The sequence below is a fragment of the Eurosta solidaginis genome, chromosome 5, assembly GCF_040869045.1.
Source record: "Eurosta solidaginis isolate ZX-2024a chromosome 5, ASM4086904v1, whole genome shotgun sequence".
NCBI lineage: Eukaryota > Metazoa > Arthropoda > Insecta > Diptera > Tephritidae > Eurosta > Eurosta solidaginis.
The window spans coordinates 142420235-142708592 of record NC_090323.1 but is presented as its reverse complement, the minus strand read 5'-3'; the positions used below and the strand labels follow the sequence as shown (position 1 = coordinate 142708592).

At 38.3% G+C, this 288358-nt stretch overlaps 2 protein-coding genes and 2 pseudogenes across 4 annotated transcripts in view; 2 read left to right on the top strand and 2 right to left on the bottom strand.

Moving 5' to 3' along the window:
* Pc (Polycomb) overlaps window positions 1-4604 on the bottom strand; it is a 29248-nt gene extending 24644 nt beyond the window's left edge. Inside the window, exon 1 of the mRNA XM_067757143.1 lies at window positions 3901-4604. Coding sequence (XP_067613244.1) covers window positions 3901-3963 — 63 coding nt within the window. The 5' untranslated portion in view covers window positions 3964-4604. The remainder of the gene's footprint in view (window positions 1-3900) is intronic.
* A 64309-nt stretch (window positions 4605-68913) lies between these two features.
* On the top strand, window positions 68914-231420 carry Rab26 (RAS oncogene family member Rab26). Of its 3 annotated transcripts, XM_067788920.1 has the most exons (7): window positions 68914-71833; window positions 72010-72436; window positions 116542-116652; window positions 207476-207584; window positions 207648-207758; window positions 210246-210390; window positions 230752-231409. In XM_067788920.1, exons 2-7 carry the CDS (start codon window positions 72062-72064, stop codon window positions 230864-230866), a joined length of 966 nt encoding a protein of 321 aa, XP_067645021.1. In that variant the 5' UTR covers window positions 68914-71833; window positions 72010-72061; the 3' UTR covers window positions 230867-231409. The 3 variants fall into 3 exon arrangements, with proteins under 3 accessions (XP_067645021.1, XP_067645022.1, XP_067645019.1); XM_067788918.1 differs by lacking the exons at window positions 68914-71833; window positions 72010-72436; window positions 116542-116652 and adding exons at window positions 181729-182290; window positions 184599-184709 and having other exon boundaries at window positions 230752-231420; XM_067788921.1 differs by lacking the exon at window positions 116542-116652 and having other exon boundaries at window positions 68914-72436; window positions 230752-231412.
* Window positions 91124-92438, top strand: LOC137252912 (uncharacterized; annotated as a pseudogene).
* Window positions 93771-99016, bottom strand: LOC137252911 (histone acetyltransferase type B catalytic subunit-like; annotated as a pseudogene).
* Window positions 231421-288358: the final 56938 nt, after the last annotated feature.

The window sequence follows — 288358 nt, the reverse complement described above, 5'->3', positions numbered from 1 at the left end:
CCGCTTCATGAAATCGACTATCTCCGTAATCTTCCCAGTTAGTCCATTACAGTTGAACTGCAGAATTCTGAAGTGCATGAGGGGTGACGCCGCCACTCTAGGGGTAAGTGAGGGGTGACTACGCCTAGGTTGTGGAAGGCCAGGACGCAATTGCTGTTGTGGCCTTGGGACTGGGCGCCCTTGGGCAAGCATTGGGGTACCCGGATGATTTGGGTTTGCGACCTGGCAACATGGCGCGATGAAACCCGTCGAGGGGTTGCCGTCGCGAAGACCAGAACATCTAGGAAAGTGGCACCACCCAAGGCAGGAGCTGCATTGAGCGGATGTCGCAAACCTATATATTCTGTGCTGGCAGACGGTGCAAACGGAGGCAGGGACTAAGAGTCTGTTTCCCTGACCTGCACGATTGCTGCCAGAAAAGAGGGGAGGAGAAGAAGACGGGGGCAGGGGCTGATGCTCAGCATTGCTACCAGCTCTACTACGAAGGTAGTAGTTATGAGTGGTATCAGCTGTTTGAGTTGTTGGCGCCGTGGGGCGCAAGCAGCAGCGGGTACTTGTTGTGGCTTGCTGAGCAGCGAAGCTGCTGGAAGGTAGTGGGGATACGCTTAGGCGTAGACTACGGGACGCCCTTGGGCGTGAGCAGCAAGGAGCCACAAAAGATTTATAAAAGTTACGTGGACGTCGGGTTTTGGGATCAAGCCCAGAACAACCTGTCCGATGCAACCATCCCTTGCACGAGACACACTGAACAGAGTATGACCGTCCTAAAAAGATTCTTTTCTGGCAAATGCAGCAAAACCATTTCTCAGGACCGGGGTGAGGAGACGGACCCGGATTGGGTTCGATACCTTCCCGGAGTAAGAGAATATGTAGCAGTCCTGCTGCAAGGAGCTGCTGGGAGGATGACAATTTGTGGGAGGGACGAAACAAATTAAATGGGGTCACACTGAAATGACAGTCCTTGGTCGGGAAAAATCCCGAGTCGCTCCGGTACATAGAACCGACTGCCTTGGGAAGCGAAGTTCGTCGACCTCGTTGTTGATTATACTCTGCATCGCTGGATTGCACGGGAAATACCGTTGCTTGATAGGAAGGTCGTCAGTCATGATGATCTTGTGTTCGGCTACCGTCGTCATTCCGCTCATCGCCTCAAAATTTTGGGGTTCTCCTGCCAGAAATTCTCGTATGCGATTCGCCTCGCCTTCTATACCATTGTTTTCATTGCCGGGAATTTCGTTGTTAATTCGGTTACTGATGTCGTGTCTGTCGTCTCTCGTACTCGTTGGCGTTACACTCTGAATGGTCCGTGACGTTGCTCCAATGATGTCGTACCTGTAGTTACTCGTTCTCGGTCGTGTTATTCTCTGACTAGTCTCTGACGTGGCTCTCGGCGATGTGTGCTGAGCAAGGGGTCTGGTTAACACGAGGTGGCCTCCTCCACATGATATGGCTGCTCCTATGCTCCCTAGCGTGTCTAGGCCAAGTATAATGTCAATTGCCCCGGGCATCACATGCAGGAGTGTGTGAAGTGACGAGTCTCCGAGGCGTACCTCTGTCCTTACGGCGTCGAAAATCGTAGTGCTAACTCTGTTGGCCATTGTTATTTCGATGGCCACTCTTACCTTCTCTCCGCTTCCAGAACTCACCAACAACAACAAAACTCCTTGCAGCCCCTGTGTCGATAATTGCCTCCGACGATACTGTACCAATCTGAGCTGTGGTGTAAAGGCGACCGTGTTCCTGGTACCTGACTACTGCTGATTCGGCGCTGGGTTCCGTGGGCTCACCGCGCCTTGTCCTTGGTGACACCTTCCGTGGGTTACCCCTACATCGACGGCAGATCGATTACGTACACCTAAATTAGGGGCGATTCGCAATAAATTGCCTTTCGCAAGGTTAAATACAAATTTTTGTCCATTGTGACATCAAAGAAAGTTATTTTGCTAGCTCCAGAAGCAGCCAAGTAGGCCCAAACCCATCACCCAAACCCCATTGCTCCTGTCAGGGATCTTTGTAGAAAATTTGTTGTCCCAGCGATGACACGGTATTGTGCGGTCTAGCTTTAAGAATATATCAGTGGGTAGAAGAATTAGTATGGTTTCCAGAGCTTTGCACCTTTGTTTCTGTGCTCTTCTTGGCTTCGATATCGAGACCAGTTTTGGTATACTGCGTCTGCGGGTGAATAGCACCATCTCAGTTTTTTCACTGCTGATGCTGAATCCAGATTCCGTAGACCAAGTTTTTTGTTAGAGTCAGTGCATTTTGCAAGTTCGCTTAGCACCGGAAGATGTTTGCCAGTAGCCTTCAGGGCTATGTCATTAACATATGCAATGACCTGGCAGCCGGTAGAATGTAGCTTAGATAACAGGGTGTTCACCGTCAGGTTGCATACAGAGGAGAAAGAACACCCCCTTGTGGGGTGCCTTTGCTGGCATACCTTGTCGTTGAAGAGGTGCCCAATTATAATATAATAGTTCTCTTAGAAGGTGTTCAACGAATTCCACAAGAGGTTCTTCTTCTCCCAGTGAACACAGGGAGTTCTTGCTGTTTTGTAGCAGAGCTTCGCCCCATCCAATAGGTGCGACCGATCACAAATTTTCATCAATATCCTCTAACGGGACTCCAAGAAAACTTGCTGTTTCAACAGGGGTGGACCATAATGAGAGGGGTGTTAGGGGCGTTGGTTCCACAATACAATTGAAGGGACGGTTGGTGTTGTTGTTGTTGTTGCCGTTAAGGTTGCTCCCCGAAGGCTTTGGGGAGTGTTATCGATGTGATGGTCCTTTGCCGGATACAAATCCGGTACGCTCCGGTACCATAGCACCATTAAGGTGCTAGCCCGACCATCTCGGGAACGATTTATGTGGCCACATTAAACCTTCAGGCCATTCCCTCCCTCCCTACCCCCAAGTTCCATGAGGAACTTGGGGTCGCCAGAGCCTCGTCTGTTAGTGAAACAGGATTCGCCGCGGATAGGTGAGGTTGACAATTGGGTTTGGATAATCTATATATTGCGCTGGCAACCTGAAAGGTTGCGCTACACAGCCCCTTGAATCTGGTATTTTAATCGCCTCTCACGACAGGCATACCTACCACGGGTATATTCTGATCCCCTAACCCGCTGGGTGGATGGTTGGTATCATGTGGGTACGCATTGCAAGCAGGACACACATTTGGTATATCGGGGTTGATTCTGGATAGGTATGAGTTTAACCTGTTACAGTACCCAGATCAAAGTTGAGCTAGAGTGATGCGCGTTTCCCGCGCGTGAGTTCCTCCTCTCCTAGTTCTGGGTATTTTTCTTTAAGTACATGATTCACCGAACAATTCGCGGCATAGAGGATCGACGCCTGCCTGTGCATATTAATTTATGAATTTACCTCGTATACTTATACCATGTTTTTTCCGTTTTTAAATTTACAATTATGTATATGACTACAAGAAAAACCCGAAATATGAATATAATCCAGGGTTTAGCTGTCAAAATGGCTCCAGAACTCAATGCCATAGTTGACATCTAAACTGTAATTCTAATATTAATTAAACAGAATAACTTTAAGTGCTTTCAATGAATGTATACCTGTTGTATGTAGACGTATCTTTGTCCCTGACGGAACATAAACGATAATAATAACCAGTATAAATAAACATACGAAAATACATACGTACGAGTACTTAAATGCGTATTCCGTGGGGGGAGGGAAACATTAACAGATGACTTATCAGGACACAAAACCGAATAAAAATACAATAATGAAGAAGAGCCTGCTGTTACAGCAGATGTTTTTTGTACGAACGCCAATAAGAGAAATGCGTTCACCATTTGTTTTTTCAGGATGATAGATAACATGGACTTAAACATACGAGTTGTATTCGCTCATTGGCCAGATGTAAACTTACCTTTCTAATGCGTTTTTGTATAATGCGTTCGGCCGCGTAAACGCGGTCGTCTGAGCTTCCCATGTTGTTATCCAGTTTAACAATTTGTATTTGCTCACGCACAAAAATGACCAGTAAAAAAAGCGCGGGCCAAACGAAAATTTACAGGTACCTAAATTAAATCTCCTGTTTTGTTTTCAACAATATTTATGTATTCTTACTGCACGAATTTAAATGTTGGGTATTGCTTTTGTATTATCAAGGAATCAAATGTGTATGTCCCAATTAATTATTAAAAAACAACAAACAGCACTAGATACTGTACATAACTTTTGTATTGCAAACTTTATGTTGAAAGTATCTGATACAGATGCAGGATATATAATTAGCGCCAGCGCTGGAAACACTGATTAAATAAAAACTACAAAACGTCCTTCATATAATGTATCGGTTCTCTCTCTCTGACAAATGCGGGTTTGTCCCAAAAATGAATTTGTGCAAATCGTTACTCGTTAAAACACAGCGACAACGAAACATGAAAACTTAAAAGATGTTTTATGTATAAGAACTTTTCATATTACAATTAAATAACACACTATTTAAAATATTTGTGTTGATGTTCGAAATTAGCCACATAATCCATAATATGCTACAAGCAAATTCGTTAAATGTTTTTCCGACATATAAACAGCTACTTCACCGTGATAAATAAAAATACGATTGAATTAGAGATGTCAAAACAATTGACCACAATATCGATAGTTTCCATTCTCACAAACTATCGACGGAAATAAATTTAAAGCCCCGACACATAAGAAGTTCTTCATTTACATGTGTTTAACGCAATCTATTCAGTATGAGTAGATAGCACGTATTTTTATGGAGAACGGCAGATCGAGCGGCACTTGCGCCATTTAATATGAAAAAGCAGCCAAAATCCAACTTTTGTTACCAGCAAAGCATAAGAAGAACTTTCTATGCGGGGACGTTAAAGATTGAAACAGGGTTTTTTGTGCTCACAGAAGTGTTGCTGTGTTCCACAAAATTTGGATTTTATATCATGGCGAACATTTTTGAGTTCAGAGTTAGTGATTTTCATTAAAAATTTAATTTATTAAATGAGGTTACTCCTCAAAGTCTAAAAAGCATAGAAAACGTAGAGTTTTTCAAATTATTGTGAAAAGCTTTTTAAACTCAACAACAAAGTATATCGTTGTAGGATTTCTGAATTTCTATACCCAAGTTCATTATATTGGTGTAATACAAGAAGCTGTTAACAGCATTTTTAAATGAAAAAACAACAATGTTATTGCCAAAAAACGTATCGTATATTCAAGCTTTTTTTTTATTAAATACATATTTTGGCTGCTCTTTTGCTTATTTCCACTCACAGCACCGTTTTATTTGGGGGAGACTTTCACAGTGCCAGAAAGTAAGACGGATTCACATAGACGCTTTGGTTGTCTTCCATCGATCTGACACTTTGGCAGGCCCATAATATAGCAATGAGACTCTTTTACATTTTCTTCGCTTTGAAGCGATGAAATAGTTGTAAATCCTCCTTGAAAGTTTCTAAACTTTTTAAATCCCTTAACATTCAACAAACTTTGCGTAGCAAGATATATGAGCAGCCATAAATTTAACTCATCTATCGGGCGAAGCTTCGCAACAACGACATTCGAAAGAGAACGAAACTTTATCTTTGATTTGAAGCGACCAAAGCGTTTATATGAATTTGCCCTTATGCGTTTGTGTAAACAGCCATACAAGTGAAATTTTTCTTGAGGAAAACTTGTTACACGTGTGGCGCTTTATATTTTGTTAAGTTTCTCTTGAATTTTTTTACTCTAATTTAAATAAGTTTTTGTATCCGTACATTTTCGCATTGTTGGAGGCCACAAAATTTTATTATTGATATTTTTGCGGAAATATATGCAACTTTGTCATTTGTAAATACTACAAAAATTGAATAAATTATCAAATTAAACCCAGCTTAAAGTAGTCTTACGTACCAAAAATGCAGCTCTAGATCTGGTGTTTACATCAGGTGAGCGAGGCGGTATGTAATTTTGACGTTTATCGCTTAGTTGACATACTTGGTATGGTACACAATGCTCAGTACCAGGTTCTGTTTTACCAATAGCTGATTGCTCCTTCTTTATTATTTTCCAACGCCTTGGTACAACAAGATATCAGTTAATTTTAATCAATGCAAACTTTTTTTGACTTGACTTTCTTCTGCATGGTGAATTGGTTGTATTCGTTTCGCCATTACCTTTTATGGATTCGCCTTGTTCACTGGGAATCATTGTCTTCTCATCACATCAACTGTTCAATGCTTAATACATGGTTCGAAAAAAAACACAAAAAATACTATAAAAGTCATAATGAAAAAGCTTGGCGTACGTTGTCTCTAATTTCTTCTTTATTCTGTTATTCGGCTATCGGAAAATTTGTGCCTTAGAAAAAGTGCAGTTTCTTGCTTTAAGAGCCGTACGCAGCTTTAAAGAAAACAGAAAAACCCTATAAAATGACGGTAAAGAAAAATTCCGTTGGTCAAATTTTCCTTTGCAGCAAGAAATATATATGTAATTATGCATTGTCTCTAAAAGAAAAAGTGAAAAACTCACGAACGTAGCAGATAAAAAGACGATTAAAATCCAAGATCATAACCAACTCATGGTACATGTGACCATTATTTCTCGACAAAGAAGGAAAACAAAAACCTCATGCACAGAGTAACACATACAACCAAATTGGTTAAGATCCACTACATCGAGCAAATAAAATAACAAGAACAGTAAAAAGTTTCAGAGATTAAACAAAAATATTTGATGTGGATATATAAGTGGACATATTCTTCCTATCGAGCCGTTTTACGCAAAAAGGAATTTTTGACACTTGACCTCTTTTTGCACGCAACTCCTCATTTGCTTTCGACTAAAATTCAATACATGAACTCATGATGGAATAAGAGAAGGTGGCGCATTTCGCATGTCAACATTAGTTCAGCTGTTTTTTATGGTCAATTTTTACTTCATTTTCCTCTAGCTCTTGTTTTTTCTCTCTTTCTTTCATTCGCTGAAGCAGTCAAGTGTGCCGTAGTTGCGCACAACGAAACAATAGCCGTGTTTTTTAACACGCGTATAGTCGTTTACGCTTAAACTTGATATGGACTGCTAATCGACAAACTTTAAATACACCTCTGAAATTGCTGCGCATAAATTTTGTCCTACTAAATTTCAATACGCATTATACTCAGATGTAACTGAAATATGTGTCTTTGTTTCACCCTGTACCCTAATTCTATGTATTCTATCTGTGTCCACAATTCATCGCAACTGATTCAGCTATATGTTATACCCTATGGCCATCAGAGCGTTGCGTCTCCGCTTTTCGGTACACCCTGTTGCTGTAGCTAGTTGTTTAACCACAGCCGCTAGATGGGTCTCCTAAGCATTATCTAAGCGAAGATAGGCGTTTTTTAACAGGCGCAAACGAAACGTATACGCGCGTGTTAAAAAACACGGCTAATATTGAACTCGTGAGTGCACAATCTTCTGTGTGTGATTTGTGACATGAACTTAAAAAACATCGAAAATGATCGATATTTAAAGGCTTTCCAACAGTAAGGTTAAATGGCCGATTTCTCTACTCTTTACATGGTTCAACTATATAAAGGTTGGCTCATCTGTAAAGCAACAAAATATGTATGTTCAAATTGTCAAAATGTGTGTATTGGTGTTGGTGCGAATGGTATGGAATGGAAACATAAAACTTAGCAGTTTTTGTATGTGTAAGTAAAATGTTGCCAATGTGTTGGTTTCCTTTTGAGTTTGCCATCTCCTTTTGACAATCCCTTCGACCATGTAATGACATAAATAAAATCAGCTGATGAGATGAGCCAACCTGTACATAATTGAACCATGACTCTTTATTAGGACTGTGTTGCCATCTATCTGTTCAGAAGCATAAGGCTGTGTGTATATCACTCTTTCGCCAAAGTAGCTTACAACAACCGCGTTCAACGCAAAGATATAGGCACTTATTATGAGCATATTTCGATCTTCGTTGGCTGCCGAACATCAAAAATCGAATTTTAAATTCGTATTATGACGGCGCATTGCTGTCGAAATTTTCGTTGTGTATCTTATTTTGAATCGAATAGAAGTTCGTTGTCGACGCTGTATTGAATTATAAGAAAATTGTTTGAAATGTAAGTTTTTTGTGTTTATCTTCTTTTTTGCTATTTAATAGTAATTTCATACTATTTGTATTAATATTATATAGGTCCAAGGTCTTGAATACAAAACTAGAGCTTAAAAGACTGGTTTCAAAAGTGGAACAAAATCCGTTTATAACTAAAAGAACTTGAACAAAGGATCAGGTGGAAAAAAATTCCGAGAATGCTCTCGTTCCAGATGCTCAGTTGAGACAATCCCTAGCGCAAAATCTGAAAATTGTTGCCAATTTAAAAATGGTTGGAATAGACTTGGCTCTTATTCATTGTTGTAGCCATTCACCTTTACTGGATAGAAGTCCATGAACGCTTCTATGGTCAGTTTGAAGTTTAGTTTTTAACACATGTAACAACATGTTTAGAAAGTTACAATATTTAGAAAGCTACAACTACGCGGTGAAATTTATTTCAGCCCTTTTCTACTTCCGGATAGTTCGAGTAGTTAATTTATAATACAACATTTTGCTTTTATTTTATTTATATTTATTTTTGAAGGGTTGAATTTATCGAGTTATCGAACAATGACACTAGTCTTCATCGAGTGAATATCATAATACCGAATGAAAATTCGTTCGATCAGCCCTTTCGACCACAGTCGAACATCGAATTTGTCTAATAATAGGGGCCATAAAGGCCAATTAATGGTGACTTATCCATAACCAGGGGGCCAATTCACTATCTGTGAGTTTTAAAGTGTACACAAGAAATTGTGTAAGCTTTGAAAATCTGATTCTGTAAAGCAAAATTGTGAACCAAAAAAACTCATTGATAAAAACCAATTGGTTTTTGGTTTTTCGCCATATCCATAACCTAAAAATATTTGAGCTGGTGAATTTATTAACTTTTTGTATATTTTATTTATTGTTTTGGATACGTTTGGACTAAGAGACTTATTTTTTGTGGAATATGTTTGTAATTTTTGCGTTTTCCTCATTTTTATGAAAATGTCAGCTGTTTAAGGTTAGGGCACTATTAAGCGATCACAATGGAGATGTTGATGGATATGGGTATGGTTACGACTATGACGTTAGGGTTGAGGAAGTTTAACTGGCCCTATAGATCTGTGGCTTTCTATTAATGTATCCTAAGACCACGTTTACACATGCACTAATCTACAATAAACCCTCAATAGATAATCTAAGCGTTTACATATCGTCGGTACAATGCCAAAGTCACGAATGTGCCATTTTTGTTTTAACGAAATATTATATATGTAAAATTTCACAAAGCCAAAACAACAAATGTGCATTTTTTTGAAAAAAATTAAAAAATCATTTTTCAATTAACATTACTTAGTGATTTGCAAAAGTAAACCTTCCAATATGTTCCATACCAAGGAATTAGATTAATATATGTCAAATGTTCAAGTTTCGATTTTATCTCGTGCTTCCAATTAAAGATTACACACTAGAGGTGTTTTTTCGACAGAAAATAAATCGGCGTTTCTAAAATTTGGTCATAATTACCACTTATCGAATGAAATAATATATATGGAAATCAATTTTTTTAATTAACGATTAGGAGTTACATAAGTATGAAAATGAAGATAATCTTGTTATATGTAAAGTAGGTCTAACTCGGCCTCTGAAAAAATGTCAAAGTCCTTCAAGCCAAGTTACTGAAAAGCTGATAATTCTTTCACTTAACTATATCTGGCAGCCGACGTCGTGTGGAGGTAGCGTGCTCCGCCTACCACACCGAAGATCCTGGGTAACGTAATTTGTGCATAACACTAAAACTACTCAATATAACTTATTATTACAATTCGGAAGGGTTTTAAATGAAACTTATAGAAATTTGAGCTATTACTTAATTGGAACATTTTAACTTGTACTGGAAAGTTGAAAAGAACGCGTTTCCAATCACCCCTACTATTGAAGTCGACAATTAGTTTTTGTGATAATGCTGTCAGAATGCATGAAGATTCCGATCAACACAACTCTACGTATATTGGGAGATTGGAAAGAACAAGTTTCCAATCCTTCTCCGCTTCAATTTCTGTTTGGCCTTATATTCGATTTACATTATATTATTTTAATGATTCCGATCAATACAGCGAATATCGGCTAAAAATACCGAATTCCAGGTAAAAAAGTCGTTAAAAGACTCTATATTTCAGTCAATCCCTATTAAGGACAACTGGTTACCGATTTTCTATTCCCTTTCCCAGGGACCGGATGTATTGCACTTTGCTGCTTCTGGGATTACGTACTTTCTAGTGTTGGATATCATGCCAAAATTTAGAAATTTTTTTTTATCTTATTTAGAGGATTTTACAATGAATAACTTTTTTTTTTAAAGTTCAAGGTGACTGCTATTTATGTGATGAGGACGTTCATTGAAATATTTAATACCTTTGTAAAATATATTTATTGCTCTTGATATGATCATAAAATTGGTTTTAATGACTTTGGGTTTCAGCTTGTTGTTACAAAGCCATCTGTGTAAAAGTCTAGTTGAGGGGTCGACTGCTATACGCTACCAAAAATTGTTATGGAATCGCATTTACCGTGGAAGCAGTAAGGAAGGCGGTCGGCATGATGTGTTGGTGCACAGTGGCTAGTAATTGTCGGCTGGGGCGGGTCCTTGCCAACCTTACTGTTCCTGCGCCATAAACATACAAAAGTTCCTATCATGCCTATTCAAAATCAACTGTCAAAATCAAAAAAAAACCTGACAGAAGCGCAGAGACCGACTCAAAACGCTTATCAATACAAAATAAAACAACATCCGGCCGAACCGGATGTCACGGACAGACCGTTACAACATTCAAAAATTTAAATTAAAAAAAAAAATATCTAACGCAACAAAAAAATATTTACCGAACCGGAATTGACCGGTTACCACAAGTTCAAAATCAAAATAAAAAAAAAACGCTGAAAAATAAAAATACAAATAAAAAGAAAACAAAAAGGCCGATTATACATAGGGGCGCCGCGGGTGGGTGGTGTTGCGACGCCCGGTGCATTATTCCACCCTCAAAAACCATGGCCACCGTCGCACCTAAAATTCCGGTGGCCCCTTACCTGTATGCCTACATGCCTTCTAAGTCAATTCGAATGCCAGCATTCCCATTATAATTACAACTTTATTTATAATTCATCATAAAAAAACTGAAATATAATTAAGTATGTCTATGTGTTTTAATTTTCGCAAGCTTCCAGCTCATAAGGCAATACAATCTGTTTTTTTTATTTACTTTCGTGAAGTCTAAGTTAGAATTTTGGTTGTTTTACATAACTATTTTATAAATTCATAACGTATATAGGCTGGCACCTATTGGTATAATAGATTTATTATAATAATGTGTTTGGTATCTTTGTTTCTAAATACCCTCTTTAAATGCTATTCTGTTTTGCGTACATAAATTCTGTTATCTGTCTAATAGCAAGTTTTGGTTAAGTTAACTTACTATTGATGTGTTTATGTACATAGAGCAGCCTATTTAACTTATTGGGTAGGTAGGGATAGTAAGATTTTTGAATCTGCACATCCGTGCATTTCTTTACATATGAATTGATTTCCTTATCTCTGCCAACAAGGTACCCAACAAAAAAATCTAGTTCATGAACTACGGTACATGCATGTCTCTAGGTAGGTATGTTAGAAGTGAAGGAATCAAAATATATGCAGAAAAAAGAAATGGATATTCACTGGTAGGAGTGATTAACCATACCAAAAAAAAAATATATATATATATATATTTCTTTATTCGTTTGGGTGAAACGTGCTTGAATCAAGGTAATATTCATTTTCGTATTAAATTCAAGAATGCTTGCGCGAGCAGTTAGGGTATTTATACAATTTAAATGTATGCAATATGCATGTGTACTAAAACCTAGAAAATTATTGTACATATTAGATGTCATGAAATCAAATGATATACTAGACAAATGCTAAATACAATATTGGATAAGTTTTGATCTAGTGCTAAGTAGGGATAGTTGCATTAGTATAACAAATAAGTAACTAATCCATTTCCCTCAATTGTAAAACCGGATTTACTGATTTAAACAACAACGACTGTCAACCAATTTCGAAACCGTTTTGGAGAGCGATGTAGTCTAATTTAAGACAAGTTCCAGGTTATATATATAATTTTGTTCCATACAACAATGAGAATTTTGCTTTGGAAATGATAAAAATTGCGTATCATTTTTGCTGCAATTTTATTGCTTGCAGGTGTATGTACGACATCCTACATTATACAAGCCTTTACACATTAAAATCTAATCCACTGTTCAAAACAATTTAACTAACTTTTTAACGCGGTAAAATATGTCGGATACAAAATCAAAACATTTACATGTGAATTATCAAAACTTTGTACATAGTTTTGGCTGCTTTAGCTATATGACCATTTCATATAGGGTGGTGCGTATGCTTTGGTTATTCCTCATCGACCTGGTGCCGGTGGCGAACCTTCTTTTGTTTTGTTAAAAAAAACTTGTAGAGCTAATTATAAGTTCACTCGCGCGAAGGCAAAATATAAAGGAACGGACTCACCCAGTATGTGGTTCAGGTTGCGGTGGCTGGCGTTGGTGGTTGTTTCACTCTGGTCCGAGGTGATCGAGCTAACCTGGTGGCAATGAAATTCCGTGTAGACCTTTACTATCTGGATGACTGGGTGCTAATTCTGCCGTTCGTTGTATTACGCTTCAGCGTGCTGCTGGCCCTGGAGGCGGAATTGGTGTCGGACGTTTTTCCGGAGGTGGTATGGTACTTCGTACACGTAGAGAAAGGGGTTTATCTTCGGATTGCAATGGTTCTCGTCACCATTTAGCGCAGTGCCGTCCGAGTCGGAATCACTATAACTTTCCTCGCTAGGAGTGACTGTGAAACGCCGACTTACTGCATCACTTGACGTTTTGTATAGTTTATTACCCCCTGATTGTTCCTCTAGCAGTTGGGCTAAGGCACCGGCCTGCAATTCCTCGTTGCAGTCTTTTGGTTCTTCCCCAATGCCGCTTGAATACTTGCACAGCCGGCTAGGGTGTTTGGCGATCAGCTAAATATACGTGGGGATGTGCAGTTGAGGCAGCAATATTGCTGATAAGGCAGTTGGCGCCTTGCTGGTGAAGTTGTGTTCACGGATGTTATACGATCCGTTTTCCTCTTTTTCTTTTTCGGCCCGCCTCAAAATTTTGCTGCCGCCAACATCACAATTCTCCGGAAACTCATGGCTTTTTTTCACTAGTGATGGCCGGTCTGTTTTTTTCTTGTTTTTTCGATACTTTTTATCGCCACTTTCGCCCTATCCCCAGTCACTAGGTGTGTCTGCGCGAACATACTCCCAAGTGGACCGTAACCGTAGACCATAACAGCATACCGTAACAAACCTGCTTCGCTTTGAAGACCTGACGATGAAGCGAACAGGAAACCGGGTCATCTGAAGGATGCCACTGCTAGGGACCTCCGATGTCAATCAACGTGGGGCACGACTCACCCCTGAGATAAGAGTCTCAAAGTCTTACTACGAAGCTAGCCGGGCAACATAGGTCTATCAAAAAAAAGTTAAGTCAAGTTGGGAATAATTTCTGTTTCCTAGTTAAAGGGCTTTGCGGCAATTAGACATTTGTTATGGAGAACTCGTAAAAAACTCCGAAAGATGATTTCTAGTGGGTATCGCTCCCACAGGAATGCAAAATAAAAAAAAAGGTGTAGACATTTTGATCTGGAGAACTCGTCCAAACTCCGAAAGGCTAGTCCGACCTAAGCGTGGACTGCCAGGGTGTTCACGGTCCTCGGTGGGTACGCGCGTGAACATCCTATGAGGCCAGTGCTCGGGGAGAATACTGGGCGAGATGTCCCCGACCGCCAAAACTCCCAGACAAAAAAAAGGTCCAATTGGTAGAAAAAAAAAATCAAATTGTAATTTGGCAAAGAAACGTTCTTTCTGGTTCATTGCGGACGAATGTCCGAAGCGTGAAAGCGACCTATCAATTTCCCGTTTAGGTCTTCGAGATCATACAGTGCATTGCCTATTTTTCGAAGCACGCGACACTTCAGGTATTTTGGTAGGAATTTGGGGTTAATGCCCTGTTTGAAGTTACTTAAGGCAAAGTTTCTCCGAAAAACTTCCTGACCTTCCTTATAGTTGACTTGTCTAGAGCGCTTGTTATAGGTGGTTACTCCCCTATCCTTGGCCCGATCTAAATTTCTACGGATCTGCTCACGAATATTAGTCAACTTGTCAGCTCGGCTTACTACCGTAACCTGGTCTTCCCGAAGGCTGCCGAGTTTCCCTAAAATGTTGTACGTTGAGGCATGTTGGACCATATTTTGGCCATACAATGCAAAGTATGGAGAACACTGAATCGCCGTATGAAAATCACTTCTCAAAACTGATAAAATCTCGGGTATATGCTTATCCCAATCGGTATGGTCAGGTTTATCTTTCAGGAAAATCCTAATCTTCGAAACAATCTCTCTATTAGCGCGCTCGGATGCGTTCGCTTGAGGAGAATATAACCCCGTCCTCACGTGCGTCACCCCGTAATTTGCAAAAAATTGGTTCATTTCCTTCGAGATAAACTGTTTACCATTGTCACTTTGAATAAACTCAAGGACCCCTACAGCCGGAAAAATTCTGAAGCGAAGTAATTTATAACCTTTACCGTGGTGACTCTCTGCATGGGCTTTAGCCAAACGTATTTTGAAAAATGGTCTAGTACTATGAATAGATCTCGGATACGGCCCTAGGAAATCGCAATATAATCGCTGAAATGGCCTCTCGGATGCAAAGGTATTCTCTATAGGCGGTCTCGACTGCTGATTAGTGGGTTTTACAGCCCTGCAGGTGTCACAACGCTGGACGTAGTCCCTGACGTCCTTAACCTTCTGCGGCCAGAAGTACTTCTGCCTAACACGGTCTAAGGTTTTCTGCCACCCGCCATGGTAACTCCGGTCAGCGTCATGTGCTAATCTCACTGCTTCCTCAGTCAACCCTTTCGGCAGCCATAATCGCCACAGCGAGTCTTCTTCCCCTTCCACCCACTTACGAAATTTAACTCGTTTGAAAATTACCCCGTCCACCACTCGTAAATCCGGAAGCGATTCCTCGTTTTCGGTGACGGTCCGAATCAAGTCTAAATATTCGTTGCTGCTAAATACGGGAGAGACTAAATCTATTTCCCCGGGTGTTGTAGTGAAAGACAACTCATCGGCATCAAACCGCGACAGCGCATCTGGTACTACATTCAGGGTGCCCTTACGATGTTCCATTTTAAAGTCGTATCTTTGCAGTAAGAGCGACCACCGCGCCAACCTCCCGCTCAAGTCCTTTTGTGTTATTAACCACTTGAGACTGGAGTGGTCTGTGATAATACGAAACGGTAATCCCTCAACATAGGGTCGGAAACGCTTCACACTGATTATGGCGGCGAGACATTCCAGCTCGGTTACCGTGTAATTGCGTTGAGCATTATTCAGTTTTTTCGACACAAACGCGATCGGATGCTCAGCGCCCTCGTCATCGACCTGGAACAACACTCCGCCAACACCTATTTTGGAAGCGTCGCATTGTATTACGAATTCCTTTGAAAAGTCTGGTTGGGCCAAGACAGGGGCGGAACTCAAAACTACTTTTAGCTTTTCGAAGGCCTCTATAGCTTCAGAGGTAAGCTTGAACGGGCCTGCTGACTTACGGAGACAGTCGGTCAAGGGACCTGCCAAGTCAGCAAAATTGGTAATAAACGCCCTGTACCAATTTGCCATGCCCACAAACCTACGCACTTGCCGTGGGGATTTAGGGATCGGGAAGTTTTGCATTGCTTCTATTTTTCCCGGATCCACTTTCAGACACCCGCTGCCTATCAAGTACCCTAAGTAGCGTATTTCCTTCTGACAAAATTTACTTTTCTTCACGTTTATTGTCAGCCCTGCGTCTCTCAAACATTGGGCCACTTCCGCTAGCAATTCCAGGTGGTCTTCAAAATTAGTGCTACATACCATCAGATCGTCCAGGTAGACAAAGACGTTATCTCGCAGACGCGAAGGGATTGCCTTGTCCATCAGCCTACTCATAGTCTGCGGTCCGTTGCACAGACTAAATAGCATTACTTTGAAGTGGTACGGAGGCCTCCCCGGAACTGCGAATGCTGTTTTTTCCTTAGAGGACTCTGTCAATTTGATCTGGAAGAACGCGTCCTTCAGATCAATGCCACTAATAAAATGCGTATCTTTCAGTCTGCTCAATAAGCCGTTGATATGAGGCAGGGGGTACGAGTCTTTCTTAGTCACCGCTTTGACCTTCCTGGAATCTATGCACAGCCTAACTTTACCTGGTTTCCGGACCAGTACTACAGGACTACACCATGGGGAGTTTGATTCTTCTATAACTCCTAATTCGAGTAACCTGTCTAGTTCGCTAAAAGCTTCGGCTTGCCTCGGTGGCGAAAGAGGGAAATGTTTGCTTTTTATGGGAACGGCATCACCGGTGTCGATGTGATGCTCCACTAATTTAGTTTGCCCTAGGCCTAACTTTTCGTACGAAGGAAACGTCTCGATGACCTTTTGCAATTCTAATTTTCGTTCTGGTGACAATTCATGGAGGTTAAGTTCCTCTTCCTTTTCAAGTCTAATCTCTATGCACTCTACGCTTGGGAATATTTCGGGAGCTAACGCAAATGCTCTCCAAAAATCTACCCCGAAGTACGCTTCTTGGAGCAATGAGGGAACAAGGTAAAAACGAATAACCTTTGTGATATTTTTGAAGGTGACTGGTAGGGATACTGAGCCTAAAATTTTTTGCTTGTTGCCGCCCGCGGTATATACGAACGCGTGTAAGGGCTGATATTCGAAGCCGTTATCCTCTAGGAATTCTAATCCATTTTTCCCTAAGATGGAGACGTTGGCTCCCGAGTCCAACAGCCCTACAAGAAAGCTATCTCTAATTTTAGCCTTTACTAGAGGCCTTTCATCCTCTGTAAGCGTTAACGTGGTGGCTTGCAGCAGTCTACGCTCCTGTACTCTCCTGTGGTATCTCTTCCTACACTTCAAAATATTGTCCGACACCGGGTATTGTTCAAAAATGGAATGTCTTATTTGTTCGTACTTATGTTCCCTTTCTTCTAGGTTTGGTGGAAATTGCGTTTGGCAAGCGACATCCCTATGCTGGCGTTGCAGAATTCTGGTCGGTTCGCCCATCGCGGATGAGGACGTTTGACTCTCGGATTCAGAACTATTCGAATTGTCCGTACTGTCAGGGTAAGTTATCATCACATTTGAGGGTTCTTCTGCCAGGGTACTACTGCACCTCGGAAGCTCACCACCTCCATGCAGAGATTCACCCTCTGGTTCAGCGCACGGGACGACGCCTCGAGCACTGGCTGGTGTGGGAGCTATGAAGCCGAACGAGGTTCCCCCGCCTTCTCGCTCGGGTACTGGTTTCCCTGCCTGCGATGGTCCCTAGGGCATTTAGGAGTGAATACACCCTTATACCCACATTTAAAACAAAAAGGGTTTTTAATGGGTTCTTCGCAGTATATGTATGAGTGGCCCATTGCCTGGAAATTCCAGCATTGGATTCCCGAATAGTCTGGTCTCCTGTTGCGTCGATATTCCAGCGCCTCTATTTGTGGCTCCATTTCGCCGTCCTCGCCTTCCATCCTTATGTCCGGGGCTGTCACGCGTGCTTCGTTTACATGCCGTCCTGGGTAAGTGGCTCCCAACAGCTTGCTTTCTTTCAGCACTTGTTCACCTCTGCGTGCTACATCGCGTAGATCATGAAGGGTCCTTACATCTGCGTTAGAAAACATCAGCTTAAGGCTACTGTTGACGTTTCTTTTTATTATGTCAATCAGTAGAAGCTCCGACATGGGTTCTCTTAAGCGCGCGTTCAAGGAAATTATGTCCGTGTGGAACACGTCATAGCACTCGCTTGCTTTCTGCTTGCGCATGGAGATCTCCATCATGATCTCGTGGTCAGTTTTCAAAGTGCCAAACTCTCTTTTCAATGAGTAGCACAAAAAGGCATAAGTCGCGTTTGGGTTTTGTTTCGTGAAAAGCCAGTACCATTCTTCGGCTCGCCCGGAAAGAAACAGGTGGAAACTAGCCATTATTTGTTCGTCCGTGCATTGTGTGCGCTCACACAAGGTGTTCAGTTTAAAAAGGAAATCGGCTACGCTCCCAGTGCCGTCGAACGCGATTTTCCACTCCTGCGGTTTCACTACTATGCTGCTCGGTGCAGGGTACATTGGTGGTACTACTGTTTGGAGCGGGTTACGGTCCATCCTATTTGTGTTCCGGTTCTGATTCGCTGATTGCTGCGCAGATTCGAAAGCGGCGTTGAGCAGGTCCATATTGTTTCTGATTGACCCCATCTCTCTCCGCATTTCCTCCTGCGAAGCCTGGAACAGCTGGTGTAGCACGTCCACAACGAGCCTTCACGAGTGGCTTCGTCTTGCATTCCTAGGGTATTCGCCCGATCACTTGTAGCGTCTCCAACATTTCCCATATCCTGATTTGGTGGTAAAGCACCAGCTCCTTCGGGTGCATAGGTCAACACATTGGTCATTAGCCCCGAGATATCGTGCGTGTTCACGTGACTGGTGCTTCCCGGTCGGTCCAGTTTCTCGCGAGGGTCATTCAGGTCCGAGCCCATGTTTATTAACGCGGGATCTCCGTATTGTCCCCCTACTGGGGTGTGCATCACCAAGGGACGCCTGGCCTGAGAGAAGGCCCCTCTATTTTTATTACCCCGTTGCTGGTTTCTCCGGGAATTCCCCGCACTCCCGAACGGAGTGTTCCGGTCCGGTTGCCCGAAAGACTGGTCGCGCGACATATTCAAGAAAAAAGGTCAAATCGTGGTTTTAAAAAAAACTTTTGCCACGTAAGGCAGTTAGGGATTGTAGGGAGAAAAAAAAGTTAAAGTCCACCCCCTTCACCTAGCATACCTAACGATGATTGATAGAAAACAATTTTATATATATATCTACAGGTGCGCGAGGAAATACAAAAAAAAACTCGCAAATAATAATTACTAAGATTGATAGCCAAGTAAAAAAATCAAGCTGCAAGAAAAAATGATTAGTTATATAATCAATGGGAAGGCTGGCATCCCCTTCCCGAAGACACTCGGGCCACAGGCAAAAAAAAAATGACATGAATTCATTCATACTTGTCCCTAGTGCTCCCAACCGCAATGCGAGGGGTCTTAAGGCACCCCCTCCAAGACTGGTTGGGGCCACTAGGGTCACTCCAGGCACACACGGGTTGGTCTCAACACGCCCAGCCGCAACGCAGGGGCAGTCTCCAGGGGCTTGCCCCTGGGACTGGTTGGGGGCGTTGAGGCCTCCCGTCCATTCTTACTGGACACCCCTCCTGCCTCCGCCGCAATGGGTGGAGTGGTTTCGAAACCGCTCCCCCAGTCTGGTGGGACAGGAAGGAGTGCCACTTTGAATCCCAGCTCAACCCGTCACAATCCAGGTGGCACTAGGTGTTGCCAACTGAGTCGTGGGATGATTTGGGGTCCTTACAATTCACCCAATCACTCACACAAGACAACACAAATTCGACAGGTAAAAAGTTATAAAAATTAGACGTTACAAAAAAAAAACCAATTAGCGGGCAAAATTTACCAACGCCGACTACGGACAACATTCCGGCAACAAAAAAAACCCACTTACAAAAAAAAAAATAAAGTGCGTGCAGCACTGCCTCACCGGGTGAATACAAAAATCCGGATAACTTGACGTAAAGTCCCGTGGATCCCTCAGCTACTGGAGACGATGATCACTCCGGACACCTTGATCCGTCCAACCATCCCACCGCAACGCAGGTGGCTGCTCCTGCGGCTGCTCACCCCGGACTGGTGGGATGGTCAATTTCACAGGTTGACCAGGAGTGATCCTCGCACCCGGCGCCTCAGGAACCGCGTTGGGCGCCATCTGTTATGGCGCCCTCAGCAACTGTCAACGATGATCACTCCGGACAACTTGATCCATCCAACCATCCCACCGTAACGCAGGTGGCTGCAATATTGGATAAGTTTTGATCTAGTGCTAAGTAGGGATAGTTGCATTAGTATAACAAATAAGTCACTAATTCACAAGTGAAACCGAAACAATATTGCGATTTAGTTTTTCTGTAACTTACAAAATTTATGATCAAATTTTCCAAATGGCATTGAATGCCTATGCGTGTATATGTATCCTATCTTAAGTGAGTCTTACTGAATGCTATGTTATTTCAATTGTAGGCAGTAAAAGTTAATAAATCACTCACACAAGACAACACAAATTCGGCAGGTAAAAAGTTATAAAAATTAGACGTTACAAAAAAAAACCAATTAGCGGGCAAAATTTACCAACGCCGACTACGGACAACATTCCGGCAACAAAAAAAAACCCACTTACAAAAAAAAAATAAAGTGCGTGCAGCACTGCCTCACCGGGTGAATACAAAAATCCGGATAACTTGACGTAAAGTCCCGTGGATCCCTCAGCTACTGGAGACGATGATCACTCCGGACACCTTGATCCGTCCAACCATCCCACCGCAACGCAGGTGGCTGCTCCTGCGGCTGCTCACCCCGGACTGGTGGGATGGTCAATTTCACAGGTTGACCAGGAGTGATCCTCGCACCCGGCGCCTCAGGAACCGCGTTGGGCGCCATCTGTTATGGCGCCCTCAGCAACTGTCAACGATGATCACTCCGGACAACTTGATCCATCCAACCATCCCACCGTAACGCAGGTGGCTGCTCCTGCGGCTGCTCACCTCGGACTGGTGGGATGGTCAAATTCCCAAGTTGACCAGGAATGACCAACTCGACAGCGCCTCAGGCACCAAATCCCGTTGAGCGCCATCTGTTATGGAATCGCATTTACCGTGGAAGCAGTAAGGAAGGCGGTCGGCATGATGTGTTGGTGCACAGTGGCCAGTCATTGTCGGCTGGGGCGGGTCCTTGCCAACCTTACTGTTCCTGCGCCATAAACAGAAAAAAGTTCCTATCATGCCTATTCAGAATCAACTGTCAAAATCAAAAAAAAAACCTGACAGAAGCGCAGAGACCGACTCAAAACGCTTATCAATACAAAATAAAACAACATCCGGCCGAACCGGATGTCACGGATAGACCGTTACAACATTCAAAAATTTAAATTCAAAAAAAAATATCTAACGCAACAAAAAAATATTTACCGAACCGGAAATGACCGGTTACCACAAGTTCAAAATCAAAATAAAAAAAACGCTGAAAAATAAAAATACAAATAAAAGGAAAACAAAAAGGCCGAATGTACATAGGGGCGCCGCGGGTGGTGTTGCGACGCCCGGTGCATTATCCCACCCTTAAAAACCATGGCCACCGTCGCACCTAAAATTCCGGTGGCCCCTTACCTGTATGCCTACATGCCTTCTAAGTCAATTCGAATGCCAGCATTCCATTATAATTACAACTTTATTTATAATTCATCATAAAAAAACTGAAATATAATTAAGTATGTCTATGTGTTTTAATCTTCGCAAGCTTCCAGCTCATAAGGCAATACAATCTGTTTTTTTTATTTACTTTCGTGAAGTCTAAGTTAGAATTTTGGTTGGCTTACATAACTATTTTATAAATTCATAACGTATATAGGTTGGCACCTATCGGTATAATAGATTTATTATAATAATGTGTTTGGTATCTTTGTTTCTAAATACCCTCTTTAAATGCTATTCTGTTTTGCGTACATAAATTCTGTTATCTGTCTAATAGCAAGTTTTGGTTAAGTTAACTTACTATTTATGTGTTTATGTACATAGAGCAGCCTATTTAACTTATTGGGTAGGTAGGGATTAGTAAGATTTTTGAATCTGCACATCCGTGCATTTCTTTACATATGAATTGATTTCCTTATCTCTGCTAACAAGGTACCCAACAAAAAAAATCTAGTTCATGAACTACGGTACATGCATGTCTCTAGGTAGGTATGTTAGAAGCGAAGGAATCAAAATATATGCCGAAAAAAGAAATGGATATTCACTGGTAGGAGTGATTAACCATACCAAAAAAAAAATATATATATATATATTTCTTTATTCGTTTGGGTGAAACGTGCTTGAATCAAGGTAATATTAATTTTCGTATTAAATTCAAGAATGTTTGCGCGAGCAGTTAGGGTATTTATACAATTTAAATGTATGCATATATGCATGTGTACTAAAAACTAGAAAATTATTGTACATATAAGATGTCATGAAATCAAATGATATACTAGACAAATGCTAAATACAATATTGGATAAGTTTTGATCTAGTGCTAAGTAGGGATAGTTGCATTAGTATAACAAATAAGTCACTAATTCGCAAGTGAAACCGAAACAATATTGCGATTTAGTTTTTCTGTAACTTACAAAATTTATGATCAAATTTTCCAAATGGCATTGAATGCCTATGCGTGTATATGTATCCTATCTTAAATGAGTCTTACTGAATGCTATGTTATTTCAATTGTAGGCAGTAAAAGTTAATAAATACGTGTATAACATATAGGTATGTGTTCGTGTTAATTATAAAATACTTTATGATTGTCCAGAATCAAAAAAAAGAAGTTGCAGGGAAAATGTTTCAGCATTGGCATAATTGGTGCCTGCAAAGGGTTGCACGTACGTACATACAAATAAACCATAACAGCATACGTTTAAAAGCTGATCGCATTACAATATAATTTGGTTGGATTTATACATTGAAAATATATTACGATTTAGCGAAGTTTGTCGCCTTGACATGACAGTCTATTTTCTGGCAGATAATTCCAATGGTCTCTTTTAAATTGGCTTATACTAGTACAAAAGCATAGTAGTATATAGTTATGATAGGTACATCTGCAGGTAAAAAAAAGTAGCAAATTGGTTTGCAAGTTGCAGCAATTAATCTTCTATTTCCATTTCCCTCAATTTTAAAACCGGATTTACTGATTTAAACAACAACGACTGTCAACCAATTTCGAAACCGTTTTGGAGAGCGATGTAGTCTAATTTAAGACGAGATCCAGGTTATATATATAATTTTGTTCCATACAACAATGAGAATTTTGCTTTGGAAATGATAAAAATTGCGTATCATTTTTGCTGCAATTTTATTGCTTGCAGGTGTATGTACGACATCCTACATTATACAAGCCTTTACACATTAAAATCTAATCCACTGTTCAAAACAATTTAACTAACTTTTTAACGCGGTAAAATATGTCGGATACAAAATCAAAATATTTACATGTGAATTATCAAAATGTACATAGTTTTGGCTGCTTTAGCTATATGACCATTTCATATAGGGTGGTGCGTATGCTTTGGTTATTCCTCATCGACCTGGTGCCGGTGGTAGAGCTAATTATAAGTTCACTGGCGCGAAGGCAAAATATAAAGGAACGGACTCACCCAGTATGTGGTTCAGGTTGCGGTGGCCGGCGTTGGTGGTTGTTTCACTCTTGTCCGAGGTGACCGAGCTAAACTGGTGGCAATGAAATTCCGTGTAAACCTTTACTATCTGGATGACTGGGTGCTAATTCTGCCGTTCGTTGTATTACGCTTCAGCGTGCTGCTGGCCCTGGAGGCGGAATTGGTGTCGGACGTTTTTCCGGAGGTGGTATGGTACTTCGTACACGTAGAGAAAGGGGTTTATCTTCGGATTGCAATGGTTCTCGTCACCATTTAGCGCAGTGCCGTCCGAGTCGGAATCACTATAACTTTCCTCGCTAGGAATGACTGTGAAACGCCGACTTACTGCATCACTTGACGTTTTGTATAGTTTATTACCCCCTGATTGTTCCTCTAGCAGTTGGGCTAAGGCACCGGCCTGCAATTCCTCGTTGTAGTCTTTTGGTTCTTCCCCAATGCCGCTTGAATACTTGCACAGCCGGCTAGGGTGTTTGGCGATCAGCTAAATATACGTGGGGATGTGCAGTTGAGGCAGCAATAGTGCTGATAATGCAGTTGGCGCCTTGCTGGTGAAGTTGTGTTCACGGATGTTATACGATCCGTTTTTCTCTTTTTCTTTTTCGGCCCGCCTCAAAATTTTGCTGCCGCCAACATCACAATTCTCCGGAAACTCATGGCTTTTTTTTCACTAGTGATGGCCGGTCTGTTTTTTTCTTGTCTTTTTCGATACTTTTTATCGCCACTTTCGCCCCATCCCCAGTCACTAGGTGTGTCTGGCGCGAACACACTCCCAAGTGGACCGTAACCGTAGACCATAACAGCATACCGTAACAAAATATCGAGAGGTGTAAATCGACGCGCCTTGACATCAGTATTAATAATCCGAAGGCGGAAAATAAAAATTTTAACACGTTCAAAAGATATTAACGAAAAACCGAAAAATGACCAGCGGGTCCCTACTGGGGGTGGTATCCATAGTATTTTTGTGCAGAACACCTTTCTGCGTTGGCGGCCTTCGGCCACGCTTATCAAAAATTAATCTGGGTGGGTTCAACACCGACTTGGAGACCAAAACTATATCCGCGCAAAACGCATGTTCACAGTTTTTTTTTGTGGGTCCAACAACATTACAACAACCACATGAAAATCGAAAACTTCAACAGCAAATATCTCCGGACAGAGATAAAAATTTTTCTTTTCCGCCTTCGTATTATTGTTGTCCAGGCCAATACACGTCTTTTGAAACCTCTCTCGATATTTTTGGTAGCGTATTAGCAGTCGACCCCTCAACTAGACTTTTACCGCCATCTGTATAGTGAGTCCAAGCTTTTCTACATTTTTCTCGTAGGTAACATGATATCCGTTTCACTTACTTCGAGTAATGCAGCTATATCTTTTATATATGCATATGTTACATATGATCGGGGTCAATACCTATCCTTGTGGCAGTCCAATATCTACCATTACATCATTTGACACCATGAACCAATAAACAGATCCCGCATTAAAAAATTAGAGAGCAAAAAATCATAGTTAGCCGTGAAATAAATTTTCGCGGCGTGACGTCACGCTTTTGACAACATGTTTCATTACTGACCCAGTGTTCAGACTTTATTCCAATCGGATTATTTTGCTCCGCTCTTACCTACTACATTTTTTACCTCAAAGATTTATTTGGGTCAAATTGAAAACTAAATAGTATTACTACGTAATATCTTTTGGTTTAAGTTTTTATTGTATACGTATGAAAAGGTGATGGTTTACAAGTGACGATTGGATGAAATGACGTGAATTCATTGTTTGTGTCTTAAGACGTGTTTCTTCATATTTTACTAACAGTTTTTGTACTTTTTTCGAAAGGAATGAAAAAGGAAGGAGTAAAATGTAAGCAAACAAAAGTGTTCGGGCGTGATCTGTAAATCCTGCCAAAATTCAATATACAGCACTTCTTGAAGTTGTATATAAAAATGAAACACGTTGAGTGAGTGAAGTCAGCTAACCCTGTTTTGTGAAAACAGTCGACAATTGGGGGCACCAACCGAGGTCAAATCTTCCTCCAACTGTCTCTCCCAACTCAGTGCAGGGGTTCTCTTTCCTCTGTTTACAAACTGCCGGAGCGTATTCGTTCATCCGCATAACATGCCCTAGCCTTTGGGTTTTCAATCGCTGCACTATCGTCATGTCTACGTACAGCTCATATAACTCAGCATTATACCTCCTTGTTGTTGTTGTTGCGATCAGGTTGCTCCACGAAGGCTTTGGGGAGTGTTATCGATATGATGATCCTTTGCCAGATACAGATCCGGTACGCTCCGGTAACACAGCACCATTAAGGTGCTAGCCCGACCATCTCGGGAACGATTTATATGGCCACATTAAACCTTCAGGCCATCATCCCTCCCTCCCCACCACAAAGTTCCATGAGGAGCTTGGGTCGCCAGAGCCTCGTCTGTTAGTGAAACAGGATTCGCCGCGGATAAGTGAAGTTGACAATTGGGTTTTGGAGAAGCTGTATATTGCGCTGGCAACCTGAAGGGTTGCGCTACACAGCCCCTTGAATCTAGTATTTTAGTCGCCTCTTACGACAGGCATACATACCGCGGGTATGTTATGACCCCCTAACCCGCTGGGGGTATTATACCTTCTTCGACACTCGCCGTCGGCATCACGAATATAACTATATCCCTTCCGGAGAACTTTTCTCTCGAATACTCCTAGAGCCATTTCATCTTCTCTCAACACCTTCCATCATTCCGAGCCATACATCAGGACAGGTATGATGAGTGACTTGTAGAGCGAGAATTTTGTTCGTCGAGAGAGGAATTTACTTTTCAATTGCCTAAATAAGCTCTTGTTGGCAAGAGTTATTCTCCGTTTGATTTCTAGGCCGACATTGTTTTTGCTTTTAATGCTGCTTCACAAATGAACGAAATCCTTCACAGTCTCGAATTTATATCTGTCAACAATGACGTAGCTATAAAGGTCACGATGACAGCAAGTACTTCGTCTTGTCCAAATTTACGGCAAGACCAACATTCTTTTGCTTCTTTATATTCGCCTCCATGTTTGATCAGCCCGGCGGATATCCCGTCATTACTTGGCACCTTGTGATTTTTTAGCCGTGATATTGGATGCCGGGGAGTGTTTTTCATCATCGGCGATCAGGGTATCGGGTTCGTCTTCCCCCACATTCTGTAGGGCAGTTAACAGGTCGCCATTATCGTTCCCACAGGAATCTACCCCGATCGTGAAACCTCCTGTCATTAAAGGAGCATGAAATATGTATGGTTAACCGAAAATAATAATAATAATATTTTTTTGCGATAAATATCCGGGGAGATAGAATGTGCTGCGTTAATGGGAGCATTAATTGGTCATCCTACATGTTTAGGCCAACTCCATGTGCATCTGATAAGGTAGATAACCTTTTTGTTAAGAAACATTTTATGGCAAAAACACAATCGAAAGGTTTGCCAAGCCACCAAATCAATTTGATGTTAGTTGTTCGCCCGCTTTCAAAAAGGAAGAAAAATATACTCCGAAAATTTAGTTTTTACTCCGGCGTAGTCGTTTGCTCAGGTAACAGTTTTAAATAATCCGAACACTGGTAGCGAAACATGGGAGAAATGTAATAAATCGAAAAATTTCAAAAGCGCTACGTGATTAAACTTTTTTTTCAAATTCGATTACAAATACAACAATTCCGGATTGCGGGATCTTGGCTCATTGGATCATGATTTGACACCACCGAATCAATGCATAATCGAATGAGCCAAGATCCCGCATTCCGGAATTGTTGTATTTGTAATCGAATTTGAAAAAAAGTTTGATGACGTAACGCTTTTGAAGTTTTTCGATTTATTACATTTCTCTCATATTTCGCTAACAGTGTTCGGAGTATTTAAAACTGTTACCTGAGCAAACGACTACACCGGAGTAAAATAAACACCCTTATCGCGAGTTTTATTTTCACCCGAAAATATTCACAGTTTTTGTTCACCCTATCGCAGGGGGTGGCGAAACAATTTTTCATGTTCGAAAAAGATTTCACCTTATCGGCAACTCTTTGTTCGGGCGAAATGAACAGCGGGGAAACCAAAATTTGTTCACTTATATTTTACAGGCGAACGAGAGGAAAACAAAATGTAATTAATTTTTTGTTTTGAAATTTGATACTCTTCTAATTATATGTGCTTCTATTATTAGAAATAAATCAATAAATAATGCACAATCGGAAGCTGAGTGGAAAAAAGTGAAATTCCTGTATTGCTCTCTATTTTTCTATTTTTTCACAACGTATCAGTCGGCCAAGTTATCCATTGTGGACAAAGCAACGGTACCAAAATGTTGATCACCTCACTGAAACAAGATTACCTAAGACCCACTTCATGGTCCTTTCCAACGCTTTTTCCATATGCGAAAAAAACGAAGACATTTACCCAACTTTACAATTGATGGAACTCCAAATTTTTGCTTCAATGGTGGCAAGGAGTTGGTAGGAATAACTAGCAAATATTAGAATGCCAGCTTGTTTAGCCTGTAATATTGGCGAAAGCTAATTGAAAAAAATTAACTTGTTATTCAAAAGTGTTAAAAATAGTAATTTTTAGCTTACAGTGAATCATTTAGCTCCAAAGGGTTAGAACTGTCCCTTAATTGCCTCCGAATCGCTTTCACATATATATTTGCCTCGCGCTCAATCAATACCAACCTAAGTACAATACAAAACATTATTTTATTAATTCATTATTCATATTTTTGTTGTATTTTAAGGAAATATATGCTTGGTTACAAAATTTACACAATTGTAAGTAAATTATTTGTTCACTGCCAATTCGCAATAGAGCATCAGCTGTTTCGAAGTGAACTTTTGTTCGCCCGAAATTGCCGATAGGCGGAAAAAGTTCACCCGAACAAAAGAAGTGAAGGCGAACACTTTTGCGCGTGAACTTCGCGATAAGGGTGAACATTTTCGGAGTATATTTTTTCTTCCTTTTTGAAAGCGGGCGAACAACTAACATCAAATTTATTTGGTGGCTTGGCAAACCTTTCGATTGTGTTTTTGCCATAAAATATTTCTTAGTAAAAAAAGTTATCTGCCTTATCAGATGCACGTGTAGGATGCCCAATTAATGCTCCCATTAACACACCACATTCTATATCCTCGGATATTTATCGCGAAAAATATTACATGTTTCATGCTCTTTTAATGACAGAAGGTTTCAAGACCGGGGCAGATTCCTGTAGGAACGATAATGGCGACCTGTTAACTGACGTACAGAGTGTGAGGGGGAAGACAAACACGATACCCCGATCGTCGATGATGAAAAACACTCCCCGGCATCCAATATCACGGCTAAAAAATCACAAGGTGCCAAGTAATGACGGGATACCAGCCGGGCTGTTCAAACATGGAGGCGAAGATAAAGAAGCCAAAAAAAGTGGGTCTTGCAATAAACTTGGACAAGACGAAGTACTTGCTGTCATCGTGACCTTTGTAGTTACGTCATTGTTGACGGATATAAATTCGAGACTGTGAAGGATTTTGTTCATTTGGGAAGCAGCATTAAAAGCAAAAACAGTGTTTACCTAGAAATCAAACGGAGAATTACTTGCCAACTAGTGTTTTTTCAAGCAATTTAAAAGTAAAGTCCTCCCTCGACGAACAAAATTCTCGCTCTATAAGTCACTCATAATACCTGTCCTGATGTATGTCTCGGAATCATGGAAGGTGTCGAGAGAAGATGAAATGGCTCTTGGAGTATTCGAGAGAAAAGTTTTCCTGAAGGTTTATAGTTATATCCGTGATGTCGACGGCGAGTGTCGAAGGAGGTATAATGATGAGTTATATGAGCTTTACGCAGACATGACGATAGTGCAGCGATTGAAAGCCAAAGGCTTCGCTAGCTAAGGCATGCTATGCGGATGAACGAATACGCTCCGGCAGCTTGTAAACAGAGGAAAGAGTTGTGACAGACAGTTAGAGGAAGACTTTACATCGGTTTACCCCCAATTGGCGACTATTATCCCAAAACAGGGTTAGCTGACCTCACTGACTCAACGTACTTCAAGAAGTGCTGTATGTTAAATTTTGCCAGGATTTACAGATCACACCCGAACAAATTTTTGGCTTACATTTTACTTCTTCTTTTCTCATTCCGTGCGCAAAAAGTACAAAAACTGTGAGTAAAATGTGAACAAACATGTATGAAGACATAAACATAGAATTAACGTCATTTCATCCAATCGTCACTTGTAAGCTATCAGCTTTTCATACGTATACAATAAAAACTTCAACCAAAAGATATTAGGTAGTAATACTATTTAGTTTTCAACTCGACCCAAATAAAGCTTTGAGATACAAAAAATGTATTAGGAGGTAAGAACGAAGCAAAATACTCCGATTGGAATAAAGTCTGAACACTGCGTCAGTAATGAAACACGTTGTCAAAAGCGTGACGTCACGCCGAAAAAATTTATTTCACGGCTAACTATGATTTTTTGCTCTCTCATTTTTTAATGCGGGATCTGTTTATTGGTTCGTGGACTCAATGGCTGTTTTTTTGTTTTCGGTTACCCAAAAAGCTCTGAAACTACTGCAGCTCGTTTCCCTAGTTCCAGCTTTTCCAAAATATCCAATTCTTCTCCTAGTAGGTCACGAGCTGATATTTACAACTGTTTTGAGATGTTTTTTCGATATTTGGCAACGTGTTGATCGGTCTAAGGTCCTCTGCCATCATTACTTTCTTTATTGGTACTAATGCCGAGATTTTCCACGCGTCAGGCACTATTCCTCTATCAGGGATTTATTTATTATATCCACAAAGAAAAGCCGTATGTGTTAAACCAAATCTTTAATGACACCTTCTCGTCTTCATCCCAACCCAATAGTGTGTGAAAATCGTATAGTGAATATCGTCGCTGCTATTAAAAGTTTCAATTTCTCGATTTATGTAAAAAATTGATATTTCGTCAGAGATCAAGTTAGGTTACTTTAATAAAATGACACAGATATAATGATGACGTGATTATTCATTGCCTTCCGTTATAGTTCGAATCACTGAACTGTTAAATGAATAAACTCCAATATACCGAATTAAAAATGTTCCTTAGTCCCGTTTTACACCATACAATTCGTGGATTCAATTCTGTTCGCGTTCCCTTTTGTGTTTCATATTCGCGTTTACTTTTTATAGATATTTCTTGTAAGCAGTTGTGAAAAAAGGATGGCATGCAAGCAGAAAGAGGAAGATAGCAAGAAAAATTGAAACCACTTGACGGCACGGATCACAAATCACCCACCAGATTGCGCTTTCAAGAGTTCAAAATTGCTTCGTTCTGCGCGACTACGTCACAATTGACCCTTGAGCGAATGAAAAAAAGAGCGAGAAAAAAAAGCTAAAGGAAAATGCTTTAATTCATACATCATAAAACAACAGATGATCTAATGTTTACATGCGCATTGCGCAATCTTTTTGTGTGATTTGAGGGTGCGGATGCTGTTGTACTCTTCCGTATAGAGTAAAAGGGGACTTATTTGTAGCGATACTATGGCAGTGAAGCTTTACAATTCAACTTACAACGTGTTAAAATCAAACTGACTTAAAGCGGAGTCATTGCAATTGTCGCATCCCTGTAGTCGTATCCCTAAAGCTGCAGACATTGGTGATTTATCGGTAACCGTATCGGTAACCTTATAACAGTTGACTCGACCAACCTTATGGGAATCAATGCAATCGATTATTGGTGCCGCTAAGGTCGTAACCGTATCATAGCCAACCAATTGGTTTTTGGTTTACCATCGTAACGATAAACAGCTGATAACGTTAGGGATACGACTACAGCGATACGACATACGGCACCAATGACTTCCGCTTAATGTAACCCTATACGATACATTGTTATCCCCTTCAAAAAACGCGAGTACTCCATAAATAATGTAAGGAATACTCCTTTGAGAGTATAGGAGTGTTCCAAAACTTATCTGTATTCATACCAAAAATGTGCTCCAATTAACATTGCGATGTCCTAGGAGAGGAGTGATCCCACTCTCGCTTTGTTTGTGAGTAGTCCATAGAGTACATACGTGAGAGTAATTTCCAAAGTACTTTAACTGTGGTACTCCATGGAGCACCCACAGAGGATCAAGTGCCAAAGTACTAAAGAAGAATTGTATCGGAAAAAATTATCGGAGTGAATTTAATTTAAAATGAAAGTAAATGAAGAGGGGCAATACAACTTTTATATTTTATACTACGAATATTCTTATGTTATTTAGCATTTGCGTGAATAAAGAAACTAATATTTCTCTATACTATAGTACGTATACATAAAACCAGTGCGCGATTGCATTTTATCAGAGTTGTCATAGTAAAATTTTATTATCAGTTATTGGTATGAAATATTTTACTTTTGGCAACTCTGTTCGATCGTCATCGTGTCGTGATCAGCGTCGTTAAAAAACGAGCAATGATCGGCTGATGGTGGTCCACAAACGCATTGCAAAGGAATATTGTTAGAGTACTCCAACAGGAAGAAAATGGAACACGTAATCCAACAATTTTTGCAGGGTCGATTAATGGTGCCTTAACCAAAAAATCGTGAAAATTTCATAAAAACGAAGAAAGCGCAAAAAATTACAAACATATTCCACAAAAAATAAGTCTCCTAGTCATAACGTATCCAAAACAATGAATAAAAACTACAACAAGTTATTAAATTCACCAACTCAAATATTTTTAGGTTATGGATACGGCGAAAAACTAAAAACAAATTGATTGGCTACGATACGGTTATGACCTTAGCGTTACGATATGGCACCAATAATCGATTAAATTGATTCCCATAAGGTTGGTCGAATCAACTGTTATAAGGTTACCGATCACAAATCACACACAGAAGATTGCGCATTCACAAGTTCAAAATTGCTTCGTTCTGCGCATCTACGTCACACTTGACTGCTTGAGCGAATGAAAGAAAGAGAGAAAAAACAAGAGCTAAAGGAAATTTTACGTAAAAATTGCCCATAAAAACAGCTGATCTTTTGTTTACATGCGCAATGCGCAATCTTGTATGTGTGATTTGTGGTTACCGATAACGCACCAATGTCTGCAGCTTTAACATTTCTTAATGGCATAATTAAAGTTTCTTAAGGGCGAATTAATGGTGACTTATAACCATAAAGCCATAACCAGGTAAAACAGCTGATCGAACCTACCTTGAGGAAATTAATGTAAGCGAGTTAGCGTTATGGTATGGCACCATTAATCGATTACATTGATTTCCATAAGGTAGGTTCGATCAGCTGTTTTATCTGGCTATGGCTTTTTGGTTATAAGTCACCAATAATTCGCCCTTTAACCCTAACGCCATAGTCGTAACCATACCCATATCCATAACCATCTCCAATGTGATCGATTAATGGTGCCTTAACCTAATAATCGTGAAAATTTCATAAAAATGAAGAAGACGCAAAAAATTACAAACATATTCCACAAAAAATAAGTCTATTAGTCATAACGTATCCAAAACAATGAATAAAATCTACAAAATGTTATTAATTTCACCAACTCAAATATTTTTAGGTTATGGATATGGCGAAAGCAATTGGTTGGCTATGGTATGGTTATGTCGTTAGCGTTATGGTATGGCACCATTAATCGATTACATTGATTTCCATAAGGTTGGTTCGATCAGCTGTTTTATCTGGTTATGGTTTTATGGTTATAAGTCACCATTAATTGGCCTTTAATTTGCGCTGCTTTCATATAGTTTTTATTTGTTAAGAGCCGTCACTCGATACTTTGGCAAATTACCCGAAAATGTGTTTATTTTAATGAATGACGGCTTTTAGAATTAAAATCTCTTTGCTGATTTTATAGATTTTTCGCAAACATCCTTCCCGAATAGTTGTTTATTTACTTCTCGTGCCTGTATGTATCTCATATGTGCTCCATTGTGAATCAAACTAAGTGTGGTATCTTCTGCATAGACGTCAAAATTCCAAAGAGATTGGATCACTGATTTGTAATTAACTATCGCTGTCTCATTCTGAATCTCTTTCTATCACCCGCTGAAGATAGGCGGCCCTATGCGCTGCCATATTGAACACGCTGTCAAAACGCTAAAAAGTAGTCATACTGAACATCCTGTCAGGCAGTTGACAGATAAGATATCACACTTAATGGCCCATTACTGATACTTAGCATAGACTTGACTTGGCTTGAGAACTGTCACTTACAGTTCTGTTAAATGAACATTGCATGTTACTGATTACTCAAAACTTAGCAACACTTAACTTGACTTAGATGTCTGTTGAATTTTGATTTTCTATGTAAGTTCTAAGTGACGTTTACATTTTGAGATGCCATTTGTTTGTTTTCATTTCATTTTGACATTTTGTCATACAAATTGACATTTATTTAAAAATAAATTTCATCGCTGATTATGATGCCAGAGTGTATGCGCCAAGTGGAGTATAATCGTGGCTAAGTTGCCAAGTTTACTCCAAGTTAAGTCAAGTCTCTGCTAAGTATCAGGAAGAGGGGCTTCAGTTTCATTCACATTGATGTGCTCCTTAGCCATCATCCCGTCGCAAAGATCCTTAGCCAGATAAATAGTTTTGCATGTAAATGCAAAAACAAGGATTTAAGCCAGATAAGTCCAGAAAGACGTCTGTACCCGAATCGCAACATTCACTAACAATAAAACGTGCGTAGCCATTTATTGTCTCATCTGCTTACGTTGATGTTGCTATTATGCAGCGGTTACTTACTAGCGGCATAGTTATGTGTTGAAATTGCTTGTATTCCCAACGATGTGGTTAAGTGGAAGGATATAATTTGTGTTTTAGAAACGGTATGTTAAATTAATTTTGAACAAAGTTTTTATACTCAGCGTGCTTTGCACACAGAGTATATTTACTTTGATTGGATAACGGTTGGTTGTACAGGTATAAAGGAATCGAGATAGATATAGACTTCCATATATCAAAATATCATGATAACTTGAGTACATATTGAGATATCTTCACCAAATTTGGTACACGACCTTACCTGGACCAAGAATAGATTGGTATTGAAAATGAGCGAAATCGGATGATAACCACGCCCACTTTATATATATATAACATTTCGGAAACACAAAAAACCTGATTATTTAGTAAATAATACACCTAGAATGTTGAAATTTGACGTGTGGACTGATATTGAGACTCTTGATACAAATTTGAAAAAAAAAAAAATTTAAAATGGGCGTGGCACCGCCCACTTGTGATAAAATAAATTTTACAAATATTATTAATCATAAATCAAAAATCGTTTCACCTATCGTCACAAAATTCGGCAGAGAGGTTGCCTTTCCTATAATGAATGCTTTGAAGAAAAATTAACGAAATCGGTTAAGGACCACGCCCACTTTTATATAAAAGATTTTTAAAAGGGTCGTGGACGAATAAAACAAGCTATATCTTTACAAAAAAAGAGCTTTATATCAATGGTATTTCATTTCCCAAGTGGATTTGTAACAATAAATAGGAAAAACTTCAAATTTAAAAAAATGAGCCATAACTCGAAGAAAAATTAACGGATCTTAATAAAATTGGGTACACATATTTTCCTAATAGCAGAAAATATTTCTAGTAAAAATGGACGGGATCGCAACTTAGATATAAAACAAGTTTAAAAGGGTCGTAGGCTAGAATAATAAGCTATAACTAAGCAAAAAATAGTTTTGAATCAATGATATTTCACTTATCAAGTTTTATTTTAAGAGGAAATGGGGAAACATTTTTTTTTAAACGGGCGGTGCCCCGTGTTATGTAGAAAAGTAATTTATCTGAAATGAAATGTGCAATTGAAGCTCACGCTGAGTATATACTGTTCGGTTACACCCGAACTTAGACACCTTTCCCTGTTATTCTTCAATTTAGAAAGAATTAGTTTTAAAAGTTTTTGCACTTTTAGGTTGTGGGTCAATCAGAAAAACTATCTTCAGTGGGAAAATGTAAAAAAATTTTTTATAATGGGTAAAAATATCCGATTTGGCGAAAAGAGTAATTTTGACATTTAAGTTTTTTGAACTTTTTCGCTTTAATTCTCCTTTCGTGTGCATTCGTTGTACCCTTATAGCAAACCTTGCTTTACTTAAGTTTCTGCATATCAATTTATAAATTCTTAGACCTAGTCTTCATATAACGAGGTTATCTTCATTTTCGTACTCTAACTAATTTTTCCTTTGATAATCGGTAATTATGAACAAATTTTAGAGATGTTGATTCTTTTTTCATAGAAAAAATACCACCCCTAGAGTGTAATTTCTAATCGGAAGCACGAAAAAAATAGAAACGTGATAATTTGACAGATAATAATCTAGTTCATGGGATGGAACAGTGCATGTGTAAACGTGGCCTTACATTGGAAGTTTTAAAATTTTTAACTAGCCCCAAGGTTGGATCGGGAACACTTGTTCAACAGTTGGGTATACTAAAAATTGTAAAGGTCTACAAGTAGGATATGTAGCAGCACGCTCACCTGATAAAATGCTGGTTCTTGTTTGTTTTTTGTGGATGCTATTTGGCACTGTTGTACTTCTTAGGTCCAAGAAAAGTGTAGTAGCTGCTAACGAAAACTTAATTTAAATTTTTATTGTAAAATTACAAAGAAATATCCTTATTTACTTTCAAACAAGCACTTAATTACAAATCTCTTTAAAATCCATATGTTTTGGACAATTTTAATTAACAAATTGTGATACTTTATTACCAGGGACAATTGCTAAAACACGACCAAAACCGTCGGGGGAGGTACTAATAGACGCGTTTTTGCCTCGCTTCCAATAATTCTAATACCTGTTCGCCTTTGGACTATTGATAACAGGACAAAACCCGTCTTTTCATTTCCCTTTCCACGTTTTTGGACGGGTTATTACAGTCGACCTCGGTTTCAAACTGTTTTTCACGGAGAACTTTTGAACGGGTAGAAAAACTTCGCACCCGTGTTTGTATTCTTAATACTGGAATAACTACGCGTCCTCAGATTCCCCAATTCAAGACTTTTGTATAATTTTCTGTAGGACTCATATAGGTGGTCTACATTTTCATACCAAATTCGTTCAAACAAATTTACCATCACACCAACCCATAACTGATATTCCGCTCCTTTTTTTGTTTCCCTGCGTTGCTTTCCACGGCAGCAACCCCGGTAATTTTGACACTTCGTTCAGTGTCAAGCGCATGTTCCACTGAGTTCTACAATAGTTTGACATTGACCATAGCGGAATGATACAAGGTGGCAACATGGTGACATACCTACAAACATAAATAAAAATTCCATGTACTTTTTTTTTGAAAATTCGATGGACAAATGTCAAAATCGTACTGCGCCGGAAGTTGATGCATCAAATCAAATAAAAAAAGTTTATAATCAGCTGTTCCATGCTGCCACCTTGTATCGTTGCGCCATGAAATTGACCGAAGTGTCATTTATACTAGCTGCAGAACTTAACCGCACTGGAACAATATACTATAAAAGCGTGCAATTACTGGCATATGCTGATGACATTGATATCATCGGCCTAAACACCCGCGCTGTTAGTTCTGCTTACTCCAAGCTGGAAAAAGAAGCGGTAAAGATGGGTTTGATGGTGAATGAGGACAAAACGAAGTACCTGCTGTCATCGAGCAAAGAGTCAGCGCATATGCGTCTAAACGGTTATGGCCGTCCAAAAAGGCGCGCCCGTCGCTCCTTCGCTCCGCCAACCGGCGCCAATTGGTCACACCAAGGGAGTTTAAATCGTTTTCCACCTGGTCCTTCCAACGGAGTGGGGGCCGCCCTCTACCTCTGCTTCCATAGGCGGGTTCCGATAGAAACACTTTCTTGGCCGGTGCATCATCTTTCATTCGCATAACATGGCCTAGCCAGCGCAGCCGCTGCGTTTTAATACGCTGGACTATGTTGATGTCTGCGTATAGCTCTTACAGCTCATCCTTAAATTTTCTTCGGTACTCGCCATCGCCAACGCGTAGATGTCCATAAATCTTTCGAAGAACTTTTCTCTCGAACACCCCCAAAGCCGCTTCATCTGCTGTTGTCATGGTCCATGCTTCTGCCCCATATAGCAGGACGGGTAATAATAATAATAATAATAATAAGTGACTTGTAGAGTATGATTTTCGTTCGCCGAGAGAGGACTTTACTTTTCAATTGCCTACCTAGTCCAAAGTAGCATTTATTGGCAATATTGATTCTTCGCTGGATTTCAGTGCTGATGTTGTTGCTGAAGTCTTTTACTATTTCGAAATTATGTCTGCTAACAGTAGAGTGGTTTCCAAGGCGCGTATGCGCTGACTCTTTGCTCGATGACAGCAAGTACTTCGTTTTTTCCTCATTCACCATCAAACCCATCTTTACCGCTTCTTTTTCCAGTTTGGAGTAAGCAGAACTAACCGCGCTGGTGTTTAGGCCGATGATATCAATGTCATCAGCATATGCCAGTAATTGCACGCTTTTATAGAATATTTTTCCAGTGCGGTTAAATTCTGCAGCTGGTATAATTTTCTACAGCATCAAATTAAAGAAATCGCACACGTAATTTATCTGGTGGTGCTATGCGTTTTGCCTAAGCCATGTTGATGGGTGGCTAGGCGAAGATTCGCAGTGAAATGAGGGAGCCGGACGGTTTCTAATGTCTTCGCTACTCGCGAAGGGAGTCATATAGGTCGATATAGCTCGTCTTCGTAAGCTGGTTTCACAGGCTTTAGTAGTGGAATTATCCTTGCCATTTTCAGCTGTTAGGGAATGTCAAAGTACTTCAACGAAAATTTTAAAAATTGCGTCAGGTAGTTTGTTCTCTCAACGCCAAGCAATTTTAGCATTGGCAAAGCCAATCCGTCTGGTCCTAACGAGATAGCTATTTTAATGGCTTCTTCAACCTCTGTAGGGTGATGGTAATGGGTGACACGTCGTGTTTGTGAGGTTAGGTTAGGTTAGGTTGAACTGGCCGGTCCATGAGGACCTCACATAGACTGATTGAGTCCGTAGTGTTACCAGAAGTTTGTTTTAACGACCAAACTTAAAAACCCTATCAAAGCAAAAAAAAAAAAAACAGGACCTATGTTATAAAATAACTCCGTCCTCTTGGCAAATATTAGAAGCTTACTAGGACTTAAGCCACTTGCTGCTTCTAGATCTGACAGCTGTATCACTCCTAATAGCTGGAGTCTTAGCCTGGCAATGCAGGGCACGAGCACAGAACGTACTCGATCGTTTCCTCCTCCAACCCGCACTTCCTACATCTGCTATCACTGACCAAGCCTAATTTAAAGGCATGTGACGCCAGAAGGCAGTGTCCAGTCAGAATACCAGTCATGAGTCTACAGTCCTTTCTTTTTAATGATAGAAGCAACTTTGTTAGTCTAAGGTTGTAGGATCTACACATAATCTTCGACACTTTACAGCCCCGAGCTTGAATCCACGGTCGTGTTTGTGAAGGATACATTTCAAATTGACGGCAAAAAGAACTCACGCATTTTTTCGAGTCCGATGGATATTTGATAATTGTGTTTCGTCGAGTTTGTCAAGGGTTTGACGGTTGACTACAGTTTACCGACACTTACAGAGAGGTTGCAGTTCTTTAAATGCTTGAGGGTCTTTAGGGTCGAGTTGTCTCGCTAGGTCACGCTCTCTTGCTAGGTTTGCATCTTTGGTATGATTTCAGGTATTCGAAAGGCCGGGATAAAGCGTGCCGAAGCTGAAACGATGACTTTTTAGAACGCACGCTCGCCTTGCCGGTCATCAGTCGGAATGGGGAGAGCAGCAAAAGGTCGATTTGTGGGGGTTGTATATGCTTCTCAGTCAACTATTTTGAAACTATTAGAAGTTCACTTTTGAGAGGTGATAAAATTAGCTTAACGCTGCATTGAAAGGAGCATGGGCAGGTAGTCAGATGCTAAAAAAGCATTGGCTGTCATTCGACGCAGTTTATGAGTCCTGCTCTGAAGATGGTAATGTCTGGCGAGCTGTGACAGTTTCCTGCGATCCTAGTGGGGGCATCGCCATTTATCGTGCAGAACGTCGTATTGTATTTTTGCGGTAACTGCCTGCCTCTGGTGTCGACTTGCAAGCTGGAATGCCAGAGGTCGTAGTGTGATTTGAAATTGCCAAGGATAAGACGGGTTTCGCTACTAAGTAGCACGCTGATATTAGGGTGATAGGAACTTGGACAGCAGGCGGCAGGAGGAGTATAGAAGTTAAGGACTGAAGGTCCTTTTCGATTTAAAAAAGTATTAAAAGGGCCCAGACAATTAAAACTAGGGATTTAAACTTTTAGAATCTTTATTTCGCAAACACTTAGCACTAATCACCCAACAGCAACTGCCCCCTAATTCTAACTTAACTGCTATTTATACTTTATCCTACCTTCTGGTGTGCAGGCCTTAGAATGCAGTGCGAACGTGGCCTTACTTACCACGGTTGGTTAGTTCGTTGGGTTGCGAAATGCTTTGATTTTGCAACAGCTCAATATGTAAAAGTTGCTGACGGTGCAACTAACTGTGGGATTAATTTGACGACATCGACAGGTGATATGATCTATCTGTTGAAAGTGCTGACGATATGTCTGGGTGGCAAATACCAGAGACAATATTAACATGAGACATTGCAGGGACGAAAAATAGTGTGAAGCAAGCTTCACAAAACCTCTAGTAGGTCACATTCACCACTTAACACAGCAGAATTTGTTAAACTACCACTGTCTGTATTTATTATTTAACAATTATTTGTACACTTTTTATTCAGCTAATGTGTTCAGAATTCACATTTTTACACTCCAAAACTACAATCGGTGTATTTTGTGTGCTTAAATTATGTTAAAAATCGTGTTAAAATTTGTGGTGTGGTGGAAGCGATCTACTAGAATTTTGTGAAGCTCCGCTGCTTTGCACTGAAGTTCGCGCATGCAACATCTTTATCTTCAAAAATTTTTGCAAATACCGATGTGTGGAAAGTTGCTTACACGTGCGCTGCTATTTGCCTGCTGTGAGAATTTCTAAGTGGGCAGCGGCTGAATGTTTTAACTCTTCCCTCCTCAAAGATCTGCGTCCCGCAAATTTGGCGCTGGGATTGTCCTCTTGTTGCCAACCCCTAAAGCGTCTGTTTAGCAGTGATTTCTTCAGCTCAGGAATTTTAATACTTAATTTTAATTCCTCCAGATCACCAATATGGGGATCATGGCCAGAATGAATATTACCATTTCGAAGAACATCACTAGGTTTGTCTTCCTTCCAAGAAATCACAAGAGCTTAATGTTGCTTGCAGTCATTTCGTGAACAAAGTTGATGTCCACTGCTAGAGTCTTATTCCTGATGTTGGTTAGAATGGATGGTAGGAGTTGAACCACTGAGCTAGTTGTGCTCCAGTAAGATCGATTGTTAATTGTGATGGACTCATTGTTCATCTGTAATATAAAAGAGTCAAGATATGATTCAAGGTTTTACCTGACCCTATGTTTCCATTGAAATTGTTGATGTAAATTGTGTCTTCCTGGATGACTTCGATCGAGGACTCGACAAATGGCTTCTCCTCCTTTAATGGGTCGAGGTAAACAATCTTCTTCCGCTAATAAGTCTAACAACTTTTGTTCGCAAATTATAGTTGAGGTATGATGCAAGCAGCTGCCTTTGACGCCGTATGTCTGCTGTTTGTTCACCAGAATTGCTGGGTAATTCAGTTCAACTTTATTTCAATGTTGAGTAACAGATCGAGCGATCAGATGGTAATATCTTGATCCTATTACTTTCGGTATTAACAACACTTATATTAGAAGGAAGCCGTTGGTATAGATTGAGGGCTTGCTGTATTTGATGGCCTCGATTACATTGCTGTATGGGATGACCTCAATCTCGCTGATGAGTCGATTAACCTCTTCCTTACTTAAGAGGTTGGTGTTAACCACGTTAGCGTTGGACATTTGGCAAGCGTAGACAAGCTCGTGTATGTCGTCCTTGAGGATCATAATCTTGCCTTGGATTTATTGTAGAATTTGGCCCAAACTTGTGCGTCCTTGGGCGTCGTTTGTTGCAGAGACGACTGTGTTGATCACATGAAACAACTCGTGAGTTGTTTTAAATATTTCAGAATTTACCTGATATTGTTGCTTATTGTTGTTTATAAGGTTGCCTTCCCTTTGAAGGACCTGGTCCCAATCGGTTGCATCTGGCGAGCCGGCGAGACATTTCTATTTTTCTCAAATTTCGAAGGTGCGCCTTTATCTTTGATAGCTGGTAATTTAGGTGAATCGGTTTAATTTACTTTGATGATAGCGTGCTCTAGTCGGCCAATAATTTTGTCGCATTTTCTCAGATCTATGGTATGAATGAGTTTTAAATTTCCATCTATGATCCATTCGTCTCCCTCGCGTATCATTACAATAGGTGACTCGATGTTGAATAGATCGTAAGCTAGCGCAACAGCGCAGAGGTGGATGCTGTGGGTTTAAATTATGTTTTCGTTAACTTACTTCTAAATATTACCCCCAATAAATTCTTATACCTAAGCTAGAATGATTTTACCTCCAAACCGATTAAAAACCGTATTAATCAATGAAAACTGGGACAATCGATTTTAAGGTGCCCACTTGAGAAATTTTGCTCCATATGTTTTGCATGCTTTTAATGTAGGTAATGGCAATTGCTTTAATTAATAGTTTTACAATATTTCAGTCTTTGCTAAATTAAGTCTAAAAGCTAATGTCTTTTGATTCTATTTTGTTTTTTTTTTGGGAAAGGAATCATTGGATTTGTTAATTTCACTGGAGTCGTTTGGTTCATTGGGTTCTTAGGTTCATTGGGTTTATTGGATTCATTAGGTTCATTGGATTAGACCCAGGAAGGCCATGGTTAATGCAAATGCTGTAAGTTGGTTAGTGATTGGTACTCGTTAGTATTTTATTATTTGTAATATTGTTTTTTGTTAGTTTTTTAAGCTTTGTTGGGAACGCTTTCCTCTTTTTTTCTTTTTTCTTTTTTGTTTTTGTGTATGTCACGAGGGAGCATTATTTGTTTGGGATATGTTTTTCAAAAAATTTTCTTTGTATTGGAATATAGGCGTTTTTACTTGGCTGTTGGAAGGCTTGTATTGATCCCTTTTAGCCTTAAGCCTTGATGATTGCAAATGACCTACTTATGGCACGAGTGACTTCACATCAACTAAAGCGATAGAAACCTCATTGAGTTGAACCACTTGATAGGGCTTTTTACACATTTTCAACTGCAAGATAGAACTCGCATCCCGGACCACCGCAAGAGAATCTATGCACGAGTTTGCCTTTTGACCAATGTTATCTCAGACGTTCTTGACGTCAATTTTGTGGAATTTTTTACCACTTTCAGTTACAATAGTTGCATTTGTATTTTCTGCAACACGTTCTTGTTTATATTGTGACGAATATAGTATCACTAAGTGATACTAGCATCCCTAATCCGATACTAAGCAGCCACTCGTATGTACGTAAACAAATCAATCATCATTTACATATGTACATACAAGGCAACAGAGAGATACTCACCATCAGCCGAAGTAGTACTCACATGTACAAATGCATATGGCTACAAACTACAAATATACATGTAGATGGCTGGCAAACAAGCATGAAGTTCACGAAATTACTAGACCTTAGTAGAAATAGGTGAACGAGGAAACCGAGAGTATAAAAGCAACGCAAGCTGAGTAGTCAGTAACCAATTTTGATTTAAGCACGCTATTGATTGTGAAGTATAAGTGTTATTGTGAAGTACTTTCAAAGTAGTTTAATAAAGACCATTTTGCATTATAGAATATTGGAGTTATTTATTCAACAGTTTAGCGATTCGAACGTTAGCAGTAGGTTTCAATTAAGCGGAATTTCACTAAATTTGTTACAATATATTGGCATATATATTGTTAAATATGTTTGCCTTTTATTTGTTTATTGGCTATAAATAGGCCATCCTCGGATTCAAAGTTTCAGGGCTCTGTATGAAGTGTATTAAGCATAGAATTCCTTGTTTCTTGCTCATGCAATAACAAGGCTTTTATATTTTCGTGGGTTGTCTCCCTGCCAGCTGTGGGAATTTCTAAGTGGGTAGCGGCTGAACCTGTTAATTTAGATTTTAATTATTTCTATGTCAACATGACCTGATCGGATGGTTATGTCTTGAATTTCCTAGGTTTTGTCCCTGCGGCTGATGTTGGGTTTAAATAGACTGTAATGCACGGTGTGATGGGTGATAGAGGCAAGACTGGATGTTAGTTCTGTTTCTTGAATTGCGGCTATCTCTGCGATCTTTCCGGTTAACCCGTCACAAATTAGGTGCAGTCCAGCTGCAAGGGGCTGCTCTGAGGATGACAAATTGTGGGATGGACTCAACAAATTAAATGGGGTTACACTGAAATGACAGCCCTTGGTGGGGAAAAATAAAATCCGAGTCACTTCTGTACATAGAACCGGTTTCCGTGGGGGACAACCCACTTCTATTCGTATCTTTGCTTACAAACTAGCGCGGGTATTTTATTTTTCTACGATAATACTGTATTTAAACCAGGGTTGGGCAAAATTTATGCGAATAACGAATAAAAGATAAATAATTTTTATTCACAAAGATTTTATATTATATTAGTAGAAGGTGGAATAATTTACCATAAATTATTTTCTTAAAATAAAATTACTTACTTACTTAATTGGCGCTTAACCATCTAAACGGTTATGGTCGTCCAACAAGGGGCGCCAGTCGCTCCTTCGCTCCGCCAACCGGCGCCAATTGGTCACACCAAGGGAGTTTAAATCGTTTTCCACCTGGTCCTTCCAATGGAGTGGGGGCCGCCCTCTACCTCTGCTTCCATAGGCGGGTTCCGATAGAAACACTTTCTTGGCCGGAGCATCATCTTATCATCTTTCATTCGCATAACATGGCCTAGCCAGCGCAGCCGCTGCGTTTTAATTCGCTGGACTATGTTGATGTCTGCGTATAGCTCGTACAGCTCATCATTAAATCTTCTTCGGTACTCGCCATCGCCAACGCGTAGAGGTCCATAAATCTTTCGAAGAACTTTTCTCTCGAACACTCCCAAATCCGCTTCATCTGCTGTTGTCATGGTCCATGCTTCTGCCCCATATAGCAGGACGGGTAATAATAATAATAATAATAAGTGACTTGTAGAGTATGATTTTCGTTCGCCGAGAGAGGACTTTACTTTTCAATTGCCTACCTAGTCCAAAGTAGCATTTATTGGCAATATTGATTCTTCGCTGGATTTCAGTGCTGATGTTGTTGCTGAAGTCTTTTACTATTTCGAAATTATGTCTGCCAACAGTAGAGTGGTTTCCAAGGCGCGTATGCGCTGACTCTTTGCTCGATGACAGCAAGTACTTCGTTTTTTCCTCAGTCACCATCAAATCCATCTTTACCGCTTCTTTTTCCAGTTTGGAGTAAGCAGAACTAACAGCGCGGGTGTTTAGGCCGATGATATCAATGTCATCAGCATATGCCAGTAATTGACGCTTTTATAGTATATTGTTCCAGTGCGGTTAAGTTCTGCAGCTAGTATAATTTTCTCCAGCATCAAATTAAAGAAATCGCACGATAGGGGGTCACCCTGTCTGAAACCTCGTTTAGTTTCGAACGGCTCGGAGGGGTCCTTCCTAGTTCTGACTGAGCTGATGGTGTTGCTCAAGTCATTTTGCACAGCCGTATAAGTTTTGCGGGGAAACCAAATTCAGACATAGCGGTATATAGCCAGCTCCTTTTCGTGCTGTCGAAGGCGGCTTTAAGGTCGACGAAGGGGTGATGTGTGTCGATTCTCTTTTCACGGGGTTTTTCCAAGATTTGGCGCATTGTGAAAATCTGGTCGATGGTAGATTTACCAGGTCTGAAGCCGCACTGATAAGGTCCAATCAGCCGGTCCACGGTGGGCTTCAATCTTTCGCACAATACACTTGAAAGGACCTTATATGCGATATTAAGAAGGCTGATTCCACGGTAGTTGTGCATTTTGCAGTATCCCCCTTCTTGTGGACTGGGCAAAGAACATCTAGATTCCAACCGTCGGGCATGCTTTCGTCCGCCCATATTTTGCTAAGGAGCTGCTGCATGCGCCTTACCAACTCCTCGCCGCCGAACTTGAATAGCTTCGCAGGCAGTCCATCAGCGTCCACGGCCTTGTTGTTTTTCAATCTGGTTATTGCTATTCTAACTTCGTCATAATCGGGCTGAGGGACATATATTCCATCCATCATCATCGATTGCGGGATCGGGTTCTTCATCTCTGCGCGGTGAGTTGCTGTCTCCATTTAGGAGAGCAGAGAAGTATTCCCTCCATAATCACACACTCCTCTTGTCGCGCTCGCTTTTAACGTAGCCCTGTAGGCAGCGTCTTTTCTTTCGGTTGCAACGCGGCATTCTTCATCGTACCAGTTGTTTTTTCGTGGCCGCCGGTAACCAATTTTTTCCTCGGCGGCAGTACGAAGTGCTTTGGAGATATGCTCCCACTGCTCCTGTATTCCTTCAGGATAAGTTGTGCTCTCAGAGAGCAGGTGTGAGAGTCGAGTTGCGAAATCATTGGCAGTCTGTTGTGATTGAAGCTTTTCGACGTCTAGCTTTCTTTGTGTTTTTTGTTCCTTGGTTTTAGCCGCGTTGAGGTGGGTGCGTATTTTGGCTGCAACGAGATAATGGTCCGAGTCGATGTTAGGTCCTCGGATCGTGCGCACATCTAAAACACTGGAGGCATGCCGTCCGTCTATCACAACGTGATCGATCTGATTGCGAGTGTTTCGATCAGGAGACAGCCATGCAGCGTGATGTATCTTTTTATGCACGAACCTCGTGCTGGATATGACCATGTTTCGAGCACCGGCAAAGTCAATCAGCCTCAGTCCGTTAGGAGAAGTTTCATTGTGTAGGCTGAACTTTCCGACTGTAGGGCCAAAAAAACCTTCTTTGCCCACCCTGGCGTTAAAGTCGCCAAGTATGACTCTTATATCATGACGGGGGCAGCGCTCGTATGTGCGTTCTAATTGTTCATAAAAAGTGTCTTTCACCTCATCGTCTTTCTCCTCTGTCGGCGCATGGGCGCAGATGAATGATATATTAAAAAATTTTGCTTTTATTCGGATATAGGCGAAACGCTCGTCCACAGGCGTGAACGCCAACACTTGGCGACAAAGTCTCTCTCCCACCACGAATCCGACGCCGAAACTGCGCTTATTCGTATGGTCACTCCAATATATGTCACAATTTTTGATCTTCTTTCTTCCTTGCTTCGTCCAAAGCATTTCTTGGATGGCGGTGATGTCAGATTTTGCTTTGACGAAGACATCAACCAGCCGGGCATCTGCACCAGTCACATTCAGGGAGCGGACGTTCCAGGTGCATGCCCTCAATTCATTGTCCTTCAAACGTTTGCCATGGTCGTCATCAATAGAGAGTGTATTTATCCGAGGCGTGTTGTTATATTTCATTGGAGTATGGTTTTACGTGGCGGGTCCCAAGCCCAGCGCACAACCCGCTCAGCGGGGGTGAAAATATTACTTGGCACATTTAATAGCGAGCCGCTTGCTCCAAGACAGACGCCTGCTTGCAGCCGCACATAGAGGTGTACAGACGCTGCCGATGAGATCTCCCCCGGCTAGCCCTTAAACCGAGTATGTCAGAGTGGCCTAGCCAGGTTGTCGCCTTCTTACATTAGCTCACCGCTAAACATCCCAGAGGATACTTGGCCGCAAGCGACCGGCAGTAGTGAGCTGCTTGAACCGCATGCAAAATAATCGGTCTGGCCATTCCCAGGTGAATGGCGGTCAGAAGCTTTCCCCACTTTCGTGGACTTCTATTTACCTATAATAAAATTTAAGTTATTAAAAGAATGATCAAATTCAGAGTAAAGAGCGTGGTGGGGTTCATTTTGCAATATTTCCATAGTAGTTGCAAATAGAACAAATGTAATATTTAATATACAGCACCCCATAGAGTAAAAAAGTTATTGCAAATTAACGTAAAATTGATCCTTTGGAGCTTTTTGCGTTCGTCTCCCTTCAGGTCACAGGGTCAAACGGAAATTTCATAAATGGCCACTAAACAAAATTTTTAAGGCCCCTAAAGTCTATTGGCCCTATGGCCACTTGAGATGGAGTAATTTTTAAAATAAGTCCTGGCAGCTGATTGGGGTTCTTCCGTTTGGTTGTCAAACAAGTTCTGGGAATACGATGGACACACTCAGTTGGTGTGAGGTATTTACTCACCGGCCAGTTCAATCTAACCTTTCTCACGCATTAAGGACAGATGAAGATGCAATAATGTGACGGTGAGGTGACATAAGGTCAACGGACATTGGACCTTATTTAGAATGGACGTAGGGTTAATTGAAACTTTGCACACGTATCAAGGACCGATTACAATGCAATAAATTGGTAGTGAGGTGACATAAGCTCAAAGAAAATAAAGCTATTAGCCTTATGACCAATTCAAATGGACATAAAGTAAATCGGCCTTATGACCCCCTTGAAGTGGTCACAAGGTTAACGGACCTTATGTCCGTTGACTTTGGGTGACTCCACCATTAAATTATTGCATTGTCATCGGTCCTTAATACGTGTGCAAAGTTGCAATCAACTTTACGGTCATTCTAAATAAGGTCAATTGACCTTATGCCCGTTGACCTTACGTCACATCACCGTCCCCTTATTGCATCTCCATCGGTCCTTGATACGTGCGCAAGGTTAGGTTGACCTGGTTGGTGAGTAAATACCTCACATCGACTGAATGTGTCCATAGTGTTCCCAAAACTTGTTTGACAACCAAACGGAAGAACCCCAATCAGCTTCCAGGACTTATGTTAAAGGCTCCATTCTCTTGGAAACTACTAGAACCTATGTAGCTTAATTCCTGCCTCGAGATCTGGTAACTCTGCCGCCATAATAGCTGGAGCCTTTACCTGGCGAACGCAGTGCTCAAACGTTTCTTCCTGCAGCATGCACTTCCTGCACCTGCTGTTACTGACGAGGCCTAACTGATAACCAGTTGACGCCAGAAGGCAGTGAGCAGTTAGTATGCTCATCGTGAGCTTTAATTCTTCACTCTTCAGAGACCACTTTGTGAGTCTAATATCGGAGGCTTTGTACATGATTGTAGATATTTTCTAGCCCCACGCTTTTGTCCACGCCTTTCCTCCTTGATGGATCATATGTCAAACAAATAGGGGTTGGTGTCGAAATTCTGTATGTACAAAATTATAAAAACAAAATACTGCTTTTTAAAATTCTGCTTTTATAAAATTCTGCTTTCAAAATTCTGTATTACAAAATTCTGCATTAAAATATAATGTTAACAATGTTAAAGAGGTCATGTAATTATTTTGAAAAAGTGCGCCATGCACAGTAATTCTGCGTAAAACACCTTTCTGCATAGGTGTATACTTAAGCAACTTGTGGATTAATATACACATAAAAACCTACCATCTGCAAAAAACAAAATCGATTCATAATTAGAAGAGATCTTCACAACAAATATGTACAAGGAAATTACCGGTAACATTTTTAAAGGTTACAGTGACCTTGTTATCAAACCCCGAGTCAAGTTTAATATATAACAATTCAAAATAAGTAAAATTTATATCACACCAGATTCTTATCAGATACACAACTGTTAGGTAACAGATTTAGCAGATTCTTATCAGATACACAGCTGACAGATAACAGATTTTTTCGATCGCTCGTTTAAAATCCTGTCAAATAATCATATGACTGTATTAGCAAATCTTGTCAAGACCATGAAAGTATTAAGAAAAACTAAAAAGAATATTTTGATAGTTTTGGAAATTTACAGCCACCGATTGAACTGAATAAATTATCTGAAGTCACCAATACATTACAATTATGAGCAGAAAGAAAAATACAACACAGTAATATGTCATCAATTATGTTTAAAATTTTTATTTAATAAAAATAAATTATATAAAATATAAATTGTTTATTATTTTTTCTTAAATGTATTAAAGTAAAGTACTACTATAGGGGGCTAAGATACTTGGCTTGGATATCATAAGTGGTTTCAGGCTCTGGATCAGGGACTGATATCAGTCTTAGACCGGCCATAGTGACGAATGTCACGCGTGATTAGTTATAACGTCCTGCACGAGGTGCCCCTGCTTCTACTGATAATGGCGGATCTAGAGAGGACAACTCGATAAAACCCGCACCCCTTGAGTCATTGTGCCGAGCTCAGGGGAGGGAGAGTCAAGATCGGTACACAACGGTGACGAACTGGACTGTTTAAGGACTTTGATTTCACTTTACATTTTGACTTGATGACATTGGGATGGTAGGTGCGGTATTCTGCCACTTTAGTAGGTCGGGGTGAAACCCTACCAAAATGGCTGGTAGGCTAATGCTGCACCTGCCCACGTCCCGTTAATACCGTGGCGGGCCTCAAGGTACGTTCCGGCTCCGTCGCCGTTAAGTTGGTGGTGTAGGTGCGGTTGAAGATTTTCCCGCTTTGCGTCCGGTCTGGCTCTGAACGCATTACTCATAAGGTAATGTGTCAACCCTCGCGTGGCCTCCCTGCGTAGCATAGATAACCACGAGACCGTTGAAGGGCGACTACACAATCTGCTCCGGATAGCGGCCTTGAGGGAGACTTTTTAGAATGGACAAGACTAACACGAATCCGCCAAGTGTGGGGTGCGGAAGAAGAGCGGTTTTGATGGAAATCCGTCACATCAATCTTCAGTACTCTAAGACGGCTTCCACAAATTTGTTGCTCTGCCTTGAAAAAGGCGGAGTGGATACAGCCCTTGTCCAGGAGCCGTGGCTGAGTAGTAACTGCAGTAAGATTTCTGGATTAAGGACTGGAAAATTCAACACCTTGGTGCATGCGGAGGCAAGTAGGCCTAGATCCTGTGTGCTTGTTAAAAAAGAGATTAAAGCTTTTATTCTCTCTAATTTCAGCAATGCTGACGTAACCACGGTCTGCCTCGAGCGAGGAAGTAATGAAATGTGGGTGGTCTCAGCGTACATGCCCCACGGGGACGTAGTGGGACCACCACCTGCGATACTGGGTGAAATCACCGCTGAAGCAAGGCGGAGAGGTGTTGGCGTGATCATCGGTGCCGATGCAAATGCCCATCATAGCATTTGGGGAAGCTCGGATACCAACACTAGAGGTGAGTCTTTATTTACTTTTATTGTAGATGAGGGACTTTGTATATGTAATAGGGGGAATGACCCGACTTTTATTACTGCGTTAAGGGAGGAGGTCCTGGACCTCACCCTGGTTAGTAGAGAACTGGAAGGTCGGATATCTGGATGGAGGGTTCTCAACGAGCACTCCTTCTCTGATCACCGATATATTCAGTTCTCAGTGAACGAAGAACGTCCCGGTAAAATATCTTTTAGGAACCCTAAAAGTACTAACTGGGACTTGTATTGTAGGAAGCTGGGAGAGCTACTGCCTGCGGTGCCTATCATTAGTTCGGGCCTGTCCGAATCTGAGATAGACGTTCTGGTGGAAAACTTCACCTCGGCAAGCAATAGCGCCTTTCAGCTGTCCTGCCCATTGAAAACTTACAGGGGGAAGGGCAAGCCGCCCTGGTGGTCGGATTCTCTTGACGACCTAAGAGCGTCCAGTCGGCGGCTCTTCAACAGAGCCAGGAGGAGTAAATTACCCTCGGACTGGGAGCTCTATAAGGTGAGTCTGGGGATTTATAAATATGAAATAAGGATAGCCAAGCGAGATGCATGGCGAAGCTTCTGCGAAAACGTAGAAGGCTGCAATGAATCCGCGAGATTTAGAAAAATACTCTCTAGGAACCCCGCTCCTCTGGGGTATCTGAGAGATGATGGTGGGGACTGGTCGATGAGTAGTGAGGAGTCCCTAAGGCTTTTACTGGACAATCATTTTCCCGATGTCCGAGTTGCGCAGGGATCTTCGCCTGCATGGTCGGCGGTCGTTGGCCATGCAGAAGTGCCTGCCATTCCAATACGGGAAAGTCAGATAACCTGGGCTATAGGGTCGTTCAAGCCCTATAAGTCTCCGGGCCCGGATGGAATCATTCCTGCGCAGCTTCAAAGGTCTTTGGGGATTTCCTGCCGCTGGTTGGCCATCATATATACTAACTGCCTCAGGCTTAACTATATCCCGAAGTCTTGGCACACGGTTAGGGTTATTTTCATTCCGAAAGCCGGCAGAAGCTCTCATGTATCACCTAAGGATTTCAGGCCAATCAGTCTCTCGTCGTTTCTTCTTAAGACGTTTGAGCGGTTGATTGACCTGTACCTACGGGAAAGGATACCTCGGGGGTTACTGTCGGCTTCACAACATGCGTACTGCAAGGGCAGATCGACGGAAACGGCTCTCCATTCGATTGTAAAGCAAATAGAGGGGTCCCTAGAACACAAAGAGTATGCTCTGGGTGCCTTTCTAGACATCGAGGGAGCTTTTAACAATGTCTTACCGGGGTCAATCGAAAGAGCTCTGGTGGGTTTAGGAGTCGAGGCGGCTCTGGTTGAATTTATTAGCAAACTTCTATGCGGCAGAATTGTCGCAGCGGAGTGGGGAGGGGCCATAATTAAGAGGAAGGTGTGCAGGGGCACGCCACAGGGGGGTGTCCTATCTCCTCTCCTCTGGGTTGTGGTAGTCAACGAGCTTCTTGTGGAGCTGGAAGCCAATGGTTGTCGGGTGGTTGCCTATGCAGATGACCTCGCTATCCTAGTCAGAGGCAAATTTCTGGGCGCCCTGCGCGATGTTCTTCAGGGCTACCTGGATACTGTGGCTAGGTGGGCTGAATCATGTGGATTGGCGGTCAACCCGGGAAAAACGGAATTGGTCCTTTTCACAAGAAGATATAAGGTGCCCGATTTCAGAACTCCCTCGATTGCAGGGGTACCGTTGGTACTTTCTGATAGGGTTAAATATTTGGGGATTGTTTTGGACAAGAAACTGTCCTGGAGACCCAATGCGGAAGATCGGGCCAGGAAGGCCGCCATTGCCTTGTACTGCTGCAGAGGAGCTATCGGAAAGAGATGGGGACTCTCGCCAAGAATAGTACACTGGCTTTATGAGATGGTGGTCAAACCGATTCTGCTATATGGGGTGCTGGTCTGGTGGAAAGCACTGGACACGGCGAGCACCTCCAAAATGTTAGTGTCAGTGCAACGGACGGCGCTGATCGGTATCAGTGGCGCTCTCAGAACAACGCCTACCTTGGCACTGAACGTCATGCTGAACATATACCCAGTAGATATTGCGGGAAAGGCGGCCGCGGCAAGGTCGTTGGTCAGGCTTCGTGATATGGGATATAGACTTTCTGACCGCGGACACTCTAGCCTTCTTACCAGTTTCGACTTCATCCCGGACAGAACGGACTACTGTATGCCGATAACAGCTCCCTATACAACCTTCACCCCAGTTATTCCAGAGAGAGAGGATTGGGGAAGAGGAATTATCTGGGGCATGGGACCGGTTAACTTGTTCACGGATGGGTCAAAGCTGGATGGAAAGGTTGGTGGGGGGGTCTTTTGTCAAGAGCTAAATTTAAGCCGCAAGTTTAAGTTGGCTGATCACTGCAGTGTATTCCAAGCGGAAATTGCTGCGATTAAGGATGCGGTGGATGGAATGCTATCCAGTGCTACCACGGTTAGGGAATTTAACATCTACTCTGATAGCCAATCGGCTATCAAGGCCTTGAGCTCAACTACAGTGCGATCGAGGGTGGTCTGGGAGTGCCTGACCTCGCTTGCGATTGCATCGAATTATTTTACAATTAAGATTATCTGGGTCCCGGGCCATAGTGATATCCCGGGTAACTGTCAAGCGGATCTCTTAGCCCGCATCGGTACAACTGAACCGGATGAAGATGGCTGTAGGGACTTCGGGATCCCGCTGGCCACCTGTGGATTGCTCCTCCATAGCTGGGCCTCGAATCAGCTCAGCAAACGTTGGGCGGATACCACGTCTTGCAGGGTAGCAAGATCTTTCTGGCCGAAAGTGGATGGCAGGAGGTCTGCTGAAATAATTGGGTTCACTAAGGCTCACCTATCAATGGTCATTGGGGTTTTGACAGGGCACTGTCCCATGGGTATCCATGCGGTACGTCTCAATATACTGGAAACTCCATCCTGCTGCAGCTGTATGGAGGATGATGAGGTGGAATCACCAAATCACTTTATGCTTGATTGTCCAGCTTTTGCCAGAATTAGGCGAAAGTACTTCGGTCGCGACTCACTTGGATCTCCCGAGGATATATCCAAAGTTGAGATCGGTATCATTCGGAGCTTTATCGTTGCTACCCAACGATTCTCTAAGTAGCTGGATCTAGGTCACCGTTATTTTTGGTGTATGTGGTATCACAACGGACCTTCGTGTTGTCCAAGTGAGCTATCCTTATCAGGGAAGCTACCACCTAACCTATCCTATCCTATCCTAAAGTACTACTATAAGGTTCCGAAATGATCATAAGCATAAGTATCAATAGGATTTTCTCGTACAATTCGCTTATCATCCATATTGCTTAGAGCTACTTTATAAATATTTTGTGTATTAGCCGTATGTAATTTAGATCTAAATGTATACATTGATGCATTATACAATTTATTTTCCAACAGACATTTTCTAAAATCACTTAAACTCAATGTAGAAGTTACACACTTTTTTATTCCCTTAATTTTTTTAGTTTCATTTATATCGTTATCAATTTTAAATGAATACATTTTTGCTCTTAAACCTATAAACTCTTTTATTAACTTCCCATTACATTCATCCTTCATCATACCTAGAACCTTCTTATTCAACTGAGGAAAATTAAAAATATTTTCCTTTGGATATGAGGATGTATCGAAAAATTTTGAAATATCATCACGAATATCATTGTAAAAGTCATCAGTTTGAATATCATATATGAATGAATCAGTATCCATATAATTCAAAACAATATTATTTTTATATTTCTCTTTGATATAATCATAATGAAAACTATACATTTTAAATTTAGAAAGTTCTAATACGGTAATACCAATATGTATTGGTTTATTGTACAGAGTTGACACTTGTTTCAATTGAATCGCTATCAAATTATTAGAAAATTTGCTTAGACTATGAATATTTGGTTTTGCTATTAAGGCCCTAGCACCTAATTTGTTCCTACCTCTTCCTCCAATACTAGTATTTTCCCAATCTTGTACTAATTTAACATCTACTATTTATCTACATTTTCCATAGTTTTCCCATACACAGCATTATTCAATAATTTAAAGAAATTTTACTCAAACTTATTTGCTGCTAATGTTCTATGATAATTATTTAAATCAATATATTTTTTTAGCCAATCTGATTGATTAAATTGTAGAATTCTATGACTTTTGTTTAATACAAGTCCATGTTTAATACATTGTTGTAAATTTCTATAATGAATAATATATTTTATTTTGTTTCTCAAATCACCAATCAACTTTGAGTTTTTCATTAAGCCAACTTTTTTATTTTCAAAACAAAATGGTAAATCATTATGAATATTATGTTTACGGCAAAGCTCTGCTAAAGGTAAAAAGCTCTAAGCTTTTTTATACACCACTAAGCTTTTTCTTATGCGCCACCTAGCGGAAGTTAGCCAGAACACAAAGCGGAACCGGAAGTTTAACCAGAACACAAACCTAAAGCTCTAAGCTTAAGAACGTGTGCGCCTAAAAGTAGGTAACGAAATTGTTTTGTTGTATATATATGTGTGTCGGTGTGTATATACTTTTCCTTTCTCATTTTTCCTTTCTCCACTTGGGCTAGAACCCGCATTCACATACTACTAAAATCATTTACACAATTTGTATAAATTTAAGCGCCAAATACACGACACGAACATTTCCGCGAACATTCCGCAATCTTGTTCGCAGCTTTGGCCATACACCATACGAACTTTTGGCCAAACATTTGTTCTCTTTCAGACAGCGATGAATACGGACAACAATTGTGCTGCAGCAATATTGCTCGCTGTGGCAATTAATGTTCGCGTAAATGTTCGTGTCGTGTATTTGGCGCTTTACGCGCACATTTCATTAGGGGGACTCATGTAACCGTATAAATGCCTTATAAAGTGTGTAAACGTATAAATTTATCTAGTGCGTAAACGAACTGTCAAATTTTGTATGAAAAATCATTTAAACAATTTGTATAAAATTACGCGCACATTTCATTGTGTAAACGCGGCAAACTCAAAGGAATGCAAAACCTTGCAAACATTACAGCAGGCATTTTCATCAGAAATCTCCAACATCAGCAAGGCATTTACAAGAATATCTTAGTAAAGACGTTTTAGTTTTGATTTTTCACTTAATCTTGGCATTTTTTAATTTTCATTTCATTTCATTTATTTCAGTCAATGGTACAAAACCTTACAGACTAGACATACAAAATTTCTAAAGATAAAACTTAATAACACTTAAAAATAATTTGATTGCAAATTAGCCAAAAATATGCATATAGCAAAAATATGGATCTGGACTGAGCAAAATCTAGATTGAGAGTTATGAAAATTCGATTGAATTCTGCAAGCGACCTTGTAATGGGTGCGTACAATAAATAGTTAGATCTAAGCGTTTTAACGTGAAACGGAACTTGAGTACGTAGGACCCTTTGGGGCACATTAAAGACAATTTGCTCAAGAAGGTTAGGACAATTTATCATGCCAGAAATTATATCATAAACAAACATGAGAGAGTGTATTATGCGCCTCGACTTAAGCGATTTAAGGTTAATTAATAGGCAGCGGGCCTCATACGATGGGAATGGCTCAACAAAATGAAGAGGTTGAAGAGAAACCCGGGTAAATCGGCGTTGAATTGTTTCGATCCTGTCGGAGTGTAAAGCATAAATAGGGTTCCAGATTACTGAGGCATACTCTAACTTAGATCTTACAAGGCAATTATAAAGTGATTTTCTAGTGTATGGGTCACGCCTAACGACGCAAGAAGCCCAAGTTAGAATTTGCCTTAGGTACAATATGATTGATGTGATTGACAAAGGTGAACCCTGAGTCAAAAACCACACCTAAATCCCGATACTCATGTACATTAGATAGAGGGATGTTAGAAATAGTGTAAGTAGTGGCAATTGGATTAACAATTTTGGCAAAAGTCATTTGGAAGCATTTCTTTGTGTGGAGCGACAGTTTATTTCTCACACTCCAATCAGATAGCTTATTTATATCGCTTTGCAATGATAATGTATCTGGCAAGCAGGTTATTTCATAAAAAATTTTTAAATCATCCGCATATAGTAAGATTTTTGAAGTACTAAAACAAGTTTTAATATCATTAATAAAAAGTAGAAATAGCAATGGGCCAAGAATACTACCCTGAGGCACACCAGAAGTGGCCACGTAGGGGTACGATTTAGTATGACTAATTTCAACATATGAGACTCGATTAGACAGGTAAGAGTTTAACCAAGAAATAAGAGTTGAATGGAACCCAAACTCTTCTAACTTCAATAAGAGAATGCTATGTACAACGGTATCGAAAGCTTTCGAAAAGTCTGTATAAACAACATCGACTTGATGACGAGATTTAAAGGCTGAGATGTAATATTGGGAAAATTCAGCAAAGTTTGTAACTGGGGAGCGACCGCAGACAAACCCTTGCTGATGCCGATCAATTATTTCTTTTACAAAGAAATACAATTTATCTTTCACCACCTTTTCAAAAAGTTTAGAGCAGGTGGTGAGTTTAGAAATAGGCCTAAAGTTTCGTACATCATTTTTGTTACCAGATTTGAACATCGGAGAGACTGATGCAACTTTCCACCGATCAATAAAATCACCTTTGGCAAGGGAAAGATTAAAAATATGCTTTAAAGGCACACTGAGAGAGGAACTGCACTGTTTTAGTAAAAATGGGGAAAAACCATCCAAATCTGTTTTTGTTGAGGGCTGTAAAAAAGAAATGCTGTTCATAATATCAAGCTTAGATACCGCCAAAGTTCCAAGGTCAAGAGAACTTGGAGAACAACTGGTATTTGAGGCACTTCCACTGTCATGGACAAAATTTGGACTAAAAAGATCGGCAAATAAATTAGCGGTATCAGATAAACACTGAGAATGCTTATCATCGAAAGTCACACAGGTGGGAATGTTTGTGCAACCTTTTTTTGAACGTACGAAGTTCCAAAAAGGTTTCGGGTTGGATTTAAGTTCAACTTCATACCGAGCGATGTATTGATTGTATAGCTCTTTATCAAGAGCATTAAACTCTCTTGAAAGTCTACAATACTCATCTTTAAAATTACAGTTACCAGTAGATTTGTGCAGGTTAAAATATTTGTTTCGCTTATTTTTAAGCCTTTTTAGGTTTTTTGTATACCAGGGGAGTTTGTGTATACGGGCGGGGCGTACGGGTACAATGCTGCAAACTACTTCTAAAACGTTGATAAGAAAAATATCATAACATTCAGCGACTGATTTCGAATTGAAGAGACTTTCCCAGTTTACATTCAAAAGCCTATCATTCACGTCGTCAAAGTTAACTCCTCTAAAGTCATAAGCACGCGGTTCATTGAGAGAAACTGGACTAAAATTTAGCACTTCTAGAGTTATTGAGAGAGGAACATGGTGCATGTCCGAGCTACAGAGTGGAAATTCACACTCATCTAAATTGAAACTTAGGTTATCATCAACAAAGACAAGATCTAAAATATTATTCAGCCGGTTAGGCAGATAATTAATTTGGATAAGATTGACACTAAATAAGCTATCAAGAAAATTGATCTCATGAGAATAATTAATATTAGTAGGAGTGAGTATATTTTTGTCTAAGAAGTTAGACCAAATAATTTTATTAAGGTTAATGTCGCCAAGAATACAGAAATGGCTTTCTAAATTCCTTTCACAGATGTTAACAATATTATCTACATGTGAATTATATAAAGATTCATCACTATTAGGTGGAATATATGAAACACAGAAAAATACTTTACCAAAGTCGCCAAAAATGCAAACACTTAATTGATCCAGAAAGGAATCATTATTATAAAGTTGAATCATAGAAGAACGTTATCGCTATTAAAATACCACCACCTCTGAATAAGCCCGTCTTATCGGAATCACGATCCTTACGATAAGTCTCAAACAAAAGTGGATCAAAAAATTCACTATCAAAAAATTCATTATTAAGCCATGTTTCCACAAGTACGAAGACATCAAACTCACACCGTGACGTTGCTAGAAAAATGTCCTAACTTTTTGTACGCATGCCAGAAATATTTTGGAAAAATATATTTAATTTATTCACCGCACAGGATGAAGAATAGTTATTTATCTTTATAACATTATCTGAGTTAGTAGAACGACAGCTATTCTTTTTGTCGTAAACGAAATCTACTAACATTAATTCCCGCCGGCCACAGACTCTCATCTAAGAGTTTACTCAGATAATCCTCTGAGACACCTAACTTAAAATTAACACTACGCAAATTCTCAAGAGAGACATCTTTTTTGACAAGCAAAGAACAATTGAGATGATATCTAGGAATCTCAAATTTATTTACTACAAAATCAATAACATTATCAACAGTAACTGAAGGTTTAAATGCCGATAAATGCAGCCACTCCTTTTTATTTTTGATGAAAACAGAAAGTTCAGTTGACGTGGAATTACTTCCAGTTAAAATATGCTTAGCTTTGACATGTTTCTTTTTATCAGAGAATTTAAACACAATGAGAAGGCGTTATTTTGGCATCCACTGCTTACGATCCATTTGCATGTGTCACGTCTTGCACTTCACCACTATTCCCCAAATTCATGTTAACTTAACAGGGTGCAAGACGTAACAGAAAATTCTCTTAACGATTTCCTCTGTTCGTCTGTTACCAAAAAATCTCTGATCAGAGCAAATATATTGGAAATTTTAATTCTCTGATTTTTTGTAAATAAATTATGATGGTTGGAAGGTTGAAGTCTTCGGCACAGCCGAAGACAGTCCTGTCCTTACTTGTTTTTTTTTATATTCAAAGTGTGAATTTGAATCTGTGCCTATGATTCAGGGCAAAACAAAAACAAAAGTGCTACAAGTGTATAGGGGTTGAGCAGCTCCGATGTAAAGAAATATTTTGACAAGTATAAAATGCATTATTCAGTCAACAAATATAGTCAAAAAAGATTCAGAAAGCTGAATTAAAAATTATTATAAATTTTTGATATCCTAAAGTAAACACATTTGATTCAAATCTGATTCCAAAATGTGGTTGAAAAAATATATTCAGTGTTTGATCATCTAAAGTATTCATATTTGATTATTTCTTTTGTTCAATTGTATGGTAACTCATTATTTTGTCAGAAAGAATAATCAAATTATATTGATATGTAGGGAAATTGAAAATTTAATCACCTAAATGGTGAGTGGGTATAAACAAACCCATTTCCCACCCACTTCATTGATATCAATATATCCATGCATAAGCTAACAAATGTTTGTACATACACATGTTCAAATAAAAGACAAACTGTTTCAATCAACCACTTCCTACAAAAACTATTCTTACGCACAAGCATATGTACAAATCTATGTTCATATGTAAGCTAAGAAATATTTTTATATTCGCATGTTGACAAACAAAACAAAATTCACTTCAACCATCCAACCATACGCACAAGCACACATACATATGTACATATGTATGCTCATGTTTTGTATGTAAATCGCAAAATCCTGAAAACTAGCTTCCTCTTGATTTTTCATTCATAAATGCTTCTTCTTAAGTTGTCCGAATTGGTGATAGAATTCGGCAACATAGCATTTTGCAATTCGGCAACATGGCATTTGATAAAATCGTCAGAAGACAAATTTTTGCGATTTTATAAATTCCAACTTCGATGCATATTGGGGGTATTCATTATGACGAGCATAACTACTTTCATAACCCCGCACTTTTCCTTTGAAATAATACCAAACTATTTATAAGCCTGTATGAAAGTACTAATATGGTAGTAAAAAATGCAAATAAAGATGCACAGATATTGCCTAGTAAATGTCCACTAACATATTAGCAATATAATCTAAAAATTTCCATCCATTGTTCATATAAATTATTGCAAATAATTTTCTCATATCCTGAATCGCCGAGTTGTCACAGCTTATGGACATTTTTATTTGCTATTTGAAACCCCCTATCATATTCTGCCGAAAAATTGTTCGCGCAGTCACGCAGCCAAATTTGCAGCAACTGTGTTGCAGTTGCTACATGAGAGTGGTGTTTTACCCGTTTCTGGCCCGGATTCGCACTGTGACGTCATACTGTATATGCTGACTTGTTTATCACATGTCAGTACAAAGTAAGAATTTTATATTATTTTCACAGATAAAAATTAATATATGGGAGCGGCGAAATAAATTAAAGTAATTTTGCGAAGAAATATAACATTATTTCGCAAAAGAGCAATAAATTCGTTTATTTAAATTTTATAATAAATTCCCCTTTTAGCTGTGAGTTATTAAAGGTATAAACGGCAACACTTTTAACCACCGACGACACATAATTTGGCTCGTGCCTATTGTATTTCGTCGGCTAATTGCTACGAGCATTGATATTTACATATCCATGGCCGTATACGCGGATTGTCATAATTGATTTGGTCGCTTCATAACGCGGAAAGAGACAAGTTGTTTTATTAATAACTTAAGACACTGCCACAGCATCAAAGCGACCAAGCTTTTTATACATGTCTGCCTTTAATTGGAGTATTATTGAATATGTATATATGTATGTACATTTGTACTTTTTGCTTTGGTTTGTATTTTCATACATATATATTCAATGATACAATGCTCAACATCTGATCAACAGGCACATGTCTTTTGTGTATTGTTGGTTTTATTTACATATTTAAGGGTTGATTTGACGCAGGTCAAATGTATTTAAGTTTGACTTGGCTTATCAAACCGCCTTTGAAAATATTCAAGTACATAGGTACTTACATCATTGTACTGAATAACACATATAAAATGCTTTAGGAAATTTCTTTATAGATACCTCCCCTCCCACCCATAGTCCAAATAATAACTAAATATTTTTTTTATTTATTCAATTGTTATCAAATATTTTATTTATTTCAATTTTTCAGTTTATTAATAATTCATACTTCATGGTTAATATGCATACATTTTATGCAAATTAACGTTTTATAAATATGCAATGGATTTCGTGTGCACAGAAATTCCAAGTGTGCAAATGCCGTCGGCAAAACACTATTTGCATGCATATTTCAATTTGCATACATTTTCCTAACATTTTAATTTATTAACAAAAAGGGATGGGATAATTCATAAATGTATGATTAATTTACATACATTTCATGAAAGGGCATATTTTGGGTATATGAATAGGTTTTTGTTTGTAAAGAAATAAGCAAAATTTCTGCAATTTGCATCAACATAAAACAAGCAAATATATTGCTATTATTATATTAATTAAGTTCAAATTTATATTAAACCATAAAACAAGCAAATATATTGCTACAATTAATAAAATTTAAATTTAATTAATCCTACTAAATACCTATATTCCCACAAAGAAATCATATTAAGAGAAATCCAGAGAATTTATACACCAGCTGAAACTGTTGACAGAGAATTTTCTGCTGTTAACTGGTTAACATTGAAATTGGATTGTGTGTGGTGAAGTGCAAGACGTGTTCACATGCAAAAAAGTTGGAATCTAGCAAAAACGCCTTCTCATTGTGTTTAAATTCTCTGTTTTTATGTGATGTTGTTTGTTTTGAATACTCAGCAAAACGGCGACTACTATTATCAACAGCAGCAGAAGAATCGAAAAAAGCATCGCCTGCTTGATTGTGAGCTTCAGGAACAGCAGGGAAACAACAGCTTGAGCAGCAGCAGAAGAGCTTAACAAAGTAGCACTCGAAAGAGTATCAACGCCAACATTGTTCTCCTCAGTGGCAGAGCTAGCTTGACTAGCACTCAAAGGTGATGTGATTTGATTGTTTGTGTTATCAGCCGACTCAGTGGCCAACTCAGCACCATTTAATTTTATAGCAACACTTCTTTGAGAGCGTAGATTGTATGGAATGCTGGTAGACTTTTCAGGTGGATTGCACTGAGACGAGTTAGTTACAGCAGAGAATTTAAACACAATGAGAAGGCGTTATTTTGGCATCCACTGCTTACGATCCATTTGCATGTGTCACGTCTTGCACTTCACCACTATTCCCCAAATTCATGTTAACTTAACAGGGTGCAAGACGTAACAGAAAATTCTCTTAACGATTTCCTCTGTTCGTCTGTTACCAAAAAATCTCTGATCAGAGCAAATATATTGGAAATTTTAATTCTCTGATTTTTTGTAAATAAATTATGATGGTTGGAAGGTTGAAGTCTTCGGCACAGCCGAAGACAGTCCTGTCCTTACTTGTTTTTTTTTATATTCAAAGTGTGAATTTGAATCTGTGCCTATGATTCAGGGCAAAACAAAAACAAAAGTGCTACAAGTGTATAGGGGTTGAGCAGCTCCGATGTAAAGAAATATTTTGACAAGTATAAAATGCATTATTCAGTCAACAAATATAGTCAAAAAAGATTCAGAAAGCTGAATTAAAAATTATTATAAATTTTTGATATCCTAAAGTAAACACATTTGATTCAAATCTGATTCCAAAATGTGGTTGAAAAAATATATTCAGTGTTTGATCATCTAAAGTATTCATATTTGATTATTTCTTTTGTTCAATTGTATGGTAACTCATTATTTTGTCAGAAAGAATAATCAAATTATATTGATATGTAGGGAAATTGAAAATTTAATCACCTAAATGGTGAGTGGGTATAAACAAACCCATTTCCCACCCACTTCATTGATATCAATATATCCATGCATAAGCTAACAAATGTTTGTACATACACATGTTCAAATAAAAGACAAACTGTTTCAATCAACCACTTCCTACAAAAACTATTCTTACGCACAAGCATATGTACAAATCTATGTTCATATGTAAGCTAAGAAATATTTTTATATTCGCATGTTGACAAACAAAACAAAATTCACTTCAACCATCCAACCATACGCACAAGCACACATACATATGTACATATGTATGCTCATGTTTTGTATGTAAATCGCAAAATCCTGAAAACTAGCTTCCTCTTGATTTTTCATTCATAAATGCTTCTTCTTAAGTTGTCCGAATTGGTGATAGAATTCGGCAACATAGCATTTTGCAATTCGGCAACATGGCATTTGATAAAATCGTCAGAAGACAAATTTTTGCGATTTTATAAATTCCAACTTCGATGCATATTGGGGGTATTCATTATGACGAGCATAACTACTTTCATAACCCCGCACTTTTCCTTTGAAATAATACCAAACTATTTATAAGCCTGTATGAAAGTACTAATATGGTAGTAAAAAATGCAAATAAAGATGCACAGATATTGCCTAGTAAATGTCCACTAACATATTAGCAATATAATCTAAAAATTTCCATCCATTGTTCATATAAATTATTGCAAATAATTTTCTCATATCCTGAATCGCCGAGTTGTCACAGCTTATGGACATTTTTATTTGCTATTTGAAACCCCCTATCATATTCTGCCGAAAAATTGTTCGCGCAGTCACGCAGCCAAATTTGCAGCAACTGTGTTGCAGTTGCTACATGAGAGTGGTGTTTTACCCGTTTCTGGCCCGGATTCGCACTGTGACGTCATACTGTATATGCTGACTTGTTTATCACATGTCAGTACAAAGTAAGAATTTTATATTATTTTCACAGATAAAAATTAATATATGGGAGCGGCGAAATAAATTAAAGTAATTTTGCGAAGAAATATAACATTATTTCGCAAAAGAGCAATAAATTCGTTTATTTAAATTTTATAATAAATTCCCCTTTTAGCTGTGAGTTATTAAAGGTATAAACGGCAACACTTTTAACCACCGACGACACATAATTTGGCTCGTGCCTATTGTATTTCGTCGGCTAATTGCTACGAGCATTGATATTTACATATCCATGGCCGTATACGCGGATTGTCATAATTGATTTGGTCGCTTCATAACGCGGAAAGAGACAAGTTGTTTTATTAATAACTTAAGACACTGCCACAGCATCAAAGCGACCAAGCTTTTTATACATGTCTGCCTTTAATTGGAGTATTATTGAATATGTATATATGTATGTACATTTGTACTTTTTGCTTTGGTTTGTATTTTCATACATATATATTCAATGATACAATGCTCAACATCTGATCAACAGGCACATGTCTTTTGTGTATTGTTGGTTTTATTTACATATTTAAGGGTTGATTTGACGCAGGTCAAATGTATTTAAGTTTGACTTGGCTTATCAAACCGCCTTTGAAAATATTCAAGTACATAGGTACTTACATCATTGTACTGAATAACACATATAAAATGCTTTAGGAAATTTCTTTATAGATACCTCCCCTCCCACCCATAGTCCAAATAATAACTAAATATTTTTTTTATTTATTCAATTGTTATCAAATATTTTATTTATTTCAATTTTTCAGTTTATTAATAATTCATACTTCATGGTTAATATGCATACATTTTATGCAAATTAACGTTTTATAAATATGCAATGGATTTCGTGTGCACAGAAATTCCAAGTGTGCAAATGCCGTCGGCAAAACACTATTTGCATGCATATTTCAATTTGCATACATTTTCCTAACATTTTAATTTATTAACAAAAAGGGATGGGATAATTCATAAATGTATGATTAATTTACATACATTTCATGAAAGGGCATATTTTGGGTATATGAATAGGTTTTTGTTTGTAAAGAAATAAGCAAAATTTCTGCAATTTGCATCAACATAAAACAAGCAAATATATTGCTATTATTATATTAATTAAGTTCAAATTTATATTAAACCATAAAACAAGCAAATATATTGCTACAATTAATAAAATTTAAATTTAATTAATCCTACTAAATACCTATATTCCCACAAAGAAATCATATTAAGAGAAATCCAGAGAATTTATACACCAGCTGAAACTGTTGACAGAGAATTTTCTGCTGTTAACTGGTTAACATTGAAATTGGATTGTGTGTGGTGAAGTGCAAGACGTGTTCACATGCAAAAAAGTTGGAATCTAGCAAAAACGCCTTCTCATTGTGTTTAAATTCTCTGTTTTTATGTGATGTTGTTTGTTTTGAATACTCAGCAAAACGGCGACTACTATTATCAACAGCAGCAGAAGAATCGAAAAAAGCATCGCCTGCTTGATTGTGAGCTTCAGGAACAGCAGGGAAACAACAGCTTGAGCAGCAGCAGAAGAGCTTAACAAAGTAGCACTCGAAAGAGTATCAACGCCAACATTGTTCTCCTCAGTGGCAGAGCTAGCTTGACTAGCACTCAAAGGTGATGTGATTTGATTGTTTGTGTTATCAGCCGACTCAGTGGCCAACTCAGCACCATTTAATTTTATAGCAACACTTCTTTGAGAGCGTAGATTGTATGGAATGCTGGTAGACTTTTCAGGTGGATTGCACTGAGACGAGTTAGTTACAGTTTTGTTATTGTGCGAAAAATCGTCGAATTTACTCTTTAGAGAGTTAATTTCTTTAGTTAAGTTTGATATCATAGCAAAGAGATTCACTGAGATGTTTAAACAGTTATTGAAGATAAAAAAAATGTTTTTGCAATTAATAAATATTTCAGAAGAATCATCAAATTCAACTTTAACACAATGTTTATGAAATTTAGAGTCACATAATTTACAGGTAACACAGGTACCGACTTTAATGCGAGTAGAACAGTCCAAGCAAGTTATTGTTTGATGCGAAGACATAATGAAAATTGCTTAGAAAAGCGGAGCGAAAATTAATACGTGCGCGCACGACAGTTGACACAGTAATTTGTATAACAATCAAACAATTTTTGCAGGGATGCAGCTTAACGTTAAGCTAATCGTTTATCAAAAAATTTCCACCGTTTTTGTTGAAACACTTCGAAATATTATCGATAAAGAAATTATCAAGATAAATTGTATCTCGTTTTTAACCGAAACGCAAAGCTTTCGTTAACGTTAAAAACGTTAACAAAAACGTCATACTTTATGTTTGAATTGTGCTGGCAATGCTATAGCCATGGTGAAGCCGTAAGGTGGTAACAGCGAGCGGACATACACACACAAACTCCATGTAATTTGTTTGTGTAATCCATTGGTGGTAATGTCAAAAATACTCTGAGAAATGTTCGTACTGTCAAAATCCATGAGAAAAGTTGCAATTAGCTTGGCTAATGCTTTCACCTTTAATGACTCCGCCATCAATCAGCTTTGCCAGCATAGTTTCAAATTAATAATCAACATAAACGATTTGATTTCGTTTTGATAAGGCAGAAAACGAAACAAAATCATTTCGTTAATTTGACGTTCTTAACGTTAATAAACGAAACGAAATGACTTTGTTTCGTTTATTAACGTTAATTATCGTAACGAAATGATATCGGTTCGTTGGTTAAGCATGCCTGAATTTTTGTTTGGCAATAATACAGCTGATAAACAATCAAGTTTATTAAGAGTATTTCTAGGTGCGTTCATATAACAGCGTGTGTAAATGGATATAATTTTACACCTTATAAGTCTATATGCTTTCATGAGTTCCCCTAATGGTTTCTTTGCATTACCAAATCTTATGTCAAAGAGGATAAATATAATAAGAGCCACTAGTCTGCTACGAGTGGCGAGTAACTCGCTGGAAATAAAAAAATTGACATTTTTGAATTGTCTCGCATTTATCCATGCGGTGTATGCACCTTGTGCAGCTGCGATTTTTGGAAAGAGCATTAATTAGTTAAGTAAATACAGTCGGAAAAATAAACACAAATACCCTACGAAAATGTATAGAAGAATCAAATATCTCGCCCAAAAAAAAAAAACAGCGACTACCTCTTAAAAAACATCGAGTAACGTGTGGGGTCTCTTATCATAATTTATCCTCTTTGCTTATGCATTAAATTTTCCAATCAGCTTTTTTTCGTTCAAACATCAATGTTTTCAAGTTTCAGTAAGCAATAAATAATCTTCGAAAAAATTTAATTAAAATTTCCAATTTACATTGAATCTGAAAAATTGTATGCATTAATATTAGCTCCATGATTTATTGGAACATTAATGCAATAAAAAATTAGTGCATTTTTTTAGTTCTGCTGTGGTATTTTTATGGCTAGGGAATTATGGTATCGTGCGATTGATTTCCATAAGTTTGGTTGGATCAGCTGTTTTATATTGATATGTATATGTCAAGTTTGCTAGGCATTTAAATTCCGCGGCACAATGACATTTTTCATATAGATGCGTTTAACACAAGCTTAAGGGCCAACTAATGGTGACTTATAACCATAAAACGATAACCAGATAAAACGGCTGATCAAACCTACCTTATGGAAATCAATGTAATGGATTAATGGTGTCATAACCATACCATAGCCAACCAATTGGTTTTTGGTTTCTCGCCATATCCATAACCTAAAAATATTTGAGTTGGTGAATTTAATAACTTTTTGTAGATTTTATTCATTGTTTTGGATACGTTATTACTAAGAGACTTATTTTTTGTTGAATATGTTTGTAATTTTTTGCATTTTCTTTATTTTTATGAAATTTTCACGACTTTTAGGTTAAGGCACCATTAATCGATCATATTGGAGATGGTTATGGATATGGGTATGGTTACGACTATGGCGTTAGGGTTAAGGAAGTTTAATTGGCCCTTTATGCATTCCAATAACATCGCCACAGTCAACCAAGATGTTGCGTTTGTAAATATGAAGGAACTTCTGACTTGGCAATTAAAGTTTTTACGTCTTGCCCATTCACATACTAAATTTCGCGAAGTACTGTTATAAACATTCTCCCTATACAACAAAAATACTTGGTAACATATTTTGTGTCGTATTCGGTTGTTATATTGCAGTTTTTAATTGCGAAAAGTGTTAGAAAATTTACCAACCATTGGGAAAAATAAGTTCACTTGCAAAGCGTGCCAACACCCTTAGCTAAAGCAAATGTCAAATTCTTCTTCTTATGATTTGCTTGCAACAAAATTTGGGAGTTGGCTACTTTTCAGTATCAGATGGCGCAAGTGTCGCTTAATCTACCTTTCTCCATAAAAATACGTGCAATCTACTCATAATGCATAAGCTTGTGTTTAACTCAGATATATGAAAACTGCTTATGTGTTGTGGCTTTAATCATGCTACGACTTACGCACAAAAGCTCGTTTTTCATCGTCCTCAATGTTGCTGTCATTACGCATACATGCATATATACATATATACATATATTAACGTCACAACTGATAGCCAGTACTGTAGATAACTCTACTGCCGAATTCTCACAATGAAAATCCAGTACACATTCGAACAGCGACAAGTCCAATGCCACTGTGGCAGCGAAAAAGAATAATAAAAAGAACAAACGCAATGAAACAAAATTTATACATAAATGTGAAACTATTTGATATTAATTAGCAGGAATACCAAAACACCAAATTATTTTATGAATATTAACGTAAAACTGCCGCAAATAAAAACGAAAATGAACGATTGAAAAAATAAGCTCAAATCCTACAAAAACTATCTACTGTTGATAGTTTTTAGAGCTTATGCTGATACGATTTAAGTTATGGGTTGAAATAAATGTGGGACGTGAACTTGCAAAGGACATACACAACTCATACACTCATACAAAAATTTGTATTGTGTACGTGGGTTGGGGGAAAAAATTAAATCAAATAAAACAACAATTTGAATTGGAGCAGCTGCAATATACAAAATAAACGAAGATTATAGAGAAAACTCACTTTACTAAAGAATCTAAAATGCAGCAGAGGCGGTGTCGCAATTGTACACGGACAACGCAGAGACTGAAAGTAGCCAGTGAAATAGAAGAAGAAGCGTTATTTGTATAGAATAATCAGAATGGATTAGAGTTGCAAATATTTATTGAGTTACCTAGAAAATGTGGGGCAAATATTAAACACGCCAAGAGTGCACTGGTTAAATTGTCATTTCTACTACTACACCTTCAACTGTGATAACAATGAAAGCAAGGCAATTGTGAATGAAGAAAAAAGAGCCAAAGTGATGTGATTTGATTAGCGGAAGGGTGGGGCGTATGAGTAACTTAAATATAATGTAAACCAAAGAAAAAAACTTTATGTCAAAAATTAAAGTATATTAATAACCCAACAAAGAAATAACTAATACACCAACAAAGCTTTAATGTTTGATGATGAATAACTGTTGTTTATAAATTTGTTTCTGTATCTGTGGGCAAACGGAGTGTTGGCAAAATAGCGCGTTTACATGTTTTTGTGTGTATCAAAAAATGGGTCCAATGACCAAAGAAACATGCCCTGCATTTAAACAAAAGCATACCTATATATGTACACATATACATACATATACCATATGTGTGAATAGTTTGTAGAAATTATTAGAAAGAAACAATTAAATAATATGTTGTAGCTAAATTATAATTATTAGTTATAACAGTGCTTTAGATGTAAACAAAACACCAATTTATTAGAACATATACATATATATATATATATGTATAAATATATATGTTTTGAAAGTATAAAAACAAAAATCACTAAAATATAATACACTTTTAAACCTTTTTTTTGTAAAATCTACGAAACCCTCATGGAAATCGCTAAAATTAAAAAATATAATTTGATTCACATAAAAAAAAAAAACAGTTCCACAACAACAGAGAACAGATCCGTTTCACAAATTTTATACATACATATATGCTCGTATGTGTAAATTCCTGTTTACCAAGACGAATCAACTTTAATAAACCAACAGACTTTACATTTAGTAATGCAATTGCATATTTAAACAAGTATATTTAATTAAACTACGCATAACATTACAAATTTACTTTAAAATCAGCTGCAGCAAAAACAAATAATTTATAAAGAAAAACGAAATAATGTTAGAAATTTAAAAGAGTATTACTCGAAATCAACGCAAAATGGTCAAATTCCTTCAAAAGCAAAACAATTAAGTGCATATAATAATTTAAAACAAAAAAAAATTTTTGGTACTACTACATACTTTATCATTAATATATTGTAAAAAAGCATATAGCTCAAGCACAAAATACGCAAAATAAATTTAGGATTATAATTCCTTGAAAAATAACAGAATTTATATACCCACTTGCAAAGAGTTTTCACTAACAAAAAGCTATTAAAAATATTTAGGGAATTTAATAAGCATATATAGTATAAAAAAATAATAATTAAATAACTGGTTAATACAGAAGTGTTAAAAAAAATATTCGAGTAATTACATACATATATTAAGCATATACAACCTTGTTAATCCGTAGCACCGTACAACCCATTCTTATATACAAGTATGCACAAGTTGAAGTCAGCGTACCACTGAAGCAAATATAATAACTAAATTAGAAATAGTCCAAATTATAGAATATACATATAGAAGACATGGTAAATGTAAAGAATTATGAAAAAAATTAGTAGAATTACTGCATAATATAACAAAATTTATAGACAACTGTTTCGTACAAAATAAAAATAAAAATTAGAAATATTTATTAAATACCTTTATTATACAAAGAGCGTAAAGGAATTACATATACTATCAGCAGCTACTACACAAAAAAACTTAATCACACAAACGTAAATTTAGCATATGGCCGCTGTGGGAGCAGTAAGCGCCGATGGGTGCGTACGCGATGCTATTTAAAATATAAGCAAATATTGAAAAGCGATTTTCATAAACAACAAAAATCAATAAAAGTGAACAATCTTCATATTAGGTTATAAGCTTTAAAAATTACAAGTTAAAAAGAACGTAAATAAATCGTAAGAGAGTGATTTTATTAATCGCAAGATGCGCCTAAAAGGCCACTAATATTTATCGTGATTGGTAATTACTGTAACAGCTCTAAAAAAAATCAAGAACCAAGTAATTAATATTTGCTCAACCGACACACCAAACGCCTATGTCGAAAACAGCTGACTATTCGTATGTGTGTATGTGCGTATTATTTTCATGTCAAAGTCACCGACTATGCGGAGAAAGCACAAGCCAATACAACTTTTTAAAGCTTTAGCATATACACGTTCAAATTTAATAAGCTTTTTTTGTGTGTTATACAGCACCTTTGAAACTGTACATAAACCTGAAAACTTTGTTGTTGTTATAAACAAAATAAAAAAAAAACGCAACAATTAATCGTTGTAAATAAAATAGTCTCCCACCAACAGCCGTTAAAGCAAGTCAATAATTAGCTCAAATATACATATAAAAACGTAAATACATACTTATGTACATATATAAATCATAAACGTTTATAAACTTTATAATCAAAAATATACTTAACAAATTAACAATTGTGTAATGCATCTCAACCCCACCCACATATCTAACAAAACATAAACAATATCACGCTATTACTATTTTTCCCTATATTCTGCACGCTATAAAGACAACAAAAACTTGTAAACGGTGAATCGTGTCTCAACGTGCTTAAATTGAATATGTCCCACATACCCGATGACGCCAGCAGCATGAGTGACGACGTTTTTGAAGATCCCGAAACTACTCAACGTCGTTTTGAAGAAACCGTTCATTATCGCACCGATTTTAGTGGTGGTAGTATTGGGGGCGGTGTGGGTGGCAGCGGTCTAAATACTAGTGTCAGTGTAAGTTGTAATAATGCATACAGTACTGGTTATCCTGGTTATCGTCCACCTGTTAAAGCATTGCAAATATATGCACTTGAAGATGCAGTATTTCATGATGTTGGCGATGATGATAAGTATGAAGATGGTTGGCGTTCCTATCGTTATGATGAAGTTGGCATGTATAACCAACCTCAACAGCAGCCATTCGATGATACTATTAATCACAAGGTAATATTTATTTAAGAAATGCAAACCAATGAACCCAATGAGTCTTTTACTCTTGAGCTCAACTTGCGTGTAATTTGAACACTAAGATGTTTCTTCAACTTCTTATGTTTTTCCTAAATGAATACGATGACTTTCGCCTCTCAATGGGCGGCACTAGTCACCCGTGCGACTTTCCAACTCCATTCCATAAAAAAAAACCAACGGTCTGTACATTTGAATAGATCCTTATTTTTAGTGGAGGAAGCGTTCAAAGTCTCTCTCTCTCGACACTTTAGCCAGCATTAAAATTTCTACCTTCCAAGAACCATTCGGTTGGTTGGCTGAGCACTAGGATTTCCGTCAGCCGCATGGGGTTGGATGAACTGAGGTGAAACCCGTATAAGTATGTACCGGTTTACTCCCATCCTTTCTAACAACATTCCTTGACCAGTAAAGGACAACGAAACGTAATTTAAGTTGTGCGCTTCACTTACATACATATGTACAAATTTTCTATTCTGTTTTAACGCATACATATACATGCCTCTGCGCATTTACGGTGCTTCTTTATTGCTATGGTACTGACCAGGTAGTATGTGTGGCTTTGATTTAGATTCACTGTACCGTAAGGAAGCGCATTTGTTGAAGGAGCCTTGTTGTCAATCCTTGCCTTTCCTGGTTTCGGACTGTCATATGAAGTGGGACCATTAACTTCTTCTTGCTTTGAAGGATCTTTTTTATAAAAAAATGTAAGGCGCAATAACCTCCGAGGAGATTTTTGGCCGAGCCTCTCTTCCAGTTTGCGTCGTGCTCCTTTTTAATTTTTCCTACAAATTGGCGGGACGGGACCTACTTGTTTTATGCCGACTCCGAACGGCATTTGCATGGCGCACGAGTTTTCATTGAAAGAGTTTCATGGCCGATATAAATTCGGAGTGCTTGCCAAACACTGCCGATGGGCGACACGGCTTAGAAAAAAATTATTCTAATTGAAAAAACTTGTTTCTACAATTTCGATGTTGGTGTGCCCGGGGCGTGAATCCAGGATCTTCGGTGTGGTAGAAGGAGCACACTACTATCATACCACAGCGGCCGCCAGGATCTTTTTTGATTCATAAATATATATGTACGTACCATATATTTTTTATTGCATGGGCCGTTCTCTAGAATTTAACAATTTTTCTTATCTGAAATTTCAAAATTTATAGGTGCTCAAAATTTTTATTTTATTATGTTAGAGTTCGCCCAGTGGTTGAATCTAAGCAACTACAGACGGCACGATACCTTTACTTTTCTTTTCTTTCCCTTCCTTTCCTTTCACCTCCCTTTCCCTTATTTCCCCCTCCTCACCACTCTTCTCCTCTAGAGAATCAGCCGTATTATATACATAGTACCTGGGCGACCGGGCTTTGCTCGGCAACGTTTCGTTATGCTGGCAACGTTTCTTTTTTTCAATTTCGAATAGTTGGCAACCTTAAATGGCAACCATACTCAAAAATGTCCCTATTGTAATGCGGAGTAAAATACCTTTCCTTTGATACCCATATTGGCATATTTCATGCAATTTTTTTAAATTTCGAGTAGGTGTCAACCCTAAAAGGCAACCCTACTCAAAAATATCCCTATTGTAATGCGGAGTGAAATGCCTTTCGTTTGATACCCATAACTGCATATCTCATGCAATTTTTTTTAATTTCGAATAGGTGGCAACTCCAAATGGCAACCCTACTCAACAATACCCCTATTGTAATGCGGAGTGAAATACCTTTCGTTTGATACCCATATCGGCATATCCCATGCAATTTTTTTTAATTTCGAATAGGAACTTTGTGAAACATTCTGAGTGGCAACACCTAGGTAGAAAGTCTTAGAAGGTGATACGTTATCTCTGCCAAATTTCATTTAAATTGGTTGAGCCGAGATCGTTCGGCTATACAAAGCCAGGGCATATTGCGCATTATTTCAACTCCAACCCTAACAGTTCTAACAATGTGAGTGGTCGTAAACGCAGAGCAGAAGACGATGAACAAATCTCCAAGACCATTCAATCGTTAAACTAAATCGAGTCAGCCGCAAAGGGCAACAGCTGGCTCCCGCAATTGAATGCCCCATAATCTCTATCTCGCAGATTGGAAGAAGATCGAGCAATCTTACTGTTGGAGGACATGTGGATGGAAAGGAACGTTTACTGACTGTAGATACGGGTGCATCTCATTCCATCATTCGAGCGGATTTAGTCAACAAGAAGATAAGACCATTGCATGGAGCAATATTGCGTACAGCCACTGGAGAAGACAGCACGGTTCTAGGAGAAGTATCATGTGAAGTCGCAATTGGGAACGTCACGGTAGTACACAATTTTATAGTGGCAGAGATTGTTGATGAAATCATAATTGAAGCTGACTTCTTAATCGACCAGGGCATCAAGATCGACATGCAAAGCAAGACGATGCGATATAAAAACATGGATGTACCACTTAATTTCGGCTACGAGAGAGGCTACAGCAGTAAACGAGTGCTGGTGAAAGAGAGTCAGCAAATACCACCAAAATCCGCAGCAGTCATCTGGGCAAAGGTTGATGGAGATTGTGGGACAAACAAATTGTGGGTTGTCGAAACAGCAAACAAATCAGCACTGAATATACTTGTAGGGAAAACCCTGGCTATGAAAAAACAAGATGGACGTATTCCGGTAAGAGTACTCAATGAGTTCAAGTCACCACTCAAACTGACTAAAGGAGCTATTTTGGGAAGATGCCAAGAGGATGAAGTAGTTATTAACTGTGAACAGCTCCAGGAACACGTTTCAGCTAGTAATACTGATCTTTCAAATGACATCACGGCATGGACGCAGGGGCTAGAGGAAGAATATCAGTGTAAGGCAAAACAACTGCTCCTAAAGTACGCGAACATAATTGCCCAGGATTGTTCCAAACCAGGCCGCACCAACGTTGTGAAACATCAAATTGACACTGGAGATGCGAGGCCGATCCGTCAAGCTCCACGTAGTGTTCCACTGGCGAAGCGGGAAGTTGTGAGTCAAATCATGCAAGAAATGAGCGACAGCGGCGTCATGGAACCATCAGCTAGTCCATGGAGCTCACCGCTAGTACTTGTAAAAAAGAAGGATGGAAAAATGAGGTTTTGCGTGGACTACCGGAAGTTGAATGACGTAACGAAAAAGGATAGCTACCCATTGCCAAGAATTGACGACACTCTGGACTCGCTATCTGGTACAAAATGGTTTTCCACGCTGGTCTTGAAAAGCGGCTACTGGTAAGTTGAGGTGAAGGAGGAAGATAAAGAGAAAACAGCCTTCAGTGTCGGTGATGGTCTTTGGTAATTTACAGTGATGCCTTTTGGACTTTGTAATGCACCAGCTACTTTTGAGAGACTCATGGACCAGGTACTGAAAGGACTACATTGGAAAACATGCTTGGTGTACCTGAACGACATCATCGTATTGGGGAAGAACTAAGATAAAATTCTTAAGAATTTGGAGGAAGTTTTCCAGAGAATAGCTGGCGCTGGTCTGAAGTTAAGTCCCAAAAAGTGTACGCTGTTTAAAAAGGAAGTAAATTTTTGGGTCACAAGGTAACGACAGAGGGCATCTGCACTGCGAACGAAAAGATAGAGGCTGTAAAGGATTGGCCAAGACCACAGAACCTACATGAATTGAGAAGTTTCCTTGGGCTGTGCACATATTACCACCGATTTGTACCAAATTTTTGCAGCGTAGCCCATAGCCTCCATGAGCTTATAAGAAAAAATAAATCTTTTGAATGGAAGAAGGAACAAGAAGTGGCTTTCCAAACATTGAAGGGGCGGTTGTGCACTGCCCCAATGTTAGCATATCCGATTCCAGGAGCAACATTTATTCTAGACACAGATGCGAGTGGATATGCTATAGGAGGCGTTTTATCACAACTGGGCGATGGACAGGAGAAGGTAGTTGCATATTACAGCCGTTCAATTGGAAAACCAGAGAGGAACTACTGCGTTACGCGGAGAGAGCTCTTGGCATTGGTAGAGTGCATTAAACATTTTCACAAATACCTCTACGGCCAGCGATTCCGTGTCAGGACAGATCACGCAGCGTTAAAATGGGTTCTGCAGTTCCGTAATCTGGAAGGACAATTGGCACGGTGGATCGAGCGACTAAAAAGCTATGACTTTTCCATTGAGCATCGAAAAGTTAGTACCCATGGAAATGCTGATGCAATGTCACGAAAACCATGTAGTTTGGAATGCAAGCACTGTTCAAAGCCCGAGGCTAAAGAAGACATTATAGATGTCCGGCTAATGACTATAACGTGTACGGATGAATGGGACAAGGAACAACTAAGAAAGTGTCAGCTAGAAGATACAGATCTGTCACATGTTATGCAAAGGGTCGAACGAAACGAAAGACCAAGCAGAGAGGAGATTTCAGCAGAGAGTCCCATTGCGAAGTCATATTGGGTACAGCGGAAAAGTTTAGAATTGATATCCGGTTGTCTTCATCGAGTATGGGAGAGTGAGGATGGTCATTGCAAGAAGAAACTAATAGTTGTTCCCAGAAAGAGGATTCCTGATTATTTCAGTAAATGGCCAGAGGTATACCCAATCCCAAACCAAGAAGCAGAAACAGTAGCAGAAGTGGTTACAAACGAATGGGTTGCAAGGTATGGTGTACCAATGGAGATATATTCTGACCAAGGCAGGAATTTTGAATCAGCTATGTTCCAAGAAATGTGCAAGAAGGTGGGCATTCGAAAAACACGGACAAAACTGCATTGCATCCGCAGTCCGATGGTATGGTGGAACGTTTCAATAGAACATTGGAGGAGCATTTAAGGAAAGTAGTAGACAAGTACCATAAGGACTGGGATACACACGTATCATAATTCTTGATGGCCTACCGATCGGCAGTACATGAGAAAACGGGCCAAACTCCCGCAAAGGGAATTTTTGGCAATGACCTTCGACTGCCAGCTGATTTGAAGTATGGGATAGATGCCGATGCGTAGAGGAATATCAAGAAATCCACCGGTGTCTTGGAAGAAGAGCTGAGAGAGATACACGATTTGGTAAGGCAACGAGCAAAGATTATGAGTGACAAGATGAAAGCGAGGTACGATAAAGCAATTAATTCGGAAGGGCTTCAGGATGGAGATTTGGTGCTGCTATACAACCCACAACGAAAAAAAGGTTTGTCCACGAAATTGCAGTGTAACTGGGAACGGATCAACGATGTAGTGTACCGCATATAAACCATTGGCAAACCACGAACCAAAATGAAAGTGGTTCATTTGGAGAGGCTAGCAGCGTTTAGATCGAGAGATTTGTCTGATCGGGACGATCAGACTTAAGTGGAGGGCAGTGTTACAATATTAGCAACACTAAGGGGTACTGCCATCTCTAAGCCGATGCTAAACAGTGATATCATGCACATCCATAGATCAATCATTATGTATCTACATAAACGAATCAATAATTGCGTTTACACATATGTTACGTATACCAGCAGCGGAGAAGCAATGCACAAACACATGCATATATCTTATCTGAATTGCTCACAAGAGAGGGCAATAATTTGTGCAAGTATTACTCAAATGAGAAGTTATAAACGTAGTTGTGGCTGGCAATTTTGCAGCTGATAACTAACTAGTAAGTTCTGGAATGGAAAAGCCTAGAAGTATGCAATGAGAAATCAAAAAGTATAAAAGGCGCGACAGTAGAGGCGAGAGGACAGTTTCATTTGAGCTATCGATCAGTTTGGTTATTAAGCAAGCTATTCGTTGCAAAGTATAAGTGTTATTGTGAAGTACTTTAATAAAGGCCATTTTTCCATTTTTCCATTACACAATATTGCAGTTATTTATTCAACAGTTTAGCGATACGAACGTTGGCAGAAGATTGGAAATAAGGGGAATTGCAGTAAATTCGTTACAATATTAATGTAATTTATTTTTAATTATTTTATATTGGGCCAGGTCGTAAAGTTTAATTATTAAATTGTGGAGATTTTCGGCCGATTTTTTTGAAATAAAACAATCGTTTATTTTATCTTCTACGCGTTTCGACGCATATTCGCGTCTTCCTCAGGAAGGCTTTAATAAATATACGAAAAACAAGATATTTATATTAATCGAATTACATCATACATTGAAACAAATGACATTTTTTTTTCCATATTACACTTACTAAGTTGACAATTATTTAAATATCCCATCTGGGTATAATCAATGCCAAATTATATATATATATAAAACACCGCACATCTTCTGTTGTCCAGGCTCAAACATTTTGTGTGATCGCAGTAGCATATGCGCAATTTATGTTGTCAACGTCTTCTTGAAAATTCATTGCTTTGTTAAATTGTTGCTGTATCCGTAACCCTTCTAGCGTCATCCTTCTTTTTGTTCTTTTCTCCACATCCAATATTTTTGTGTTGTTAAAATCAGCTGTGTGGTTATTTTCTATCAGGTGTTGCGCTAATGCTGTAGTGTATTTGTTGTTTTTGGCATCCGATTTATGTTCGTTTACCCTTGTTTTAAGTGATCTTTTTGTTGTGCCAATGTAAACTTTATTGCAGCTTTCTCCTTGTTTGCCTTTACACTGTATTTCATACACTACGTTGTGTAGTTGTTCTTTATTAATTTTGTCCTTTGTTTTTGTGTATATGCTGCGAGTTGTGTGATGCGGTTTGTGTGCGTAGCTTAAATTGTTGCTTTTGATAATTGTACCTAAAGTGATGTTGTCCGTTAGTTGAGGTACATATGTGTATTTGTTGTTGTTATCTTCACTTTCTGTATTGATATTGCAGTTTCTCGTTTTGTTTTTCGCTGCAGTTATAAATGCTTCTATTACTGCATTAGGGTAGCCATTTTTTTGGAGAATGTTTTTTATATTCCTCTTGTTTTCCTCCATGAACTCCTGGTTGCTCAGGGAGTAGACTTTCTTAATAATGTTTTTATTTTGACTCCATGGGTGGTTCGACAAATAGTGGATCATTCTTGATGATGCTACGGCTTTCTTATACCAATTGGTCCTTATTTTGTTCTCTGTATTATGGACCTCTATATCTAGGAAGGCTAATTTGTTGTTCGTTTCTCTCTCCAGGGTGAATTTTATTTTGGTATGTTGTCCATTGAATATATTTAGTATCTCTTCCACGTCATTAATCTTAACTATAGCGAACATGTCATCTACATATTTTGTTATGTATTTAACATGTATGTCCTTAGATCTTAGCTCAGTGATGCTGTCGTCAATAATCGTGTCCAACACAATATCTGCTATGGTTGGTGATAAGGGATTGCCCATCGGCATACCATATGTTTGTTGGTAGAAGGTCCCATCTTGTACGAAATAATTATTTTCTCCCAAGCAAAACTCGAGAATTTTGAGAAATTGGGTTTTTGAGATTTTTGTGTGGTTTTGTAAACCTGTACATTGTTTTATGATTGTGCCAATCGCAAAGTGAATAGGTATGTTTGTGAATAGGGATACTACGTCCAATGATATTAGAGTTTCGTCATCTTCAATTGTTAGGTTTTTAATGTTTTCTTTTAGTCGTTGTGAATTCTTTATATTGTATTTGTCCGAAACGATGTTTTGTAGTATCTGACCTACGTATTTTGATAATATCGAGCATGGTACGTTCACCGAAGAAGAAATAGGCCGCAGAGGTATGTTTTCTTTATGAACTTTAGGTAATCCATATATTCTCGGAGCTGTAGCTGCTGGGCACGACAAGTAGTGTTTTTCTTTCAAATTGATGCTTTGCATTTTGTAGAGGTCGTTCACGATCTTGTTGTTTTTACGTAATAGAAATTGGGTAGGATCAGTTCTTATGGTTTTATACGTTAGCTTGTCATCCAAGAGGTCTTTCATTTTGTCTTCGTACTCTGATTTGTACATCATCACAGTCTTACTACCTTTATCCGCGTTCGTTAAGACTGTGATGATGTATTTATATGTTTTTTATATATATATAATTTTGCATTGATTATACCCAGATGTGATATTTTAATAATTGTCATTTTAGTAAGTGTAATATGGAAAAAAAAAATGTCATTTGCTTCAATGTATAATGTAATTCGATTAATATAAATATCTTGTTTTTCGTATATTTATTAAAGCCTTTCTGAGGAAGACGCGAATATGCGTCGAAACGCATAGAAGATAAAATAAACGATTGTTTTATTTCAAAAAAACTCGGCCGAAAAGCTCCACAATTTAATAATTAATGTAATTTAATTTTTATGTTTATTTATTTTGTTTTGTTTATGGTTTCAATAGTACCTTTTTTATGGTCCCTCAATAATTTTCGAGCGTGTTACCTTCACCGCATCTCTCGCGGTTGGAAAGGCCCTCTACCAATCTCTGTCGAGGATTGCTTTATATAGCTTGGTCGCCCTTACCGCGCGTAGCCTTTCCAGGCATCTTAGCTAATTCCTGATGTTTGCTATGATGTCATAGCCTCTGTTCATTTTTCGTAACTTTTGAGCATTTGCCCTACTAATGTCTCGGGAGTGTGAACGGTCTGGACCAGACACATGTACCTGCGTAAAGTGGGAATTTCATACCCACGTTTTTGGGCCGCAGCCCCACGTACATTTTAGTTTTAACACATTTTTAATTTTTGTTCTACCGTTTTCAATTCGTGTGTGTTCATCGGGTGCCGGATCAATCCAAACTCACCGTCTTTATCCAAAATGCCATTCACCAACCTTGTCGGTATGCCTTTTGTGCATACCAATACAATGGCGTGATGGAGTCGAATAACGGAAGATTCAGCCAATCAGAATTATCTCCGTCATTCGACTCCTTCACTAAGGGCATGGTTCAATTATGTACAGGTTGGCTCATCTCATCAGCTGATTTTATTTATGTCATTGCATGGTCGAAGGGATTGCCAACAGGAGATGGCAAACTCAACATGAAACCAACACATTGGCAACATTTTACTTACACATACAAAAGCTGCTAAGTTTTATGTTTCCATTCCATACCATTCGCACCAACACCAATACACAGATTTTGACAATTTGAACAGACATATTTTGTTGCTTTACAGATGAGCCAACCTGTATATAGTTGAACCATGACTAAGGGCATACATGCAGGGCTGCATGATAGTGTATTGTCTACTTATAATTGGGGAGTTGCCAGCTAGATTAACACGACGTAACGCTGACACTACACCTGTGTGTATGGCGTTTTGCTAGTATTCCATCAAAATCAAAAATTTACAAAATATAACAATTTTTAAATATAATATTTATTTTTTTTTACTCTTATTTTCATTTTGGGGTGGACCTACAAATATTTGCAAACAGATTTTGTCTATTGGAATTTATAAGAGTAAGCAGGGGAATGATTTACCAACTCAAAAACTAGTCGCAACCACGCTGTTTTAAATCTCAGAAACCTTAAATGTAAAAAAAAAAAAAATTCAATTCAATGTGATCGGGATAAACATAGATCTTCATATATCACAATGATCAGGGTGAAAAAATAAATTAATTTAGTCCGTTTTTAAACACTATAACATGATTAATTTTTGAGATATGTTGTTGAAATTTAGTGTGTGGGATACCTAGCACTCATCTCCCATTGTTAATTAATATGAGCTAAATCAAACAATTATCTACATATATACAGTTTACGAAAACATCAAAAACGTGATTATTCAGTTAAGTTGGTGCGTAGGCCGAAAACCGGTTCTATGTACCGGAGCTACTCGGGATCTTTTTTCCCGGCCAAAAGCTGTCATTATAGTGTAACCCCATTTAATTTGTTGCGTCCCTCCCACAAATTGTCATCCTCGGAGCAGCTCCTTGTAGCTGGACGTCTCCATACCCTCCTGCTCCGGGAAGGTATTGAACCTAACCCCGGTCCCAGGCTGTGGTTCTGCTGCTTATGTCGGAAAAAGATTTATCTCAGACGGTCATACTCTTGCCAGTGTGTCACGTGTAAAAGATGGTTGCATTGTTTGGGCTGTTCTGTTCTATAAAACCTTTCTGGCTCCCCGCTTTTCACGTCCAAGGACGACCCGCGGTTCACTCTCAAACGTACCTCCGCCACCTTCTAGCAGCGACGCTGCCCAGCAGGCCACATCAACTGCCCGCAGTTGCTTGCGTCAAATGGCGCCTCCACCTGATGCGGCCGCTGCAACTCATCACTACAATCTACGTAGCATGGACAGCAATGCCGAGCACCAGCTTATAGCCCCGTCCCTCCCCTCCTTTTCCGACACACGCATTCGCGAGAAAAGGAGTCATCAACTCCTAGCCCCCCACGCCTTGTGTTCCGTATGCCAGCTTAGAATATTTACGACCGCGACATCGGTCCAATGCAGTTCATGCCTTGGCCGATGTCACCTTCATAGGTGCTCTGGGCTTGGAAACGGCAACTGTCCGACCGGTACATTCATTGCACCTTGCTGCCAAAACACTAGTACCAACTCATCGACACCAGGACTCCAGCAGCAATCGGACATCACACTCGATAAAGCCTATATCCTTCAAGGCGCCTTGACCCATCTCTGACTCCCAGACTGACGACTGAGTGGCGATGCTCCCACCAGAATTGCAGGTAATTGCCACAGCTCGCCTGACATCTCAATCGTCAGCGCAGGGCTCATAAACTGCGTTGAATGGCAGCCGATGCTTACTTTAGCTTCTGACCACCTGCCCATACTTCTTTCAATACAGCGACCTGCCAATTTCATTACCTCTGAAAAGCGAACGTTTATTGATTTTAAAAAAGCCAAATGGGAAGACTTCACAACCTTCAAAAATCAATGTTTTGCTGCTCTCCCCATTTCGACTGATGTCCGGCAAGGCGAGCGATTCAGCTTCTGCACGCTTTATTCCGGTCAGTAGAATACCTGAAATCATACCGCATTTCCCGGCTGAAGCCGCAAAATTAGCAAGAGAACCCCATATTAGGAGTCTCAACTCGGAAATTATGCGGCTGGTAAATTAACACAAACGTACCAAATGGGAGCAGCATTTAAGGAACTGCAACCTCTCTGCGGGTGTTCGTAAATTTTGGTCAACAGTCAAGTCCTTGTCTAATCCAACTAAACACAACGATAAAGTATCTACATATATCCTTCGGCGACAAAACTTTATCTGATTCGAAGAAATGCGCGAGCGCCTTTTGCCGACAATTTATAATGCATTCTTCTGTAGATAAAGCCAGACTTTGTGCTAACCAGGGCCGTAGAGAGAAAATCCGGGCCCGGGACTAAACAATTTACGGGCCCCCTATAAAAAATCCACTAATACATTTGATTAACTTGAATTAATGACGTCTCATTCATGAATAATTATTGAGGGATTACAAGAAAAAATATTTTTGCCACATCAACTAAATGATTTTTGGACTAATGACGTCTCATTCATGAATCATTATTGAGGGATTACATAATAAAATATTTTTGCAACATCAACTAAATGATTTTTGGACTAAGAGCTGAAAATAAAATTGACACAGAATATTTACTATTTGTACTATTTTATTGTAACGTAGAAATAAAATTCTCTTTTAATAGCCATATATTGTTTCAAATAATCTTTTCTAGTTATTTGGTAACATTTTAATACATTTTTGATAAATTTAATGATGATTATAAATTTTAATTATTCAATATAGAAAGTTCGGATATCAAAGAGCGGCTTTACTTGCTTTTTTCGTTGCAAAATTTTTATAATAATATCAAAATTTAACTGTCTTGCCAAGACGGATTCAACACAAAGCGTGGCAAGTCCTGAAACTCGCTCTTTAAATGAACACTATCTATGAAAGTTTTTGATTCTTGAAAGGACGCTGAAGGAACGTTCTGCACTTGCTACAGTGACAGGTATAGTGCAAAAGATACGTAAAGCATTATATCGTATACAGGTTTTGAACATATGTAGATGGCATTTAGCAATTCCAATGGTGACAGACCTTTATCAAAATTTGAATGTGTTCAAAGTGTTTCAAGTGAATTATTTCGTATTTTAAGCTTTGTCCTACTTGTATTTTTCGACAAATTTTGCTGCGCTCGCCCGAACCGTAATTCCATCCATGTCTTCAAATTGCCACAAAAAGGGAAACGTCTCGCTCAAATTTCTCATAGCTGCAAATCGTTCAGTAATGCCAGTGATTGAATCAACGATCACCAGGAATGTATTGTTTTTAAAATCAGACTCTGAATCATCCGTAATCATCTCATTTAAATTATCTTCAGAACGTCTTTTGGGTTTAATCTTTCGAATGTCCGGAAACTTTGGCGAGATGTTCAATTGAATAGCAACTGTTTTGCATTCGTTTAAAATTGTTTTCCATTGGTTCCTGATCAACTTCAAAGAAGCTAATAAGGCATCTAGATGTCGGACCTCAACATCTATGGTGGCGTCTCTAGCTTGCAGGACCACGTTGCTTTCATTAATGGTAGTCAGTATTTTGAACCAAATTGAAGATAATCAGCATTCGAGTTGTTGTGGAGAATGCGACGTAGTGCTCCGTTGCAAGCTCCTTTCATATTGGCGCCGTTATCGTACCCTTGTGCACGACAATCTTCAATCAAGTATGGCAAATTAGATCAACGATTTTGTGACCAAAAGCCGTTCTTGAATTATAAAATTTGTTGCTTTCGAATTGAAATGGAGTTAGCGCAAAATGAACGTAGTCAACGTGACTAGCATCAGGCATAGCATCAACGATAATAGCAAACTACTTGACTTGTAAACGTTTATGCTGCTGTTGTGAAATCCTAACTTTCTCCAAATGATCTCTAAGTATCGGACCATATTGGCTTATGAGATCTTAGATGCCCAAAAATATTCTATCGTTTCGTTCACCAAGATATATACTTTCGCCTTTGAAAGCCAGGCCTCTTTCACCCAAAAATAAAATAGTGTCCAAAATTCTATATAAAATTTCTTTCCACTTTTGAGTTTCAGTGATTAGCTGTTCATTGATAAGTGTATCAATTGTAGCCTCCTTTTGAATTAGATTTTGTAAAGATCGCCATTGAATATAACATTTAATATAATCTTGAGTATTTTCGTGTGATGGCAGTTTATCGTATAGCTTCTTCCATACCTGGAATTTCGAATATCCGTAGAACAAATTTTAGGTCGATTTAAAGTATTGGTGCTTAACAGACGACATGGTAGCCAATAAAAAGCATTGCTACTGGCACTCCACACTAACCAGTCACGCTCCACTTTCTCTCCATTTGGCAAGATTCTGTTTAACAACGAGATAGGAAATGCCTCGTCAGGACAATCACGTGGAAAAATAACAGGACACTTTTGATGACCTCGACGAATTATTTCGTTGACTTCTTCAGATCGCAAAAACTCATTATTCACGGTACCGATGTCGTAGTCGTTTAAATAATCTGAACTTTGATACAGAGTTGGTGGTATTGTTGAAAGACCTTTTGAAGATGAGCCTTCATCAGTGTCACCACGAAAATTTTACGATTTCGGATTCATGTAAACATAAATTTTTGTTTGATGTTTTTATTGTCTCCTCAGGCCCAGACAAAAAATCATTATAAATATTCGTTGCATGGCGGAACGATACAAGGTGGCAGCATGGCGACATACCTACAAACATAAACAAAAGTTTGATGTACTTTGTTTTTGTAAATTCGATGGACAAATGTCAAAATCGTACTGCGTCGGAAGTTGATGTATCAATTCAAATAAAAAAATTTTATAATCAGCTGTCCCATGCTGCCGCCACCTTGTATCGTTGCGCCATGATTCGTTGCATTTGAAATTCGGCTTAAAATTTGCACGTGGAACAACTAAATACTCTCCTGAATTAAAAAAAAATGTCTTAGTACCTCTAAATCGCGGGCCCCCTGAGAAACACATTTTTGTTTGATGTTTTTATTGTCTGCTGAGGCCCAGGCAAAAAAACATTATAAATATTCGTTGCTTTGGAAATTCGGCTTAAAATTTGCACATGGGACAACTAAATACTCTCCTGAATTAAAAAAATGTCTTAATTCCTCTAAATGGTGGGCCCCTGAAAAACCCCGGCAAACCCGCTAATGAAGGCGAGTCATATCGACCGATATCACTCCGTTCGTCAGTAGCGAAGACATTGGAAACCGTTTTGCTCGCTCATTTCACGGCAAATCTTCGCCCAGCCACGCACCAACATGGTTTCCGCAAAATGCACAGCACCACCACCAAGCCTAATGCCATAAATACCCAGATTAATTATGAACTAAATCAGGAAAACCCCTATCAAGGTGCTCGTGGCACTTAACCTGTCATAAGCTTTTGACACAGTCAACCACGGCCCGCTACTCACAAGACATAGAAGGTTCATACCTTCTCCCTTGTCTAAAAAGATGGACCGGCTACTTCAGTTATTAGCCGAGAAATGCGAAAGTACTTTCTTAAAAAGTTGGACGATGTATTACCCAATGCAATGCAATGTTTTGTAGCGCAATCTGAGAAACCATCGGGTATATGTTAATGACAATGTAGAATGCTCGCTAGAGCCTAACACTCTTAACGATGCTTTTGTCGACCGTACTACCTTTTCATGTTCGCCCGGTCTTCACCGGAGTTACTCGTGTCCTGCTAATTATGTTGGTCAGATGTTTGAGTTTAGTACTGTTTCGGAATTAGATGATGCAAAATGTGTGTTTAAAATACGGTCTAATGCAGTTGGTGTAGACGGAATTCCCCTAAAATTTATTAAAATTATTCTTCCGACTATCCTACCATCGCTTACCAATATCATAAACCACTGCTTCACGATATCTTGCTTTCCTGATGTATGGAAGATTGCAAATGTGATTCCCCGTCTCAGAAAATCCATATACATGTTAATAGTCTTGGCTTGTTATCTCCGTTCCAGTCTGGTTTTAGAGCAAAGCACAGCTGTACCACGCCTATGATGAAAATACTTGACGACATCCGAATACCATTTGACAAGAGCCATATGACGCTGCTGTGCTTGCTAGACTTTTCTAAGGCGTTTGATTCCGTCAATCATGAACTATTGTGTTCAAAGCTAGTAAGATACTTTGGGTTTAGGAATCCGCTGTGCGGCTAATAAAAGTTATTTGGATGGTCGGACCCAGCGTGTAAAAATTGCCTCTGAAGTCTCTGAGCTGCGACCTCTTTTAGTTGGTGTTCTATATTGGGCCCACTTTTGTTTAGCATGTTTGTCAATGACGTGTTTAGTACGTGCAAGTCCGCTCAAATTCATGCGTATGCTGATGGCATGCAGCTTTACATGTCACGCCCTTTTGAGGAGACTAATAAATTATGTTCTGATTTCAACAAAGACCTATCATTTATCACATCTTGGACTTTGCAGAACGGCCTCCGTTTGAACTGCTATAAGTCCTATATGTGCTCCCTATATGTAACAGACGCGTGGACTCCTCAACCATTCCGCCGCTATTTTTAGGAGATGAGAGTGTACAATTTGTGCCAAAGGTTACTAATCTAGGTTTTATCATTAATTCTAGCCTAACATTTACCGATCATGTCAACTCTATCATAAGTAAAATTTATTATGTTTTACGTAACCTACGATTTTCTGCCTCATATACTCCGGTGGCTATTAGGAGAAAGCTCACTATACAACTTACACTACCGATCATTTGTTATCCTGAACTTATCTATAGCAAGATGGACTCCAAGTCTGCTCATAAAATTGAAGTGGTGTTCAATAATGTCACGAGATATGTATACGGATTGACAAGATACGAGCATATCTCTGCATGGAAATCTAGCCTCTTGGGCTGTGAAATCTTGGAGTATTTAAAGACAAGAAATTATATCTTTCTTTATCGTCTGATGGCGGAGAGAAAGCCTAATTACCTATATAAGAAATTGATTATTCCAATGTCTGGCCGACTAAATTACTTGATTGCTACCAACTTGTCTCTCCTACCGTCTGCAAAACTATTTTTTGTCAACGCTGTTAGAGTTTGAAATTCCATCCCAGCTTCTATTAAGAATGGTTTAAATAAAACCAACTTTAAGAAAACTTTATATTCATACTTTCACTGATTTACATATATATGTACAATGATGAGATTTGCTATCTATGTTTTCATTTATAAAATATTTATCATATAAGTTAGTTAAATTCTTTAAATACATATATATATATATAATATTTGTTATTCTGTTGCAAATGTTAAATGTTTACATTTTCTTTCAATGTTTTACCATTATTATTGTTATTTAGCTTTAAGCTTGCTCATGAGTAACTTATATATTTCTTGTATACTTAAATGTTGTGCTAAAAAAGATCATTTATCGATCTTACTGCACAAATACATAGTTTTTAAATAAATTGAAATTGAGAACTCCCTTCTCCACCAGAAGGACTTACAATTTATTTCCTATGCCGACGACTGCACGATTATGGCTACAGACCTGGCCCTTCAATTGATGAACTAGTTTCTAAAATAAACAGCTATCTCCCCGATCTTTCCAGTTTCTTCACCTCGCGCAACCTGGCATTATCACCGACAAAATCCACGTCCACTCTGTTTACGACGTGGAAGGAACCGATGTCGCAAATATTGCACGTTCACGTCGATGGTGTCACACGACTGACTGTCAGTCACCCAAAGATCTTAGGGGCAACGTTCGATAATACTCTAACCTTCAAGGCCCATGATACCGAAATTCTATCTAAAGTACAAGGTCGCAACAAAATCCTCAAGTCGCTTGCGTGCAGCACCTGGGGAAAATATAAGGAAACGTTGCTAACCACGTACAAAGCAATTGGCTGGCCGCTCATGAGCTACGCGTCACCAGTTTGGTCGCCTGGTCTTAAAAATACATACTGGAAAAGATATAGGCCTGTCAAAATGCTGCAATCAGAACTGTCACCGGATTTCTCCTTATGACCCCGAACACCACCTACATAGTGAGGCCAACGAGCTCAACATTAAAGAGCACAACGAAATGCTGAACAGGTAGGTATTGCTAAATTGTCACCAACGAGGACATCCTAGCAAACAATTTCTTGATCTAGCACCGGCTCCACGGGGGTTAATGGAGCATCTCCATAAGCAGACCCTAAGCCAAATCCACATAGAATCGGTAAACGCTTTTGCCAGGACGCGCCCGGTGAACCCAGGTATTAATATGTAATATCCTACCCTTGCAGAAGAAGAAAGCACACTACCAAGGGAGCCACGAGTCACCCTGGGCCAACTTCACTCTGGATACTATAACAGGTTAAACTCTTATTTGTTCAGAATCAACCCCGACATACGTAACGTATGTCCTGCATGCCATGTGTCCCCACATGACACCAACCATCTTTTCAATTGTAATGTGGAACCTACGCCTCTAACACCTATCTCCCTATGGTTCGCCCCAGTTGAAACAGCCAGTTTCCTCCAGTTAGAGGACTTTGATGACATTTTGTGAGTGGTCGTGTCCATTGAATGGGGCAAAGTACAACAACAACGTTTAAAAAAATTTGTTAATTCTCACCGGTCTAATTTTTTTATTTTTTATTTTTTCATATCAAACAATTAGGCTGCTCACATTCTTTTCTAATTTGGCCTGTTAATTTTACCAATTTTCAAAGCTTTGACAATTCATCCCAGTGTAAATTGGAAATCATAAATACCACTTTCAAACAAGTTTGCCAATCCTCGGGTCATGTTAGTTCCACTGGGAATTGTGAAAAAAAAACGTAAAACCTCACATAAACACAAAAATACACACTGAATTGTTGTGTAAAAAACGTATTGAAAATATAAATGAGCTTAAAAACTAAAAAGACAGCAGGAAAATATGTAAATAATTTCGAATTGTCAACAATAAACTAGTGACACATAAAGAGATGCATTATTTACACATTTTAAAATGTTTGCTTAACTGAATGCTCACATTTAATCTATTAACTAGATTTTCGAAATTAATATTAATATGTAGTCTGATTTTCTGTATACACATTTAAAATAAAAGCTGATCTGAAACACAAATGGGCAATTCATGGAATTTCAATTTATTAACCGCGAGCAAAAAACAAACCTTTCTTCTATTCTCTGACCATTCGCGACAGTCGTTCTCCCTGTCAGTTATTATTTGACAGGTAGGTATGGCAATAGGGCTGGCCACATTCAACACGGCGGATACAGACGACAGCTACAACAAAGCAAAACTTGACAACAATCGTAGCCATGCATTGACTACTTGGTTACAATGGCAACCACAGCTACAGTGGCAGCGCTGTTTCGAACAGCTGATGTATTTTAACATTTCATTGTCAAAACAAACGTCCCGCCAAGTTGATTGGAATTCTGCAAATAAATTAAAAAGTCAGCTACATGAATTAATGGAAATAAAATAACTCGTTCTGTATACTGTATAAATCTGATATATTTCTACGATCATTCTACAATCAACAAATTCATTATACTCTAAATAGCAAGCTGCGATTGAAATTCTGCAAATAAATTAAAAAGTCAGCTACATGAATGGAAATAAAATAACTCGTTCTGTATACTGTATAAATCTGATATATTTCTACGATCATTCTACAATCAACAAATTCATTATACTCTAAATAGCAAGCATCTACACATGGTTCTGGCCTCTGGTATTACCATTGGAAACTGGTGGAGCTCAACGTTCTTGTAATTGTAATTAAATTTATATATAGACACATCCACGAAACCAAATCCCAAAAAAAAAGTGAAGGGAGAATAAAATGAGCGAAGTTGTGGAAAATATCAGCAATTTTGTGGCTACTATTGCTAAGATATCCTACATCACTTATTTAGTAAATGAAATATTTATGATGTGCAAAAATAGACGATGGTGGGTTCGCCCTGTGACCTGATGCGGGAAGAAGAGGGATTTTTCAAGACATGCTTCCAACAGTTGCAGGAAAAAGATGAAGAGCATTTTTTTAAAGTAACGCGGATGAGCACAGAAAACTTTAATTTGTTATTGACGCTACTTAGGGAGAAATTGCGCCGCTTCTCGAACAGAAAACCAATATGTCCAGAAACGCGCCTGGCTATGACATTGATATATGTTTGTTAGTTGAGTCTTTGTAAAAGGCAATATATAATACTTTTATATATGTATATGTGGATAATTTTAACATATATTTTTAGGTTCTTAGCTCAACACTGTAATTATAATGTTCTAGCTTGGACTTTTAAGATGGGTGTGTCAACTGTAAAGGAAATTATATACAAAACATGCGATGCCATTTGGGATGAGCTACATATCGCATATTTATCACCTCCGAACCGAGCAGAACTTGCCATAATTGCCGAAAAATTCTTTATTAAAACAGGAATGCCGAATTGCTTAGGAGCTATTGATGGTAAACACATCAATATTGTACGCCCATCTAAGAGTGGGGCCTTGTATTTCAATTATAAAAAGACTCATAGCATCGTTCTTATGGCAGCATGTGATGCAAACTACCTCTTTACATATGTAGACATTGGTGCTTTGGGGAGTCAGAGTGATGGTGGAGTCTTTGCCCGAAGTTCCTTTGGAAACAAAATATTGAATGGAACATTAGAAATCCCTCACCCTACCAATTTGCCAGGAACAGCTATTAATTTTCCATATTACTTTGTTGGGGATAACGCATTTCCGCTTAAAACAAATTTAATGCGTCCTTTTCCGGGTATATATTTAAGTGATGATAAGGAGAAGTACAATATTGTATTGTCCAAGGCTAGAGTACATATTGAGAATAAATTCGGCATTCTGGAAAGTCGCTGGCGAATACTACTTACAACAATATCGGCTTGTCCAAAGAATGCAGACAAAATTGTTTAGCTATATTGGTTCTACATAACTTTTTAATGCTACAACATGATAGAAACTACTTCACGCTTGAATTGGTGGATCGAAATGAACATAACCGCGAAATTTCTGGACAATGGAGAGGCGAAATAAATCCATTGGAGTCGTTCCAACAGAGAGTTGTAAACCGTTCTTCCTCTCATGCTTTTTAAATACAACTTTCTAAAAAAAAAGTGCAGCAAAGGGAATTATAGGCAACAAGCTTTTCAAAATTATATCGTCCTTCTCTTGTCAGAAGTATAAATGAGTGTTTTTTCCATTTCACTGGTTTCATCAGTGAATGTTTTATCTTAAAATCCCGAAAGCTTATACTATAGGCAACTACATTTTTTTGGGCTTTAGTAAAGCGAATATAAAAAAAATTCTAGATTTTCTGAAAATAGCTAACTCCGAGATGGTCGGGCTAGCACCTTAATGGAGCTGTGTTACCGGAGCGTACCGGATCTGTATCCGGCAAAGGACCATCACATCGATAACACTCCCCAAAGCCTCCGGGGAGCAACCTTATCACTACAACAACAACAACAGGCCTGTTAAAGCACTGCCCTCAGAACCGCTACTGGTTGTCTTCTTATGTCCCCAGAACAACACCTACACAATGAGGCGAGAATAGCTCCCCCTAAGGGAGAGAAATGAAATGCTAGCCAATCAGTTCCTGTTGAATACCAAGACACCTGGGCATGTTGTTCTTGTTCTTGTAGCAGTGCTTCGCCAAATCAAATTGTCATCAATATCCTCTAACGGGAGTCCATAATGAGCGGGGACCATAATGAGAGGGGTATTAGAGGCAGTGGTTCCACAATACAGTTAAAGATGTGGTTGGTGTCATGTGGGAACATATTGCAAGCAGGACATATGTTTTGTATGTTTTGTATGTTTTGTAAGAGTTTAACCTGTTACAGTATCCAGATCGAAGTTGAGCTAGAGTGACTCGCGTTTCCCTAGGGAGTGTGCGTTCCTCTTTTTCGTTCTGGATAACCGTGTCAAAGGCTTTTGACAAGTTATGCACCACGACTACTATCTTTCTTTCCTGACCATAAATTCATAAAGCCAAGAAAGTGAGGTGTTCAAAATGATGGCAAGAGGGTGATACAAAAGTAAGCATTGGTCCCCGATGACGTAGTTTATAAGTCCTGCACTGACTCGTGTTTAGGGCGTCCCCATTCAGAGTGATAAAAGTCATATTATCTGCAAGTTCACTCACTTGCTGACGTCTACACAAAACATCCTGTCAAAGATATACCCAGAATAGGCATCGTTGTTGTTATAGCGAAAAAAATCAACCATCCTCTGTCTTTTGCGGGATATTAACCAACTAAGCCCAGGCAGTATCATGATATTCCTGTAACCGATTCAAATTGACCATCGTAACTTTTTCGTATCTATATTTTCATGTTCTCTGTATATAAAGCCACGCAGCAGATGGAGGAGGTAAAAGATTCGGAACTCTTATTGTACCATTAATAATTTAGGTTTTATTACATAAAAATTAATAATCAGATGTAAAATAACACTTAAAATCTATATCATTTACTGTAACACATACATAACACACGTAACTTTTCAACAATTTGTTTGTATGCGTTCTCTACTTTTTCATATTCCTCATGCAATTGCTCCATACGTTGACTTGGTGTAGGTAAACGCGCTCTCAACCATTCCTTATTCACTTTAGCTTTTTCCATTTTCTTAATATCATTTATATGTTTATAATAAATTGCGTTTAACCAACGCTTTACATCTAAACGATAAGCACGATAATCGTCCTTATCATAAATGTTTGTATAATATAGCCCAAGTATTTCATAAACCCGGCGACACTGACGTGAATTTAGCTGGAAAGAGATGAGCATCAGTTTAACAGGTGGTTTTTAATAGTTATTAGTTAAATTAGTTTACCTTGTACGTTTCGCGTGCCTCATGAACCATTTCTTTGTTAAATCCTTTTTTGATGACATCACTTCCAAAACTTTTTAGTCCCATACACAGACGAGCATCAATATAGTTGCGTAAACGCTGAAAATCACCCGATGGATCTTCCACTGCCATATCAATGACATTAATGATTGGTAAGTAACGTTTATAGACAGTTTCAATGAATTTTGTGCCAATGCCAAGTTTCTGGAATGGTGGTAGCCCTAATACTTGACTAATGCGCGGTCGTATGTGTTGAGGATATGCGCAGTACTCATATGCAGTGGTGTAGCCAGTGGTTGCAGACTGATAATCACCATTATCATTTTTATACTATTCATAGCTGTAGGAATATAAAAATTGATATAAGTTACTTATTGAAGTAGCACATTTAGTCAACATACCATACAAAGAAGCTCCATTGCGGATCATCAACATCAATATAGGATGCTGCATCAACGAACCATAATATAAATGTCTGCAAACGACTGAAGAATTTTAAGAATGCCGGCACCTTATAGTCACAATGATATAGTTCGAAGAAGTGCTCTTGTCCGTCTTCATCAGTAACACTCTGTTCGGTTATTTTTTCACCAAATGGTTGAAACTTATCTGCTTTATCTAGTGTTTTCAAAAACTCATCCATGTTAACAAAAAAACAGCCATCAGGTAATTTTTCCGCTATCGGTCGCACAACTACATCAGCCTTTATATCTCCGCCTGATAGTTCATCAACTCGACTGTCATATTCAATGCCAATATAAATATGTAGAGGACCAGCAGTGTATAAAATACGCACACATAAACCTTTATATCCGAATATGCTTTCAGATTCACCAAATATTTGATGTGCCATCATGGAATGAAATACAAGGCTGTCATCTTCCAAATCTTGTTTGCGGCGTACTTGAATATGCGAAACATATAACTTTCGTGCTGTTTATGTTAAATATTTTGTATAATGCGGATGACTTACTTAATTTAAATTCCACATCTTGGACTGCATCCAGTACGAGGTCCACATATTCGTGTATATCCGCCATCCCTGTTAAACAGCGCTCCCTCAAGGAATTTGTTCGTTTATCCCTGGAAGAAATGGTTGTGTAGGGCAACCCTTTCAGGTTGCCAGCGCAATATATAGCTTCTCCAAACCCAATTGTCAACCTTTTTATAACTAAACTTTTCAATTTGTTAAGCAAAAATAGAAACGCGCAACAAAATTTCAATTGACAAATCTGCTTACTTCGAAAATTTTAAATTCGTTTTCCCCAATTATTGTTCTCTCCAAGAGAAAATAATAGGGGGAATATTTCCGAGGGAATAAAAAATATGGGACCTCCTTTCGGTGGAAGCGATTGGAGTGCTGCCGAATTTCTAGCATTTGGCCAACATACAATAAAATATGGTGCTTAACATGATTTGAGAAATGAAATTTATTAATTTTAACAGTCTTGTAAAGTAAAAGTACATTTGTACCCCAGGTACTCATACTACAAACTTAAATTGAAAAAAGTTGTTCTACAACCATTTGGACAATATAAATAATTAATAATATAAAAAAACGTTCTTGAAATAAAGTTTTTGTCAACAGGTTTATGTATACCTGTGAATACAAAAGTAGGAGCAACAAATATACGCAAATGTTATGTTAAAAAACTTTGCGAATTTATCGGAAAACGTTTATGAAATCGGTTTACAAATTTTCGTTATACAATTTTAAAAATTTAAGAAAATAACATAGCTGATGAAATTGTTGCTGCAATTTTTGTATGCACAGATGTATGTACTTTAGGTAGTAATTTGTAAAAAATAGCAAAAAGTTTTGCACTACCATATTTATATTATTAAATTTTTTTTTAACTTTTTTTTGTGTATTAAAATTGATTTTGTTCAAAAAATTTGTTCTGCAAGTTAACGAAAATTCTCTTCTATCCATTTCCGCGATATAGCACAGTACCACCGAAAGTAAAACTACCTAGAAAGAAATCATTTTTTCCAGGCAAGTGCGGAAAATGCCAATTATATGTATAAAATCTGGGCTTTGAGGACTATAAAAATATAAAGAACAAGTAAGGAAGGTTAAGTTCGCGTGTAACCGAACATTACATACTCAGTTGAGAGCTATGGTGACAACATAAGGCAAAATAACCATGTAGGAAAATGAACCGAGGGAAACCCTGGATTGTGTTTGTATGACATGTCTATCAAATGAAAGGCACTAAAGAGTATTTTATGTTCTTCTTTTATGTATAGTTCTATAGGTGGACGCCATTTAGGGATATCGCCATAAAGGTGGATCAGGGTTGACTCTAGAATTTGTTTGCACGATATGGGTATCAAATGAAAGGTGTTAATGAGTATTTTAAAAGGGCGTGGGCCTTAGTTATATAGGTGGATGCCTTTTTGATATATCGCCATAAAGGTGGACCAGGGGTGACTCTAGAATGTGTTTGTACGATATTGGTATCAAATTAAAGGTATTAATGAGAGTTTTAAAAGGGAGTGGTGGTAGTTGTATATGTGAAGGCGTTTTCCATATATCGACCAAAATGTGGACCAGGGTGACCCAGAACATCATCTGTTTGATACCGCTAATTTATTTATATATGTAATTCCTGACAAGATTTTAATGGTTTTTTATTTCGCACTGCAGAACTTTTTCATTTTCTTCTACTTAATATGGTAGGTGTCACAACCATTTTACAAAGTTTTTTCTAAAGTTATATTTCGCGTCAATAAACCAATCCAATTACCATGTTTCATCCATTTTTTCGTATTTGGTATAGAATTATGGCATTTTTTTCATTTTTCGTAATTTTCGATATCGAAAAAGTGGGCGTGGTCATAGTCGGATTTCGTTCATTTTTTATACCAAGATACAGTGAGTTCAGATAATTACGTGAACTAAGTTCAGTAAAGATATGTCGATTTTTGCTCAAGTTATCGTGTTAAGGGCCATGCGGAAGGACAGACGGACGACTGTGTATAAAAACTGGGCGTGGCTTCAACTGAATTCGCCCATTTTCACAGAAAACAGTTAGCGTCATAAAATCTATGCCCCTACCAAATTTCAAAAGTATTGGTAAATTTTTGTTCGATTTATGGCATTAAAAGTATCCTAGACAAATTAAATGAAAAGAGGCGGAGCCACGCCCATTTTGAAATTCTCTTTTATTTTTGTATTTTGTTGCACCATATCATTACTGGAGTTGAATGTTGACATAATTTACTTATATACTGTAAAGATATTAAATTTTTTGTTAAAATTTTACTTTAAAAAAATTTTTTTTTTAAAGTGGGCGTAGTCCTTCTGCGATTTTGCTAATTTTTATTAAGCGTACATATAGTAATAGGAGTAACGTTCCTGCCAAATTTCATCATGATATCTCCAACGACTGCCAAATTAAGGCTTGTAAAACTTTTAAATTACCTTTTTTAAAAGTGGGCGGTGCCACGCCCATTGTCAAAAATTTTACTATTTTTCTATTCTGCGTCATAAGTTCAACCCACCTACCAAGTTTCATCGCTTTATCTGTCTTTGGTAAAGAATTATCGCACTTTTTCGGTTTTTCGAAAAATTCGATATCGAAAAAGTGGGCGTGGTTATAGTCCGATATCGTTCATTTTAAATAGCGATCTGAGATACCAAATTTCATCAAGATACCTCAAAATTTACTCAAGTTATCGTGTTAACGGACGGACATGGCTCAATCAAATTTTTTTTCGATCCTGATGATTTTGATATATGGAAGTCTATATATATCTCGATTCCTTTATACCTGTACAACCAACCGTTATCCAATCAAACTTAATATACTCTGTGAGCTCTGCTCAACTGAGTATAAAAAGGAATTGGCATGGAGGAAGGTTGAAGCCATGCCATTCTTGGATAATGTACAAGCATTAAAAATAAACTTTTGTAGCACAATCGGTAATGAAAGTGAAAGTACCAGTGTTATTACCCCATCTTCAAAGGACTCAACCCCACCACCTCGCAAAAACGATTCTCCACGGCCTAGTGCCGTTTTTTGAATTATGCGTAAAAACTGGTTTTCGTACGCCCTTAGACCACTAATAAGCCTTTAACTTAGTTGGATATATTTACATGTTAGTTAGGTGGTTTTCAATTTCATAGAATACCAGTGCCGACACTTTAGCCTCAATTTTGTTTGCAACGTTCTTCGGAATTCCAGACTCCTTTATTTTGCTGGCCAAGGTTTGAAAATGTAGAAATGTAGAGTCCAATTCTTTTTCGTGAGTACAAAACGCAGAACAAGTATTTTTAATGCTTTGAGAAGCAAGTTCCAGAAAATCGTTAAACTTTTGCTGAGTTTCCTGTAAAATAAATTTTTTACTTTCTTAATAAAGTTTACACCGTAAAATGCATAAGTACAATGAGCTCACTTTTCGTGTCCTTGCGCTAGGCCGTGGAGAATCGTTTTTGTGTGGTGGTGGCGTTGAGTCCTTTGATGATGGGGAAATGATACTGGTGCTTTCACTTTCAGCATCACTTTCATTACCGATTGTGCTACAAAAGTTTATTTTTAATGTATCAAATTAAATTGTATAGGTTTTTTCTTTAGTTACCTTCGGGACGCTTGTACATTATCCAGGAATGACATGGCTTCCATATAGCGCCATTTTCGTTTCGGACTTGGGGCGCCACTACCCGAAGCAAGCAGCTGGGACTTTTTAATTCGTTTGTAGGAGTCTCGCAAACCCTTCCACCGCTTTTTGCATTGTTCCTCTACATTTGAAATTGAAATTTACACCACATGAAGAAATAAATCTCAAATATGTATACTAACCTTCACTTTGCATAGCAGAGGAGACCTGCCTCCATGTCAATTCCTTTTTCTTTATGTTTTTATAGTCCTCCAAGCCCAGATTATATATAATGGGCATTTTCCGCACCTCTTCAATTCATTTTTCATCTCTATCCATATTTAATTTGTTGAAATTGTAGCAATCTATGTATGTAATTCAAGTTTATGAAGAAACAATTTTATCATATTTTTTCAGGTAATTGTTTGCTTTAGGGTACAACTGCTAAAACTCGTCCAAAAATATCGGGAGAGTTGTCAAAAGACGCACTTTGGACCCAGGATAACGAATCCGAAAGCGGAAATTAAAAATTATATGTCTGTGAAAAGATATTGCCAAAAAACCGAAAAATGGCTCCGTAGCGCTCCGAAACCGGGGGTGGGATCCATAGTATTTTTGCGCGGAACGCCTTTCTGCATTGGCGGCATTCGGCAGCGCTTATAAAAAATTGCCCTGGGTGGGTCCAACACCGGATTGGAGACCAAAACTATATCCGCGTAAAACACTTTTACCCACAGTTTTTCTTGTGGGTACCACAAAATCATCAAAATCACAACAACCACATGAAAATTTTCGGGTTTGTTTGCAAATTTCTCCGAAAAGAAATAAAATGTCTGATTTCCGCTTTCGGATTCGTGGTCCAGGGATCAAGACGCGTCTTTTGACACCACTCCCTATATTTTTGGACGAGTTTTAGTAGTTGTACCCTAAAGTAAACAATTACCTTTTTTCAGTCGAGGATTTTTCTTACCAATAATTTAAACTGTTTCTGTACCGCTTAATATAATGTCAAATAAGTTATTATTATTATAACACCGTGAGATTATAATTAATTTTATTTTATTACCAATTTTACCCAAGAAGAACTTTCAATAAACACGCGCGAAATTACTTGTCAGAAAAGTTAAGAAGAAGCATTAACACTTTGCCGCTTGTCAAAATAGAAATAGATTTAATCTGGCGACAGCGGCATTCGTGGTTGATTGGCGTGTTGCCATGTTGTCGTTAAAAAAACCATCGCCATAAGAACATGTGTAAAAATAATATGACAGATGTGGCGGCTACACCGCCGTCGTCAATGTGGCAAGCCCTAATGGAGGAATAGAAAGATTTTTCGCTTGTATGAATTTACAATGGTTCTCCCGATGATGAAATAAATATTCAGGTGTTCTCATCCCGTTGACGTTTTCACTTATTCTGACAAGTTCGGCATGCATAATTTAGAGGGTTGTCTATCATACATAACTGCTTTTGAATTCTACTACGATCGGAGTAGATTGTACTATACGTTTAGAAGTATAATACTAGCCGCTACCAGAATTTTTTAGACATAAACATAAACGTAACTTTGTATTCCCCAAAAGATTATAGACAAAATTTTGCAGAAAACTAAATTTTTTGAGCGAATTTCTACGAAAAATTTAGCAATAAAAATTTAGTACTTTTGTAGTACAAGTATATATTGGCAAATAGAGCTGCCGAAAAAGTGAGGTTATTTTGTTGACATCACCTTTATTATTTCATCATGGTTCTCCCTGTCGGCAATTATTTGACAGGTATTTATGACAATGGAGGAATAGAAAGATTTTTCACTGGAAGGTTTGTGTTTTGATCACGATTATTAATTTGAGGTGCCATGAATTGCCCATTTGTGTTTCAAATAAGATTTTCTTTTAAATGTGTATTCAGAAAACCAGACTACATATTAATATTCATTTCTAAAATCTAGTTAATATGTTAAATGTGAGCAGCCAGTTAAGCAAGCATTTTAAAATATGTAGATAATGCAATATATCAGTCGTTTACAAAAATGTTTGAAAAACATATGAACAAATAATTTAAGTAATCGAACAGCGATTGAACAGGTGATCGAGGTTGTTTACTATTGTGGATGTTTTTATCAAACATTCGCCACTTGTATGAATTCACAATGATAAGCTATCGTTCTCAAATTTCGAATTTAAAAATTTTGAAAACTTTTCTGAAAGCGTTAAGCTTTTTTCTTTGTTAAATACATTTTGGTCACAATCTTCAATTGGTTATGTGGTAAATTAATACATTTTTAATATTAAAAGGGACTCTGAGTACCCTAAACAATAAGCAGATTCCTTTTTTTTACCATTTAGGAAAGTCGGTTTTTATGGTATGAATAATCTGACTTTTCTGTCCCTGTCCTGCTGTCTAAGCAACGTTGTGGAAGGGCAGCAAGATTTGTTTCCCAGCGAGTTGAGGGACTTAGAATATTAAAATAAAGCACTCCTGTCCTATAAGCCGACATAGCAATTTGGAGATCAGCTTGTTGGTATAACGTTACCAACTGTCGAACACTCAAACCTTCTGGGTGTGACATTCGATCATAATCTCTGCTTCAACATACATGCATCATCAATTGCATTCAAAGTAATGATTCGCAACAAAAATCCCCACGTGGTTTGCTGACAGCACGTGGGAGAAGATAGATATATGCTGCGTATAAGGCTTACTCGTCACCAATATGTTCTTTCGACCTACACTACCCCTATGAAAAAAGGTGCAGGCCAACTTGTGTTGACGTCGAAAAGCGCATCTTATGTGGTAAACTAGAAAATGAGCAAATGAAGATATCCAACGTGGATGAAAAACTGCTTACCGCTTATAAATAGAAACGGTGTCATAAAATCTTAAAGTTCCGGAACCACACGGGACTCAGACCCTGGCCACCAACAGAAGAATTACCACCATTCGAATCATCACAACTATCGAAACCGCGTCTGCCTCCGATAGGGATCCCACCGCCATATAGGCGAAATACACACCAGCCATTACCGTATTTAGACGACATCGTGATAAAACGCGGAAATCAATTCAAAACAAAGTGGTATCAAAAACCAACATCATCAGGACGAATCATTAACTTCAATTCAAAACACCCGAAGTCTATGGTAAATAATACAGCGAAAGGCTGTATACGAAGAATGTTGGATATATCAGATAAAAGTTACCACAAAGAAACCAAAAAAGAAATGTTTACTTTATTGAAGAAAAATGATTGTCCCGAAAACCTTATAAAGACATTAATAAGAAATATAAATAACAGCAATCAACAAAACGAAACAAAAAAACCTACAAATTTCAAGTCTGTAACCTACGTTCCCAATCTTTCAGAGCGTTTAGCAAAGTCTGACTGCTACAATAAAAATACATATAAAATAGCTCATAAACCAAAAAATACATTAAAACATATTTTTAACAATACGAAAGCTAAAATACCTCACACGGAAAAGAGCAATGTGGTGTATAAAATACCATGTAATGGCAAGGAAGATGAATCATGTGATCGCGTCTACGTAGGGACGACGAAGTCAAAATTAAAAATAAGACTAGCACAGCATAAGTCAGACTTTAAACAAAATCCACAGTCAAATACTTATAAAACAGCTTTAATGGCCCACTGTGCGAGTAGCGGCCACTCTCCCAATTTAAACAATGCAACTATTCTCCAACAAGAGTCAAACTATAGCAAGCGCCTCACATTGGAAATGCTGCATATAATTAACACACCACCTAACATACGACTAAATTACAAAACAGATGTTGACGGCTCCGCCCCATATATTTAGACATTTACTAACTAACAAATCGACAGTAGAAAGCTCCGCGTCAAACAGAACGGACGTGTAAAACAAAATGTATGTTATTATTTTATTGTCAATAGTTTAAGTTGATATTGTAACGAATGTTAGCTGCACTGAGCGATGCTATCGTCTCGAAGCCGATGCTAAGCAGTGACGTGAATGCACATCAATAATTCAATCATTATGTATTTACATAAACGAAACAATAACTGCGTCTACATATATGTACAATGTACGTATATGAGCAGCGGAGAGTCAATGCACTAACACATGCATATATCTGAGGAGTTTGAGAGCTACTGGACTAGTAGATTCTGGAAGCGCCTAAAAGATGTATAAAATTGTGCAATTTTAGTTATAGCTGAGAAGTTTGAGAGCTCATGGACAATGCTAGTAGATTCTAGAAAAATGCGAACCAGGAAACCAAAGAGTATAAAAGGCGACAGATGTAGAGGCGCTGTAATTCAGTTTGATTTGAGTTGTCAAGCAGTTACGACTAAGACGATATCTAGCGAGCAATAGCAGTATTATTTTGAATAGTAGAGTTTCATTGAGCTATCAATCAGTGTGGTTATTAAGCAAGCTATTCGTTGCACAGTTTGAGTGTTATTGTGAAGTATTTTAATAAAGGCCATTTTTCCATTCTTCAATATTGGAGTTATTTATTCAACAGTTTAGCGATACGAACCTAGCAAGAGGGCAAATAAGAGGATTTGCAGTAAAATTCGTAACAATTGGTGTCAGAAGAGGAATTGTGAATAAATTCCGAAGACTTCGAATACAACTTGGACATGGCAAAGTGGAGTGAATTGAAGATCCAGCAGCTGAAGAAGGAGTTGTAGAACCGTGGATTGAATACAAGCGGCATTAAAATCGAACTTCAAGCACGACTACGAGAGGCAATGGAAGCAGAAGGAATTGATGTGGAAGAGTATGTCTTTCACCTTGATGGCGAGGAGACAACAAAAATTGAAGAGAAAAACGAAACATCGCAAACGGTTACCAGCACAGACTTGAACCAGAAACGATATAATATAGAGACATTGCATAGACGAAAAATCGTGCGAGGCAAGCTTCACAAAATTCTAGTAGGTCACATTCACCACTTACCACAGCAGAATTTGTTAAACTACCACTGTCTGTATTTGTTATTTAATAATTATTTGTACACTTTTTATTCAGTTAATGTGTTCAGAATTCACATTTTTACTCTCTAAAACTCCAATCAGTGTATTTCTGTGCTTAAATTATGTTAAAAATTGTGTTAAAGTTTTTGGTGTGGTGAAAGTGACCTACTAGAATTTTGTTACGCTCCGCTGCTTTCCACCGAAGTTTGCGCCTGCATCATTATATTAAAAAATTTTTGCTTGAACATGATATTGGCTGCAATATCTGCACAAACATCGACAGTAGCATCAATGTCGTCGCAATTGTCATCTCAACTAGAAGAACAGAAAACGTATATGTCATCTCATCTAGAAGAACAGTCATCACAGATGGAATTCCAAGAGACACGAATAACATCGAAGATGGAAGAACAGAAAGCACACATGGCGTCACAAATTGCAGAACAATTAAAAGAACAAGAGGCACGCATAACATTACAGCTCGAAGCACAAGAAGAGCGTATCTCAACAAAGCTGGAGGCACAGGAAACAAAATTCTCATCACAGCTGGAGGCTGTTAGTGAACGACAAAATAAAGTGGAGACCGAGATGGATGCTTTGAAAGATCGGATTCAGGAGTTACAATTGAACCGTCCAATCACTTCAACGTCTACTCTGAAGGTAAAATCCCCAACGTTTGATGGTTCTGTTCCATTCCAGGTATTTAAGCTCCAATTTGAGAAGACGTCGGCAGCGAACCACTGGAATGCTGAAGATAAAGTTGCAGCTCTGTTCGTGGCATTGAAAGGGCCAGCAGCCGAAATCCTTCAGACGATTCCCGAAGGAGAGCGGAACAACTATGAAGCATTGATGGCCGCTGTCGAGAGACGTTATGGAAGCGAGCATAGGAAACAGATATTCCAAATTGAGTTGCAAAACCGTCACCAAAGAGCTAATGAGACTTTGCAGGAGTTTGGCTCGGATGTTGAAAGATTGGCTCATTTCGCAAATGCGGATGCACCCGTGGAATACACCGGGAGGGTAAAAATCCAGAGTTTTATAAATGGCATACGGGACGTGGAAACGAAGCGAGCTACATACGCAAACCCAAAGCTGACATTTGCTGAAACGGTATCACATGCATTGACTCAGGAAACGGCTTCACTATTGAGTAAACCAGCATACAAAGCTCATCGTGTGGAAGTGGAAAGACCAGAGTGGGTAGACACAATTTTGGAAGCACTGAAGGGATCTCAACAGAAGAATGCCGGAGTTATTAAATGTTTCAAGTGCGGCAACTCAGGTCACATTGCACGTCATTGCGATCTTGGTCCTAATAGTTCCAACAATGTCGGTGGCCGTAAACGCAAAGCTGGCGGAAATGAGCAAGAGCGTGTCGAATGTAAAGAACGAAAACTTGCCCCGGCTATTGAATGTCCTGTGATATCTGTGTCGCAGATTGGAAGGAAATCAAGCAGTCTTACCGTCAGAGGGAATGTGGATGGTAAATAACGTGTACTGACTGTAGATACGGGCGCATCTCATTCCTTGATCCGATCTGACTTGGTCAACAGGAGAGTAAAACCGTTACCTGGAGCAAAGTTGCGTACGGTCACTGGCGAGTATAACCAAGTTCAGGGAGAAGTGATATGTGAAGTATTGATTGGGAAGGTCATGGTTCTACACAAATTTGTTGTGGCGGAGATTGTTGCTGAAGTTATATTGGGAGTGGACTTCTTGGTTGACCATGACATCAAGATCGATATGCATAGAAGGGTGATGCGTTATGAGAACCAAGATGTGCCACTTAACTTTAGTTTGGAAAAAGGGTTCAGCAGTAATCGGGTACTGGTGGAGAAGACTCGACGAATGCCACGAAATTCAAAGGTAAAGGTTGATGGAACAAATATGCCAAACAAATCAAAACCGAAGGTACCTGTGAGAGAAACACTGGCATTGAAAAGCCCTAACGGACGTACTAAAACGAAGAAAGAATGCAAGGGTGGTTTCAAGCCAAGGAACACTACTGTTGTGAAGCGTCGGAACGATACTGATTATGCAAAGAAAATCCGTCCAGCGCAAGCTCTGCGAAGTAGTTCTTCATTGGCCGAGCAACAGAGTGCGAGGGAAAGATCCAGGATAAGGAGTAGTAAGATGAAACACAGGTACGGCAAGGAAAATAATTCGGAAGGTTTCCGGGAGGGAGATTTGGTACTGTTATACAACCCTCACCGGAGGAAAGGTGTTCCATCCAAATTTCGGTGCAGTTGGGAAGGCCCGTACAAGGTTGTGAAGAAGATCAGTGATACCATCTACCGCATATAAAGCATTGAGAAACCACGGAGTAGAAGAGTGGTACATTTGGCGATGCTAGCAGCGTTTAGATCGAGAGATTTGTCTGATCGGGACGATCAGACTTAGGTGGAGGGCAGTGTAACGAATGTTAGCAGCACTGAGCGATGCTATCGTCTCTAAGCCGATGCTAAGCAGTGACGTGAATGCACATCAATAATTCAATCATTATGTATTTACATAAACGAAACAATAACTGCGTCTACATATATGTACCATGTACGTATACGAACAGCGGAGAGTCAATGCACTAACACATGCATATATATGAGAAGTTTGAGAGCTACTGGACTAGTAGATTCTGGAAGCGCCTAAAAGATGTATAAACTTGTGCAATTTTAGTTATAGCTGAGAAGTTTGAGAGCTCATGGACAATGCTAGTAGATTCTAGAAAAATGCGAACGAGGAAACCAAAGAGTATAAAAGGCGACAGATGTAGAGGCGCTGTAATTCAGTTTGATTTGAGTTGTCAAGCAGTTACGACTAAGACGATATCTAGCGAGCAATAGCAGTATTATTTTGAATAGTAGAGTTTCATTGAGCTATCAATCAGTGTGGTTATTAAGCAAGCTATTCGTTGCACAGTTTGAGTGTTATTGTGAAGTATTTTAATAAAGGCCATTTTTCCATTCTTCAATATTGGAGTTATTTATTCAACAGTTTAGCGATGCGAACCTAGCAAAAGGGCAAATAAGAGGATTTGCAGTAAAATTCGTAACAATATTATAAATAATGTTATATTTGTTATAGTTCCCTTGAAGATGATTACCGAAGGTTGTAATCGAAATATATCGGAACACAAAATTAAAACTTTGTTTTTTTTATTATAAAATCAATATTTGACCTCGAGCCGGCAAAAACCATCTCTGAGTCACACCAGCCACCTAAATACAACAACCTTTACCCAAGCAAGCACACCACAAAATCACGCAAAATTAAACAACAGGCAACACCACACACCACCACCACCTCTAACAATACGAGTAATACACATATATGCTACACATTATCAACAAAAACAACATCACTAAATACCAACAACAGTACACCAACAAACACTTACGACTAAGTATAAGCCGCAAGCAGCCAGGTTGATCCACGCCTACTGCGGCACTTGCCACCAATCATTACAACCCATTGAGCAAGGACGCAAAACGGCGGCACGACACAACACCATCATATCACATCACAGCACGACATCACATCACAGCATACAATATCACACCCCATTCCATCACATCTCATCGCTTCACATCACACCTTATCACATAAATCACAGTGCAAGTGTGTGCCACCACCAGCAAATGAGCAAGTGAGCGACTGGCTGAAGATCGCCATTTATTGTCTTTTCGTGAAGTTTTAAATTAGGAACTTATTAGATTAGAGGCACTCCCGAAATCTCGAAGTTCACGTTGCAGACCACGAGAGTATGCTAGAATACGCTATAACAAATTTGCACATTTGTTTAATAATTTTTTTCCAGTTTTTTTGGCAAAACTAAATTTTGAACACCATTGAACTTGTTACATTGATCACAATAATTTTTTAATATTGTTTTTACTTTTTTTATATTAATTTACGCGAGCTCTACGAATGTGTATACGCATGTTTTTTTATATACCGGAATTAAAGTCTCTTTACACTTAATTCTGTATAAGATTGTAGGAAATCCACTAGGATTGTTGTTCCTATTTGTTTCCTTTCTTTCTTACTTTCGGCCGCCCGCCGCTCCAGCCAGGGTAATATACATTTATAAATCCTGTTTATTCTCTTTGTTTTCTTTACACATTTATACATATTACATAACATATTTCTACGCATTAGTTGATTACTGCTAGGATACACTCACCACACTTTTTAATTAAACCAGGAGAGACAGGTAAAAGGGTGGTCTATTAAGAAGTTTAATGTTTTTGATTTCATTTCTTTATTCTAGTTTTACTTTATTCAAATTTTTATCAATCCCTCGTTTGAAATTGTAAATAACATAACTTTAAACATTTTTTTAAGTAAAACGGTTTTATTGAAAACAATACTTACATGAAATAATAATAATACTAAGAGCTAGAAAATAATTAGGTAGGTCCTAGGTGCTAGTAATCACACTCCTCATCAATCTAGGGCGTTGATCGGACAATTAAATAAAAGCGTTGGGCGCGTGAAATTTCTAAAAATGTGCGGCGTAGCATAACCTAAAAATGTGAGGCGTAGCATAAACTTATTAAGGTTCAGTTGGTCTTATATCTGACTATCAATAGAAATTTTACGCGTCCAACGCTTTTATTTAATTGTCCGATCAATGCCCTAGATTGATGAGGAGTGTGATTACTAGTACCTAGGACCTACCTAATTATTATTATTTCATATAAGTATTGTTTTCAATAAAACCGTTTAACTGAAAAATTTTTTTTTTATTATTTTATTTTCAAGTTTTAGTCTTTTAGTCTTTATTTAATTGTCTATTATTTCACATTCTATTTAGTTCATTTAGTGACTCTTTCCTGACAATTTGTTACAATCTAAGTCCTCAATACTTAATCCTTCCAAAGACTTTACTCGACTCAGCGCCACGTATGCTTGTCCCTCCTCGAACTCCAAAGTATTTTGATGTCACTTCTACCGGACTGTATGTAATATTTGTTCCAAATATGAGCCAAATAAGACATCATAGGTCGCTTTTTATTCATGCATGTATTATGTGTTCCAAATATGGACCAACTCGGACCACAAATACGATTTTTTTGAATATCTCGATCTTTGCGCCCCTAGCGGCGATTTTTTTCATAGGTCGCAAGCTGTCCTTGTTGAAGTTTCCACTGCTAGGAGGGGTGACACTGCAGGAACAACCTTGCACAAAATATTTGGGAATCATTCTAGAGAGTAAGTTGTCGTAGAAGCTTAATGTGGAAGAGAGAGTGGAGAAGACCTCGACGGCACTTTATGCATGTAAAACAATGCTGGGGTGTACGTGGAGTTTATTGTCCTTTTTCTCTCATATTGGGTTTTTACAGCGGTTGTAAAGCCTATCCTCTAATATGGAGTCCTCGTTTGGTGGACAGCCACACAAAAAGGACCTACCTCAAACAATTACAGGGGCTATGGAGGCTATCAATGCTTAGCATTACGGGAGCCCTGAAAACAACCCCGACGGCTGCACTGTATCACTGTATACCCTTCTGCATATTCCATCTGTAGACTTGGTGGCAAAGAACATAGCGTTAATAATTGCAACGAGGCTCAGTGCCTCGGGCAGCTTGAGTGCAGACCATATGGCTATAGTAGTATAGAGTCATCAATTGCAGGGCGAACAGAATACCTTATTCCGCATCTGCACTTCTAAGGGTATCTTAGAGCTCCAATAGAGATGGATGGTTGGCGCATGGGTGCCCAAATGGCGATAAACGTGCACACTGATGGTTCTAAAGTAGAGGAAGGAGTGCGGTTTGCTATATATTGTGCTGATACAGAACCTACAAGCTGCCCGATCACTGCGTTTTCCAGGCGGAAATAGTAGAAACACAGCAGTAGAAACACAGGAAGGTAATAGCTTAAATCGGACAGGGAGAGGCATACATATACATATGTATATTGGATCTCAGGACACATGGGAATAGATGGGAATGAAAAAGCGGATGATATGGCTAAAAAGGGTACATCCCTCTAAGCTTGCTCGGTAGATGTCCCAATTATATTGGACAGAGGTGCACATGATCGACCAGCGAGAAAGGAGTGGACCCAATCGCGGGCTAGACAATTTCGAAGATGATGTGCAGTTCTTACAACCTCAGGCTAAAAAAGTTACTCCTATCAAGAAAAGAGAGGAATATATACTCATGACGGGTATTCTGAACAGACACTGTGCCTTCTGGCATCACATGCCTTTAAATTAGGCTTGGTCAGTGACAGCAGATGTAGGAAGTGCGGGTTGGGGAGGAGAGAACCGCCCACGTTTTGCGTCATGCGCTGTGCTTTCCCGGCTAAGACTCCAGCAATTAGGAGGGATATGACCGTCAGATCTAGAAGCTGCAAGTGGCAAAGTTTGTAGAAAAATTAAAGTATTTGCCAAGAGGCCGGAGTTATATTTTGGTTTTTGATATAGTTTTTCATTTGGTCGTTAAACAAACTTCTGGTAACAGTACGGACTCATTCAGTCTATATGAGGTCCTAATGGACCGGCCAGTTTAACCTAACCTTACCAAATATATTTATCTACGGCCCTCTTTATTGTAAAAGTGGACATGGCCCTTTACCGATTTCGTTCATTCTTTCCAGACCCTTTACCTACGACAAGGTTAACCAGTTTGCAAGTTCTGATAACAACTTATACCAATTTTGATTTTTGACCAATAATATTTGAAAAATTTATGCAATTGCAATTTAGTTATTGTAGCCACTTTATTTACGGACAAAACACGTAATATGTGTTATCAAAAATCTAAAATACATCGTCGGACTTCGGTCATATTAAATAAATAAATAAGTTTCATCAAGTTATCGTGTCTAAAGCCAGACGGATGGAAATTAATTAATTTTTTCACACTGCTCATTTTTGTTTGTTTATTAGCTTATGTTGTTACAACCTAACGTTATGTCAACAAAGTTTATATAATCTGTGGGATTTGCTCAGTTGAGTATAAAAATTAAAGAGGCTCAACTACAAAGCATATTCTGACAGTCGTTTTCTGTCCTCCCAAATCGGACTGATGTCCGTCAAAGGGAACAAGCTTTTAGCAAAGTCATTGAATGAGTACCGGTGAGCTAATTTTCAAATCTAGGCCGCAACTTTGGCGAGGGATCATCAGGAACATAAAATGGGAGGAACATCCAAGAAAAACTAACCTCTCTGTCAATGTTATTAAGCTATGGTCAACCGTAAAATCCATATCAACACACAAAGCACAGTGACAAAATATATGAGATGCTAACAAAACAGTTCCTGTTGAATACCTAGATACCTGGGCATCCCAACAGACATCTGATTGATAAGTCAACACCGCCTAGGACTTAGGGAGTCATCTCCATAAGCATTTTGAGGAAATACGGCACCTGAGAACTCAGCCGTAGAAGCAAAAAAACACAAGCAGGTCCTTGGTGAACTCCACAAACAGGCGTCGGACCTTTATGCCAGGAATTTCCCGGTGAATCCAGTACTCAAAAAACAGTACCCAAAAGAAGAAGAGGAACGCATACTCCCCAGGGAAACGCGAGTCACTCTGGCTCAACTTCGTTCTGGATACTGTAACAGTTTAAACTCTTACATATCCAGAATCAACCCCGACATACAAAATGTATGCCCCGCTTGCAATGTATCCCACATGACACCAACCATCTCTTTAATTGTAATGTGGAACCAACGCCTCTAACACCCTTTCATTATGGTCCACCCCTGTTGAAACAGCAAGTTTCCTTTGACTCCCGTTAGAGGATATTGATGACAATTTGTGATCGGTCGCAGCTATTAGGTGGGGCGAAGCATTGCTACAACAACAGTAACAACAACAAAATATTGTAAAGAATTTAGGGAATTCCGCTTATTCCAAACCTTCTGCTAACGTTCAAATCGCTAAACTGTTGAATAAATAACTCCAATATTCAATAATGCAAAATGGTCTTTATTAGACTACTTTGAGAGTACTTCACAATAACACTTATACAACCAATAGCGTGCTTAAATCAAACTGGTTACTGATTACTCAGCTTGCACTGCTTTTATACTTTCCGTTGCTTCATTCGCATATTTCTACTAAAGTCTAGACGTTTCGCCTTCTAGAATCTCTTGCTTGGTTAACAGCAATATACATACTTGTATATTTATAGTTTATGAGTTTCTCATAGTCATATGAGTGTGTATGTGTGAGCACTACTTCGGCTGATGACCACGAGTGTGTGCACGTAATATCTCTTCGTTGCCTCGTATGTATGTGCGTAAATGATGATTGATTTGTTTACGAACACAAGAGTGGCAGCTTGATTTATTATAGTTGTGCCTTTATTTAATAACCGCTTAGTGATGTATCACTTAGTGATAATATTCGTCACAATATCCATCGCTTTCTGCTGGCGATACGTAATTTTCATAGAACGGCCACCGCGCTAAATTCCATTAACACTTAAATATGTACAGTGCGTTTTGAACCAAAAACCCCACCACAGGATAGAACTTATAGCGCTAGGCCTGTTACCAAAACTAAAATTAATTAAACAAGGGGTGCCGTAGGGTGGGTCCTATTCCCACTTTTATTTAATTTTTACATGTCGAAGCTCTTTTCCTCTCCCGAGAAGTTTTTCGCCTCAAATTACTTGGTCCTATCACCGACGAAATCTTCGGCGACCTTTTTTATGACGTGGACGTGGATAGTGTCGGCAAGATTCGATAATGACCTGCATTTTCGCGAGCTTGCAGTGACAGTTACATCAAATGCTTAGACCCGTAAGGAATTACAAAGAAACGCTCATAGCGCCAACCACAAATAGTCGCCAAAGTCGTATGCTGATAAATGCCCAGAGAGTCTAACACCTGATCTTGCAGTAGAGAAGAGCAAACTTACCAGCGAGATGTCTTTTCCCTGCACAACTTCAATTCGGATACTGGTAAAACTCTTTCTTACCAGAATCAGTCCCTATATACGCCATGTCCTTATGTCCGCCACATGACATTAACCATCTTTTCAACTGCAATGAAGAACTAACGCTTCTAACACCCATGTCTCTTTGACCTAGCCCTATTGAAATTTAAAATTTCTTTGGACTTCCGTTAGAGGATATCGATGACCATTTGTGAGTGATCGCTTATGAAGAAGATCAAAATATGCATTTCGATACGTTCCTCGACATTTTTGAACCTTTTGAGCAGTCGACCTAGAGTGACGGCATCTCCCCCGCTGCACTTCAGAATTCTGCAGTTAAACTGTAATGGATTAACTGGCAAGATCACGGAGATAGTCGATTTCATGAAGCGGCACAACATCCGCTTTGCTGCGATTCAAGAGACTAAACTCACAGCAAGATCTGCTCTGCAGATCTGTTCTGGGTATAATGTCCACAGAAAAGTTCGCGAGAGCGGAATTGGAGGCAGTCTCGCGTTTATCACACACCACTCAGTGCAATATCATATATTTTATCCCGAAATCGGCCGCAGGGACAATGTCCGCTTATCTGTCCGGTCAGGCGATGTAATCCAAGAAATCATCAACATCTCCATCCCTCCTGCTACCTGCTGCCCCAGTGGATACTGCCTGACATCAGCGCACTACTCACTGGCGATAATCGCATTATCTTAGGCGATTTAAATGCCCATCACGATCTATGGCATTCAAACTTGCAGCCAGACAGTAGGGGTGAGATGTTGGCGGATCAAATAGAAGAATCGACGTTCTTCACAATAAACGGAGACGCCCCCACACGTACGGTAGGAAGCTGTCACAGTTCGTCAGGTATATCAATCGTGAGCGCGAACTGGCAGCCGATGGTAACATTGGCATCCGACCACCTGCCAATACTTATTTCGCTCGAGCGTACCGCCGACTTCGTCACCCAAAAGCGTACTTTCATAAACTTTAAAAACGGAAAGTGGGATGAATACAAATCCTTTACAGACAGCCGCTTTACTGCCCTCCTTATCCCGACTGATGCTCGCCAAGGGGAACGTGCTTTCCGCAAGGTCATTGAATCCGCCTCGGCTCACTTTATTCCCGCCGGAAGAATTCCCGAAATTCGGCTTCATTTTCCGGCGGAGGCCGCAAAATTAGCGAGAGGACGTGACCATATAAGACAGCTCGAACCCGGCGACCCAAAATAAGGGATATATACCAACGCATCAGATTGCTTGTGGATGAACACAAGCGGGCGAAATGGGAGGAGCAGCTAAGTAGTTGTAACCTCCCTGCCGGTGTGGGTAAGCTTTGGTCCACCGTAAAGTCCGTATCGAATCCGTCCAAGCACAAATGCAACGACGGGTTTCAAATATTTAGCACATGCCTTCAACCTGTCCCTTTCCACCTTTGTCATTCCCGAAAAATGGACAATGGCCAAGGTAGTCCCGCTACTAAGCCTGGGAAACCAGCTAACATAGGAGAGTCATATCGTCCGATATCTCTCCTATCACCAGTAGCCAAGACGCTTGAAGCCATTTTGCTCCCCTACTTCAAAGCAAATTTGCAGCTAGACTGCCATCAGCATGGCTTTAGAAAACTCCATAGCACCACCATTGCGCTAAATGCCATTAGCACCCAGATAAATTGCGGCTTAGATCAAAACACCCACCATAGAACAGTACTCCTTGCGCTAGACCTATCAAAAGCTTTTGATACGGTCAACCATGGCACGCTACTGCAATACCTTGAAGGGTCTACCCTTCCCCCATGTCTTAAAATATGGACCGCAAATTATCTTGGTGGTCGGCATGCATCGGTGCAATAAGAAACGCAACATCAAAACCAAGAAGAATTAAACAAGGGGTGCCACAGGGTGGTGTCCTATCCCCACTTTTGTTTAACTTCTACATATCAAAGCTTCATTCGCCACCAGAAGGAGTTACTATCGTTTCCTACGCCGGTGACTGCACAATAATGGCCACAGGCACAGGCCCACAGATCGATGAGCTTTGCAACAAAATAAACGGCTACCTCCCTGAACTCTTCAGTTTTTTCACCTCGCGAAACCTGACATTATCACCGACTAAATCATCGACGACCTTATTTACAACATAGACGCCCCAAATGTAGACCATTATGAACATCCACGTCAATGGCACTACGCTACCGATTGTCTTACACCTAAAAATCCTGGGTGTGACGTTCGATCAGGATCTACATTTTGGTGAGGATGCAGCCGAAATTGTACGAAAATCCAGAGCCGTAATAAAATCTTCAAATTTCTTGCTGGCAATACTTGGGGAAAAGATAAAGAAACGCTCATTACCACTTACAAAGCAATTGGCCAGCCGATTGCATGCTACGCGTCTCCGATATGATCGCCAGGCCTAAAGAATACACACTGGAAGAAGCTACAGGCCTGCCAAAATACTGCCCTTAGAACCGCCACGGGTTGTCTTCTTATGTCCCAGAATACTATCTACATAATGAGGCGAGAATACTCCCCATCAGGGAGAGAAATGAAAGCTAGCCAAACAGCTCCTGTTGAATACCCAGAAACCTGGGCATCCCAACAGACATTTTATTGATGAGCCAACACCGCCCAGGGGCTTAAGGAGTAATCTCCGTAAGCATTATGAGGACATACGGCACCTGAGAACACAGCCATATGAAGCCAAAAAACAGAATCAGGTCCTCAGTAAACTCCACAAACAGGCGTCGGACCTCTATGTCAGGAATTGCCCGGTGAATCCTGTACTCAAAGAACGATACCTTAAACTTGCAGAAGAGGAACGCACACTCCCTAGGGAAACGCGAGTCACTCTAGCCCAACTTCGATCTGGATACTGTAACAGGCTAAAATCTTACCTATCCAGGGATTAAAAAGAAAAATTTCTTAAAAATTATGCAGATGAACCAAAGTTAGGGCAGAGTAACGTCTGACTGGTCTGTAGTATAATATAAAAACTACTAGATTTTACTCGGCGCGTTGCCTACCTTTTCTCTCCCGTTCTTCTACAAATTCCCCTCCTTCTGCATTTTCCCTACCCCATTCTTATACCTCTCTATCTTGCTCTACCGAAATTTCCCTCCTTGTCTACCTTTCCCTCTCATATTATTTTTCTTCTCTCTCTATCCTCAAATCAAACAAATCGCAACTTCAAATGTTTTGAAAAGATCGGGTTTTATTCCACTTTTCGGAACGGAAAATATCCCAATTTTCTAGACTTTTAGCGAAAATAAGAGTTTTAAAGAATCGCAATTTTGGCTCAGTGCATTATCAAAAACATCTGATTTGTGTTCATTCTAGCGACCTGCCCGACATATACTTACGCGTCCTGCTCAGCCAACTCCAAGTTATTCCGAACAGCTGGTTTGTATAGATTTTTTGTAAGAATATAGTCAAGATTTATAGAATAATATTAGAACAAAATCGACAGCTCCACTTTCCTATTTTGGCACCTGAATGCCTGCTTATGAATATTTCGATAACCTAACGTTTGTCTGTTGACTAGCAGAATAATATTTGCTTTACAACAATGGTCCTTTAAATTAAAACCTATATGCTTCTATATAACTATCCTACTCCATTCGAACTGCTATTACCTTAATTGTGCTTATTACCGGAATGTACCAGATCTATACCCGGAAAAGGACCAGCAACGCTGGCTAAAACATTCGGGGAGTAACTCTATCGTTAAAACAATAACGTCTGGGGGAATTGTATAAATTCTTTTATAGATTAAAATTGCCGGGCATAGCAAGAAAAGAATAGAGGTCAAGCAATCTGTAGAGAATAGTTGCTTGAATTTCGACAGAGTTTAATTCTCGACTTAAGTCGTAATAAATGAATAAATCACTATGCATAACATATTTGTTCTATATACTTCATAGACAATACTTCTTGGCGATTCTGGGGTAGGTAAAACTTCTTTCCTGGTTAAGTACAACACTGGCGAATTTCGCTTGGGATCCTTCTCAGCCACAGTTGGTATAGCATTAACGGTGAGTGACACAATTTTTCTTAATAGCATTTGAAATGTAAGACTTAAGCATTGCTGGTATGTATTTTATTTCGTCCTTAAAATGTGTTAGGCGTTATTAAATTACACTGATACCTACAGGTTTACGTTTAATGTCAGTGCATCTAGTCATGGTTTAACTTTGTATGGACAGGTGGATCTCGAAACAGTGAGGAAAGCACTGCGCTCTTCTCAACTACATAATGCAAGGTGGCAAACTCGTTTCAGTTCGTTGAGTCTCATTATCCCCGATAATTGGTGTTCTATCAGTTAATTCCGCAATACAAGCTGGTAACATCTGATAAGATGCCTCTTGAATTACTAGACCAAAATATGTAGTCATCGACAAATCGTCCCGTTTATTCGTGAACCCCGTAACTACACTTTTTGAGAAAATTGGTTTCTATCTTAAAAGACTCGTAAGGCATCGATAAAGTTAAGTTTCTCAAAACAAATTATTTACATGGGTATCAGCTCCTTCATTTACCATGTATATATATTCATTTTTTTGTATGCAATACGTAACTCAATTATTCTTCCCTTACCCTAAAATGTCTCAACTGTAGATACTTGGTTAACGAATAAATGGGGCGAAATTCCGTTGGCAGAAAAAGAAAGGAAAGGCTCCCACCGAAAAAAGTGGGCGTATCGATTATGTATCCATTGGTTTTCTTCAATAGTAGACTTATAAAAATACGCTAGCTTGAACCTTACTTGCGATTTTAAGAACACACACTGATTCCTCGATAATATGTATATGCGCTTAGGTTGATTGGGCTGTATGAGGCAGAGCATAAACGAATTCGAATATATGAGGCTGTGAGCATTGTTTACTATATACATATGTAGTTTGGCAGCTTAAATTGAGGTAATGTTGCGAATAGAGTAGAATACAGTAAAAGAAGGCAGTGGAATGAAGAACAGCAGGAATGCATTGCATCAATATACCTTCAATCTTTGTATCAATATTAAAGTTAAATTTAGAAAAATAAACTAATAAAAAAAATTTTAAGTTAAACGGTTCTATTGAAAACAATACTTACATGAAGTAATAATGATACTAAAAGCTAGAAAATAATTAGTTAGGTCCTAGGTACTAGTAATCACACTCCTCATCAATCTAGGGCGTTGATGGAGTGAAATTTCTAAAAATGTGAGGCGTAGCATAACCTTATTAAGGTTCAGTTGGTATTATATATGACTATCAATAGAAATTTGACGCGTCCAACGCTTTTATTTAATTGTCTAATCAAGGCCCTAGATTGATGAGGAGTGTGATGACTAGTACCTAGGACCTAACTAATTATTTTCTAGCTTTCAGTATTATTATTACTTCATGTTAGTATTGTTTTCAATAAAACCGTTTAACTTAACATTTTTTTTTATTATTTTATTTTCAGGTTTTTAGTCTTTTAGTCTTTATTTAATTGCCTATTATTTCTCATTCTATTTAGTTCATTTAGTAACTCATTATTACAAGGACTCTTTCCAGACAATTTGTTACAATCTATGTCCTCAATACATTATCCTTCCAAAGACTTCAATCGACTCTGCCCCAGGTATGCTTCTCTCTCCTCGAGTTCCAAAATATTTTGATGTCACTTTTACGGGACTGTATGTAACATTTGTTCCAAATATGAGCCAAATCGGACCACAAATACGAGTTTTTTTAATATCTCGATCCTTGCAGCACCTAGCGGAGCTTTTTTTCACAGGCCGTTTTCTATTCATGTATGTATTATGTGTTCCAAATATGGACCAAATCGGACCACAAATAACATTTTTTTGAATATCTTGACCCGTGCGCCACCTAGCGGAGATATTTTTTCATAGGAGGTCTCTTTCCATTCTTGTATGTATTATGTGTTCTAAATATGAGTCAAATCGGACCACAAATACGATTTTTTTTAATATCTCGATTCTTGCGCCCCCGCGGCGATTTTTTTTTTCAAAGATCACTTTCTATTCATCTATGTATTATATGTTCCAAATATGAACCAAATCGGACCACAAATACGATTTTTGTGAATATTTCCATCCATGAGCCACCTATCGGAGTTTTTTCTTATTATTGCATTGTCATCGGCTTCTGAACTATATTCTAAGTTTCAAGCTTGTAGCAGAGAATTTAAACACAATGAGAAGGCGTTATTTTGGCATCCACTGCTTACGATCCATTTGCATGTGTCACGTCTTGCACTTCACCACTATTCCCCAAATTCATGTTAACTTAACAGGGTGCAAGACGTAACAGAAAATTCTCTTAACGATTTCCTCTGTTCGTCTGTTACCAAAAAATCTCTGATCAGAGCAAATATATTGGAAATTTTAATTCTCTGATTTTTTGTAAATAAATTATGATGGTTGGAAGGTTGAAGTCTTCGGCACAGCCGAAGACAGTCCTGTCCTTACTTGTTTTTTTTTATATTCAAAGTGTGAATTTGAATCTGTGCCTATGATTCAGGGCAAAACAAAAACAAAAGTGCTACAAGTGTATAGGGGTTGAGCAGCTCCGATGTAAAGAAATATTTTGACAAGTATAAAATGCATTATTCAGTCAACAAATATAGTCAAAAAAGATTCAGAAAGCTGAATTAAAAATTATTATAAATTTTTGATATCCTAAAGTAAACACATTTGATTCAAATCTGATTCCAAAATGTGGTTGAAAAAATATATTCAGTGTTTGATCATCTAAAGTATTCATATTTGATTATTTCTTTTGTTCAATTGTATGGTAACTCATTATTTTGTCAGAAAGAATAATCAAATTATATTGATATGTAGGGAAATTGAAAATTTAATCACCTAAATGGTGAGTGGGTATAAACAAACCTAGATTGGTATATATGTACACACATATATTCCTAAACTAAAGATCAGCCTACACCCCCATTTCCCACCCACTTCATTGATATCAATATATCCATGCATAAGCTAACAAATGTTTGTACATACACATGTTCAAATAAAAGACAAACTGTTTCAATCAACCACTTCCTACAAAAACTATTCTTACGCACAAGCATATGTACAAATCTATGTTCATATGTAAGCTAAGAAATATTTTTATATTCGCATGTTGACAAACAAAACAAAATTCACTTCAACCATCCAACCATACGCACAAGCACACATACATATGTACATATGTATGCTCATGTTTTGTATGTAAATCGCAAAATCCTGAAAACTAGCTTCCTCTTGATTTTTCATTCATAAATGCTTCTTCTTAAGTTGTCCGAATTGGTGATAGAATTCGGCAACATAGCATTTTGCAATTCGGCAACATGGCATTTGATAAAATCGTCAGAAGACAAATTTTTGCGATTTTATAAATTCCAACTTCGATGCATATTGGGGGTATTCATTATGACGAGCATAACTACTTTCATAACCCCGCACTTTTCCTTTGAAATAATACCAAACTATTTATAAGCCTGTATGAAAGTACTAATATGGTAGTAAAAAATGCAAATAAAGATGCACAGATATTGCCTAGTAAATGTCCACTAACATATTAGCAATATAATCCAAAAATTTCCATCCATTGTTCATATAAATTATTGCAAATAATTTTCTCATATCCTGAATCGCCGAGTTGTCACAGCTTATGGACATTTTTATTTGCTATTTGAAACCCCCTATCATATTCTGCCGAAAAATTGTTCGCGCAGTCACGCAGCCAAATTTGCAGCAACTGTGTTGCAGTTGCTACATGAGAGTGGTGTTTTACCCGTTTCTGGCCCGGATTCGCACTGTGACGTCATACTGTATATGCTGACTTGTTTATCACATGTCAGTACAAAGTAAGAATTTTATATTATTTTCACAGATAAAAATTAATATATGGGAGCGGCGAAATAAATTAAAGTAATTTTGCGAAGAAATATAACATTATTTCGCAAAAGAGCAATAAATTCGTTTATTTAAATTTTATAATAAATTCCCCTTTTAGCTGTGAGTTATTAAAGGTATAAACGGCAACACTTTTAACCACCGACGACACATAATTTGGCTCGTGCCTATTGTATTTCGTCGGCTAATTGCTACGAGCATTGATATTTACATATCCATGGCCGTATACGCGGATTGCCATAATTGATTTGGTCGCTTCATAACGCGGAAAGAGACAAGTTGTTTTATTAATAACTTAAGACACTGCCACAGCATCAAAGCGACCAAGCTTTTTATACATGTCTGCCTTTAATTGGAGTATTATTGAATATGTATATATGTATGTACATTTGTACTTTTTGCTTTGGTTTGTATTTTCATACATATATATTCAATGATACAATGCTCAACATCTGATCAACAGGCACATGTCTTTTGTGTATTGTTGGTCTTATTTACATATTTAAGGGTTGATTTGACGCAGGTCAAATGTATTAAAGTTTGACTTGGCTTATCAAACCGCCTTTGAAAATATTCAAGTACATAGGTACTTACATCATTGTACTGAATAACACATATAAAATGCTTTAGGAAATTTCTTTATAGATACCTCCCCTCCCACCCATAGTCCAAATAATAACTAAATATTTTTTTTATTTATTCAATTGTTATCAAATATTTTATTTATTTCAATTTTTCAGTTTATTAATAATTCATACTTCATGGTTAATATGCATACATTTTATGCAAATTAACGTTTTATAAATATGCAATGGATTTCGTGTGCACAGAAATTCCAAGTGTGCAAATGCCGTCGGCAAAACACTATTTGCATGCATATTTCAATTTGCATACATTTTCCTAACATTTTAATTTATTAACAAAAAGGGATGGGATAATTCATAAATGTATGATTAATTTACATACATTTCATGAAAGGGCATATTTTGGGTATATGAATAGGTTTTTGTTTGTAAAGAAATAAGCAAAATTTCTGCAATTTGCATCAACATAAAACAAGCAAATATATTGCTATTATTATATTAATTAAGTTCAAATTTATATTAAACCATAAAACAAGCAAATATATTGCTACAATTAATAAAATTTAAATTTAATTAATCCTACTAAATACCTATATTCCCACAAAGAAATCATATTAAGAGAAATCTAGAGAATTTATACACCAGCTGAAACTGTTGACAGAGAATTTTCTGCTGTTAACTGGTTAACATTGTAATTGGATTGTGTGTGGTGAAGTGCAAGACGTGTTCACATGCAAAAAAGTTGGAATCTAGCAAAAACGCCTTCTCATTGTGTTTAAATTCTCTGCTTGTAGCTTATCGGGAAGTTACTTAAATTTCAATTACAAAATTCGTGCCGACCACCCTGTCAAGTCAAGCTAAATAAAACCAGAGAATTTAAACACAATGAGAAGGCGTTATTTTGGCATCCACTGCTTACGATCCATTTGCATGTGTCACGTCTTGCACTTCACCACTATTCCCCAAATTCATGTTAACTTAACAGGGTGCAAGACGTAACAGATAATTCTCTTAACGATTTCCTCTGTTCGTCTGTTACCAAAAAATCTCTGATCAGAGCAAATATATTGGAAATTTTAATTCTCTGATTTTTTGTAAATAAATTATGATGGTTGGAAGGTTGAAGTCTTCGGCACAGCCGAAGACAGTCCTGTCCTTACTTGTTTTTTTTTATATTCAAAGTGTGAATTTGAATCTGTGCCTATGATTCAGGGCAAAACAAAAACAAAAGTGCTACAAGTGTATAGGGGTTGAGCAGCTCCGATGTAAAGAAATATTTTGACAAGTATAAAATGCATTATTCAGTCAACAAATATAGTCAAAAAAGATTCAGAAAGCTGAATTAAAAATTATTATAAATTTTTGATATCCTAAAGTAAACACATTTGATTCAAATCTGATTCCAAAATGTGGTTGAAAAAATATATTCAGTGTTTGATCATCTAAAGTATTCATATTTGATTATTTCTTTTGTTCAATTGTATGGTAACTCATTATTTTGTCAGAAAGAATAATCAAATTATATTGATATGTAGGGAAATTGAAAATTTAATCACCTAAATGGTGAGTGGGTATAAACAAACCTAGATTGGTATATATGTACACACATATATTCCTAAACTAAAGATCAGCCTACACCCCCATTTCCCACCCACTTCATTGATATCAATATATCCATGCATAAGCTAACAAATGTTTGTACATACACATGTTCAAATAAAAGACAAACTGTTTCAATCAACCACTTCCTACAAAAACTATTCTTACGCACAAGCATATGTACAAATCTATGTTCATATGTAAGCTAAGAAATATTTTTATATTCGCATGTTGACAAACAAAACAAAATTCACTTCAACCATCCAACCATACGCACAAGCACACATACATATGTACATATGTATGCTCATGTTTTGTATGTAAATCGCAAAATCCTGAAAACTAGCTTCCTCTTGATTTTTCATTCATAAATGCTTCTTCTTAAGTTGTCCGAATTGGTGATAGAATTCGGCAACATAGCATTTTGCAATTCGGCAACATGGCATTTGATAAAATCGTCAGAAGACAAATTTTTGCGATTTTATAAATTCCAACTTCGATGCATATTGGGGGTATTCATTATGACGAGCATAACTACTTTCATAACCCCGCACTTTTCCTTTGAAATAATACCAAACTATTTATAAGCCTGTATGAAAGTACTAATATGGTAGTAAAAAATGCAAATAAAGATGCACAGATATTGCCTAGTAAATGTCCACTAACATATTAGCAATATAATCTAAAAATTTCCATCCATTGTTCATATAAATTATTGCAAATAATTTTCTCATATCCTGAATCGCCGAGTTGTCACAGCTTATGGACATTTTTATTTGCTATTTGAAACCCCCTATCATATTCTGCCGAAAAATTGTTCGCGCAGTCACGCAGCCAAATTTGCAGCAACTGTGTTGCAGTTGCTACATGAGAGTGGTGTTTTACCCGTTTCTGGCCCGGATTCGCACTGTGACGTCATACTGTATATGCTGACTTGTTTATCACATGTCAGTACAAAGTAAGAATTTTATATTATTTTCACAGATAAAAATTAATATATGGGAGCGGCGAAATAAATTAAAGTAATTTTGCGAAGAAATATAACATTATTTCGCAAAAGAGCAATAAATTCGTTTATTTAAATTTTATAATAAATTCCCCTTTTAGCTGTGAGTTATTAAAGGTATAAACGGCAACACTTTTAACCACCGACGACACATAATTTGGCTCGTGCCTATTGTATTTCGTCGGCTAATTGCTACGAGCATTGATATTTACATATCCATGGCCGTATACGCGGATTGCCATAATTGATTTGGTCGCTTCATAACGCGGAAAGAGACAAGTTGTTTTATTAATAACTTAAGACACTGCCACAGCATCAAAGCGACCAAGCTTTTTATACATGTCTGCCTTTAATTGGAGTATTATTGAATATGTATATATGTATGTACATTTGTACTTTTTGCTTTGGTTTGTATTTTCATACATATATATTCAATGATACAATGCTCAACATCTGATCAACAGGCACATGTCTTTTGTGTATTGTTGGTCTTATTTACATATTTAAGGGTTGATTTGACGCAGGTCAAATGTATTTAAGTTTGACTTGGCTTATCAAACCGCCTTTGAAAATATTCAAGTACATAGGTACTTACATCATTGTACTGAATAACACATATAAAATGCTTTAGGAAATTTCTTTATAGATACCTCCCCTCCCACCCATAGTCCAAATAATAACTAAATATTTTTTTTATTTATTCAATTGTTATCAAATATTTTATTTATTTCAATTTTTCAGTTTATTAATAATTCATACTTCATGGTTAATATGCATACATTTTATGCAAATTAACGTTTTATAAATATGCAATGGATTTCGTGTGCACAGAAATTCCAAGTGTGCAAATGCCGTCGGCAAAACACTATTTGCATGCATATTTCAATTTGCATACATTTTCCTAACATTTTAATTTATTAACAAAAAGGGATGGGATAATTCATAAATGTATGATTAATTTACATACATTTCATGAAAGGGCATATTTTGGGTATATGAATAGGTTTTTGTTTGTAAAGAAATAAGCAAAATTTCTGCAATTTGCATCAACATAAAACAAGCAAATATATTGCTATTATTATATTAATTAAGTTCAAATTTATATTAAACCATAAAACAAGCAAATATATTGCTACAATTAATAAAATTTAAATTTAATTAATCCTACTAAATACCTATATTCCCACAAAGAAATCATATTAAGAGAAATCCAGAGAATTTATACACCAGCTGAAACTGTTGACAGAGAATTTTCTGCTGTTAACTGGTTAACATTGAAATTGGATTGTGTGTGGTGAAGTGCAAGACGTGTTCACATGCAAAAAAGTTGGAATCTAGCAAAAACGCCTTCTCATTGTCAGAGAATTTAAACACAATGAGAAGGCGTTTTTGCTAGATTCCAACTTTTTTGCATGTGAACACGTCTTGCACTTCACCACACACAATCCAATTTCAATGTTAACCAGTTAACAGCAGAAAATTCTCTGTCAACAGTTTCAGCTGGTGTATAAATTCTCTGGATTTCTCTTAATATGATTTCTTTGTGGGAATATAGGTATTTAGTAGGATTAATTAAATTTAAATTTTATTAATTGTAGCAATATATTTGCTTGTTTTATGGTTTAATATAAATTTGAACTTAATTAATATAATAATAGCAATATATTTGCTTGTTTTATGTTGATGCAAATTGCAGAAATTTTGCTTATTTCTTTACAAACAAAAACCTATTCATATACCCAAAATATGCCCTTTCATGAAATGTATGTAAATTAATCATACATTTATGAATTATCCCATCCCTTTTTGTTAATAAATTAAAATGTTAGGAAAATGTATGCAAATTGAAATATGCATGCAAATAGTGTTTTGCCGACGGCATTTGCACACTTGGAATTTCTGTGCACACGAAATCCATTGCATATTTATAAAACGTTAATTTGCATAAAATGTATGCATATTAACCATGAAGTATGAATTATTAATAAACTGAAAAATTGAAATAAATAAAATATTTGATAACAATTGAATAAATAAAAAAAATATTTAGTTATTATTTGGACTATGGGTGGGAGGGGAGGTATCTATAAAGAAATTTCCTAAAGCATTTTATATGTGTTATTCAGTACAATGATGTAAGTACCTATGTACTTGAATATTTTCAAAGGCGGTTTGATAAGCCAAGTCAAACTTAAATACATTTGACCTGCGTCAAATCAACCCTTAAATATGTAAATAAGACCAACAATACACAAAAGACATGTGCCTGTTGATCAGATGTTGAGCATTGTATCATTGAATATATATGTATGAAAATACAAACCAAAGCAAAAAGTACAAATGTACATACATATATACATATTCAATAATACTCCAATTAAAGGCAGACATGTATAAAAAGCTTGGTCGCTTTGATGCTGTGGCAGTGTCTTAAGTTATTAATAAAACAACTTGTCTCTTTCCGCGTTATGAAGCGACCAAATCAATTATGGCAATCCGCGTATACGGCCATGGATATGTAAATATCAATGCTCGTAGCAATTAGCCGACGAAATACAATAGGCACGAGCCAAATTATGTGTCGTCGGTGGTTAAAAGTGTTGCCGTTTATACCTTTAATAACTCACAGCTAAAAGGGGAATTTATTATAAAATTTAAATAAACGAATTTATTGCTCTTTTGCGAAATAATGTTATATTTCTTCGCAAAATTACTTTAATTTATTTCGCCGCTCCCATATATTAATTTTTATCTGTGAAAATAATATAAAATTCTTACTTTGTACTGACATGTGATAAACAAGTCAGCATATACAGTATGACGTCACAGTGCGAATCCGGGCCAGAAACGGGTAAAACACCACTCTCATGTAGCAACTGCAACACAGTTGCTGCAAATTTGGCTGCGTGACTGCGCGAACAATTTTTCGGCAGAATATGATAGGGGGTTTCAAATAGCAAATAAAAATGTCCATAAGCTGTGACAACTCGGCGATTCAGGATATGAGAAAATTATTTGCAATAATTTATATGAACAATGGATGGAAATTTTTAGATTATATTGCTAATATGTTAGTGGACATTTACTAGGCAATATCTGTGCATCTTTATTTGCATTTTTTACTACCATATTAGTACTTTCATACAGGCTTATAAATAGTTTGGTATTATTTCAAAGGAAAAGTGCGGGGTTATGAAAGTAGTTATGCTCGTCATAATGAATACCCCCAATATGCATCGAAGTTGGAATTTATAAAATCGCAAAAATTTGTCTTCTGACGATTTTATCAAATGCCATGTTGCCGAATTGCAAAATGCTATGTTGCCGAATTCTATCACCAATTCGGACAACTTAAGAAGAAGCATTTATGAATGAAAAATCAAGAGGAAGCTAGTTTTCAGGATTTTGCGATTTACATACAAAACATGAGCATACATATGTACATATGTATGTGTGCTTGTGCGTATGGTTGGATGGTTGAAGTGAATTTTGTTTTGTTTGTCAACATGCGAATATAAAAATATTTCTTAGCTTACATATGAACATAGATTTGTACATATGCTTGTGCGTAAGAATAGTTTTTGTAGGAAGTGGTTGATTGAAACAGTTTGTCTTTTATTTGAACATGTGTATGTACAAACATTTGTTAGCTTATGCATGGATATATTGATATCAATGAAGTGGGTGGGAAATGGGGGTGTAGGCTGATCTTTAGTTTAGGAATATATGTGTGTACATATATACCAATCTAGGTTTGTTTATACCCACTCACCATTTAGGTGATTAAATTTTCAATTTCCCTACATATCAATATAATTTGATTATTCTTTCTGACAAAATAATGAGTTACCATACAATTGAACAAAAGAAATAATCAAATATGAATACTTTAGATGATCAAACACTGAATATATTTTTTCAACCACATTTTGGAATCAGATTTGAATCAAATGTGTTTACTTTAGGATATCAAAAATTTATAATAATTTTTAATTCAGCTTTCTGAATCTTTTTTGACTATATTTGTTGACTGAATAATGCATTTTATACTTGTCAAAATATTTCTTTACATCGGAGCTGCTCAACCCCTATACACTTGTAGCACTTTTGTTTTTGTTTTGCCCTGAATCATAGGCACAGATTCAAATTCACACTTTGAATATAAAAAAAAACAAGTAAGGACAGGACTGTCTTCGGCTGTGCCGAAGACTTCAACCTTCCAACCATCATAATTTATTTACAAAAAATCAGAGAATTAAAATTTCCAATATATTTGCTCTGATCAGAGATTTTTTGGTAACAGACGAACAGAGGAAATCGTTAAGAGAATTATCTGTTACGTCTTGCACCCTGTTAAGTTAACATGAATTTGGGGAATAGTGGTGAAGTGCAAGACGTGACACATGCAAATGGATCGTAAGCAGTGGATGCCAAAATAACGCCTTCTCATTGTGTTTAAATTCTCTGCTTATACGACTATGTGCGCGCGAGAGACTGTAAACTACAAACATTCACATCAATAATTCAATCTTTATGTGTTTACATAAACGAATAAATAATTGCGTCTACACATATGTACGTATACAAGCAGCGGAGCGGCAATGCACAAACACATGCATATATCTTATCTCAGTGGTCACAAGAGAGGGCAATAATTTGTGCACGTAGTTGTGGCTGGCGATTTTGTAGCCGAAACAACTAGTAACTTCTGGAAATCGAAGAGCCTAGAAGTATGCAGCGTAAACTATAAAAGCAGTGCAGGCGAGTAAGAAGTAATTCAGTTTGATTTGAATTGTCAAGCAGTTACGAGTAAGACGATATCTAGCGAGCAATAGCACTATTATTTTGAAAGTCAGTTTCCTTTAAGCTATCAGTTTGGTTATTAAGCTATTCGTTGCACAGTTTGAGTGTTATTGTGAAGTATTTTAATAAAGGCTATTTTTCCATTTTCAATATTGGAGTTATTTATTCAACAGTTTAGCGATACGATCCTAGCAAAAGGGCAAATAAGAGGATTTGCAGGAAATTCGTTACAATTGGTGTCAGAAGAGGAATTGTTGAATAAATTCCGAAGATTGGGAATACAACTTGGACATGGCAAAGTTCAGTGAATTGAAGATCCAGCAACTGAAAAAGGAGTTGGAGAACCGTGGATTAAATACAACCGGCAATAAGATCGAACTTCAAGCACGGCTACGAGAGGTAATGGAGTCGCAAAGAATTGATGTGGACGAGTATGTCTTTTATCCTGATGGGGACGAGACAACAACAAAAATTGAAGAGAAAAATGAAACATATCAGACAGTTACTAGCACAGACTTGAACATGATATTGGCTGCAATAGCTGCTCAAACATCGACAGTATCATCGATGTCGTCACATATATCATCCCAACTAGAAGCACAAGAAACACGTATGTCAGAAATGTCGACACAGATTACATCGAAGATTGAAGCACAAGAAACGCGTATGGTAGAAATGTCGACACAGATTACATCAAAGATGGAGACACAACTGAAAGAACAAGAGGCACGCATAACAGTACAGCTCGAAGCGCAAGAGGCGCGTATATCATCAAAACTCGAAGCACGTATGGACGAGAAAATAACGCAGTTTGAGGAAAAAATCGAAGCCGAGGTGGATGCTATGAGAGGTCGTATACAAGAGTTGCAATTAAACCGCCCAGCTGTTTCAGCAAGCAATCCAAAGGTAAAAACACCATCCTTTGACGGTTCTGTTCCTTTCCAGGTCTTTAAGCTACAGTTTGAGAAGACGTCGGCAGCTAACAACTGGAATGCTGAAGATAAAGTTGCAGCTCTGTTCGTGGCATTGAAAGGGCCAGCAGCCGAAATCCTACAGACGATTCCCGAAGGAGAGCGTGGTTATAGTCCGATATCGTTCATTTTAAATAGCGATCTGAGATGAGTGCTCAGGAACCTACATACCAAATTTCGTCAAGATACCTCAAAATTTACTCAAGTTATCGTGTTAACGGACGGACGGACGGACGGACATGGCTCAATCAAATTTTTTCTCGACACTGATGATTTTGATATATGGAAGTCTATATCTATCTCGATTCCTTTATACCTGTACAACCAACCGTTATCCAATCAAAGTTAATATACTCTGTGAACTCTGCTCAACTGAGTATAAAAACAAGTAAGGAAGGTTAAGTTCGGGTGTAACCGAACATTATATACTCAGTTGAGAGCTATGGTGACAACATAAGGGAAAATAACCATGTAAGAAAATGAACCGAGGGAAACCCTGGAATGTGTTTGTATGACATGCGTATCAAATGAAAGGCATTAAAGAGTATTTTATGAGGGAGTGGGCCATAGTTCTATAGGTGGACGCCATTTAGGGATATAGCCACAAAGGTTGATCAGGGTTGACTCTAGAATGCGTTTGTACGATATGGGTATCAAATTAAAGGTGTTAATGAGTATTTTAAAAGGGAATAATCCTTAGTTCCATATGTGGACGCCGTTTCGAGATATCGCCACAAAGGTGGAACAGGGGTGACCCTAGAATTTGTTTGTACAATATGGGCATCAAACGAATGGTGTTAATGAGTATTTTAAAAGGGAGTGGGCCTTAGTTCTATAGGTGGACGCCGTTTCGAAATATCGCCACAAAGGTGGGTATCAAATTAAAGGTATTAATGAGGGTTTTAAAAGGGAGTGGTGGTTGTTGTATAGGTGGTCGCCTTTTCGAGATATCGCCATAAAGGTGGACCAGGGGTGACTCTAGAATGCGTTTGTACGATATGGTTATCAAATGAAAGGTGTTAATGAGTATTTTAAAAGGGAGTAATCCTTAGTTCCATAGGTGGACGCCGTTTCGAGATATCGCCATAAAGGTGGACCAGGGGTGACCCTAGAATTTGTTTGTACAATATGGGTATCAAAAGAAAGGTGTTAATGAGTATTTTAAAAGGGAGTAATCCTTAGTTCCATAGGTGGACGCCGTTTCGAGATATCGCCATAAAGGTGCACCAGGGGTGACCCTAGAATTTGTTTGTACAATATGGGCATCAAACGAAAGGTGTTAATGAGTATTTTAAAAGGGAGTGGGCCTTAGTTCTATAGGTGGACGCCATTTCGAAATATCGCCACAAAGGTGGACCAGGGGTGACTCTAGAATGTGTTTGTACGATATGGGTATCAAATTAAAGGTATTAATGAGGGTTTTAAAAGAGAGTGGTGGTTGTTGTATAGGTGGTCGCATTTTCGAGATATCGACATAAAGGTGGACCAGGGGTGACCCTAGAATTTGTTTGTACAATATGGGTATCAAAAGAAAGGTGTTAATGAGTATTTTAAAAGGGAGTAATCCTTAGTTCCATAGGTGGACGCCGTTTCGAGATATCGCCATAAAGGTGGAGCTGGGGTGACCCTAGAATTTGTTTGTACAATATGGGTATCAAAAGAAAGGTGTTAATGAGTTTTTTAAAAGGGAGTAATCCTTAGTTCCATAGGTGGACGCCGTTTCGAGATATCGCCATAAAGGTGGGCCAGGGGTGACTATAGAATTCGTTTGTGCAATATGTGTATCAAACGAAAGGAGTTAATGCGTAAATTCTTAGTTTTTTATAAGCTACTCTGATGTATTAATTTCCATGGTGCAAATAAAACACGATTATTCCACCTTCAGCCCGACGTTTCGCCAAATTTCCTTGGCATTTTCAAGGGCATAACGCTATATATTTTTTTTTTTTTTTTCCAAAAAACAACAAGGTACATAAATTTTATTAATTTTACATGTATATAGTTGTATGACACTGAACATAAAAGTAACAACAATGAACAAAAATTTGTTTGTGAATTTTTATTTTAACTTACAATAAAATGTGGTGGTTGAAATTATATTTGTTTGTTCTACGTCACCAATGTTGATTTCGGTGGACTCCCCAATTCATCCTACACCTCCACCGGTATCTTTAGCTTCAACAATAACAGTTACCGATACTGGGGTTGTTGCTAGCGATACAAGTGTACCTGAAAAAAATAGTACGGGCTCGATAACCAACGCTATAACGGCCGCACCTTCCCAGCTCTCTGGTGCGCTATCCGCTACTCCTTTGCAGGTGACTGCCGTGCCACCTCGTAGGGCTGTATTTATGTCCCGATTACACGCCTCGCTTACCGAAAATGGCATTGCTCATTACGTTTGCTCTAAACTTGGTGTTGCACCCACTAGTAACATCAATGTGTATAAATTTAACTTTAAATATGAGAGAGACATCTCCTCATTTAAAATATCCCTTTCAGATGAATATTTCGATAAGGTACTTGATTCCTCTTTTTGGCCCAAGCATACTGTGGTTCACTTGTTCACGAGAAAGGCGAGGGCCGAACCTGTTTTATTACAGCCAAAAAACGGTATGACGAACACAGTAATAACAACACAAAGGCAATTGCTGATCTGTCCCGTCTTCTTATTAATTATCAAAATGTTCGTGGTTTACGATCAAAACTTGTTCCATTCTTCCTTAATTCTTTCAACTTTTCTGCACAAGTTGTAGCTTTTACGGAGACCTGGCTAAAGCCTGATAATTACAATTCTGAGGTTTTTTCAAATAAATATGCTGTTTATCGGCGTGATCGCATCTCTAGAGCGGGAGGTGTCCTTATTGCTGTTGAATCTAACCTATCGTCTGAGTTGATTTCGCTGGACAATATCTCTCATATCGAATTCATAGCAGTTAGGCTTTCATTCGGTAGCTATAGCGTAATTGTTTGCTGTTCGTATATACCACCTCGTTCGGATATGGATGTTTATGCTAGTAATAGCTCGGCCATCTGTGATTTGCATTCGCAGTTGGGAGATAACGATCGACTTGTTGTTGTTGGTGACTTTAACTTGCCAACAGTTAGTTGGGTTAATATAAGTGATTCAAACTTTTTAACTCCCACTGCTCAACATGAGTTTCTCAATTGCTTGTTAGACTCATCTCTTTTACAGATTAACAATGTTCCAAATAGTGGAAATAAAATGCTGGATTTAGTATTTGTGGATGGCTCGGTGGGTACTGCCCTTACGCAAATACCACCTTTATCCCTTCCAGAAGACCCTCTTCACCCTACGCTAGAGATATCACTTGATATCAGCCTACCCCTTAGGATTCAAGTACAGTCTCGTTCCCGATCTAGATGCTTCTACAAAGCGAATTTCATTATGCTCAATGATCTGTTGGCTTCCCATGATTGGTCGGATCTCTATGCTTGCACTGATGTCGATTCGGCTATCTCTATATTTTACAGTACGCTTGATAGCTTCTTTGATACCTGCATTCCTACTCGCTATACCCTATGTTCGAATAAGCCCCCTTGGTTTTCAAGGCAACTTATCAGACTTAATAACATCAAATCTAGGCTTTATAAGAGGTTCAAGAAATCTGGAGCATCTGCAGACCTCTCTAAATATCTAATAGCTCGTTCTATGTCAACACGGTTTTATTCGTCAAAGGTCTACCACTACAAATTTGCTTGTATTCACCTCTATAGTTATGGAAGGATTTTTAGCGAGCAAGCAAACGGATGTCATCTACACGGACTTCAGCAAAGCATTTGATACCGTCAACCACGAGTTGCTTATTCATAAGCTTGATTTACTGGGCTTTCCTTTTCACCTATTAATGTGGCTGAAAAGCTATCTTTCTAACCGGACCCAAAAAGTCCTGTTCAAGTGCAATCTGTCGGAATCGTTCGGAGTTTCCTCCGGCGTACCCCAGGGAAGTCATCTAGGCCCTTTGCTCTTTGCCCTTTTCATTAATGACTTGCCACAGACAATATTATATTCGCATACTATAATGTATGCGGATGATGTAAAACTTTGCTACACTTACTGTCCTACCGATTTGAGTTCCTTGGATCTTCTTCAGGCCGACTTGGACTCGTTCCAATGTTGGTGCACAACAAATTTACTAGCTTTAAATTGCTCTAAATGTAAGCATATGACATTTCACCGAGTGAAGCCAGCATTGAAATCTTATGTAATAGATGGTACGCCTTTGGAGCGTATATCTATTGCAAATGATCTAGGTGTCCTTTTTGATCCGAAATTGAATTTTAACATGCATATTTCATCTATAGCCAACAAAGCGTTGGGTTTACTTGGATTTGTTAAAAGATGGGCTAAAGAGTTCGATGATCCGTACCTCACTAAGGTTCTTTACACATCGCTGGTTCGTCCAATACTCGAGTATTGCTCATGCGTTTGGTCCCCTGTTTCTCAAAAGCATATAAAGCGTCTTGAGTCAGTTCAAAAGCAATATTTTATATTTGCATTGCGCGGCCTTAATTGGGACTCAAGTCTCCACCTTCCTCCATACAGAAGTAGACTTCTTCTTATTAACTTACCCACTCTGGAAAATCGGAGAATATTACTGGGGGTATTGTTCATCCATAAGCTCATTATTGGAGAAATTGATTCCGCGGACCTCCTCAGCCGCTTGTTTTTTGCGGTTCCCCCTAGAGTATCCAGACACTACGTTCCTTTCTATTTACCCCTTTGTCGACGAAACTTTGCTAAAAATAATCCTCTTCTTATCTGGTGCGCGCACTACAATGACTTGTATAGCTGCATCAGTCTTGAATGTACTTTTGCCACTATACGTAATGCAATACTTGCCTATCTAATTTAAGAGATACAAGCTAATTTAATTTGCCGGCATTTTATTCCTTCGATAAAAAACAGGAACTATCTCGCTTAAGGATGGAGGAACATTTATCAACATGTATCATTAAGAAGGAACAAGACAGTACTGTGTTGATTGGAATCTGGTGCATTCCAACAACGTAAAAAACATGCTTTTTCATGAGTCACTGACCGGAATCGTATGCATTCCGGCAGTATAATCTTATGGGTCAGGCATCGAGCTGATTGGAATCCGGTGCATTCCAACAACACAGGTCATGTTACTTTTTTATGCCTTGTGATGGCGTATCCTCATTACACTACTCTTAGCACTGCCGGATTCCCATGACATGCTGATTGGAATCTTGTTGCATTCCAACAGGGAGATTGGAATCCACTGCATTCCGAAATCATGCTGAGCGGAATCTGATGCATTCCGCCAGTATAAGATTTCGGCATAAGATCTTATTTCTGCTCATATTTCTTATTATTATTATATTCTGAAATTAAATAGTAATGTTCATTAATATTTCTTTGTTTGTAATATAACATTGTTGAAAGTTCGATATATCTTAAATTTTATCTTTTGAGTTGTATATTTATATATCTTTTATATTATGCAGTCGACCATAGTTTGTCGTCGACTTTAAATAATAAATAAATAAATAAATAATTTAAAACTGAACTAAACAAACAATCAACAATATAAAAAAAGGAAAGAGATCGATACCATCTTGTGTGGTACACTTGTCACACTAAACTTAAATTATAGACAAACTAAATATGCAGCGGCAATATTGTCACTGTCCTCTCTTTAATTTATGCTCTTTTCTCTTTTTTGCAGAATTCTTAGGCTCTCTAATGTAAATCTGGTTTTTGTTCTTATTTCTTTATCTATGATTTTCGCGTTATCAAAGTCGAACATATGATTATTGTCTATTGCATGCTGTGATAATGCTGTACTGGGCTTTTGTTTACGTATGTCGGCTTCATGCTCAGCTATTCGCGTGCCGAATTTCGTTTTGGTCGTGCCCAAATAGACTTTGTCGCAAAAATTGTTGTTGCTTTGGTTCCCTTTACATGGTATTTCATACACTATGTTGCTTTGTTGGTGTGTCTCTATTGGGCTTTTTGTTTTTGTAAAACAAGTAGCCAAAGTTCAATTTGATCTGTATGCTAGTGTTGTGTTAGGTGTATTTATAATGTCGTGTGCTAAGTTTTCTGTGAACCTAGGAATATATGTGACGCTAAAGTATTGCTTTGTCGGGTTATTATCTATATATCTATATTTGGTGTTTTTTGTGTTGTGTTTCTTATGCTCATTTGTTTTTGTTCAATTAAACTATTTATTAAGTAGTCGGGGTAGTTATTAGTTTGAAGTGTCTTTTTAATTTTCCTTACGTTGGCGTCATGATACTGTTGATGGCTAATTGATAATACTTTATGTATAAAGTTTTTTGCCGTATTTATTTTGTATTTTAAAGGCTGCGATGACAAAAAGTTTATGAGGCGCCCAGAAGCAGTTCGTTTTGAATACCAATCTAATGTTATGTTGTTGTTGACTCTATATACGCGTGTATCTAAAAACGGGATGGTATTGTTTTCTTCGTTTTCGATGGTAAATTTTATTCTCGTATGATATTTATTGAGTGTATCTAAAATAATATTCGCGTCTGCTCTTTTTATTATTGCAAAAATGTCATCCACATATTTCACTATGAATTTAATATTAATATTGCGTTGTTCTTTTAATTCCATGACGGAGTTGATGAGTACATCGTCCATTACTATATCGGCTATAGTTGGGGAAAGGGGGTTGCCCATGGGCATTCCATATGTTTGGGTGTATGTTTTGTTGTTGTATGTAAAATAATTATTGTCTTGGAGAGAGAAGTCCAGAATGTTGCGGAACTTACTTCTTGGTATGCTTGTACCTTTTTCAATTTCTCCCCATTTACGCATTATAATTTTCGAAGCTAAGTTGGTAGGTATGTTAGTGAATAGGGAGACGACATCAAACGACACTAACATTTCTTCATCACATATATTTGTATTGTTTAATCTCTCTTTAAATTCTAAAGAATTCTTTATGTTGTAATCAGTCGAAATTAAAGTTTTGAGAATATTTCCTACATGTTTGGACAAATTGTAACATGGAACATTGGTGGACGATACAATAGGCCGCAAAGGACAATCAAGCTTATGAATTTTCGGCAATCCATACAGACGTGGGGCGGTTGCTGCTGTACTGTTCAATTGATATTTTTCTCTTAAACTGATATATTTGTGTTTGTAGAGTTCGTTTACCATGTTGTTGTTTTTCCTCTGTAATGTGTTAGTAGGATCGGCTCTTATTACTTTGTAAGTGTTCTTATCACCTAGTAGTTTGTCCATTTTCAGTTTGTAATCCGATTTGTATAGAACGACGGTTTTGTTACCCTTGTCCGCGTCTGTCACGACTATGTCTTCTTTATATTTTCTTAAAAAAGCCTTAGTTTTTTGGTATGTTTCGAGTATGAACTTTTCCCCGGGATTATGTTTGATGTTGCGTTTAGACTGCATTATTCTACTGCACAATTTGTTCCTTGCTACCTCTTTTTCATTTTCTGATTCTAATGTCTCAAAAACTTGTTCCATCTCGGCTATCGTGTGTATGGCTGAAAAATTATCCTTGGTTGTTGGTACAGTGAATTTTTTGCCTAAAGACAACAACCACTTAACATCTTCAAGAAATTCTATTTCTGTAGTATTAACAAACCATTCGCTATTAATATTGATTCGCAACTTTTGTATTTGTTCCTGCTTGAGTCTCCCTATTTTGGAGGACAGTGTCTTCTCTTTCTGCTTGCTTATCTTTTTGCTAAGGATGTTTTGTTTTGCGATGACTGCATCGACCAAAAGGAAATTCGGCACGCGAATAGCTGAGCATGAAGCCGACATACGTAAACAAAAGCCCAGTACAGCATTATCACAGCATGCAATAGACAACAATCATATGTTCGACTTTGATAACGCGAAAATCATAGATAAAGAAATAAGAACAAAAACCAGATTTACATTAGAGAGCCTAAGAATTCTGCAAAAAAGAGAAAAGAGCATAAATTTAAGAGAGGACAGTGACAATATTGCCGCTGCATATTTAGTTTGTCTATAATTTAAGTTTAGTGTGACAAGTGTACCACACAAGATGGTATCGATCTCTTTCCTTTTTTTATATTGTTGATTGTTTGTTTAGTTCAGTTTTAAATGTTCTAATATAATTTTCAACCACCACATTTTATTGTAAGTTAAAATAAAAATTCACAAACAAATTTTTGTTCATTGTTGTTACTTTTATGTTCAGTGTCATACAACTATATACATGTAAAATTAATAAAATTTATGTACCTTGTTGTTTTTTGGAAAAAAATAAATATAGCGTTATGCCCTTGAAAATGCCAAGGAAATTTGGCGAAACGTCGGGCTGAAGGTGGAATAATCGTGTTTTATTTGCACCATGGAAATTAATAGATCAGAGTAGCTTATAAAAAACTAAGAATTTATCAACAAACTGATCGGAAAAACTATAGAGTTAATGAGTATTTTAAAAGGGAGCGGGCCTTAGTTCTATAGGTGGACGCCTTTTCGAGGTATCGCAATAAAGGTGGACCAGGGGTGACTCTAGACTTTGTTTGTACGATATGGGTATCAAATGAAAGGTGTTAATGAGTATTTTTAAAAGGGAGTGGGCCTTCGTTCTATAGGTGTTCGCCTTTTCGAGATATCGCCATAAAGGTGGACCAGGGGTGACTTTAGAATATGTTTGTACGATATGGGTATCAAATGAAAGGTGTTAATGAGTATTTTAGAAGAGCGTGGGGCTTAGTTCTATAGGTGGACGCCTTTTCGAGATATCGTCATAAAGGTGGACCTGGGGTGACTCTAGAATGAGTTTATACGATATGGGTATTAATGAGAGTTTTAAAAGGGAGTGGTGGTAGTTGCATATGTGAAGGCGTTTTCCAGATATCGACCAAAATGTGGGCCAGGGTGACGCAGAACGTCATCTGTTGGATACCCCTAATTTATTTATATATGTAATACCTGCCAAGATTATAAGGGTTTTTTATTTCGCCCTGCAGAACTTTTTCATTTTCTTCTACTTAATATGGTAGGTGTCACAACCATTTTATAAAGTTTTTTCTAAAGTTATATTTCGCGGCAATAAAACAATCCAATTACCTTACCATGTTTCATCCCTTTTTTCGTATTTGGTATAGAATTATGGCATTTTTTTCATTTTTCGTAATTTTCGATATCGAAAAATTGGGCGTGGTCATAGTCGGATTTCGTTCATTTTTCATACCAAGATAAAGTGAGTTCAAGTAAGCACGTGAACTAAGTTCATTAAAAATATGTCGATTTTTGCTCAAGTTATCGTGTTAACGGCCATGCCGAAGGACAGACGGATGACTGTGTATAAAAACTGGGCGTGGATCAACCGATTCCGCCCATTTTCACAGAAAACAGTTAACGTCGTAAAATCTATGCCCCTACCAAATTTCAAAAGGATTGGATAGTTTTTGTTCGACTTATGGCGTTAAAAGTATCCTAGACAAATTAAATGAAAAAGGGCGGAGCCACGCCCATTTTGAAATTTTCTTTTATTTTTGTATTTTGTTGCACCACATCATTACTGAAGTTGAATGTTGACATAATTTACTTATATACTGTAAAGATATTAAATTTTTTGTTAAAATTTTACTTTAAAAAAAAAAAATATAGTAATAGGAGTAACGTTCCTGCCAAATTTCATCATGATATCTTCAACGACTGCCAAATTACAGCTTGCAAAAGTTTTAAATTACCTTCTTTTAAAAGTGGGCGGTGCCACTCCCATTGTCCAAAAGTTTACTAATTTTCTATTCTGGGTCATAAGTTCAACTCATCTACCAAGTTTCGTCGCCTTATCTGTCTTTTGTAATGAATTATCGCACTTTTTCGGTTTTTCGAAATTTGCGATATCGAAAAAGTGGGCGTGGTTATAGTCCGATATCGTTCATTTTAAATAGCGAATTGAGATGAGTGCTCAGGAACATACATACCAAATTTCATCAAGATACCTCAAAATTTACTCAAGTTATCGTCTTAACGGACGGACGGACGGACATGGCTCAATCAAATTTTTTTTCGATCCTGATTATTTTGATATATGGAAGTCTATATCTATCTCGATTCCTTTATATATGTACAACCAACCGTTATCCAATGAAACTTAATATACTCTGTGAGCTCTGCTCAACTGAGTATAACAATGCGATGGAAACATTTATTACAACAGCTTACAACAAAAGCAAGTCCTTCCTGACCTTACACAAAAACAAAATCATCATAACGGAAGCAGACAAGGGAAACAAAAGAGTGGTAATGTACAAAAGAGAATATATGGAGAAAATGGACACGCTATTAGACGACAAAAAGACATACAAAAAAGTCAGAGCTGACCCAACAGATTCCCTACAAAAAATAATAAGATAGTGGATGATCTTTATAAACAAAAATACATCAACGCAAGCCGTTTAAATTATCATGATCGGCAGCCATTGCATCCAGGCTTTATGGACTGCAAAAATCCATTAACCCGATATGCCCCTACGTCCCATATCGTCGTCCGTAAATGTACCCTGCTACCAATAATCTAAATATATAGGAGAAAAATTTCAAAATGTAACGTCATAAGAATACAATATCAAGAATGTTTTCAGATTAAAAGAGCAAAAATATTAGTAAAATGAACGAAATTTTAAGAAATAACAATTATCCGAGCACCCTAATAAAAAGTCTAACTGAACAAGAAGTAATTGAAATAAACAGCCAACAAAGTAAAACAACACGAGAAGAGACAGAAACAAACCAATATTTCAGTGTAACATACATACCGAAACTCACAGAAAACTTTAGCAAATCACTCACCAACAACAAACTGAAAATATCACTAGCCTACAAATCAAACCAAACATTATCGACGATATTCACAAGAACAAAAAGCCCTATTGAAAAACTACAGCAAAACAATGTAGTCTACGAAATAACATGCAAAGGCAATGAAAACGAAGACTGCAACAAAATATATATCGGTCAGACGAAACGGACGTTACAAGTTCGGCTAACCGAACATATAGCTGATATAAAGAAAAAATAGCAAAGCACAGCATTATCACAGCACACAACAGAAAACGACCATACAACTGATTTAGCGAATATATGAATACGTGATAAAAACAAACAAGGAAGAACCAGACTAACATTGGAAAGCTTAAGAATTTTACAAAATAGTGTAACGAATTTCCTGCAAATCCTCTTATTTGCCCTTTTGCTAGGATCGTATCGCTAAACTGTTGAATAAATAACTCCAATATTGAAAATGGAAAAATGGCCTTTATTAAAATACTTCACAATAACACTCAAACTGTGCAACGAATAGCTTGCTTAATAACCACACTGATTGATAGCTCAATGAAACTCTACTATTCAAAATAACACTTCCATTGCTCGCCAGATAGCGTCTTAAATCAAACTGATTGTCGCGCCTCTACTGTTGCTGCCTTTTATACTGTCTGGTTTCCTCGTTGCATATTTCTAGGCTTTTCTATTCTAGAATTTACTAGTTAGTTATCAGCTATAAAATTACCAGCTATAACTACGTTTATAGTGTGAGTGAGTGTTACTTGCACAAATTATTGCCTTCTTTTTTGAGCATCTCAGATAAGATGTATGCATGTGTTTGTGCGTCTCTTCTCCGCTGCTCGTATGGACATAGGGGTAGACATAATGATTGATTTGTTGATGTGCATACGAGTCACTTCTTAGTATCGGCTTAGAAATAATGGTACCCCTTAGTGTTGCTAGTATTCGTCACACTGCGCGCCCTTCCTGATCTAAACGCCGCTAGCAAATGCACCACACTTCTACTTCGTGGTTTCCCAATGGTTTGTATGCGGTAGATGGTGTCACTGATATTCTTCACAACTTTGTACGGGCTTATTATTACTGTTCTCATCGTTTCATGCGTTTCATCTTACTACTCATCCTGGATCGTTCCCTCGCACTCTGTTCTTTGGCCAATGAAAAACTACTTCGCAGAGCTTGATCGTGACGGATTGACTTTGCATCATCAGTATCGTCTCGACGTTTCACAACAGTAGTGAGCGCTGGCTTGAAACCACCCTTGCATTCTTTCTGGAAAATTCTTTCAGTCGTTTTACTGCATCCATTAGGGTTTATCAATGCCAGTGTTTTTCTCGCAGGTACCTTTGGTTTTGATTTGTTTGGCCCATTCGTTCCATCAACCCTTGCCCGATCTGCTGCCTTTGACTTTTGTGGTTTTTGTCGAATCTATTTCACCAGCACTCGATTACTGCTGAACCCTTTTTTCAAACTGAAGTTAAGTGGCACATCCTGGTTCTCATAATGTATCATGAGATGCGCCCGCATCTACAGTCAGTACACGTTCTTTGCCATCGACATTCCCTCTGACGGTAAGACTGCTCGATTTTCTACCAATTTGCGACACAGATATCACAGGACATTCAATATCTGGATCTAGCTCTCGATCTCTAAATCTTACTCGCTCTTGCTCATCCCCTCCAGCTTTGTTATCAAGACCACCCATGCTGTTGAAACCACTAGGATCAAGATCGCAATGATGTTCAACGTGACCGGGCTTCCCGCATTTGAAGCATTTGATAACTCTTTCACTCCGCTTTTGTGATCCTTTCAGCGCCTCCAATATTGTGTTCACCCAGTCTGGCCTTTCTACCTCCACACAGCGTGCTTTGAACGCCGGCTTACACAGAAGCGATGCTGTTTCCTGGATCAGAGCATGTGATACCGTTTCTGTGAATGTAGGTTTTGGGTTTGCGTATGTCGCTCGCTTCGTTTCGATATCCCGTATTCCATTAATAAAGCTCTGGATTTTTACCCTTTCGGTATAATCCACGGGTGCGTCCGCATTCGCTAAATGTGCCAGCCTTTCAACATCCGACGCAAACTCTTGCAATGTTTCACCAGGCCTCTGGAAGCGGTTCAGTAACTCCATTTGTTATATCTGTCTCCTCTGATCGGTTCCGTATCGTCTCTCTAGAACGCCGATCAATGATTCATAACAGTTCCGTTCGCCCTCTGGAATGGTTTGTAATATCTCAGCTGCAGGCCCTTTCAATGCCATGAACAGTGCAGCAACTTTATCTTCAGCATTCCAGTTGTTCACTGCTGCGGTCTTCTCAAACTGTAGCTTAAAGACCTGGAAAGGAACAGATCCGTCAAAGGATGGTGTTTTTACCTTTGGATTGCTTGCTGAAACAGCTGGGCGATTTAATTGCAGCTCCTGTATACGACCTTTTAAAGCATCTACTTCTGCCTGAAATTGAGCCATTTTTGCATTCTACGCTTCCAGTTTTGATGATATCTGTTCCAAAATTTCTGCCGACATTTCAGGTATACGTGCCTCTTGCGCTTCCAATTGAGATACCATATATGTCTTTTGGTCTTCCAATTGAGATGACACTTGCGACGACATTTCTGAAATACGTGCCTCCTGTGATTCCAGTTGGGATGCTATATATGTCTTTTGTTCTTCCAGTTGAGTTTCCATCTTGGATGTTATACGTGTCTCCTGTGATTCTAGTTGTTTTTCCATCTTGGATGTTATTGTCGACGTTTGTGCAGATATTGCAGCTAATATTGTGTTCAAGACTGTGTTCGCCATTGTCTGCGGTGTTTCGTTTTTCTCTTCAAATTTTGTTGTTGTCTCGTCACCATCAAGATAAAAGACGTACTGTTCAACATTAATTCCTTCCGACTCCATAGCGTCTCGTAGCCGTGTTTGAAGTTCGATCTTATTGCCGGTTGTACTCAACCCACGGTTCTCCAACTCCTTTTTCAATTGCTGGATCCTTAATTCACTCAACTTTGCCATGTCCAAGTTGTATTCAAAATCTTCGGAATTTATTCAACAATTCCTCTTCTGACACCAATTGTAACGAATTTGATGCAATTCCTCTTATTTGCAACCTTCTAATAACGTTCGAATCACTAAACTGTTGAATAAATAACTCCACTATTCAATAATGCAAAATGGCCTTTATTAGACTACTTTCAAAACTTGCTCGCCAGATAGCGTCTTAAATCAAACTGATTGTCGGGCCTCTACTGTTGCTGCCTTTTATACTGTCTGGTTTCCTCGTTGCATATTTCTATGCTTTTTTATTCTAGAATTTACTAGTTAGTTATCAGCTATAAAATTACCAGCTATAACTACGTTTATAGCTTCTCATATGCGCGTGTATATGTGAGTGATACTTGCACAAATTATTGCCTTCTTTTGTGAGCATCTCAGATAAGATATATGCATGCGTTTGTGCGTCTCTTCTCCGCTGCTCGTATGGACATATGGGTAGACATAATGATTAATTTGTTGATGTGCATACGAGTCACTGCTTAGTATCGGCTTAGAGATGATAGTACCCCTTAGTGTTGCTAGTATTCGTCACAATATTAATACATAAGTATCGATAAAGTCTATTCGCTACCTTACACATTGCTCATACGCCATGTTGATATGCTCCCAATAGGAGTTTGGCGCGCTTGCCTGCGAGCTCAGTCATTTCAATAGCGGTTTTGCGTACACGGTTAAATTAATTATGAACGAGTATTGGTAAGTAAAAAGAAATTACTCTGGCTTACTGAGTTAGTAAACAAATCGAAACTTTTAAGTTTGTGTATTAAATTACACTACGGAACAAAAATTCAAAAAAAATCTGCGGTCACGATTTTGTTAATGGTTTTTATTAACACTAGTAGTAGGCTTACGAACTGTGTTTTTACTTCTTTTGGATTGGCTCTAGTTCTTGAGATAAACGAAACTTAAGAAATTAATGAAAAAAATTATATGACCCATCCAGTTGTATTAATTTCATTATTCCGCAATAAGTTTTGTTATATATTCACGTGTTTAATTATTTATTTTTCATTTATCTGCTTTTTGACCTTAACATTATCAGTTTGTGTCTTATTTCGAGTATTATAGTTCGTTTTGTCTTCAAAAATATGAGTTCGAAACGTAAACCTTGTGTTAATGAATCCAACTATTTTTGCTATATATGTATGTGGGAAATTTTGCATTAAAACGCAAAGAAAACCAAACACAGAGTTTGTGAAAAATACCTACAAATCACACTTTGGGAGAACCCTTGCACAAAAGAATAAATATTGGGTGCCCAATATCGTGTGTAAGTTTTGTGTAGAATCTTTGCGATACTGGAGCCAAGGAGGACCTAAAGGTCTTCAGTTTGGAGTTCCGATGATATGGATTGAGCCAACTAATCATTTACATGATTGCTACTTTTGTGCAGTTAATGTAAAAGGTATCAGCAGGTATAAAAAACGTACTTGGGTTTATCCTAATGTAAGATCGGCTAAGCTCCCTGTATTGCACAGTCACGATTTGCCAATTCCAGTATTTTTATCACCATCTACCGCAAATTGTGATGATGTCCAAATGTCAGAGACACTAGAAAATTCGATAAACAGCAGTGAAAGTGAGTTGGAAGGAAGTAGTTGTACGAAACAGGGATTTTCTACAGAAGAGCTCAATGACTTGGTTCGTGACTTGAATTTATCGAAAAAGTCGTCTGAACTTCTGGCTTCGAGGCTAAAAAAAAAATCTTGTCTAGAACCTGGTGTTGCTATTACAGCCTTTAGGAACACAGAGCAATACCTTCTGCCTTAATTCACCAAAGAAGACAATCTTGTATATTGTAACAATATTTCTGGACTCTTAAGTGCTATGTCCCTTCCCGAATATAACCCCGAACATTTGAGGCTTTTTACAGATAGCTCAAAAATAAGTCTGAAATGTGTACTGCTACACAATGGAAATACACTTGCTTCGGTTCCAATCGGTCATAGTACCAAACTAAAAGAAGAATACGAAAATGTAAAAATTGTTTTAGCTAAGATTTTGTATGCACAACATAAGTGGTCAGTCTGCGTAGACTTGAAGATGGTGAATTTTTAATTGGACCCCTGTTTTATATGTTTATGGGGCAGTCGTGCAAGAAGTGGACATTGGATTAGAAAGGACTGACCGGTGAGAGAAAATATGGAGGTAGGAACAGCAAATGTGGTTGATGACCAACTCATAAGCCGAGAAAAATTTGGGCTAATGAAACAGTTCATCACAGCCCTTGATAAGACAGGTGACTGTTTCGAATATGTGTGCAAAAAATTTATAGTCCTTAGTATGGAAAAATTAAAAGCGGGAGTCTTCGATGGTCCTCAAATTCGTGCCCTTACAAATAAATCGTACCCTTGGCAAATCATAAATCACCAGACTATGCAAAACTTTTTGCTGATATGCTTCTCAATTTTCACAAACTGGGAGCTAAAACGAGCATTAAATTACATTATTTATATAGTCATTTGGACAAATTTCCGGACAACCTAGGCGATAACAGTGAGGAACAAGGTGAACGGTTCCACCAGGACATAAAAATAATGGAAGAAATATACCAAGGTCGATGGGACGACCACATGATGGCAGACTACTGCTGGAACTTAATACGGGATTGTCCTAAGCAACATCATAGGAGGTCTTACAGAAAATCTTTTTTGTAATTTTTTTTAAATTAATTAATGAAAAGAATATATTTTTTTTATTTTGTAATATTTTTCTACAGGCGCACAATAGAAATATAATTTAAATCCATATTGGTATTTTTAATTAGGTTTTTTCGTGAAATATTTAAAAGTCATTATTTAAAAAACTAGAGCCAATTTGACAAAACTGATATTATTTTCGTAATCAGCGCCCCCAAATTACCTTTAATCGACTTAAAAATCTCCGACCGCAAAATTTTGTTCCGCAGTGTTATCGAACATCATAGGACGTGGCGAATTATGTACGTACCAAAATAACTACTACTTGCACTAAAAGTGTAGCAAAATGAAATTAAATACTATTGCATTATGGGGGCTTATTATCATGTAAATATTTTAAATAACATGCAGCTGGGGAAATATTATGACATAACTCACTCCCCTAGGTCTCAAGAGCATAAAATATTTAGATAATTTGTATACCTAGCGGGTACATGTACATATATAATGGGAAGCTGACATTGTTCATTTTGTATTCAATTTCATTTGCATGAGAATTATTGATTAAAAAAAGTTTGTCACCCGTTTAGATTGATCGACTTTTTTGAAAATTATTTGAAAGAATGGAATGTCATGAAAAAGAAAGAAGAAAATGAAGTTTTATCGGCAGTATTGTACAAATATCGCGCGTTTTATTGTAAACAGATGTAATCCAAAACCGGCCCAGTGGTCTGAAGTGGTGAATGTGTATGAAAAAATAAAACTTTGTTTGTGTTTTCCTATGACATTATAATTTTGAATTACGTCTGTTAACAATAAAACGGGCAATATGTATTTACAAAATATCTTTATTGAGAATCGCTTTATTGGGCACACTTGTCAATGAGGATGGAGTTTTGTTAACATTATTCAAAATGTGGGTATAAATGTAGTTAGTCGAAATCTTAAATGATTGCAATAATACATGTGACAATATATTACATTGCAATTGATTATAACATTTACATACAACAGCTAGCGAGCGACTACGCAGCAAAAACTGGCATAAGTGGTTGTAAGAAATAAGGAATACTGGTTTCACTCCTGGCATATAAACCTTAGATTAACGATAATATAGTACATCATGCGCCTTATACATAGTAAGGCTAAGTTCGGGTGTAACCGAACATTACATACTCAGTTGAGAGCTGTGGAGACAAAGTAAGGGAAAATCACCATGTTGTAAAAAGAACCTAGGGTAACCCTGGAATGTGTTTGTATGACATGTGTATCAAATGGAAGGTATTAAAGAGTATTTTAAGAGGAAGTGGGCCATAGTTCTATAGATGGACGCCATTTAGGGATATCGCCATAAAGGTGGTCCAGGCCTGACTCTAGAATTTGTTTGTACGATATGGGTATCAAATGAAATGTGTTAATGATAATTTTAAAAGGGAGTGGGCCTAAGTTCTATAGGTGGACACCTTTTCGAGATATCGCCATAAAGATGGACCAAGGGTGACTCTAGAATTAATTTTGTACGATATGGGTATCAAATGAAAGGTGGTAATGACTATTTTAAAAGGGAATGGGCCTTAGTTCTATAGATGGACGCCGTTTCGAGATATCGCCATAAAGATGGACCAGGGGTGACTCTAGAATTTGTTTGTACGATATGGGTATCAAACGAAAGGTGTTAATAAGTGTTTTAAAAGGGAGTGGGCCTTAGTTCTATAGGTGGACGCCTTTTCGGAATATCGTTATAAAAGTGGACCAGGGGTGACTCTAGAATGCGTTTGTACAATATGGGTATCAAGTGAAAGGTGTTAATGAGTATTTTAAAAGGGCGTGGTCTTAGTTCTATAGGTGGATACCTTTTCGAGATATCGCCATAAACGTGGACCAGGGGTGACTCTAGAATTTGTTTGTACGATATGGGTATCAAATTAAAGGTGTTAATGAGTATTTTAAAAGGGCGTAGGCCTAAGTTCTATAGGTGGATGCCTTTTCGAGATATCACCATAAACGTGGACCAGGGGTGACTCTAGAATTTGTTTGTACAATATGGGTATCAAATGAAAGGTGTTAATGAGTATCTTAAAAGGACGTGGGCCTTAGTTTTATAGGTGGACGACTTTTCGAAATATCGCCATAAAGGTGGACCAGGGGCGACTCTAGAATTTGTTTGTACGATATGGGTATCAAATGAAAGGTGTTAATGAGTATCTTAAAAGGACGTGGGCCTTAGTTCTATAGGTGGACGCCTTTTCGAAATATCGCCATAAAGGTGGACCAGGGGCGACTCTAGAATTTGTTTGTACGATATGGGTATCAAATGAAAGGTGTTAATAAGTATTTTAAAAAGGAGTGGGCCTTAGTTCTATAGGTGGACGCCTTTTCGGAATATCGTTATAAAAGTGGACCAGGGGTGACTCTAGAATGCGTTTGTACAATATGGGCATCAAATGAAAGGTGTTAATGAGTATTTTAAAAGGGCATGGGCCTTAGTTCTATAGGTGGACGCCTTTTCGAAATATCGCCATAAAGGTGGACCAGGGGCGACTCTAGAATTTGTTTGTACGCTATGGGTATCAAATGAAAGGTGTTAATGAGTATTTTAAAAGGGCGTGGACCTTAGTTCTATAGGTGGACGCCTTTTCGAAATATCGTTATAAACGTGGACCAGGGGTGACTCTAGAATTTGTTTGTACGATATGGGTATCAAATGAAAGGTGTTAATGAGTATCTTAAAAGGGCGTGGACCTTAGTTCTATAGGTGGACGCCTTTTCGAAATATCGCCATAAAGGTGGACCAGGGGTGACTCTAGAATTTGTTTGTACGATATGGGTATCAAATGAAAGGTGTTAATGAGTATTTTAAAAGGGCGTGGACCTTAGTTCTATAGGTGGACGCCTTTTCGAAATATCGCCATAAAGGTGGGCCAGGGGTGACTCTAGAATTTTTTCGTACGATATGGGTATCAAATGAAAGGTGTTAATGAGTGTTTTAAAAAGGAGTGGGCCTTAGTTCTATATGTGGACGCCTTTTCGAGATAACGCCATAAACGTGGACCAGGGGTGACTCTAGAATGCGTTTGTACGATATGGGTATCAAATTAAAGGTATTAATGAAGGTGTTAAAAGGGAGTGGCCCTTAGTTGTATATGTGAAGGCGTTTTCGAGATATCTACCAAAATGTGGACCAGTGTGATCCAGAACATCATCTGTCGGGTACCGCTAATTTATTTATATATGTAATACCACGTACAGTATTCCTTCCAAGATTCCAAGGGCTTTTGATTTCGCCCTGCAAAACTTTTTCATTTTATTCTACTTAATATAGTAGGTGTCACACCCATTTTACCAAGTTTTTTCTAAAGTTATATTTTGCGTCAATAGACCAATACAATTACCATGTTTCGTTCCTTTTTTCGTATTTGGTATATAATTATGGCATTTTTTTCATTTTTCATAATTTTCGATATCGAAAAAGTGGGCGTGGTCATAGTCGGATTTCGGCCATTTTTTACACCAATACAAAGTGAGTTCAGATAAGTACGTGAACTGAGTTTAGTAAAGATATATCGATTTTTGCTCAAGTTATCATGTTAAAGGCCGAGCGGAAGGACAGACGGTCGACTGTGTATAAAAAATGGGCGTGGCTTCAACCGATTTCGCCCTTTTTCACAGAAAACAGTTATCGTCCTAGGAGCTAAGCCTCTACCAAATTTCACAATGATTGGTTAATTTTTGTTCGACTTATGGCATTAAAAGCATCCTAGACAAATTAAATGAAAAAGGGCGGAGCCACGCCCATTTTGAAATTTTCTTTTATTTTTGTATTTTGTTGCACCATATCATTACTGGAGTTGAATTTTGGCATAATTTACTTATATGCTGTAAAGATATTAACTTTTCTTTTAAAATTTGAATTAAAAAAATTTTTTTTTTAAAAAGTGGGCGTGGTCGTTCTCCGATTTTGCTAATTTTTATTAAGCAGACATAAAGTAATAAGAGTAACGTTTCTGCCAAACTTCATCATGATATCTTCAACGACTGCCAAATTACAGCTTGCAAAACTTCTAAATTACCTTCATTTAAAAGTGGGCGGTGCCACGCCCATTGTCCAAAATTTTACTAGTTTTCTATTCTGCGTCATAAGCTCAACTCACCTACCAAGTTTCATCGCTTAATGCGTATTTGGTAATGAATTATCTCACTTTTTCGATTTTTCAAAATTTTCGATATCGAAAAAGTGGGCGTGGTTATTGTCCGATATCGTTCATTTTAAATAGCGATCTGAGATGAGTGCCCAGGAATCTACATACCAAATTTCATCAAGATACCTCAAAATTTACTCAAGTTATCGTGTTAACGGACAGACGGACGGACGAACGGACGGACGGACATGGCTCAATCGAATTTTTTTTCGATACTGATGATTTTGATATATGGAAGTCTATATCTATCTCGATTCCTTTATACCTGTACAACCAACCGTTATGCAATCAAAGTTAATATACTCTGTGAGTTCTGCTCAACTGAGTATAAAAACTAAATGTTGCCCGAACTTAAAGATACATGATAAGTAGAACCTAGCTCAAGTAGATAAATTTATGAAATATTTTTAAGGAAACTGGATTTTTTTATTTCAAAGACTATTTTCGATAAGTAAATATACTTTTTGTCCTTTCAAAGAACCCGTAATAAATAAATATAATTCTATATTTCTTCCTGTCTGGGCAGCTCTATTTCAACGTCTTTCATTAGGACTCCAATTGACATCTGGCAAATGAATTTTAGAAAACAACATTTCCCTAACTGATACATACTTTTTAGGCTGGCGGAGGGGTGATCCTGTTTCAAAAAACTCTCAAAAAGTATTTTTAGTGTTAATAGTTTCGTAACTTAAACGAATGAAATGAAAACGTATTTTGCGATGATAGATTACCAATTCTGTATTTAAATAAAGTTTTGAAATAGGTGTTTATAAAGATGTATGAAGTTATTGAAAGTCATATGGCGTCTTCCTAAAACAACAAACAGTATCTTAAGGCCTTATCTAAGTGTTATTTTTTTGGTCCATTAGTCGTATAACAGCACTCCTAATGGCTTATAATAATTCCTTATGTAAGCCCTATTTTATATAGGCTATAAGCCTTATACATAACCTTAAATTTCAGATAAACCTTATGACCGCTGACGTAAGTGCTGAAAAATAAGGAGTATTATAAGGAATACGCCAGGCATCTAATACCCTTTATATAATTAAGGCCTGATGCCATAAGCATTTTTACCATATGAAATAAGCGTTATATCTATAAGGTTACAACTTTTTGCCGGCTAGCTTAGCATCCAGTTATATTTTACATCTGCGTGTAAATTAGCTAAGAATCCTAGTCGCCAGTTTTGCCCTGCCTGATTGTGCAATAATGTTTTGCAGTATACACATGCATAAATACAAGGTACCATATGAGTGGCCGGCTTTACGCTGCCCGCCTCACCTAAGGTACTGTATCGAATTTTGCGAAATTCCGATAGTTATACACCTTCTGCTAACGTTCGAATCGCTGAACTGTCGAATAAATAAATCCAATATTCAGTACTGCAAAGTGGCCTTTATTTACAGTACTTTGGTAGTAGTACTTCACAATTGATTACTGATTCCTCAGATTGCGCTGCTTTTATACTCTCGGTTACCTCGTTCGCCCATTTTTCCTAAGGTCTAGACGTTTCACGTACATGCCTTCTAGAACAATTGTAACTCATACTTGGTTATTTAGCTATATGCGTGTGTATGTTAGTAACAACTTCCGCTCTTAGCTGATAGCTACATATGTATGTGTATGTGAGATAAAGCCCCGACACATAAGCAGTTTTTCATATAGATGAGTTTAACACAAGCTTATCCATTATAAGTATATTGCACGTATTTTTATGGAGAGCGGTAGAATAAACGACACTGGCGCCATCTGATATTGAAAAGTAGCCAACTCCCAAATTGTGTTGCAAGCAAGGCATAAGAAAACATTTGCTTTGGCTAAGGGTGTTGGCACACTTTGCAAGTGAAATTATTTTTCCCACTGGTTGTTAAATTTTCTACCATTTTTAGCAATTAAAAACTGCAATATAACAATCGAATAGTGATAGGAAAACTGAATGAGCCGAATAAGGTTAACTAGAAAATGTAGAGGGGAACAGAAGTAAGAGCGGAAGAAGATTAGACAGAGGATAGGCAGGCGTATAGATAGAGAAAGCCACAATAATGTCTGTCGGGTATGATCATAAGGCTGAGAGTATTTCATGTTTGTCTTAACGTTTCCTGGGATAGCCAGAGATATTTCAAACAAATTTTTGATTAGCCAAAGTTTTTTTTGCCATCAGTGAATGGGATGTTCCATTATCACGGGTGGGACATTTACAGTATGTTTTGTAACTGTCACGTGTGGGACAAAAAAAAACGCTATCCATTCGTAAAGTTAGAAATTATAAAAACTCTGAAAGTATATGGAAGTAGCTTGTTTTGTTCAAATACTTTTAGATAAACAAACATTTAAGAAATCCAATAGTATAAATGTAATTAATTTTTCTTAGATGATTTTATTGCTTTAATGTAAAATTAAGTGTCACGCTTGGGACATGTTCGAATGAAAAACGTTAAATGAACTTGTTAATTAATAAATAAAGTATTCCAAAGGTTCAAAAAATGGTTCAAGTCATGGGATCATTTCATGGGCTAAACAGATTTGAGTTACGGAAAATTTTAAGAATTTCCTTGACTCAGATTCAAGGGCCATGAAAAAACCTTCTTCATAGATCTTGTTTAGATTGGAATTTTTACTGGACGTAATTAGTTGATATCCCTTTCAGTAGAATAAGGTGTATTAGCAATGTCTACTCAGTTCTAACAACAGTTCACGTGCCCAACGCTTTTATTTAGTTTTACGATCAATGCCCTAGATTGATGAGGAGTGTAGTGACTAGTATCTATTTATTTTCTTCTAGATTTTCTAGATTTTAGTATTATTATTGCTTAATGTAATTATTCTTTTCAATAAAACCGTTTAACTTAAAATTTTTTTTTAATTATTTCATTTTCAAGTTTTTAATTTTTATTTAATTGTCCATTATTTCTCATTCTATTTAGTTCATTTTGTGCCTCATTATTACAAGGACTCTTTCTTGACAATTCGTTACAATCTAACTCCTCAACACACAATCCTTCCAAAGACTTTACTCGACTCAGCGCCACGCATGCTTGTTCCTCCACGAACTATTTTGATGTCACTTCTACCGGACTGTATGTAATTTTTGTTCCAAATATAAGCCAAATCGTACCACAAATACGAGGTTTTTGAATATGTCGATGCTCGCAGCGCCTGGTGGGAATTTGTTTCATAAAACAAGTTCTATTTCTTATGTGTTCGAAATATGAGCCAAATCGGACCAAAAATATGATTGTTTTGAATATCTGGATCCTTGCGCCGCTTAGCGGGAATTTTTTCATGAAGCGATTTTTATACTCAGTTGAGCAGAGCTCACAGAGTATATTAACTTTGATTGGATAACGGTTGGTTGTACAGGTATAAAGGAATCGAGATAGATATATACTTCCATATATCAAAATCATCAGTATCGAGTATCAGTATGTCCGTCCGTCCGTCCGTCCGTTAACACGATAACTTGATTAAATTTTGAGGTGTCTTGATGAAATTTGGTATGTAGGTTCCCGGGCACTCATCTCAGATCGCTATTTAAAATGAACGATATCGGACTATAACCACGCCCACTTTTTCGATATCGAGAATTTCGAAAAATCGAAAAAGTGCGATAATTCATTACCAAATACGGATAAAGCGATGAAACTTGGTATGCGAGTTGAACTTATGACGCAGAATAGAAAACTAGTAAAATTTTGGACAATGGGCGTGGCACCGCCAACTTTTAAAAGAAGGTAATTTAGAAGTTTTGCAAGCTGTAATTTGGCAGTCGTTGAAGATATCATGATGAAATTTGGCAGGAACGTTACCCTTATTAATATATGTGTGCTAAATAAAAAATTGCAGCATCGGATAACGAACACGCCCACTTTTTTAAAAAAAAATTTTAAAAGTAAAATTTTAACAAAAAATTTAATATATTTACAGTATATAAGTAAATTGTGTCAACATTCAACTCCAGTAATGATATGGTGGAACAAAATACAAAAATAAAAGAAATTTTCAAAATGGGCGTGGCTCCGCCCTTTTTCATTTAATTTGTATCTGATACTTTTAATGCCATAGGTCGAACAAAACATTCCCAATCCTTGTGAAATTTGGTAGAGGCTTAGATTCTAGGACGATAATTGTTTTCTGTGAAAAAGGGCGAAATCGGTTGAAGCCACGCACAGTTTTTATACACAGCCGACCGTCTGTCCTTCCGCTCGGCCGTTAACACGATAACTTGAGCAAAAATCGATATATCTTTACTAAACTCAGTTCACGTACTTATCTGAACTCACTTTATATTGGTGTAAGAAATGGCTGAAATCCGACTATGACCACGCCCACTTTTTCGATATCGAAAATTACTAAAAATGAAAAAATGCCATAATAATATACCAAACCGAAAAAAGGGATGAAACATGATAATTGGATTGGTCTATTGACGCAAAATATAACTTTAGAAAAAAACTTTGTAAAATGGGTGTGACACCTACCATATTAAGTAGAAGAAAATGAAAAAGTTTTGCAGGGCGAAATCAAAAGCCCTTGGAATCTTGGAAGGATAACTGTTCGTGGTATTACATATATAAATAAATTAGCGCTACCCGACAGATGATGTTCTGGGTCACCCTGGTCCACATTTTGTTCGATATCTCGAAAACGCCTTCACATATACAACTACCACCACTCCCTTTGAAAACCCTCATTAATACCTTTAATTTGATACCCAAATCGTGCAAACATATTATAGAGTCACCCCTGGTCCACCTGTATGGCGATATCTCGAAAAGGCGTCCACCTATAGAACTAAGGCCCACTCCCTTTTAAAATACTCACTATCACCTTTCGTTTGATACCCATATCGTACAAACAAATTCTGGAGTCACCCCTGGTCCACCTTTATGGCGATATCTCGAAAATGCGTCCACCCATAGAACTAAGGCACACTCCTTTTTAAAATACTCATCAACACCTTTCGTTTGATATCCATATTGTACAAACGCATTCTAGAGTCACCCCTGGTCCACGTTTATGGCGATATCTCGAAAGGCGTCCACTTATAGATTTAAGGCACACTCCCTTTTAAAATACTCATTAACACCTTTCATTTGATACCCATATTGTACAAAAAAAATTCTAGAGTCACCCCTGGTCCACCTTTATGGTGATATCTCGAAAAGGCGTCCACCTATAGAACTAAGGCCCACTCCCTTTTAAAATACTCATTAACACTTTTCATATGATACCCATATCGTACAAACAAATTCTAGAGTCACCCCTGGTCCACCTTTATGGCGATATCTCGAAAAAGCGTTCACCTATAGAACTAAGGTCCACTCCCTTTTGAAATACTCATTAACACCTTTCATTTGGTACCCATATCGTACAAACAAATTCTAGAGTCACCCCTGGTCCACCTTTATGGCGATATCTCGAAAAGGCGTCCACCCATAGAACTGAGGCCCACTCCTTTTAAAGTAATCATTAACACCTTTCGTTTGATACCCATATCGTACAAAAAAATTCGTAATGTTCGGTTACACCCGAACTTAGCCTTCCTTACTTGTTATTTCTGTAGGTAATATGTGTTCCCAATATGAGTGAAATTGGACAAAAAAAACGATGTTTTGAAATATAACGATTCATGCGCCACCTAACGGAGTTTTTTCTTCTTTTAAGTGTAAGCTTGTAGCTTATCGGGAAGTTTCTTAAATTTCAATTACAAAATTCTTAAGCAACGCTCGCTAAACAAAATCAAGCTAAATAAAACCGTTTAAAAAATAAAAAGGCTTTGTAGAAAAAACCGCGAAAAATAATCAATTCATTTACATTTGTAAGAATTTTCGTACATTCTTATGGTATGCTTGTACTTGAAAAGTTTCTGATTATTTCAGGCTTTAACTAGGCGAAGCCACGTAGCTACAGTTGCAGAAGCCAGCTTGAAAATGTTAACAAGTAATCAAAATTTAGCAGTTGAATGTCTGTACATTCAAGATATTTCAGAAAAAGATATGTATAAGATTGGGAATCAATTGGGAAGCTAAAATCAGTTTTAGAAAGTAAAAAAATTAAATAAAACTGAGTGCAACTTTCACTGTTGCATCAGCCGAGGTCTAACATAAATATCAGGTTAGATCTCTAGGGTCTTGGAACCTAAAACATGGACTTAGGTATTTTTCAAATGTATTTGTACAGTATGGATATCAAAAGAAAGCTACTGATGAGGGATTTATCAAATTTTTGAGATATCTCAACTTGTTTATGAGATGTAGGCCAAAATTTTGTTCAGGGACAAAAATAAATGCTTATCGTGATTTACATCCGAGGAGGTTTCGACCGAGATTCTTTTCCAATTTGTATCGTGCTCCTTTTAATTTTCCCTAAAAATTTGCGGAACGGGACCTACATGTCTGGGGCGGAACGAGATCTACATGTTTTGGAATGCGCTCGCTTCATTAATCATTATTTAATCATAAAAGCTTAAGAGAATATTTAAGAAATCATATCCGTTCAACACTTTTAGGTTATTGAAATCTAGGTGAAGAATATGCATAGCTCGAACGTTTCTCTACAATGATTCACCGTCATATATACATATACCGTAACCAAGGCACAGTTCTAGTAGATGCGCATTGTGTGTAAGAATTTTAGGAAGTTTTGCCAAAAATACGCCAGGATTAAGACTCCAAGTAGAACTGGTTAGTAGCAACAACATATTTCTTCCTTTTATAGTAAGCATATCAACAATTCTTGGTTGTGTCAGTAGGCTATATCTACGACAAAAATTTAAAAAGCAGGTAGCATAAACTATAATACTAGGGAAAAAGTTTATAGAGAGGATGTAGCTTAGGTAATAGATCACGTCTTTAATGGATATTGCTCCATGTATGGCTTCATTCACGGCAGAAAAAATAAAGCGGGCACTGGGAGTTTTTAATTTTAAAAGCCTCTTAAAAGCCAATGAGTGGAAATAAGATGAGAACTTTCCCAAGCATTGAGTTATTGGAGGCGCTATAAAAAATGCAATGTTGCAATGAAATATAATATGCTTCTCACCAGAAGGTTTCATCTGGTCTACTAAATCGTTCCCAAGATGGTCGGGCTAGTACCTTAATGGTGCTTGTTACCGGAACGTACCGAATATTCATCCGACAAAGGACCATCATCATCAATAACACTCCTTCGAGAATGACCTTATCGCTACAACAACAATAACAAAGACTGAAGCCTATAGTCAACAAACTGATTGAACCTTATTAGTTCGGCTTCTGACCTCGCCAGATCATGGAGAAGACACACTATAAGAGAATCGACACTCACCATCTTTTCGTCGCAGCTTTTTACAGCTTGAAAAGAAGTGACTTGTATGCTGCTATATCTAAATATTAGTTCCCTGCAAAGTTAATTATGCTCTGCCAAATGACGTTGAGTAAAATCGCCAGCTCCGTAAGGACTAGGAAGGACCTCTCAGAGCCATTCGAAACCAAACGAGACTTCAGACAAAGCGACTCCTTTTCGTGTGATTTGCTGTAGAAGATTATTCTAGCAGCAGAGCTAAACCGTTATGGTACAATCGATTATAAGGGCGTACAATTACTGGCGTAGTTCTGCTGATGATATAGATATTATTGGCCTGAACAAACGCTCTGTGAGTGCTGCCCCCTCGTGATTAGATATAGAAGCTAAAAAATTGGGCCTTCCGGTAAATGAGGACAAGACAAATACTTGCTGTCATCCAAGAAAGAATCGGCGATTTCGCGCCTTGTCAGCCACACCATAGCCACGACGGATATAAACTTGAGATAGTGAAGGATTTCGTCCATTTGAGAACTATCACTAACAGCAACTTAAATGTCAGCTTAGAAATCAAACGGAGAATAACTCTTGCCAACAAGTGCTACTTCGGATTGAAAAGCAATTGAAAGGTAAAGTCCTCTCTTGCTCTGATGTATAGCCCGAAATCATAGACGGTGTCGAGAGTGTTCGAAAGAAGAGTTCTCCGTGATGCCGACGGTGAGTATGGAAGGAGGTGTACTTAATGATGAGCTGTGTGAGCTTTACGCAGATATGACGATAGTGCAGCGAATAAAAACACAAAGGTTTCGCTGGTTAGGTCATGTTATGCAAATGTACGAAAACTCTGCGATCAGGAAAGTATTTCAGTCGACACCGCAGTTTGGAATCATTGGAAGGGGGAAGAAGACTTGACCTCCCTTGGTGCTCCCAAGTAGCGTCAGTTATCGCGAAACAGGGATAACTGGCGTGACTTGTTACGAAACGGGCAAAATTGTTTGGACGGTTAAGCGAAGACTAATGATGATGATGAAAAGTAGTGTATTTCAGCATTAAAATTGTTTAATGATTACCTCAATGCGACAAATTCTTGTTCCTTTGTTCGCTACAGTTTCACTTTCTTTTAAACTTTTCCCTCTATAACTTTAGTGTAGAAAGGTGCATTATAAGTACGTGTATACCTCTATGTGCATATGTGTGTAGTTACATAAACATTGTCGAAATATTATTCCTGCAACATGTTGCTTTACACAATTTGTTATTTTGCAACATGATGCTTTCACGCCAAACAGGACACTGACATTGACCCATTTTACATGTTGCCACCACAACAGCTCCATGGCGGTAAATACACGTATGTTATGTTCAGTTCTTTGCCCACATCCTGTCGATTCAGTAGGATAGTCATAAGCTCGGTACTTGCACAGCTATTGCAGCCTACGGAAATTAGTCATTGGCCATATTAAGCGGAAAGTGATTGAGAAAAAGTGTAAATAAAAAAATTGGGAGTTTATATGGCATGGAGTACTAACGTACTTATGAGTGCGCATATTCATGCATATGCATTGCTTCACCAAAAAGTTTATTTTTTTCTGAACGAGATTCTGTAAAGTTCCTGCAAAAATTTTGAGGAAAAATATTAAGATTTGAATGAGAAGTATCCATAAATTGGTTTATTTTTAATACAAAATTCAATAATAATAGTAATTTTTCACTAAAATTTTGTTACTTAGTGTTTTCAAAAAGAAAAACTTGTACCTTTCCTTAGAAAGTTATTGTTAGCTGTTATAAAAATCAAAATTGACACCAAAACATAAGTCATAAGCGTTTCGGGTCATAATTTAAAAAACTCCAAAAGTGAAGTTCTTTAAGTTTTTGTCAAAATAAGAATTATTTTAGTATGGAAGAAAATGCGAATCAACTGTAGAAAAAAAAAGAAAAAATACAACGATTACACCTTGTTACTTAAAATTTTATCTGTGTATTCTACAATTATATGGGCTATAATACTGTAAATTTTAAAACTTTGTGACAAATGTGCACCTTTACTGCCGTTCTAAAAAAGGATATGGGTATCTACATTCTTACTGAAACTGACATATTGAATTAAACTTGTTTGTAACTATCCAGAATACGCTGTGTTTATTTTGTTGAAAATAAGTATTTGGGCTAATTAAGATGTGATCTTTCTATTTACGCAAAAATGTTGGGATTCAGAGTTTTTCCAAAGATCGAAATGAAAAAAACCAATTGTTAATCGTAAGACATTTAATGAACGACTGTTAAAGATTCAATTTTACAGAGTTGATACATAATTTAGTTTGACGTCTGCTTGACATTTTGCTTGACATTTGCATTGCTACAATAAGGGTAACCATCAGTCTTATATTTCAACAAAAAAAATTCAAATCTGAATTAAATGATACATTATAAAAAGGATTTGAATTTGTTTTAGGAAACTCATAGGGTTGTTATCGTAGTGTTTCCAACTTGTTAACGGCGTTTTATGGAAAAGTTACCATTTCGTTATCAAAAATGTATCCCTTTGTTGTCGGAAAGCTATCGATTTCTTATCGGAGTGTTACCAGTTTTGTTATCGATTTGTTAACGACGACTCATCGGTTTGTTATGATACAGATAGCTATAAAACTTTAATATAAAATCAATAACAAATATGTAATCCTTCTATGACAGGCCGATAAGAAACCAATAAGACACCGATTACCAACTCATAAGTCGACGATAATTATTCGTTATCGATAATAAACCGATTATAAAACAAGAAGAGTTGTAAGCAATAAGAAGCCGATCCCGGTACTATTTGTTTCTAGTAAAGTTACCTATGTTGTGGGTTAACTTTAAGCCCTGGGGCAGCTCTAGTTAACTGAAAATTACTTCATAATTTTTGTTTTTTCAATTTCGCAACTTCTTCAATTATTTTTTGGAAACAGTTATTTTAAAAATTAATTCTATTATATTAAAAACAAGTTACGACTGTTTTTTCTTTATTTGTTGCAACTCATGGAAATATCAAAGCCTTTCCTAAATGTTTTGGTAAAATTTTTTATAAGTAATGCAATGAGGCACTCTAATGTAAGCGTAAGTTATGAATTGTTTGTCAGCTTTGTAGCTAAATACATGCATACACACATACTTTTGCAGCTTCTCCTATTGCCTGTAAATAGCAAAAATAATAATAGCACCCCCCAACAATTACCAGGATGCAATTGTTTTTACAACGCCATTGACATTGAATTGAAGTGTGATTTAAATGTTGTCTGCATTCCACAGTGTTCGGTTGGGTTTACTTATGCGCGCGCGTGTTGAAACTTCTTCTAAATTAACTTGCAAGTGCAAAGAGAAAGAAGTGTTAAATTATTGTGAAATATAAAATGAAAATATAATATCTTCAGTATTTAACTTGATGCTGCGAGTACTCCTACGCTTGCAGTATTTTATCAGGATAGTATTTGTAATTAGAGTCGGGCAACTACATATTGTTTCAGGTTTTATACAATAAATTCATGTTCGTATTTATAAAATATTGGATGAGTGGAAATTATGCGGTACAAATTTTTGCATAAATATTTTATAACTTTAACAGAGCTTGAATAATCTTGAATGTTTGTATACTTTAATATATACAATACACTTGAAAAGAGACTTAATGTTTATGATGTATTGGGAACGTTATTACACTTGGCTTTTTAAAAACGATTTTGGATGTGAGTTACGGAAAAAGTCGTAAAAAGCTCCCAAAGACTTGACAAATTTCTGCACTCTGGATTTTTAATTGGTTACTCTGATTTTTTTTTGGATTTGTATATTTTATTTTTTTTTTCGATAGTTTTATAAATCAAAGTAAAGATACAAAACCATGAAACAAAAATGGATGTAGTTTCACTTGCTTTGACGTTAGACGGGACAGACCAAAAAATTTAAAAAGACAAATTTTATGTGATTGATTTAATCGACATCCAAGATAATTAAAGTTCATAAAATATATAAAAAAATTGTTTTTGTTCGAAAAATGTAAAAACACAAACGTTTTTTATGCATGGAAGTGTAGAGACTGGAAGAGAAAATATAATATGTTATGGAACAGGAAATGAACAACGTTCAGCAAAAATTTGGTTATTTTCATATTACAATCTTATCAATTCATTAAATACGTTAAAGAAGAAACAAAAGAAATAAAAGTCGGACACTTGAGAGTACTTTGTGTGTAGTAAAATAATCAAAAATCGGTTCCAAATCTCGGAAAAAAATCCAAAAAGCAGCAAAAAGTTTCCGAATATAAAGAAAAAACTGTTTCCGATAGTGTTGAAAGACTGGTTTCGCTACCGCCTGGTAAAAAATGCTTGTATGTTCATATTACTACCAATAAAGGTGCTTTCTTTGACCAGCTTATAAATAATTTAAAAAAATTTTTCAAGTTAAACGGTTTTATTGAAAACAATAATTACATTAAATAATAATATTACTAAAAGCTAGAAAATAATTAGGTAGGTCCTAGGTACTAGCCATTCCTCATCAATCTAGGGCGTTGATCAGACAATTCAATAAAAGCGTTGGGCGCATCAAATTTCTAAAAATGTGAGGCGTGGCATAACCTGATTAAGGTTCAGCTGGTCTTACTTATGACTATCAATAGAAATTTGGAACAATATTCTATAAAAGCATGCAATTACTGCCACATGCTGATGAGATTGATATCATCGGCCTAAACACCCGCGCCGTTAGTTCTGCTTACTCCAAACTGGAAAAAGAAGCGGTAAAGATGGGTTTGATGGTGAATGAGGACAAAACGAAGTACCTGCTGTCATCGAGCAAAGAGTCAGCACATATGCGCCCTGGGGACCACGCTACTAATAATTTGCCATAATTTCGAAATAGTAAAAGATTTCGTTTATTTGGGAACCAGCATCAACACTAACAACACCATCAGCTCTGAAATCCAGCGAAGAATCACTCTTGCCAATATATGCTACTTTGGACTAGGTAGGCAATTGAAAAGTAAAGTCCTCTCTCGGCAAACGAAAATCATACTCTATAAGCCACTTATCGTACCCGTCCCGCTATATGGCGCAGAAGCATGGACCATGACAACAGCAGATAAAGCGGATATGGACGGGCCCCACTCCGCTGGAGGGAGCAGGTGGAAAACGATTTAAAATCCCTTGGTGTGACCAATTGGCGCCGGTTGGGAGAGAAAAGAAGGGACTTGGCGCGCCTTGTTGTACGGCCATAACCGTTTAAACGGAGAAGGAGAAAGCAGACTACCGACGGAGACATGAGTTTCTCTGGCTCAACTTCGTCCTGGATACTGAAACATGTCAAATACGTACATGTCAAGAAACAACTCCGACATACGTAACGATTGTCCTACATGCGATGGCTCCACACATGACACCAAGCATCTTTTCAATTGTAATGTGGAACCTACGCCTCTAACAACAACTTCCCTATGGTCCACCCCTGTTGAAACTGCTAGTTTCCTTGGACTTCCGTTAGAGGATTTTGAGGACAATTTTTGAGTGGTCGCACCTACATTTTAAATGTGACGAAGCACTGTTAACAACCCTACAACATTGTGTGGAAATGGGGAGCTCGTGTCGTTTACAAGATATTAACGACCTTCGTGCAATATAGGTATATGGATGGACGAGATTCTATAACATAAACTTTTAACAGCGAATCGTGAAAATTGTTAATAGCTCAAATTTGACAGTTAAACTTAATTATTAACATCTTAGATACTTTCTGAGCTTACAAAAAATACATATAAACAATTGTACTGTTGTTGTTGTTGTAGCGATAAGGTTTCCCCGAAGGCTTTGGGGAGTGTTATCGATGTGATGGTCCTTTGCCGGATACAGATGCGGCACGCTCCGTTAACACAGTTCCATTAAGGTGCTATCCCGACCATCTCGGGAACAATTTATATGGCCACATTAAACCTTCAGGCCATCCCTCCCTCCCCACCCCCAAGTTCCATGAGCTTGTGGTCGAAAGAGCCTCGTCTGGTAGTGAAACGGGATTCGCCGCTCGAAGGTGAGGTTGACAATTGGGTTTGGAGAAGCTATGTAATGTGCTGGAAACTTGAAAAGGTTGAGCTACACAACCCCTTGAATCTGATATTTTAGTCGCCACTTACGACAGGCATATCTACTGCGGGTATATTCTAACCCCCTAACCCGCTGGGGGTAAAAGAATTGTACTAAACGGCCTTGGTGTTATCTATGGATACAATTTTATATTTTACTCATTACTGTGAAGGAAATTTTAACACCGAAATGCCGTCATTATTTTTTTTTAATATGAAACTTCAGGTATACTCAAATACATCAAACATTTTGAAGTTGAACTAACTCCTTTTTTTATAACATGTACAAAACTACCGACTATTGAATTAGCGAGCCAAGAGGCGACTCGAATTCTCTGAAGTGATAAAATTAAGAAAAAGTTCTTACAAAAACAAGAACACACCATTTTCGTACTGCGCAAAAAATCTCCTGATTTTTATGCAACTGCGAAAACGGGTTTCAACCAATTAAATATCTTCTGTCGCCCTAACACCCCGCCTTATAGTGTTTTTCAATCAGACTAATATCTTAGGAGACATTCGTGCCTTTATTCAAGAAGTAGAGCTTAATTAAGATTTGTATAGTACTAAAATTGATATTTGCAAAAGAAAGTGTATACAAAGAAAGGCTTAATGAGCGAGTTGCTCTTTCTAGATCTCAACTTCCAACTTTTGTTGCAAGCACCATGCTTTTAGCTAAGAGTGCTTTCAGACTTTGCAAGTGTAAATATTTTCCCACTAGTTGGTACTTTCTAAAGATTTTTCCCAATTAAAAACTACATTTTGACAAATTAATAGGAGGCACTTGAGAACATCGCCGTATGAAGAAAAAAGACAAATAGGCCCTCCGTGACATTCACAAAAAGGCGTCGGATTTCTCTTCCAGGAATTGACCGGTGATCCAAGTGCTTAAAGAAAAATACCCTGAAATGGCAGAACAGGAACGCACGCTCCCCAGGGAGACGCGCGTTACTCTAGCTCAACTTAGATCTGGGTACTGTAACAGGTTAAACTGTTACCTATCCAGAGTCGACCCCGACATACATAATGTATGCCCTGCTTGCAATGCGTCCCCACATGACACCAACCATCTCTTTAATTGCAATGTGGAACCAACGCCTCTAACACCCCTCTCACTCTGCTCAACCCTTGTTGAACCAGCTTGTTTCCTTGTACTCGCTAGAAGTTAGAATATATTGATGACAATTTGTGAATGGTCGTACCTATTGGATGGGCGAAGCAATTCAATAACAGGCAAAATATGTAAGTAATTTTCTTGTATAGTCAGAATATTACAGTGCTTAGGGAAATTTTTTTATGTGAATGGACAAACGGAAATAAGTTTCAACTGCTAAGTCTGATTTCTTTTTATACTCAGTTGAGCAGAGCTCACAGAGTATATTAAGTTTGATTGGATAACGGTTGGTTGTACAGGTATAAAGGAATCGAGATAGATATAGACTTCCATATATCAATATCATCAGGATCGAAAAAAAATTTGATTGAGCCATGTCCGTCCGTCCGTCCGTTAACACGATAGCTTGAGTAAATTTTGACGTATCTTGATGAAATTTGGTATGTAGGTTCCTGAGCACTCATCTCAGATCGCTATTTAAAATGAACGATATCGGACTATAACCACGCCCACTTTTTCGATATCGAAAATTTCGAAAAACCGAAAAAGTGCAATAATTCATTACCAAAGACAGATAAAGCGAGTTGAGCTTATGACGAAGAATAGAAAATTATTAAAATTTTGGACAATGGGCGTGGCACCGCCCACTTTTAAAAGAAGGTAATTTAAAACTTTTGCAAGCTGTAATTTGGCAGTCGTTGAAGATATCATGATGAAATTTGGCAGGAACGTTACTCCTTTTACTATATGTACGCTTAATAAAAATTAGCAAAACCGGAGAAGGACCACGCCCACTTTTAAAAAAAATTTTTTTTAAAAGTAAAATTTTAACAAAAAATTAAATATCTTTACAGTATATAAGTAAATTATGTCAACATTCAACTCTAGTAATGATATGGTGCAACAAAATACAAAAAATAAAGAAAATTTCAAAATGGGCGTGGCTCCGCCCTTTTTCATTTAGTTTGTCTAGGATACTTTTAATGCCATAAGTCGAACAAACATTTCCCAATCCTTTTGAAATTTGGTAGGGGCATAGATTTTATGACGTTAACTGTTTTCTGTGAAAATGGGCGAAAGCGGTTGAAGCCACGCCCAGTTTTTATACACAGTCGTCCGTCTGTCCTTCCGCATGGCCGTTAACACGATAACTTGAGCAAAAATCGACATATCTTTACTGACCTTAGTTCACGTACTTATCTGAACACACTTTATCTTGGTATAAAAAATGAACGAAGTCCGACTATGATCACGCCCACTTTTTCGATATCGAAAATTACGAAAAATGAAAAAAAGCCATAATTTTTTACCAAATACGAAAAAAGGGATGAAACATGGTAATTGGATTGGTTTATTGACGCGAAATATAACTTTAGAAAAAACTTTGTAAAATGGTTGTGACACCTACCATATTAAGTAGAAGAAAATGAAAAATTTCTGCAGGGCGAAATAAAACGCCCTTGAAATCTTGGCAGGTATTACTACCACAACTCCCTTTAGCGGTATCCAACAGATGATGTTCTGGGTCACCCTGGTCCACATTTTGGTCGATATCTGGAAAACGACTTCACATATACAACTAACACCACTCCCTTTTAAAACTCTCATTAATACCTTTAATTTGATACCAATATCGTACAAAAACATTATAAAGTCACCCGTGGTCCACCTTTATGGAGATATCTCGAAAAGGCGTCCACCTATAGAAATAGGCCCCACGCCCTTTTAAAATACTCATTAACACCTATCATTTGATACCCATATCTTACAAACATATTCTTGAGTCACCCCTGGTCCACCTTTATGGCGATATCTCGAAAAGGCGACCACCTATAGAACGAAGGCCCACTCTCTTTTAAAAATACTCATTAACACCTTTCATTTGATACCCATATCGTACAAACAAAGTCTAGAGTCACCCCTGGTCCACCTTTATGGCGATATCTCGAAAAGGCGACACCTATACAACTACCACCACTCTCTTTTAAAACACTCATTAATACCTCTAATTTGATACCCATATCGTACAAACACATTCTAGAGTCACCCCTGGTCCACCTTTATGGCGATAATTCGAAACGGCGTCCACCAATAGAACTAAGGCCCACTCCCTTTTAAAATACTCATTAACACCTTTCGTTTGATACCCATATTGTACAAACGTATTCTAGAGTCACCCCTGGTCCACCTTTATGGCGATATCTCGAAAAGACTACCTATACAACTACCACCACTACCTTTTAAAACCCTCACTAATACCTTTAATTTGATACCCATATCTTACAAACAAATTCTAGGGTCACCCCTGGTCCACCTTTATGGCGATATCTCGAAACGGCGTCCACCTATGGAACTAAGGATCACTTCCTTTTAAAATACTCATTAACACCTGTTTTTTAATATCCATATTGCACAAACAAATTCTAGGGTCACCTCTGGTCCACCTTTATGGAGATATCTCGAAACGGCGTCCACCTATGGAACTAAAGATTACTCCCTTTTAAAATACTCATTAACACCTTTCATTTGATACCCATATCGTACAAACAAATTCTAGAGTCAACCCTGATCCACCTTTATGGCGATATCCCTAAATGGCGTCCACCTATAGCACTATGGCCCACTCCCTCATAAAATACTCTTTAATGCCTTTCATTTGATACACATGTCATACAAACACAATCCAGGGTTTCCCTCGGTTCATTTTCCTACATGGTTATTTTCCCTTATGTTGTCACCATAGCTCTCAACTGAGTATGTAATGTTCGGTTACACCCGAACTTAACCTTCCTTACTTGTTATATATACAAACGCACCATTTTGTGCGATTGTGATGATGTTCACTTCTGCACCAAAACACATAGGAAAACTCATTGTGACGCGGCCGTAGCATGGTTCATAGCATTGCAGCGAGTTCTTCCTGTGACGTGGGATTTGTTTGAGTCTGTAAAAGAAAGTATCGACGACTCTGCGCGCTTCTGTTATCATTCATATTAGTGTCGAATAAATAAATGCAGTTGTTCTTTATATAAAAAGCTCTTTATTTACATGAAGGTAAATCTTAATAATTTAATGTCGCCGCCCAATTAGCCAGCCGACCCAAACTCCTGGTATAACTACTTTCTGTGTTCGCTCCCGTCGTTCGACAGCGGCCACCATGGCTTCATAATTTTTCTGTTCACCATCTGGAATGGTCTGTAAAATTTCAGCTGTCAGTCCCTTCAATTCTACGAATAGTGCATTATTAGGCTTTGCCGTTTGTGTTCCAATTATTAACTGCTGCGGGCTTCTCAAACTGTGGCTTAAAGTACTGAAAAGGGAGAGTACCGTGATGGAATTTTTACCCTCGGATAATTCGGTGAAACAGCTGGGCGATTTAGTTGTAACTCCTCTATAAGACCTTTTAAATCATCGACCTTTGCCTGAAATTGTGCGATATTCGCATTCTGCGCGTCCAGTTTTGATAATACTCCTACTTCCTGTGCTTTTAACTGCGAGGATATTTGTGTCACCTGCATGATAAGCGCTCCTCTTCTGTTTAAATCTTGGTTGATATGCGTCTCTCTTGGGCTTCCATTTGATATGAGATATCTGTTAAAAATTATGACGACATTTCTGAAATACTTATTTGTCTCCTGTGCTTCAATCTTGGATGTTATACGTGTCTCTTGTGCTTCAGTGTTGGAAAATATATGTGGCTCTTGCGATTCTATTTTTGTCGAGATCTGAGTTTGGGCTTTCGTTCTTTGCATCCATTTTTGTTAATGTCTTGTCGCTATCAGAATGAAAGTAGATACTATTCCACATGATTAATTCCGATTACAAAGCTTCCCCTAATTATGATTGCAATTTGTTTTATTGCCGGTAGTATTCAATCCGCGGGCTTCCAACTTCTTGTTGAGCTGTGCGTAGCTTTTTGTTGTCCCATCTGCTTGCATTGCTGTTGGGGTTGTGCAGCAATTCCCAGCAAACACAATTTCTAACATTAGCGAAATATTGCGATTTTATATAAGAACTCTAAAGTAGTTCTCTAGTGCATCTCTGATCGAAAACTAGGTTAGAATTCGATTAGAGAAAGGTTTGAGAAACACTAGAAATGTGAGGTCGTCAAAGTTATCTATTAGCTATAGGCCATGTTCACTCCTTGGTGTTATACAAAAGAATTAAAATGAAATTAAGTGAAAATGAATAAAAAATGTTTAAGAGGGAAAGTGAGCAAACTGTTTGTATGCTATTTGACTGGCATTATGAAGAAAACGTGCCCTTATTCATATTTCAAATCATAGTAAAGCTAAATACTGTAGGAATAAAAGACAGCAAAAATTTCGTTTAAGTAAGGCAATGAGATAGTATAAGAAGCCTTTGAAATATATTCATATCAAGCATGGCGGAACGATACAAGGTGGCAGCATGGGACGTCTAATTATAAACTTTTTTATTTGATTTGATACATCAACTTCCGGCGCAGTACGATTTTGACATTTGTCCATCGAATTTACAAAAACAGAGTACATGGAATTTTTATTTATGTTTGTAGGTATGCCACCATGCTGCCACCTTGTTTCGTTCCGCCATGATATCAAGTATATAAGCTTATAACCTGTTCAAAATTTTTGATTCAATAAAAGAATGAAAATTTAATGGATTTTAAATAATGCTATAACCTTCGACAGCTTCGTAAATCGTCTTCTAACCTTCTACCATAGAGAAGCACAATAGAATTCGATTCGTTTTCCAAACGTTCTCTAACATAAATGTTTGTTGGGTTATTTACTAGCGGCTTGGTGACTTATGGAAGCTGCTAATATCCACCTCACCATTATTGGTAAGCTGATCGCGAAATGGAAGTCTCCGATCTGTCGTTGAAATTGGAGGACACACAAGCAAGACAATGTCCATGGCTGTAATTTTTTCCGTTAAAAAAAATGTAAGGCGCGATAACCTCCGAAGAGATCTAAGGCCGAGCTTCTTGACAGGATTCTGGAAAGAAATTCACTTCTAGTTAATGGCAAAAAGTGTGGTATGAACTTTTTGGAAAGTCATGCAACGAGAAATTGAAGAAATCAAGCCGAAGTCAAAAAATTTTTTGTCGAAAAAATTGTGAAACTTAAGAAAATATTTATCTTTTAACGCCATTCTGCATGTAATTTGGTGGACTGTAAAAAAATATGAATATATATGTACATATGTTTCCTCACTTTCGCCCAAATCTGATGCCAATAACGAATAAAGTCGTCCGTTGTTGAATTTTAATTGACTATTGCGGAACTGCATATAAAAGTTACGTGGAAATAGCCTAGCGTAAATTTCGACAAAAGCTAGTTAACTATTAGTTAGGTTGAACTCGCCGGGTCAAGAAGACCTCACGTAGACTGAATGAGTCGGTAGTGTTACCAGAAGTTTGTTTTAACGACCAAACTGAGAACCCCTATCAAAAACCAGGACCTATATTATAAAATAACTCCGCCCTCTTGGCAAATACTATAAGCTTCCTTGGACTTAAGCCACATGCTGCTTCTAGATCTGACAGCTGTAGCACTCCTAATAGCTGGAGTCTTAACCTGGCAAGCGCAGGTCGTGCTCGATCGTTTCCTCCTCCAACCCGCACTTCCTACAATTTTAATAATAATGAAATAATACTTACAAAGTCGCAAAAATTCACCGCAAATCAATTACGCATATTTAAAAAAGTAAAAAAACTTTGGTTTCTATTAAAAATATCTTGAAGTTGGCTGCTACACGCATGAAAGTAGACAAAATGCTACTTTGATGCGTTCGAACGCGTTTTCGAACTTTGAATTTTCATGCGTTTAAGAGCGAGTACGTGCATGCCCCTGGAGTCCATCCCGTAAAAATGTATGTATTTAACTCATCTGTCAAACGCACGCACACGTTTTGGGTAGGTAAGGTATTTTTCTAATACCCGCCAAGTTGGTACATTACAAATAAATGTCGAACTGGCGTCTCTTTATTTCTATCCTCTTTGCTATAGAGATCGACTTTAAATTAGACAACTTTTCCAAGTTTACATAAACTTGCAATTTAATTATGTTTTTAGTGCTTTTTGTGAACTGAAGCCAGCTATGTCTTTATACACCCACTTTTATCATATTTATTTATACTCTTCACCCACAGTTGGCCTTCCATTATTAAAGAGCAATGCGTAATCGTATAAATATCGATTTTTGTAGCATAATTTTTACTCAGTACAGCAGTAGATACGTAGAAAATTAAAATATTTAGTATTTTGCACAAGCATCCTACATTTATTCATCGATGTACTATTAATAGCTGCGTTCTTCGTTGAATGTGGGTTTGTGGTGAGACACTCGCATTTAACGGGCCTGCAGGGTCTAGTATTTACATATATACAATATATATATATATATATACATATATAGAATATCCATACAAAAAACAAATTTTCAACAATTAAAAAAAAAAATAAACCCTGTGAAATTACCCACAGAATTAAAAAAATTCCTCTATTTCCCAATGTTAAATATTAAAGGCATGAGCACCATGTACACGTCCGAACATACAGGTGTACGTCCGAAAACAATTTTTTTAAGTTAACTAGCATAGCGTACTATCCTCAAGTGGCCCAATGAAACCAGGCTAATCCTGGTTATGTGTCTGCGCCCCGTGGGACCATCGTTGGCATAACGTCAGGCGAAAGACGATTTAGTCGCCACTGCTTCGCATGCGCATTTCTCTGCGCTCCCTTTCAGCATGTATCAATTGCGTCATATTAAAATTTGCAAATGTATAATATGAACAGACGACTAAATTCAAGATCTTATTTAATTTAAATAATTTTATATAATTTAACATAATTTTATTTCATTTGATTTTATTCTATTTTATGTTACTTCATTTTTTTTTTTTTTTAATTTTGCTTTATATCATATAATATTATTTTCTTTTTATTAATTTTTATAATTTTATTTTAATAAATTTATTTTTTTCCTTGTTTGTACTTTATTACTTCATATAAATCAAATAACGTGAGAAGATGTTACAACCAACAAAACCCTAAAAAGAAACAAATTTCAACTTACACCTGATTACCTAACAACGGGATTTGTTTTTGTAAACACTTTTTGCATCAGTTATAAACTTCACACGTTTGCTCATGTTTGCTTTGGCTCTTTATTTACAACAAAACAGCAGTGTATACATCTGTTCGAGCACTTGTCTGCACCCCAGCGGGTTAGGGGCCTTAGAATATATCCGCGGTAGGTGTGCCTGTCGTAAGAGGCGACTAAAATACCAAATTGATTCAAGAGGTTGTGTAGTGCAACCCTCTCAGCGCAATATATAGCTTATCCAACCCAATTGTCAACCTCACCTATCTGTGGCGAATCCTGGTTCCACTAACAGCCGGGGCTCTGGCGACCCCAAGTGGGGAGGACGGTATGGCTTAGAAGGTTTAATGTGGTCATATAAATCGTTCCCGAGATGGTCGGGCTAGTACCTTAATGGTGCTTTGTTAGCGGAACGTACCGGATCTATATCCGGCAAAGGACCATCAACATCGCTTACACTCCCCTAAGCCTTCGGGGAGTGTCTTTATCGTTAATACAATAACAACAACAGCACTTGCCTGCACAAAAATTGTTTGTATGCTCGGAGACTTTAATGTTTATGTAGGTCACCTGTTTACCTTGAGTTGCTGTGTATTTCGCTCTACATACAGCATAACAATCTTACGCACTACGCACTACGCCTATGAATATATTGTAACGAATTTACTGAAATTCCGCTTATTCCAAATTTTCTGCTAACGTTCGAATCACTAAACTGTTGAATAAATAACTCCAATATTGAATAATGCAAAACTGGCCTTTATTAAAGTACTTCACTTGTAACTCGCAAGTAATAGCTTGCTTAAACCAAACTGATTGTCGCACCTCTACTGTTGCTGCCTTTTATACTCTATGATTTCTCGTTCGCATCTTCTAGGCGCTTCTATTTCTAGAATTAACTAGTTGGTTATCAGCTATAAAATTACTACGTTTATAGCTTCTCATACGCGTGTGTATTTGTGAGCAACACTTTTGGGAGCATCTCAGATAAGATATCTGCATGTGTTTGTGCGTTGCTTCTCTGCTGCGTGTACGTACATATGTGTAGACATAATTATTGAATTATTGATGTGCATACAAGTCACTGCTTAGAATCGGACTAGAGATGATAGTATCCCTTAGCGCTGCTAATATTCGTTACACTGCCCTCCACCTAAGTCTGATCGTCCCGATCAGACAAATCTCTCGATCTCAACGCTGTCAGCCTTTCCAAATAAATCACTTTCATTTTGGTTCGTGGTTTGCCAATGGTTTGTATGTGGTACACTACATCGTTGATCCGTTTTACAACCTTGTATGGGCCTTCCCAATTACACTGCAATTTGGGGGACAAACCTTTTTTCGTTGTGGGTTGTATAACAGCACCAAATCTCCTTCCTGAGACCCTCCCGAATTAATTGCTTTATCGTATCTGGCTTTCATCTTTTCACTCATAATCTTTGCTCGTTGCCTTACCAGATCGTGTATCTCTCTCAGCTCTTCTTCCAAGACTGGATTTCTTGACATTTCTCTCCGCATCGGCATCTATTCCATACTTCAAATCAGCTGGCAGTCGAAGGTCATTGGCAAAAATTACCTTTGCGGGAGTTTGGCCCATTGTCTCATGCACTGCCGATCGGTAAGCTATCAAGAATAATGATATGTGCGTATCCCACTCCTTATGGTACTTGTCTACTCCTTTCCTTAAATGCTCCTCCAATGTTCTATTGAAACGTTCTACCATACCATCGGACTGAGGATGCAATACAGTTGTCCGTGTTTTTCGCATGCGCAACTTCTTACGCATTTCTTGGAACACAGATGATTCAAAATTCCTACCTTGGTCAGAATGTAACTCCATTGGTACACCATACCTTGCAACCCAATCGTTTGTAACCACTTCTGCTACTGCTTCCGCTTCTTGGTTTGGGATTTGGTATACCTCTGGCCATTTCCTGAAATAAGCCATAACCACCAGTACGTATTTGTTTGCGCGGTTGCTAGTAGGAAATGGACCTGCGACATCCATGGCGATCCTTTCAAATGGTGCACCTGAAATACACTGCTTCATCTGACCATGACTTCGTGTTTTGGGCCCTTTCGCTCTGTTGCAAACCTCGCGGTTGGCAATCCACTTGGTGACCGACTGACGGGAACCAACCCAATAGAATCTCTGCTTAATTTTCTCGAGCGTCTTCGTAATTCCAAGATGACCTCCCCTTGGACCATAATGCAGCTCGCTGAGCACGTCCGGAATCCTCTTTCTGAGAACAACTATCAGTTTCTTCTTGCATTGACCATCCTCACTCTCCCATACTCGATACAAGCAACCGGATATCAATTCTAAACTGTTCCACTGTGCCCAATATGACTTCGCAATGGGACTCTCTGCTGACATCTCTATGCTTGGCATTTCGTTTCGTTGGAGCCCTTGCATACATGAGACAGATCTGTATCTTCTAGCTAACACTTTCTTAGTTGTTCCTTGTCCCATTCATCCGTACACGTTATAGTCATTAGCCGGACATCTATAATGTCTTCTTTAGCCTCGGGATTTGAACAGTGCTTGCATTCCAAACTACATGGTTTTCGTGACATTGCATCAGCATTTCCATGGGTACTAACTTTTCGATGCTCAATGGAAAAGTCATAGCTTTTTAGTCGCTCGATCCACCGTGCCAATTGTCCTTCCGGATTACGGAACTGCAGAAGCCATTTCAACGCTGCGTGATCTGTCCTGACGCGGAATCGCTGGTCGTAGAGGTATTTGTGAAAATGTTTAATGAACTCTACTAATGCCGACAGCTCTCTCCGTGTAACGCATTAGTTCCTATCTGGTTTTCCAATCGAACGGCAGTAATATGCAACTACCTTCTCCTGTCGACCAGTTGTGTTAAAACGCCTCCTATAGCATATCCACTCGCATCTCTATCTAGAATAAATGTTGCTCCTGGAATCGGATATGTCAATATTGGGGCAGTGCACAAACGCTCCTTCAATCTTTGGAAAGCCACTTCTTGCTCCTTCTTCCATTCAAAAGCTTTATTTTTTCTTGTAAGCTCATGGAGGCTATGGGCTACGCTGGAAAAGTTTGGTACAAATCGGCGGTAATATGTGCACAACCCAAGGAAACTTCTTAATTCATGCAGATTCTGTGGTCTTGGCCAATCCTTCACTGCTTCTATCTTTTCATTCGCGGTGCAGATGCCCTCCGTCGCTACTTTATGACCCAAGTAACTAACTTGCTTCTTGAACAGAGAACACTTTTTGGGACTACGCTTCAGACCAGCACCAGCTATTCTTTGGAAAACCTCCTCCAAGTTCTTCAGATGTTCTTCGAAGTTCTTCCCCAATACGATGATGTCGTCTAGGTACACTAAACATGTTTTCCAATGTAGTCCTTTCAGTACCTGATCCATGAGTCTTTCAAAAGTAGCAGGTACATTAAATAGTCCAAAAGGCATCACTGTAAATTGCCAAACACCATCACCGACACTGAAGGCTGTTTTCTCTTTGTCTTCCTCCTTCACTTCCACTTGCCAGTAGTCACTTTTCAATTCCAGTGTAGAAAACCATTTCGTACCAGAAAGTGCGTCCAGAGTGTTGTCAATTCTTGGCAATGGGAAGCTATCCTTTTTTGTAACGTCATTCAACTTCCGGTAGTCCACACAAAACCTCATTTTTCCATCCTTCTTCTTTACAAGTACTACCAGTGAGCTCCATGGACTAGCTGATGGTTCGATGACGCCGCTGTCGCTCATTTCTTGTATAATTTGACTCACAACTTCCCGCTTTGCCAGTGGAACACTATGTGGAGCTTGACGGATCGGCCTCGCATCTCCAGTGTCAATTTGATGTTTCACAACGTTGGTGCGGCCTGGTTTGGAGCCATCTTGGTCAAATATGTTCCCGTACTTTAGGAGCAGTTGTTTTGCCTTACTCTGATAGTCTTCCTCTAGTCCCTCCGTCCAAGCCATGATGTCATCTGAAAGATCAATATTGCTAGTTGAAACCTCTTCCTGGAGCTGTACACAATTGATTATTACATGATCCTCTTGACATCTTCCCAAAATAGCTCCTCTGGTAAGTTTGAGTGGTGACTTGAACTCATTAATTACTCTTACCGGGATACGTCCATCCTGTTTTGTTATAGTCAGGGTTTTTCCTACAAGTATGTTCGGTGTTGATTTGTTTGCTGCCTCGACAACCCACAATTTCTTTGTCCCACAATCTCCATCAACCTTTGCCCAGATGACTGCTTCTGATTTTGGTGGTATTTTGCTGACTCTCTTCCACCAGCACTCGTTTACTCGTAGACTCTCTCTTAGCCGAAACTAATTGGCACATCCATGTTCTTGTATCGCATCGTCTCGCTTTGCATATCGATCTTGATGCCTTGGTCGATTAAGAAGTCCACTTCTAATATGATTTCATCAACAATCTCTGCCACTATAAAATTGTGTAGTACCGTGACGTTCCCAATTGCTACTTCACATGCTACTTCTCCAATTACCTGGGTGTCCTCTCCCGTGGCTGTACGTAATCTTGCTCCAAGCAATGGTCTTATCTTCTTGTTAACTAAATCTGATCGAATGATGGAATGGGATGCACCCGTATCTATAGTCAGTGAACGTTCCTTTCCATCCACATATCCTCCGACAGTAAGATTGCTTGACCTTCTTCCAATTTGCGAGATAGAGATTATGGGACAATTGAGGGACCCAGCTGTCGCCACTTGCGGCTGACTCGCTTTAGTTTAACGATTGAGTGGATTTGGAGATTTTCTCATCTCCTTCAGCTCTGCGTTTACGGCCACCCACATTCCTGGAACTATTAGAACCGGTGCTGCAATGACGTGCAATGTGACCTGGGTTGCCGCACTTGAAACATTTCGTAACTCCAGTATTTTTCTGTTGTGACCCCTTCAGTGCTTCAAAAATTGTGTCTACCCAGTCTGGCCTTTCTACTTCCAAGCGATGAGCTTTGTACGTTGGCTAACTCAAAAGTGATGCTGTTTCCTGAGTCACTGCATGCGATACCGTTTCAGCAAATGTTAGTTTTGGATTCGCATATGTAGCTCGCTTCGTTTCCACGTCCCGTATGCCATTTATAAAACTCTAGATTTTTACCCTCTTGGTGTATTACACGGGTGCGTCCGCATTTGCGAGATGAGCCAATATTTCAACATCCGAGGCAAACTCCTGCAAAGTCTCATTCGCTTTTGCAACTCAATTTGGTATATCTGTTTTCTATGCTCGCTTCCATACCTTCGTTCTACAGCAGCCATCAATGCGTCATAACTATTCCGTTCGTACTCTGGAATAGTCTGTAAGATTTCAGCAGCTGGTCCTTTCAATGCTACGAAGAGTGCAGCAACTTTATCTTCAGCATTCCAGTTATTCATATTGCGGTCTTCTCAAATTGTAGCTTGAAGACCTGGAAAGGAACAGAACCGTCAAAGGATGGTGTTTTTACCTTTGGATTACTCGCTGAAACTGTTGGGCGATTTAGTTGTAACTCCTGTATACGATCTTTCAAAGCATCCATCTCGGCCTCCATTTTATCTTGTCGTTCACTAAAAGCCTCCAGCTGCGATGAGACTTTTGTTTCCTGTGCCTCCAGCTTCGTTGAGATATGCTCTTCCTACCGCTCGAGTTGTAATGTTATGCGTGCCTCTTGCTCTTTTAATTGTTCTACAATTTGTGACGCCATGTATGTTTTCTGTTCATCCAATTGTGCTTCAATCTTCGATGTGATGCGTGTCTCCTGCGATTCCAGTTGGGATGACATTTGTGACAACATTTCTTAAATACGCGTTTCTTGTGCTTCGATCTTTGATGTTATTCGTGTCTCTTGGGATCCTATCTTGGATGTTATACGGTTCTCCTGCGATTCCAGTTGGGATGCCACTGTTGATGTTTGTGCAGATATTGCAGCCAAAATCGTGTTCAAGTCTGTGTTCGTAACTGTCTGCGATGTTTCGTTTTTTTCTTCAATTTTTGTTGTTGTCTCGTCGGCATCAAGATGAAAGACATACTCTTCCACGTTAATTCCTCCTGCTTCCATTGCCTCTCGTAGTCGTGCCTGAAGTTCGAGTTTAATGCCGGTTGTATTCAATCCACGGCTCTCCAACTCCTTCTTCAGTTGCTGGATCTTCAGTTCACTCCACTTTGCCATGTCCAAGTTGCATTCGAAGTCTTTGGAGTTTATTCAACAATTCCGCTTATTCCAAATCTTCTTCTAACGTTCGAATCACTAAACTGTTGAATAAATAACTCCAATATTGAATAATGCAAAAATGGCCTTTATTAAAGTACTTCACTTATAACTCGCAACTAATAGCTTGCTTAAACCAAGCGACAATCAGTGCCTCTACTGTTGCTGCCTTTTATACTCTATGATTTCTCGTTCGCACCTTCTAGGCGCTTCCATTTCTAGAATTAACTAGTTGCTTATCAGCTATAAAATTACTACGTTTATAGCTTCTCATATGCGTGTGTATTTGTGAGCGACACTTCCACAATTATAATTGCATACTTTTGGGAGCATCTCAGATAAGATATCTGCATGTGTTTGTGTTGCTTCTCCGCTGCGTGTACGTACATATGTGTAAACATAATGATTGAATTATTGATGTGCATACAAGTCACTGCTTAGCATCGGCTTAGAGATGATAATATCCCTTAGTGCTGCTAATATTCGTTACAATATATTCTCTAGTGCTTCATATAGTACATATAAAGAAAATGCTTTTAATGGATCGTTTGGTACAGAAAACACTTTTTCTTTGCAGCGGACATAAAAATGTGGTGATATATTCGAAATTATGCCTTCTGAATAAATTATTTTTTTAACGGTTTTATTTAGTGAGCGTTGTTTACGAATTTTGTAATTGAAATTTCAGTAAATTCCCGATAAGCTACAAGCTTGACACTTGGAATGTAGTTCAGAGCCCGATGCCAATGCATTAATAAGAAGAAAAAACCCCGATAGGTGGCACATGGATAGATATATTTCAAAAAGTCGGACAGGAATAGAAATCGCTTTGTGAAAAAAGTTCCCGCTACGTGCCGCAGGGATCGTGATCAAAAAAACGTATTTGTGGTCCGATTTGCCTTATATTTGGAACAAATGTTACATACAGTCCAGTAGAAGTGACATCAAAATACTTTGGAGTTCGATGAGGGACAAGCACACGTGACGCTGAGTCGTGTAAAGTCTTTGGAAGGATTGTGTGTTGAGGAGTTAGATTGTAACGAATTGTCAGGAAAGAGTCCTTGTAATAATGAGGCATTAAATAGAATGAGAAATAATTGACAACATAAAGAAAATAATTATATGAAAATAAAATAATTTAAACAAATTTTAAGTTAGACGGTTTTATTGAAAATAATACACAAAGCAATAATAATACTAAAAGCCAGAAAATAATTAGGTAGGTCATCACAATCCTCATCAATCTAGGGCGTTGATCACACAATTAAATAAAAGCGTTGGGCGCGTGAAATTTCTAAAAACGTGAGGCGTAAGGTTAAGGTTCAGTTGGTTTTACTTATACATGCATATATGAAAATATAATTTGTAAATATATGAGCGGTTGACTATCAATAGAAATTTTACGCGACCCACGATTTTATTTATTTGTCTAATCAACGTCCTAGATTGTTATTTATTTATTTATTTATTTATTTATTAAGACTCTATTGAGTCTAGATCAAAACAAATTTCTACAGAGTAGCTTAAAACTAATTACAAATAACTTAAGCCTATAGGAACTCAAGGGATAAAGCATATGCTTTCATTCATTCATAATAAGTTTTAAAAGTTGAGGAGTGTGATGACTAGTACCTAGGGCCTACCTAATTATTTTCTAGCTTTTAGTATTATTATTACTTAATGTAAGTATTATTTTCAATAAAACCGTTTAACTTAAAAAAATTTGTAAAATTTTTTTTTTTTATACAATTAGCGTTACAATGCACGCAATAAAAGTCGCAACATTTGTGGGATAATAAATAAATGTTTGGTCCGCTGGTCCCTTTTCCTTAATTTCGGTCCTTTTCAGGCAGTAGCCACGATTTTGGCACTTTTTTTTCTTTTCCAAAGAGGTAAACATTCACCATACTGCCCACAAAATTTGTCACATATTAACCGACATATAATTTTCAATTTACTTCAATGGAATTCTTACCACAAAAATTGATCAGTCAATAAAATTTAGCAGAACAATGACATTTCACTAGGATAAATGTAGGCGAGGCTTTGAAAAGAAATGTGTTGGATCAAAACATTATCGTTAATTGTTTATGAAACAACTTACTTATCAAAAAAAATTCCTGTTTTAGTGGCTAGATATTTCGATCAGTTATCAAACACTTTTGGTGATAGATTTTTATCACTAGTCGAGCTAAAAGAATATATTTCAAATGCACGAGAGCCTCTAAGAAATTTCACAGGGCTTGCTACTGATGGAGCCATTGCGATATTCTTTGAGTTAAATGAATTAAAAACTAAGTAAAAGAATGAAAAAAATGTGTTTTATATTAAGTGTACTTGTCACTCAATTCATATTCAAGCATTTCGGGAGATATTGAGAGTTTGTGAAGGAATAATTATATCAACGTGCGAAACAAAAGGTAACTTATTCAAAATTCATGCATGGAATTTCTTTGCAAAAATTTTGAAAGCATAACTTGACGTTTGGTACGTCGATATATAAATCTTTCCGACCCAGTTTGGTGAGTTCGAGGAATTCTAGGACTATTGTGGTGAATACTAAGCATCTTGCCGCAAGCAATATTTTAACTGGAATTAAGGCAGCAATACTTATTGAAAGCGGTAACTTTATAAATGTTCAACGAATTCGGATTATCATACATTATCCTGAAGAGAATACTCCACTGGGATCAACCGATTACAGTAAAATATTTAAAAAAATATAAACAAAAAATAATAAATTTACAACAAACATGACGTAGCTGAATGCGTTTCTAACCATTTCAACTATCGTAGGAGTGCGAGTTCGACTCCCACCTACGGGAGAAAAGGCTTTGAAGAGATTTACAAGGTATAATCGAAACAGCTGTCGCCTTGTCCGTCCTGATGTCACGTAGTTTAAATTTTTCCCAAATGATTAAATAAATTATAAAAATTAAAAAATTGCTTCAAATAAATGTTTTCATACATTGAAAAAAGCAATATGGGCAATCCCCGATTATTAAAATCATACAAACAGACAAAATTGGTTAATTCGTTGTAGTTCTATAAATAGAACGAAAACAGCAACAAAACCAAAGTTTCTTTGAAAAACGCCGTACCAAGCATAGCTTTAACACATAATTGCATACGAAGTATGCAATGTGTAAAAAGATTAAAATATGCAAAAAGAAGGCAATTGGGAAAAACTTTACAACAGGCATGACGTAGCTGAATGCGTTTATAACCATTTCAACTATCGTAGGAGTGCGAGTTCGACTCCCTCTCCCGGGAGAAAAGGCTTTGAAGAGATTTACAAGGTATAATCGAAACAGCTGTCGCCTTGTCCGTCCTGATGTCACGTTGTTTAAATTTTTCCCAAATTATTAAAAAAAAATAATAATAATAAAATTTAAACAAATAAAATAAATAAATCATTTTAAGACAGAGAAAAACAATCCTTACGAAAATCCTTATGAAAATAAAAACGCACATTTATCCAAAAATACAATCAGACAATTAAAAACTTAAAAATGCACCGCAAATCAAGTATGAGACGTGAAAGTAATCCCAACGCCTCAAGTTCCACAACAAAAACCCAATATCATCAAACTCGATTCGACAATGAATAAAAAGATAATGACAGTTATATCAATGACACCGGTGATGTATTACGTCGTGAATCACTGCATAAACCCACCTGGCAGCACATTATTCCAGGGCAGCCACTAATAAATTCAAACTCCATTACGAGTTCGGATTCAAGAAAAAAAAGCGTCACATCAGATTCGGATGAAGATGAGTATTTGCGTCGACCAAGTGTTGTTGTTCACCATCACTACTATCACGAAAAGGAAGTACAAGAACAACTTCAGTTACCAATCAATCCAATGCAACAGCTACGACGTACCAGCTTACAAGGTGGACTTTGTTTTAAATCACCCAGTCGTGATGGTGGTACCAAAATAAGCAGACATCATACAAGCGCAGATTTAAAAATGACCTCCAATAAGAGTCCACTTTTGCAACGTAGAGGCAGTTTAGCACATTCAACACGAGCGTTCGGTTTTATCAAACATAGTGAAGCACAATGTGTAGATGGTGGCATGATGTCGGTGGAAAATGATACCAATGCCAAAATCGATGCGAGTCAAACTCCAAAACCAAATATTGACGGCATCACATTTTGCAGAAGTGCAGGTCGAGCTTTAATGCGAATGTTTTCTGGGGGCACGAGTGCAATTGTTACAGAGCCGCCACGTACATATAACACGAATAGTGTTAACATCCATAACGACGAAGGCGACGGAAGATATGATATGATGGGAAAGGTGATCAGGAATAAATCTCTTTATTTATTTATTGTTATATGTATGTATATACATCTGTCCATAGTATGTTTCAAGGTGTGGCAAAAGAAAACAAATTAAATATGTATATTTTCATGAGAAGTATATCAAGGTGTAGGTCTCGTAGACAGTACAAAAATTGCATACTCAGTATTTCCAATAAAATTTTAACCCTAGCTCGGCCGACGATTTTTACACCTATTTTTGGCCGACGCAGTCACCCCGGTGACTGCCAGAAAAAGAATAAAAGTGTTCAACCCGTTACAGTTGTCTATGACTCAAATTATAAAACCTTATTTTGTATTTTTTCTACCTAAAATTCATTAAAAAATGTAGGATTTTATGAGCTCGAGGCTTTGCTTTGAATAAAACACTATGTTAATATTCATATATTTATTTGGTCGATATTTCGACTTCAATCTGAAGTCATTTTCAAGATTGCATGGAAAGGCATGATCGACTGATATTAACATAGTGTTTTATTCAAAGCAAGGCCTCGAGCTCATAAAATCCTACATTTTTTAAATAAACAAGGCCATCAAAAATCAAAAATTATGTTAGTCATTAAGTTAGGATGTTACGGAAAATGAGTTTACAAAATTTATTAAAAATGTGTTTTTTTGATGGGAGAATTTGAAAAGTCACACCCCGGTGACTCGTCGGCCGAACTAGGGTTAAAATGGAGGTAGGTGAAAAAAACCCCTTTTTTATATTCGCCTTTAACTTGTTTTCGGTTTCATTAAATCTAAGTTGGGCGATACCAATCTTCAATTACCCAGCGTGCGCTCTCATACATACAAGAGTTTTGCTTAATCAAACCCTTAAAAAAATAATATTTTTGGACATTAAGTCCGACTTTATTGTTCGATTATCAAATAAGAACTAACTTTTACAATTCTTCTTTACTCTAATTTAGAGCTCAATTATATATTTTGAGTTTGTCAGGTGACGTTGCACCTGCATTTTTAGCCGTTGTGGTGTCACTTATCCGTGGGAGATAATCAAGTAGAATGTTCGCATTGTCACTTGATTTCGCTATTGCAATGTTTGTTGTGTTAACTTACATATATACTAAGGTTACATCTAATGATAAATACCACGAACATTAAGGGATATGCAAGCTGGAACACGCTGCATTTTCATATGTACTAAATCCATTCCATAATCAGTTATAAAGCAGATATTTCTTACAATCTTCTTACAAAATCTCGTTAAATGTTGTCGCTTTTTTTATAATTTGATATTAAAAGCCTTGTGAAGAACTTAAATTTTTTTTTAGGGGGAAACTTTAAGTCCCTTTTTTAAAATGTGGGCGTGATCGTTAGTGAATTTCCCTCAGATCTAAATATAATACTAAGGGTCGCAATTCTGCAAAATTTCTAAACGCTTGGTTTCCTCAAAAAGCGGTGCCCCTCTATTACGGCCGTTAATTATCACCCGCTTCACACCGTCATCAGCGGCACCGCTTTGTTATAAAGTTGGTTCACCGTCGCAGCCAATGCATGTCAATCTGATTTCACCGTTTTCCACATTTTTTGGGGTTTCTTTAGTTTTGTTTTTTATTTGTATACGTTTTCGCAAAAATTTTAAATTAAAAACTGGGTTTGTTTTTATTAATTTATTCAAAGAAGTCAAAAATTTGACAAATTCTTCATCGCTTTGGGTGCGGCGGTGAGAAAAAACGGTGACGAACGAGTTTGTACGTCATGACGGCCGTAATATTTTTCGCCCTGCCGCTATATTACGTTACGGTGAACTTCACCGTCTTCTTAGTTTCCACATAATAACTTTTACATTGCAAGATTTTTGACAACGTACTCTACCGCTTTGTAACGGGCGGCACCGCTTTCAAGGAAACCAAGCGTTAATTGAAATTAACGTCTTCTGATTTACGACTTCTAAAACTTTTAAATTTTCTTCTCCATAATTTTTATCATATAAGTACTTATTTAGTTTGACTACAATATATTTTACTGCACATCACAAGCCTGCCCATAAGATATGTATATTAAGTGGTTATAATTTTTTCTGTCATTTTTTTGTTTGAAAACTAATACGCCATATATCAGAGTTTGTTTCAAAAACGCCCTATCGCAGAATTTTTTTATAGACGCCAATGTCAAAATGTGTTGAATTTAAGATCAGAAAGTGTTTTTGAAATAAATTCTAAAATAGGGCGTTTTGCTAAAATTTTTTGAAATAGGGCGTTTTTGATTTTTGCTTCTTTTAATGTTCGGTTAGATTCTCACTATATTTTGAATTTTGAATAATTTTGTATTACCTCTATTAGGTTATCATGTTGGGAGATTCGGGGGTCGGTAAAACGTGTGTACTCATCAGATTTTATGATGGAAAATATATGCCAAGCTATTACATAACTACAGTAGGCATTGATTTTCGGGTAAGCTCTACAATGGAGAAAGGTTCGCTGTAAAGTAAAAGAAAACTGTTGCACGCAAATATATCGTTTGGTTTTCGTGATTGACTCATGTTTTTAATTTTCATTATACAAATCTGCATATTGTTTTTAATTTTCATTATACAAATCTGCATACTTACTACGTATGTATGTATCTGTTCTCAAACCCCACCTATTTTCACATATAATTGTACATGTGTTTGTAAATCGATGTATGTATAATATTGATTAAATTGAATTCCACTAAGTGTGATTGGCAGTTGAATATGATTTTCTTGTAAGGCATAATGTAATGATAGAAGGTGGACGAAGATTTGACAGCTGTCATATCGAACGCCCTTAGCTCCAGTGAGCTCCAGGTGGTATTTTGGAAGTACAAGAGAAAGGGGCATAAAAAAGAGCCCGATTTTTAAAATAGTACTTAATTTCATACTTTTTTATTTATTGTTAGAATTGGCTTGTAGAGAAAAGAAACAATTTGAAATACAATTTAAGTAAAAAACACATGTTTTGTTTGGGCTTAACAATCATTAGCGATTTTTTGATATTGAGAAAAAGTATGAATTATAAGCGTTTTATCGCTTAAATTAAAATTCAATTTAAAAGGAAAGTCAAGCGCTGCGTTATTTAGGTAGAGAATCAGAGAACAAAATGCAAAGATACCAAGCTATTCAAAAATAGGACTGGCGCTCAGTAGAAACGAATATCTTCAAAGATACAGCAATCATTTCCATGTATCTATGTAGGTTGCGAAATTTTAAGAAAAAACACTAATTTGACGTATGAAATTGGCGATTTGTTAAAGTTTTATTTATGTTTTAGGCAAATTTAACGTTAGAAAAAATTATTTTACATCGAAATTGACATAAGACTAGCATTACTTACAAAATACTTATATTCTATTACAAAGTTTTTCTTTTAATTTAATTTTACCAAGTTTTTGAAATTAATAAATTGAGATAAAATTAAATTAATAATTGGTTTGTATTATTTTACATATTTATTTGTATACATTTTGCAATAAATGAAGATAGAATAATGGCGGTTATAACAATGAATTGAATTTGGTAATAACGGAAATAAAAATATGTTTTTTCTTTGTTACTTTGAAACCGGTTTCACATTTCTTTTCCATTCTCTCGTAGCAAAATACGCGGATTGCTAAGATTCCAGCAGTGAAAATTATATACATATGTAAGTACATGGAGCGCAAACTGTAATGAAAGTTATTCATGATTATTTAATGGTTTTAGTACTTGTAATAAAATTTGCAAGACTTACTGTGCAATTAAGGCTTCATTAATTTATTAAGCGACTTTATGCGGAAATACATTCGGCTTCTAAAAAAGAGCCTTTTTACTTCAAAGACGAGGTCGATACTTTCGCTCATTTGTATAAGCCTTTCAATGTAGAAGGAATTTGTTTCCAGCAAAGTTCCGTTTAGCTGGTAAAAACTTTGATCGAGCTCCATAATTTTATTCAAAAAATCTCGTAAGGGTTTTATCAGTCCTCCTCTGCAGATTTCTGTAACGTAAGTTTCGGAGGTGTCGTCACTAACACAATCCCATAGTTGAAGCTTCCGTATAATGTACCCTGCAACATATTCGAGAGCGTCTTCATGCAACTGGGCTATGTCTGTATGACTGGAGTGCACTAAACAGTTCCCTTACTTTGCTTCCTCGCTAGCAGCATCTTCTTGCTCGTCCAATAAACTACTTTGATGGTCTACTGCATCAAACCCCAACTACTCCGTGTCGTCCGCCTCCACATTGCCACGTGCTGACAGAAATTCTGCTATTTTATAAGCCAGGGAACTTATTAAATAAGTATATATATATACTACCAGACCCGGCAGACGTTGTTCTGCCCTAAATTTGGCCTATCTGCATACATTTTAATAAGCTTTTTCCGTCTAACTCTACCCTACCCCTCTACACTTTTTCCTAATCTTTTTATTCACTCCTCCCTCCGTCTTTTTCGCTTCATCTCCATCTTCGTCTCATTCTATTTCTTTCTCAGTCTCCCTCTCTCTTTTCTCTTCTCTCAAGTTTTTCTCCTTCTTCTTCATCTCTTATTGACAGTCCCAGAGGTTGGCGTGTATTTTGTTCCAGTCCCATCCTGAGTCTCAGTCCCGGTCCCAGTCCCAATCCGAGTCTCAGTCTCAGTCCCAGTTCTAGTCCTAATCCCAGTTCCAGTCCATATCTGGTATACTTCCCGGAAAAAAGCATCGTAAATACTAATATAGGCAAATTTATATACGAAATTTCAGGCAAATCGAATAGGACGTATGTAAATAGGTATATGGGTATTATTAATTCTTGTCTTTATTTCGGCTTCGCATGCATATTTATCAGTTTTGCCAGGTTGATGCAACTAAATCGAATATCACAATGAATTTTAGAGCTCTCAGCAACAGCTTTCATTTGATATCCATAATACACACACATTCCAGGGGTATACGGGTCCATGTTTTGGCCTATATCTCGAGACCCTAGTCACTCAGCGGTGTAAAACTTACTCTGTATTATAGCACACATCAACAGCTTCAATTTGATACCCATAATATAAAAACACATTCTAGGTGTATGCAGGTCCATGTTTTGGCTTTTATCTCGAGACCGTAGTCACCCAGCGGTGTAAAACTTATTCTGTACTTAAGCATACATCCACAGCTTCAATTTGATACCCATAATGTAAAAACACATTCTAGGTGTATCCGTGTCCACGTTTTGGGCTATATCTCCAGACCCTAGCCTCCCAGTTGTATGAAAATTATCATGTACTATAGCACTCATCAACAGCTTTCATTTGATATCCATATTGTATAAACACATTCTAGGAGTACCCGTGTCCACGTTTTGGCTATATTTGGAGACCCTAGCCTCCCAGTTGTATGAAAATTATCCTGTACTATAGCACTCATCAACATTTTTCATTTGATATCCATATTGTATAAACACGTTCTAGGGGTACCCGGGTCCACGTTTTGGGCTATATCTCGAGACCCTAGCCTCCCAGTTGTATGAAAATTAGCCTGTACTATAGCACTCATCAAGAGATTTCATTTGATATCCATATTGTATAAACACATTCTAGGGGTACCCGGGTCCACGTTTTGGGCTATATCTCGAGACCCTAGCCTCCCAGTTGTATGAAAATTATCCTGTACTATAGCACTCATCAACAGCTTTCATTTGATATCCCTCTTTTGTATAAACACATTCTAAGGGTACCCGGGTCCATGTTTTGGGCTATATCTCGAGACCCTAGCCTCCCAGTTGCATGAAAATTATCCTGTACTATAGCACTCATCAACAGTTTTCATTTGATATCCATATTGTATAAACACATTCTAGGGGTACCCAGGTCCACGTTTTGGGCTATATCTCGAGACCCTAGTCACCCAGTTGTATGAAAATTTTCCTGTACTATAGCACTTATCAATAGTTTTCATTTGATATCCATATTGTATAAACACATTCTAGGAGTACCCAGGTCCACGTTTTGGGCTATATCTCGAGACCATAGTCACCCAGGGGTATGAAAATTATCCTGTACTATAGCACTCATCAGCAGCTTTCATTTGATATCCATATTGTATAAACACATTCTAGGGGTAGCCGGGTCCACGTTTTGATCTCAAGACCCTAGGCACGTAGCGAAAAAACAGGTAGACGCTGGCCGATTCTCAGACCTACCCAATATGCTCTCAAAATTTCATGAGAATCGGTTCAGCCGTTTCGGAGGAGTTAATCCTCTAACACCGTGACAGAAGAATTTTATATGTTAGATAACCTTGACATATCGTCGGTGCGCTAACGAAACAGTTATTTGTTTTTTTTTTCAAATTTTTTTATTGCATATTTTATTATCACTATTTCTGCATATGCCGTTTTTTTATATCTCTTTTGGTTTATTATTATGTACTTACTTGCTTATAATCGCTAGCGAAAGTGCTTTAATTTCAATGTAAAAATAATTACAAACTATCTCGCTTCCCAAGGCAGCCGATTCTATAAACCGGAGCGACTGGGGATTTTTTCCGACCAAGGGCTGTCATTTCAGTGTAACCCCATTTAAATTGTTGCGTCCCTCCCACAAATTTTCATCCTCCCAATAGGTCCTTGCAGCGGCACTGCGCCATATTTTCCTGCTCCGAGAGGGTGTCGAATTCAATCCGGGACATGTACCTGACCCCGGTCCAGAGAAATGGTTTTGCTGCGTTTGCCGGAAAATAATCTTTTTAGGACCGTCACACTCTTGTCAGTGTGTCACGTGCAAGGGATGGTTGAATCTGATAGGATGTTCTGAGCTAGACCCCAAAACCCGACGTCCTCGTATCTTTTATAAATCTTTTGTGGCTCCTTGCTGTTCACGCCCAAGGGCATCCCGTAGTCTGCACCTTAGCGCCCCCACTACCTACTAGCAGCCCCACTGATCAGCAAGCCACAACAAGTACTCGCTGCTGCTCGCACCCTACGGAGCCACCAGCTCATACGGCCGCTCCTACTCATAAGTACAATCTCCGTAGTAGAGTCGGTAGCAATGCCGAGCATCAGCCACCGCCTCGTTTTCTTCTCACCCTCTGCTCGACACTAGCATTCGAGTAGGTCAGGAAAGTATACTCTTAGTCACTACCACCATTTGCCAGCACAGAATATATATGTTTGCGACATCTGGCCAATGCGGCTCCAGCCTTGGATGGTGCCACTTTCCTAGATGTTCTGGTCTCAGCGACAGCAACTCCCGAAGGGTTTCATCACGCCATGCTGTGAGGCCGCAAACCCAACTACATCGGGTACCCAAATGCCTACTCAGGGACGTCAAGTGCCAGGGCCACAACAGAAATTGCATTTTGGCCTCCCTCAACTCAGGCGTAGTCATATATCACTTACCCGTTACACTTCAGAATTCTGCAGTTAAACTGTAATGGGTTAACTGGGAAGATCACGGATATAGTTGATTTAATGAAACGGCATAACATCCGCATTACAGCGATCCAAGAGACCAAACACACAGCAAAATCTGCTCTGCAGACCTGCTCTAGCCATGTAGTTCACAGAAAAGATCGCGAGAGCGGAAATGGACGCGGTCTCGTGTTTATTACCCACCACTCAGTGCAATATAATCTATTTGATCCCCACATCGGAATCACGCTACCGACTGCCTTAAACCCTAAAATCTTGGGTGTGACGTTCGATGAGGCTCTAAATTTTGGAGAGCCTGCAACCGCAATTGTATCGAAAATCCAGAGCCGTAATTAAATCCTCAAATCTCTTGCCGGCAGCACTTGGGGTAAAGAGAAACAAACGCTCATTACTACTTACAAAGCAATTGACCGGCCGATTTCATGCTATGCGTCCCCGATATGATCGCCAAGCCTAAAATTATACTCACTGGAAGAAAATACAGGCCTGCCAAAATTCTGCCCTCAGATCCGCTACGGGCTGTCTTCTTATGTCCCCAGAACATCTCGTACGCAATGAGGCGAGAGTACTCAGTATTAGGAAATGAGATGCTAAACAATGAAATGCTAAACAGTTTCTGTTGAATACCCAGAAACCTGGGCACCCCAACAGACATCTGATTGATGGGGCTACACCTCCCAGTGGTTTAAGGGGTCATCTCCGTAAGCATTATGAGTAAATACGGCAAAAATTTCACACATTTAACTGGTACCACACATCACAAATATTTGTTTTTTTTCCGCAGAAAAAAACGTTTTTTTACCCGATTTCGTTAAGTAAACAAACTTTTATTTGATAATTGTCACACATTTGATAGAAAGAAAAGTCAACACAAAGCAGAATTGGACAAAAAAGTGATGCCGTTGCATATTTAAGATGGCAGCGTTAGAGCGAGAAATTGCTTACATCCGTCACCTTCTATTAGTTCGTCATGTTGTAAGGGACTATTATGTTAAACAAATGTAAACAAATGAATTAACCCTATGTGGTGCATGTAGCATTTTATCACTTATGTTTTTTTTTTTGCTCTGCGCCTTTTCATACTTCTACCTTCTATGATCTAGATGGATTTGTAGCGCATTACAAAGCTTTATAGCTTTACAACTTCCGCCACCCAATTGTCAACTTCACCTACTCGAGGCGAATCCTGTTACAAAACCTTCGGGTAGTATCTTTATCGCCACAACAACAACAACATAGTCTTTTAAGCTGCGAAGTATTATAAGGGTACACGTAATTACTGTTCTTAACGTGTTACTATCACAAATGATGTTTTTTCTTAATACAAAATATCTGCTACAAATTTAGAACTATGTATACAAAAATTTCTCAAATTAAGATTTTTTTCTTTATGACATTAAAGTCTCATTCTGTATGGGAGAACTGTGAAATTCTATTACACTTTGTTCAATACACTTTGAATTTTGAAATATTCAAGAAATGGAGATTCCATTGAAACGGGCGCGACACTTTGTGCAAAACTTTTATAATTTCACAGAAAACTGGTAAAGTAAATATTGGATTCTTATATGTACAAAATACTGCAAGTTCGAAATATAGCCATATAAATTACAATTAAAGGCTTTAATAGGAAGTCCTCAGAAAAGGTCAAGGGACGTTATAAAATTGATAAATTGTCTGGAGCACATTTACATACCATACACTGTAAAATTTTCGCACTGAACTCACTAAAACCGTTATACCAAATCTATAATTTAAATCAGAGCCGGCCACACATATACTAAAACAGAGCCGGTCACACAAATACTAAAACAATTGCATAAGTGTGTGTAAAAATTGAGTGACAACTCCCCACTAAAACTCCACGCTAAAAAAAATGTGGACTGTGAGGTTTGAAATTAAAAAGGACTATTCCTGACTATATTTGCTTATATCCGTATAACTAAGAACGCGGAGGTCGAGCTAGCCAGATAAAACTTTTTTATAAAAGAAGGTATGGTTTTTCTTCAATGCAAAATTGCTTTTAAAAAATTCACTTTTTCATTAAGAAAGAACTATAAAACAAAGTAAATGTAAAGACAGAAATATATATTTTCAAAACATAAAGTTATTCAAAAAAAAAATTTATAAAAATTAATAAAACTAAGTAGAACGTATAAAAAGTTACTTATATTAAATTGTCAATATTTATTTCCTCGTATATTTATTTGGCTCGTACAAAGAACTATAAAACAATGTAAAAGTAAAAATATTTTCACATTATTAAGTTTTAAAAAATTTTATGTTCAAAGGAACTTCATAATACTAACTAAAACGTATTAAAAGTCACTTTAACATTGCAGCATATTTAGTTTTTATTATGTGCCCAAAAAGTAGCATGGACTTTTCCTTTTGCATTCACTGTTGATTTTAGTGAGTGACAAGCGAAAGCAAACGATCGTGATCACACATCGTTAGTGTCGGTGTGAAAATACGAACTCAAATTGCACAATGTGCAACTTTTGGCCGGCTTTGATTTAAATTCTTCCTACTGACACTACATTGAAAAAAAAAAAAAACATTTCTCAACACTTTTAACGGGCGCAACATTTCGTTGGGACTGGCTCGACTTGGTTCATTTTTTTAGTGCCTTGAAAATAACCCCGGTGGCTGCACTGTATGCCAATCTGCACATCCGCACTTGCAGGCTTGGTGGTAAAGAACATAGCGTTAACAACTCCAACAAGATCAAAGCGTCATGGCGGCTTAAGTGCATACCATAGGGCGATACCATAGGCAATAGTAGGAAAGCGACATCAAATATTGGGTGAACAGAGTACCATAGCTGCACTTCGATGAGGCTCTTATAGCCACAATAGAGGCGGCAGGTTGGCGCAAGGGCGCTCAAATGGTGTACGAGCTGATACACGTGTAAAGCGATGGTTCCATAGTCGGTGTATACCACAATCCTGACATACAAAATCCCATAATGCAAAATCCCGAAAAATATAACCCCAACATGACCAAATCCTGACAGTTCATGATCCCGAGGAGACCAAGCACCGATAATTTATTATTCCAACAGCACGAAGTCCCGACCATTCATAATCCCGACACGACCAAATTCCAACAAAAAATTCTGACAAAAATCCTGAAAAAATGTAAACAAATGGGAAAAAACTCATGATGACCTAAAAAATACACATCTTCGGCATTGTTCTATTATTTTCGACATCTCTGCACAACAACACCTAACTCAACTACGGCTACGCGATCCACAGTATTTCTGTGTAGGGCACCTTTCTACAAAGAAAGCCTTCGGCCGCGCTTATAAGTAATTGAGGGGATGTGTGGAATAATGGTATAAGTCGAGTTACACCGTTTTTCCATAAATCAACTAAATAAAAAGAGCACGATTACATACACATACCATATTAGTCTTAGAAAATAATAGTGATATTTAACAAAGATATTATCTTCATTTATGGAAAACGGTATAACTCTCTAATAAAATTTTGCAGTAGTGAAGCGTCAAAATGGTATGAAAATATATTCAATGTCGTAGACCAGAAAGAACTGAAAAATAACAGAATTGAAGTGGTTTCAAAAACAACTAAGCAGACAGAGAACTCCATTGTTAAAATTATAAAAAGTTTAAAAATGATAAAAGTAGTAAAAAAAAAATTGCTAAAAATAACAAAAAGAAATAACAAAAAGTTATAAGCAGATCTAAATAATAGAATATAATGTATTGAACAATGGTTATTAATGTATCTACTATTTTGTTTAATAAAGTATCTCAATCAAAATATTTGATATTCGATCTATGGAATAACGGTATAACTCAAAAAAAAAAAAAAAAAAAAATCATCCATTTTCTAATAAAATTATGTATATATAAAATTTATTACTTTTTCTTCTCAAAGAATCATACTATCTAAAATCCTACCAAGTAGGATTATTATAAATTTATTTTTAACTGCATTGTTAAGTTTTTTTCACTTTTCTCAAAAGGTTGATTCTTGAGTTATACCGTTATTCCACACATCCCCTCAATTACCCCTAACCGATCCAACACCGGCTACACGAACCACTGTGTTTCTGCGTACACGTAATGTGCAATAACGAAGTTCTAGTAAATTTGTCTGGTTTGTGTGTTGTTGAGATCTGTAGTTGTCGGAATTTTGCCTAGTCGAGATATGATGTTTTCGGGTATACTATCTTGTCGGGGCTTAGTTGTGTCGATGTTTTTTTATGTCTGGGTCGTGCCCTGTCGGGATTTCTGTATTGACGAGATTCTGAAAGTCGGGATAATCAGTTGCATCCTTCCAAAGTAAGCGTAGATGTGGGTCTATGGCCCCAGCGGGTTAGGGGGCTTAGAATATACACGCGGTTGGTATGCCTGTCGTAAAAGGCGACTAAAATATCAAATTGATTCAAGGGGTTGTGTAGCGCAATATATAGCTTCTCCAACCCAATTGTCAACCTCACCTACCCGTGGCGAATCCTGTTCCATTAACCGCCGAGGCTCTGGTAACCCCGAACTCCTGATGTATCTAGGGGGTGGGCGGACGGTATGGCCTAGAAGTTTGCATGTGGTCTTACTAAATCGTTCCCGAGATGGTCGGGCTAGCAACTTTATGGTGTTTGTTACCGGAACGTACCGAATCTACATCCAGGAAAGGACCATCAACATCGATAACACTCCCCAAGGTCTTCGGCAAGTGTTCTTATCGCTAGGGTCTATCGTATAGTGTGCTTATCCGGAAATACACAACTAACACAAACTGCCAGATCACAATAGTATTTTTCTGGCGAAAGTAGTATCCGTGATCAAAGCAGTAGAAATATTGGAGGAAAATAGCTTAAGCTACTGCCATGTGTAAGCCATCCCAGAAAGGATCGTGATAAGGAGAAGTATGCATCTTTGGTGACTTCCTGGGCATATGATAATAGATGGAATGAAAAGGCGAATGAGCTAGTTAAAGGGTGCATTCATTAAAACATGTACCGTAGACGTCTCAATCGAAAAGGCGATAGAAAGACTAACAAAGTTACTGTTATTATTAAAAAGAGAGGACTGCAGGCTCATCATGGGTATTTGACCGAACTCTGCCCTCTGTGGAGACATGCTTTTCAATAAAGCTTGGTCAGTGAAATTAGATGTAGGTAATGCGAGCTGGAAGGGGAAACGATGGAGCACGTTCTGTGCTCGTGCTCTGCACTCGGTAGGCTAAGACTCAAACTATTAAGAGTGGTACAGCTATCAGAGCTGGATGCAGAAAGTAGCACTGGTTCCATTATGCTCCTGGAATTTGCCAGGAGGACGGAATTATTTTATAACATATGTAGATCCTGATTTTTCATAGGGTCTTTCAGATTGGTCGTTGAGCAAACTCCTGGTAGCACAATGGACTTATTCAGTCTAAGTTAGGTCTTCATGGATCGGCCAGTTCAATCTGACTTAACCAATATTTTCGAGACTTCTTGTATTTTTAAGGCTTTTTGAAAATATGTGCATTAGACTGGGTCGATTTATTAACCGGTATCGCGCCATCGATTTTTCGATAGGATTTGGGCTCAGGAAAAAAAGTTCCACTACGCATACCCAAAAAAATAATTTTCGAGCCTGCGAAATTTTTTTTTTTTTTTTGGTTTTTGATTTTTAAGGTTTTTTTCATAATAGATATTTTCGATATATTATTATTATTATTTTTTTTTTCAAAAAACTGTTATCGCCAATGTTTTTAGCAGAAATTTTTGGGTCGGACAGGGTATACATATGAACATTTTTTTAGTAGGTCATGAAAAATACTTTAAAAATCAAAAACCAAAAAACAAAAAATTTCGCAGGCTCGAAAATTATTTTTTGGGGTATGCGTAGTGGAACTTTTTTTCCTGAGACCAAATCATATCGAAAAATCGATGGCGCGATATCGGTTAACTTTCGTCCATACAAATCGACCCAGGTTAATGTACATACATATGTACATATATGATTTATATATTTTTTCTGTTTATTATTAAAAATTGTTTCTCAAAAATGTTATTAATTTTTATACTCAGTTGAGCATAGCTATATATTAATTGATTGGATAACGGTTGGTTGTACATGTATAAAGGAATCGAGATAGATATAGACTTCCATATATCAAAATCATCAGTATCGAAAAAAAATTTGATTGAGCCATGTCCGTCCGTCCGTCCGTCTGTCCGCTAACACGATAACTTGAGTAAATTTTGAGGTATCTTGATGAAATTTGGTATGTAGGTTCCTGGGCACTCATCTCAGATCGCTATTTAAAATGAACGATATCGGACTATAACCACGCCGCCTTTTTCGATATCGAAAATTACGAAAAATGAAAAAAATGCCATAATTCTGAGTAAATAATAATTACCTGTAAATATACACATATTTCTATTTTTACATATTACATATTTATACTTTTATTTATTTGAAATTTTTCTATCTTTCTACAAAACAATATTTATTTTTCTTGTTTGTTTTGCCATTTTGTTTAGGATTTCTTCATGAGTTACTTCAATAGTAGAGTGGATGTTGAGTAGAGCCAGTCCATTCATCCTCTCCTGGCCCATTGTATTTCTTAGATAAGCTTTAACCTTCGAAAGGAAGACAAAGAGCGTTCACTAGGAGCAACGGAAACTGGAAGCGTCGCAGCAATTTTTATATAACGATGTACCGTAAGGAAAAAAAGACACGGAACAATTATTTAATGCATCAATGAACGTGCTTGGTCGCTCCTCCTTTGGGATTGTCAAACAATGCCTGAAAAAGTTTTTCTATGTTTTTTATTATGATGTAATACAAAAAAATATTCTTGATCATAGTTTCATTTGATTTACTTGATGAGAGATTTCTTTCATTGCATTTTTATTGAGAGGTGGGTAAAGCCGCGTCTAAACCGCACATGTTTTTTTAATTGATCTCTAGAATTTCAACAACGAAGCAAAAATGTATAGGTAATGTCGATACAAAATTACACTTTTAGGGACTCCTCTTCGTTTGCAAGAAAACATTCTTTTTGTAGACAAAGCATTTGCCTACTCTCAAACAAAATTTTATAGATTTATTCCAAAAAGCCTGTGAGTTATTAACTTTTCATTAAAATATTCCTTATTTTTTTTAAATACCGTATCTTGCAAACGAAGCGGAATCTCGAAAAATCGCTCAAGTGTATTTTTGTATCGACATTTCCTACATATCTTTGCAGTCTTTGTTGAAATTCCAGAGATCAATGAAATTACATTGGCGGTTTTGACGTGGCTTTACTCAGGTGAAACATACGAAATTGAGATGACTTCTCTCAGTGTGAATTATTATTTAATTTTATTCTTTCGCAGTTTCATTATTGCTTTTAATGCTCTTTTCTTAACAGGGGTTTTAAAAGTGAATAGAGTAATTATTCTAGTACAGACGTATATTTTTTAATTTTCGGAAATTTCGGGAGGGGGTGGTTTGAACCCATCTACTCCCCACCCCCCTGAATACGCGCCTGCTCAGAGTGCTTGCCAAACACTGCCGAGGGGCGACCCCGCTTAGAAAAATTGTCTTCTAATTGAAAAAACTTGTTTCTAAAATTTTTGATGTAGCTTTGCCCGGGACGTGAACCCAGGATCTTCGGTGTGGTAGGCGGAGCACGCTACCATCACACCACGGCGGCCGCCATATCTTAAGCATAGACGTCAAAAAAACAAATACACACGATAACCTGCTTTGTAGAGATACTTTCGTCTTCTTAATTGAGTATCTTTTTATCAACCACTAAAGATAGCTGGCAATATGCGCCACCATATTGAAAATCCTGTCAAAATGCTAATAAGTAGATGGCTACTACCTGAACATCCTGTATGGCTATTAGCGGATAAGATATCACACTTGTTTTGTACACAATGGGCGCTTTCAGGAAACACAAATGTTGAGCTGTCGTTGGGTTATATTCAAAAAACTCGTATTTGTGGTCCGATTTGGCTCATATTTGGAACAAGCATAGGTGGCGCTGAGTCGAGTAAGTCTTTGGGAGTATTATGTATTGAGGATTTAGATTATAACAAATTGTCAGGAAAGAGTCATTGTAATAATGAGGCACTAAATGAACTAAATATAATGAGAAATAATAGGCAATTAAATAAAAACTAAAAACTTGAAAATAAAATAATTAAAAAAAATATTTAACTAAACGGCTTTATTGAAAAGAATATTTAAATTAAGTAATAATAATACTAAAAGCTAGAAAATAATTAGGTAGGTCCTAGGTACTAGTCATAATACTCCTCATCAATCTAGGACGTTGATTATACAAATGCTAAATAAAAGTGTTGAGCGCGTGAAATTTCTAAAAACGTGAGGCGTAGCATAACCTGATTAAGGTTCAGTTGGTCTTACTTATACTTATATGAAAATATCATTTGTAAAGATATGAGCGGTTCACTATCAATAGAAATTTTACGCTACCCACGCTTTTATTTATTGGTATAAGCAACGTCCTAGATTGATGAGGAGTGTGGTGACTAGTACCTAGTAGAGGTTTACGCCGATCACTTTATCGGCGCCGCCGGCGTAGGCTCTATTATATACCGGCGGCGGCTGCGTGGGCGGCGTGGGCGGCGCGCCGTCGTACGCCGGTGTTCGTACTTTAAAAAGCTTGATTTATATAATATTTATAATATATAAAGGTTTTATTTGTATGTATTTAAGGAAATCAAGGTATAGGCCATTTCGGAAAGATTCGGGGTTTTGCTTAAAAAACTCACAGATCGTTCAAAAATTGTAAGGAGTAGCTCTTTGTGGAGGGATTGTTCCTCGTTCACTTACTCCAGGGAGGTTTCAAACCTAACCCCGGTCTTTGGAATTGGTACTGCTGCGTCTGCTGAAAAGAAATAGAGATACATAAAATGGTCACACTTTTGTCTGTATATATATACAAAGCGTAGTTTCACCTGGGGTTAACTCCTAATAATCGTCGCGAACACAATTTCTTTAAATCATTTGTGGCTCCTTGGCGGTCACGCACAAAAGCGACTTACGGTTGCTATTATTGATCTATTAATACTCATGACTCTGCCAGCAAAGAAGCTATAGGACTGCGACTTCGAACTCATATGTACCTTCGTCGACGTCACTTTCCTAGAAACTCTAGGTGTAGCTCCGAAGACTTTCTGACGGATGTTTTTGTCGCACTATGCTGCCGAGCTACACCAGAGAAACACCTTGAACCGTTAGGGAGTGACTATTCGGCCAAGGATGCCGCCCTCGAAGTCATAAGCAGTCTAAGTTGATGTCATTTCGTAACTCATGGGAGATAATCGTATAATACTCGGCTCATCTACATAATTAAAATTTTACAAGGACCCTGCATAAAATTTTTAAAATGTAGACCAAAGTTTGCAGACGTTTGTGTTCACAACATTGATTCCAATAGTCTTCGTTAAATCAAAACGATATTTTAGAATGGATGACAGCTTCAGTTATCAGACTAGTTCGACTGTCGACTTCGTTAGGGTAGTAGCGCACACGGTCATTAGTTCGACTGTATTGGGAAAGCTTTTGATTCACCACTTTGAGTGTTCTTGAGAAGGACAAAGCCCCACCTGGTTAATATATGTGCCTACGTGTTCACATTTGTAAAAGGAACCATAACGCGTAGGTTATATTTAAACTTGGTTGGTAGGCTATAAACAATGTGATTCATTGCAAGGGAATAGTTTTGGATAGGGCCGCCAACTTTAGGAAATGGCAAACCGGGAGACTTGGGTGTTGAAGGATGAAGTGTGGAAATCAAAATTTACATTTCATACGCTATTGCATAGTTTTGCAAATAAAGAGCAGGTGTTTAAATTTAAGCCCAAGTGATTTTTTAAACCATTCTCATACGTACATATATCCTCAACTTCAGTATGAAGTAAGAGTCATTTCAAAGGAGTTTTAATGCCCCTAGAACCTACTAAAGGATTTTGCATCACTGATTTCGCTTATTCCTTCAGCCAATCGCAATGTAATTTTTTTTTTAAATCGGCACCTTTTTTGGGTAATTTGCTTTTTTTAACAACTTGAAGACAATTTGAAAACATGTTCGCCTTGGGCCATTTTATTTGAATTCATTGTTAATTATTAATTTTTTGAAAAAATATGCAAAGTGAGTATATAAATTTATTATAAAACTTTTCTTTTAGTGTTTTGTTTTAATAACTTGGTGAATTGGGTGATTAGCTGACATCGAAAGCGCCTGTTTTTTGTTAATAACTTTTAAACAGTTGGAAAGAGTTAATTTTCGCAATTAGTTTCTTATAACTGGCAGTGGTGCGCATCCGTTGATACCACTTTCGACCAATTTTCGACATGTACAATAAATGGCCTACGCAGTCTTAAACGAGTAGAAAATATAGTAACGCGCCGGACGCCGCCGACGCGCCGATATTTTTGGCTTTCGGCGGCGGCGTGCGAAAAACGACTAAAATCGGCGGCGTATATCGCTAATACCTAGGACCTACCTAATTATTTTTTAGCTTTTAGTATTATTATTACTTAATGCAATTTTATTTTCAATAAAACCGTTTAACTTAAAATTTTTCTTTAATTATTTTATTTCTATTTTTATCATGCGTTATGATTTATCGAAGCCTTTTATCAACGATGTTTTTTTGTTGACGCATCATATAGTACAAAAACTTGTATTTCAATATAAGAACTGAAAATATAGGGAAATTTTAAACGACATTTGTAAAGGAAATGATGTGCTTTCAAGTGGTGTATATAGATTTTCAATGAAAATTTGTTTTTTTTTTGCGAAATTACATACTGAATGCAGACGAAAAAAGTGTTTTTCGTGCTTTTATATAAGAATATCCTAAAAACCAAACTAAATTTAAAAATCCGACTCAGTATACAGATTAAGAAAGCCGAAGACGTTTAGAAAATTATAGACTCATTCCTAGGTCGTACCTTTTTTAAAATTGTTTCTGTGAATCTATAATCCCAAGCCTTGTAAGTAACAAAAGTTGTTGAGTGTAATTTAGTATGTAGCTTACAATGAAATTTCAGGATGCCTTTGCGGTATGGCTCGAACCATGTATTATGTATTACCCAAGTTATATGAATTCCCTAAAAAAAATTTTAAATTTGTGTGCCAAAGTTAAACAAACATTTGGCTATTTCTTAGAAAGCAAAAGTTTTCTGGATTTCGCCTAAAGTTTAATAATATGGCTTATTTTCTCAAAATTGTTGATCCTGTCCCAGGAAATTTCTTTTCCTAGATTTGCAAGAATTTTGTGTTGTTCGTTTCAATGTCACTCTCGCTTCTCTCTATTGTAACTGAGCTCGAATTATACTTATTCCTAAATGTGTAAGAAGTTTCGCTTGTATCACGTGCGGTTTTATTTTATTATTGTGTACATCCATTCCATTCAATTGTCAGTTGTCGGTCGCCATATTATCTACCTGAAAATTAAACAGATTATGACATTTAGTGCTATCATCTCAACTGTAAAATATTTAATATTAATTGGGGTTTGAAGGGCCCTCTTTTTTCAAATATCTGGGTCTCAAGGCATCGTATCTTATCTTACTAAAATTTCAAATATATCACGGGGAACTGCTCCAGACATGGAAGTCGGTTAGATTGCCTTGCCGACGTTTTTCCTATGGTCATTAAAGAACCACCTATTAATCCATCACCAGAACAGCTAACGCTCAGATATTTGGGGTACATAACCACAACTAACAAAGACCCTGCCAAGTAGCGCTCGACTTGCCAGAAAGCTTTAAAAACACCCGACATGTGGCGTTGTCTCGAAGATATACAAGGTTTCACTTTAGATTCAAAGCAATGTCTCGAGGTGATTTACTGTTTTCATATCGTAACCTTCAGCTTTGACATCTTTAAACCGCTTACCATCAAACGGCTGGTCAATATCCGATTAGGTCAAGCATCGTCATGTAGATATCCCTTCGAAATCGGCCCATTTTTGAAAGGCTATTCACATTCACAAATCAATAACTTTGACCCAATCTTTATACAGAAAAAAGGATCATTCCTTGTCATCCCATTTCTACAAAACCGAAAAAAAAATTCTACTAATAGCTCCAGAACTGTACTCAGAAATATCAATGTCGCATTAGGTTTCTACTACAATCTTTTGAAAATTTTATAACTATATTTCAATTAAAAAAAAATTAAGAAAGTAGATAGATGTTTATTTCCTTCTGTTCTCTTTTTATCTTTCGCGTTCTCATTTTACACTAAGAATCAGTTAAACTATGTATATGCTTCTAGTAAAAACATTTTGTAAAAAAATACCCAACATCTACTTTAAAACAACCCTATCCTACATTTATTGGATAGTGCAACGCCATGAACCAATGACTAAAGATCCCGTAATGCCACAACCGTGTATTTGTAATTTAATTTAGGAAAAAAGTTACTGTCAAATGACGTAACGCTTTTGAAGTTTTTAGGATTCTTCAATTATTATTTTTCTTTAAATTTTCATTGACTATTTTTATTAACGAACAAAAATTTTAATTTCGTAAAAGTTGATTTTTTCCTTGAAATTGTTTATTATTTTCAATCAAAATCCAAGCGAAGGGATTTTTAGTCGTTTGTGGTGATGCATATCATTCGGTCCAGTTCAGGAACCTAACATCAAAACCAAGAAGAATTATTTAAGGGATGCCCCATGCGTGTTCCATTCCCACTATTGCGTAATTTTTATATATCGAAGCTGCCTTTCCCACCCGAAGTACTTACCATTGTTTTCTACATTAACAACTTCTAAATTAACAACTATTTTCCGAGTCTTTCGTGTTCGCCTTATGAAATTTGGCATTATCGCCAGCCAATTCTTCAGCGACCATATTCACCACGTGAACAAAAAAAGAGTAGGAAATGTCCTAGTCGATAAATGCTAGGCGAACCCCGCTCTCAGAGTCCAATATCCGAAGCTCCCAGTTGAAGAAAGCCAAATTCCCCGGGAATCACACAACTGTGGCACAACTTCCATCTGAATACCGTATAGGTAAAACTCTTATCTGCCCAGAATCAACCCCTATATACATAATGTATTTCCTGTATGTACGTCACCAATGCCTTTAACTTTCTTTGGTACAAAATTGTTGAAACACCAATTTTCCGTGGTATTCTGTTAGAGGATATGGCAACAACCAAACGGAAATGCACGACATTTAAGGCCCCCCTTTTGCCACGATATCAAAATTATATTTTGAAGCAGTTTGAATTACGGAGCTCACAGTGGGTAAATAACGCAGGACACTGTATGGATTAGGCTCCTCGTGGTTTTTCTTTCACATGAATGTAGAACTGCGTAAATCATTGTGTTATTTGCTGGGATGTCTTGTTTTTCGCAATTTAATACACTCTTTGGCAGTGAGCACTTTTAGCGTCACTATGAACTATGAACGCAGTATTCTAACAGGCCTGAAACCTTCTCCGTTGAGTTTCATTTAAGTCAGGCGGCAGGCCAGTTGCCTTGAAAACAATCCTTCTTTATCATTCCCTCAAGCACTGGCAGCAAGTAACTTAAGGATTTTATTGCGCCTTAGAAATGTGTAGGAAAGAACACTAACCACTGGGAATTTTTCGACGGGGTTTCTAAAATCAATGGCTAATGTCTTAAAATAAAGTTTTTTGTAGTTTTTATTTAAGTTTTCTCATAAATTAATAATTTGAATTTAGTTTTTCCTATAGAAATTTCAAAAAATAACAATAAATGTCCAATTCAAACAATTTTCTTTGTTTTTCGTCTTTCCCTTTTATTACATTTCACTTCATTTGAAACATATTTCAAAATCGTGAAGTCACAGCAGAATTTTTACTTTTTGTTGTTGTCTTTAATACGAGATCTGTTACTTGGTTCATGGTTTTTAAGAATAAGTGGAGAAGAGGGAAAAATTAAATCCCCTTTTTCAAAAAGGCACAAATTCAACAAAAAATCTCTTTTTGAAACATGACCATTGATAATGCTTTAGCCAAGGGCTTTGTTAGAGAATGTGGCAGTAATAACAACCTGTTAGTCCCATTTGTCACTGAGGAAAAATGATGGTGTGCATAATGCTTCATAGTTAAATCCTAAGATGGATATATGGATTGCGGGTTAGCAGCTGAAAGCTTCTCAGCAATTTGAGCTATCGCTGTCAGCCCGCTTTCAAACTCGGCTACTATCTTCCAAGCAGAAGTCCTGGGGTTGTTGTTGTTGTTGTATTAACAATACACTCCCCGAAGGCTTTGGGAAATGTTATCGATGTTGATGGTCCTTTGCCCGATATATATCCGGTACGTTCCGGTAACAAAGCACCGTTAAGCTACTAGCTTGACCATCTCGGGAACGATTTATGTGTCCACATTAAACCTTCTGGGCCATCTCGCTCTCCCCATCCCCTAGTTACATGAGGAACTTGGGGTCGCCAGAGCCTCGGTTGTTAGTCAAACAGGATTCGCCACGGGTAGGTGAGGTTAACAATTGGGTTGGAGAAGCTATATATTGCGGTGGCAACCCCTTGAGAGGGTTGCGCTACACAACCCCTAGAATCAATTTGGTATTTTAGTCGCCTCTTACGACAGGCATACCTACCGCGGGTATATTCTAAGCCCCCTAACCCGCTGGGTTTCAGAAGTACTGGGGTCTTGTCCTGTAACTATATTCGAAGAAAAATGCGTTTCAAAGGCTTTCAAATCAAAAAATAATAATTTTTTTCAAAAAAAAAATTTTTTATCCGAAAAAAATTTCTTTCGAATAGAGTTACACACTTACTCAAGCAGCGCTCTTGACGCTTAACTCTCCATCGCCTAAGATCGTCAGCAACTGCAAGAGGTCGCTTTAGGATGCAGCTAACTACGCAACAGGCTCCGATGAATGCAGCATAGGTGGTCGAGATGCATCATTTAAGAAAATAAATCTTTAGGATCATTGCCACAATCACTGGCCACTGGCCTGCTTGTAGCAAGGACGGATATCCCTTTTTACAGCATTGGCATGAGCTGCGTCGGAGACAGCTGCAAAGAAACAGTCACGCACTTCCTTTAGCTATGACCAGCTTGAGCACACGTTAGGTTTCAAACTATTGGCAGTTCAAGTTCAAACGGCCGAGCCAAATGTTTTGAAAAAAGTGCCGAACATCCTTTTGACGAGCAGCAAGAAAGTGCATCAAAACAGCACCACATTCTCTACTTGCGGGTCTTTAGCATACGGGCAGCACAGCAAACAGGATTTGTGCTTATTTGTGGCATCTGCAAAATAATTACAAAGTTCTAGTACTCAACATTGTTACAAAATTGTGTTTTTATTTGTAATTTACCCAAAAATTTACAGCTAAATTATTAAAATGTTCACGAATGTTATCAAAAAAAACTATCAAAACTAAAAAAGTGTACCCAATTAAATAAAATAAATAAATGTAAGGCGCGATAACCTCCGAAGAGATCTAAGGCCGAGCTTCTCTTCAAATTTGCGTCGTGCTCCTCTTGATTTTCCCTACAAATTGGCCGGACGGGACCTACATGTTTTATGCCGACTCCGAACGGCATCTGCAAGGCAGATGAGTTTTCACTGAGAGCTTTTCATGGCAGAAATACACCCGGAGCGCTTGCCAAACACTGCCGAGGGTCGACCCCGCTTAGAAAAATTTTCTTCTAATTGAAAACCCTTATTTCTAAAATTTTGATGTTGCCTTGCGCGGGGTATGAACCCAGGGCATAAAGTGTGTTAGGCGGATCACGCTACCATCACACCACGGTACCCAAGTAACATTTTTTGTCTGAAAAGTAAAACTTTCAGTACTGTTTTAAAGTTTTGTTCATTAGTAATGTTCCAATGACGCGTGAACCAGATACGGATAGAAATTTAACATGTAAACGCAACAACAACGTTGTGGTCCTGATATTTATCTGGTTAAATTTTGATCCGTATAACAGTTCTGTTCGTTTTGTTTTCTGCAGTAGATTTTTGACAGCTAACCACATTTGAGTTGGTAGCACTGAAATAAATATGTGTATACATAAAAGATTTCGCCATATTTAAAAGCAAAAACACGGAAAGAGTAAACAACTTGAAGAAAATGTAAGGAAAATAAATAGTTTGTTTACGTGTGAAACTATTTAAATCATGATTCAATTACACGAGGTTTTGCATGTAGCTTTTTTTAAAATGTGACACTCCGCACTCATGGTTGTTTTTAAGAAGAAGTAGAGAAGGGGGAAAATGAAATCCCCTTTTTCAAAAAGGCAAAAATTCGACAAAAATCTACTTTGAGACATGGCGATTAATAGAGCTTTAGCCAAGGGCTTTGTTAGAGAATATGGCCGTAATAAACAACCTGTTAGTCACATTTGACACAGAGGGAAAATGATGGTGTGCATAACGCGTCATAGATAAATCCCAAGATGGATATATGGACTGAGGTTTAGGAGCTGAAAGCTTCTCAGCAATTATAGCTGTCGCTGTCAGCCCATCTTTCAAACTCGGCTAGTATGATTGAAGCAGAAGTCCTGGGGTCTTATCCTGTAACTATATTCCAAGAAAAAAACGTTTCTAAAGCTTTCAAATAAAAAAATTTTTTAATCCGAAAAAAATTTCTTTCGAATAGAGTTACAAAAAAACACACCTAAACACTTACTGTAAGAGGTCGCTTTACGCTGCAGCTAACTACGCAACAGGCACCGATGGATGCATCATAGGTGGTCGAAATGCATCATTTAAGAAAATAAATCTCTCATTGCCACAATCACTGGCCACTGGCCTGATGAAGCAAGAACGGATATCCCGTTTTACATCATTGGCATGAGCTGCGTCCAGGAGAGCTGCTAAGAAACAGCCACGCAATGCCTTTAGCTATGCCCAGCTTGAGCAAACGCTAGGTTTCAAACTATTGGCAGTTACACACAGCCGGAACTTTCGGAAGTTTCTTAGTACTCCGTAAACGAGATCTGGAAGTTCAAACGGCCGAACGAAAAGTTTTGAAAAGAGCGCCCAAAATCCTTTTGACCAGCAGCAAGAAAGAGCATCAAACCAGCATCATGTTCTTTACTTGCGGGTTGCGTTTTTATTAGTAATTTACCTAAAATTATTAAATTTTTCACGAACGAAAGAAAAGAAACTATCAAAACTAAAAAAGTAAAATTTTCAGTACTGTTTTAAAGTTTTGTTCATTATTCAGAAAGAAGTTTGAAAAGAAATAACACTTTTCATTTTTAGGAGCGACTTGGGAGTTTGGAATGTGAAACGCACAGGGTGGTGTAAGGCTACATGGGTAACCTTTAATAATTAAACCATGATTCAAATATTAATAAAATAAATTTCACTGGTAGGGAAAAGAGAATGTGGATCACCACCATCAACAAAATAGATGTTTTATATTAGTGCTGTCATAAAGTTGATCCAGATCGTTCAAATGAGATTTGATCTTGAGCTAGAGCTCGATAACTCAATGGGACGCTCCTATTATTCAGCAAGGAGTGTGAAAAGCAGTAACACTTTTCATTTTTAGGAGCGACTTTTGAGTTGGAATGTGAAAAGCACAGGGTGGTCTAAGGCTACATGGGTAACCTCTAATAATTAAACCATGGTGTACATCTACATAAGTTCCCCATACATACAAATGTTTGCCCACTATTTTAAATGTTAATCAGTAATAAATGTTGTATGTGTAATGTTACCCATTCCAGCAGTGCTTAAGTAAATATCAATTTGCAATTGCATTTATGGATTAGAGAAAAATTTTATACTTTGTATGTGTATGTATATGTATACTTTTATGAGTACCAACGTACATATTTATATTAATATGAATCTTTTTTTTTTAAATGACAGAATAAAGTTGTAGTTGTGGATGGTACGCGTGTCAAATTGCAAATATGGGACACAGCTGGTCAGGAGCGTTTTCGCAGTGTAACCCATGCTTATTATCGAGATGCACATGGTATGTTTAATATATAACTGAATAGCTTTATGAAATTAATCATTCCTCCTTATTTTTAACTAGCACTTCTTCTTTTATATGATGTCACTAATAAAACTACCTACGACAATATTCGCGCATGGTTGGGTGAGATAAGAGAATATGCACAGGATGATGTTGTGATAGTTCTTATTGGTTAGTATTTTCATGTATAATAAATGTATATGTACATTTGTACATACATATATACAAACGTATATACATATGTATGTAGGTATGCCCACTAGAATGCTACGCTCTATGTGCATATGTATGAAAAATTCAAATTCATTTTCAAACAGATTGAAAAAATGTATTTAATTTCAAATATATGAGACGAAACAATAGATATCATAGAGCTTTTCGTAATCCCAGAGCTAAGCGAAAAGGGGACTTAGAATATTTCTGAGATTGGCAGGCCGGCCGGTTGAACGAGGCAACTTAAGTCCATAGACCTGTAGGTTCGAAAATCAATTATTCTCGAGGAAAGAATCATTTCCGTGGCAGTTGGGTTAATACCTAGTGGCTTAGAAGGTTTAATGTGGTCATATTAATCGTTGTTCGGGCTAGTACCTTAATGTTGCTTGTTACTGGAACGTACTGGATATATATCCGTCAAAGGACCATCTACATCGGTAACACTCCCCAAAACCTTATTGCTACAACAATAACAACAACATGACCACATTGAACCTTCTAGGCTATCCCGCCATCCACCCCTAGTTCCATGAGGAGCTTGGGGTCGCCAGGGCCTAGCCCTTACGATAAATGGGAAAACGAGGGAACCGAGAGTACAAAAGTACCGCAAGCTGAGTAATCAGTAATCAGTTTGATTTAAACACGCTATTAGTTGTGAAGTGAAGTATAATTGTAAAGTACTGCCAAAGTAGTCCAAATAAAGACCATTTTGCAATAGCGTTCAGCGATTCGAACGTTAGCAGAAAGTGCATAATTATCAGGAATTTCCCAGAATTCGTTACAGGACGTTCACTGGCGAGTACAACCAAGTCCAGGTCACGACTCTACACAAATTCGTTGTTGCAGATATTGTTGATAAATTTATGTTGGGAGTGAACTTCTTAGTTGACCATAGCATAAACATCGACTTGCAAAGAAGGACTATGCGAAATAAGAGTAAGGAGGTGTCACTCATCTCCGGCTATATTATTGAGTCTGGTGAACAAGTGCTGGTTGAGGAGAGTGGACAGATTCCACCAATATCGAAGGCCGTAGACTGGGCAAAAAAGTATGGGAGAAACAAGTCAAAGAATGTACCTGTTGTGAAAGCACTGGCATTGACAAAGCCAAATAGCATCCGAAGTAAGGAAACAACTTCTCCAGGAGAATGCAGGATGGTTCCAAGCCAGTACCCACTACTGTTTTGAACCACCAAATCGAGACTGATGATGCAAGGTCGATCCGTCAAGTGGAGGCGATTTGTTTAGCCTTTTGTTCAGCCTTTCAAATGGTAATATGATGGTAACGGATTAAAGCTATCACAAAATCTACTATAGAATTATCGATCTTTGGTTTAAGACAGAAAAAATAATTTTATTTTTTATCTGCATAGGAAATTCATTACTTTTACTCCTCTGGGACATCCTTAAGCCGTGTCCAACTGGGACCATAAATACATATGTCATATTTTGACCCTGTTATTACCGTAATAAATGATAAGACTAGAAACATTCGTTTTTTGATTCATAAGATCCACCCTAATGTAAATATCAGATTTTGTTGGGAGTTGAATTTACAATACAATATTATTTTTCAAACTATAGAATGGTGCCACTATCGATAGTTTTGCAGTTGTAGCCTAAAATGTATACGCAACTTAGATATTATATTCGCGATTGTAGACAGCTGTTAGTGTTTTCTAAAGCAAACCTCTTCACGACATTTGTGTACGTTACATTAATTACTGCTCGAGTAACGGCTTGTTGTTGTTGTTGTTGGTGTAGCGATAAGGTTGCTCCCCGAAGGTTTTGGGGAGTGTTATCGTTGTGATGGTCCTTTGCCGGATGCAGATCCGGTACGCTCCGGCAACACAGCACCATTAAGGTGCTAGACCGATCATCTTGGGAACGATTTATGTGACCACATTAAACCTTCAGGCCATCCCTCCGTCCCCACCCCAAGTTGCATGAGGAGCTTGGTGTCGCCAGAGCCTCGTCTGTTAGTGAAACAGGATTCGCCGCGGATAGGTGAGGTTGACCACTGGGTTTGGTGAAGCTATATATTGCGCTGGCAATTTAAAGGGTTGCGCTGCACAACCCCTTGGATCTGGTACTTTAGTTGCCTCTTACGACAGGCATACTTACCACGGGTATATTCTGACCCCCTAACCCGCTGGGGGTAAAGAGTAAGAGCTCTCGAAGGATGGAGTGAATTTTCCAGCTTTTTATCCAAAGTCCTTAGGTTAAACCCTAAAAAGGAGGCTACAAGTTGAATAAGATAATGTTTATAAGACAATTGTTTTCCGGGTCGTATGAATGAATATAATTACATATCCCATTGACAGATGAATATTTTTGGAAATGTCATAAAAAATTAAGACAAAATGAAATAATCAATTTTTCCAAACAGAGAAGGGAGCCTTTGATTTAAAGTAAGTCCAAGAACTGACTTTTTATGATTTTTCAGGCAATAAAGCTGACTGCAGCAACAGCGAGCGACAAGTAAAACGCGAAGATGGTGAACGGTTGTCGCGGGAACACAATGTACCCTTCATGGAAACATCTGCAAAAACCGGCTTGAATGTTGAACTTGCTTTCTCTGCTATAGCCAGGTTTGTATTAGAAAAGTCTTAGGTGCATATATGTTTATGTATATATAAATCACCCATAATAGACTTGTTTCAATCAATTAGAAAGTTTCTTCTAATTAAAATTTTTTTCTTTTATAAACCTTATTGATGTGTCAAGATCTTTGCTCGCGGTATAGGGAAATTCTGAATGTAAGCGTAATGTGTAACGTGTAATCGTACGCGTAGTCTTTTAAAGTGGTATTCTACATGAGAGATATACATATACGTAAAATGTGAATGCGGGCATAATGTGTGGTGCATGTATACTGTGTGGGATACTACAAATTGTAAACGTAAGCGGTAGAGTGGAAATGGGCGATATCAAACAGCAAATCAAGGCGAGGCAAGACGAAGCAAGAAAATAAAAGAAAAGAAAAGAAAAGGAAAGAAAAGGAAAGAAAAGAAAAGACTTCCTTAGTGACAGCAGTGCACTCATCAGAGTAAGACTGTAGCTTTTAGATCTAGAAGCACCAAGTGGTATAGGTCCTGAAATATCTCTAGTTTCTTAGGTCTTTCAGTTTGGTTGTCAGACAAACAATTCTCACCATAGGACATAAGCACTTTATTATATGCAAAATTAAAAAAAACTCGAGAACTTAGAGTTTCAGGATTTTACTTTAGCGAATCCGATTGAAAAATTAAGACTTACAAATATTATACCTGAGTTTGTATGAGCTGTGTACTCTTAGTTTAAGGGAAAGTAGGGAATTAATTTAATTTTGAACTATTTTGGATAAAATATATTTTGAGCCGAACCATATTTTAAATGGTTTTTGATTCGGTTTTTGAATTTTAAAATAAAATCGGAGCCCGTTTACAGCCCCGAAAAAAACAATATTTGTGACGCAATATTCGAACCATGATACCATTGTGAATTCATACAAGTGAAAAATCTTTCTATTCCTTCATTGCCATACCTACCTGTCAAATAATAGCTGACAGGGAGAATGGCTGTCGCGAATGGCCAGAGAATGGAAGATAGGTTTGTTTTTTGCTCGCGGTTATTAAATTGAACTGCCATGAATTGCCCATTTGTATCTCAAATCAGCTTTTTCTTTTAAATGTGTATGCTGAAAATCAGACTACATATTTCTATTCATTTCTAAAATCTAGTTAACAGATAACATCTGAGCAGCCAGTTAAGCAAAATTTTTAAAATATGTAAATAATGCACTAAACGAGTCGTCTACAAAAATTTTTGAAAAAACACTATTGAGCAAATAATTTAAGGAATCGAACAGCGATTGAACAGGTGATCGAGGCTGTTTACTATTGTGAACGTTTTTGTCAAACATTCGCCACTGCACGGTGGATCGAGGGACTCCAAAGCTATGACCATTCCATTGGGCATCGGAAAGGTAGTACCCATGGGAATGCCGATGCAATGTCACGAAGACCATTTAATTTGGAATTCAAACACTGTTCGAAAGCTGAGCCTAAAGAAGAAATCATAGAAGTCCGGTTTATGACTATAACGTGTTCGGATGAATGGGACATGGGACAACTAAGGAAGTGTCAGCTAGTAGATACAGATTTGTCACATGTTATGCAAGGGCTCGAATGAAACGAAAGACCAAATAAAGAGGAGATGTCAGCAGAGAGTCCTATTGGGAAGTCTTATTGGGCCCACTGGAACAGTTTACAATTGATATCAGGTCAGGTTAGGCTTAAGTGGCTGCAGTCCGCATCGGAGCGGCACACCTAGGCCTTTGAAGGCCCATTGTGAAACCACACGGATTTGTTCCAACTCTCCTAATCAAACCACTTCGTTGAGTTTGTGAAGCTAACTAAGCATCGTGTATTGACCTCAGCTATATCAGTCAGATCTACAAGAAACATCTTGCCCATAAAACGTTGCCTTCTTCTACCGAGCGTTGGACGTTCACAGCTTCTATAATAATCATTAAATGGAGCGCCAATCCTTTCCGCATGCGGTCCAATACAAACGTGACCAGTGAAAATACCTACAACTAAGGAAAGATCCCTCTTACGTAGGGTGAGAAGCTCTCGCGATATCTTCTAATTCCATTCCGGCCATGTGAGTTTTGCCTCCTTTATAGAGCCTCCTTTATCCTGAGCTTGCAGGTGGAGAGCAGCATGCCCTACCTCTTCTAGGATGGCGAAAGTGGAAGGGAGGTACACTTTGTTGCAAGCTCATCCGCCATCTCATTACCTGGTATGCCCTTATGTTCCGAAACCCATACCAGATGCAGAGTAAACTATTCAGCCATCACGTTAAGTGATCTGCGACAGCCTACTACCGTTTCAGAGTTAGTTGTGACAGAGTCAAGGGCTTTCAGTGCTGCTTACTGTCTGAGAAAATATAAATGTGCTTCTGAGAGACTGCCTTCTGCCTAAGGCAGTCCACATCTTCTTGTATGGCCTGAAATACGCTAGAGTAATCCGGAAGGCGAAATGATCTTTGTATTTCCAATCGTTCCGAATAAACACCCCCTCCCACCCTGTTATCCAGTTTAGATCCATCTGTGTAGATCTGAATGCTGTTAGTGAGCCAATCAGGGTCATTCACCCACTGTTCCCTCTCAGGGATTAATACCTAGTATCCGTTGTTAAAGTTGGTATGTGGTTTGCTGAAATCTGTCCATTCTGGTATGCAGAATCTGTCGAGAATTTCAGTATGGTTGCAGTGAGACCATGTGGTCAGTTTCTTCAGCCTAATAACTGCAAATGCTGCATATTTTATGCCTACTATATCTATGGGTAGTAGGTTCAGTATTACATTCATAGTCTCCGTTGGCGTTGTGCGGATGGCTCCGCTTATGCAAATGAACTAGAGTGCTATTCCCGTTTAGCGGTCAAAACAAATCTGAATCTATTTCTTTACATTTGTATGCATCTTTTGCTTACAAATTATTTACTTTATTTTCTTATTCTATTCTTAGCTTAATCTGCGCCCTCTGTAATGCATGTAGTAGTTCATATGGGAATTTGGCAACGTCATCATTTTCCGCGAAAATTAGTTCACTAGCTTTGAGCAGTGAACAGAATATGTAGGAAGACCAACTTAAGTGTGGTCATATTTCATTATGTCGAAACAGAAGCGCATACTCAAAAATGCATTGTTTAGTCTGGTGTCCGAGTGTGGATAAAATTATCCAGAATATTGCTGTGGGAATGTGGCACATGGTATTAGCGTTAACCGCTGTTAACTACTCCCCCCCCCCCTTTAGAGAAAAGTCGTCCTCGGTTTTTTTAAGTTTTTGCTGAAGTGATTTAATTGCTTCACTTAGGCTTTTTTTCTCTTTATTTTTTTGCTTTCGAGATATGATTTTAAAAATTATCAAAATAAATGCAATGAAAATTACTGACGAGAAGAATAAATTGTATATTGAGACATGCAATGTAATTTTCTTTCTAAGGCCTTCTATATGGATAAGGTTCTTGAAATGAAGTTCTCGAAGAACGGGCAAGGAAAGATTTTGTGTGTGCTCTGTGATATTAACTCTATGTGCCAATGGAGTTTCTGGGTTAACGAAAATTCGTTCTTCCTTTTTTATGAATAGCGTTTGGTTAATTGTGACAGAGTCTTTGAATGTTACAAGGTAGGTACCATTAATTTGGGTTGGTTGCTTGTTGGAAATTTTGATGGTTGCAATCGCGTTATTTATAACGAGGACACCGTCATTGACCTCTGTTATTGGCTGTAGGTATGCCGTTACCTCGGAGCAGTTTGCTTCGTAAGTATTTAAAAGGTTTTTGAGACAGTGATTACCTGGTTCTTTAATATCTTGGCAAAAAATCGTACCACTTTGTTTGTTACAATTTTTCAACACTGTATAATTATTTTGACATTTTGCGGCTAAACTAGATTCGAAATTTATTATTTTGTTGTTATGGGAAACCGGATAGATAGAGGTTGCATTACAGAGGTCTCGAATAATAGGAAATCTAACATAGTAAATAATGATATTGTTTTGCTGAACTATCTTAAATTTGCTGCTAATTAATATATCATTAATACTTACACTAAAATTTTCATTATTAAAGATAAAGTTTATTTCATTATTGTCTAAAATTAATGGATTTATAATATTTGCCTTGGCTAGTGCTATTGACAATGCCGTATTTTCTAAATCTGCAATAATTGCTCTTGTTCTTCTACTTGCTAGTTGAAATAGATTTAGTGCTTGACTTTCAGAAAATTTCTTGGTGAAACTTAGTTTGTTTACTGCGTCCGTATGCTTGTTTATTTGTTCTTGTATTTTAGTATTTATTACCATTTGGTCGTCATTATTTTGTAATATTATTTCCGTTTTAGTCCTAAGTTCGTTAAAGTCGTCGAAGTCAGGGATACCGGCAATAACTTTTAATGCCGTGCCCAAAAAGTTTGGACTGCGCGAGTGTCGGTGATGAATTGTAATTGTGTTCAAAAGTCGATCTATTTGTTCTAGGTCAACTTCCAAAAGTTTCTTCAAGGAAGTCTGTGGGATATACGTCAGTAGATTTTCCGTCTCTTGTTGAAGTTGTTAATATTTTGTTAAGTTGGTCAAGTGTGCCATAGGAGTGGAGTACTCGAAAATCGCGACACGGCCTTTCGTAATGGGGATGTATTTTGATGTGGAATAGTTTATTATCTCGCCGAAAGCCTCCGCAATAAACAAAACGCTGAACAATTGAAACCGAAATAGGCTATGTTATTCTTAACACTTCTCCCTTTGCGTCTCTCCTTCTCTAACGTAAATTGTTTTTGTGAACCTTCCTACTGTCTATTAAGACCGCAGTCCCTAGGTCTTTTTGCACCTTCTTCTCCACGAAAACCTTATCAAATTTATTACCCAATCTTTTGTTTCTTCTCACGAAGACCACCTCACCCTCGTCAAAATGTCTTTTGTTTGCAGTAGTACGCCTTAACAGCTTCTCCTGAGCTGCCTTCAGTTTATCTTTTATTTTATTTAGTCTCGCGTGATCGAAGTCATTAATTATAGCAATTGGTTTTGCCCCTGTGACAGAATGATAAGTTTCATTATATTTTAGCGTAGCTAATCAAAACAATTGTATCCGAAATTTCCTGTTGAACCCTAACGCAACGCGCAATCTCCATTAAGGTCGAATGGAACCGTTCCACTTGCCCATTGCTCTTGCTATGAAGAGGTGGTACAAAGAACTGCCCGGCATCAAAGTAATTTTTCAATAGACTTTGAATAGCATTTGCCTGAAAAGATTTTTCGTTATCTGAAACTATTAGTTTTTGGTTTTTTTGTACCTACTTATCATCTGAAAGGGAGCATTTTTAATATCAATGAGATTTCTTGATGCAATCGGAATCACGGTCGCAAACTTTGAGAACTTATTGATAGAAGTCAAGAAATGTTGCTTGTTCGTGGAAAAAACATCAATATGCACTATTTGTCCGGGATATTCGGGAATAGGAGTTTCTCCAATAAAAGTGTCAGCGGGTTTCCTATTGTCTTTATTTTCCATACAAGTTTAGCAATTTTTAACAATAGAGTTAAGTAATTTTTTCATGTTTGGGAAATAATAGCTCTCTAGCAGTTGCTTAAAATTTTCGTTTACCGATCTATGTGCTCGGCTGTGTTCACGATTTGCTACTTGCATCTGGTCATTTGTTTTCCCGACACTGTGCTGTATTTTTGCAAGTGTTGGGAAGTCGCAATAAATTGCGTTTACCACCTTAGGGCCTACATTCCTTTTTAGAGCCGAAAATAAACTCTCCATACTGTTAAATTCGATTGTATGTCGAACATATTACCGAAAAAAAATTTTTGTTTTTCTGCAATTTGCATTTCCCTCAGTAAGGATAATTTGACTCCTAAACTGATTCACAGGAAAATTGATGGATTTTATAACATTGAAGGAAGATATTTCACTATGTGCTGTATTTTGCATAGATTCGTTGTTCGTTATATCATTCAAGAATTGACGCGATAGGGCGTCGGCAACGACGTTCTCCTTTCCAGGCTTGTAACAAAATGTGGGGGAAAACTCCTCCACGAAAGCTCTCCATCTCTTCATTTTTGAATTTGAACTCTTGTCCCCTATAAAAAAAGTCAGAGGCTGGTGATCCGTGAAAATCCTTATATTCTTCACTCCATAAAAGTAATTTCATAGGGCCTTCAATGACCAGACAATAGCCAGAAGCTCCCGCTCATTTGTAGCGTAATTTTCCTCTGTCTTCCTTAATATTCTGGAAATCATAGTTATTGGGCGTCCATTCTGAGATAAAACAGCTCCCAGTGCATGACTCGAAGCGTCTGTTGTTAATTCAAAAGTCTTTCCAAAATCAGGATAGAGCAACAAAACATCTTCGGAGGCAAGAATTTGCTTAATTTTCTCGAATGCATTTATCGCGTCTTCATCCAAATCAATGCGGACGTTTTTGGATCTATTTGCCCCGATATGGCCGTTTTCGCCACGCTAAATACCTAGTAAGAGGCTTGGCTATTGCCGCGTAATCTTTCACGAATTTTCTGTAATATCCCGATAACCCAAGGAATGACCTTAAGGCTCTAAGGGTTTCAGAGATTTTGTAGCTCACAATATCTTTTATTTTCTCTGGTGAAGTCTTGACTCCCTTTTGGGACACTACAAATCCCAAGAACTCCACTTCTTCTTTAAAATATTTCGACTTCTCGACCGAAACCCGCATATGTGCCTTAGCCAAATCGCCAAGTATTGTATTTATATGGTTCAGATGAGTTTTTTCATCAGGGGAAAATATTATAATGTCATCGATATAGACGTGACAAAATTTCCCAATATGTGGCCTGAGAATATCGTATATTGCCCTTTGAAAAATGCTCGGGGTATTCTTAAGTCCAAACGGCAAACGACAGAACTCGTATTTGCCATTATTGACATTGAAAGCAGTTTTCTGGCGATCCTTCTCTGCCAACAGTATTTGATGAAAGCCGGACTTTAGGTCAAGAGTAGAAAAATATCTTGAATTCCCCAAGTTGCTCAAAATGACAGAGGTTTCGGGTATCGGATGCTTATCGGCAATGGTTTTGTCATTGATCTTTCTAAAATCGACTACCAGCCGAAGCTTGGGTTCACCGTTTTCATCCAGTCCTTTCTTCTTCTTTCTTCTTTCTTTTTCACCACATGTATGCCCTGTCCGGTTCCGCAAATGCGCATTTATTTTTTTCTATTATTTGCATGAACACTTTCCTAACGCTTAGCGGAACCGTGGCAAAGTCAATTTCGAAATTATTCACTTCTTCGGAACCAAAGAAGTGCAGTTCTTGCCTGCAACCTCTATAGCATAAAATATCATCCATTATGTTAATTTCTGCCTCAATTTCCTGTAGAAAGGCGTACCCTACAATGGCATCGAAGGTTGCCAACCCTGAACGGATAAAATATGTGCCTATATGATCCAAAAGCGAAACCTTACATTTTTCTGTAACTTAAGTTTCGCCATTTATCGTTCTCACCTTAAATGCGTTGGTATGTAGACTCCTGGGCACTCATCTCAGATCGCTATTTAAAATGAACGATATCGGACTATAACCACGCCCATTTTTTCGATATCGAAAATTTCGAAAAACCGAAAAAATGCAATAATTCATTGCCAAAGGCGGATAAAGCGATGAAACTTGGTAGATGGGTTGACGTTATGACGCAGAATAGAAAATTAGTAAGATTTTGGACAATGGGCGTGGCACCGCCCACTTTTACAAGAAGGTAATTTAAAAGTTTTGCAAGCTGTAATTTGGCAGTCGTTGAAGATATCATGTTTAAATTTGGCAGGAACGTTACTACTATTACTATATATGTGCTAAATAAAAATTAGCAAAATTAGATGAAGAACACGCCCACTCTTTAAAAAATTTTTTTTTTTTAATTCAAATTTTAACAAAAAATTTAATATCTTTACTGTATATAAGTAAATTAAGTCAAAATTCAACTCCAGTAATGATATGATGCAACAAAATACAAAAATAAAATAAAATTTCAAAATGGGCGTGGCTTCGCCCATTTTCATTTAGTTTGTCTAGAATACTTTTAATGCCATAAGTCGAACAAAAATTTACCAATCCTTCTTAAATTTGGTAGGGGTATAGATTCTATGACGGTAACTGTTTTCTGTGAAAATGGGTGAAATCGGTGGAAGCCACGCCCAGTTTTTATACACAGTCCACCGTCTGGCCTTCCTCTCGGCCGTTAACACAATAACTTGAGCAAAAACCGATATATCTTTACTAAACTTAGTCCACGTACTTATCTGAACTCACTTTATCTTGGTATAAAAAATGGCCGAAATCCGACCATAACCACTCCCACTTTATCGATATCGAAAATTACGAAAAATGAAAAAAATGCCATAATTCTATACCAAATACGAAAAAAGGGATGAAACATGGTAATTGGATTGGTTTATTGACGCAAAATATAACTTTGGAAAAAACTTTGTAAAATGGGTGTGACACCTACCATATTAAGTAGAAGAAAATGAAAAAGTTCTACAAGGCGAAATCAACAGCGTTTGGAATCTTGGCAGGAATACTGTTAGTGGTATTGCATATATAAATAAATTAGCAGTACCCGACAGATCACCTGGTCCATATTTTGGTTGATATCGCGAAAACGCCTTCACATATACATCTAAGGGCCACTCGCTTTTAAAACCCTCATTAATACCTTTAATTTGATATCCATACCGTACAAACACATTCTAGAGTCAACCCTGGCCCACCCTAATGGCGATATCTCGAAAAGGCGTCCACCTATAGACCCAATGCCCACTCCCTCTTAAAATACTCAGTAACACCTTTCGTTTGATACCCATATCGTACAAACATTCTAGAGTCACCCCTGGCCCACCCTAATGGCGATATCTCGAAAAGGCGTCCGCCTATAGACCTAATGCCCACTCCCTCCTAAAATGCTCAGTAACACCTTTCGTTTGATACCCATATCGTACAAACATTCTAGAGTCACCCCTGGTCCACCCTAATGGCGATATCTCGAAAAGGTGTCCACCTATAGACCTAATGCCTACTCCCTCTTAAAATGCCCAGTAACACCTTTCGTTTGATACCCATATCGTACAAACATTCTAGAGTCACCCCTGGCCCACCCTAATGGCGATATCTTGAAAAGGCGTCCGCCTATAGACCTAATGCCCACTCCCTCTTAAAATGCTCAGTAACACCTTTCGTTTGATACCCATATCGTACAAACATTCTAGAGTCACCCCTGGCCCACCTTATGGCGATATCTCGAAAAGGCGTCCACCTATAGACCTAATGCCCACTCCCTCTTAAAATGCTCAGTAGCACCTTTCGTTTGATACACATATCGTACAAACACATTCTAGAGTCACCCCTGGCCCACCCTAATGGCGATATCTCGAAAAGGCGTCCACCCATAGACCTAATGCCCACCCCCTCTTAAAATGCTCAGTAACACCTTTCGTTTGATACCCATATCGTACAAACATTCTAGAGTCATCCCTGGTCCACCTTTATGGCGATATCTCGAAAAGGCTTCCACCTATAGAACTAAGGATTACTCCCTTTTAAAATACTCATTACCACCTTTCATTTGATACCCATATCGTAAAAACACATTCTAGAGTTACCCCTGGCCCACCCTAATGGCGATATTTCGAAAAGGCGTCCACCTATAGACCTAATGCAAACTCCCTTTTAAAATGCTCAGTAACACCTTTCGTTTGATACCCATATCGTACAAACATTCTAGAGTCACCCCTGGCCCACCCTAATGGCGACATCTCGAAAAGGCGTCCACCTATAGACCTAATGCCCACTCCCTCTTAAAATGCTCAGTAACACCTTTCATTTGATTCCCATATCGTACAAACACATTTTGGAGTCACCCCTGGTCCACCTTTATGGCGATATCTCGAAACGGCGTCCACCTATGGAACTAAGGATCACTCCCTTTGAAAATACTCATTAACACCTTTCATTTGATACCCATATCGTACAAACATATTCTAGAGTCACCCCTGGTCCGCCTTTATGGCGATTTCTCGAAAAGGCGTTCACCTATAGAGCTAAAGCCCATTCCCTTTTAAAATACTCATTACCACCTTTCATTTGATACCCATATCGTACAAACACATTCTAGAGTCACCCCTGGCCCACCTTAATGGCGATATCTCGAAAAGGCGTCCAACGGTAGACCTAAGGCCCGCCCCCTCTTAAAATGCTCAGTAACACCTTTCATTTGATACCCATATCGTACAAACAAATTCTAGTGTCTGCCCTGGTTCACCTTTATGGCGATATCCCTAAATGGCGTCCATCCATAGAACTATGGCCTACTTTCTCTTAAAATACTCTTTAATACCTTCCATTTGATACACGTGTCATTCAACCACATCCCAGGGTTACCCTAGGTATTTTTCTACATGGTGATATTCCTTATTTTGTCTCCATAGCTCTCAACTGAGTATGTAATGTTCGGTTACACCCGAACTTAGCCTTCCTTACTTGTTTTACGTAATTTTTAGATGTTCCGGTATCCACTAATATCTTAAGCTTCTGCCCGTTGTTCAATGTTTTAGTGATAAATGGCAGAAGCGAGTTTACCCTAAAAAATTTATTTCTTCGGGTATGGGGTCTCATTTATATTATTAACGCTAGGAATTTTTGGAGCAACCTTTTTGGTCGACTCCAGTGGTTTCTTAGGAGCTTGCGGCTGCTGTTTCCGTTGGAAGCTTTGCATAGCACTCCTAAAACTTCTGTCTACTTCCATAGGCTATGGGGAGGGATCCTGTCTTATGTTCGTATTGCTATTCCCTGATCCCTGTACCCGCTATGGTGCAGCTATGTTTTGTTGTTGCGTGGACGTACGGGATAGCCTCTGATAATGAGGAGAGGATGTGGGTGTTGGATTTTGTCTGGAGTTATTCCAGAACGTATTGGCAAAATTATACCTAACCTGGTTTGTTTCTAATTCTTGTGCTAAGACAAAGGCCGAGGGCATATCGTCCGGTTTGCAAGAGAATAATATGTCACACATTGGACGCTTCAGTCCCGATATGAAGACTCTTAAGGCATCGTGCCTATATTTGGCGTTCAATGAGGCGATGAGTTGTTCATTGCCCTCGTTAGTCATATTGACCTTATTTGTGATTAACGTTAGCTTGCGTTCGACTTCATCATAAAAGTCTGTGATTGTTTTGGAACCCTGCTTTAGGGTAGACAGTTCTTGTTCAAGTGTATAGAGCGAGCGTTTGTCGGCATAGGCAAAGTCCACTCTGTACAGAATTGCCTGAAAATTTAGCACCGTATTATAAGAACTTAGGAGCATGTCGGCATTTCCAGTTACCTTGTTGCCTATTATAGCTACTGCCTGGTAGTACTTTGAACTACCCTTATACTTTTCGTACAATTTATGCCCTGTTACGGCAGCCTGGCGCCAAGAAACGTATTTTGACGTAAGTCCACTAAACTCGGGTACCGACTTTACCACGCCCAGTGATTCATTACACTCTCTTCCGTTAACTATCTCAATTTCCTTATACTCCTCTACTGCGGACGGGACCTCAAGAACGTTCAGTCTTCCTATTAGGTTATCTACGGTTGCCTGAAATTGCTATCTACTATCTGGTCCAATGCCTGCGTAACGGCTGTTTGTAGTACTGTAGTTTGGTCCATCGTTTGTATTGTTAAGTTGGATAGAGTGTCAATAATGTCCTCTAGATCACGTAATTCTTTAACACTCATAAAAATTCAACCTTAATTTCTTTTTCCCCTATTTATCTCTTTTTATTCCAAAACTAAAAAATATTATAAGTTGTAACTACTTGGTGCTTAATTAAACTTACGAAGCGATAATTCCGCACGCCACTCTCATGTGTTAGTATTTTGATGTGCTGCCACGCCGGTATGCTGGTGTGCTGACCCGGATTCCAAAATCGTTCCGTGGTGATGTTGTCCCTGATATGGATAATTTCTTCTTGGTGTTTTTTTTTTCAAACCTTTTATAAGGATTTTTATACCTTTCATGAAAATGAAATGGTATATTAATTTCGTCACGAAACCCAAAATTGTGAGTCCTTAAAGGAAAATAGATAGACCCACCATTAAGTATACCGAAATAATCAGAATAAATAGCTGAGTTGATTTAGCCATGTCCGTCTGTCTGTCTGTCCGTCTGTGCGTCTGTCTGTTTGTATGCAAACTAGTCCCTCAATTTTTGAGATATCTTGATAAAATTTGGTGAGCAGGTGTATTTGGGTGTCCGATTAGACATTTGTCGGAACCGGCCGGATCGGACCACTATAGCATATATCCTCCATACAACCGATTTTTCAGAAAAAAGAGGATTTTTCTAATATCTTACTCAATTTAACAGATTGAAGCTTCAAACTTCACCATATACTTTCGTATATTGCACATATTGTTGCCTGAAAAAATTGATGAGATCGGTCGTATATATAGTATATATCCCCCACAACCGATTGTTCAGATAAGAAACTTTTCGTAATTACTGCCCTATTTTAAGAGCTAGAGGCTTCAAATTTCAACGAATGCTTACGTATATAGCATATATTGTTGTCTGAAAAAATCATACAGATCGGTGGTATATATAGTATATATATGGTGGTATATATAGTATATATATATATTTTCGCAATTTTAGCCCCATTTTAACAGCTAGAAGCTTCAAATTTCACCGAACGCTTACGTATATGGCATATATTGTTGTCTGAAAAAATCATAGAGACCGGTGGTATATATAATCTCATACAACCGATTGTTCAGATAAGAGACTTTGTGCAATTTCTTCCCCATTTTAACAGCTAGAAGCTTCAAATTTCACCAAATGCTTACGTGTATAGTATATATTGTTGTCTGAAAAAATCATTGAGATCGGTGGTAGATATAGTATATATGTATCTCATACAACCGATTGTTCAGATAAGAAATTTTGCGCAATTTCTTCCCCATTTTAACATATATATAGTATATATATATATAGAATATATCTCATACATAGTATATATCTCATACAACCGATTGTTCAGATAAGAAACTTTGCGCAATTTCTGCCCGGTTTAACAGCTAGAAGCTTCAAATTTCACAAAATGCTTACGTATATAGCATATATTGTTGTCTGAAAAAATCATAAAGATCGGTGGTATATATAGTACATATATGGTGGTATATATAGTATATACATATATTATATATATATTTTCGCAATTTTAGCCCCATTTTAACAGCTAGAAGCTTCAAATTTTACCAAATGCTTACGTATATAGCATATATTATTGTCTGAAAAAATCATAGAGATCGGAGTCTATATCTCATACAACTGATTGTTCAGATAAGAAACTTTTCGCAATTTCTACCCCATTTTAACAGTTATAAGCTTCAAAGTTCACCGATTGCTTACGTATATAGTATGTATTGTTGTGTCAAAAAATCATAGAGATCGGTGATATATATAATATATATATGATGGCATATATAGTATATATATATAGTATATATATTTTTTTTTACGATTTTGGCCCCATTTTAACAGCTAGAAGCTTCAAATTTCACCAAATGCTTCGTGTATAGCATATTGATGTCTGAAAAAATCATTGAGATCGGTGGTATACATAGTATATATCTCATACAACCGATTGTTCAGATAAGAAACTTTGCGCAATTTCTGCCCCGTTTTAACAGCTAGAAGCTTCAAATTTCACAAAATGCTTACGTATATAGCATATATTGTTGTCTGAAAAAATCATAGGGATTGGTGGTACATATAGTATATACCCCATATAAACTGTATTTCTTTGCCCCTTTTTTACGGCTAGAAGCTTCAAAATTCAAAACATTTCATCAAATAGTTACGTTTACGTCATATATTGTTGAAATACGTGATTCGTAGTCATAGTTTTTACACGCAGACCACAAAAAACCTGAAACTTTGCATCCTCACACAAAGTACCTACCTATTTTTATACCTTTCATGAAAATGAAATGGTATAATAATTTCGTCACGAAACCCAAAATTGTAAGTCCTTAAAGGAAAATAGATAGACCCACCATTAAGTATACCGAAATAATTAGAATGAAGAGCTGAGTTGATTTAGCCATGTCCGTCTGTCTGTCTGTCCGTCTGTCTGTTTGTATGCAAACTAGTCCCTCAATTTTTGAGATATCTTGATAAAATTTGGTGAGCAGGTGTATTTGGGTGTCCGATTAGACATTTGTCGGAACCGGCCGGATCGGACCACTATAGCATATATCCTCCATACAACCGATTTTTTTGAGAAAAGAGGATTTTTCTAATATCTTACTCAATTTAACAGATTGAAGCTTCAAACTCCACCATATACTTTCGTATATTGCACATATTGTTGCCTGTAAAAATTGATGAGATCGGTCGTATATATAGAATATATCCCCCACAACCGATTGTTCAGATAAGAAACTTTTCGTAATTACTGCCCTATTTTAAGAGCTAGAGGCTTCAAATTTCAACGAATGCTTACGTATATAGCATATATTGTTATCTGAAAAAATCATACAGATCGGTGGTATATATAGTATATATATGGTGGTATATATAGTATATATATGGTGGTATATATAGTATATATATATATTTTCGCAATTTTAGCCTCATTTTAACAGCTAGAAGCTTCAAATTTCACCGAACGCTTACGTATATGGCATATATTGTTGTCTGAAAAAATCATAGAGATCGGTTGTATATATAGTATATATCTCATACAACCGATTGTTCAGATAAGAAACTTTTCGCAATTTCTACCCCATTTTAACAGCTATAAGCTTCAAATTTCACCGATTGCTTACATATATAGTATATATTGTTGTGTCAAAAAATCATAGAGATCGGTGATATATATAATATATATATGATGGTATATATAGTATATATATAGTATATATATATTTTTTTTTTGCGATTTCGGCCCCATTTTAACAGCTAGAAGCTTCAAATTTCACCAAATGCTTACGTGTATAGCATATATTGTTGTCTGAAAAAATCATAGAGATCGGTGGTATATATATTATATACTTCATACAAACTGTCATTTTTGCCCCTTTTTTACAGATAGAAGCTTCAAAATTCATTAAGTTTCATAAAATAGTTACGTTTACTTCATATATTTTTGAAATACGTGATTCGTAGTCGTAGTTTTTACATGCAGACCACAAAAAACGTGAAGCTTTGCATCCTCACACAAAGTACCTACCTATTTTTTATTTTATATTTATCTTAAAAATCGTTTAGATATGTTCAAATTTCACCAAATGCTTACGTGTATAGCATATATTGTTGTCTGAAAAAATCATAGAGACCGGTGGTATATATAATCTCATACAACCGATTGTTCAGATAAGAAACTTTGTGCAATTTCTTCCCTATTTTAACAGCTAGAAGCTTCAAATTTCATCAAATGCTTACGTGTATAGTATATATTGTTGTCTGAAAAAATCATTGAGATCGGTGGTATATATAGTATATATCTCATACAACCGATTGTTCAGATAAGAAACTTTGCGCAATTTCTGCCCCGTTTTAACAGCTAGAAGCTTCAAATTTCACCAAATGCTTACGTATATAGCATATATTGTTGTCTGAAAAAATCATAGGGATCGGTGGTGCATATATTATATACCCAATATAAACTGTATTTTTTTTGCCCCTTTTTTTACGGCTAGAAGCTTCAAAATTCAAAACATTTCATCAAATACTTACGTTTACGTCATATATTGTTGAAATACGTGATTCGTAGTCATAGTTTTTACACGCAGACCACAAAAAACCTGAAACTTTGCATCCTCACACAAAGTACCTACCTATTTTTTATTTTATATTTATCTTAAAAATCGTTTAGGTATGTAGATCTGTTCACTAGATATTTCTTATCCTATACATCCGATTATTCGGAGATTACGAACGGGATAAGATTATTATTCAGCCCCATTCATGAAAGGTATGAAGTCTTCGGCATAGCCGAAGACAGTCCCGTCCTTACTTGTTTTGGTTGTCATTATCGGCTTATTACTTTTGTATCAAGTGTTCTTGTTTGTAGCGAGCTTAAAGCCTTTATTATTTAAACTGTTTCAAATTTCGATCCTTTTATAGGGATTTTTTTGTTCTGTCTTTTTATGAAGATTCTTTTTTTCCCCACATATTGTTTTAGATTTCAATCCTTTTATAAGAATTTTTTTTTCTGTCCTTTTATTATGATTTTTTCTTTTTCGCAAATTGTTTCAAAGTTTGATCCTTTTATAAGGATTTTTCACACATAAAGCTATTTAATCCTCTTACAAGGATATCACAATTTTATTCCGTTGGGCGCCAATGAACTAGAGTGCCATTCCGTTTAGCGGTCAAAACAAATCTGAATCTTTATTGGTATTTCTATACATTTTTATGCATATTTTGCTTACAAATTATTTACTTTATTTTCTTATTCTATTCTTAGCTTAATCTACGCCCTCTGTAATGCATGCAGATGTTCATATGGGAATTTGGCAATGTCATCATTTTCCGCGAATACTAGTTCACTAGCTTTGAGCAGTGAACAGAATATGTAGGAAGACCAACTTAAGTGTGGTCATGTTTCATTATGTCGAAACAGAAGCGCATACTCAAAAATGCATTGTTTAGTCTGGTGTCCGAGTGTGGATAAAATTATCCAGAATTTTCCTGTGGGAATATGGCACATGGTATTAGCGTTAACCGCTGTTAACTTGCATAGTAGTGCAGCTCTTTGCACCTTTTGAAGAGCAAGAACCGTCGAGGATTTATTCAGGGCGGGCCACTATACCGCCACCCCGTATAGCAATATTGGCCTAACTATGATAGTGTATATCCAATGCACTATCATAGGGGACATACCCCATTTCCGTCCACGTTCCGTGGTGTTTTGTGTCCAGTTCAATTTCTTATCAAGTGTGAGCCCTAGATAGTTAGCGGACTCACTTAACTTAAACACTGTGTTTGCCAGCACCAGCTCCGTTTTATTTGGGTTCACGCCCAGACCATTATCAACGGCCCATGCTTCGACCCTTCTTAATTCCACCTGCATAATACCGCAGAGTTTGTGGAAACTTCCCACTTATCACCAAGGTAAGGTCGTGAGCATATGCTATAACTTTACAGCTCCTCTCCTCCTCCATGTCCCTTAGCAGCTGATTCACCGCCAAGACCCACAGCAGAGGGGATAGGACTCCACCCTGGGGAGTTCCCCTACTGACGAACCTGCTCACCGATACCCCTGCAAGTTCTGCCTGTACTACCCTGCATAGTAGCAATTTGTGCACAAGACCCACCAGCTGAGATTCGATGCCCAGATCAGTCAGTACCTTAATGATTGAGTCGGGTTTCATGTTATTGAACGCTCCTTCTATGTCTAGGGAGGCTGCCAGGCTGTATTCCTTGAAGGAGAACGATCTCTCTATGCACGGTTTAATTTCGTGCAATGCCGTTTCCGTTGATTTACCTTTCATATAGGCGTGTTGTTCGTCAGAGAGTTGATCATTCACTGCCTCCCTTCCATCACCTTTAGTTGAAACGAAGATAGACTGATGGGTCCGAAGTCTTTAGGCATCGCGTGGCACGCTTTGCCTGCTTTGGGAATAAAAGCCACTTTAGCGTATACGTGGGATGTGGTTTAGTGCCACGACACCTTGTATTATAGCGTATAGCCAGTTAGTGCTGCATTCCAATGATTGTTGCAGTTTTATAGGTGGACTCCGTCCGGCCCTGGAGTTTTGAATGATTCAAAAGATTGGATGGCCCAAGATATCCTATCTCTTGTAGTTGTGCAGTGTAGGTTGCACTGTTGCTTGTGTCAAGCTTTGTGTATCCCCTGGTTAGTTCCTAGTTGCACCTGGAATCAAGTTGCCTGCATCGAATATAGAAGAGTGAGGATGGTCAATGCAAGAAGAAACGGATAGTTGTTCCCAGGAAAAGGATTCCTGACGTTCTCAGTGAACTACATAATGGTCCAAGTGGAGTTCATCTTGGAATCACGAAGACGTTCGAGAAAATTAAGCACAGATTCTATTAGGTTGGTTGCCGTCAGTCGGTCACTGAGTGGATTGCCAATTGCGAGGTTTGCAGCAGAACGAAAGGGCCCAAAACCCGAAGTCATGGCCAGACGAAGCAATATAACTCAGGTGCACCATTTGACAGAATCGCTATGGATGTCGCAGGTTCATTTCCTACTAGCAACCACGGGAACAAATATGTATTTATATATATGTATTGATGTATGTATGTATTTTCATTTCATCTCATTAAATGGTTAAGATACACCAATCTCTTGAAAAATACTCTTTCGTAAAATTTTTAAACATTTCGTTAAAGTGTTAAAATAAAAGTTCTATTTTTTGGTATGTTTGCGTGTTTATGCTAATGTTTGTAATATACATACATATCTAACTCTTTATATGTACTTAAAGAAGGATGTATGTTTGTATATAGCACATGGACCCGAAACCACTGCGCCAATTTTATTCAAATTGCATTGTCGTTTCACAGCAACCCAAAGTTTCTTCCCGGAAACTGGACCAGTGACGGATATATTCGAACAAATTCTATAAACGTTTCGATTTGTCTGAAATTTGGTATATAGGTAGCCCTTTGCGTAGTTTAGTATTTACGACACTTTTCTTCCAGGAAGTGGACTAGGAACCGATCTGTTCGAACAAATCCTATTCATAGTTCGATTTGCCTGATATTTGATATTTAGGTAGCCCTTTTCCAAGATTAGTATTTACGACACTTTGATTCCTGGAAATGGACCTGGGACTGACTGGGACGGGGCCTGGGTTGGGACTGGGAGAAAAAGGGGAAGTAGAAAGACACTGATATAGGGATATATTAAGACTAAGATAGAGAAATAGTGATAGATGGAGCGCAAAAGAAGTTAGGGAAAAGGCGGAAGGGGAGAAGAGACGCAGAGAAGAAGAAAGGTAGAGGGAGAGTGCGAGGGGGAGGTAAAGTAAGCTATAAAACTTATACAGATATACCAAAGTTAGGGCACAACAACATCTGCCGGGCCTGCTAGCTTATATATACATATGTATGCAGGTGACGTGTTTGCCTTGAGTTGCTGTGTAATTTCGCTCATACCAACTTTACCACGTACCTAGCTCCCAGATTACTATGCTTATCCTTTCATTCTTTATTACTCCATACGAAATACCAATACCATACACTACTCCCAAGCTTACATATTTTCTAGTACTACATATAGTACATACATTACCCATCCGCTTATCCATTCTCTAATGCTCCATACAATACATATACCAATGTTACATATTACGGTTATGGTTACACATTGTCTAGTACCCCATATAAATGCAGGCGTAGTATGGTATATGTATTTTTTCCATGCTGAGTATAAGCATATAAATATAAAGTGTAACAAGCCCCAAAAAAAGATATTAATGATAATATAATTATACTTAACCAAGATCATCTAATAATTCTATTTAATAAAGAAATCTCTCCTAATAAATTTAATGATGGAGGAGCAGATATATTACAAATACATAATAAAAATCATCATAAAGTCATTGAAGGCATAAAATTTAATAAACCCTTATTAATTAATAATCTACGACTCCCTAATCGTTCATAAGTAATATTTGCTAAACAAAATAAACCAGATGAACAAAGACCATGAGCAATTATTAATACATAAGCACCAGATAACCCTCAATAATTTAATGTTAAAATACCTCTTAAAACAATTCTTATATGAGAAACAGAAGAATAAGAAATTAAAGATTTCAAATCAGTTTGACGTAAACAAACTAAACTAATTAAAAATCCTCCAATTAATCAAATTCTAATAAAAATAAAATTATATTTAACCCCACTAAACTGTAAAAATGAAAAAATTCGCAATAAACCATAGCCCCCTAATTTTAATATAATTCCCGCTAAAATTATTGAACCTGAAACAGGAGCCTCCACATGAGCTTTAGGTAATCATAAATGCACTAAAAATATAGGTATTTTTACTAAAAAAGATATAATTAATGATAGATACAATAAATCATAATTAAATAAATACTTTTACAAAAAATAAAAATTTAAATTTATAAAAATATTATATAAATAAAAAATACTAACCAATATGGGTAAAGAAACAAATAAAGTATAAAATAATAAATAAATCCCAGCTTGTAAACGTTCAGGTTGATACTACGCCTGCATTTATATTCTACATGTATCCGCCATATATCATACCTCCTACAAAGCCTACGCTCACGCCTACACTTACATCTAACGCTACCATTCAAGATTCCCCCATACCGTGCGCTGAGATGTTTACAAAAAACATGACTTAATCACAGTGCTAATTTTAGCATATTTTACTTATTTCAGGCAATTGAAATGTCGTGGAACCGTTAATGGCGATGATGGTAAATTCAATGTTCACGATTTCGTACGAGACAATACAAGAGCAAGAACCATGTGCGCACAATGCAAAGCGATGTAGAAAAATGCAACCTGCTGTATTTGCCAATAACTTTTACGATAACTTCATTCTGATATGGAATAAATAAATGTATAACTGTAAAAGTCCTATCACTTGTGTATTATGTTTTGTAACAGACTGAGCCTTAGAAAAATTAGACGTTTTTAGTCATTTATTTATTTATTAGTCCACAAATTAAACAATCATACAGACCAAATATGCAAATATCATGTACGATATAAGTAACATACTGTGGCGAATATTTGCACTTTCGATACGTCACTATGCCACTGAAAGAAAAAACAGCCACACATACAGCGCACAGTGCTTCGTGTAGAACAAGCTAGCTGGACAAAATTATTTTATGAGATTTTCCGTTTCATATGCAGTCATTTATTACAACTAGGTCATTTTTTTCAGCCATATGTTCTTTTTTTTATTTTTTTCCAAAATTTTACTTCATATGCATACATTTGCTTATTTCATATACAGTAACTCATGTGAATAAGTGACATAGATCCAAAAAAATTTAAAGGACTTAAGAATATTACTTTATTGTACTTAAATTGAATGGACTACAAATCTCAATACTCTAAAAAATTCGAAAAAAAAAATTTTTAATTTTTTATGAAAATTCCTCCAATTTTTCAAACATTTTTTAAATATAATTTAGTTTTTGTTATAGATCGTGACAAATTTTCTTATGGGAAATTAGTTATAATATGAAAATTCGTCGAATTTTTCAAACATTTTTTAAATATAATTTAGTCTTTGTTATAGCTCGTGACAAATTTTCTTATGGGTAATTAGTTAAAATAAATTTGCGAAAGCGAAAATTGTAATAATTGTCCAAAAGGGGTGTCTACTTATTTATGTGAGTGACTGTACATACATATTTTGTATTTATTTGAGTATTTATCCTGGCAGTACAATTTTTACAAAATTATTTTATAGTACCAGTCAGGAATGTAAAAGTAATTTACAATAATAATAATAACAATGTAAATAATTAAATTAATTATGTGAAAATTACTTATTACAAAAACTTAAAAGTAAAGTATCATACAAAGTAGAAAAGACAATAGATTTAAATTAAATAAAACCTGACCCAACAAAAAGTTATAGGGTAGGTTATCTTTTATAATTATGTTATTATTCGCTATCATCACTTTCATTCGATGAGGCACTTGTGGAATAGTCATGAGCATCAGCAACACTACTGTGAAAGCTTGAAATAACTGGGGTATTTATTGACTCCTCAACATTATCGGGGGACAGTAAATTTAAGACTTCTGAAGTCAGACTTTTACATTTTTTCTTAGGTATCTCTCTAATAATGGTTAACTAAAGGATCCGATGTTATAAGCAACATATTCATAAGATCTCTATTCGTGGCTTCACGCGACTGCTTTTGTGTGTTATCATCCCTGAATAGTCTCAAATCTTTGTTACGGGCTTCCTGTGCTTCCTCAGAAAGTTGACCAATAGGTAAAATTGCTGATTTTATAATATCAGTACTATGCACTAAGATTTTATGAACTTTAACAGGCATATTAAACCATGGATAGATATCTATGTATACATTTTTAGTCTCGACCGCAAATTTTTCAAATCTTTGGATATTTATATTGTACCCAGATGCTAACGCGCGAAGGAGAGTGTCGAATCTTTTGATGAACGTTACATCCAATCCCGTAATCTCAGCACTAGCCTCAGAATTTTCGAAAAACCTACCAGCAGTGTTGCCGTCATTGGTATTGCCGAAACCTGGTTTTGGTTTATCTACTATCAATCCAAGTACACTTTTAAATTTATTCTGGATTTCGTTGGAACGTAGCTTTACACTCTCTTTATCTGCCTCACTCCTAAGCCTTCGAAGCGATAACTTATGTGAAGCAAGCATTCAAAACATCTTATCCATGCATGGAGAGTAGACAAACCAAAACCAAGATTATCTCGGTTAGGCGTAAAGTCCCGTAACACATTATTCATATCTTTTGGAGTGGCACCACAAATATAACACTTTTGTGCTGAAGAAGTTTCAGTCAAAGCATCGCAAACTTTTCCGTCAATCATTGTTAGAAGCATATTGTGATTTACGGAAACTTCGTATTCTTCGAGCATGTACTTGGCAACAACGCATTTATCTCCTTTAAAACTTTGTTCGTTTCAACGGCAATAAAATCTTACAAAATTGCCTGATGATGATTACGTTGGCGGTTTTCGAAATGGTCCATCGCAATATGCCAGTAAATGTTTCTTTCTTTTCAGTTTCTCCTAGAAAATATAATAATTGAAATTCAATTATTATAAGCCGGTGTTAAGCTCATGAATTCTTAAATATAAGTATAAACTGAACACAACATTAAACAAACATACATAAATATGTACAACTGAGCCCGAGTTTACAAAGCTTCTCATTCGCAACGAAGAAGAACTATACAAAAACAAATCTACATGGCACACAAATCAATATAGAGACAAAATGTCTCAATTGTGTTGTTAGTGTAGAAATGAGAAAAACTGAATTAAGCATGAAAACAAATAACAGCAGGATGGCCTAGTGGTTAAAGGCTACTGCAGTTTCACCATGTGATTCACGGTTCGAATCCCGGTGAAACCTTTGATAACATTACAAAATTGCCTGATGATGATTACGTTGGCGGTTTTCGAAATGGTCCATCGCAATATGCCAGTAAATGTTTCTTTCTTTTCAGTTTCTCCTAGAAAATATAATAATTGAAATTCAATTATTACAAGCCGGTGTTAAGCTCATGAATTCTTAAATATGAGTATAAACTGAACACACCATTAAACAAACATACATAAATAAAATCTTTTGTTTCTTTAGAATTTAATTGGGCGACAATACATGGTAGAAGAAGGTTGAGGATTCCGCCAAACAATGTTACCTTTTTCATCCTGTAATTGAAGAGGAACGAAAGAAAATATAAACAAAAACTCATCAGTGTCAGAACTGCATGTAAACTTTTGCTTATATGTGCTATGGCCAAAGCTTCCATCGCAACCCCACTTGCTGATTAAAGTATACGTCAAGTTTGTAGGTAATAAACTAACAAAAACTTCTTGATTTGCTAAAACTAAACGCTCAACAGTTTTATCTAATACGGACTGGACTTTAATTTCCGCACGTGTTCCACCCACATCAATTTCATTTGGATAGCATTCTGCCTTAGCTTTTCTTAGACTAAAAAATGATGGATAAACCTTATGGCCTGCTTTGATGCTCCACTTCCGAGTCGTTTTGCACCCATGAGTCGTCGATTTGCTATCTACGTAGTATGCTAAAACTTCTACATTGCTCAAGCATCTTGCATCTGGCTCACATGTCATCTTTTTGTCGGATATTTGAGTAGTTTCCTGTGATTTTTTTATGACATTTCTGTTGACGGACATACGCGTTGATACTTCTGCCGCATAAAATAACTCACCAGGACTTCTAGATTGCAAGAGGTCATCCATTCGACGCCTTTTGGTTTTTTCACTGCAGCTAACAAAGTCCTTCTTTCGTCTTCCGGGGCCGGGGTAACCTGAAGAAGTAGTTGGTTGGTCTGATGGCAACTTTGAATCCACCGTTATTGTAAATGTGAAGTCTGGACCCGAAAGCCACTCCGAGTTTTTATTCAAAAATCGCTCCTTATCTCTTCCAGAAGTGTTCCACTTTTGATCCAGCTTCGACGAATATGCCGATATTTGTAAGCTTAAACTTTTTATCAAATACTCGGCTGCTTCGCTTAAATCTTACTTAAGTACGTTGATCGTTCTGATTTGTTATCAGTTGTGCAGTATTTATATTACAATCAGGTATTGGCGTAGATGCTACCAAATGAGGTTGTTTTGCGTAGCATTCCTGTGTGGTTATACCTGCATTAGGATTGCTTTGTATGTACCTGTTTTTATACCTTGGTGACTGGTGTGGTAGGTTGTGGCAGGTTGAAGTCAGTGATCTTCGCCTTTTTGCTTTTGGTGTGCTCTTGTTTTTGTGTGTTTTTTGTTCCCTGTACCTGGGAATTGGTTTTACCGTTTGTAGATCAGCTTTAAAGGTTCAAATATCTCGTCGTTGCTGGTATGTACATACATCCTAATTTATATGTAGAGATAACTAAATCTACAAAAAAAAAAAAAATTTTAAATAGATGTGCAAAGAATTCGCAATGGTTTTTTCTTTCGACTATTAGAGAATACTTGCGACTATAACATATGTAAAATTTAGCCCGGATGTCCGCGGATGTATGTAACTTTTTTGTCCCTAAAATTAAAAATATAGAGAAAAAATACTTTTCTTCTTAATAATGGAGTGTTATATATATTGAAAATACTCTAATTGCGAAGGAATTACTATTAAAAAAATTTATTTACCTTCGAGCTTAGAATCCATCAAAAAAATTATATAAAAGTGTTCACTTAAAAGAAATATGAATCTTAATATTCAACAAGAATTTTGCAAATTAACCAATGCATTTTACGGCCACTCCTGCCTTCTTACTTCAATTACTCAATATATATGAGCAAAAATATCAAAAAAAAGCGAAAATCCCGTTATTTTGTTTGTTTTCTTTCTTTTCTCATTACACTTTTCTTGGAATGAGAACTTTGTTTTTGTCCAGCTAGCTTGTTCTACACGAAACACTGTGCAGCGCAAGAATTAGTGCATATTACGCAGCCACATACACACCTATTCATAGAACAGGGGTCGCCAAAATTCAAACTGTGGATGTGTCAGTAAAACTAATATCATCTTATTGTAGTAGCTTAATTGTTGACATAGATGAATGGATTTGCGACTCTTTGTTTCGAGAGAGCGCTGTCAAAATGCACATTTTTTATAACATTTATCAATGATGCCACTCCAAACATAAATGAATAGGTCTGAATATGAGGATTTTTGACATACATTTAGGCGATTTTATAATTTCAATCATTTAATAAATAATTGTCGAAAAATATTCATTTCTTTAAACTAATTTTAAATTAATTAGTCAAATATTGGAAGGCATTTAACTCACAGTGAAACCCAAATCTTCTTTTGAAATTTGAGTAAATTGGACCAAAGATATAATAGTTAATATCATTTAGTGGATAGGGCTTATCTTACATGTCTGACGTGTCAGGTTATGTGATCAAAATCACCTGCTTGCATAGGGACTTCATATTTACAAAACCTGTTTTTAGCGATAACTTTTGAATGGGAAATAATATTTACTCTCCGCCTTCGAACTAATAATATTTACACTAAAACAAGTATTTTTATCCTTTTTCCCATAATTTTTGAACGCTATTCTACAGTTGTAGTTCAAGCTAAAGTTTACCGAAATTTTTGACCCGTTTTTCTTCTTAGCTGGCACATTTTTTGTTCTGGCACCCGCTTCAGCTGGGGCGAGGGATTTATCTGTGATTGTTGCCAGCTCAAATTTGAGATAAATCCCTCGTGAGGGCACAAAAAATGAGAGAGTTTCGTATCAAGTCATCTTTGGCCGAATAAAGACGAAAGAGAATAATAATCATTGTAAATCTTACCAAGTAGCGCAGCTAACAGCTGATCGGTGAAAATTCGCACATTCACACGCACAGTTCTCGACTCAGTTTCAAAAAAAAAACTTTAGATTATTTAGCTCAAAGTGAGATAATCCTTACGAATTTATGTATATTGAATATATAAAGCGTTTTCGTTGTTATTAAAACAATATTTTTATTTATATTAAAGCTTTTATCATTTTTTTTTGTACTTTGAAAAAACTCCGAACACCATTCCTTCATTATATGTTATTCGACTGCCTATAGCTGTAGTCATTGGTGTCGTTTGTCGTATCGCTGTAGTCGTATCCCTAAGGTAATCAGCTGTTTATCGTTACGACGGTAAAGCTGCAGACATTGGTCCTTTATCGGTAACCGTATCGGTAACCTTATAACAGCTGATTCGACCAACCTTATGAGAATCAACGCAATCGATTATTGGTGCCGCTAAGGTCGTAACCGTATCGTAGCCAACCAATTGGGTTCACTCAGCAGCCGCAATGAATTGACGAAACATAAAAGAAAAGGGCTTATTGTCTTAGAACTTTATATTCCGGCCTTGACCATGACAGAATAGTTAAGCTTTTGTGCGGTCCTGCTACACAGGGAGTATTCACCATTTTCTTCTCAAATTTCAGAAAGATCTTTCAGTTAAGAGTTCATAGAACTGTTCCGGATAAACCGTTAATTTAGAATATTCGGAACACGTTCGTATGATTCTACCTCACGAGGTCCGAATATATCAAATAATTATATATGTACATAATATTTCAAATTTTTTTTTATGCTCAATGAGTACATCTCGTTGTGGCATCTCCATTATTTACTAATGACATATTTACGTGAATCAATTTACTACTCGAGCTTTTGACGTTGAACGATGAATTTCCAATCGGTTTAGGTTTCGTATGTTGATAAGTTTATGAAAGTGCACGATTCCTTGGTGTCCATAAATCCTATGTTCAGCCACACTAACTAATAGATCATGGCATAGTTAACAAATGCATCATAAAATTTATGCAGTTCAGCGCTTGTCGGGTATTTGTAAACTGATTGCTTCCTATTTCTACTACCAATATTTTTCGAAAAATCGCAAAGAAACAACACAGCTAACGGATGTCAATTCGATTTGGGAGCAAAATGACTGCAATTGTCAAAAAATGTGTCAATCGAGCAAAGCTCTTGTGATTGAATCATGGCTGACATGGTTTAACGGTGCCATTTAACGGTGCTAATCTTTATTATACAGGAAAGTTAATTTAAATATAAAAAGTTATGACTATACCAAGGGCTTTGACACTTAAATTTAAGATTTTTCAAAAAGTGGAGTTAATCGATGTGTGCACTGAGCTGCTCATATATAAAATTCAAATTATGTGTGTATGTATGTAGATATAGATCGAGTTGCGTCCTAAACGGATCGACAGATCACAACAAAATTTGCACAACCCACCAGAAACCTTCAATGTATGGTCATAGGCTAAAAATAATATCGATACATAAAAGGGGCGTGGCACCTCCCATTAAAAATTAATATTTGGTACTACATAACTCTGAAAGTATTCATGCTAGAACATTGAAATTCAGTATGGAGTTAAATGAGGCCAATCCCTAACACCCCCAAGAAAATGTGTGGTGGGGAGAAGGGGCGTGGCACCTCCCATATAAATGGAATTTATCATACAGCATATCTGTGGATGCAGTAATGGTAGGATAATGAGAATTGGCAATGAGCTATATGAAGTCATAACACCTCCAGTAAAATGTGGCATTGGGGAAAAGGGGGCGTGGCACCTTCCGTACAAATGGGATTTAGGTCATTTTAACAGCTAAAGATTGACTAGAGAAATGAGATTGGCTGTTATTCCTTTTGGACGTTTAGTAACCTGCCGCCGTTAAAATTGTTCGTCATTCAGTCTATCTACATCTTCTATAACTATATAAAATTCAAAATTTCGAAAACAACAAAGTTTTCATACCAAGGATTCCATTAATACCGACAGATATAACTTTCAATTTTAATCGCCTCCAATTTCTTATTAGGTTGGCTTTCGCAATGTCTATCAAAAAAGCTCAAGGACAGTCATTAGCTGTAATAGGAGTCAATCTTACCAACTCATGTTTCACCCATGGCCAATTATACGTAGCCTGCTCCAGAGTTGGCTCATCCAAAAATCTTTTTATTTATACTCCAAATAATATTACAAAAAATATTGTATATCCTATGTTTTTCAGCAATACCCAAATTGGCAAATACACAACCTTAAAATAAGTTTAAAATTTGTGTTATTTACCTTGCATATTTTTATAGAAACGTGGGTTGAAGCCCACGGGCATAAGCTAGTCTACTATATTGTATGTAAGTACAAAAATAAAAAATAAATACCTTGAATGTTGGATTAAATCCTCGTTCTTCAATAATGTTTGTCCCAAATGAGGTCATTTGGAAATAACTATTGTATTTTTGACTGTTTGCAAGAAAATGACGCGATGCTGGTGTTTCGCCACAAAGCAATGAATGCAATGGCTCAAGTGGCGGGGTCAATAATGGCAATTTCACTTTTCCACTAAGGCAGCACAATCCGGCCGTTTCTCCTGAAAACTTCAATGCGTCACAATACTCGCAAACAACGTCCATTGGCCCAATGCAAACGCTAGGATGCAAGCAGTAATCAGTGCTGCAATCATATCGAAATGGTGCTCGATTCAAATCAGCACTTGATACATTTCTTCTTATATATTTCTTCTGATATATATAGAAAACGAGTAAATCAGAAAAAACAAAGTTCATAGACCGTATAGCCGACTTTGTGGCTTTACTGGTCTGTAAATAAGTTTGTTATTAAATAAGTAGGTTAGGTTAGGTTCAAGTGGCTGCCGTCGACATGGGAGGGGCATACTTAGGCCGTTACAGGCCCATTGTGAAACCACATGTTTTTGCTCCTACTCTCCTAGTCAAACCACTTCAATGAGTTTGTGAAGCTAACTAAGCGTCGTATATTGACCTCAGCTATATCAGTCAGATCTACGAGAAACATCTTGCCCACAAAACGTTGCTTTCTTCTACCGAGCGCTGGACATTCACAGAGTAGATGCCTAACAGTTTCAGGTTCGTCTTCGCTGCCGCAGCTTCTATAATAATCATTTTATGGAGCGCCAATCCTTTCGGCATTCGGTCCAATACAAACATGACCAGTGAGAAAACTTTGTTATTTCTATACTCAGCTGAGCAGAGCTCACAGATTATATTAACTTTGTTCGCATAACGGTAATCCGTAACGGCATAAACTAATCGAGATAGATATATACTTCTATATATCAAAATGATCTGGGCGAAAAAAGAAATTCATTTAGCCATGTCCGTCCGTCCGTCCGTCCGTAAACACTATAACTTGAGTAAATTTTAAGGTATCTTGATGAAATTTTGTATGTAGATTCCTCGGCGCTCATCTCAGATCGCTATTTAAAATGAACGAAATCGGACTACAACCACGCCCACTTTTTCGATATCGAAAATTTCGAAAAACCGAAAAAGTGCGATAATTCATTACCAAAGACGGATAAAGCGATCAAACTTGGTAGGTGCATTGACCTTATGACACAAAATAGAAAATTGGTAAAATTTTGGACAATGGGCTTGGCACCGCCCACTTTTAAAAGAAGTTAATTAAAAAGTTTTGCAAGCTGTAATTTGGCAGTCGTTGAAGATATCATGATGAAATTTGGCAGGCACGTTACTGCTATTACTATATATGTGCTAAATAAAAATTAGCAAAATCGGACGACGAACACGCCCACATTTAAAAAAAATTTTTTTTTAAGTCAAATTTTAACAAAAAATTTGATATCTTTACAGAATATGAGTAAATTATGTCAACATTCAACTCCAGTAATGATATGGTGCAACAAAATACAAAAATAAAAGAAAATTTCAAAATGGGCGTGGCTCCGCCCTTTTTCATTTAATTCGTCTAGAATACTTTTAATGCCATAAGTCGAACAAAAATTTACCAATCCTTGTGAAATTTGGTAGGGACATAGATTCTATGACGATAACTTTTTTCTGTGAAAATGGGCGAAATCGGTTGAAGCCACGCCCAGTTTTTATACACAGTCGACCTTCTGTCCTTCCGCTCGGCCGTTAACACGATAACTTGAGCAAGGTTAGGTTAGGTTAGTTTGCAAGGGCTGAGCTGAACACTATGGTAACAGCTCACTACCTAGGCCACCAATGGGCCCATTGTAATACCCTATACGGTCTCAAAAGAGGACCCCTACCCTGCCTAAAGTGGGTCAAACCACCTCGTGGAAATTATAAATTTTGCCAGAGTCTTTACTTCATAGCAAGGGACCTCAGCGAGGTCATGTAGAAAAGGTTTACCAAGGATAGCCATCCTACGCCTACTAAGCGCTGGACAGTGACAGAGAAGGTGCTGGACGCTCTCTTCCTCTTCTGTACATCTGCATCTGCGACAATAGTCGAAGGTCGTTACCTCCATTCTAGCACCATGCGTGCCTATTAGAACCCTTGCCCTGTTAGAACCCTTATCAGGGACGATAGGACTGATTTGTTTAAAATCAGAAGCGCTTCTGTGCGCCCCTTGTCATATGAGGGCCAGGTTTGCCTGGATGTCTCACACGATGATATGGCTGACCATAGTCCATTTACGATTCTTATAGTGCTTGTGTTCACACGAAGCCTGAAAGTGGCCATGGGTATGCCTACCGAATCATTTCCCGGAAGGATATCGTCGGTGGTGCCTCTTCTGGCCAGCTCGTTTGCTCTGCAATTGCCTTCGATATCCTGTGTCCAGGTACCCATATAAGGCTGATACTGAAGTGCTGAGCCATCTCGTTAAGAGATCTGCGGCATTCAGTGACCGACTTTGCGTTGTCGACGAATAAGTCCAGGGCCTTTAAGGCGGCCTGGCTGTCTGAGAAAATAAACACCCGTTTACCATCCTTAGGCATAGACCCTAGATGGTTCACAGCCCTGTGTATCGCCAGCATTTCCGCTAGGTAAACACTACAGTAATCTGGTAGGCGAAAAGAGACCTCTAGACCCAGATCCGGCGAAAAGAGGCCTGCTCCCACCTTCCCGTCAAGCTTAGAAACATCCGTGAATATGTTGATGGTACCCGGTACCGTATGTTGTCTGGTATTCCAGTCCTGTCGCAATGGTATATATATACTATAATTTTTAACGAAGACGTTTTTTGGCGTGCAGTAGTCAGTGCGCACCGGTATTGGGGCGCTCGTGCCCAGGATTGTTGCGTGTCCACTAGATCAATTTGACCAGATACCTGTTTCCCTTATGCGTAGAGCGGCGATGACCGCTATTTCCTTCGCCACCAGGTCAAGAGGTGGAAGGTATAGCATTGTGTTGAGTGCTTCAGATGGAGTGGGGCCGAGAGCCCCGGTGATGCAGAGCTCCGAACTCCGTTTCACCTTTTGAAGCGTCTTAAGATAGGTAGTTTTAGCTAGTGCAGGCCACCAGACCAAGGCACCATAAAGAAGAATCGGGCGCACAATGGCTGTTATAAATCCAGTATGTCACCTTGGGGGAGAATCCTCAAGAGGTGCCAATTGCCCTCTTGCAGGTGAACAGCGCTGCTTCTGCCTTCTTGCTTCGCTCCACTATATGGTCACTCCATAATAGCTTCCTATCCAGAATTATTCCCAAATACTTGACTCGATCGCTAAACGCTAAAAATGTACCCCCAATTCTTGGCGGTGTTCGATTTGGTACCTTATACCTCCTCGTGAAGAGGACAAGCTCGGTTTTATCCGGGTTCACTTCCAAGCCTGTGGCTGTGGCCCAGTGCGACATTTTGGATAGTGCCCCTTCCATTAGGTTGCAAAGAGTTTGCGGAAATTTCCCCCGCATGGTGACGCAGATGTCATCTGCATACGCGATCACTTGGTGCCCTTCTGATTCCATGAGGCGGAGTAGTTGGTTGACGGTAACCATCCAAAGTAGAGGAGAGAGAACACCTCCCTGCGGAGTGCCTCTGCCGACCGGTCTCTAGATTACGCATCCACCCAGCTCAGTTTTAATCTGCCTACGCGTAAGCAGATTTTATATAAACTCCACCAGGCACGCGTCCACCCCCAGATCGGTCAGCGCCGAGGTGATGACCTCCGGGAGAACGTTGTTGAAGGCACCCGCTATATCTAGAAATGCCACCAATGTGTATTCCTTGAGGTCTAGTGACCTTTCGATAGCGGATACCAGTGAGTGCAAGGCCGTGTCAGTTGACCTGCCCTTAGTATAGGCATGCTGTGCTTGCGAAAGAAGCGACGGCTCAATCCTCCTCCTGATGTGGTCCTCTAGAAGTCTTTCGAGCGCTTTAAGCAGAGAAGATAAGCTTATAGGCCTATAATCATTTGGTTCAGAGTGGGAGGGTTTCCCTGCCTTGGGGATAAATACCACGTTGACTTCCCTCCACGATACTGGTACGTAATTGAGCCTAAGACAACCTGTAAACATCCCTTTAATCCAGGGCCTTATAAGTTCGGCAGTACACTGGAGCTGAGCCGGAAAAATTCCATCCGGCCCCGGAGATTTATAGGGCTTGAAAGTCTGTAAAGCCCAATCTATCCTTTTATCATCTGTGATTTCGCTTATCAGCTGATCATTAGGTGACCCTCCGCTGACAATACTTGAAGACACGCCCGTAATTGCTGGGAAGTGCGTGTCCATTAGCAAGTTTATGGTTTCAGCGCTGGAGTCCGTCCAGTGCCCATCCGGCTTTTGGACGTAACTTAGCTGAGTTGGAGATTTCGATAGCACCTTCCTTAGCCGGGAGGCCGCGGATGTGGAGTCAATCCTGCCGCAGAAATCCCTCCAGGAGGATCGCTTTCCATTCCGGATTGCTTTTATATATATATTTATTTTCGCTTTATAAGCAGCCCATGAGGATTCATGTCCATCATGCTTTGTTTTATTAAAGGCCGCCCTACATGACTTCCTAAGTTTATCAAGATCAGACGACCACCATGGTAGTTTGTGAGTTTCCAAAACCTTTTTAGCCGGGCAAGCCCTATCTAAAGCATTCCTGCAATTTTGACTGAAATTATTTACAAACACGTCCAGCTCCTCCTCGCTTTCTGGGACTCGTACCTCCTAAGATAGCTTTTTACCTATAATCTTCTTATAGTAGCCCCAGTTAGTTCTTCTAATATTTTGTATGTACTTAGGACAACGCGTGCGCCTGCGATATAGAAAAACTTATATATCTATGGTCAGAAAAGGAGTGCTCCTTTAGAACTCTCCATGAAACGATCAGGTCACTGAAAGAGTCTGTGACCAGTGTTATGTCAAGGACCTCTTCGCGGTTCCTCGTAATGAAAGTGGGATCATTTCCCCTATTACATATACTCAGATTAGTGCCTAACAGATAGTTAAATAGAAACTCACCTCGGTCATTTGTATCTCTGCTGCCCCACTGGGCGTGATGAGCATTGGCGTCGCCTCCGAGTAGGATGAAATCGTTTCGTGGATTTGCCCCTCTCACGAACTCTTTGAAATTATCCGGTGGTAATGAGCCTTGGTGATCGTGCGCTAGGTAGAAGGAGGCAAGTTTAAAGCTCCTCTCTAGCACCTCGACGCTGACCGCTGTCAAATCCCCATCGCTATAATTGGGTAGAAGAAAAACATTAAGAGTAGACATAGCCAATATACATGTGTGAGGCTTACCCTTTTCCTGAGCACTATAAAGCTTATACGTTGGTTTCCGCAGGCCACAGATCCTATTGCCAGCGATCCACGGCTCCTGGACTAGAACGATGTCTACTGCACCTGAAGACAGGTGCAGTAGGAGTGCAGCTGATGCTGCTTTTCAGTGATGTAGGTTTATTTGGGGGACCCGGATCACTGCTTGTTTGTGCTCTCCTCCGTGAGCGTCGCGTCGGAATCGCCATCCTCCAGAAGCTGACCCTCAGAGTACAACTCTCTGAGAGCTAAGCTTCCGCTCGAACCTGACGAAACATAGCCACCAGCTTCTTCGCCCTCGTCTACCTCCATCTCGTCTTCAGGGGGGGGGGGGGGGGGTCCGCCCCCTCCGTACGAGATGCAAGGTTTACCAAGGCTTTGACGTCAGCCTTATAAACCTTAAGGCTTATATTTTTGAAGCCGTAGCTTACCCTGAAAACCTGCCTTTTCAACGCTTCGACGCTTGCGTTGTCGACCAGCAGGACTATCTGCATCGTGGCCCGTTCAGTCTTCTCCACGTTAACCACCTTTTGGGTCGGTAGACCCGGGTTGTACTCCTGGAGCAGTTCCAGGATATCAGCGGGGTCAGTTGGCGTCACTGGAACCCAGGCTCTCGCCCTTCGTCGTGAGGGGATATCACACGCCTCCACTACCTTGAGGCGCGCGCCCAGATACACCTCCCCTATCAGCGAAACGGCGGCTTTGTAAAGCTTCGCCGACCTGGCGTCGTCACACTCAATTAGTTTTATATTGCCCTGGAACCACCCCGCATCGGTATAAGAAGTTGGCGGACCAGGGTTATCTTTTTTTACCTTAACGGCCACAGTAGCGAGCGCTGCCTCAATCCACTTCCACTGCTGTTTCGGGATCCTGCCATTTTCGCTGCTCTCGTCCATAACACCAATGATCTGCCGATTCTTGGCTGTTTCGGCGAAAGACCGAGTCTAGCCTCCCTGCATCTTGGCCCTTTTCGGCGCCGTAGGGTTGGATTCATTCATAGACCGCTGGCGCCTCGAGGCTTCATCGCTCTTGACCCAGTCCGGCCTGAACTCCGGCAACATCTGCTTCGCCCAAGCAAGTTCGCACTGAGCCTTCGCCCAGTCCTCCGCGGAAACTTCTCCCTCCCTTATCGACGAGTAGGCATTCCTACGCAGGATCCGGGCAGCCTAGCGCTTGCCCTGATGACTGGGGTTTTTGACTCCCTTGACCCTAGAGCCGGCGCCCCCACACCCCTGGAGCCCCCAGCAACCAAACCGCCAGACGCTTGACGCCGAGTGGCAGCCGTGATGGTGGCCACGAGATGGGCGGCAGCCGCCCCAAGGGCCTCCCGGTCGGTGGCCCCCCCCACGAGAGGTACCGGAGCGAGAGTATTCGCTGGATTTTCCCTCAGCCCTTTCCTGCCTAGATTGGCCCTTGGGCCTATAACCGAATACCCCCCCCCCCTCTCCCTGAGGCCCCCAGCAGTTGACCCACCAGACGCTTGTCGCTGGGTGCAGGGTTTGCTGGTGGGGCCCAAGGGAGGGGCGGTAGTGACACTGATGGCCTCCCTCCCGTTCAGTACCCCCTCCATGAGAGGTACTGGCCATCGGACTGCTCGAACCGGATAAACTCTCGGCCCTTTTCTGCCTATCTGCATCAGCGAACCTCTGAGGAGTTCTCTCAGCTAATTTGAGGCTTGGCTGAGCCGTAGCCTTTGCGGAGCAAGCTCCTAACGACTTGTTATTTGGAGAATCGCCCTCCTTACCAATTCTTAAAAACTTTTCCTCCATACTTAACATCCCACGAGTAGCGGAGAAGGGGAAAGGTCCACCCGGACAGAGATCCTCGATGTCCGGGTAAGGCTTAATAGCATCGAAGGTCGACCGGTATTCGATGCACTCCGTTAACGACTGGGCTATTTATGGGCCCCCAGCCAGGCTGATCCTCGGCCCGGGTCGTATAACACCTTGATCCAGCCCATTAAGGAGAAGGGGAGAGAAAAATTAAAGGGAAAAAAAAGGAAGATAGGGTTGAGGGAGTGGGAAGAAAGGTCGCTGCTCGAATTAGCCGCCGAAACGTTACCAGGTGCCACCACGAGGAGGCTCCGCCTCTACATGCGGGAGGGAGGGTGTAAAAAACACCTACGAGTCGACGGTTTGGGGTGACGCCGGTGAGTGCAAGGCGCAAACAACCCCATGAAACGCACCCTAACTTGAGCAAAAATCGATATATCTTTACTTAACTTAGTTCACGTACTTATCTGAACTCACTTTATCTTGGTATAAAAAATGGCCGAAATCCGACTATGACCACGCACACTTTTCCGATATCGAAAATTACGAAAAATTAAAAAAAAATTCCATAATTCTATACCAAATATGAAAAAAGAGATGAAACATGGTAATTGGATTCGTATATAACTTTAGAAAAAACTTTGTGAAATGGGTGTGACACCTACCATATTAAGTAGAAAAGTATGAAAAAGTTTTGCAGGGCGAAATCAAAAGCCCTTGGAATCTTGGCCGGAATACTGTTCGTGGTATTACATATATAAATAAATTAGCAGTACCCGACAGATGATGTCCTGGGTCACCCTGGTCCACATTTTCATCGATATCTCGAAAACGCCTTCACATATACAACTAAGGGCCACTCCCTTTTAAAACCCTCATTAATACCTTTAATTTGATACCCATATCGTACAAACACATTCTAGAGTGACCTCTGGTCCACCTTTATGGTGATATCCCGAAATGGCTTCCACCTATAGAACTATGGCCCACTCTCTTTTAAAATACTCTTTCATACCTTCCATTTGAAACCCATGTCATACAAACACATTCCAGGGTTACCCTAGGTTCATTTTGCTAAATGGTGTTTTTCCCTTATTTTGTCTCCAAAGCTCTCAGCTGAGTATGTAATGCTCGGTTACACCCGAACTTAGCCTTCCTTACTTGTTGTAAAATGTATATTTTACAAGTTATATTCTATAAAATTACTAGCTGACCCGGCGAACTCTGTTCCGCCTTAGCGGCAATAAATAAGCAGACTTTGGATTTTATTCAATTCAATTTTTTAATAGGAAAAAATGTAAATATAAACAAGTAAGGAAGGCTAAGTTCGGTTGTAACCGAACATTACATACTCAGTGGAGAGCTTTGGAGACAAAATTGTCTTTTTCATAGATACAAATAATAATACTAAATAGCGGGAGCAACTTGCCTTTGCTATCTTTCATCAGCTCTCAATTCGTTTTATTTGAATATATTTTTTTTTTCGTCATGAATCCCAAAGTTGTAAGTCCTTAAAGGAAAAAAGATAGACCCAGCATTAAGTACACCGAAATAATCAGGATGAAGAGCTGAATTGATTTAGACATGTCCGTTTGTCCTTTTGTCTGTCTGTCCGTCTGTCGGTTTGTATGCAAACTAGTCCCTCAATTTTTGAGATATCTTAATAAAATTTGGTGAGGGGGTGTATCTAGATATCCGATTAGACATATGTCGGAAATGGCCGGATCGTACCACTATAGCATATATCCTCCATACAAACGATATTTCAGAAAAAGAGGATTTTTGTCATATCTTCCGCAATTTATCAGATTGAAGCTTCAAACTTCACCATATGATTTCGTATATTGCACATATTGTTGTCTGAAAAAATGGATGAGATCGGTCGTATACATTGCATATATCCCCCACAACCCATTGTTCAGATAAGAGGCTTTTCGTAATTACTGCCCCATTTTAAGAGCTAGAGGCTTCAAATTTCAACGAATGCATATATTGTTGTCTGAAAAAATCATAGAGATAGGTGGTATATACGAGTATAGTATATATATGGTGGTATATATGTTAGCACGACACACACTCAAACTAGATTTATTCAAAGTTTGCAAATTCAAGAAGACACCACATTCCACAGAAAAGTAAATAAAGTAAAGTCACGTACCGTAACTTCTCGAAAATTAGCAATTGGGAATGCAACAAATCATGGGAAGCGCATCGTCAGCAAAAGGCCACCTGCAACAAGCAATGGGAGTCGTCAAGCGAGTAAAACAATAGCAGATGCAGTGGCAGAGCTGAGTGGCAGATCAAGTTAGATTTAAGTAATAACAAATTTTGTAAGTTTAGTCTTAAGTTGAAGTTGAACCAATAAAGGAGCTAAGCTCCCCAGAATATATATTTTTTTAGAAACCTTAATGTGAAATAAGTTAACTGCTGCCCGAGATGGGACCAGCGCGATTGTCAAAAAAATCAAGTGCCTGAAAATAAAAAAGTAAGGCTCGCGAGTGAAAGGGGAAAAATAATAAATTTTTCGTTGCATAGAGAGCTGCTTCGGCCGTTTTTGGTAATAAAACAAAAATTTATTGTTTTTTCATACCTACGCGTTTCGACGCGACAGCGCCATCCCCAGGGTATTCTGTTTTTATTAACAATAAACATTAAAATAGCAATTAGTTATAAACACACTTAATAATTTTCTCTCAATATAATATTTTTTCATTGCGTGTTGACTCACTATGTAATGGTATTTGCAAAAATATATAGCTAAATCCCTAAGTTTCTCCTTACTTTGTACATGATTTTCTAACATCAATATTAATACATATAACATTTCTAACACCAGTACATTATACATTAATATAAAAAGATATCACAGCTCCTTTCCATTTTGACTTTCAAGTTTATTAATTTCATTTTATTACCGGAGTATATGCACTATTTGTGTTGTTTATATCTTCTTTGAAGTTTATGACGTTTCTCAGCTGTTGTTGTATACGTAAAGCTTCCAGTGTTAGTCGTCGTTTTTCTTTTCGTTCTATGTCCAATATTTTAGCGTTGGTGAAATCAGCTGTGTGATTTTTGCTTGTCAGGTGTTTTGCAAGTGCTGTTGTATCCTTTTTTATTTTTGGCGTCCATTTCATGTTCATGTAGTCTTATACCTAACGCTCTTTTTGTAGTGCCAACATAGTTCTTGTTGCATTCATCATTTTCATTGCCTTTACACTTTATTTCATATACCACATTATTCTGATTTTCTTTTTGAACTCTATCTTTAGTTTTGGTAAATATTTTGTTTAGCGTGCTATGTGGTTTGAGAGCATAACTTATGTTTTCCTTTTCTACAATTATTTTTAGTGTTTGATTGTTTGAAACGCCAATATATTTTTTTGTTGTTGAATTCTCTTGCTGTGTATTTTCGATGTTATTCGAACTTTGAATATTATTTATTGTCGTTTCCATGAGCCGTTTTACGAGTGCAGGTGGGTAGCTATTTTTGAAAAGAATATTTCTTATTTTTTCATTATTTTCTGCTGTAAATTCATTGTCGCTTAGAATCTTCATTTTCCGAATTAGGCTAATTGCAGTATTTGTTTTTTGTTTCCATGGGTGGTTTGAGTGGTAGTTTATTATTCTACCCGATGCAATAGTTTTTGCATACCAATTCAATGCAATCTTTCCATTTCTCCGATGTATCTCTACGTCTAGGAAGGCAATCTTGCCATTGTTCTCTTCTTCTTTCGTAAACTGTAGTTTGGTATGCTGCGCGTTTAGAGTACTCAGTATGTCTTCCACGTCCTTTATCTTTACTATTGCAAATATGTCGTCTACATATTTTTTTATGTATTTGACATATATGTTTTTGCCTTTCAATTCAGCTAAGCTGTCGTCCAAATTTTTGTCAAGTACGATATCAGCTATCATTGGGGATAATGGGTTACCCATGGACATACCATAAATTTGATGGTAAAAAGTATTATTGTATGTAAAATAGTTGTTGTATATTTTTGCAAATACCATTACATAGTGAGTCAACACGCAATGAAAAAATATTATATTGAGAGAAAATTATTAAGTGTGTTTATAATTAATTGCTGTTTTCATGTTTATTGTTAATAAAAACAGAATACCCTGAGGATGGCGCTGTCGCGTCGAAACGCGTAGGTATGAAAAAACAATAAATTTTTGTTTTATTACCAAAAAACGGCCGAAGCAGCTCTCTATGCAACAAAATAAGTTAAAAGAAATTTGGCCCAATTATACACTTCATAATAAATTTTTAGTTTCACTAAATATTCGATCGTAGGATAAAGAACGACCTACAAGCGGCAAGTAGAAGTGGAATACCGATCAACGTCAAGGACCAAAGTACGGAAAGGGAAAGGGATAACTCCGAAACATTCAAGACTTCCTCAGGCAGCGCTGGACTCTTATGTAAGACTAATTTTAAGATATCCGTAACAAAATGAAACATTTTAATCTTGTGAATATTAAAAATTTCGGAAAAAGTAAACAAAAAATAAAGAATAAAAGACAAATAAACTTACTGCAAAATTTTTAAAAGAAAAAAAATATATATAGGCGAAAATTACTGGAGAAAAAGTCATTAAACTTGAAAAGCATTTAATTGAAAATTTTAATTACAAATTCCGAGAAGGAAAAATAAGTAAATAACCTTTGAGAATTTATTGAATATGTTGATTAAAAAGAAAACTTAAAAATTGTCTTGTCGAAAGAATTGATTGCAAGATTTTGAGAAAATATTTATAATATCATTGAAACAAGTGCATTGCTAGAAAGGCAACAAAAGAAAATTAAAAATGCATATGGTTCAAAACGAATTTATTACCAAATAAAAAAAAAAACATAATAGGTAAATACCTTACGGAGTTTTGAAAACATATACTAAATGTGCAAAGAAGTATTAAATCAGTGAATCTTGCAGAGGATTAATTAGTTAAAAGAGTCAATTGTCTATGCGATTGTCTATTCGATTTTAAATAATATCGAAGAACAAAAGTAATCAAACACATAGTTAAAATGCCAGGTACAGCAGGGGAGTTAGTAGAACAACTAAACCAGCTCCGGATAGAGTACGGAACGGCTAATCCTGAAAATCCTACAAATCCTGTTTCCCCTAACCCTGCTACTAATAACCCCACATTCGTTGAAACAATTGTGCGCGAGGTGCTCGACCGAATTAGCCAACCTAACGTTACTGATTTTGGTGTTCACGATTGTAATATAGCCCTTAGCCCAGTGAATATGAATGATTTGGACAGGATTCCCGACATGGTTAAATTTCTACGGGAACTTTAGGGTAAACCGGGAGAATTCAGCTCCTGGCGAAAGAGTGTAGATAGAATTTTAAAAGCATAATGTAACGAATTTATGGAAACTCCGCTTATTTTATACCTTCTGCTAACGTTCGTATCGCTAAATGTAGAATAAATAACTCCAATATTCAATAATGCAAAATGGTCTTTATTATACTATTTTGAAAATACTTCACAATAACTGATTTTTCGACTACTCAGCTTGCGCTCTTTTATACTCTCTGCTGCTTCATTCTCATATTTCTACTACAGTCTAGACGTTTCGCCTGCTAGAACTGCTGTACATATCTTCTACTTAGCTGTATATGTACATGTATATTTGTAGTTTATGCGTTTCTCATAATCATATGCGTGTGTATGTGTAGCAAATTTCGCTACAAGTGCGTTCTTGCCTTATATATATGGGTGTAAATGATAATTAATGTGTTTATGTAGACAGTGTGGCTCGCTTCAATGCTTTGTATTGGGAGTTTATTACTAGTGATGGTAATATTCGTCCCACTGCCCTCCACCTAAGTCTGATCGGCCCGATCAGACAAATCTCCCGATCCAACCGCTGCTAGCATCTCGAACTGAGCCAGCCTACTATTTCGTGGTTTCCCAATTGTTTGTATGCGGTAGATGGTATCACTGATCCTCTTCACAAATTTGTACGGGCCTTCCCAACTGCATCAAAATTTGGATGGAACACCTTTCCGCCAGTAAGGGTTGTATGTCAGTACCAAATCTCCCTCCAACCTTCCCAATTATTGTTCTTGTCATACCTGTGTTTCATCCTACTACTCATTATCCTGGACCGTTCCCTCACACTCTGCTTGATCTTGATGAATTGGCTTTGCATAATCAGTATCGTGTTGACATTTCTCAACAGTAGTGCGCGCTGGCTTGAAACCATCCTTGCATTCTTTCTGGAAAATTCTTTCAGTCATTTTAGTGCGTCCATTAGGGTTTGTCAATGTCAGTGTTTTCTCGCAGGTACCCCCGGTTTTGATTTGTTTGGCCCATTCTTTCCATGAACCCTTGCCCGATCTGCTTCCTTTGACTTTTGTGGTTTTGTCGGATCTCTTTTACCAACACTCGCTTAATGCTGAACCCTTGCTCAAAACTGAAGTTAAGTGGCACATCCTTGTTCTTATACTGCATAATCCTTCTCTGCATATCGATCCTGATGTCATAGTCAACTAAGAAATCCACTCCAAATATGACAATTAAGACTTCACATACCACTTCTCCCTGGACTTGGTTATACTCGCCAGTAATCCTACGCAATCTTGCTCCATATAATAGCTTTGCTCTCCTGTTGACCAAATCAGATCGGATTAAAGAATGAGATGCGCCCGTATCTACAGTCAGTACACGCTCCTTGCCATCCACATTTCCTTTGACGGTAAGACTACTGGAAGGAAATGCAGTTTGCGAGATAGGTATCACACGACATTCAATAGCTGGGGAAAGTTCTCGATCTTTACATTTTCAAGGTCAGCCAATCCTTCAATGTCCGATGCAAACTCCTGCAAAGTCTCGTTAGATTTTTGGCAGCGGTTTTGCAATTCCATTTGGTAGATTTGTTTCCTGTGTTTGCTTCCGTAACATCGCTCTACAGCAGCCATCAATGCTTAATAATTGTTCCGCTCTCCTTCGGGAATCGTCTGTAGGATTTCGGCTGCTGGCCCCCTCAATGCTACGAATAGAGCTGCTTTATCTTCAGCATTCCAGTTGTTCACTGCTGCGGTCTTCTCAAACTGTAGCTTAAAGACCTGGAAAGGAACAGAACCGTCAAAGGATGGTGTCTTTACCTTTGGATTACTCGCTGAAACTGCTGCGCGATTTATTTGCAGCTCCTGTATACGACCTCTCAAAGTTTCTATCTCGGCATCTATTTTGTCTTTGAGCTGTACAATTTGTATATTCTGTGCTTCTAACTGCGAAGATATTTGTGCCACCTGCAATGATAAGCGCTCCTCTTGTGCTTCCATCTTGGATGTTATTTGTGACGACATTTCTGAAAAACGTGCTTCTTGTCGTGTCTCCTGTGATTCCAGCTGAGATGCCATTGTCGATGCTTGTGCCGATATTGTGCTCGTCACTGTCTATGGTGTTTCGTTTTTTCTTCCATTTTTGTTGTTGTTTTGTCGCTATCAGAATGAAAGACATACTCGTCAGCACTGATTCCTTCAAATACCACAGCTACACTTAGTCGTCTTTGTAGCTGGGATTTATTGTCAGTAGTAGCCAATCCACGGACTTCCAACTCCTCCTTAAGTTGCTGGATCGTCAATTCACTCAACTTTGCCATGTCCAAGTTGTATTCCCAATTTTCGGAATTTATTCAACAATTCCTCTTCTGACACGAATTGTAACGAATTTAGGGAAACTCCGCTTATTTTACACCTTCTACTAACGTTCGTATCGCTAAATTGTTGAATAAATAACTCCAATATTCAATAATGCAAAATGGTCTTTATTAGACTACTTTGAAAATACTTCAGAATAACACTTATACTTCGCAACCAATAGCGTGCTTAAATCAACCTGATTTTTCAACTACTCAGCTTGCGCTCTTTTATACTCTCTGCTGCTTCATTCGCATATTTCTACTATAGTCTAGACGTTTCGCCTGCTAGAACTGCTGTACATATCTCCTACTTAGCTATATATATACATGTATATTTGTAGTTTATACGTTTCTCATAATCATATGCGTGTGTATGTATAGCAAATTTCGGCTACCAGTGTGCGCGTAATATCTCTTCGTGCCTTATATATTTGGGTGTAAATGATGATTGATGTATTTATGTACACAGTGTGGCTCGCTTCAATGTTTTCGTGTTGGGAGTTTATTACTAGTGATGGTAATATTCGTCACAATCAGTGTTGCCAGGTGATGCAAAAAAAAGAAGCTAGATTGGCAAAAAAAAAAAGGTTAGAAAAGGCTAAATTTAGAAAAAAAAAAGAACCTAAAAAAGGCCAGGCATTTTTTGGTTAATTCATTAAATTTTTTTATATTTTAGTTTACACATTTGTAAATAAAAACTTATAAACATAACTTAAGCATAACTTCCTGTTTCAAAACATATCAGACACATTTTCCTTGAGTAGCACATGGAATTACTTTAAATGATTGCATATGTGTACATACATAAAAAAAATATTACAAACTAATTATTTATATAAAATATTCCCCGTCTCAAGAATCAGAAGAGCTCAAGTCTGGGTATAAAGTTTGGCTATTTACCATAGATATGAGATCATCGGTAATTTCAAAGTCATTACAACATTTAAATAAGAGTTTTAACGAGCATCTAATATTAAGCAGCGCATTAAGCATTTTAATTTTTAGTTTGTTCCTTAATTTAGTTTTCAGTATTTTCATGCCACTAGAAATTCTTTCAACCTCCGCGTTACTGAGTGGTAATACTGAAAAAATAAATATGAATTCGGCAAGTTCTAAAAAAGGAGGTTCGTTTAATGCATTTTTATGTTCTCAGACTTCCGACCAAAATTCCATACATTACATTTTTCCATTGTATAGTTATATTCGCCACTGCAGCTCTATTAATGCTATTTGACTTGAAGAATAACTACACTTCTCTTTCAGCAGAAAAATAAATTAATCTTTTGTAGAGAACTCATATTATTAGGTATTAGGTGTTCACAGGAACTATTGAAATTATTTTATTTTAGAAATTTTTAAAACTACATTCGGAGTAAAAAAGGCTAGAAAAAAGTCACGAAGCTAAACCCAAAATTTCGAGGCTAAAGGCAAAAAAAAAGGCTAAATCTAGCCTCGAAAAGGCTAACCTGGCAACACTGGTCACAATATGAAGCATTGAAGGACACGCCTAAATACTTTTCAATCCTTCATACCATACGACATAAAATTGTTAGTGATGCCGACACTGCTCTGGAGTCCTACAGTACTCCGCTCGACTGGACCCAAATTCGTAAATGCTCTCGATACATTTATTGGGGAACTTAACGGCGATTTACCTCGACTTCTTAGTATTCGAGAGACCGCAACCTTGCCTCAAGCCCTTCATCCAACCGAAACAGAACGGTCCAATGAATTATTATAATCGACCAAATTTTAATTTCCAGCCTAACACTGGCTTCGGCACACGCCCTCAACAACATTATAATCTGGGATTAAATAACCGTTCAAATCTACCCCAAAAACCACCAGTCCCAATGGACGTGGACCCTTCTCTACACTCTAGACAAGTCAATTATCAAAATAGACCCAGTCCTATCAAAATACTCAACCGCTGAAGAGCCCACTCTCTTCGCAGCATACGCGCCCTCCTAACAAAATGCAATGTAACTTCCACACAAACGCTGGGGCATCTGATAGAAATACTTATCTCACGAATCCGGATGATATGATGACTATTACGGAGCAACACTTGACTACCAGCAAACAAAATCACGCCGATCTCGACTTGGTTAATTTTTTAGACTAACTTCGTCCTCGCTCCCTTACTACAAATTTATATCAAGGCGCGGGGACTCATTGGATTTCCTGATCGATACACGATCCAATAAAAACTATATTCAACCCACTAGAATAAGAAAACCAATACCCAATAAACCATTTAAGGTGGAATTATGCGCGGGTGCTATAGAGATTACCCACCATGCATTTATAGATATCTTCAGACCAAACGTAGGAAAAAAGAAATTCTTTATTCTGCCACCCCTGAATTCCTTTCATGGTATTATAGGCAACGACACCTTGAGGAAACTAAAAGCGGTCATAGACACTGAGGGAAGCACAATGACTATCTTTCCGGGGATCGTTATCACACTACAACAGCGGATATCTCAGCAGGTTAATAACGTCAAATTGGAAATACCACATCACTCTGTAGAACAACAACGAAACATAAACAATATTATCCTAAAATTCCAAAATTTGTTTTCCGACCCGGATGAAAAATTCAGATTCACCACTCTAGTTAAGGGCGAAATTAGGACTACTACAGACAACCCCGTGCATTCCAGGCCTTACCCTTATCCCATGGCTTAAAGGAAGAAATCGAACGACAGGTAGAAGAACTTCTTTATAATGGTATAATTAGAAGATCAAAATCACCTTACTCGCCCGTCTGGATCGTTGACAAAAATAAGGATGTCTACGGTAAGAAGAAGTACCGAATGGTGATCGATTATCGAATTTTTATTAATTATATTAATTCGGTCACTATTCCCGATAAGTACCCCATACCGGAAATCACGAGGTCTTAGCGAACCTAGGAAACAACAAACTATTTACTGTCATTGACCTTAAAAGTGGATTCCACCAGATACCACTTCGAGAGTGCGACATAGATAAAACAGCATTTTCCGTGAATAACAGGAAATACGAATTTCTACGACTACCGTTTGTACTCAAGAACGCTCCGTCAACATTTCAAAGAGCTCTGGACGATATCCTCCGAGAACACATTGGCAAAAGATGTTACGTTTACATTGACGATGTGATAATATTCGGAAAGGACGAAGAAGAGCATTTGAATAATGTCGAATTAGTATTTAAAACTCTAGAGAAGGTTAAGATGAAAATACAAAATTCGAACTCGCAAAAGGAGAAGTCGAATTCTTAGGATAAGTTGTTATTTCTGAAGGAATAAAAACTAATCCTAAAAAATAGAAGCCGTATCGCTATTCCCGATTCCCCGCAATTTGAAGGAATTAAGGCCTTTCCTGGGAATGTCAGGATACTACAGAAGGTTCATAAAGGACGGCACTCCTCCGCGGAGAAGCCGCAATGTGTCAAAAATGCAATCTTAGAAAATGGAACTCAAGGAAGATGCGATCGAAGCATTCAACAGGATAAAAACCGCTTTGGTATCAAGAGATATTACATTGGCTCACCCAAATTTTAAGAGGGATTTTGAGCTCACAACAGACGCAAACGATTTTGCCATCTGGGCAGTCCTCTCACAAGACAATCGGCCGATAACATATATCTCTAGTAGTGGTGGGATTGTTTTCGAATTATATTCGAATAAACGTTATTCGAATAAACAAATAAATTTATTCGTTTCAAATAATTCGAATAATATTTATTCGAAATTTTTGTTCGTTTATTCGAATTCCTTTCCTTATTATACTCAGTTGAGCCGAGCTCACATAGTATATTAACTTTGATTGGATAACGGTTGGTTGTACAGGTATAAAGGAATCGAGATAGATATAGACTTCCATATATCAAAATCATCAGGATCGAAAAAAAATTTGATTTCGCCATGTCCGTCCGTCCGTCCGTTAACACGATAACTTGAGTAAATTTTGAGGTGTCTTGATGAAATTTGGTATGCACGTTCCTGAGCACCCATCTCAGATCGCTATTTAAAATGAACGATATGGGACTATAACCACGCCCACTTTTTCGATATCGAAAATTTCGAAAAACGGATAAAGTGCGATAATTCATTACCAAAGACGGATAAAGCGATGAAACTTGGTAGTTGAGTTGAAGTTGCGTCATACGCAGAATAGAAAATTAGTAAAATTTTGGACAATGGGCGTGGCACCGCCCACTTTTAAAAGAAGGTAATTTAGAAGTTTTGCAAGCTGTAATTTGGCAGTCGTTGAATATATCATGATGAAATTTGGCAGGAACGTTACTCCTAGTACTATATGTATGCTTAATAAAAACTAGCAAAATAGGAGAACGACCACGCCCACTTTAAAAAAAAATGTTTAAGTCAAATTTTGACAAAAAATTTAATATCTTTTCAGTATATAAGTAAATTATGTCAACATTCAACTCCAGTAATGATATGGTGCAACAAAATATAAAAATAAAAGAAAATTTCAAAATGGGCGTGGCTCCGCCCTTTTTCATTTAATTTGTCTAGAATACTTTTAATGCCATAAGTCGAACAAAAATCTACCAATCCTTGTGAAAGTTGGTAGGGGCTTAGATTCTAGGACGATAACTTATTTCTGTGAAAAAGGCCGAAACCGGTTGAAGCCACGCCCAGTTTTTATACACAGCCGACCGTCTGTCCTTCCGCTCGGCCGTTAACACAATAACTTGAGCAAAAATCGATATATCTTTACTAAACTCAGTTCACGTACTTACCTGAACTCACTTTGTATTTGTATAAAAAATGGTCGAAATCCGACTATGACCACGCCCAGTTTTTCGATATCGAAAATTACGAAAAATGAAAAAAATTCCATAATTCTATACCAAATACGAAAAAAGGGATGAAACATGGTAACTGGATTGGTTTATTGACGCAAAATATAACTTTGGAAAAAACTTTGTAAAATGGGTGTGACACCTACCATATTAAGTAGAAGAAAATGAAAAAGTTCTACAAGGCGAAATCAACAGCCCTTGCAATGTTGGCAGGAATACTGTTAGTGGTATTGCATATATAAATAAATTAGCAGTACCCGACAGATGATTTTCTGGATCACCTGGTCCACATTTTGGTCGATATCGCGAGAACGCCTTCACATATACATCTAAGGGCCACTCGCTTTTAAAACCCTCATTAATACCTTTAATTTGATACCCATATCGTACAAACACATTCTACAGTCAACCCTGGTCCACCTTTATGGCGGCATCTCGAAAAGGCGACCACCTATAGAACTAGGGCCCACTCCCTTTTAAAAAGACTCATTTTAACACCTTTCATTTGATACCCATATCGTACAAACAAAGTCTAGAGTCACCCCTGGTCCACCTTTATGGCGGTATCTCGAAAAGGCGACCACCTATAGAACTAGGGCCCACTCCCTTTTAAAAAGACTCTTTTAACACCTTTCATTTGATACCCATATCGTACAAACAAAGTCTAGAGTCACCCCTGGTCCACCTTTATGGCGATATCTCGAAAAGGCGTCCACCTATAGAACTAAGGCCCACTCCCTTTTAAAATACTCATTAACACCTTTCGTTGGATACCCATATTGTAGAAACGCATTCTAGAGTCACCCCTGGTCCACCTTTATGGCGATATCTCAAAAAGGCGACCACCTATACAACTACCACCACTCCCTTCTAAAACCCTCATTAATACCTTTAATTTGATACACATATCCTACAAACACATTCTAGAGTCACCCCTGGTCCACCTTTATGGCGATATCTCGAAAAGGCGTCCACCTATAGAACTAAGCCCCACGCCCTTTTAAAATACTCATTAACACCTTTCGTTTGATACCCATATAGTACAACCGCATTCTAGAGTCACCCCTGGTCATCCCTAATGGCGATATCTCGAAAAGGCGTCCACCTATAGAACTAAGGCCAACTCCCTTTTAAAATACCCATTAACCCCTTTCATTTGATACCCATATCGTATAAACAAATTCTAGAGTCAACCCTGATCCACCTTTATGGCGATATCCCTAAATGGCGTCCACCTATAGAACTATGGCCCACTCCCTCATAAAATACTCTTTAATACCTTTCATTTGATACACATGTCATACAAATACATTCCAGGGTTACCCTCGGTTCATTTTCCTACATGGTTATTTTCCCTTATGTTGACACCATAGCTCTCAACTGAGTATGTAATGTTCTGTTACACCCGAACTTAACCTTCCTTACTTGTTATTCTATTCGCATAGTAAAATAAAATAAAGATCTGTTTATTTTACGCTCATCGCTTGTACATATGAGCACGGTTGCCACTTTGGGTCCATTTGGACCAAAACTGGTCCCTTCCAACCCTATTTGGTCCACTGGTCCATTTTCTTCAATTTTGGCCCTTTTTAGGCAGTTGCCACGATTTTGGTACTTTTCTTTCTTTTTCACTCAGGTAAAAATTCACAATATTGCCCAAAAAATTTGCAGCACATTCGTTAACCCACATATAATTTTGAGTTTACTTTAAATTTAATTTACATTAAAAAGAAAAGTGTTGGCAAACACACTGTCGTTAATTGTTGATGAAACAGCCGTCTTATAAAAAAAACTCATGTTTAATATTTATAATAATAATGACTAGATATTTCCATCGGTTATTAAACACTTAGATTTTTGTCACTAGTAGAGCTAAAAGTATGTATTTCAAATGCACTTGTGCCTCTAAGAAATTTGACAAGGCTTGCAACTGATGAAGCGTGGAGTTTAATGAATTGAAAACTAAGTAAAATAATGAAACTAATTTATTTTATATTAAGTGTGCTTGCCACTTACTTAATTCAAGCCTACCGAGAGATATTGAGAGTTTGTGAAGGCACGTCGATATTTAATTCTTTTTCACCCAGAACAAGAAATAGTTTAAAAGGCAGAAATACTTCTTGAAGGCGATAACTTTATAGATGTACAACGAATGCGATTAAAAAATTTTATTTTTATACTCAGTTGAGCAGAGCTCACAGAGTATATTAACTTTGATTGGATAACGGTTGGTTGTACAGGTATAAAGGAATCGAGATAGATATAGACTTCCATATATCAAAATCATCAGTATCGAAAAAAAATTTGATTGAGCCATGTCCGTCCGTCCGACCGTCTGTCCGTTAACACGATAACTTGAGTAAATTTTGAGGTATCTTGATGAAATTTGGTATGTAGATTCCTGGGCACTCATCTCAGATCGCTATTTAAAATGAACGATATCAGACTATAACCACGCCCATTTTTTCGATATCGAAAATTTCGAAAAACCGAAAAAATGCGATAATTCATTGCCAAAGGCGGATAAAGCGATAAAACTTGGTAGATGAGTTGACGTTATGACGCAGAATAGAAAATTAGTAAGATTTTGGACAATGGGCGTGGCACCGCCCACTTTTACAAGAAGGTAATTTAAAAGTTTTTCAAGCTGTAATTTGGCAGTCGTTGAAGATATCATGTGTAAATTTGGCAGGAACGTTACTACTATTACTATATATGTGCTAAATAAAAATTAGCAAAATTGGATGAAGAACACGCCCAATTTTTAAAAAAATTTTTTTTTAAATTCAAATTTTAACAAAAAATTTAATATCTTTACTGTATATAAGTCAATTAAGTCAAAATTCAACTCCAGTAATGATATGATGCGTGGCTCCGCCCATTTTCATTTAGTTTGTCTAGAATACTTTTAATGCCATAAGTCGAACAAAAATTTACCAATCCTTCTTAAATTTGGTAGGGGCATAGATTCTATGACGGTAACTATTTTCTGTGAAAATGGGTGAAATCGGTGGAAGCCACGCCCAGTTTTTATACACAGTCCACCGTCTGGCCTTCCTCTCGGCCGTTAACACAATAACTTGAGCAAAAACCGATATATCTTTACTAAACTTAGTCCACGTACTTATCTGAACTCACTTTATCTTGGTATAAAAAATGGCCGAAATCCGACCATAACCACGCCCACTTTATCGATATCGAAAATTACGAAAAATGAAAAAAATGCCATAATTCTATACCAAATACGAAAAAAGGGATGAAACATGGTAATTGGATTGGTTTATTGACGCAAAATATAACTTTGGAAAAAACTTTGTAAAATGGGTGTGACACCTACCATATTAAGTAGAAGAAAATTAAAAAGTTCTACAAGGCGAAATCAACAGCGTTTGGAATCTTGGCAGGAATACTGTTAGTGGTATTGCATATATAAATAAATTAGCAGTACCCGAAAGATGATTTTCTGGATCACCTGGTCCATATTTTGGTCGATATCACGAAAACGCCTTCACATATACATCAAAGGGCCACTCGCTTTTAAAACCCTCATTAATACCTTTAATTTGATATACATATCGTACAAACACATTCTAGAGTCAACCCTGGCCCACCCTAATGGCGATATCTCGAAAAGGCGTCCACCTATAGACCCATTGCCCACTCCCTCTTAAAATGCTCAGTAACACCTTTCGTTATTTACCCATATCGTACAAACCTTCTAGAGTCACCCCTGGCCCACCCTAATGGCGATATCTCAAAAAGGCGTCCACCTATAGACCTAATGCCCACTCCCTCTTAAAATACTCAGTAACACCTTTCGTTTGATACCCATATCGTACAAACATTCTAGAGTCACCCTGGCCCACCCTAATGGCGATATCTCGAAAAGGCGATATCTCGAAAAGGCGTCCGCCTATAGACCTTTTTTTTTTTTAAAACCCTCATTAATACCTTTAATTTGATATACATATCGTACAAACACATTCTAGAGTCAACCCTGGCCCACCCTAATGGCGATATCTCGAAAAGGCGTCCACCTATAGACCCATTGCCCACTCCCTCTTAAAATGCTCAGTAACACCTTTCGTTATTTACCCATATCGTACAAACCTTCTAGAGTCACCCCTGGCCCACCCTAATGGCGATATCTCAAAAAGGCGTCCACCTATAGACCTAATGCCCACTCCCTCCTAAAATGCTCAGTAACACCTTTCGTTTGATACCCATATCGTACAAACATTCTAGAGTCACCCCTGGCCCACCCTAATGGCGATATCTCGAAAAGGTGTCCACCTATAGACCTAATGCCTACTCCCTCTTAAAATGCTCAGTAACACCTTTCGTTTGATACTCATATCGTACAAACATTCTAGAGTCACCCCTGGCCCACCCTAATGGCGATATCTCGAAAAGGCGTCCACCTATAGACCTAATGCCCACTCCCTCTTAAAATGCTCAGTAACACCTTTCGTTTGATACCCATATCGTACAAACATTCTAGAGTCACCCCTGGCCCACCTTATGGCGATATCTCGAAAAGGCGTCCATCTATAGACCTAATGCCCACTCCCTCTTAAAATGCTCAGTAGCACCTTTCGTTTGATACCCATATCGTACAAACACATTCTAGAGTCACCCCTGGCCCACTCTAATGGCGATATCTCGAAAAGGCGTCCACCCATAGACCTAATGCCCACCCCCTCTTAAAATGCTCAGTAACACCTTTCGTTTGATACCCATATCGTACAAACATTCTAGAGTCACCCCTGGTCCACCTTTATGGCGATATCTCGAAAAGGCTTCCACCTATAGAACTAAGGATTACTCCCTTTTAAAATACTCATTACCACCTTTCATTTGATACCCATATCGTAAAAACACATTCTAGAGTTACCCCTGGTTACCACCTATAGACCTAATGCAAACTCCCTTTTAAAATGCTCAGTAACACCTTTCGTTTGATACCCATATCGTACAAACACTCTAGAGTCACTCCTCGCCCACCCTAATGGCGATATCTCGAAAAGGTGTCCACCTATAGACCTAATGCCTACTCCCTCTTAAAATGCTCAGTAACACCTTTCGTTTGATACTCATATCGTACAAACATTCTAGAGTCACCCCTGGCCCACCCTAATGGCGATATCTCGAAAAGGCGTCCACCTATAGACCTAATGCCCACTCCCTCTTAAAATGCTCAGTAACACCTTTCATTTGATACCCATATCGTACAAACAAATTCTAGAGTCACCCCTGGTCCACCTTTATGGCGATTTCTCGAAAAGGCGTTGACCTATAGAACTAAAGCCCATTTCCTTTTAAAATACTCATTACCACCTTTCATTTGATACCCATATCGTACAAACACATTCTAGAGTCACCCCTGGCCCACCTTAATGGCGATATCTCGAAAAGGCGTCCAACGGTAGACCTAAGGCCCGCTCCCTCTTAAAATGCTCAGTAACACCTTTCATTTGATATCCATATCGTACAAACATTCTAGAGTCACCCCTGGTCCACCTTTATGGCGATATCTCGAAAAGGCTTCCACCTATAGAACTAAGGATTACTCCCTTTTAAAATACTCATTACCACCTTTCATTTGATACCCATATCGTAAAAACACATTCTAGAGTTACCCCTGGTTACCACCTATAGACCTAATGCAAACTCGCTTTGAAAATACTCATTAACACCTTTCATTTGATACCCATATCGTACAAACACATTCTAGAGTCACCCCTGGCCCACCTTAATGGCGATATCTCGAAAAGGCGTCCAACGGTAGACCTAAGGCCCGCTCCCTCTTAAAATGCTCAGTAACACCTTTCATTTGATAACCATATCGTACAAACAAATTCTAGAGTCAGCCCTGGTCCACCTTTATGGCGATATCCCTAAATGGCGTCCATCCATAGAACTATGGCCTACTCTCTCTTAAAATACTCTTTAATACCTTCCATTTGATACACATGTCATACAACCACATCCCAGGGTTACCCTAGGTTCATTTTCCTACATGGTGATTTTCCTTATTTTGTCTCCATAGCTCTCAACTGAGTATGTAATGTTCGGTTACACCCGAACTTAGCCTTCCTTACTTGTTATATTCAGCTTTTGAAGCAAATGCAAAAGAGATTTGATTTTGGAAGAAATATTTTGTGTAAAATTATCCCTGTAGGTGCTAGCATTAACCCCTGATGCCAGGTATCAAAACTCACACATACTGAATCTAGGCTATGATATAAAGATTAAACGTTAAGAGAAAAAGTAAGCATCTATAGAAATAGAACTAACAAAATTGCTTAGTTTCATTTATGCTCTACTGAGTTTTCCACATAGTTCGACCAGAACGCAAATTTTTGAGCCCTTCCTTAATAAAACCTAACTGCGCTATACATTTTATTTCATTGCAACCAACAACATATTGTTGGAACTAAAAGCTTTTTGAGCAAATCTAGGTTCACAAAGTTAGGTTGGTGAACGACATACACCTATTCTAGAAATGTGAAAATATAATACCATGAACTATATTTTATTTTTATTTGTTCCTTGAATTTAGGCAAAGTATTTATTATGTTCAGTAAAATTTTATATAGGAAACCATGGAAACATCCTAAGGTTTTGTATTTTGCAACAAATACGATATATACTAATAAAATAAAACAAAAATTTGGTCCTTTTTTTCCGTGAATTTTTGTCCCAAATGAAAACATGGTGTGGCAACCGTGCATATGAGCATGCTCATGTATGTATAAAAATAAAATAAATGTAAGACGCGATAACCTCCGAAGAGATCTAAGGCCGAGCTTCTGTTCCAATTTGCGTCGTGCTCCTCATGCTTTTCCCTACAAATTGGCCGGACGGGACCTACATGTTTTATGCCGACTCCGAACGGCATCTGCGAGGCAGATGAGTTTTCCCTGAGAGCTTTTCATGGCAGAAATACACCCGGAGCGCTTGCCAAACACTGCCGAGGGGCGACCCCGCTTAGAAAAATTGTCTTCTAATTGAAAAACCTTATTTCTAAAATTTTGATGTTGCTTTGCGAACCCAGGGCATACGGTGTGGTAGGCGGAGCACGCTACCATCACACCACGGTGGCCACGGTGTGTATACATACATATATTTATGTGTGTATAGATGCATATGTGCATATAGTTTTGTTTGTTTGGGATTGCTTTGTTAATATTCATTTATTTAGTTATATATACGTAACCAAAGTTATGCTTGAGTCTTAAGCTAGAAATATCGGGGTCGTTATCCACTGTACTGATTATAGAACTTTGTTTATTAGTAAACAAGTGTGTAAATGTACATGTATTTTAATAGGATTAATATGGTAGAAATTTTTGTTTCCCATATACATAGAGATATACGCCGCCGCCGATTTTGGTCGTTTTTCGCACGCCGCCGCCGAATGTCAAAATTATCGGCGCGGCGGCGACGTCCGCCACGTTACTATATTTTCTCGTTTAAGACTGTTTAGGCCATTTAAACATATATACGACACTTCATTCAAAAATATAATACTATAACATAATATTTACATATATCTACAAAATAAAATACAAATACATACTACCTACACCCGACGACAGACATACATATAGTTAAAAAATTGAAAACCAACCACCAAAATTGCAGATATTGCTCGCGTAGGAGTACTTTGGCATATGATCCTCTGTGGGTGCTCCATGGAGTACTACAGTGAAAGCACTTTGGAAAGTACTCTCACGTATGTGCTCTATGGAATACTCACAAACAAAGCGAGAGTGGGATCACCTACTCCTCGAACGAAAATCATACTCTCTTATCGTACCCGTCCTGCTATATGGGGCAGAAGCATGGACCATGACAACAGCAGATGAAGCGGCTTTGGGAGTGTTCAAGAGAAAAGTTTTTCGAAAGATTTATGGACCTCTACGCGTTGGCGATGGCGAGTACCGAAGAAGATTTAATGATGAGCTGTACGAGCTATACGCAGATATCAACATAGTCCAGCGAACTAAAACACAGCGGCTGCGCTGACTAGGCCATGTTATGCGAATGAAAGCGACCAAGAAAGTGTTTCTATCGGAACCCGTCTATGGAAGCAGAGGTAGAGGGTGGCCCCCACTTCGTTGGAAGGACCAGGTGGAAAACGATTTAAACTCCCTTGGTGTGACCAATTGGCGCCGGTTGGCGGAGCGAAGGAGCGGCTGGAGCGCCTTGTTGGACGGCCATAACCGTTTTGACGGTTAAGCGCCAATTAAGTAATTAAAACAAAACACTAAAAGAAAAGTTATATAATAAATGTATATGCTCACTTTGCATATTTTTGTTTTTCAAAAAATTTAAAATGAACAACGAATTGAAATAAAATGACCCACGGCGAACATGTTTTCAAATTGTCCTCAAGTTGTTAAAAAATCAAAATGTCCAAAAAAGGTGCCGATTTAAAAAAAAAATTATATTGCGATTGGCTAAAAGAATAAGCGAAATCAGTGATGAAAAATCCTTTAGTAGGTTCTCTTTTGAAATGATTCTTACCTCATACTTAAGTTGAGGATATATGGACGTATGTGAAGGGTTTGAAAAATCACTTGGGCTTACATTCAAACATCTGTTGTTTATTTGCGAAACTATACAATAGCGGCTCAAATGTTAATTTTGATTTTCACATTTCATCATTCAACACCCAAGTCTCCCAGTTTGACATTTCCTAAAGTTGGCGGCCCTATAGTCCCTTGGAGTGATTCACATTTGATATAGCCTATCAACCAAGTTTAAATATCACCAACACGTTTCGGCTTCTGTTACATATGTGAATACGATGGCACATATATTTACCAGGTGAGGCTTTGTCCTTTGCAAGGACACTCAAAGTGATGAAGTAAAAGCTTTCCCATGAGAGTCGAACTAATGGCCGTGTGTGCTACTACCCTAACGTAGTGGACAGTTGAACTAGTTTGAAAACTGAAGCTATGCGGTCATCCATAATGAGCTCTTATATCATAAGGCCGGAAAACAACAGTTAACATCTTTCAACTTAAAATCGGTCGACTTTTACTTGATTTAACGAAGACTATTGAAATCAATGTTGTGAACACAAACGTCTGCAAACTTTGGTCTACATTTTAAAAAATTTATGCAGGGTCCTTGTAAAATTTTAATAATGTAGATGCGCCGCTGATTATACGATTTTCGCACATTCCGCAATGACATCTACTTAGACTGCTTATGATTTCGGGGGCGGCATCCTTGGCCGAATAGTCACTCCCTAACGTTTCAAAGTACTTCTCTGGTATAGCTCGGAAGCATAGCTCGACAAAAGCATTTGGAAAGTCTTCGGAGCTACACCTAGAGCTTCTAGGAAAGTGCGTCGACGAAGTTACATATGAGTTCGAAGTCGCAGTCCTATAGCTTCTTTGCTGGCATATGGTGTGAGGATCAGGAGGCGTGGTAGCGACTGGTGGTCGGGATTGCTACTGTTCGCACATCGGGAACTGTAGCTTTTAAAAACAGCCGAAAAAACTGGAGTGCCACGAAAGTCATGAGTATTAATAGACCACTAATAGCAACCGTAAGTCGCCTTTGTGCGTGACCGCCAAAGAGCCACAAATGATTTAAATAAATTATGTTCGTGACGATTATTAGTAGTTAACCCTAGGTAAAACTACGCTTTGCACGAGATATACAGACAAAATAGGGGTTATTTTATGTACCTCCATTTCTTTTCACCAGACGTAGCAGTACCAATTCCAAAGACCGGGGTTAGGTTCGAAGCTTCTTTGGAGTAAGTGAACGAGGGACAATCCCTCCGCAAGAAGCTACTCCTGAAAATTTTTGAACGGTTTGCGAGATCTTGAGGCAAAAACCCCGGATCTTTCCTAAATGGCCAGCACGTTGATTTCCTTAAATACATAAACAACAAAACCTTTCTTAATTTTATTTTTTTTAGAAAAATCATGTTTTTTAAAATATGAACACCGGCGTACACCGGTGCGCCGCCCACGCCGCCGCCGCCGCCGATAAAGTAATCGGCGTAAACCTCTAATACATATGTATGTAAGTTGTATGGAAAAATTTTGTTTTGATATCTTTTGGTTTGTATAAACATCTAATTGGTCACCATTAAAAAAATATTTTTACATGTTTAAGGTTAATGTTAACTTAATTGAAAACTTTGGAAAACAATGCCATAAAATAAAGTTTCAAGCAATCCATTTTAAACGTAACAAAATTCTAGTGGAACTAGTGACTAGTTTCAAAAACGAATTCCTGTCTGTTTTTGGCGCTCCTTAAAATTTTGATTGTCCTTGAACGCGTTAAAGGCTGTAATATAAATACCCAAATGTGCTTATAAGCATTTTTTAAGATATGTACATGTTGTATTCTTGCAGATTCCTTTGAAATTGGATTCATATACAAGTGCATGTGGGTATCTCTATATATACATAGGTAGATATGTAAATTAAAGAAGAAGCGTAAAGGGTGATATGAAATAAAAATCCCACAACATATGTACTTACATATATATCTATGTAATGTTCGGCTACACCCGAACTTAGCCTTCCTTACTTGTTATTTATTAAATTTTTCAAATTGAAACTTAACTTTATTGATTGTTAGTATGTTTTTCCAGTCCCCTTATTGTTTTATTGAAATTAATTATTAGCGTGCAATTAAAAACTATTTTTGAATGATGACAAAGAAGGATAACTTCTCACGCGCGTTCTTTTCTCTTTGTAGCGATGTAAACTCAATTTCGATATTCCTATAGATGCCGCCTTAAGTTCATTTAATTTTACGAATGTGTTAAAGATGCACAGATGTTTAAATCGGTAGCAAAATTAACGTCCCATTAACACTTAATTCAAGATCTTGATTATGTCAACCCATTTAGTTTCGAGCAGTGTTGTTGCTCAAAATTTAGTGCACTGCCCACAACTAAGTTTTTGCGGCAGGAGAATACAATAGAACTAATTAGCAGTTTTAAAACAGATAGAACTAATTAGCAGTTTGAAAACAAATAGAACTAATTAGCAGTTTGAAAACAGATAGAACTTATTAAGTATACCCCATGTACTTTTCTCTATTTATTCCTTAGAAATACAGTCATTGTACAATATCACATAATCGTTCTCAAATTAATAAATCTATTCACTTAAGCAAATACTTACATATAAAAAAATAAACAACTACAAGGAAATTTTCTCTAGTTAGTTTGATAGAGCAAAAGCTGTTTGTTCAGTTTTTATTATACCTGAAAGTTTATGAGGTAATTTGCCCAAAAATTTCCTCAAGCTATAATGAGCGGAGTGAATAAAGTAATTACCATTTACTTCAATTCATTTAACCTTGATTAAAAAGTACTTTTATTCCTCAGATATAGAGAAAAAATCGTTTTTTTGCTTTTTATTCACACAAAAACATTTATATAAACAGAATAAATGCGCAGCGTTTATTTTATCCATGTGGGTTTAATTTGATAACACTATATATGGTTATAGCCGTTAATAAAGTTAGTGAACCCTTCTCCGAGAGTAGTAAAATAAAAAAAGTATCACTTATTTGGCGCTTTGTGTCATATTTTTTGTAAATCGAGCGCCTGACGCTTATTTCACAATAGTTTAGGTTGAACTGGCTGGTCCATGAGGACTCACATAGACTGAATGAGTCTATAGTGTTATCAGAAATTTGTTTTAACGATCAAACTGAAAACCCCTACCAAAAATTAGGACCTATGTTATAAAATAGCTTCATGCTCTTGGCAAATACTAGCAGCTTCCTAGGACTTAAGCCCCTTGCTGCTTCTAGATCTGACAGCTGTATCACTCCTAATAGCTGGAGTCTTAGCCTGCAAGCGCAGGGCACGAGCACAGAACGTGCTCGATCGTTTCCTCATTTAACCCGCACTTCCTACATCTTTTATCACTGACCATGCTTAATTTAAAGGCATGTGACTCCAGAAGGCAGTGTCCTATCAGAATACCCGTCATGAGTCTACAACCCTCTCTTTTTAATGATAGGAGCAACTTTGTTAGTCTAAGGTTGTAAGACCTACACATAATCATTGACAATTTACAGCCCCGCGTTTGCACCAACGCCTTTCCCGCTTGGTCGATCATGTGCACCTCTCGCCTTCGCTTAATCTCACCCAGTCTAATTGGGACGTCTACGAGACAAGCATCAAGGGATGCGCCCTTTTTAGCTAGTTCATCTCCTTTTTCATTACCATCTATTCCCATTTGCCCTGGGACCTAATATAGATGTATGCTTCTCCCTGTCCCGATTCTCTTCAGAGACTGATTACACTCTAACATGCATTTAGATGATGTGATGTGCGAGATTATTGCCTTAAGTGCTGCTTGACTGTCAACATAAAAGTTAACACGGTTGCAGATTAAGCTATACTCTTCCAGTGTTTTTACTGCTTTGGTTACGGCTAATATTTCTGTTTATTTCCGGAGCAGCACAGTGCGGTATGCATATCCTACTCCTTTCACTACTTTGGAACCATCTGTGTCCACATGTATCGCCTCTTCCGCCACTTGAACACCATTGCGCCAACCGTCCACCTCTATTGTGGCCTTAAGATCTCTCACCAAGCGCAGAAAGGGAATCAGGTAGTTTGTTCATCTTGTGATTGATGTCGCTATACTACTATGGCCGTATGGTCGGCGCTCAAGCTGCCCCGAGGCACCGAGCCTGGTTGCAGTTGCTAACGCTTTAGGTTTACAGGTGGAATGTGCAGAATGGCATACAATGCAGCCGTCGGCTCGCGTAATGTTAAGCATTGATAGTCTGCATACCCCCTCTAATTTTTTGAGGTAGGTTGTTTTTTTGTATGGTTTTTTTGTGAGGTTTCTCCTGTAGGGTCACCCCTCCTAACTTAGGCCTGATCCAATTTGGGACCTTGTACCTCTTTGTAAACAAGACCATATCTGTCTTTTCCGCGATGACTTTCAACCCGACATTTGATGCCCAGGTATGAGTATCCCGAAGCGCCCGATCCATCAAAGCGCTAATCATCGGTAGGCACTTTCCACTTATGACAATTGCAACGTCATCTGCATAAGCCGTAAGTTTTACGGGTCCCTCATCGAATCGCCTGAGCAGCTGGTTGATGACCAGCGTCCACAGCAGAGGTGATAGCGCCCATCCCTGCGGCGTGCCCCTGTCCACTGATTTCGTGGCCCCGTACAATCCCCATTGTGATGAAATTTTCCTGCAATTTAACAAGCAGCCGATCCATCTCGTTAAGGCTGGATGTAATTTAATGTAATTAAGACCATCCATATTCGCCCATTTAGAAACATTATTGAAAACCCAGGCAATGTCTAAAGACTCCAAGAGCATATTTCTTATATTCCAGGGCTTTCTCTATGCTTATTACCACACTATGCAATGCGGTGTCTAAAGACTTGCCTTTGGTGTACGCATCTAGTGTTGTGGAGAGCAACTTTTCATCCACGTTGGACTTTATGTACACATCTATCAGTCTCTCAAAGGTTTTGAGCAGAAATGATGTTAAGCTAATGGGTCTATAGTCTTTGGGATACACGTGACCGATCTTCCCCGCCTTTGGTAGGAAAGCTATACGAGCAGTTCTCCAAGAGTGCGGTACGTGATTCAGTCTTATGCACCCATCGAATCTTGTTTTAAGCCAATCCACGACCGCCCTACTTGAAACTTGTAGCATGGCCGGGAATATACCATCTGGACCCGGCGATTTAAACTTAGAAAACGTCTTCACTGCCCATTCGATCTTGGTATCGGTGACCAAGCCCGGCACTACACGATCCGTGATCGATATGTGAGTGCTGTCTGCTGGCTCTTCTAAACCATCTCCCGATGGGAAATGTGTATCGAGAAGCACCTAAAGGGATTCCTCACTATTACGTGACCATTCTCCGCTCTCTTTCTTTATTAGTCCCTGGATTATGTTTCCCCTTGCTAGGCCTTTTTTCAACCGTGATGTTTCGCTGGAGCACTCTATGTCCGTGCAGAAACTTTTGCATGAGGTTCTCTTCGCCATGGAAATTTCACGCTTTTAGATCCTCAGTAGATCCCTGAACTCGTCCCGACACGCTTCGCTTTCCGCGGTTTTTGCTAGCTTAAACATTTATTTTACCTGTCTTCTTAGAAGACTCATTGCTCCACCATGGCGGCTTTGCTTTTCCTCCAAATCTTCTTAGAGGGCAACCTTTGTTATACGCAGTCATAAGCGTCTTCTTAGGAATTCATTAGATTCCTCCAGTTCCTCCACATTGGCAACCTCTTTGGGTTGCCCAGTTTTGATAACCGATCTAAATATTTGACCACCAAAACAAGATTTTCTGATTTCAGATCCAACACTTTTCTAAACTATCTGCTAGGTGAAGTGCCATTGTTCTGCTACATTTTGATGACAGCAATTTTTTTGTAAGAAATCCATTGAGGTAAATTATAAATTATATAAGGGTTAATGAAGGTGTGGAAAATTTTGTGGGCAGTGTTGAAAATCTCTTTGTCAGTGAAAACAAACAATCTTGATTACAGCCTAAAAAGGACCAAAATTGGAAAAAAGGGACCAGCGGACCAAACGGGGTTGGAAAGGGCCATTTTTGGTCCAAATGGACCAAAGTCACAACCTTGATACGAATGTAATTCTCAGTGTTGCCAGAACTTTTTCAGAAAAGAAGCCAAATAGACGAAAAAAAGAAAAGCTAAAAAACATTTAAAGCTAAAAATTTAAGGCAACTTTTCGAGCATTTTATTCATTTTCTCATAAAAATCCATGGTTCAATTATATGGTTGGCTCGTCTGTAAAGCAACAAAATATGTCTGTTCAAATTGTCAAAATCTGTGTATTGGTGTTGGAGCGAATTATATGGAATGGAAATATAAAACTTAGCAGTTTTTGTATGTGTAAGAAAATGTTGCCAATGTGTTGGTCTCATTTTGAGTTTGTCCTTTTGACAATCCCTTCGGCCATGCAATGAAATAAATAAAATCAGCTGATGAGTTGAGCCAACCATATGATTGAACCATGTAAAAATCTTAGCATTTTATACATCTAATAAACACTTAAATTTATTTTTACTCCAAATATAATTTACAGATGCAATCTGTGTTTTATACAAATTTTTTAAAGTCAATCATTTGACCACTCCTCTACTACTACTACAACTATTTCACTGCTTGCAACAGGATATCCATATAAAAGGTAGTATGTGTGAGATAAAAATATACATAAAATCTTAAAATATTTCGATATCATCATTCCATGAATTGGAATAAATATTTGATTTCTTCATTAGTTCAATGAGATCGTTTGTTATAATAAAATCAAGGCAGCACTTATTTTCTTTCCTTAGTGCGTACCTTGCTCTATCAGTTTTATAATGAAACTACGGCAGATTTCTCGTAAAATTTTTCGCGAATGTGTATCATTAACTTTGGTTTTTAAAAAGTCCCCATAGGAGTAATGAAAATTGAGCAAAGGAACCAATAACGGCGTTAAAGGAGAAGGATAGGATAGGATAGGTTAGGTGGTAGCTGCCCTGATAAGGATAGTTCACTTGGACAACACGAAGGTCCGTTGTGATACCACATACACCAAAAATAACCGTGACTTAGATCTAGCTACTTAGAGAATCGTTGGGTAGCAACGATAAAGCTCCGAATGATACCGATCTCAACTTTATATAAATCCTCGGGAGATCCAAGTGAGTCGCGACCGAAGTACTTTCGCCTAGTTCTGGCAAAAGCTGGGCAATCAAGCATAAAGTGATTTGGTGATTCCACCTCATCATCCTCCATACAGCTGCAACAGGATGGAGTTTCCAGTATATTGAGACGTACCGCATGGATACCCATGGGACAGTGCCCTGTCAAAACCCCAATGACCATTGATAGGTGATCCTTAGTGAACCCAATTAATTCAGCAGACCTCCTGCCATCCACTTTCGTCCAGAAAGATCTTGCTACCCTGCAAGACGTGGTATCCGCCCAACGTTTGCTGAGCTGACTCGAGGCCCAGCTATCGAGGAGCAATCCACAGGTGGCCAGCGGGATCCCGAAATCCCTACAGCCATCGGTTCAGTTGTACCGATGCGGGCTAAGAGATCCGCTTGACAGTTACCCGAGATATCACTATGGCCCGGGACCCAGATAATCTTAATTGTAAAATAATTCGATGCAATCGCAAGCGAGGTCAGGCACTCCTAGACCGCCCTCGATCGCACTGTAGTTGAGCTCAAGGCCTTGATAGCCGCTTGGCTATTAGAGTAGATGTTAAATTCCCTAACCGTAGTAGCACTGGATAGCATTCTATCCACGGCATCCTTAATCGCAGCAACTTCGGCTTGGAATACACTGCAGTGATCAGCCAACTTAAACTTGCGGCTTAAATTTAGCTCTTGACAAAAGACTCCCCACCAACCTTTCCATCCAGCCTCGACCCATCCGTGAACAAGTTAACCGATCCCATGCCCCAGATAATTCCTCTTCCCCACTCCTCTCTCTCTGGAATGACTGGGGTGAAGGTTGTATAGGGAGCAGTTATCGGCATACAATAGTCCGTTCTGTCCGGGATAAAGTCGAAACTGGTAAGAAGGCTAGAGTGTCCGCGGCCAGAAAGTCCATATCCCATATCGCGAAGCCTGACCAACGACCTTGCCGCGGCCGCCTTTCCCGCAATATCTACTGGGTATATGTTCAGCATGACGTTCAGTGCCAAGGTAGGTGTTGTTCTGAGAGCGCCACTGATACCGATCAGCGCCGTCCGTTGCACTGATACTATCATTTTGGAGGTGCTCGCCGTGTCCGGTGCTTTCCACCATACCAGCACCCCATATAACAGAATCGGTTTTACCACCATCTCATAAGCCAGTGTACTACTCTTGGCGAGAGTCCCCATCTCTTTCCGATAGCCCCTCTGCAGCAGTACAAGGCAATGGCGGCCTTCCTGGCCCGATCTTCCACATTGGGTCTCCAGGACAGTTTCTTGTCCAAAATAATTCCCAAATATTTAACCCTATCAGAAAGTACCAACGGTACCCCTCCAATCGAGGGAGTTCTGAAATCGGGCAACTTATATCTCCTTGTGAAAAGAACCAATTCCGTTTTTCCCGGGTTGACCGCCAATCCACATGATTCAGCCCACCTAGCCATAGTATCCAGGTAGCCCTGCAGAACATCGCGCACGGTGCCCAGAAATTTGCCTCTGACTAGGATAGCGAGGTCATCTGCATAGGCAACCACCCGACAACCATTGGCTTCCAGCTCCACAAGAAGCTCGTTGACTACCACAACCCAGAGGAGAGGAGATAGGACACCCCCTGTGGCGTACCCCTGCACACCTTCCTCTTAATTATGGCCCTCCCCACTCCGCTGCGACAATTCTGCCGCATAGAAGTTTGCTAATAAACTCAACTAGAGTCGCCTCGACTCCTAAACCCACCAGAGCTCTTTCGATTGCCCCCGGTAAGACATTGTTGAAAGCCCCCTCGATGTCTAGAAGGGCACCCAGAGCATACTCTTTGTGTTCTAGGGACCCCTCTATTTGCTTTACAATCGAATGGAGAGCCATTTCCGTCGATCTGCCCTTGCAGTACGCATGCTGTGAAGCCGACAGTAACCCCCGAGGTATCCTTTCCCGTAGGTACAGCTCAATCAACTGCTCAAACGTCTTAAGAAGAAACGACGAGAGACTGATTGGCCTGAAATCCTTAGGTGATATATGAGAGCTTCTGCCGGCCTTCGGAATGAAAATAACCCTAACAGTGTACCAAGACTTCGGGATATAGTTAAGCCTGAGGCAGTTAGTATAGATGATGGCCAACCAGCGGCAGGAAATCCCCAAAGACTTTTGAAGTTGCGCAGGAATGATTCCATCCGGGCCCGGAGACTTATAGGGCTTGAACGACCCTATAGTCCAGGTTATTTGACTTTTCCGTATTGGAATGGCAGGCACTTCTGCACGGCCAACGACCGCCGACCATGCAGGCGAAGATCCCTGCGCAACTGGGACATCGGGAAAATGATTGTCCAGTAAAAGCCTTAGGGACTCCTCGCTACTCATCGACCAGTCCCCACCATCATCTCGCAGATACCCCAGAGGAGCGGGATTCCTAGAGAGTATTTTTCTAAGCCTCGCGGATTCATTGCAGCCTTCTACGTTTTCGCAGAAGCTTCGCCATGCATCTGGCTTGGCTATCCTTATTTCATATTTATAAATCCCCAGACTCACCTTATAGAGCTCCCAGTCCGAGGGTAATTTACTCCTCCTGGCTCTGTTAAAGAGCCGCCGACTGGACGCTCTTAGGTCGTCAAGAGAATTCGACCACCAGGGCGGCTTGCCCTTCCCCCTGTAAATTTTCAATGAGCAGGACAGCTGAAAGGCGCTATTGCTTGCCGAGGTGAAGTTCTCCACCAAAACGTCTATCTTATATTCGGACAGGTCCGAACTAACGGTAGGCGCCGCAGGCAATAGCTCTCCCAGCTTCCTACAATACAAGTCCCAGTTAGTACTTTTAGGGTTCCTAAAATATATTTTACTGGGACGTTCTTCGTTCACCGAGAACTGAATATATCGGTGATCAGAGAAGGAGTGCTCCTCGAGAACCATCCAGCCAGATGTCCGACCTTCCTGTTCTCTACTAACCAGGGTGAGGTCCAGGACCTCCTCCCTTACCGCAGTAATAAAAGTCGGGTCATTCCCCCTATTACATATACAAAGTCCCTCATCTACAATAAAAGTAAATAAAGACTCACCTCTAGTGTTGGTATCCGAGCTTCCCCAGATACTATGATGGGCATTAGCATCGGCACCGATGATCACGCCAACACCTCTCCGCCTTGCTTCAGCGGTGATTCCGCCCAGTATCGCAGGTGGTGGTCCCGCTACGTCCCCGTGGGGCATGTACGCTGAGACCACCCACATTTCATTACTTCCTCGCTCGAGGCAGACCTTGGTGACGTCAGCATTGCTGAAATTAGAGAGAATAAAAGCTTTAATCTCTTTTTTAACAAGCACACAGGATCTAGGCCTACTTGCCTCCCAATGCACCAAGGTGTTGAATTTTCCAGTCCTTAATCCAGAAATCTTACTGCAGTTACTACTCAGCCACGGCTCCTGGACAAGGGCTGTATCCACTCCGCCTTTTTCAAGGCAGAGCAACAAATTTGTGGAAGCCGTCTTAGAGTGCTGAAGATTGATGTGACGGATTTCCATCAAAACCGCTCTTCTTCCGCACCCCACACTTGGCGGATTCGTGTTAGTCTTGTCCATTCTAAAAAGTCTCCCTCAAGGCCGCTATCCGGAGCAGATTGTGTAGTCGCCCTTCAACGGTCTCGTGGTTATCTATGCTACGCAGGGAGGCCACGCGAGGGTTGACACATTACCTTATGAGTAATGCGTTCAGAGCCAGACCGGACGCAAAGCGGGAAAATCTTCAACCGCACCTACACCACCAACTTAACGGCGACGGAGCCGGAACGTACCTTGAGGCCCGCCACGGTTTTAACGGGAAGTGGGCAGGTGCAGAATTAGCCTACCAGCCGTTTCGATAGGGTTTCACCCCGACCTACTAAGGTGGCAGAATACCGCACCTACCAGCCCAAAAGCATTAATTCTTAAACATAGTCAAAATCAAAGTCCGTAACAATCCAGTTCGTCACCGTTGTGTACCGATATTGACCCTTAACAGGGTCTCCCTCCCCTGAGCTCGGCACAATGACTCAGGGGTGCGGGTTTTATCGAGTTGTCCTCTCTAGATCCGCCATTATCAGTAGAAGCAGGGGCACCTCGTGCAGGACGTGATAACTAATCACGCGTGACATTCGTCACTATGGCCGATCTAAGACTGATAACAGTCCCTGATCCAGAGCCTGGAATCACTTATGATATCCAATCCAAGTATCTTAGCCCCCGTAAAGGAGAAGACATCGGATCAAAAGTGTCTGAGTGAAATGTTACAAGTGAACAGAGGGTTGAAAGCAGATGCTTGATTTTAAGAGGATCTGCGAGTTGCTCTCAAAGAGCTTATTCACTGTTTCGACCTCTTTTAATATAGGGCTTAGCAAAAGTAAATAACCCAAATTATTTTCCGTGCATAATGGCACGAATCCGCGACATCTGCAATACTAAAGTGGGTTTTCAACAGTGTCTAAAAAACTGTGTGAGCTATCATGTTTTGCTTGTGATGCAGTCGTGAAACATGAAAATCAACGCTTTTTGCAAACTGCAAACGAGTAATATTTTGCGTTTGGTTATGATTTTTATTTCTAAGACGAGGCGATACAGCGTTGTACGTTATACGCTGTACATGTACATCCAAACACTGGTAGGAGTTAAGGCCGTGACACAATGATATTTTTCATATATGTAGATGCATTTAACACAAGCTTATGCATTCCAATAACATCGCCACAATCAACCAATATGATGCGTTTGTAAATTTGAAGGAACTTCAGACTTGGCAATTGAAGTTTATTACGCCTTGCCCATTCACATACAAAATTTCGCGAAGCACTGTTGTAAACATTCTCCCTATACAACCAAAATACTTGCTAACATATTTTGTGTTATATTCGATTGTTATATTGCAGTTTTCAGTTGCGAAAAATGTTAGAAATTTTACAAACCAGTGGGAAGAATGATTTCACTTGCAAAGTGTGCCAACACCCTTAGCCAAAGCAAATGTCAAATTCTTCTTCTTATGATTTGCTTGGTACAAAATTTGGGAGATGGCTACTTTTCAATATCAGATGGCGCCAGTGTAGCTCATTCTACCGTTCTCCATAAGAACAAGTGCAATATACTCATAATGCATAAGCTTGTGTTAAACTCATCTATATGAAAAACTGCTCATGTGTCGGAGCTATTAGTTTTTGCGTTTACTTCTCAGTAATTGTAACGGTATCTTTTTTTGTTTGATGGTTAATATTGCTGCTAAAAGAACATATTTAAAAATTGGGTGTGATTTTGTGCGGTAAGCTAATCATCAAAAAACGATCAAAAAATTTCAAGAAGAGCAACTACACTATGCAAATTTTTATGCACAGTGGCTGAAACTAAAAACAAGTAAGGACGGCTAAGTTTGGGTGTAACCGAACAATACATACTCAGCTGAGAGCTTTGAAGACAAAATAAGGGAAAATCACCATTTAGCAAAATGAACATAGGGTAACCCTGGAATGTGTTTGTATGACATGGGTTTCAAATGGAAGGTATTAAAGAGTATTTTAAAAGGGAGTGGGCCATAGTTCTATAGGTGGACGCCATTTCGGGATATTGCCATAAAGCTGGACCAGGGGCGACTCTAGAATGTGTGCTGTACGATATGGGTATCAAATGTTAATGAGCATTTTAAAAGGGAGTGGGCCTTAATTCTATAGGTGGACGCCATTTCGAGATATCGCCATAAAGGTGGACCAGGGGTGACTCTGGAATGTATTTGTACAATATGGGTATCAAATGAAAGGTTTTAATGAGTATTTTAAAAGGGAGTGGGCCTTAGTTCTATAGGTGGACGCCATTTCGAGATATCGCTATAAAGGTGGACCAGGGGTGACTCTAGAATGTATTTGTACGATATGGGTATTAAATGAAATGTGTTAATGAGTATTTTAAAAGATAGTGGGCCTTAGTTCTATAAGTGGACACCTTTTCGAGATATCGCCATAAAGGTGGATCAGAGGTGACTCTAGAATGTGTTTGTACGATATGGGTATCAAATGAAAGGTGTTAATGAGTATTTTAAAAACGAGTGGGCCTGAGTTCTATAGGTGGACGCCATTTCGAGATATCGCCATAAAGGTGGACCAGGGGTGACTCTAGAATGTATTTGTACGACATGGGTATCAAAAGAAAGGTGTTAATGAGTATTTTAAAAGGGAGTGAGCCTTAGTTCTATAGGTGGACGCCTTTTCGAGATATCGCCATAATGGTAGACCAGGGGTGCCTAGAATGCGTTTGAAAGATATGGGTCTCGCATGAAAGGTGTTAATGATTATTTAAAACGTAGTGGGCCTTAGTTCTATAGGTGGAGGGCTTTTGGAGATATCGCCATAAGGGTGGACCAGGGGTGACTCTAGAATGTGTTTGTACGATATGGGTATCAAATTAAAGGTATATATGAAGGCGTTTTCGAGATATCGACCAAAATGTGGACCAGGGTGACCCAGAACATCATCTGTCGGGTACCGCTAATTTTTTTATATATGTAATACTACGAACAGTATTCCTGCCATGATTCCAAGGGCTTTTGATTTCGCCCTGCAGAACTTTTTCATTTTCTTCTACTTAATATGGTAGGTGTCACACCAATTTTACAAAGTTTTTTTCTGAATTTATATTTTGCGTCAAAAACCCTATCCAATTACCATGTTTCATCCCTTTTTTCGTATTTGGTATAGAATTATGGCATTTTTTTCATTTTTCGTAATTTTCGATATCGAAAAAGTGGGCGTGGTTATAGTCCGATATCGTTCATTTTAAATAGCGATCTGAGATGAGTGCCCAGGGACCTACATACCAAATTTCATCAAGATACCTCAAAATTTACTCAAGTTATCGTGTTTACGGATGGACGGACAGACGGACGGGCGGACGGACATGGCCAAATGAATTTCTTTTTTCTCCCAGATAATTTTGATATATAGAAGTCTATATCTATCTCCATTAGTTTATGCCGTTACAGATTACCGTTATGCGAACAAAGTTAATATACTCTGCGAGCTCTGCTCAGCTGAGTACAATTAAAACTGAAAACATTGTTAACGACTCAAGTCGGGAGCTCGCAACAACAACTGGAAGCATGATTTTGTAGTCAATTGAAAAAAAAAATAAATAAAATTGTATTTTATAATAAAATTTTAGTTTCGTGCTTGTTTTGCTTTTTTATTTATTTATTTATATTTTAATTAAAAACAATTACATGAATCTAAATTTAAAAATTTTCAAAACAAAATATGCACACATGTATGCAGAAATATCTCATATATTCTATTTTTTTTTAATATACTTGAAATTGAAATGACTGTACATATATACATACATAAGTACAGCGTATTAGGTACGACGCTGTATCGCCTCGTCTTAAGCTTGGTTTTTCAGTGTGAATTTAGACTCCAGTTAAAGTTGACTAGAGTTTAACTTGCCACTCTGTTCGATAACATCAAATTTTACTGCTCATCTCAGCTTAAGCGGCCGAAGTAGCAGGGTTAAACTCTAGTCAACTTTAACTGGAGTCAAAGATTTTAAAAATTATAAGATGGTACATTGTAGACTTGTAAAACTTTGTGGAACGGCTGCGCGAGGAATTCACCATACTTTTTGCCCCTGCTTCGTTTTCACCATCTGAATTAAAAAAGTCATGAGCCTGGGTATTCGCGCAATTTTAATGATGTAAATTGTATGGCGCCAGCGCCAATGCGGTGCCAGCTCAATGGTAGCTCATTGACGCAATCACTCCAAGCAAATTTTTTGACGCTACTTAGTAGTGCGTGCGTAGTACATTTCACTTGCGCTATTGAGTGAAATGATTTTTATGTGTCAGGCACGAGTTTGGTGTTATTGGCGCTACTGGCAATGATGACACTGAGCTGATGACGGTAGCGCTGGAAGTTCAGCTTTTGAATCAGAGAAAGAATTGATGACCCGTGTAAATTATTATGGCTTTGGCTATTATTGGTTGTGTATTTGAACCAAATAAATGCTGCGGACATAACAACCGGAGCCATTTTTGAGTTGTATATTTTATATTTAATGCACAATTAATATGGGTGTGTTTGAGCAGCCAAATAATAACAGCAGTATTGCTAAAGTGCTGCTTAGTTGATGGAATGTAGCTAATTGCCTAGTGATGATCAATAGATTGTCAACATTTGGTTCAACGAATGCGCGAAATTGCCACATCTGCTCAAATTTTCCAATATTTTCCATTGTTGATTTAACTTAAGCTGTTATGCCAATATTTTTCAGCCAGCTTATTTCAAATAGGTAATTTTTCCAAAAGCAAAATAAATTACAGCAAAGATTACAGAGTTAAACAGCCTTAAAATATCAGCTATGTTGAGGCGGACAGCATAGCAAAAAGTATGGTGAATTCCTCGCGCAGCCGTTCCACAAAGTTTTACAAGTCTACAATGTACCATCTTATAATTTTTAAAATTTTTGATTTAAGGTATATTCTTCCGACGATTTAATAATGTTCGAATCGAAAATATCAATTTGGACGTTTAGTTCATATGGGATGTGATATTTGGGCGGTGTGATTGCTAATCTAATTGCGGATTCTGTGGCAGATAGTGAATCTGCGTTAGGGTTCTGGTGTCCTCGTTCTGGGGTAACGAGTGAGTTGGGGTTGTTTCTTGTGTCCTCGCTCGTGGTGAGCGAGTGAATTTGGGTTGATTTTGTAAAAAATTAAAAAAATTAGTGTTTGGTGGCAGATGGGCGATCTGCATTAGAGTTGTTGGTTGGCCTCGTTCCGGGTGAACGAGAGCTGGGTTTGATTTTTTTGAAAGTAGGGATATGGAGGAACGGAGTGATTGTTAGGAGGATCTCGGCCTTCTCGCAATCCGTCTCTTCCGGTGGAAGAAGGATCAGTTTGACCAAAGGTCGTCTGACTTGACCCTTCTAGGTTTTGAGGTCGACTACGCGTACTTAGTCATCTTCGCCGGGGTGTACGTTGACAACTCGACCTAACCTCCATTCGTTGGGAGATAAGTTGTCCTCTTTGAGAACAGTGAGATCTCCCACTTTTGTATTTTGTCTGGGATGCCTCCACTTCACTCGTTTTTGAAGTTCGGATAGATATTCGGTTTTCCATCGCTTGCAGAAAGTGTGATGGAGGGCTTTGAGTTTCTGCCACCGATTGATAATCGAGGCAGAGCTCTCACTAGTATCCGGTTCTGGCGGGGCCAGTAGGTGGCTGCCCGTGAGGAAATGGTCTGGGGTAAGCGGCTCTAGGTCGGTTGGGTCATTGGACGCCGGGCTGAGCGGCCGCCAGTTCAGGCATGCCTCAATCCGGTACAAGAGTGTGTGGAATTCCTCGAAGGTGAATTTGTGTGGTGAGGCTATCTTTTTGAAGTGGCTTTTGAAGCTTTTCACTCCAGCCTCCCACAGCCCTCCCATGTGGGGCGCGCCCGCAGGGATGAAATGCCACGTGAGTGACTGGTGGCTGTACTTCGAGATAGCATTCTCTCGCGCTTGTGAGATGAAAGTCTTGAATTCTGATCGTAAGGATCTTGACGCTCCGACAAAGTTCGTACCGTTGTCAGAGTACATATTTTTTGGGCATCCGCGCCTAGATATGAAACGGGCAAATGCCGCAAGAAATGATGGTGTTCTGAGGTCAGTAGTGGCCTCCAGATGAATTGCTCGTGTGGAAAAACACACGAAAAGGCAGACATAGCCTTTGTATAGTCGGCACCCTCTGCGGCGGTAACTTTTAATGTCGAAAGATCCGGCGAAGTCGACTCCAGTATTCGTGAATGCACGGCTGAATGTCGTGCCTCCGCGAGGGAGAGTACCCGTAAGCTGGGTCTGAGCCCGCTTTCGATGTATGGTGCAAACTTTGCAATTGTGAATTGTTGCCCTAATCATGGTTTTGATGTTAGGTATCCAGTATTGGGTGCGTATCAGACGTAACATGAGTTGGTTTTGCCCATACAGACTTTGTTGATGAAACATTAAGACTGTCAGATGGGATAACCTGCAGTTGTATGGGAGGAGGATTGGGTGACGTTCATTAAAAGCTAAGTCCTTTGACGCCCCGAGTCGCCCTCCTACCCGAATGATGCCATCTTGGTCTAAGTAGGGATTAAGTGAGAGTATTGCACTTTTCCCTTCAATTGGTTTTCCGGCCTTCAAATCTTTATATTCTGAACTGTAATTTTGTTTCTGATAGATTTTAATTAAAAGTTGTGTAGTGGCCTTAACTTCGTCAGGGGAGATTAAGTGCGACATGACATGGAGTGAATTTTTTGTTTCGGGGTGAATTCTTCGGTAGAACCTCATAACGTATGAGAGCACCCGTAAAGCCATAGGTAGGTCAGAAAATCGTTGCAGAACATCGGTAGAATGTACGGTTGTCGTTGCGCAGGTCTTCGCCTTCTTTTCCTCTACGGAGGTGATGTAGTCATTTTCTTGTTCTGGCCATTGGGAAGTGTCTTCCTGCAGCCAAGAAGGTCCCTGCCACCACAACGAAGTGTTGACCAATTCAGACGCAGGTAATCCTCTACGGTTGAATCCGTCCAAAGCTGCACTTTCACTGGTCCCAATTTGAGGTTCCTGAACATTGATTCGGCGATTTCCGCTAACAGCACGGCTCCGCAAAGTTCCAAACGTGGAAGAGAAAGAGTTGTCACTGGGGCTACTCGGGTTTTGGCTAGAAGCAAATTTGTGCAGACATTATCATCCGTTTTGACGCGCATGCTGCAAAAGCCTTCTCGGATGCGTCACAAAATCCATGGATCTTGATGTTGGTTCCTGGAGAAAAGTTGACCCATCTAGGTATCCTCATTTTATCGATCTCATGGTATTGGTTGGTGAAGGTTTTCCATTTTCCAACGTACTGGTCGATACCGGTTCGTCCCAAGCGGTGCCTTCTAACCAGATACTCTGCATGAGTATTTTTGCCACAATGGCCATTGGCGCAAGCCCGCCTAAGGGATCGAAAAGTTTGGCGATTGCTGATAGTATCGCTCTCTTCGTAATGTTTTCCGGGTTGTCCAGCGTCCCTGCTTTAAAATAAAATAAATCTGAGTGGGCATTCAATCGAATGCCTAATGCTTTCACTCAGGGATGCACCTTAACGTTAAGCTAATCGTTTATCAAAAAATTTCCACCGTTTCCGTTGAAACACTTCGAAATATTATCGATAAAGAAATTATCAAGATAAATTGTATCTCGTTTTTAACCGAAACTAAAAGCTTTGGTTTACGTTAAAAACGTTAACAAAAACGTGATACTTTATGTTTGAATTGTGCTGGCAATGCTATAGCCATGGTGAAGCCGTAAGGTGGTAACAAAGAGCGCACATACACACACAAACTCCATGTAATTTGTTTGTGTAATTCGTTGGTGGTAATGTCAAAAATACTCTGATAAATGTTCGTACTGTCAAAATTCATGAGAAAAGTTGCAATCAGCTTGGCTAATGCTTTCACCTTTAATGACTCCGCCATCAATCAGCTTTGCCAGCATAGTTTGAAATTAATAATCAACATAAACGATTTGATTTCGTTTTGATATCGCAGAAAACGAAACGAAATCATTTCGTTAATTTAACGCTTTTAACGTTAATAAACGAAACGAAATGACTTCGTTTCGTTTATTAACGTTAATTATCGTAACGAAATGATATCGGTTCGTTGGTTAAGCATGCCTTCTTTCACTGAACTGGTATCTTCGAATGCCAGGAAGTTTTCACTGAGCAGGTCTGCTTTGGGGATATCCCTTAGAATATCCTCTGAATTGGATGTCCATTTGCGAAGTGGAAAGCCCGCTGAGTGTAGGACTTGACGAATTTCATCTCTGGCCCCAATGGTCGATGTGATCGTATGTCCACCCGCTAACACGTCATCTACATACATGTATTCTCGCAGTATGCTAGCCGCTGTAGGGTGTGAATTTGATACGTCGTCTGCCAGTTGTAGGAGCGTTCTTATCGCGAGATATGGAGCGCAATTCACTCCGAAGGTAACCGTCTTTAATTCGTAAATACTAATAGGATCATGCGGGGAGGTGCGATGCACAATGCGTTGGAATTTGGTGTGATTTTCGTTCACCCAAATTTGTCGATACATCTTTTCGATTTCGCTATTGAAGACGAAACGGTATAGTCTCCATCGCAAGATAAGGATCGGTAGATCGGCTTGTAGAACTGGGCCTGGGAGGAGGATATCGTTTAAGCTATTACCGTTGGCCGTAGGGCTAGAGGCGTTAAATACTACGCGTACCTTTGTAGTGATACTTTCTGCTTTAATAACGTCGTGGTGGGGTAGGAAATAATTATCCGAATCGTCGGATAGGATATTGTTTTTTTATTTTTCTTTTATGTCCGAGCGTTTCATATTCCGACAACACTCGAACATACTCTATACCGAAGTCTGGGTTTTTTATTAGCCGCCCCTCATTCCGGAAGAATTGAGAGCATGCTCGCTTCAGGGATGGTCCTAAATTATAGTAGTGACACGGTGTATCCTCCATCTTCATCACGTTTCGTTTTTTTTTAAATAATTTTTCGCAATACCTCTCCTCTTCGTTTAATGTTTTGTTTTTGGGTACATTGCCTACCTCCCAGAAAGCTTTCAGTTGATTGGCCAAGGCAACCTCGTTATAGAAGGACATGATGCTCTTCGTTGGATTCGGTGCTTCGATACGACCGGTTAGTATCCAACGGAACACTGTCTCTTGGGCCAGAAGTGTGTTAAGCACGTTTTTCTTAAGGCCACTTAATATGATTTGGGGATATATGTCTCCGCCAAGTATGAGGTCTACGTCTTCGTTGACGTAGAACCTTTTGTCTGCCAAAACCAAGTCTGGGAATGCCTGCATCGTCATGGCATTGATATGGCAGGATGGTAGATTCCCAGTGAGTTTGGCTAGAACTAGAACGGGTGTAGTCAGGCTGAAGCAGGGATCCACTGGTGAACGTAATTCGATGTTGGATGCTTCTTTCACCTGAGCTGACACCGCATTTGTGATGCCTGAAATTTGGGCATGCATTTTCCTCGATGTCAAATTGATTCTGCGTTTCAGCCTTTCAGTTATAAAGGAACATTCATATCCAGAATCAATTAATGCCCGCGCGGAGAATTCGGTACCATTATGGTGGATGTGAACGCGAGCAGTTCCTAATAGCACACCTGTGCTGGAATTGGCATGGCAGGATTTGACATTCTGGTTCCTAGAAGAAGGTGGTTGTCCCGACTCCTGCCTTTTCCGTGCCTGTGCCGAAGTTGATGGGGTATTATCCGCATCTTTGAAAGGATTGCGCACCGCCGGTTGCTGAAGTGTGTCCGCATGCAGGAGCGTGTGGTGACGAGAGTGGCATTTGGAACAGTTGTACGAACTGGTGCACCTCGTCACTGTGTGTCCTGGGGATAAACAGTTCAGGCAGTCATTTGTGGATTTAATGAATTTAATCCTTTCTACCGGGGTAAAATCGCAAAAGCGTGAACAGTTGCGTAATCTGTGCTCCGTAGATTTGCACATTGGTTTTGGTGTTTGCTTGGATACTTTTGTTTGAAAAGCACCAAGTCTTTTCGTAGGGGTTTCTGTCGATTGTCGCGACGCGCTTGATTTTTGCACTTCATAAGTGGATTCCCTGTAAAACCAGACAGGTTTCAAGTGTCTGAAAACGATTTGACAAGAATTTGTCCATATCCTCCCACTTGGATATGTCCGTTTTGTGGTCAATGCTCTGCTCCCATAGAGCCAACGTATTTTCAGGTAATTTTGTCGAGCATAAATATGTGATGATCGCATCCCAATTTGAAACATCTATCTGATGGGTTTTTAAGGATGTCAAACAATTATTTATGTCGCGCTGTAAGGTTTTGATTGAGGTGCAACAACTTTTCTACTGGGCTTAGGCGACTGTTGTTTTTGTAGATGGCCGTGCACAGGTCACGAAACGTTGGCCAAGATAGGTAGTCGCCCTTGAATACCTCAGTATCACAAGCTGGCAGGCGGATACTTTGTTCACGCGCACGATCTCCTTTAGGTCGAACCTCGCTATCTCTTTCCTGCTTCAATTTGGCTTGAAGTTCAGCCATGTTCGACATGCATCGCAGGAATACGGCATATGCCGCTTTATGTTTGATCTTGACCGCCGCAATTTTCTTTGCGTCGAGCGTGTCAGAGTCAAGTAACTCCTCGAGGGCGGTCTCTGTTTTTTCCCACTTAGCTTGCAACTCTTTTTGCTGTATTGCTAGCATGTGTACTGTGTGAAGAGTCGCACTTATGTCATTGAAGTTAGCCTCGAACTCGATTATTCGATCGGCCAACCTAATGTACGATTCCATGTTCAT

Excerpts from the sequence above, each read along its gene's own strand:
- Rab26 (XM_067788918.1), top strand. The coding sequence starts at position 181,850 with ATGCAACAGCTACGACGTACCAGCTTACAAGGTGGACTTTGTTTTAAA. Across the intron at positions 207,759-210,245 it reads TGTTGTGATAGTTCTTATTG|GCAATAAAGCTGACTGCAGC; the intron begins GTTAGTATTTTC and ends ATGATTTTTCAG. Across the intron at positions 210,391-230,751 it reads GCTTTCTCTGCTATAGCCAG|GCAATTGAAATGTCGTGGAA; the intron begins GTTTGTATTAGA and ends TACTTATTTCAG.